Source organism: Cricetulus griseus, chromosome 4 (genome assembly GCF_003668045.3).
Source record: "Cricetulus griseus strain 17A/GY chromosome 4, alternate assembly CriGri-PICRH-1.0, whole genome shotgun sequence".
Lineage (NCBI taxonomy): Eukaryota > Metazoa > Chordata > Mammalia > Rodentia > Cricetidae > Cricetulus > Cricetulus griseus.
Genome location: NC_048597.1, coordinates 131778792 through 132067149, shown reverse-complemented (window position 1 = coordinate 132067149; position 288358 = coordinate 131778792). Strand labels below are relative to the sequence as shown.

The following is a 288358-nucleotide window of genomic DNA, read 5'->3' as shown; positions in this document are numbered from 1 at the left end:
CACAAACTTCTTTGATGGATTTAGAGTGCAGAAATATCTGAGATGACAAAAGGGACAATGTGGAAAGGAAAGAACACTACTTGGAACTGGCAACATTTTTCCATATACGTGTATTGTAAATTTAGTTTATTTTACTCACTTTATTTTTATAACTATTTACTCACTTTATTTTTATAACTATTAAAAATACCTGGTTTTGAATATTATTTTACATTGAACAAGTTTGATTTAAAGTTTTAAACTTGTTTGAAGTTACTTTCTTTGTTTGCATTTATTTTAACATGCTTTAACAAATTGAAAAACACAATAAATACTTCTGAACAATAATATATGTACAAGAGGAATTGATTAAAACAAAAAGATTCAAAGTTGTTACCTAATACTAGTTTTCTTCAAGGGTGGAGCTGGAAAGATCTCTGTTTTTAATAATATTTTCCTTGATACTGTTTTGTAATAATTAATGTCATTTAAAAAAATAAACATAGAAAAATAAATATATTTAAGACAGTGTTTGTCTGCCTCAATATTGTAGTAATATTCCTATGTGTCTCCAAAATGCATATGCAATCGAATTAATAAAAGCAGGTGTTAATTAGTCTTGTAAGACCTTTGCCTTCTAGATTTAAATAGAACTATGGAGAGTACACCAATGCCTCAGGGAAATTAAGCTCAACTGCTGTTGTAAATGGGTAGTCAGCTGAATCACAGAATGTTATTAATACTGAAAATGGAATTATGTGTAGGGAAGGGGTCTTTTAGGGGGAAGTCACAATATATGAAAAGTATTATTGCTCATTCATTATAAAGGAAAGATTATGAAGACACTAGTCTAAAGAAACAGTACTCATATAGAGAGCTTTACTAAATTTAATTTTACAATAACATGTTTTGATCTGAAGTATACACATCTGTGTCAGTTGCTAATTTTTTTTTCATTTTTAATTTAAATTAGAAACAAGATTGTTTTACATGTCAATCCCAGTTTCCTCTCCCTCCCCGCTTCCCCTGCCCCCCACTAGCACCCTACCTATCCCATACCATTTCTGCTCCCCAGGGAGGGTGAGGCCTTCCATGGGGAATCTTAAGAATCTATCATGTCATTTGGGATAGGGCCTAAGCCCTCCCCTGTTTGTCTAGGCTGAGGGAGTATCTCTCTATGTGGAATGGGCTCCCAAAGTCCATTCCTATACTAGGGATAAGTACTGATCTACTACAAGAGGCCCCATAGATTTCTGAGGCGTCCTCATTGACACCCACATTCATTGGGTCTGGATCAGTTCCATGTTGTTTTCCTAGTGATCAGTCTGGGGGCCAAGAGATTTCCCTTATTCATGTCAGCTGTTTCTGTGGGTTTCACCAGCCTGTTCTGGACTACTTTGCTCATCAGTCCTCCCTGTCTGCAACTGGATTCCAGTTCAGTTCAGTGTTTAGCTGTGGCTGTCTGCTTCTATTCCCATCAGCTGCTGGATAAAGGCTCTAGGATGACATATATGTTAGTCATCAATCTCATTATCAGGGAAGGGCATTTAAGGTAGCCTCTCCTCTCCACTGTTGCTTAGATTGCTAGTTGGTGTCATCCTTGTAGATCTCTGGACATTTCCCTAGTGCCTGTTTTCTCTTTAAACCTATAATGGCTCCCTCTATTATGGTATCTCTTATTTTGCTCTCCTTTATTCTTCCCCTGACTCAACCTTCCTGCTCCCTCATGTCCTCCTCACCCCTCCTCTTCTCCCTTTCTCATTCTCCTAGCTCCCTCTCCCCTCCCCCCATGCTCCCAAATTGCTCAGGAGATCTGGTCCCTTTCCCTTTCTCCAGCGGACAATGTATGTCTCTCTTAGGGTCCTCCTTGTTTCCTAGCTTCTCTCGTGGTGTGGATTATAGGCCATTAATCCTTTGCTCTGTGTCTAAAATCCATATATGAGCGAGCGAAGTTACTTTCTTTAGTTGTAACTTTGACAGCATATACAAAAGACTCTTAAGTGGGAAATATAAATTGGTTTCTTCTTTGAGCTTGTCTCTGTAAATGAGTTACATTTGTACTTAGCATGACTAAAAACAGTTCTGAGCACATTAAAGAATTTTAACATTTATTAGGTGACTGACCATTAATTTGTATGCTTTAGTTATCTTTAACAGTTTACAGTAAGTAAATTTTATAAGAATAAGTTTTTACAACAATTTTATCTCTGTTAGGCTTGATTCTTAAAAAATTATAATTTTGAAAATAAACTTTAAACCATACAGTTCATAAAGAGACTGGTAACCTCATTTTATACAGTTCATAGGGAGGCTGGGAATCACTGTCTGTCTTTCTCTCTCTCTCTCTCTCTCTCTCTCTCTCTCTCTCTCTCTCTCCCCACACACACACACACACACACACACACACACACACACATATATATATATATATATATATATTTATATATATATTCTTTTATAGTGTACTTTTACAAAATACTAATTTTTATATGACTCAGTTTTTTTTTTTTGTTTCTTATTTTTTGAGACAGGGTTTCTCTGTGTAGCTTTGGAGCCTATCCTGGCACTCGCTCTGGAGACCAGGCTGGCCTCCAACTCACAGAGATCCGCCTGCCTCTGCCTCCCGAGTGCTGGGATTAAAGGCGTGTGCCACTAACACCCGGCGTATGACTCAGTTTTTAACAAAAATACCTAAAGTGTAACAAAGTTCACAGAGACATAAGTGACTAGACATACATCTTTAAGTCAGATTTTCTTAGCATGAATAGACCATTATAACCTTGGGAATTCATACACATACATGTAGTAAGAAGTTGAGACTACCTGTGTATGGATTTTTGACTATTAACAATTTTGTTGGAGAAGGTTTTATGTTAATCAGAACCTGAAAAATGGGGGAGTATTTAAGGAGCTAGACACCCCATTTTAATATATATATATATATATATATATATATATATATTAGTAACAAACAAAATGCATCAGTTATTATAATAAAAATTTTAAAGAGGGGATGTTGGCCAATAATTGGGGCCTTTATTTAGTATATATAATGGCTTTTTGTTGTTGCTGTTGTACAAATGGGCCGCCCACAGGGACAATTAAGCTGGGCTCATAGGCGCTCACAGACACAGGACCAACAGCCAAGGGGCCCACATGTGACAGACCTAGGCCATCTACATATGTGTGACAGTTGTATAGTTTGGCCTGCTTGTGGGTCTCATAGCAGTGGGAGTAGGGTCTGTCCTTTATATTTTGGCAAGATTTTGGGAACTTATTCCTCATTCTGGGTTGCCTTATCAAGCCTTGATACAAGGGGAGGAGCTTAGTCCTACCTCAACTTAATGTGCCATGCTTTGTTGACACCCATGGAAGGCCTTCCCATTTCTGAACAGAAACAGAGGAGGCATGAATTGTGGGGTGGAGGGTAAGAGGGGAGGTGGGGGGGACAGGGAGATGGGAGGAGAGGAGGTAGGGGAAACTGCCATCGGGATTTAAAATAAATGAACAAATTTAATTAATAGTAATTAAAAAAAAGTTCCATGAACAAAAAGACAATCCTATCTCCCCTAAATTAGGGGAAACAGATTTGGAGAGCTGGCAGAAACACGGGGCATTAGGTCCTGTGTAGACTGTATCTCTAGTTTTTGTTTTTGTTTTTTGTTTTTTGGTTTTTTTGTTTTTTTGAATTGTGTTAAGTTGGAGTTGTAAGATGGAGCTTTGAGGCAGGGATGAGAAGGGTTAAAGTGAGGGAATATGGGAGTTTTTGGAGGAAGACTGGTCTCAGATACTTTGTCATTTCCTTTGAGAAAGTTGTTTAGGTATGTAAGATGTAAAATTATAAGTTTCAAAATTGGGGCTAGAGATGGCCATTATCAGAGAACTGCGGCCAGATTTGAGTGGATAATTTTGTTTGGTGAGCTGGAGCTTTTTGAGACCCATTTTTGAAATTAAAAAAAAAAAAGTTATCTTGTGTGAGGCAACCCTGGGTTTTGGGAAAAGAAGAAAATGAGCCCAAGTGTTAGGAGGTGGCATCCTACCCCTTGCTGTAAGATTCTGGGCAATCACTGAGGCAGAAAGGCAAAGTCAGTTAAACTCCTCTACAACTTCTGTGATCTGGGGCTCATCTGCGTCAGACCTGGATGAACCATCACCTTGTCCAGCGGAATTTGGATATGTGGATGGGAATGATGACAGAGTCTGGAAAGACGAGGTTAAAGGAAGGGTCAGAGGAAAATGGATAGAGGGGTCTCTCTACGAAGAGAGCAGAGAGGCCTGGGGTCAAGCTGGATTTACACAGAGCACCAGTAAGGTTCCAAGAACTGAAATTCTGTGCATGGGACTTACAGTACTAACAAAGGCAGAGTCAACAAAGACTGGTGGTCTCAGGTTGGACTGGTGGCTGTTTAGCCTATATAGTGAACTTAGAGGGTGTCCATGTTCCGATGAAAATGACTCCAGGGAAGGGGGTGAACTTTTGCCCCAGGGACCCTAAAAGGGACCCAGGTTTTGACACCAGATACAAGGAAACTGAGGCAGAAAGGCAGTCGATCTCACCAGGCTGAGACTGCTGTGTTGGAAAAGGGAGATTTACCTTTTCCAACACAGCCTTTACTAGGAATAAAGGTTGAATGGGCTTAGAGGTGCTGAGGGACAGGTATGCGTACACAGACTTGGGTAGCTACCAGCAAATTACAGCTTTATTTATTTGTTTGTTTTTTAATAGTTTGACTGGAAGCAGGGTAGGTGGTTTTCGATACCTGGGCATACTGTTTCTGCATGTGGAGCAAACAGATTGGAGCTAAGCTGTACTTCAAGGCCAGGGCCTATTGTCTGGTACAGCTGGACTCAATTCCTCATGACTGAGGCTATTACCCAATGAGTGTTTAAATATCTGTAGCTGCATTCAAATCTGCATCTCCCTGCTCTTTCCCCAAGTCCATTGTGGTTCCATAAATGTGTGGAAAGAACTCAGCTGGGATCAAACAGTCCTGCTTCAGATGCCACTTCAGTTCTTTTCCCGGAGCCTCACTGCCCTCCTGTTTCTTCTTCCATCAAATAGGACAGATATTATAAGAATTAAATTAACAAATTCCAGATTAGGTAGGAAGCCTACTCAGAGCAGGGGTCTTTTAAGCTTTTGCTGTTTCTGTTCCTATTAAAACAGTCATACTTATATTGCTCATTTCTAACACTGAAGTTGGTATACATAGACTCAGTACAAACTGACTGACTGGCAAAAAAAAAAAAAAAAAATGTATCACCTTGTTTTCAAAACCAGAGTCTGACTAGAGGAGGAGATATCAGGAGAACTCTTTAGCCTCTGTTTTTCCAATATTTCTTTCTTTTGTTTCTTTCTTTTCCTCCCTTCCTCCCTCTTTCTCTTCCTTCTTTGTCCCTTCCTTCCTTCCTTCCTTCCTTCCTTCCTTCCTTCCTTCCTTCCTTCCTTCCTTCCTTCCTTCCTTCCTTCTTTCCTCTTTCCTGATTTCAAAGCTCAGGTGTCAGGAAAAGGGGGTTGAAATGTTTCTCAATATCATGTATGACTGTAAAGAACTGGAATCTGAAAAAGCTGAATTGCACATCATTTGGCTAATTTCCCCTTGCCAAGAGTTGGAGAGAGCTTTTACACTGGGCTGAAAAGTCAGAAATTACCTTCTGGCATGTCTTTTCTCACAGTCTTGCTTCCCTAAAAGTTTTTAAAGGAAAATATTCCCATTATTGCAGACACCGACTCAGGCACCCACTTTCCCCTATGGCTTTGATTCTCACAAAGCTGATTTTCTGGCTGGTTTATAAAAACTGCTAGGCCCTGCATACTCTGTGATCAGCCGTGTCTGGGAGGGATTAGAGGGTGCCAGTTGGTGCTGGGCTTCAGCCAAAGCCTGGCTGTGGAAAGTCTTTTATAAAGTCCAGGCCTCCAATGCCTCAGAGTTCAAGTTTCAGTGGAAGCAGAGACAAATAACAGCAGGTATACACAAGGCAGGAGAGTTCCCACAGCACCCAAGGTCTAGGGAAGCTTCCTGTGAAAGAGCAGAGTGGAAGAGAAGGAATGGAGAGGGTATAGGAAGAAAGAGGAAGAAAAGAGAGATGGGAAGAGAGTGCAATGTGGGAGGGAGACAAAGAACTCAAACATTTCCAAGACACAGTACAGCAAACATGTGTCTGTAAGCCTATATGGGTACATGGTCATCATTTAGAAACCATACTTCACTGCAAAATTCTTAGTCTTAGCTGTGTGTTAATGTATTTTGATAAAGCCTTTTTAAGAAATACCAATTTGAGGAAGAGTCCTGAGACATTACTTTGAAAACACTCTGGGAACTAAGACACAAATGCAACCAGTGAGATCACATAGTTCTGAAATTTGTCTTCTGTCCAAAGAACATTCATAGCTGTGCTATCATACAGTATTTCATGGTACATAGCAGGCATACAATGAATTTCACACAAAGTGGGGGAAAAAAACGGGCACCTTCCTTGGTCTCTCTCCATCATTTCTTCCTTCCTTCCTTCCTTCCTTCCTTCCTTCCTTCCTTCCTTCCTTCCTTCCTTCCTTTCTTTCTTTCTTTCTTTCTTTCTTTCTTTCTTTCTTTCTTTCTCCCTGTGTCCTCTGTGAGGAATGTTTGTGTTTTACAGAAGGCAGCTAGACTAACAGGGGCCAATATTCCCTCAACTTTTCCCATTTTGCGATATACATATTTACCCAGCTCCTAGACAACTCTATTACACCCTTTCCCTAAGCACGGGTTAGCTGATCTCAGATTTTGAGGTCAAGCCCCCTACCAATGGTGTGAGACAGTGACTACCTGTATTAGGGATAAATGACAGGCTATTTTGGCCAAATGTGCTTCTTGCTAGCCTGCTCTGGATTCTGGCACACACTTTTTTTTTTTACAACAATAAATTGTCTACACACTTTTTACTAAAATGAAGCTCCTTGCATGGTTACATCCACTTAGTGTATTTCTTTGAGCCATACTGAGATTATTGTTTTCCAACAGCCCCTTCATCTTCTACCCCTAAAGCCTCTCACATCTCTCCTCTCCTCACACTGTCGTTATCTTTAGTGTCTAGTCTGTGCTCCTTCATGCCTAGTATTGAATCTAGGGACTCAACCCTCTTACAAAAGCATTCTACCATGTCAGGGAAAGGTTCTAGGCAGCAAGAAGGACAGGGTCTCCTGAGAGGACTGCTCACTTTCTCGTGGGAAAAGACCTGCTCAGAGACAAACATCTGGGGCCTGTTGTAATGATCACCAGGACCAAGGCTCTACACTAAATTGCATGCCCAGCCTGCCTCCCTTCTCACTCCCCTTCCTTCCAATCTTGGTATATCTGCCTCTCTATTTATTTCTTGATATCGCCCGTTCCCTGTCTCCCTTCTCTTGCCCTCAGTTCCTTTTCCCCTCTGCCTTCTGTTCTCTCTGTATCTTTGTCTTTGCCCCAGCCACATAGAGTTGAATTATGTTTCTTCTTCCTTCATCTCTCTCCTCTCTCTCCTGATAACTCATTTTCAGTTTTTGATTCTCTTACAATCCATCTCTCCCATTTTCTCTTTACTCAAGGTTTCTGCCTATCTTTCTGTTCCATTCTTCCATATCTCCTGCTCTCTTCAGTTTCCATTCACTTTCTCTAAGAGTCTCTGTATCTTCCTTCCTTCCTTCCTTCCTTTTTTCTTTCTTTCTTTCTTTCTTTCTTTCTTTCTTTCTTTCTTTCTTTCTTTCTTTCTTTCCTCTTCCAAATGCCACCCCTCATCTTCCCTTCTCCTTTCTCCATCTTTCCCCTCCCCCTCTTGATAACCTCTCTCCCCTTCTCATGTTCTCTCTCAAACATACCATTGTTTCTCCTGTTCCCTCTCTCACCTTTCCCCTCCTCAGGCCTCTGGAGGCATATACTTAAATGCTCATACCCATACTTACACACACAATTAAAAAATAATGAAAAGAGATGTCTTTCTTAAATGGCCTAAAGTTCCAGCCAGCCTGGCATCACACAGAACAGCTGTTCTGATTTTTTGGTGGAATGAAATTTAGGGAAAGGTAAAATATTTACCTAGATTTAGTATCTCCGAGTCAAGTGCCAAAGAAGAAGAAAGGTTTCAAATGGTCAGAGCACAGGAGGAGATTCAGAGAGCCTCTGTGTCTGCAACCTCTATGTCAGCAGACTCAACAGAGCTCAGAAAATGTTCTGAAATTTTAAAATAATGATGCAACAATAAAAAATAATGCAGATAACGAACCAATAATTTACAACATGAGTTTAATTCCTGGGACCCAGATAACATAAGAACAGAACTGACTTCAGCATGTTGTCCTCTGACCACCAAAAGTACACCAGCACCCACACACTTTCCCACATACAATTTTTTTATTATTTTTTTCATTTATTTTGCACACCAACCACAGCTTTCTCTCCCTTCTCCCCTCCTGTTCCCTCCCCACACCATCCATCTACTCCACACCCCATATACTCCTCCTCTGAACATTGGTTCAGAAAGGGACAGGCCTCCCATGGGCATCAACAAAACATGTCATACCAAGTCAAGGTGGAACCAAGCTCCTCCTGCTTCATCAAGGCTGGACAAAGCAATCGAGCATGAGTAACAGGTTCCCAAAAGCCATCTCAAACACCACGGATAGGTCTTGATCTTACTTTTAGGAGTCCCACAAACAGACCAAGCTACATAACTGTTACCCACATGCAGAGGACCTATGTCTGTCCCATGCAGGCTCCCTAGCTGTCAGTCCAGAGACTGTGAGCTCCTGGGAGCTCAGGACAGCTGTTGGTGTCACACAAAGATTTTAAAAAATGTATAGCAACAGAAGAGGCTAGGGACATGTCACTGTGGTTTAGTCTTTATCTAGACTGCAAGAAGCCCTGGATTCTTTCCCAAGCTCTGATAAAAAAGGAAATCGAAGTCTACAGGAGCACATATAAATAAAAATAAAGAACTGATCAGATGCCTCAGCTGGAAAAGGTGCTTGCTTCCAAGGCTGATGACCTGAGTTTGATTTCTCAGGAACCAAATGATAGAAGGAGAGAATGGATTCACACAAGTTCTCCTCTGACCTCTATATGGCCAAAGTGACACACAACCACACCTCTCCTTGCATATAAAATAATAAATAAATAAACATAGTGCAAACTTTCAAGTAAAAATAAAGGTTAACTTATTCAGTCATGTTATTCATTATGGTTAAAGCTACAATAGTGATAACCACTGTATTTCAAGAACTCTATAGATATATAGGATTCAAATATGTGAGCTTCTGAGAGCCATTCTTGTTCAAACCACTTTAAGAGGCCTTGCATATGTGGTCTGTTTCAGAAACCTTTGACTTAATTTACCACCTAAGGTTAATGTGCTTCCCTACAGGATGAAGTGTTTGACCACCTCTTAGTCCATCCTGTGTCTTAAGGGACTTCCCTCCAACATACAAAGTTTCCTCTCAAAGGATATTGCTACATAACGAACTGGGATGGGGCCTATGTTTATTCCACTGCAGTGCCTTCCGTGAGTTGTCTAGAGGAGGAAGCATAAGCACCAGCTCTGGGGTAGTCATCACAGGTCTGACTGCTGATAGAATGGACAGTTTTTCTGGAGTACAGAGTGTGTTGGAGGGAAGGGATGTTATGGAAGAGGGATGGAAAAGCTACAAAATTTGATAAGGGTCTAGCAGACAATGAGGAATTCCTTCAGGACATGGGACTCAATTTTAACAGAGTTCTCAATGAACATATCCAATCTATAATAGTCTGCCCTTAGCTTATGCTAATGAAAATAGCACAGGGTTGGCAAGATGACTCCACAGATAAAGGGGTTTGCCCCTACGCCAGATGACATGAGGTTGGGGAAAGAGAGAATAGGGTCTTGCAAGTTGTCAAACTCTCCTCTGACTTACAGACTAGCACCATGGCATGAAGGTGTGAATATATGAAAAATTCTAGAGCAGACAATAGCAGAGTGTTTTATAGAAACATTTGCCAAGCAAAACAATGATGCTGCATTAGTCAGATCTCTACCACTATACCAAATACATGAGATAATCAACGTACAAGTAGAAAAGGTGCATTTGGACTCATGGTTTTAGTCCTTGATTGGATCACTTGATTGGTTTGGGCCAGCAATTAGGCAGCATGCCATGTCAGAAAGATGTGGCAGGGCCAAGTTGTTCATCTCATGTCCAAGGAGCAAAATGGAGACACAGAGAAAGGGCAGGGGAAAAGATTAAGGAGAGAAAAAGAGAAAATGGGGGCAAGATGGAAGGTCACATACCACAAAGTGTGTGTGTAGAGGTCACAGAAGAACTTTTGGGAGTCATCTCTTTCCACCATGTGAAACTTAGGGATCAAGCAGGTTGTCCAGCTTGGAAGCAAGTACCTTTACCCCTTAGGCCATCTCACCAGTCCATGATTTTTTGTGGTTTTGAGAAATGGTCTCATAATTCCCTAGCTGGCAAAGTTCCCTATGTAGCTGAAGATCATCTCAAAATCCTGATTTTACTGCCTCCATCTTCCAAGTGTGGGGAATGAAGACATGTTCAAAGGTACACCACCTCCCAATAGCACCACAGGCCACCATCAAGTCTAAAGCACATGGCCCTTGGGATCCATTAGAGATCTAAACCAAAACAGTCCTTATCCTCACAGAAGTGACAAGGCCAACTAATGTGTTTTATCATTTATTTACTTTTAAAGTTATTAATTGAAATAGTATTATATCTCTTTTCTCCATCTCTTCCCTCCATCCAGTCCTCCAGGTATCCTCTTTCTAACACTTTTTATGCCCCAAGTCTCAAATTGATGACCTCTTTTGTTTTATTATAATTGTTACATACATATATGTATGTAAATGAACAATATATATATATATATATATATATTATATATATATATATATACACACATATACACCCTGTTGATAGAGGGTGTTTTTTCTTGTTTGTAGATAGAGATGATTGAAAGCTGACCATTCTCCACTAGGCACTCAACAAGGGGGCTCATCTCTGGGAGAGACTGATTATTTTTCTCTCGGATTCCTTAGTTCCCTGTGGATCTTTGTGTAGGGGTGGGACACTGCAAAGATTTCTCCCGTACACATTGACATGTCCATTGATTTTGCCATTATCCTGTCTTGTCTATGCAGTCACTTCTAGAAAAGACTATTTCACAGAAGACTTCCTGGCATTCTGACTCTTACAATCTTTCTAATTCTTCTTCCTCAGTGTTCTCTGATACCTAGAGATGCAGTAGCTACGACATAGATATATGTTGATCTCTGTATTGTGTCCAGTTGTGCTTTTCTGTGGTGGTGTCCATTTGCTGTAAACAGAGCCTTCTTAGATGAGGGGTGGTAGCTACACTTATTTAGGAAAGGTGATTCATTCACTATAACCAACTAATTTTAAAGACTAAGAGCAGAGTAAAGAAGGAGAACTTATGAGAAGACTGAAAGTAAAAACTTCAATGGGGGCATGAGACCTGGTATATAAGCAAGAAAAAATAAACCTAGTAAACTTTTCTGGGAAAAAATACAGTGAAGTCATATAGCAAGAGAGAATGGAAAACAAACTTAAGTCTATGGAAGTGTATACAATGTTGTCATTGTGGTGTTATTGTTATTTATTCACTCATTTACAGTGCTGTTTATGGACCCCCTTGTGCTTGCTAGACTAGCCTCTATAAGGCTGAACTACACACACACACACACACACACACACACACACACACACACACACACACACCAGTATGGCAAATGCCAGAAGAGGGTGACAATTGTTCTGCTCTATCACTTTCTGTCTTATTCCCGTGAGACAGGGTCTCTCACTGAACCTGGAGCTGGGCTGGCAGCCAGCAAGCCCAGTGATCCTCCTGTTCCTGGACCACACAGCACTAGGGTTATAGGTATGCTCTTCCATAGCTACCTTTTACTTGGGCTCTGGGAATTTGAACTTGGGTACTCACACATGCAGAGTAAATGTGCTTTTATTCACACATACCTGATTTTGAGTAGGGTCCATGCAGCAAACATTGTACCCACTGAGCACTTCCCTAGTCCCTGCAACCCAGGATTTCTGGGAACAGGATCTTGCCATCTATCTTAGGCTTGCTTCAAATTCAATAACTAGCCCAGGCTTGCCCTGCATTCCAAATCCTTCTGCCTTAGCTTACCAAGTGATGGCATTCCAATAGTGTTTCACCACAACATAATTGATTGTATCTTCTCTTTTTAAAGAAAAAGATTATCAAATTAAAAAAATACTATTACTGGGGGAGGAAGGGCATAGTCAAAGCACATGTGTGGAGGCAAAAAGATGACTTTGTGGTCTCATTTCTCTCCTTTCATCTGTTTGTTGGTTCCAGTAATCAAAAGCAGTGTTATCCAGCTTAGGCAGCAAGCACTTTTACCTACTGAGATTCTAGATGGATGAACTGTAGAGTTTTTGTTTTGTTTGTGTATGTAATTTATTTACTTACTTGTTTTTTATTATTATTATTATTATTATTATTATTATTATTATTATTATTGGGTGGGACACACATGAGGATGACTTGTGAGAATCATTCTCTCCTTCCATCATATTGGTCCCCAGAGATCAAACTCAAGTCATAAGGCTTGACAGCATTATATTTCTCTGCTGAGCCATTTCACTGGCTTATCTAGTTTTCACATTTCTTGTAAGGAGCCCATTACATTCCTCATGAAAATGAAAACACTTCCCCATAAAAATTTTATTTATCCAATAATTCATTTATCCAATAATATGTCTATTGGTGATACTGTGTTATGGGAATACTCTATGGTAATTATAAGTTACACAGAATCTGTTAGTGATTATATTAAACATGATAAGCATTACTCATGTTTAGAAAAGAATTATGACTATGGCAGCTCATTTCACTGTCTATTGGGTGTTAACATTGTGAAATCTGGTACTGACAGCTTGACATTCATGCTCACAGTTAATCCTCTCAATAACTCCAGGAAGTATGTAATTTCTATTTGTGTGTTTCTATTTATGTATGTTTCTATGTGTATGCTTGTTGGGCAACAACACTAAAAATTATTAAATAATCTGTCACAAAAAAAGGATATAGTGATTGGCAAAAAGTTAAAGTATTGGGTTTTGTTTTGGTGGTAGAAAGTCTACATCCTTCATCAATAGGTGGGTAGTGATTATGTTTAACAGTGTGTGTGTATGTGCATGAGTGTATGTGTGTGTGTGTGTGTGTGTGTGTGTGTGTGTGTGTGTGTGTGTGTGTGTGTGTGTGAAGCATATGCATATATGTATATGGGCAGAGGAAGACTTTGGGTGTCATTCCCTATCTGTCACTCTCTATCTTATTCCATTGATGCAGGGTCTCTCACTGAACATGGAGCTAGGCTGGCAGTCATCCCCTAGTGATCCTATCTTTACCCCTACAGTACAGGGGTTAAAGGCATGCAGGGGCCCACATCCAGCCTTTTAGACATAAATCAAAGATTTGAACTCATTTCCTTATGCTTGTGCAGCAAACACTCTTAGCCACTGAGTAGTGTCCCAGGTCCTGATGATATTTTTTAAGTAGAAAACAATAGAGTATATTTGAGGCTGGCAAAGGAGGATGGAGAGATACTACTGAAGGATAAGGAGTGAAGAATTACATAGGTGTCCTTTTCTGCTTCATATGCATATACTGAGCACTTATTAAGTGAAGAGTTGTGGTGGATAATTCAGATCCAGGTAGGGTGAGGTACAGTCATCCCTGAAGAGTTGGAAACTATGCAGAAGACAGTGAGGTAGACATGGAGATACTTTGGCATTTTCCAGAAAGATACTCCAGGCAGTGGGAATAATAAGTGCAAGGGTTCTGAGGCAGAAATGAGTCTAAAGCACAAAGACATCATCTTTGTTGAAACACTGTGATTCAAGAAAATGGAAAAGATTATGGGGAAGCAAGGGGGTGCTGAAAAAAGTAATGGCTGATTGGAGGTCACATAGGATGTAAATGCAGAGCCACAGAAAGACTTGACGCTTTCATCCATTATAACCTCATACTTCTTTTCACAAAATCAACTCCAGAAAACTACAGTCTTACCTCCACACAGATCAGACTGTGGGATGCACATGAATGTACACACACACACACACACACACACACACACACACACACACAGAGAGAGAGAGAGAGAGAGAGAGAGAGAGAGAGAGAGAGAGAGAGAGAGAGAATTCATAAATAACATGGCATAGGGGTTTATGCCTTTAATCCCAGCACTCAAGAGTCAGGGGTAGGCAGATTTCTGTGAGTTCAAGACTAGCCAACATAGTTCCAGAAGATCCCAGTCTATATAGTGAGACCTTGTCAAAAAGAAAAACAAAACAAAAAGTAATGATAGAAAGGAGGGAGGAAGGGAGGGAGGGAGGGAGGGAGGAGGGAGGGAGGGAGGGAGGGAAAAAGAAGTCCTTGAGGATTTGCTAGTGGGAGGATCTTTGCAAAAGGGGATTGCTATGCTATGCTACAGAGAGGCCAGACCTTCTAGGAGTGAAATAAAGTCTAAAGTTCCCGAGTTATTTTTTTGTTTTGTTTTTTTTTTTTAGAGAAAATTAGAAGATGCATCATGCGTAGAAAGTTTGCTACTATGATTGAGGATGTCAGAACTTAAGTACTAGAGAGATCTTGTTCGAAGATTAGTGTGTCTGCTCTGGAATAGCACTGCACTGTGAATATATGTGGGGAAGTACTGGATATGCATATTCAAGGATAGTAAGAGAAGGGAGACTTTCCAGACAAAATAAGGACTATTATACCAAGTTTTATTTTATTTGTTGAGACAGCATCTCATGTAGCCCAGGGTATACTGTGAAGCCATCCTTAAACTCTGGATCCTCTTGCCTCCATCTCCAAAATGCTAATATTACAGGAGTATACCATCATGCTTGGTTTATGCAATACTGGTGATGGTGCCTAGGGCTTTATGCATGCTAAGCAAGTACTCAAATTCTGGGCTATGTTTCCATTCAGTATACAATTTATTTTGAATCAATCAATCATCATTGACTACAAGGATGAATTGTTATTGAACAGACACTTTTTATTGTATTTATTTGTTATTTATAGTTCATGCAGGTGGTGTGTGTATTATGTATGTATAGGTCAGAGGACAGCATTTGGTAGTCAGTTCTCTCCTTCTACCATGTGAGCTCCAAATGCAGGTGTGGCATGTGGCAGTTTGAATGAGAGTGGTCGTCCTAGGCTAATATATTTGAATACTTGGTCCCTAACTTACAGAACTGTTTATGAAGGGTTAGGAGGTATGGCCTTGTGGGGGGTAACGTGGGCTATGAGACTTTAAGAGATTCACTGAATTCCCAGTGCCTTTCTCCCTCTGCCTCATTTCTGTGGGTCGAGATGTGAGCTCTCAACTGTTGTTTCACTCTGCCATCATGGACTCTAACTCTCTGAATAACTCATTTAACAGCTCTCTTTTATAAATTTCTGTACTTACAGTGTTTTACCACTGCAACAGAAAAATAACTAAGACACTGTGTCAAGCTTGGTGTCAAGCACTCTTACCTGAGGACCCATTGTAATGGATCATGGACACACATTTGTACCTGTGTTTCTTTGTTTCTTCATTTGCTTGCTTGCTTGTTTTTTAAGGCAGGGTCTTATTACATAGCCTTGGATGATTGCAATTTGCTGTGTAGACCAGTCTGGTTTCAAAATTGTAGCAGTTCTCCTGTGCCTGCAATTACGGGCATACATCACTGTGACTCCTGGTTCCCAAGTGTCTGACATGCATAACTGCTGTAGATTTTGTGCAAGGTTTCTGTCACCTTTGAGAAGTTGTCTTTTGCCAGTGGCTCTTATTGGCAGGCATATTGTGCATGAGAGAATAAAACAGATTTGGTAAGTGTAGAAAGAGTTGGATTATGTAGAGAAGGGCATCTAGAGAAAGAGCAACCCAGCCCCCAGCCTGGAGTGCCACCCAAGGAGGGCCCTGTAACAGCAGGGGACTGAGGGATGCTGGGAGATCCTGGTGACCAGCAACCAATTTGATATGTTAGATAGCCATTGGTCCCAGGTTTGAAACCTAACAATTATCAACCCAAAATTCAGTATTAGTGAGTATATCTGAAGAGATAATGGCAAAGCAAATGAAGTCTCCTATAAAGGACTGGGAAGAGGCAGAGAACATAGCTGGCAGGCTGCCAGGCACTTGGTAATTATGCTGTCACTTGATATTTTCTTTAGAATGTGCTTGGTCTATTTTACAAGAATTTCTTATAATTTTATGCTAATACAAAGCTTAAATAGACATCTTACCAAGTGTAGAACAGTTATACAGGGTTCCACTAGGGAAGTATCCTCAGGTGAGGACATTATAGGAGCATGCTATACTCACATCCACTGTGAAGTTCTTCAGCTATGGGAGGCTGGTGGTGGCACGGAAGGTCCTTGAGAGCATCATCCAGCAACTAGCACTGACTGGTAGGGATGTGTGATCTCAGTAATGGTGCCAGAAGTTCGATGGTCTCCAAAGCCAGGAACACAGATAGAGGCCAGTCTCAAAGTCTGCTTGCTGCTGGTAGGTATCAGCCTAGAGTCTTGAGAAGTCTGTTTTACAGAACATCAGTGTGACTAGGGGTCACTTGCAAAGTTACAAGTTTTTTATATATCATTTTATTGGGCAGTAGCTTTGAATTACCAGGGCTTAGAGTTTAGTGCTGCTTCATTAATATATCAATCCCTCTGGGTGCTAGTTCATTAACATATCAAATCCTGTCTTGGGCTTGGCACTTATCTAGACCTTTTTGTGACTGGTCCATTAACATATCAGAGCTCGCCCTGAGGACTCAGGCCTGTCTGAGGTGCCTTGTGCAGGCTCTTAACCTTACAGGCACTAAATTATTTCAAGTCACATAAAATGGTTTTCAAGTTATTCAAAATGAATTTACTTCAGTTCCTAACAAAGATGACTCAGTAGGAAGACTATGTGCCTTGGAATCATGAGGAAAGAGGACTGAGTTTGATCCCCATAACCTGTATATGAAAAATAAATAACAAACAAACCAAAAAAGGAAAAAATATGTGTGGCAATGAGCCTTTCAAGCCAAGGACTGCGGAGGTGAAGACATGTGGGTCCCTGGGCTTCGCTATCCAACTGGACTAGCCAGACAGGTGTATTCCAAGCCAAGTGACAGACCTACTTTCATCAGAACAATGCAGATAGCCAGTTGGCTTTCCTCTGATCTTTCTATAAACTGATAACATGACTGCTCCAATGTATCATTAAGGGGAAAGTTTTATGTTAGATGAGGAGACAACTGCCAGAGACATCTGGAAGAGTCTAGAACAGTGAGGGAAAGTAGGACACTGAACATGACCAGAAGACTAGACTTGGCCGTGAGAGGAGAGTTAGGGAGAAGGCAAGAAGGAAAGAGAAAAAAATGCCGAGAGAGGAGCAAGAGAGAATAGAGAAGAAATCACAGGGTTGTAAGGACAATGAGAAGCTGAGGGGCAGATACGCATGACTCGTGAGCTGGAGAAGTTTACCATGAGTGGCGAGGTGAAAAGAACTGAGAAAATCTAGAATGCCAGCGGGGACTCTGACATGGGTAACAGGAACTTGTGATTCCAAGGGACCCTGGAGGCCAGCAAGTGCTCTGGGATGCAAGCAGACATCACAGAGAACAATTTGTCCCTTCTGCCAGTGATAAGGAAATTACTCCTTTGGTAGAGGCGAACCAGTTTTGTGAGTTCCTGGGGAATGATGGTTTTTGTCTAACTGACAGCATTTGGACCTGACAATCTCCACATTCACACACCTGAACACCCAAGCACACATACAACCACATGACCATGTTTACACATACACAAACAAATCCAACTGCAAGCCAAAATAAGTGCTGGGGATGGAACCTAGGGCCTGATGTTTGGTAGACATGGGCCAAGATACTTGCCTACATCCCCATCCTTCTGTCTTTTTTATAGGTATTTTCTTTAAGTACAGGAAGCCAAGGCCACATTTGATTGTTACTTCCTGAAAATTTTGTGTTGGGCAGAGCATGATATTTTATAAATACATTACTGAGACTAGAGAAGTACTTATTTTTCCTTCAACCATCAAGACCTGAACCCATGTTTAAAAATAGTGGGTCAGGCAGGCATGGTGATTGACACTTGTAATTCCAGCACGATGGAGGCAGATAGAGGTGAATCCCTAGGGATTCACTGGCTAACCAAACGTTATGGTTGGTTCTAATTGCAGTTTGACACAATGTAGAATTATCTGGGAATATTAGGATTATTTAGATAAACTTGGGGAAAAGCTATTTTAGTAAGTTGTATGCTAAGCATTCTATAGGTATCAGTTAGTCCATACATCTAGACCTGAGCTCAACCTGGATTATACAATGATTTCTGGCAATTAGATAAGCCAGGTCCCATCAGCCAAAAGGAGTAATTTCCCTTACCTGTGGCAGAAGGGAAATCATATCAAAGCCTATGCTGGCCTTAAGGCTTTCTCAGTATCACAAGTACCTCTGTTACACATTTCTAATGCTATGCTACCATCCTGCTCCCCTCGACTAATTATCCTCCTATAGCCAATATGATTTGTCTTCTCTGTCTCTGTCTCTGTCTCTGTCTCTGTCTCCCTCTCTTTCTCTCTCTTTCACTCACACACACACACACACACACACACACACACACACACACAGAGAGAGAGAGAGAGAGAGAGAGAGAGAGAGAGAGAGAGAGATCTATTCTCTATCTCTTGTGGTCTCCACTATGCTCTCCTGCTTCCCTGGCCCTGGCCTTGTCCAGTCTCCTTAACTCTGCTCTGGACTCTTCCAGATGCTGCTGGATATTTTCTCTTTCTTATTCGCAATAAAAGCTTCCCTCCTAATGATGCAGTGGTCCTACAGGCAGTTTCTTTACTGAACCCCCTTGCACTCATATTCGTTCTCTCAGTTTTTCCCTGTGGCATGAGACAGCTTGACCTGCTGTCTCAAGCTCCTGTCCCTTTGATACCCCACAGTATCAGGCTGTAACCTGAAATTTTAAGCCAAAGAAACCCTTTCTTCTCTTTGTTGCTTTTTATCAGGGCATTAAAGACAGCAATAGAATGAAACTAAGACACCATCTTGACTATTTTTTCAGACCAAGGCCTGTGAGAGACTTTATTTCAAAAGAAATGAAATCATTCAGCTCCTGAGGAATGACATGATGTTTATAGTTGTCCTTGAACACTGTACAATGAATACATGCTCATGCACCCCCACATATAATCACACACTCATAAGTACAAACACACATATGAGTACACATGGACCAATTTGTTCTATAACTCGACTGATGCTGCGTATCTTAATGTAAGAGAAATTGATAGAATTACTCACCACAAGAATATTCTAAATCTGATTTTGGTCCTATATGTCCTTGAAAATGATGCTCATCTGGTAAAGTTGCCTACTGCCAAGCTTGATCATCTGAGTTTGATAAACAGAACTGGCACAGAATGGAATGAGATGATTCCTGGAAGCTGTCCTCTGAGTTCTACATGTACACAGTGGCATGTGAGTATGTACACACACACACACACACACACACACACACACACACACACACACACACAGAGTTCTATTAAAACTTTAAGAAACTACTGTTAGGGTCTACAACTGAAGCACAGTCAGTAAAATTATTACTAAGGATCCACAGAGCCTAGGTTCCATACTCAGTACCATTTATACTAGGTCTGTTGGTATAAAGCTGTAATCCCAGCACTCTGGAGGTAGAAGTAGGAGGGCCAGTAATTGAAGGTCATACTCTGCCACATGGCAAGTTCAAGGCCAGCTTGTTCTACAAGAGACCCTCTTTCACACAAAATATTTTTTAAGGATAGTTATAAGGCTAAACATATTGGCACTGCCCTTCAATCCCAGTATTCTAGAGACAGAGGCACACAGGTCTTTGTGAGTTTGAAGATATCCGGCTCTACATAATCAGTTCCAGGCAAGCCAAAGCTATGTAGTGACACCCTATCTGGAAAGATGTTTATAATTTGTATCTGAATTAGTCACAGAGGATCATGGTTTGAATATTTGTTCCCAGCTTTTAGTGCTGTTTTGACCACTATGGAACCTTTCAGAGGTGAGGCCTGGCTGGTGGTAGTAGCGTACTGACCAGTCCCAGGGATCAAAGTCAGATTATCAGGCTTGGATTCAAGCTTTTGTATTCACGGCACCATCTCACTGGCCCTCTTCCTTGACTTTTTAATTGGCCCATACAGGGTAAATGATCTAACCTAGCATATAGAGGCAGACTCTGATGCTAACTGTTAACTATTCCAATAACAAGCTGAACCATAGAAACACTCCCCAAAAGCAATGGAATGGGGTGGTTTTCATTATTTTGCTTTTGTGGATACTTATTCTTGTAAAGGACAGTGTTTGGGAGTCAGTTCTATCTTAACACCTTACTTTTGAGGCAGGGTCTCACTTGTTGGGGGTTATTCCAAACTAGTGAGTGTCTCTCCCCATAGTAGTACTGGGAGTATTGTCTTCATCTCCAGCTTCTTTTCCACAGGTTCCAGGAATTAATCTCAAGTTCTTGAGCTTATGTAGCCACTGCTTTTACCCACTAATCTACCTCATTCTCCCTTATTTTTAATTTGCAGTTCAGGGTCTCATGTAGCTCAGGCCAGTTTCAAACTCACTGTGAAACTAAGGATGATATTGAATTTTCTGATCCTCCTGCCTCTAATTCTCAAATGATGGTATTATAAGCCTGTGCCATGGCGTGTTCCACGGTGATAGAAGCCAAGAGTTTGTGGTTCCTAAGCAAGTACTCTACTACTCATTTATGCTCCCAGCCCCTTTCTGAGCTTTACTGGTGATGTTCATGAACATCTGCAAATTCAACTACTGTGTAGTGAAAGCATTCATTACAAAACAAATCATGTCAGCACTAGACATATACAACCTCTTTGGTGTCCCCATTCCCTAATTGATGCAGTTACTATAATTATATAGCTTTTCATTGCTTCCAATATTAGTCATCCAGAGACTAAAGTCTATGGGAGATATATCAAAGACAAATAATATGCTATTATAAAGTAACCTGAGCCTCTATAGAGTTTGCTGTCTTCAGAACATTCTGTAATCCGTCTCTTCTGTATATCAAAAGAAGACTGGCTGCATTTCGAATGGAGAGGGAATTTCTTGAAATTGCTGATGTAGAGTTTCAGCTACAAAGATGGCAATTAAATGTGGTTCTTCCATGACATAGTCTCTATTTCTATTTTAGCCTTAATTGTGTGTGTGTGTGTGTGTGTGTGTGTGTGTGTGTGTGTGTGTGTGTGTGTTTGTGTGGGTATGTGTGTGTGTGTGTTCATATATACACATGGAGGCCAGAAAAAGGTATCAGGTCCCATGGAACTGGATTCACAGGCATCAGTGAGCCATCTGATAATGGGATACTGTCAATTAAATTTCGGTCCTCAGCTGGAGCAGCAAGGGTTCTTAACCCTGAAGCATCTTTTAGCTCCATATACCCCCACTTAAAAGATAAACACAATAAAACAACAAACAAAACCTAATGCTCATGAGGATAATACAACCTGGAAAAAAAAAAAAGCAAAACTACAGAACTTAGTTAGGGTTTGTGAAATGGCTCACAGTGTGAAGATGTTTTCTGCAAAAAACCTGATGAACTGAGTTTGATCCTTAGGTCTCATGTGATGGACGGAAACCACCAATCAAAGGTGTCCTCGGATTTCACATGGGTGCCATGACATACCCACGACCCCAGACAAACAGTATAAATAACAAGTACATAACAAATACATGCAAATATAAAAATTACAGAATTTAGGCAAGGGGATGAGCCATGGTATCAGACAGCCTAAAGCTGATTTTTTGTAAAACCCAAGCTTGACTTTGTCCATCACTTTTCCTGCAGCAGTTGCAAAGGAAAAAATAAAGACAAACTACTTCCGGTGTTTTGTGTTAGCGTCTCGGGAAAGTGATCACACACCAAAGGTACTTGAGCAAAGAATACTTAACTTCTGCACAAGGGTGCAAAATTGTAACTTAGTCAGATGTCTAAAAGGCACATGCAGTCCCACTAGGTGTTTATCCCCATCCCCCAACCCCTACCCCAGGAGAGTCCCATTCCTCAAGATCAACACTGGAACATACATTCTTTCGTAAATGTTAAAAATAAACTTAAAAGCAACACAACTGAAAATTTTAAGAATGAGATGAGGCAGGAGTTGGTGGCACATTCTTTTAATCCCAGTACTGGGGAGTCAGAAGCAGGCAGATCTCTGTGAGTTTGAGGCCAGCCTGTTCTACAGAGGGAATTCCAGGAGAGGCACCAAAGCAATGCAGAGAAACCCTGTCTTAAAACACGCCCCCCCCCAAAAAAAATGAATGGGATGAAACTTTGAGCTCATGCTTTGCTATTAGACAAAGTTTGTCAAGATCCAGCCATTCCTCTCTTGGGTATATACCCAAAAAGTGCATGTTCATACAACAAGGACATACGTTCAATCATGTTCATAGCAGCATTGTTTGTAATAGCCAGAACCTTGAAGCAACCTAGATGCCCCTCAACTGAAGAATGGATTGAGAAAATGTGGTACATTTATACTCAGCAGAAAAAAGCAATGGAATCTTGAAATTCGCAGGCAAATGGATGGAACTAGACGAAACCATCCTGAGTGAGGTAACCCAGTCACAAAAAGACAAACATGGTATGTACTCACTCATATATGAATTCTAGACATAGAGCAAAGGATTACCAACCTATAAGCCTCTTCACCAAAGAAACTAGGAAACATGAAGGACTCTAAGGGATAAATGGTCCCCAGGAATGGGAATTGGCATGAACTCCTGAGCTAATTGGGATCATGAGGGTAGGGGAGAGGTAGTTGCCACAATAAGAGCAGGAGAAGAGGAGTAGAGGAGCAGAAATATTGAGTTGCGGGAAGAATAGAGGAGAGAGAGCAGGATGAGAGATACCATATTAGAGGAAGCCACTATAGGTCCGAGAAGAGATCTGGAACTAGGGAGATCTCCAGAAACCTACAAGGATGACACAATCTGACAATCCAGGCAACGGTGGAGAGGATAACCTAAAAGCTCTTCCCCTAAAATGAGATTGATGACTACTCTTTATGCCATCCTAGAACCCTCATCCAGTGGCTGATGGAAGCAGAGACAGACATCCACAGATATACACTGGGCTGAAATCTGGAATTTAGTTGAAGAGAGGGAGGAATGAAGATCAAAGGGGTCTGTACAGGTTGGAGAAACCCACAGAAACAGCTGGCCTGAACAAGGGAGAGCACATAGACCCCAGATGTTATCTGGGAGGCCAGTGCAAGACTGATCCAGACCCCTGAACATGGATGTCAATAAGGAGGCCTCTGCACTCCAGGGAGCCTCTGGTAGTGGATTAGTATTTTTCCCTGGTGTAAGAAGGGACTTTGAGAGCCCATCCCACGTGAAGGGATATAGTCTGGCCCTGGATACATGGAGAAGGGCCCAGGTCTAGCACAGGAAAATTTGGTGGACTTTGCAGAGCCCCTTTTGAAGGCCCTACCCTGCCTGGGGAGTGGTGGGTGGATGGGGTGGGGGGTAGGTTGGGAGTAGGGGAGGAGAGATGGGGGTGAAGGGAGGGAGAGATAGAAGGGACTTAGATGTGAAACAATCTTTTCCCTAACTTGAACTAATAAAGAAAAATTAAAAAAAGAAGAATCCACAGCAGAGAGCTAACAGTTCCCTACTAGGAAGAGTAAACTGGATACTCAGGAGATGCAGATTGTGGCTGACTCATGAAGTCTCTAACATTTTAGAGGTAAATGTCTCTTTGAAAGAAAAGATAGCACATTTTTCTTAAATTTCCCAATAGGGAACACAGAAGACACACTTAAGATCTCATAAGTAACAAAGTAGATTTCAATGTCACTTGTTCCCTGAACTTTGGGGCCAGGAGCAAGAAGAAGAGAAAGACATGGTCAATAGAAAGTAAATGAAGCTGGAAACTTCCTGCATGTCAGCTTGCTGGTTAAACAATGCCCAACTATGAGCTTCCCCATTTCTCAACTATGTGCCTAAGATCTTAACCTCTGTGAACCTTTATACATCCCATCCTTGTAGTCTTCTCAGCCTGTTGTGTTGCCTTGCAGCAGGAACTGTGCTTTGCAAATGTTTAATTTTAAAATGCTTTCATCTCATTCAAGTTCGCAGCATTGCAATGTCCACTGAAGCCATTAATCTCTTAGGGATAGGTGTGTGTGTGTGTGTGTGTGTGTGTGTGTGTGTGTGTGTGTGTTTCACTCATTAGAATGATGGATGAAACTCAGGAGAGTACTTGATTAGCTTGCAGGAAGCCCTGGATTCAGACCCCAGCATCACACACTGGATGTGGTGGCTCACATCTGTAACCCCAGTGTTTGGGAGGTGGAAGCAGGAAGAACAGACATTCAGTAACAGCCTGGGTTTCATAGCATGTTTGAAGTCAGTTTGTGCTATGTGAGATCTTTTCACAGAAACCAAAAAGAAAGAAAAAGAAAAAGAAAGAAGATGAAGAGAAGAGAGGCAAAGGTGAAGAAAGGAAACCTGATTTCAGGGAGGGACAGGAAAGACCTATGGTGAAGCTTTCTATCACAGGGAGACTTATTTCTGAGCCCCAGTACCTGTGAACCTGCCCTCAGCACACACACACACACACACACACACACACACACACACACACACACACACACACAAGTCACACACATCAACACTCACACACACTCTCACACACATACCACAGCAGCAGCATTTGTTGAGTTTACAGTTTTCAAGGTGTGTGGCTGCCTGCCTGAGAAACTTCTTTGTTCTAGATATGGGAAAGTGATTCTTGCTGACATTGATAGTTATCACATCTACTCTGTATACATCTTCATGTTCACTGGCCAGATGAACTGTCAACATGAATATCTGTAGGCTTACCCATGATACTAGTAGTTTCCTGGGAATATTTATATAGATGCTTCTCAATATATGCTGGGGCTACATTCTAATGATGTCATCATATATTGCAAATATTCCAAATCAAAACTGTACTTCATATGGCTGAGGTAGGTGAGTAGGGAAGAGAAGAGATGTTTTAAGAGGCTTCAAACTTACCATAAGAGGCTCACTTGATAAAGTGTTTGCTTTGCAAGTATAAGGACCCACGTTCAGATCCTCATCACTCATGTAAAAGCTGAGCACTGTGACTTACACCATTAATCCTAGAACTAGGGACTGGAGGATTCCTAGGGCTTCCTGACCAGCCTGGTGAACAAAATCAGTGATTTCCAGGTTATAGGAGAGAACTTATCAAAAATAAATAAACAATTAAAAATTAAGTAGAGAAGTGATTGAGGAAAACCATATTGACTTTTGAACTCTACACACACACACACACACACACACACACACACACACTCACACATGCATGTGTACATGCATCTGTACATACAGGTACATGCAGCAACACAAAGATTAACATTTGAAAAAAGTCAGTGAAAGAGAGAAGGATTGGAAACCCCTCCCCAACAAGGCTGACATGTAACATAGCATGCATAGAGAAAGCTCATGTTCTGTGATACTGGAATGTAAGAGTATTAATTCTTGGTACTGAGTGTGCTTTGAGTTCCTAATTTCCTTTTATGGCCCTGTGGCTCACTTCTTTGGAAGTTCTGTCTTTCTTGGTAAACTGTCTTTGTATCTACCACTACCCATGTGGCCCAGTTCTTGCGCTGACCGTAAGAGCTTGGAGTTCTCAATCGATCTGGATGTCTACCTGTAGTACACTGAGTCTCTGCAATATCATGGCTTACCAACATTGTGAGAATTCATTATTTCTTTCTTTAACAGCAGTGAGGGAGGAGGCTGTGTTCTGTCATCCTCAGCAGCCAGAGGTGTTCTTTTAGAGACCTTCACTCGTGTCAGACTGGGATTTGCAGCTTCAGAGCAGGAAAGAATGTCAAGATTAGCCAGTATGAAGTGGAGTGGATGACATTATTAAAGGTACTTTATCCTGGTCTCCAGAGAGTGCCAGGATAGGCTCCAAAGCTACACAGAGAAACCCTGTCTCAAAAAACAAAACAAACAACAAAAAAAGGTAGTTTAATATAGACTTAAGCATGAGGGTTAATAGAGAAAGAGAAGCACTTGGGAAGAAAAAAGGAGCATTGTGTGCACTTCCCCAAGGAAGATAGGCACACAGAGAGAGAGAGAGAGAGAGAGAGAGAGAGAGAGAGAGAGAGAGAGAGAGACATAAAGAGAAAGACAGAGACAGAAAGACCTAGAAATTAATACTTTGCCATAAAGAATAGTCTTAACATTGGCATTATTAGTAGATCACAAATTACATTTTAAAAATTGCTAACCAACCTCTATCTCTCTCTCTCTCATCTATCTCCTCTCTCTTTTGATAAAAAGATTATATGGTCACTCTGGAGAGGGCTTGAATGGAATTATAATCCAATAAAGTAAAAGCCAGGAGCCACTAGGGTTGCACTGAGATTCAGGGTATACCTACTTTAAAGGGAGTTTCTGGTAAGATGCATGGAGAATTGCAGTTTTATAGATGGGAAGCAAGAAAGACCTTAAGCAGCAGCTGTTAATAGTTCTTGAATTCTTACTTCTGAGTTGGTGAAAGACTTCAACCAGGCTCCAATAAGGGATTGACATTTTTTTTTCCTGCCTCATCATGACCCTGGGTCTCCCTGGGAGCTGTAGTTCCTTGCTAGCACTCAGGATCTTGAAGGAATATCACTGAAGTGGCTTATGCTACTCTGACCCCATATCTCCTCCCCTCCAGAGCCTCAACCTGCATGTAAACAAAAGGGTTCTCCCCTGTCTTGAAAAAATATTTTCATAAGATGAGGACTCAAACTAATATATAAAATTAAATCTTTATCTAGAACATGTGCCATAGCAGGGACTTTGCTGCCCATTTCTCATATGTACAGTGGTATTTAGCTGCTGTTATCTAGGGATTCAACTATCTCAGGAGCTAGATGAATTCTAATACTGTGTGTGTGTGTGTGTGTGTGTAACAACGGCACTCAGACTTTGAGGCCTTAGTGAACCTCAAATGTTATTCTAAAAAAATATGACTGAAGAAATAATAAAAAGGTGAGTGAGAGAAGAAGGGGGAAATGTCAATTTCCCCTTAGGGTATTCCCTTAGGACAATGGTTCTTATAAGCTGATTATATCTCTCTCTTTACATTGGCTCATGGCCATGTTTACACAGAACTTTCTTAAAGCACCTTAGAGAAAGAAATGCATACACCGGCTTTCCCAAAGGGGTCATTTATTTCTTTCCCTTTGCTTTCATTTCCTCATTTAAGTTTCATCTTGAAGTGTCTCTTTTCACTTTGGATGAAAGACACACAGGCATTCATAGCCTATCAATGAATATATCCTTTTAAGCATTCTGATAGGCATCTACAAGACAGAGTCGTGGGGAAACTTGGATTCAGCTCAAGATGCCCCCAAGACCAAGTTCTCACCACAAAGGGGATTTATTTGCCCCAGAGGGACAAAGGGCAGGGATAAGGAACAAAAACATGAGATAGATGTACGAGAAAGGGAAGGGGACAAGGGAGAGGGGAGGAAAGTGGCAAGGGAGAGGGGGAAGGGGACAAAGGACTGCCTCCAGATAGAGAGGAGGCAGACATGGCACATAGGCAAACGGTGGCTTATAAAGGCAAAGAGGGAAACCCCATATTAGGACGAGCTGTTTAGTTTTAAGTGGGCATGTTAATCAGGCGAGCTAAAGGGGGTTTTTGATTGTTGGATTTCAATACTTTGATATCTGGACCTTTGTAGTCAGCCTCAGGAGGAGGAAGTAGCCAAATAAGGGAATAGACCTTTGTGGCTAGCTTTAGAAATGTAATCAAATGGTTTGTAGCAAGGCAGAGCAAATTGGGGAGAACAGCAAGGCCTTCCAGGGCCCTGCTTGCCATGCTCAGGCTGGCTAGAGTCCCTTTAAGATTAACTGAAAAAGAGCATGCATTTTTTTTTCTTTCTTTGTTTTTTTGAGACAGGGTTTCTCTGTGTAGCTTTGTAGATCAGGCTGGCCTCGAACTCACAGAGATCCACCTGCCTCTGCCTCCCAAGTGCTGGGACTAAAGGTATGCACCACCACTGCTTGGTTGAACATGAAATTTTAATGTAAAGTTTTACATGAAAAAGGAGCCTTTGAAAATGAAGACTCAAATGAACAGGTAAACCTGTGTTAAGTGTACATGACTCTCTCTCTCTCTCTCTCTCTCTCTCTCTCTCTCTCTCTCTGTGTGTGTGTGTGTGTGTGTTGTGTGTGTGTGTGTTGTGTTGTGAGTGCACATGGCCATGGGTGAATGGGTGAATGGGTGAATGGATGAATGGGTGAATGGGTGTCCACATTTGTGAGTAGGTTAAGAGGTCAACTTTGACCTTTGTGAGACAGTCTCTTCACTGTCCCTAGAGCTGAAGGATTCAGTTCAACTGGCTGACCATTGAGCCCCAGAGATCCTCCTGTTTCCCCTTCCCCAGAACTGGGGTTATTGGCAAGTACCACTGGATCTGGCTTTTACACAGCTTCTGGAGCTCAATCTCAGGCTCTCATCACTATGCATAAGCCATATCCCCAGGCCCAGGCTGGGCGTTTTTTTTCTGGTGAAGATGTAGGTAACCATTTGGAAGGGAGGTTGATCACCAAATATGACTGGAAGGTAATAAAGTTGAGGAACTTCATTAATATAAATTTCTACAAATTATTGTTTGTGTCCCTGTGTTTTCAAAAGTAAAGAGAATCCTCTCAGTATATAAAAAGGATGAAATAATTTGGGAATAGTTTGAACTCTGTGGTCTGATTTCTATAGCTGCAATGAAACACCATGACCAGAAAGCAATTTGAGAAGGAAAGGGCATATTTGGTTTACACATCAGCATTGTTGTTCATCATCCAAGGGAGTCAGGACAGGATCTCAAACAGGGCAGGTTACTGGAGGCAGGAGCTGGTGCAGAGGCCATGGAAGAGTGCTGCTTACTGGCTTGCTTCTCATGACTTGTTCATCTTGCTTTCTTTCTTTTTTTTTTTTCAGACAGGGTTTCTCTATGTAGCTTTGGAACCTATCCTGGCACTCACTCTGGAGACCAGGCTGGCCTCAAACTCACAGAGATCTGCCTGTCTCTGCCTCCTGAGTGCTGGGATTAAAGGCGTGCGCCACCAATGCCCGGCTTCATTTTGCTTTCTTATAGAATCCCAGACTATCATCCCAGGTGTGGCCTCACTCACAATGGGCTGAGCCCCACCCCTTCAATTACTGATTAATAAAATGCCCCACAGGCTTGTCCACAGCCCAGTCTTATAAAGGGTTATTCTCAACTGAGGCTCCCTGCTGTCTCATGACTCTAGCTAGTGTCAAACTGACTTAAAATTAACCATGAAAAACTCCTAGGGTCCAGGTATGATAAACTCAGTCTCCAATTTGGTGATATTTACAGGTGGATCCCAGTGGGAGATCCTAGGGTCGTTGGTATGCTGTTATTTAAAGCAATGAAAGGTAAACTGAGAAAGACAAGAGGCCAAACCAGTGCCATGACAGGCTCCTGATAGCTCTGCCAGGAACCAAGCCTCGGTTTTGGCTTAGCAGAACAGAACAAGCAGTTCTTGGAAAGACAGTCTTGGAAAGACAATTCAGGGGCAACCAATCAGTAAGCTCCATGCAGCCTTATGTAAGCTTGAGATTGCTAAAGATAGCTTACCCCACTCTGCTGCTGCAAAGTCCCTAGCTAGTAAGCCACCTGTAAACTTTATGTTTAAACCCACCTATCAGCCCAAAGACTAACCTCCCCTTTTGAAATTCCCCCAATCTTGCTTAAAAGGATCCTACAAGCTTCTCTCAGGGTTGCCATCTTGCTACCCCTGCATGCAGGTATTTTGCTCTCAAATTAAATGCTCTTGTTGATTGCATATGTGACTGGTAGTCTGTCGGTGGGATTTTTTGTGGACCCTAACATAAACTAGCCTGATGGTTCTTCTATTATAGTAACTAAAACTTGACTAATACTAAAAGCCTTGAATGGAACTCTCTGGACCTGCTTGAGGGAAGAATAGCAGGTGGGAAACAGAAGGATGACCTTCTTGCTACAGGAAAAAATATCAAGTCGCAATAATCAGTGGTAGTACATCCTGGACTGCATTAATACATGAACTAAGAACTTTTGTGGATTATAGCTTCTGAATCTGATGGAATAAATTGCTGATACAGCTATAAATAGCCTTCAGATAGTCAATTAACTCCCTGAATACTTAAATGATGGGTTAGGGGCTATGTGTATGCCCACCTAAATTTAAGAGTTAATGGATCTAGGACACCCCCACTATTAAATACTTCTGCTTTAAATTGCATGCATTTATTTCTTGGATGAAATCAGACTGTTGGAGGCTAGGATATACCTAGTCAATAGAGTGCGTGCCTGCCTAACAGGCAGAAAGCCTTGTTTTTCAATTCCCAGCACCATGCAAAATCAGCCATGGTAATGCATGCTGTTAGACCCTAGAGAAACCCATTTCCACAACTGTCTGATAAGCAAATTTTACTTGCAGGTGTCCAGGGGACTGGCCAGACAGCTTACCCTAAAATGGGGTTTCAGAGAGCAGTCCCTCACTGGCTACTGAGGTCTCTTTGTGGGGAGGGGTTAGGGTTGATATAAAACAGCTGTGAGGGAATGGGCTGTTAGCAACTAGACAGAAGAGTGGGGGACTAAGGGCTCAAGGCTGCCTGTGGGTAAATAAGTGTGATAGAAAACAGCTGTTGGGATAATTGGCTGTTAGAAAGTGTAAACATATATCATGAGGCAACGGAATCTTTAAGGTGTCTGGGAAGACACATTTTCGTAAAGCAAAAAGGCAATCATATATCACAGTTTCAGGAGCTTAGCAAGGGTGTACATCATGGAATTGCAAATTCAGTTTAGGGTTGAAAACATAGTTTGCAGGATACATTAGCTTTAGGAACCAGAAACTTGTTTTTGTAAGGTATGGACACTTAATTACAATGTATAAAAATGTGGCTCCTTTACAACAATGTTGTTCCTGTTTCAGTTTCACAGTGTCTGTAATCCCAGCACTCAGGAGATGAAAGCAGGAAGATTAGGAGTTCAAAGTCATCCTCAGCTACATAGGTCTAGGCCACCCTGCTTCCAGGAAGACATTTGTAGTATCTAGAATTGTTGATGCTGGTAATGCCTAGAAAGGGAGGAAGAATATCACTGACATCTGGTAGGAAGAATCTAATCTATGGATACTATTAAGTAACCTGCAAACTAGAGTCTCCCAGAGCAAAGATTTATTGGTCCAAAATAACACTACAAAATTTAGTACAGCCTTTATGGAAAGCAAATGTGAATATATACAAAGGAACTCAAGTCAGGTTGTTGAAAAGACAGTTGTTCTCTATGTTTGTAGAAATAATTCCTAATAAAGACATAAAATAAATGTAAGTACCCACCAACAGATGAATGGAAAATGAAAATGTTAGTTGCAGACACAATGGGATGCTTCTCAGCCATTAAAAAAAAAAAAAAAAAAAAAAAAAAAAAAAAAAAAAGATGACCCAGGGAGATGGCTCAGCCAGTAAAGATGCTCTCTGTCAAGCCTGAAGCCTGACAACCTAAAAGTTGTCCTTTGATGTCTACACATGTGCTGTGGTGTGCATACTCTCCCCATAACACAATAAATAAAAGGTAGTAATTTAAAAATGAATACTATCATTTGCATCAACATGGAAAATGTGAAGATTACATTAAATGAAATAAGCCAGAGATAGAAAGACAAATTCAACAGGACCTCACTTGTGTGTAGAATATGAAGGGACTGGTTTCATGTAAATTGAGAGAACAGGGGTTTCTAGAGGTTAGAGCACTTATTCACAGCTTGAGAATAACAAAAAGATACAGTTACATGGGAGCAATAAATTTTAAGAGATCTACTCTACATTGTAATTATAGCTAGTGATGATTACATTCCTTTATTGATTTTGTTTCTTTTTTATGAGATAATCACTTCCTATATACCTAAGCTGGCCTAAAACATACTATATAGCCTAGGCTTGCTTGCAATTTTCTATTTAGCTTCCTTTCCAGATTATTGGAAAGGAATCTGTTTCCTCCACTGCCCATTGTCTCCATGTTTCAATATAGAAACAAATAAGACAATGTTTCTTCCAGAGTTGTCACCCTGGAAGTGGCAATCTTCCTATTTCAGCTTCTTAAGAACTGAGGTGATAGATGTCCACCACCATCCCATAATTACATTATATGTTTGAAAAACAACTCAACAGTGGGTGGCCTTCTCACAATATGAACAGTAGTGTGTATGTAATAATATGTGCATAGTATTACACATTTGAACTCTACTATGTAAGTATGCACATATACACATATACTTTTCAAACATATATTGGATAGAACACAACTCTTTTATTATTCAATTTAACTAGTTAATTTTTAAATTATAATAATATGTTTTCCCTTATTGTGTGGGTGTTTTGCCTGCATGTGTGTCTGTACACCACATGCCTGCCTGGTACCAGCAAAGGCCAGAAGAGGGCTGTGGATGCCCTGAAATTAGAGTTACAGATGATTGTACACTGTCATATAGTTACTGAGAATCAAACCCAACTTCTCCGGAAGAGCAGCCAGTGCTCTAAACCATCAAGCCATCATCCCTATCCCCCATTTTTATTTCTAATGTGCATGTATGTGTGGAAGTATGTGTGTGTGTGTGTGTGTGTGTGTGTGTGTGTGTGTGTGTGTGTGTGTGTGTGTGGTTTATATCCATGTGGCATATGCATCCAAGGCAGAAGCCAGAAAAGGACATCAGGTATCTTGTTCTATCACTCTGCATTATTTCCTCAAGACAGGGGCTCTCACTGAAACTGGAGCTAGGCTGGCCTGCAGCAAACCCTACTGATCTTCTTGTCTCTGCCTCTCACAGTGCTGGTATTAAAGACTCGTGCAACAACATCTGGCTTTTTCGTGGGTGCTTTGGATTTGAGTTCAGGTCCTCAATCTATGGCAGCAATTTCTTTTATCCACCGAGCCCCTTTGTTAGTTTTAGAAAACAAATAAGAGAAATGGAGGCTTATATGAACCATCTCTTGAAATCTCAACACAGCGGGCTTCCCAAGTGTGTAACCAGAACCAACTGAGAGCCAACTTTGCATTCATGACAAAGAGGACTCTATGCATTCTTGTGTGGAGCCCAGAGGACAGCCTCAGATATCATTCAGTCTTATTTTTGAGACTTAATTTTATTCAATTCTTTTTTAAGATTTAAAGATTTTTATTTTATATGTGTGAGTGGTTTGCCTGCATGTATGTAAGTACACTATGTGTGAGCAGTGCCCACAGAGGCCATAGGAAGGTACTGGGTCTCCTGAAACTGGAACTGCAATTGTTTGTTAGATGCCATGTGCTTACTGGAAATAAACCTGGGTCATTTGCAAGAGCAGCAAATGTTCCTAACCATCTTAGCAGTCTCTGCAGCCCTGACACAGTCTTGCTTTCTTCTTTTTCTTTTTTGTTGAGATCATAATATAGTTACATTATTTCTCCCTTCCATTTCTTCCTTACAAAACCTCCCATGAACCCATTCCTTGCTCTTTTTCAAAGTCATGGCCTGTTTATTCATTAATTGCTGTTACTTACACACACATATATATTTAAGTATAGTCTGCTCAGTCTGCATAATGTTATTTATATGCATGTTTTGTGAACTTGCCATTTGGTATTGGATAACCATATGGTGTACTCTTCCTGGAGAATATGATTTCTCACACCTTCAGCATTCCTTAATTGCCTATAATTATTTGTGTAGGGTTGAAGCCTTGTGATCTTTCCATACTCCGCTTTTGCATGTATATTAGAGAATTCCACAGTCACCTCATGCTTAGGCACCCATGTGGGTAAGCCTTTTAGATATAGATTCTAACATTCCTGAGAGACACAATCTCAGAGCAAATACCCTGATCGTTTGGATCTTAAACTCTTTACTCTTCTTCTTCCTCAATGTTCCCTGAGCCTTAGGAGCAGAAGTGTTTTGTAGATGTATTTGTTGGGATTGGACTCTACTACTCTGCATTTTGATTTATTGTGGTTTTCTGTGATTCTATCTGCTGCAAAGAGAAGTTTCTTTGATGGGAATTGATGACTATATTTATATGAGGTTAGAAGGACAATGCTTCAACTTTTAGTTGTTGTGCTGGTTTAGTAATGACTGTAGGTTCCCTTCTAAGATCAATGACCTTACTGGTACCAAATGCTAGTTGGACTAAGTTTCTAGTACCAGGCCTACTCTTTCTGCCTTGTCCAGTTACAGAACTATTGGTTACTGACAAGGTCTGTATATCACTGTTGCATCCCTAGAGTTATTGTTCTATGCTGATCATTGTTGTGGCTGCTTCCCTTCTTTGGATGCTTGCAAGGAATGCTGTGCCATTAAACCTAGTCCTCAGGGAGGAGGCATTCAGGTCAGTTCCAGTTCAGGGGCTCTGGGCTCTGTGCCCAAAGTACATGATGTCTTCAGCCTTCTGCCTTTGGGGATTGAAATCTAGGGGTTTTTGTTTGTTTGTTTGTTTTAGGTGGTCTTTGGCTCTTAGAAGGAACATAGTCCAGGTGGGGAAAAACCTGTAAATAATATATGTATTTTTATTTAAAAATTGTATTATTGGATATCTAGGTAAATAATTAAATAACATGACTTGTTACTTTTTCTGACATCCTTATTGTTATTTTACCCTCCTACCTCCTTCTTCTGTGTTACTGCCCTTCCCCTTCCTACTGAGCCCCCCTTTTACATTTCCCTGATTTTTCCCTTGTTCCCTGCTATACCCTTCTCCATTGCTTCCAAAATTGTCTGCCCTAACAATTGTCTCTTTTTGCTTTCCTGGTTTTTGTAGTTATTCCAGGAAATGTATTCATATCTGTAGATTTGGAGCTAGTATCTTCTGATGAGAAAGCACATGAAAAGTTTAGTACCTTCTGGGCCTAGATAACTTTACTCAATACGATCTTTTCTTGTTCCACCCATGAACCTGAAAACTTCATGATTTCATTATTTTTCTTTGAATTGTATTCTATAATGAATATGTGCAAGACTTTATTATACATTTGTTTGTTGAAGGACATATAGGCTATTTTTCTTTCCTAGATATTGTGATTAGAATAACAACGAATGTGACTGAGCGGGTATCTGTGTAGTATGATGTCTAGAACTTTGACCATATGCCAGGGAGTGGTATAGCTGGGTGACATGATAGACTGAATTTTAGCATTTTTAGAAGTCTCCACACAAATTACCAAAGTGGCTCCATCAGTTTGGAATTCCACTAACCATCACTATCCTTGAATAAGGGTTCCCTTTTCCCCACATTCCCTCCAACATTGCTTGTCTTTGTTGTTGATTGGTTGGTTGGTGTGTTTCATTTTTTATTGTTGTTTTCTTTTCTTTTCTTGGTTCATATTTGCCATTCTGACCAGGGTAAAATGAAATCTCAAAGTTCTTTTGATTTGTATTTCCCTAATTGCTACAGATGATGAACATTTTTAAAGATATTTATTGGAGCTAGGTAATAATGGTACATGCCTTTAATCCTAGCACTCTGAGAGAAGAGGTGGGCAGATCTCTGAGTTTCAGGACAGCCTGTTCTACAAGTTAAGTTTTAGGACAGCCAGAACTACACACAGAAACTCTGTCTCAAAAAAAACCAATGTCCATGTTCCATGCTGGTACTGGAGACAATACTGATAGCCAAGGTCTTTAGTCCATGTTGCCCTTGGAGGCCGTGATGATGCCTGTGGTCAATGCTCCTGCCAGAAACCATACTGATGTCTGTGATCAGGGCTATTGTAGGAACCACGTTAATGTATATGTTCCAAGCTATCACCTCAAACCATGTGGAAGTCCATGGTCTGTGCTGCTGCTGGCTGTTATGGGCAAGGAAACTTCTTTTGCAATGATGAATCCAGACTCAATTGAGAATGAGAGACATTGAAGGTATCTGCAACAACCTCCCACCAAAACAACAACAACAACAAAAATAAGAATGCCCAAAGTATTAAAAAGAGCCCTTAAATTTTTGACAAGGCTGAAGTGTAGCTCTTCATAGTTGGTGGCTTCTGGTGAGCTAGGTTGTGGGCAGTAGGAAAGGACTCAGTTATCTTTAAGGGGCTGGCCACTGGAAGTTTGTACATGTTCCAGTGAGCACATGGGCATTGCAAATTGGACTTGGAATATTATTTATTTTTTCTTTTTGGGGGGAGAGCATAATGGTGGGAAGGTGGACCAGGAAGGAATGGCGAGTGAGAGTGATCAGGTGTATTATATGAAATTCTCAAGTAATCAGTTGGGAGGAGATTAAGTACGAATAAAAGGATATTTTAGATTTTAGTGATTACTTTCTTTTTACTTTTTCAGATTTTTATTTATGTATGTATTTTATAAGTATTTAAGTGTTTGCTTGCATGTAAATACATTCTACATATGTCTGGTATAGGTGTGGTTCAGAAAAGGGCTTTGGGTTCCTCTGGAACTGAAGTTACAAACTGTTGAGATCTGCTATATGAGTGCTGAGAATCAAACACATATCCTTCTACAAGAGCAGCCAGTGAGTGCTCTTAGCTAGGCCCTGCGCCATCTTTACGGCCTGGACATTACTCTTTTTTTTTTTTTTTTTTTAAGAAATTTCTGTTCAGGTCCCTGGGCCATTTTTGAGATGTCATTTTTTTTGACACTGTATTTTTGAATTCTTTATGTAGTCTTAATATGAATCCTCTGCCAGATGTATAGGTGGAAAAGATTCCTTACCATTCTCTGTGCTTCCTCTTCTAGCAGGTGATTGTTGCGTTAGCTGTATAGAAGCTTGTTAGTGTTATGAAGTTCCACTTATCAGTTGTTTCATTTCTTGGGCAAAGAGTGTCCTACTCAGAAAGTCTTTTCCTATGCCTTTATCATGTAGGATACTGCCTATATTTTCTTCTAGCAGTTTCAGGTTTACATCTTTTATCCATAAAGAGTTAGTTCCTGTGCAATGTGATAATTACATGTCTAATTTCATTACTCTGCAAAGGGGCATCTAGTTTCCCCAGCGCTATTTGTTGAAAGTGCTTTGTTTTCAACAGCTAATGGTTTTAGATTCTTTATCAAATATGAAATGACTGATGTTACATGTATTCAGGTTTGGGTCTTTGATTTTTGTTTGACTGTTCTACATGTCTGTTTTCTGTCAGTACCATATATTTCTTTTTACTGTGTCTCTGTAATATGTATTAAGATATCTAATAGTATTCCCTCTGACTTTTCCTCTCTCCCCACCCCAGGATTATTTGGCTATCCAGGATCTTTTGTAGTTACACATGAACTTTAGAGTAGTTTTTTTTTTTTCTAGTTTTGTGATGAAGAGGGATTTTGATTGAGATTACATTGAGTTTTTAAATAATGTTTGGCAAAATGGTTGGCTTTCACTTAATTAATACTAGCAATTCATGAACATGAAATGCCATTCCATTTTTTAGTGTCTTTATCATCTCCCCCTGCCCCCAGAGATTCAAAGTTTTCACTTTAGAGATTCTTTACTTCATTGCTTATGTTTATTCATAATATTTTATTTTCTTTGAAGCTATTGTTAATAGGAGTGTATCTGTGATCTCCTTTTCTGTGTGCTTTCTTCTGGTATATAGAAAAGCTGCTGATTTGTACATGTTTATTCTTTATTCTGCCACATTGTTGTGTTTTTATCATTTCTAGTTTTCTGGTAGAATCTGTGGGATTTCTAATGTATAATAGTATCACAGTGTGTTATGGTTTCTGTTGCTGTGAAGAGATATCATGACCATGGCAACTCTTTTTTTTTTTTTTTTTTTGGTTTTTCGAGACAGGGTTTCTCTGTGGCTTTGGAGGCTGTCCTGGAACTAGCTCTTATAGATCAGGCTGGTCTCGAACTCACAGAGATTCTCCTGCCTCTGCCTCCAGAGTGCTGGGATTAAAGGCATGCGCCACCACTGCCCGGCCATGGCAACTCTTATATAAAGAAAAATAGTTAATTGGGTACCTTACATTTCAGAGGTTCAGTCTATTATCATCCTGGTGAGACATGGTGGCCTGCAGGCAGATATGGTGCTAGAGAAGGAACTGAAAGTTAATACATCTTAATCCATAGGGAACAAGAAGTGAACTGACTCACAGGCATTGCTTGGTTATATATGAGTCCTCAGAGTCTACCTCCACATGTACATACTTCCTCCAGCAAGGCAGTACCTAATAATTCAACAAAACCACACCTCCTGACAGTGTCACTCCCTTTGGGGACCATTTTCTTTCAAACCACTGAATTCTACTCCCTGGTCCCCAAAGGCTTGTAACCAAATGCATTCAGTCCAACTTCAAAAGTCCCATAGTCTATAACGGTCTCAAACTTTTACAAAAGCTTAAAGTCCAAAGTCTGTTCTGAGATTCATGTGATGACTTAAGTGTAATCCCTTGTAAAATCAAAATCAAAAAGCAGATCACATACTTCCAACATATAAAAGCACAGGATATATATTACCATTCCAAAACAGAGGGAAGTGAGCATAGTGAGGAAATACTGAACAAAAGAAAAACCAGCTAGGCAAATCCAAACTCTGCATCTCCATGTCTAACATCAAAAAGCTGTTCAGGCTCCAACTCCTTTCATCTTTGTTGACTGCAACATACCTCTTCCTCTTAGGCTGGTTCTACTCCCTGTTAGCAGCTGTCCTCAGCAGATATCCCAAGAGTTTGGCATCTCTAAAATCTCCAGAAAAATTCAGGCTTCACCTTCACAGTTTCCCACAATAGCATCTCTGTGCCTCCATTCCGGGATACCTCTGACACATGTCTGGCCTCAGTGGCTTTCTTTAGTCAGAGGGAGATTCTACAATGATTTTTTTCTATCCCTGACTCTGAATCCAGAGCCACATGGCCAGAACTGCCAAGTTCTGCTGCTTACTGGGTCTGGAACACGGCCCCCTCATGGAATTACATCTTAAACAGCTGTCTGTTTTTGATTGTTACCTTTAAGGCCTAAGCTTGGCTGTTCTTGAACTTGCTCTGTACACCAGGCTGGTTTCAAACTCAGATATCCACCAGCCTCTGCCGTGTGAGTGCCTGGATTAGAGGCATGCACCATTACACCTGGCTCTAAGCTTTTACTAAATTCCTTTTCTTTTCTTTTTTTCCATGCTGGGATTTTTTTTTATTTGAACTACAAAAAAGATTGAATTACATGACAATCCCAGTTGCCTTCTCTCTCCCTTCCTCCCCTACCACCCCTCAACTAAAACCCTACCTATCACATATCCTTTCTTCTAATCTACACCTGACTCAACCTTTCTTCTCCCTCATGATCTCTGCATCCTTCCTCTTCTTCCGTTCTCATTCTCGTAGCTCCCTCCCCCCTCTTCCTGTGCTCCCAATTTGCTCAGGGATTGTGACCCTTTCCCCTTCTCCAGGGAACAAAGTTTGTCTCTTTTAAGGTCATCCTTGTTTACTAGTTTCTCTGGCAGTGTGGATTGTAGGCTGGTAATCCCTTACTCCATGTCTAAAATCCACATATGAGTGAGTACATACCATGTTTGTCTTTTTGTGATTGGGTTACCTCACTCAGAATGGTTTCTTCTAGTTCCATCCATTTTCCTGCAAATTTCAAGATTCCATTATTTTTTTCTGCTGAATAGTACTCCATTGTGTAAATGTACCACATTTTCTCTATCCATTCTTCAGTTGAGGGGCATCTAGGCTGCTTCCAGTTTCTGGCTTTACAAATAGTGCTGCTATGAACATCGTTGAACAGATGTCTTTGTTGTATGAATGTGCTTCTTTTGGGTATATGGCTAGGAGTGGAATTGCTGGATCTTGTGGTAGACTGATTCCCATTTTCTTGAGGAGTTGCCATACAGAAAGGGGAACACTTCTCCACTGCTGGTGGGAGTGCCAACTTGTACAACCACTTTGGATATCAGTATGGCACTCCTCCAGAAAATGGGAATCAGTCTACTACTAAATTCCTTTTCAGAAGTTGGGAATTTAGCTGGGTGGAATCTTTCCCTAGGGTCACTACTCCCTTTATTCCTTTTCTTAATGTTTATCTCCTTGAACACAGGATTTAGTTCCATATAAATTTTATAAATTTTCATCAGAGCTAGCACTAATAACCACACAATAGAGTCTATACTAGGCTTTTTTCAGATTTCCTCTGCCAATGTAATTAATCAAAAAGAAAAACAAACAAACAAACAAAAAAACTTCATTCTAGCTTCAGTCAGACTCTTTGGATAAGGCAAAAAAAAAAAAATCAGTCATATTCTTTACCAAAATATCACAAGAATGATCTCTAGGCCACATATTCATATTTTTCTCCTCTGTACCCGCTTGAGCAAGGCTCCCACAATTTATCAAATCACACTCAGCACCATTGTCTTTCATGCTTCTACTAGAATGGCCCATTTAACTGTCTTAAATCACTGCTTTCCTAACCCAAAGTACCAAAATCCAAATTCCTCTGAACAAAATCATGGTCAGGCCTGTCGTAGCAATACCCCTGTCCCTGGCACCAACTTCTGTCTTATGGTTTCTATTGCAGTGAAGAGACATCATGACCAAAGCAACTCTTATAAATGAAAACATTTATTCGAGGTGGTGGCTTACGGGTTAGACATTCACTTCATTTTTATCATGGTGGGGGACATGGAGGCATGCATGCAGATATGGTACTGCCTTCATCTTGATCAGAAGGCAACAGGAAGTAGGCTGTCACCCTCAAAACCTGCCTTCACAGTGACACTTCCCCCAAGAAGGCCACACCTACTCCAAGATAGCCACACCTCCTAATAGTGCTACTTCCTATGAGTTTATGGGGGCCTATTACATTCAAACTACCGTACCACTGTTGGAAATCTCCTTGAATTCAGCACTTAGCTCCATTCTACTGATTGATACTCCTTTTTTCTTCTTCTTCTTCTTCTCTCTCTCTCTCTCTCTCTCTCTCTCTCTCTCTCTCTCTCTCTCTTTTAAATAGTTTCTTGCTTCTTTTCACAATGAATCTGTATTAGTGTGCCCAGTAATAATCACACAACAGAGTCAATACTAAGCTATTTGAGATTTCCTCTGGCAATGGAATTAATCTAAAACTCTTCACTTTAGCCTCAGGCAGTCTCTTCACATAAGAACAAAAAGCAGACACATTCTTCACCAAAATAGCACAAGAACAATTTCTAGGCAATATATTAAAATGCTCTGAAGCCTTTTGAGACAACCTCCAGCAACTTAAGTCATTCTTATCACCACTGTCTTCTATGTCACTTCTGGTATGGCCCATTAAGTAGTGAGTAAAGCATTCCACTGCTTTCCTAACCTTAACTCCCAAAGTTCAAATTCCACAAAAACATGGTCAGGCCTATCACAACAATTCCTAATCCCTGGTACCAGCTTCTGTCTTTGGGTTTCTATCACAGTGAAGAGACACCATGACCATGGCAACTATTATATAATTGGATGACCTGCATTTTACAGTTTGAGTCCATTATCATTATGGTGGGACAGAGTGACATGCAGGCAGGCATGGTGCTAGAGAAGAAGCTTAGAGTTTTACATCTTGATATGCAGACAACAGGAAGTGGTCTCTGAACCACTAGCCATGGCTTGAGCATATATGATACCTCAAAGCCTATCTCCACAGTGACATACTTTCTCCAACAAGATCATACCTACTCCAACAAAGCCACACCCGCTAACAGTGTCACTCCCTTTGTAGGCCATTTTCTTTCAAACCATTACACACAGCATCTGTAAATAGAGTTTCACTTTTTAATCTGCTATTTGTATTCCTTACTTTAATTCTCTTGTCTTATTGCTTCTGCTAGTATTTTGAGTACAATATTGAACAACAGTGAGGATGGTGAACATCCCAAGTCAAGCTTTCTTATTAGCCTTGTGTTTGTTGATTAGGCTAGATTTGCAGGCCAGAGATCATCATTTATTCTCCTGTTATTGCCTCCCTCATGCTGGGATTCTGGGAATGGATGGCCATGCCTGGATTTTTACTTTGAATAAGGTCCCTGTGATTCCATATCTAGCACTTTATCAACTGAGTCATCCCCCCAGTATCTCCATGTACATTTTAACTTGTAGAATTAAGCTGACCCTTTGTTTGCAATGATAGATGTCTGTTAGATAAAATTGTTAGGGATTTCCCTCTGTGTAGCTCATTTGTGGTCAGATTTTCTAAAATTCTGAAAAAGTGATATGGATCCCCTTTCCTTCTTTTCTCTCTTCTCTACAGGTGGAATTGTACACTTGAATGCCAGTGCTGTACAAGGCCTCTTTACAACCACAGGGGTCATGGGTAGCAATCACACACCCATATCTCACCCTTTCATAGGGGAACTATACCCTGATATGCTCATCTACTCTGGAAGACCACCAAGAAAATATATACTGCTCCAGGTGGGAAATATGAATGGCTCATCCATGGATGGCAGAAAGCAGCTGGACCAGAGAAAGCTCATCAGAAAGGCAGGATCCAGCTCAGTCCCTTCAAAGTCACCTGGAAAGCCAGTAGGCCCTATGAGGCCCTGGAAACCAGGTACCAGAGGCCAAGGATGGGATCCAGGAGGTCAGAGACCCCCAGAGCATTTCTTTCCACATGGTCAGCCGCACTCAGTACACTCAGGGTTAAGACACTGGCCAGACTCTTACTCCAGGACCAGACCTAGTAAGTGCTTGCTTTTTACTTTTTCAAGTAGACATTACATTGGTCATAAATTGTCTTTAGTTATAAATTTATTTATTATAAAATTTATCATATTGACTATTGGCAGCAAACTTTAGTGTTTTGGTTTGTTATTGTCATTTATTTCTTAAAAAATCATAGCATTCAAAACAGCAGGTTGTCTTATGTCATTTTCATAAATACTTAGTTTTGGTTGACTCTCCCCTCCATTTGTCTCCCCCATCTCCCTAGTCTACTTGTAATCTTCTTTTATTTTTATATGACATATTCTATTACCTCCCCTACCTCTCTTCCTTAAAACCTCTTTTACTACCACTCATGAGCCTCTTTCTTGTTTCCAGGCAACTGCAAGCAAAATTACAAAGTAAGATACATATTTGAGAAAGAACTTAAGGTATTTGTTTTCATGAACCTGGGTGGATGTAGGGGAAGCTGTAGCCATGTCTACTTAGGGGCTGGCTACAGGTATGCCTGACCACACTTGCGAGGGCATGGTCAGGGTGACGTAGAGTGAGACTTTGAGGGGACTGTGTTTTCTCTTTAGGTTTTACTTTTGTACTGTCATGCTGGCTGGCTAGGTTGCTCTGTAAGTAAGGCTTTTCCCACCTAGGCCGCAGGCCCCCGTGGAACCCACAGCCTGTCCCAAATGGGGTGTAGGTTTCCAATATTCCACTCCTGACACCAGATATAGTAAAAATTACCAATATGGAGCCAAGTAGAAATATAAGGGTATTTAATAGGGAAAAGCCTTACTTACAGAGCAACCTAGCCAGCCAGCGTGACAGCAGTCTGTCCAACAAGTACAAAAGTGAAACCGAAAGAAAAAAACGCAGTCCCCCTCAAAGTCTCACTCTATGTCACCCTGACCACGCCCTCAGGCACACCTGTGGCCAGCCCCTAAGTAGGTGTGGCTACAGCTTCCCCTACAGGTGGACCCCTTATATTTTCTTATTTAATACATCTTCTGCAAATTTCAGAGTTTCTGTGGTTGAAGATAATCTTACTGTGTATGTATTATTTTATTATCCACTTGTCAATTGTTGAACGTTTAGGCTGATTTCATTTCCTAGCCATTATAAATGGAGCAGCAACAAACATGGGTTAATATTGTATATTAATACTAAAAATAATCTGTTTATTTTGACATTTTATACATGCAATTACATACTTTTATTTGGATTCACCTCTTATTACTCTTTAAGGTATACCTCTTACATCTTCCCCTGGTCATTTTCCTGTTTGCAAATAATTTAATTTCTAATTTCAAGTCTTTTTTAAAATAAGACCAGATATTACATATGAGAGAAAATATGCAGTATTTGTGGTTTTGAGTATAGTTTATTTAAAATGATGACCTATAGTTTCCTACAAAACTTTCAAATAACCAATTTTAATTTTTTAATTAACGAAATTAATATATTACTGTATAATTATATAGATCTGATATTTTGAAGTAAGTGAGTGAATGGCTTCATGATAGACTACATTCTGAGTGATGTACCCTTCATTTCATCCCATGATCATCACAGTGCATACTTATGTACTCTTTGGGGATATAGATTAATCACTAAACATGGCTATTTTTTTCCTTTGAGATATTAATGCAGGAAACTTGAGGGTATCTTTGCATTTGAAGCAGGCCTTTATTCTGACCTCAAGTGAGCTCTAACTCGGGAATCAGCGGTTAGCATGCCCAAGGTTACACTAAATGACTGAGTCAGTAAAATTCATGAATCATAGATGTTGAATTTTAGAGTTGATTATAGACTCATAGGTGGGGGAGTTTATGAGGAGAGAGGGCAGAGCTCTTGTACAGAGGTGCAGTTCCAGGAAGTAAGGTACAAGCAACTTCTAGACTAGGTGCTTATCAAAGAACTTGGGCAGAAACTGGGTGTGGCACAGGGAAGGTGAGCTGGTTAGTCTCGATGGCTGAATAATGAGGAATGCTGAGGTCTGGTGTATCTCTCAGTTTCAGTCCCATCCTCACATACAGCTTCCATGCAAAGATAAAAGACAAAATAGAACCAGGAACAGAGCTCTGCTCTGCCATTTCTTTCCTCCAGCAAGGACATTCTGGCAACTTCTACTTTGCTGTTCCTACCCTAGCTGATAAATTTTATTCCTTACTCTCACCAACTAGGTCTCACATGGCCCAGCGTGGTCTCACATCTGCTATGTAGATGAGGACAAGCTTGAACTTTTGGTCTTTCTGCCTCTATAGTCAAAGTATTGAGATTACAGTGTAAACCACCATGCCCAATTTGTGGGGCACTAGGGATGAAATCCGAGGTCTTGTGCATGCTAAGCAAACACTCTTCTAAATGTGCTACCCCACAACCCTTCCCATATATACTTTAAGATTTATACTTTAAATAATGTGTATATTTGTCTGTCTGTATGAGCACATTACTACAAGTTTTCACAGATGCTAGCAAGCTCAGATACCTTTAAACCTGTCTTTACAGGCTGCTGTGAGAAACCTAGTGTGGGTTCTTGGATCAACACTTAGATCCTATACAAACAGTACACTCTCTTAACTATTGAGCCAGTTCTCCTGCCTCATTCACAAAAATTCTCAATGCAACTGAGAAATGATGTGTTAGTCAGGGTTCTGTGCAGGAACAAAACTTATATAATGGGATTTATTAGGATGGTTTACTGGCTGTGGTCCTGCTAGCCCAACAGTGATTGTCTACCAACAGAAAGTCCAAGAATCCAGTAGCTGTTTAGCTGTGAGTATGAATGTCTCAGTTTATGCTCTTCATTATTCTAGAATCCTAAAGAAGTAGGCTCCTTCTTGTGCTAGTGAAGGAATGGACTTGTGAGCAAGCAGGCAAATAGTGAAAATTTTTCTTCCTTCATGTCCTTTACATAGGGTACCACATAAGTGTGATCCAGATTAAAGGTAGATCTCAAAAAAATCTGGAGTAAAGGTACATCTTCCCACCTCAATAATTCCAGATTAAAAGTGGGTCTTGTTAGACCCCCGGAAAACTCAAGTACCCGGGGTCCCAGGCCACATTCGCGGTCACCCCAATCACCAGGCAGAGTTTGCTGCAAACTGCATGAGGCTTTATTGTAATTTAATGAGCTAACCCCATGTTAGCTCGGGTCTTTCACCCATCTGCCATGGTGGATGGCTGGAAAAAGATGGCTCCTAGGGCCTCCCAAGAGATCTTATAGGACAGCGTAAGGGGAGTGTCTAGGGGTACTCACAGGCTCACAATTGGTGTGCTTCCAGGCTTGGAGGGCTTGCCCTGTGTTGATTGGTCAACTGGTTGTTATGGCCCATAGGCCCTCCCAGGGCGGTTGCTGTGTGCCTGTCTGTGAAGCACACCCAGGGTCGTAAAGCATAGCACCACCAGCTAACTTCTGATTGGTTCCTTGTCACGAGGCAGGCATCTGACTTTCTAGTGTCTAGGACAAGGTCATAGAAGCACGTGTTCGGCCATTATGGCTGCCAAAAGGGAAGCTGGTCCCTTCAGTCTCACCACAAAAACTGGCTTAATTGAGACAAAATCTCTCACAGGTGCACACGTCCACTTAGGTTTTAATTAATTCAAGATGCAGTAAAGTTGACAACCAAGAAGAGTTGTCACAGAAATAAACAGAGATGTTGGGGGCTGCTGTAGGAGTAACATGATGTACATTTATTTTTTTATTTTTGGATCTTATCATGTAACTTAGACTGGTGGTGTTGCATTCTCAATCATCCTGCCTCAGCCTTTCTCATAACTGAGACTACGTGTGTGTGTGTGTGAGTGTGTGTGTGTGTGTGTGTGTGTGTGTTATTAACCCTGGCTCAGTAAGCTTTCATTTTCATTGTTATTGAAATAACTAAGTTTATACTCACAAATAATGTGGCATGGTGGCACATATGCACATATTTGCATTCCACTGAGGCAAGATGATCATAAGTTAGAGACCAGCATGGGATACATGAAACAATACCTTAAAAAATGAACAAAATGATAAAGGCCATGAAGGTGGCACAGAAGACAAAAATCAACTGCTACACAAGCCTGATGACTTGGTTTGATCTCACAACTAAAGTAAGAGTTGACTCTTGAAAATTGTCCTCTGACCTTCACACACACACACACACACACACACACACACACACACACACACACACACACCACCACCACCACCACCACCACCACCTCTAGAATGTCCTTACTGGAGTACAGAAATGCCGGAGTAAAGCTCTGCTTCCTGGTTTTATTTTGCCTTGTACCTTTGACTGGAAGCTGTAAGTGATGTGACGATGTGGATTGATGATGATGACCATAATGATAAATTTTCTTAAAATGGGGTGAGAGTTGGCTCAGAGGTTAAAGCATTTACCATGCAAGCATGAGGACCAGAATTTCTATCTCTGGAATTCTATGTAAATGCCAGATTGGACATAGCAGCTCATGTGTAATTTTAGCCCCAGAGCAAGCTGACTGGTGTCATAGACATTGAGGGTGTGGGTTTATAATGGTCTGTTGAAAGAAAACTCAGAGACACTTTAACAATGAATTTAGCCATTGCAGCTGCAGGGAACCTCAGCTTCTAGGAACTGAAGTACTTTTCCTCTGCCCATGGCGTTTTTATTTTTCTGTATATTTGCACGTTAGCCAGTTGATTACCATATGCTCAGAACAACTTGAATGAGGCTTCCAAAAATACAATGCCAAATGCAAAGTCTTGATTTATCAGGTACCACAGTTTTCAGGGGTTCCTGAACTAAGTTTTGCATAGGCCTTTGTGTTCTTGGGAAAGTCCCAAACAAAGTTCACACAGGGGTACAAAAGGTATCCGATCAGTCAAAGAAAGGATTAGGCTAGGTGCTAGCTCCCCGGAGCTAGGCCAGGTGTGTCAGGTATGTGGTTAGGACTGATTGCTATCACTGCTGTGCAGGAGGACCACTGCAGACTGGCAACACTAACCATGTCTATGAGCTGTGTATTTGATTGAGGGACCTTCCTTCAATGAGTAAGGACAACAAATAATGGAGAATGAGTCCCTGAATAAATCTTTAGTCTCCATATTCACGTGATTATACATACCTGTGCACTCATGGATACATGAACCAACATATAGGAAAAATGAGAAAAAAATAAATTAACTTAAAAATAAAAAGAATCGTGATACAGAAAATAATCACCAGTGAGAAGAAAACTTTCATGAGTTGTTCCTCCCTATTCAAGGTGTGGATTCTGGGAATCAAACTCAGGTCATCAGGCTTGGCAGCAAGCGCTTTCTCCTGCTGAGCCATCTCTCCAGCACTACTGGACACTTTTACACAAGGATTGATTACACCAGTAGCAGCACAAGCTTGTGCAGAATGTATTCAGATGTTCATGGGAAGGAGAATTTTTCAACTTCATTATAATTTTTTAGGAGTAGTGTGGATATTTCCTCTGACACTGACTGAAACACTGTTACTGGAACATGACTGTAAAAATGCACTACGGAATGGCTAAATCTGGCTATTTCACATACACCTCACAGTGCTGGTTACTTTCCTTTTTGCTGTGATCAAAGACCAGAGGAAAGCAATTTAAGAAAGGACACATTTATCTTGTTTCACTGCTTAAGGGACAGTGTGTCCTGGTGGGGAAGGTGAGGAAGCAGGACTTGGAGACAGCTGGTTACATTGTGTCCACAGACAGGAAGGAGAGAGAGTGAGAGATGGGAGAGACAGAGACAGAGACAGTTTCAGAGAGAGTGTAAGTTTCAGGTTTCAACTTGCTTTCTCCTTTTCTATTTAAAAAAATGATGTGTTTTTTATTGTGTGCACATGTAGGTGTGTTTGTGGGACTATATCCCACATATGTACAGGTGCCTGTGGACACCACAGGATGGAATCAAATTCTTAGAAACTGGAATGACAGGTGAACATGAGCCACTCAATGTGGGTTCTGGAAACCAAAATCAGATCATCTGGGGAGAACAATACTCTTAACCATTAAGTCATCTTTCCATCCCCTTTTCTTCATTAAAAATTGTGTTTTGTGTTTGTACATGCCCTAGTGTGTGTGCATGTGCATGTGCATGTGTGATTGTGCAAGTGTGTACATTCCATGGTGTATATGTGCCAGTCAGAGGACAACTTTTTGGAGTCAGTTCCAACCAACCACCTGGTTGAGAGTGTCTCTCTCATGATTTCTATTGCTCTGCCTCATTCAAGCCAGTTGTTCAGCTTCTTCCAGGTGATTCTCCCAAGCCTACCTTCCATCCACTATAGCAATGTTGGAACTACACATGCACTCTGCCACAACAGACTTTTGATGTGGATTCTAGGAATCAAACTCGAGTCCTCAATATTGCACGGCTATTGCGTTATCCCATTATTTTATCTACCCGGCTCATTTTCTCCTTTTATTCCAAGACCCCAAACTATAAAAAGGCTATTGTTCACATTTTGGGTAGATCTCCCTACCTCAGTTAGCCTAATTGGATCTGTCTCACAGATATTCTCAGAAGTCTGTTTCCATGATTATTCAAGATCTTGCCAAATATTGTCTATTGTGCATCATTATAACCTTTGTGTTGACAGCACTTGACACCCACCCTTTTGCATCTGTCTTTTTTCCATCCGTTTAATTGAGGTTGAATCTGTGCTGGTGCTGACCAGGGGCCATTTGGTTCTGCTTTCCCATCCATCTAGACCACACAATGAAGATAGGTTTCAGATGAGTTGTCACAATTAAACACAATGATATAGGGTCTTGGAAGTAAATAGTTTTCAGGCAGGCTAGGTAATCTTGAAGGAATGGTCTGTAGGTGGGTTGTTTTAGTTTTTTCTAGTAGTAACAAAAAATAGACTGTTAAAGGTTAATTTTAATTCTCTCTCTCTCTCTCTCTCTCTCTCTCTCTCTCTCTCTCTGTGTGTGTGTGTGTGTGTGTGTGTGTGTGTTTGTGAAGAGGTATATGAATATGGATGTTGGTACATGGAGGCCAGAGGTATGGAATCCACTGAAGCTGGAATTTAAGGCAGTTGTGAGCTGCCCATTGTGGGTGCTGGGAACTGAACTCCAGTCCTCTGCAAAAGCAGTATGCATTCAACTGGTGAGCCTTCTCTCCAGCTCCTAGTCACTAAAATTGAAGTGATGATGATCAGCTATCTAGTCAAGAAGGAGTGAGATAGATGAAAGAGTTCTGTGGATTTTTTTCCCCTGTCCCCCTTTTGTAAACCTGCTCACTCTTTCTTTGTCTTTTCTCTCCTCTTGGCCCTCTCCTCATTCTCCCATCCTCCCTCTCAGCCTCCCTTCCTCCATTCCTCCCTCCTTCCCTCCCTCCTTCCCTCCCCCCCATGTGTGTGTATGTATGTATGTTTTGTCATGATATTCATGTACCATAATGACCCTATGAGGACAACTTATGGTATTGTTCTAAACCTTCTACATCTGGTGGGTGCATGATAGAAATTATAGCTGCTTGTGTCCAGCTTTTACATGGATTCTTGTCTTTTGTTTTTTTTTTTTTCTTTTTAAGACTAGAGTTGTTAGGATCAGAAACTGGAACCTTGTGGATTGAACAGGTTCCTTTTACCTCTAAGCCAACTGAACAAACAGGTAACATTCAAAAACAGAAAAAAGATTTATTCATTGTAGTCATACTGGGAAGAACAAAGAGGTCCAGTAATACCTCAACCACAGACCAGAGACTTGTAGTTTGGGTTTAAATCAAGGGTCAGTGGTATGAGTAAGTAGGCAGGACTTGCCAAGATGTGACCCATCATCACTGTCATCTTGCTCCAGTCTCTCTTGAGAAGTAGTCTTGCAAGTTCTTAAAGATGTGTGGAATTTTTCTGGAAGACAACCTCCCACCTGGCTGACACGATTCATAGACTTTCCTTCTCTCAGCTTGAGAATACTGGAGAATTGCACTTTGCAGACACACATTGCTTCAATAGCCCAATGATGCAGACCAGCCCGTCATTCTTTGGTGACAGGTTCTCAAGAGAGAGGACCAGGGAATCAGAAGTAAAGAAGATTACGACTGTGGGCCGTGGAAGTCTTTCTTCCCTGTCTCCATTTACTTCTTCCACTTCTTTCTTCCTCTTTCCTTTCCATCTTTTTTTCTCCTTCAGTTATTGTTTTTAAATACAGTATCTCACTATGTAGTTCAAGTTGTCCTTGTAGCCCAGGATGACCTTGAACTCACAATTGTCCTCATTTACTTTCCTTGCTTCTGAAAACACAGAGCTGGCCAGCCAGTGTAGCTACATCAATAAGGTCCAGGTTCAGTGAGAGACCTAGTCACACAAAATCAGACAGAAGATATCAAGGAAGATACCCATTATCGATTTCTGGCTTATACACACACACACATACACACACACACACACCTATTGACCCTCCCATACAGCCATACAGGACCAAACTTTCAATCACATATATGATTGAAAACATATATATATATATATATATATACATATATATATATATATATGTTTTCAAGAACATTCCAGATCCAATCCACAATAAACTTTCATTATATCTTTACCAGAAAGACCATTCTATAAGTTTCCCTGGTTCTTCCCCAATGTGGCAGAAATTCTCTCTCAACTCTTTTTCATATTTTATTTATTTATTTTTATTTTATGTGCACATTTGTCTGTGTGAGGGTGTCAGATCCCTTGGAACTAGAATTATAGACAGTTGTGACCTGCCATGTGGGTGCTAGAAATTGAACATGGGTCCACTGGAAGAGTAGCCAGTGCCCTAAACCACTGAGCCATCTCTCCAGTCTCATCTCTCGACTCTGACTCAATGCTTTTCTTCCACACCATTCTATGAGAGCAGATCAAGGAGGGAGAAACCAAAGCCAGTGTTGATTCTCATTGGTGTCTAGCTTCATGTTCTTTAAACAGCATAAGTTACTTAAGTTATTGCTTTTCAGCAGTTCTAGTTATAAATACTGGATGTAAGAATACTTAATGAGATACTACACACTCCAAACAGGTAAAAAAGGATCTGACTGACAAAAAGTATTCCAAAGAGGAGGATGCTTCAAGTCTTCTGCTCAGGACCCTGCAAGTCACTATCTCCTGGAACTGAATGTCTTCTTAAGATCCTCTTGGCCTGGGTTTTGTGCTTGATTTCCACAGGAACACTTCCTTGAAGCATTCCTCAGTCTCAGCTACTTCTGTGGACATTTGGGATTAGCAGACTGTCAGAATGATTCCTGAGCTGACAGATACTCACAGGCCTGTCCAGGAGACACTGAAGAGCAGCAGGGTGTGACTGTCATCAGACTCACTTTGCAGCAGGTTGGATGAAAAACAAACTAAAATAGATGTATGTGAGTGCATGTATAAACACATACTGAAATATTATTCAGTCATATAAAAGAAAAAAAATCACCAGCTATGGTTGTATATACCAGGTATTCCACCACTCAGGAAGAGACAAGCTATCTCATGTTCAAGTATGTTTGATTACATAGCAAGACTTTGTCTCAACTATCCACCATCATCCCTAACATACAGTACAAATGAATCCAAAACACACAGAGACATAAATAGAGATGTAAAGCCTATTATTCTACTTACATATGGTGTGTAAAATAAATGAACAGAAGCAAAGAGTAGAATGTTGGTTATCAGGGTTGAATAGATGACTCATCAGTTAAGAGTCCTTCCTGCTCTTCCACCGGCCCTGAGTTTGGATTCTAGCACCCATGTTGGGAGGCTCACAGCATCTGTAACTCCATTCTCTCATATACACATATACATACTTTAAAAATTAACTTTAAACAAAGAGGATTGGTTACCAAGAGCTAGAGGAAAATAAAAGTTTATTATGTGTATGTGTACAGACATGTGTTCAGGTAGAGGTTAGAGGTGGATATTAGTTATGTTTCTCTCCCTCTATGTATTTTTAAGTTTCTAACTAGAGTCTGTCTGTTTATCTATCTATCTATCTATCTATCTATCTATCTATCATCTATTTATCTCTCTCTCTCTCTCTCTCTCATTGTATGTGGGGGGGGTACTACATTATGCAAGTGGAGAAGTGGTAAGCATAGTGAGCAACCCAAGGCTTAATCATGTCAGGAAAGCACTCTACGTAATGGGCTATATCCTCAGGTAATCATGTCTTCATTTTCTTTCTTACAATTGCCTTCTGGTACAGCTTGCAGTCCCCTGAGTTTTGGCATACGGTTCTGATGCAGTCTAGGCATCCTGAAATGATACACTTTGGTGGTCTTGATTGGGTTCACTTCCCCAGCCACTTAAAGAATTTACAGGCAGGAAGAATCTGAAGCATGGCCTGTAGCAGCAGAGAAATCTGAGGCACAAAACCAGAATCAGCAGTTGAAGGGAGGTGCTTGTTTGGGGGAGGGAACCACACATGCAGTTGATATACAGAGAAAAAGGCAAAGCAGAGGGGAGACTTGGGAAGCTGAAAAATCTAGTTTCTTCTGAGGCAGGGAGGGGGCTGGGAGTTTTAAAGCCTCTGAAGAGCCCCCCCCCACTTTAGAGTTAGTCAGTTTGAAGACAGAAAGCATGCTTAATTGATTAGCAACTGTGATGTGTCCTGTTCTGACTCTGTCTTGAACTCTGAACTGGTCCCTCAGCAGGGGACCTGCTGGTGGGGATAAAAAGCTATGAGACTTTTGTCTCACATCAGGAGGTTGAAGAAGAAGCTAGCTAGCTTCCAACCCAGCCATGGCCTCTCTCAGTTCTATCTGCCCTTCTGCCCTCCTTTTGTCTAGCTAGAATTACTCACCTTTTAGCTTGCCCCAGGTTTCAGTGAACCTCAAGATCAAATTAAATCTTTTGTGTGTGTGTGTTCAACCCATTGCATTCTCACCTCAGAAACAGTTCTTACCACCTGCTCACTTGGGGTCATGTTCGATTCCTTGGGACAGCCACTGTGACCATCCTTCACTGTCATGTCTTCACATGTGGCACATACCAGCTCTCAACCAAAAATTACTGTGGTGTTCTTACCACATCCTTTCTTTTCTCACCTCACCACCAAATACTTTGTTGCTGTGTATAGGACATATTAGCTTCTTGAGACCGCTGTGACAAAATATGCCTGGGTGAGTTTCTCTTTTGAGATCACATCTATACTTGACAAAATTCCCAAACATCAGCTGTATGCATGCCACATTTGGACAAATGCCTAGCATAGCCCAAGATTCTGTGGAGATACAGAACACTAGTGTCATCTCAGAGAACCATAGATATTGTCTTCTTTTTTTTCTGTCATAGAAAGCATAATTTTCAACCAGGAAAGGTCACAGTTTAAACATGTCGAACTCAATTGCATCATATTTTGATGGGCAATGGGGTGGAACTTGAGGCATTGTACCTACTCTATAGGCATTCTATCAGTGAAACATGTCCCCATCATTTACTGGGGAATCTATGCAGGAGTTCTACCAACTTAGCCACATCCCCAAGCCTGTCACTGGGAAATCCTAGGCAGGGTTCTAACTTCTGCCCACATCCCTAGTCTCTCACTGTGGGATTCTAGGAAGGGCCTTAATCATTGAGCCGCAACCTTAAACCTCCACTGTAGATTCTAGGCAGGAACTCTACCTGTTGATCCACAAGCTCAGTCCCTCACTGGGGCATTCTAGGCAGGGGCTCTACTTTGTGGATCACACTTCCAGGTGCACTCTGGTAGTAGGTAGATGTTCTACTTCTTAGTCATACCTCCAGGCTCTCGGTGGAGATTTTAGGCTTTATAACTGAAGTATTTTCCAACCTTTTTTGTTTCTTTGTTTTTCAATTTTCACATGTCTCTCAAAGTTCCCTAAACTGACCTTGAACTTCTCTTCCTCTACTTTGAGCCTTCTGGGTTGCAGAGATACCAAAATGGCCATTATGTATAACACTTCACTGATTTATAACTGGATCTTGCTTTTGGGTCAGGTTCCATACTTCAAAAATATAAATCAACAGTTTTCAAATACACTTACTTTTGCCTCTGTATCTAGTTAACAAGGTCTGGCAACATTTTGTTTGTTACCTCTGCAGAAGGGAGTGAGACTCTTAAACCTTAATGTTAGAGGCAGAGGAAGCTGCCAAATATACTACAAAGACCTTTACCCAACAAAAAGAAATATCCATCCTGAAATGCTGATAGTATGAAGAAGCAGAAACCCAGATGTCAAGGGACCTTCAATCCTCCAACTCTCTCCACCTCTAAGATTGGCCTGGTATTTCTAGACTTGAGACGAAGTGAACTTAGGCTCCACACAGAGTTGTACATACCACATCCATGGAAAGGAACAGAGGGCACCACAGCAGCATAGAAAGTGCTCATGTTGTAGAATTTTACTTGCTTTCCTTTATACCTGCCTTCTTTTCTTCATCTCCTTTAGTTTGTTTATTTTTAAAACATTTTTTAAATAATGAATCTCACTTTGTAGACCAGGCTCACCTCATACTCACAGAGATCCTTCTTCCTCTATCTCAGGAGTGCTGGGCTTTAAAGAAACATTTAAACAATATATTTTGATTATTTTCATCCACAAGTATCCAATATTTCCTCTGGAGCCTTTCTTCCTAATATACCACCACCTCCTCCTCCTCCTCCTTCCTCTTCCTCTTCCTCTTCTTCATCTTCTTCTTCTCCATCTCTGTCTGTCCCTCCCTCCCTCTCTCCCTTCCTCCCTCTCCCTCTCCCTCCCCCCTCTCTCTTAGTATTTTAAGACAGGCTTTTTCTGTGACCTCAAACTCACAGTGCTATGCTTGCCTCTGCCTCCCGAGTGCTGGGATTAAAGGTGTGTGGCACCACCAGCTTCTTCTTTAAATAGTGTGTTTAATTAGTTTTTTTAATTGGTTTAATTAATGACTTTTATTGTATGTGAATAGAATTGGTCCATGGACCATTTCTCAGTGGCTACATCCCTAAAGAAAAATGACTCCTCCTGCCCCAGCAGTCACTAACTGCCTCATTACATCCAGAGCCATGCATGATGCATTGTGCCTGTTCTATTTATACATTCCAGGATTCACTGGTCAGGGAACCCCTCACAGTTAAGAGGGGTCTTCCCACATCAATTAACACAATCAAGAAAACACCCCACAGGCATTCACAAAGGTCTATCTCCCGGATGGTTCTAGATTCTGTCAAGTTAACAGTTAACATTAACCACGTCATACATTTACTGTGTGTCAGGTGCTCTGGGGTAGATTCACAATTTAGAGTAATGGGAAGGTAACATGCATAGCTGATCATATCATCAAGCAAGCACCTGTCATGTCCTCCATAAGCCCTCTGTCAATGACATGTAACCCCATCTCTTATTCCCCCCTCTTTTGGGGGGTAGACATAGATTTTATGTACAATAATGTACACAGTTGAGTGTACACTTATCCCTGCATCTCATGAAAACAATGCATAATGAGTTTTGGAAACATAGAAGGAGATTTTGCGTTTTTCTTGGTAAACAGGCAAAGCTGGGAGGCTCATGACATTCATAAGCACAACCTTCAAAGTAATACATCAGGGCAGGAGATGAAAGCAGACCAGGTACAGGACAGGGCCTGGGCATGGAGACCTGGGAATGTAGGTTTTTATTTTAGGCAAATGAAGGACACTTACCAGTTCAAGGTGGGTCTTAGCCGCAACTGGAAACTTTAGACTTGAGTCTAATGTGGTGAGAAGGCAAGGAAGAATTTGTGCAGGGGCAGGGGAGGCTGACTTTGCATTTTTCAAAGGTCACTGTGGTAGCTTGGTTGAGGGAAAATCACTCAGTGTCAGTAAAGACAATTCTCAAAGTCAAAGAGTGGAGAAGGGTTTGAACTAAGGTGAAGTGGCAGGCAGCTCGAGACTCCCTCAGAAAGTTCTCAAAGGAAGACATCTAAATGACATTTGACAGACTGTGTCCCTGAAAGCCTGGTTGTGCTTCCCTTCAAACATCTAACCCTGTGCATTAGGGTTTCCATCACCACATTTCAAGGGAACCCCAAGGTTATCAGTTCTTTTTATTCAACAAATACTTTTGGTTGTAATTACTGTTTTTGATATTTTATTAATTTTTAATTTACTGTATTTTGAGACAAGGTCTCATGTAGCTCATGCGAGTCTCAAACATGGTTTATTGAAGAAAATGGCCTTGAACCCCCCTACCTCCACCCCCCTAGAACTGAAATGACAGACCTACATCACCATATGTAGTTTATTCGGTGCTAGAATAGAGCTTATGACTTTGTACATGCTAGGTAAATACTCTACTAAAGCTATACCTTAATTACATCTTTTATTATTTGTGTGTGTGTGTGTGTGTGTGTGTGTGTGTGTGTGTGTGTGTGTTTGTGTGTGTTTGTGTGTTTCGTTACAGATTTTGCACAGGGGCTATGCTAATCTTCTCTATGTCATTCCAATATTAGTAAATGTATTGCCTAAGTAAGCTCCTCTTTTGTTATGTTATTTGGTGTCTCTCTATACTGCTCAGACTTGTCTGCAAATCCTTAATCCTCATGCCTCACAGCCTACTGAGCAGCTGGTCCTATATCACATATCCAGATTATTTACCAAAATGGTTGGAGTCTGTTGTATGCTACACATTAGGGATGTAGCCACTAATAAGTTAGGCATGGTCCCTGGACACTTCTGACACATGGAGCCAATAAAGTGAAAAAATGAATGATAAAATAAGTGATGTGTTCCTAGCGGGAAATAAAGAAGACAGTGGCTATAGAAGAAAGGAAGAGTAGAGCTCTCTGATGAGGTGACAGTTTTTGTGGGGCTTGAGGTATGGAAGGATCCAGGTATACAGGCAGTCAAAATGAGTAACTCGTGGAAAGATCTCAAGATGTTAATGATAGGGAGAAAAAAATGACATGATAGGTAGTAAAGAAGAACACTAGGTGTGGAGATCTTGAGGTGTGTGTGTGTGTGTGTGTGTGTTATATGGTGTGTATACATGTATTTGCAGGTTTATTTATAGTCTTGAGGTTGAGACTGTGACTTGGTTTTTTTTTTTTTTTTTTTTTTTTTTCCGAGACAGGGTTTCTCTGTGTAGCTTTGGAGCCTATCCTGGCACTCACTCTGTAAAACAGGTTGGCCTCGAACTCACAGAGATCTGCCTGCCTCTGCCTCCCGAGTGCTGGGATTAAAGGCGTGTGCCACCAACACCTGGCTCGACTTGTTGTAAATCTCTCAACTTAGTCTTTGAGGATGCGTCATTCAATCAAACCCTGAGCTCACTAATGTGACTAGTCTCACTGGCCAGCTTGCTCTGGGGATATGCTATCCATCTTAGTCACTTTTCTATTTCTGTGTTGAAAGACCACAATCAAAGCAACTTGCAGAAGAAAGAATTTATTGGGAGCTTACATAAATCCATGACCATCATGCCAGAAGCATGGCAACAGGCAGGCAGGTATGATGCTGGAGCAGTAGCTGAGAGTTTATATTCTTATCTGCAAGTAAGGTAGACAGAATATACTGGGAATGGTGTGAGCTTTTGAAACCTCAATGCCCACTACTAGTGACATTCCTTCTCCAACAAGGCCCACACCTCTTAATCCTTCCCAAATAGTTCTACTAACTGGAAACCAGTCATTCAAATATAAGAGCCTATGGAGGATGGGGGGCATTCTCATTCAAACTACTGCATCTGCCTTTCCAGGCTGGAATGAAAGATAAGCTACCATGCCCACCCAACTTTTATGCGGGTTCTGGGGAACAAAGCAAGGGTTCTACTTGGCAATGGCTTAACCACTGAACCATCTCTCCAGACCCACCTTGTTGGATGTTGTTGTTGTGTTCTCTGTTTGTTTGTTTGATTATAACACCCTCCTCCCCACCCCCAGGGACTGGGTGCTTTCTGAGTAGTCTAGGCTGGCTGGCAAGTGAGCCCCAGCAATCTTTCTGACTCTGCATTCTTCGTGATTGTGTTAGAAACAAAGAAAGAATAATCTCTGTGTCACACAAGAGAACAGGGGAACAAAGTTAAAATGGCTCAATGAGTCAATTTCTGCTTTTAAAGGAATATGCAGAACCCAAATCCCACTAGGAAGCAGAACAGAGCACTAAGTGCACTTGGCTGTTCTAATGGATGTGGCAACTCTGTCTTTCCTTGTGTTGGCAAAAAATAAATTTTCACAGTAGGATCACATACACACACTACCATGCTCAGCTCTTTATTTGTTTCTTTGTTTCTTATTGTTCTGGGTGGATTCTGGAGATCAGGATCAGGTCTCCATGCTTGAACAGCAAGTACTTTATCAATTGAATCATCTTCCCAACACATCATTGGAGGGTTTTGAGGGCAAAATAAGACCACAGTATGGAACAGAGCAAGGTTTGACGCACCCAAGAGGTAATGTACTGTCAGTGTTTAAATGGAGAATGCCATGTAAATGAGGTAGGGTTCAGAGCCAGGGTTTCTTAGTAGGACATTTGAAGTTGGATGATTTTCTATTTTGAGAGGTTGTAATTTGCATTATAGGATCTTAATTCCTCGGCCCTAGTCTCTGTTCTCTAAATACCTTTAATGTTCCCCTTCTCTCAGTTTGACGACCAAAAATCTCCAGATATTTCTAGATGGCCCTAGGATCTGAAAGGAAATCAGTTGCTTTAACTAGAGAATTACTATTTTGGACAACTCCTTCTACCTAGATACACTTGTCTGACTTCTGTCCCCTACATTACTCTTACCTACACTTAATTTTTTGTTGTTGTTGTTTTTTGTTTTGTTTTGTTTTGTTTTTAGCCAAGTTATCCTATAGCTCAGACTGGCCTTTAACTGACTCTGTAGTTGAGGATAACCTTGAATTTCTGATCTTTCAGTCTCCTTCAAAAACTGGGATTTCAGGTATGCACCTCCATCCCCAGTTTACAGTGCTAGGGTTGAATCCAGGGCTTCATTCCTGCTAGATGAGCTCTCTGCCAGACAAAGTATATTTTCTATTGCCCCTGAGCATTACATGAATGAAGATTCAATAGGCAACTTCATAGTCTTGAGTTATATATCTCTGTATGGATATATGGTTGCAAAACCTTGGGAACTCAGTGAGTCAGAAAGTTTTGTGAAGGGTGCAGCTCAGAGGAAATATTGAATAAATGTCTTTTGTTGTTATTTGGAATTTAATGCCCATGGCTTTGACTTCTAGTACCTTTTTGTTCCCTGATGTCTCACATCCAGCTAAGTGGTCAGTAAACATTATTACAGTCATCATAACTGTTGCTATGGGGATTGGCACTCAAGCTATCTCCAGATCCTCCATCATTCTTTCTTGACTTCTCTGCCTGACATTCTGACCGTCATTCATTCTTTTGTGGGAACTCCCTTCTTAAGACTTCTCAGCAGATTCTTCTGCGCTTCCTCTAACTCCACCTTGCCTGTGGCATTTGAAGTGGGGGTTTCACTTCCTTGTTTTTGAAATCAACTTTTCTGGCTGGTTAGATGGCAATACTATGAGGATCTTTTCTTCCTCTTTTCAGTTTTATAACTTGATTTGACATTTAAAAGTTAATTCTCACCCACAGTAGATTTATTATTTTTAATCAAAAGACTTTATTCAGAGACTAGGGGAAACGTGGGAGACGTCCATGCTGTCTGCTGTCCTCCACAATGCAGATCTGAGTTTTCCCTCTGGCTAAGAGAGGCAGTAGATTTTTTAATGTGGTAACGGGGACAGAGCTCATTTGGTGAATCCTTATTTTCTTTATGTTTTCTAGACAAAAACACATGGATACTGTATGGAAATTTCTTTATTCCTTTAGTCTGAAAAGCTTTGTGGAGCCTGGTATCAATGTCCACATTTGGAGTTCTCATCTCCTTCCTGACCAGGTTTTTTGATATGTTTGATGCCTAAGGGGCACACTTCTTAAAATGCAATCAATGGATGAGCTTGATCAAAATACATTGTACACACATATAAAATCCTTAAATGATAAAAATTTAAAGTGGAGAGTGATTGAGAAAGGCACCTGAAATATACTTCTGCTTCCACATACATATACATGCATGCACACATACACTAGCATACACATATGTGCTTGACACACAAACTCATGTATACACACAGACTCATGCACTCTCTCTCTGTCTCTCTCTCTCTCTCTCCCTCTCTCTCACACACACACACACACACACAGGCACACACAAATGGACTATTGTACTTGATGCCTATAATCACAGCATGTGGAATGCTAAGATATTAGAATTGTCATGTATTTGAATGTGCCTGGAATTCCCAGTTAGGGCTACAAGTATGAAAGACAGATCTCTGTTCTAGAGCCATCCAGTGAGTGGCTGGAGAGGCAAGGCTCAGTTGAAGAGTACTTGCCTAGCTTGCATGAGACCCCATATTCCCATACAACTGCCTGTGGAAGAGGGGAAATCCTAGCTTGGTGATGAATAGAAATTATTTACATCACCTAGTAGGTGTTCAATAAACAGCAGTTATGATCACCTATAGTGAAAGTAAATCCATTAATCCTGCTCTGCTTGCTCTTTATTTAAAGATTTATTTTATTTTATTTTTTTAATTATCTCTGTGCCTGAGTGAACATCTTGGTAGGAACTGAGCTTAAGAGTTCAGGCAAAAGCCAAACTCAGCTCCTCCTGCTCTTCCTTTCCTGTTCCTCCAGCTTCTATATTCTCTTTAGAAAACTCCCTTCCTCACTCCCACCTTCCCTGGTCTGGTCAATCGCAGCTTACCCTTCCACCTTGGGTTCTGAGACATCTGTTCCAGGAAGCCTGACCCACTCCCACCCACTTCCATGATAAAGTCTGCTGTATCATACTGACTTACTAGCTATCTTTCAATCCTGTATATGTTCATTTGTCCATCACCCTTGAGATACAAGCTGAGAATATGATGGGAGGGAGTCAAATGTGTTTAGATTACAAGTGGCATAAGTAGGGCAAGCAGACAGGTGAGTCATTCTTCACAAAATTGCCAAGAGGATGGTGAACTTAGGGGTGGGAGGTGGAGGTAACTGAAATACTTGTACCAGCCATAGATTTCTGCAGTTTAGTTCCAGGTACAAGATGTAAGAGAGACACGGATACCCTGAATCCCAAACTCTGAGTGCCTGCACTCACTCTGTTTCTTATAGATGGGTGATCTTAAATCCACCACAACTGGCTATTGTAAGGCTAAAAAGATGAAGATCTCCCAAGTGCCTGAATAAGAAGACTGAAGGATCAAGGAGATCCCATTTCTTTCCCTGGTTTATTTTTTAATAATAAGTTGAGAGAGGAGTTTGTGGAGAATTCTAAATCTTAAAATGTTTGCTTTGCAAGCAGGAAAACATGAGTTCAATTCTCAGAACTTACCTATAAAGCTCTGAGCTGTGCTCACAGTACAGTGCTGTGGTGGTGTGGTGGTGTGGTGGTGTGGTGGTGTGCTGGTGTGCTGGTGTGCTGGTGTGCTGGTGTGCATCTGTACTCCCCATGCTGGGGAGGTGGAGACATGCAGATATCTGGGCTTCCCAACCGATCCATATAGCCACAGCAGTGAGCCTCAGGGCAATGGAGGGCCATTCACGTGGCTCAATGGGCAAATGCAGTTGTCATCAATCCTGAGGATCTGAGTGCAATCCACAGAAGAAAGCCACATGGTGGAAGGAGAAAGCTGACTCCCACAACATGTCACCTGACCTTTACATGAGTGCTGCAGTATGCATGCGCATGCACACACATATTAGAAAATCAAGCAATATAAATAAATGTAACAAAATAATTAGATTAAAAAAAGTTGGACTAAAGAGTTATGACACCCAATATTGTTTTCTGGAGTCCACGCATGGACACCCACCAACACATGTATATAAATGAGTGAGTACTCCCCACACAGAACCTGGAAGACACCTTGTAAATAGGAATCAGAACCCCCGAACCTCTTGCTGAATTCTGAATTTTTCTTTTTATATTTTATTTAAGTTTATGTATATGGGTGTTTGTCTGCATGTGTGCCTGTGTACCACTTGTATGGCTGGTGTCCATGGAGGCTAAGGGTGTCAGATTTCCTGGAACTGGAGTTACAAATGATTGTTAGCCACTGTGTGAGTGCATGAACCTGGATCCTGTGGAAGAGTAGCCAGTGCTCCTAACATACTAAGCTGTATCTCCAGCCCCTCTTGCTGAATTCTGTATAGCCCTTTGCACCCCTCTTGTCTGTCAGTGGCAGCTGAGCAGCTTGACTTAGAAGTAGTACATTGCAATTCTTATAGTGTCAGTGGAGGGATCATGGTGGAGACAAAAGAAAGCAGGTGGCCTTTTCAGGGTACTAAACAGTTCAGTTTTTATCTCTCCCAGTAACTAGGGAGTTCCCACACAGGAATGCTGCCTCCCCTGCACTCCTACACATACCAAGCTACACTCTGGAGGAGTAGCACCTTCCCCAGGGAAGGGTCCACCCTAGTCCTGTCTGGTGGTACCAGGCTCTAAGCAAGGATGTCAGGTAGAATGTAGGCAAAAATTTTAAAAGGATAGATGTGTACCAGAGGCTCCTCTGTTCTCCTTCAAACTCAGATAGATTAGTATACATGACTTGGCTTAGCCCAAGAGTCAAGTTTTTAGAGAATGTAGTTATCCTGGGCTGTGTATTGGTCTTCAAGGTGTTAGTCACTGTATGGGGTCTGGATAATGCCAGATGACCTTTGCCAGCTATGGCAGCCATTGCTTTCCCCTAGGGCAGGCCCTGCCCCCTCCTGTGAAACCTAGCAAGGTGTGTCCTTGCCACCCTCCCTGAAGATAAGCTGGGGCCAGGTTAGGCTGGATTCAGTCTCAGAGACTCACTCAAGGGAGCAAAGCACAGCACAGCTGGGCAGGAGAATGGGACAGGAGGGCCTGGCATACTCAGCACATCGATGCAGACCCCTGCTGACTCTGGCTGCCAGTCTTCTCCTCACCTATGGACCAGGTAAGAAGGACGGAACTGGATAGACTATAGGAGAAGTGCAGAAAACAAGGGTGCTCTGGCTTTTGTAAGTCCTTCCATGAGATTGTCTCTAGCAGCAGGAATAACAACTGTTGATTGAAGAGTCCCTCTCATAGACTCAGGGACTTCAGTTTTGCTATGCCTCAGTTCCTTTCACCTCACAGAACAGAACTGAAGGACAAGTAAGAGTGAATGAAAGTGACTTTATTGATTAAGCAGAAGGATGATAGGAACTCAAGGAGAGTCAGGTGCTGTCATATTGTCAGTAATAGCTGTCCATGCATGTGATTTTAGGAGCTTTGGGTTTACTTGATCTGCAATTAATTTGATGTACCAGGGAAAGCAGGCATTGGTATACTCCTTTTTCTTATCCACAGAATTTTGTTTGCAACATAGAGCTTATCTTAGACATGTTGCAGTTGGAAGGCAGATGGTAGATAGAAATATTAGCAAGATAATCCTTACTTGTATTTAGTACGAAGGAGATTGGAGGCATAGTTCATGAACTATTTTGTAATCTCCCTCCTCTCTCTCTCTCTCTCTCTCTCTCTCTCTCTCTCTCTCTCTCTCTCTCTGTGCGTGTGTGTGTCTATGTTCATGTATCATAGAGCAAATGTGAATGTCAAAGCACAACCTCAGGTATCAGTTCCTTATCTTCCATCATGTTAGAGACCAAGTCTTTTGTTCAGCCTCTGCATATAACAAGCCAGTCAGTCCACGAACTTCCAGTGATGCAGTTGTTCCATAGGTGTGCACTGCAGCATCTGCCTTGTTGGGCTCTAAGGATCAGGCTTGGATTACAAGTGCTTTTTTACCCATTGAGCTACCTCCATGGCTTCACGTTAAGTATTTAAACTATTTCTTCTTCTTTTTTTAAATTAAAAACAATCTTATTTTATATACCTATCCCAGCTCCCTCTCCCTCCCATCCTCCCATGCCTCCCAGCATCTCCCCATCCCACCCCTACCCACCCCTCAGGGAAGGTGAGGCCTCCCATGGGGGATCATCAAAGTCTGTCACATCATTTTGGGCAGGACTTAGGCCCTCCTCTGTGTATCTAGGCTGAGAGAGTATCCCTCCATAGGGAATGGGCTCCCAAAGTCCATTCATGCACTAGGGATAAATACTGGTTCTACTGCCATTGGCCCCATAGACTGCCCAAGCCTCCCTCCCCACAACTGACACCTGCATTCAGGAGACCTGGTTCAGTCTTATGCAGGTTCCCCAGTTGTCACAATGGAGTCCATGAGCTCCCATTTGCTCAGGTCAGCTATTTCTGTGAGTTTCCCAGGGAAACTCACCATCCCACATTAACTATTTTCAGCAAGTATGTTTGTGCTTTGTAGAAACAGGTGTACAGTTCCTTTTCCAGATGGTCTGGCCAATTATGTGGGAAACTCCTGGGTGTCCAAGGTGTGAGAGAGAAATCAGAACCAGGGGAGTGAGTGGGAGTGGCATGTCCTTCCCTTCCTGGTGTCCCTTTTGTTTTTTGGGGTTTGGGGTTTTGTTTTGTTTTGTTTGTTTGTTTTTTAGCTGGTTGTTCTGCCTCAGAGGCAGCCAGGACCAGGACATGCTCCTTTTTTTAGCAGATTTCTTAATTTGAATTAGAAACAAGATTGTTTTACATGACAATCCCAGTTCCCTTCTCCCTCCTCTCCTCCCCTACCACCCCCCCAACTAAAACCCTACCTATCACATATCCTTTCTGCTTCCCCTGGATGGCGAGGCCTTCCATAGCGTGTCATCAGAGTGTATTGTATCCTTTGGGATAGGGCCTAGGCCCAACCCCATGTGTCTTGGCTCAGGAAATATTCCTCTATATGGAATGGGCTCCCAAAGTCCACACCTACGCTAGGGATAAGTACTGAACTACTACAACAGGTCCCATAGATTTCCGAGGTTTCCTCACTGAAACCCATGTTCCTGGGGTCTGGTTCAGTCTCATGGTGTTATCCCAGCTATCAGTCTGGGGAGCAAGAGTTCCCCGATGTTCATGTCAGCTGTTTCCGTGGGTTTCGCCAGCCTGGTCTGGACCCCTTTGCTCTTCACTCGTCCTTCACTGCAACTGGATTCTAGTTCAGTTGAGTGGTAAGTTGTGGGTGTCTGCTTCTACTTCCACCAGCTGCTGGATGAGGGCTATCCGGTGGCATATAAGTCAGTCATCAATCTCTTTATCAGGGGAGGCATTTAAGGTAGCCTCTCCTCTGTTGCTTAGATTGTTAGCTGGTGTCATCTTTGTAGATCTCCAGACATTTCCCTAGTGCCTAATTATAGTAGGTAATTACCAATACGGAGTCAGGTAGAAATATAAGGGTATTTAATAGGGAAAAGCCTTACTTACAGAGCGAACCAGCCAGTCGGTGGTAGTCTGTACAGCAAGAAGCAAAGAGAAACTGAAACCGAAACACAGTCCCCCTACTCACTCTGACCATACCCTCACAAGCCCTCAGGTACTCCTGTAGCCAGCCCCTAAGAAGGCGTGGCTACAGCTTCCCCTACACCTAATTTCTCTGTGAACCCAAAATGTTTCCCTCTATTATGGTATCTCTATTCTTGTTATCTTCTATTCTTCCCCTGACTCACCCCTTCTGCTCCCTCATGTCCTCTGCATCCCTCCTCTTCTCCCCTATCATTCTCCTAGCTCCCTCCCCTCTCTTCCTGTGCTCCCAATTTGCTCAGGGGATCTTGACCCTTTCCCCTTCTCCAGGGGACCATGTATGTCTCTCTTAGGGTCATCCTTGTTTACTAGCTTCTCTGGCAGTGTGGATTGTAGGCTGGTAATCCTTTACTCTATGTCTAAAATCCACATATGAGTAAGTACATACCATGTTTGTCTTTTTGTGATTGGGTTACCTCACTCAGAATGGTTTCTTCTAGTTCCATGCATTTTCCTGCAAATTTCAAGATTCCATTGGTTTTTTTTTCTGCTGAGTAGTACTCCATTGTGTAAAAACGTACCACATTTTCTCTATCCATTCCTTGGCATCTAGGCTGCTTTCAGTTTCTGGCTATTACAAATAGTGTTGTTATGAACATGGTTGAACAGATGTCCTTGTTGTATGAATGTGCTTCTTTTGGGTATATGCCTAAGAGTGGAATTGCTGGATCTTGTGGTAGACTGATCCAGGACATGCTCTTTACTCTGAGTTTTCAGTAAAGACTCCCTTCAAAGCCAAAGCTGCATTTTTTGAACTGAGTGGACTGAGTTCACAAAACTGCTGTTTTGTTCAGGAAATAAACCCTGGGATTTGAGTGCAGTTTACCAGGTACCCTTTGCTCACTTACTCACAACCTTATTGACTGATAATTTTAAAGAACTCTGGGCAGACATAAGAGAAATTCTCAGGGTGGATGTGTAACAACTTAGTAACCCATGCTCCCACAGGATTCCATGAGCCATGCTATGGGCATGGCCAATGATTGCCCACCTTGGAGCTACAGTGCTGAAGCACAGAAGGTGGGGCAGCATGCCTCCATGGCACAGTGGCACAAGGTTTGCAAAATGGGGAACTGTCAGGGAATGTTACAGTGGGTCTTGGGAGGAGGAGAAGGCGTTCTTGGCACTGTAGTCTAAGTGGGCAAAAGCAGATGTCAGTAGTTAGCACCAAGCATATTTGTATAGACTTGTGTAAGTTGAGCCTAGAGTTGTGTGGTGTGAGGATTCACAGGGGCAAGAGTAGAAACAGAAAGGCATTCCACGAACCTTTCCCAAGACCCATTTTTGGGTCTAAAGGATGAACTTTTCTGGTCTGCAGGTCACTTACAGAAGTCTTCTTGGGCCATCCTGCCCTGACTGTAGGAAAGGGCTCTAAGTCTTTAAGCACTGTATATTATCAGGAAACACACACACACACACACACACACACACACACACACACACACACACACACTCCTCCTGCAGAAAGAAGATCCAACATCCTCCAGTCCTCAACCTGGAGTCACCAAAACCCACACACTGTTCTACTCTGACTTCATGAGGAGGAAATTTTGACTTTCCCACCAAACTTTTCCAGTATCTAAGACACTGTTGTGCAAGGGAGAGCCCTCAGTGCACCTAGGTGCTTAAATATCTGTTCATTTATTCTTTGTTTGGTACAAAGATACCTCCAAGCCTCTGAAGGGGTGGGGGCAGGAAGCCTTCAGCATAGTCCAAAATCCAAAGGTGGTCTTGACTCTTCTTCCTCCCTTGCTCCTTCCTCCCTCAACCCCAACCTTGCTAGTATTGAGTCATTTAAGTCCTGGCAGTCGGGGGACTCTGGAAGAGCTTTGTAGTTGGACATCTTTGTGAGGTCATCAGTCACACAACACCCTGAATGGTGGGCAGGTTTTTACAACAGTTCCCAAGTTGCTACAAACAGAGGCTGTTTAACTGCTTTTGTCACCAAGGCTCATTCAAGGTTTGATTCTGAGAGCTGTTAGATCTGGGCAGCCCCATTTCTGTGTCAGTGAAGAGAGGTGGACTGGGCAGATGGCCCCTTCACTGCCTCCTCAGGCCCTCACAAAGTCTCCTGGAATCGGTCCAGACACCCTTCAGGACTTTTGATGTGAAGTACTGGAAATGATTCCCTCATCCTCTGAGCAGTAAATCTGACTCTACTGCTTCCAGGCAGAAGGAGAAGTCAGGCTCTAGTAATTACAGAATGTTGATTCGAATTCTGCTTCCTGTTATTGATTAGCAATGAGTGCACTTCAGACAAACCTCATTGGCTACAATACTGGACAAAGTCAGTATATTGTAACTACTTTACTCTTGATTATGGTTAACTTGCTGTGCCTAGCTAATCTTAAATGTTCTTACATGTGTGTGGAGGGGAAACATAATGTTTTATAGGCTTTGGTAATACTAGTGGTGTTGAGTATCCATTGGAGTTTGAAAAGATCCCTCATGGGTAAGGAGGTGAGCAGATATAGGAGTCCGGTGGGTACCTGCTGGAATTCCCAATTTCTTATGATGTGGAATGAGAAATGTATAATGTCTTAGTTATTTGCCATAATGAAAACAATAAGATCAAGGCAACTTGTAAAAAGAAAACATTTAATTTGTAGTTACAGGGAGTTAGACTCCAAGACCATCATGCTGAGGAGCATTGCAGCAGACAGACATGACACTGGAGGAATAACTGAGAGCTTACAGCTTGAGACACAGCCATGAGGCAGAGAGCCAGGGAACTGGGATGGCTTGGGCTTTTGAAACCTCAAAGCCCCCCCCCCCCCACCACCAAGTGACATGCCTCTACCAACAAGGCCATATATCTTTTTTTATTTTTTTATTTTTTGTTTTGGTTTTTCGAGACAGGGTTTCTCTGTGGCTTTGGAGGCTGTCCTGGAACTCACCAAGATCCGCCTGTGTCTGCCTCCTGAGAGCTGGGATTAAAGGCATGAGCCACCACTGCTTGGCTAAGGCCATATATCTTACTACTTCCCAAGTAGTTCCACCAGCTTGGGACCAAGCACTAAAATATATGAGCCTATGGGGGCCATTCTCATTCAAACCACCACAGACAAGGAGAGATGTGAATAGTAACAGAAGCAGAAACAGGTTATTGAGAGGGAATACGGACTCTGAGAAAATGGACCAGTGGCAACAATGTTGTAGCATAAGCAAGACAAAGTAACTTCAGATCCTTAGCACTCATGTTAAAACAGCAAAAATAGGTATGAATATACATGTAACTCCAGTGCAGTGGAACATGGAGGAAGGAGAACCACTGGGTATGATGGCTGCCGGTATACTTTTCTAAAATACCCCATCTCAAAGGAATAAGGCAATCAGTGATATAGAAAGATACTTAATATTTTTGTTTGGCAATGCCCTCAAGCAAATGTGTACATGCATCACATTCACACACAGAAAGAGAAAGAAATCAAGAAAAGAAGGAAGGAGGGAACAAAAAGAGAGAAAGGGAGGGAGGGAGGGAGAGAAGGAGAGTGGGAGGAAGAGAAGGAAAGAGGGAGGAAGAGCAGACAAGACTTCCAAGAGAGGAAGTGGACCAGAGAAAGGTCAGAAGCTCAGTAGCAAATTCTGTACCAAGGACTGGGACTTTTATATATGAGTGTCTACACAAGCTCTCTTACATGTCAGTCATGGAGGTAGCAGTTGTGGTGTTCCAGTATTCCCCCTACCCACAAGTTTCCTGTGTACCTTACTTATGACCCACAGTTTACGATGCTCTCCTGCCATAGGAACAGCTGAGAAGACATAGCTGTGCCTGGGTCGTCCACCCATTACTCCATGCTGTTTCTTCTGTTAAAAGGTTGGATCTGTGTCCTAAGCACCTGAAATATACAGGTTCTCATCTTCCAGAACAAAGAATTAGACAAGGGACATAGAAATAGAGATTAAGATTAATTAAGAAAGGCAAAGCACTTCTAAGAACTGGAGTGGACTAGTGAGCTGAAGAAAAACACTTCTAGCCCTTCTGGCAACTGGCTTCATGCATATATTAGCCCTTTTCTTTATGATATACTCCTCATATTTAAAAGTACTTATTCATTTTGTGTTTATGTCTTGAGGGATTCATGTCTTGGTGCATGTGTGTAGGTCAGAGGACAATTTTTGGGAGTCTGTTCTCTTTCTACCTTTTTGAGATGGTGTCTCTCTCATTTTTTTCTGCTTGCCTGTATTGTCTATAGGCTTGCTAGCCTAGGAGCTTCCAGAGGAGTCTCCTGTCTTCACCTCTCATCTCTCTTAAGAATGTAAGATGGCATATTATACCTAAAAAAGAAAAGCAAAACTAAAATCCCTGTTGGAATTGGGCATGCTAGCAAAGGGAAACTTTATAACCATGGCTGTTAGAAGTAAATTATACAATATTAAAGGGTCAATAGGAAGGAAAGAGAGTGGAGAGTCAAGTGTATAGCACTACAGAGGGGAGAGGTGACTTTTCCAATAGAGTGTGTTATGGGGAAGCAAGATATTGTAATCAGTTACACTAATTTATCTTATCTTAGCTAAGCTTTGTTTGTAGCTGTATCTTGCCTTGCAAGTGAACTTGTAGTGGTGGCCACACCCATTGGGCATGGTTTCAGGTCCAGACGTGACCCATTATTAGGTCAGAAAGTTATACCTTATGCTCTTGGGTTGTGGAGAGCATGGAAGGGCAGAGGCTGCATTTTCTGGAGCAGGAAGATCGTGGCAGTTATTTACTGCACTTCCCTAATAAATACCCGTTTATCATTTATCTTGGGTCTGGCGTACTCATTTAAACCCCACCTTCATTTGCTGGCACACCAATTCTTTATTAATTATTCTTTAATAATTTCTGCTTTAATCTTGGGGACACTGACAGTCAGTGAAGTGAGTTGAGGCAGAACCAGGGAGGAATTCAGAATTTCAGGACCTGCATTCCTGTCTGTTGTGGGTGAATAAATCTGAAAGGCTGTGAATATCTTTGGGCATTTTTTTAGTGGGTGAATGGGTGTGTATGAACATCCAATAGGGAGTATACTATGTGTGTATTTGAGTGTATGAATGTTTGACATGTGTGTGTATCTGTGCATGTGAGATTGTGTGTATGCACATAAGTGTGACAATATTTGTGTGCTAAAGTGAAAGTGTGTGCATAAATTCCTGTCAGCACATCCCTGTCTGTGGGTTTATGTCTGTACATGTAAGGATTGTCGGATTGTCCGTGTTTGTATTTGTGTCTACATGAATATTTTACAGGTGCAGATCTGAGCCTGTGTTGAAGTGTCCAGTTTCTTATGTTCCATGGCCCTAGACACATAATGAGAAAGAGCAGTAGTCAAAGTTTATTAAGAAAGGAAAGCACTTCCAGAATAGAAGTGGGTCAGTGAGTTGAGAAAAGAGCCCAAAGCACTGGGCCATGGCTATCGTGGTCATTTAAAGGACATTTACACAGAAGCTGTCTCTCTCATGTTTGTATATCCTGGGCTTTTCTTGAGCATGCTCCATTTGTTGTATCAAGGCTAGGTGAAGTAGGACTTTCCGTTTTTCTCTGCCAATTGACATCTTTTATCTGTTGCTTTATCTTGTAGTTTTCTTCAGTCTCTATTCTTCCACAGCAGTATGAGTGTGTATATGTAATGAGATCCTTTCTCTTCCTGGAAGTTCCCAGTTTTTCACTTCTAGTAGAATAACTTCACTTTGCTCATGTCAGTAGTCATCCCTTAAATCTCTCCTTCCAAGGCAGGGAGATAGACAAGGAGCCACTTTTACTTAGATCTCTAAGACACCAGCTTCTTTGTGAATTGAGGATGAGGCAGCAAGATAGAAGGCTGGTCAGAAACAATTAGTTCTACCTATTGTCTTCAGGAGTCAAGATCAGTTAGCATTTTCATGACTCCATGAGCCCCTCCTCATGCTTGCCTGGAGGCTGCCCAGACTTGTCTGACCTTGTACTTCTCTGGCCTGGACTTTCCTACAGTGAAGGGACAAACCCTCTGATGCATCAGGAATCGCATCAGGAATCGGGGTTGGGGGTGGGAGGGTGGGGTGGGATGGAGGTGGGGTGGGGGTGGGGGGTGTCCTAGCCCTCCTAATTTTTCTTCCTATCCTCACTAGTCTTACCTGCTTGCTTTTATGTGTTCCTAAGATCAGTTTTGGATTTTTGTTATTGATGTTTGCCATTCTAGAACTCTATTCCACTCCTAAAACACACTCATTCCCACAGTTATCAGCTTTCCTCTGTATCCACAAGGAAATGGGTACAGGATGCTTTGGGACACCAAAGTCCCAGGATGGTGAATCACTTTTATAAAATGCTGTAGCTTTAGCATGGTCTACCCACAGCCTCCTATATATTTTAAATATTCTCTAGACTTCTTATAATATTTATTGTAATTCATCTGTATTAGTAAGTCCTTTGTCATTACAAGGTATTGTTTAGGGCCTAATAAGGACAAAAGCCTGTACAAACTCAGTAAAAATACACTTATTTTTCTAAGTATTTCATCCTATAGTCGGTTGAGTGGAAAGGGATGGGAATGGGTATATATGAGAAAGTCACAGATACAGAGAGAAAGAAATGTTATATGATTTCTCCCATATGCAGTTTTTGTTTAAATATAAATATATGAGTGTGTACAAGCATGAGTGTGCACTGGTGACTATACTGTATATGCAAATATAAGAGTAGTTCCAACAAATATGGATATAATATATACTGTATGCATAATATAATATATATTATGAAAAAGGAAGGAGTATTACTGGGGACCAGCAGGAAAAAAAGAGACGGTAATGTGGAGTGAACAAAGGACAATCATATACTTGTGTGCAACAAAAGCATTTTTAAGAGAGAAAAAGAAAACCCAAGATACAAATGACTTCTGAAGGGAAAGTGTATTCTGCTTCTGTCGCTCACTCCTACATCTCTGATCACTCCTTATCATGGATTCTCCTTTCCAAACTATAAAAAGGAACAGCTCTGTGTTATGATAGGCAAGATACTAAAGGGAGTCAGGATGATGATAGCAGATGTTGGAGAGGGTGGTTAAGAATGTTTGTTTCTCTTCCAGAGGACTCAAGTTTCGTTCCCAGTATCCACATCAAGCAGTTCAGAATTTCCATTAACTCTAGCTTGAAAGGGAACCAACACCTTCTTCTGGCCTCATGTGTACACACCCTCACACTACCATGCACTTATACCCATAATTAGTTATAAAATAAAATTTTTTGTAAAAGATAGTAAAAAGAAAATATACTCTCCAATATGCACATTTAAAACATATCATTTCTAATGCCATAGTATTTGTATGTAATGTACATAAATTTTTCTGATCATTTATTTTAAGCTACTTATAAAATCTAAATTGGTATAAATTGTTGTTAGACTATATTAAATCTTAATAAAAATACTTCGTATTTCCATTTTGGTGAGAAGGTACAATCAGATATGACAATTATCCCAACATGGGCAGCTGGTGTCTGATACAGCTAAAATTTGAATTCAAGAAAAAAAAGCTCTAAGATTCCCAGAGATAGATATTCTATCTCAGGACACCTTGTGATGCTCTACCAGTGATAACTTCATACTGGGAATAGGCAAAGAGATAGATTGTAGGAGATGGCTAGCAGAGGATGAGTTGTGATAACAAATTCAATAAAGCACAACAGCTTTTAAAGACTTAGAAAGAAATGTATCGAATGTTGTGACAAATTTTGTCTATATGCATGGTACAATTGAAAGAATTTTAAAATTGGGCATAGACAAATTATGTATCCTACCAGTCTCCATATCCTTGGGATTTCCACTATTGGATTCAATCAACAATGCATAGAAAGTATTTAAGGAAAACTGCATCTATTGTATATGGAGTATAGAGGATATTTCTCTTTCCATTACTGCCTAATCAACACAGTGTAACAATTGTTTATACTGCATTTGCATTTTAGGTTCTATAAATAATATTAAAGCAAATGGTACAGAAAGGTATTTGTGGGTTCTCTCTGCCTCTTCCTCTCTCTCTCTCTCTCTCTCTCTCTCTCTCTCTCTCTCTCTCTCTGTGTGTGTGTGTGTTACACTGTGTTGATTTGGCAGTAATGGAAAGAGAAATATCCTCTATACTCATATACAATAGATGCATTTTTCCTTAAATACTTTCTATGCATTGTTGATTGAATCCAATAGTGGAAATCCCAAGGATATGGAGACTGGTAGGATACATAATTTGTCTCTCTCTCTCTCTTCCTGTGTGTGTGTGTATGTGTGTGTGTGTGTGTGTGTGTGTGTGTGTGTGTGTGTGTGTGTGTGTGTGTAAGAACATTAGCCAAAGAGGCTGGGAGATTGGGTCAGTTTCCCTGTAACTGGAGTCACAGGATGTTGTGAGCCACCTAAAGTTGGTGGCAGGAACTCTACTCAGGTCCCCTGTAAGAGCAGTAAGCCTCCCTAACGACTTACTTATCTACTATCTATCCAGCCCCCAAATTCCTGCATTCTATGCAAAGAACTTTAGGATCTGTGGATGTTGATCTCTCTAGGGGACCCTGCAATGTTATAACTAATGTGTATATACGTATGTATACATCATCATGAATCACATATTTAGTCAATGTCTCTGTCATCAAACCTATATATCATTTTAAAGTGGCACCAATATTTAAAATTACTCTTACCAATTTTAAAATATGCCAGACATTATTAACTATAGTCACTATGTTGTGCAGTGATTCTATTTTTGTCTTGTGAGAGGGGATCTTGATACATATCTCTCAATGCTCTGAGAGTCACTCTGTAGCCCAGACTGTCTTCAAATTCAGGGAAATCATCCTGCCTTAGCTTTCTGAGTGCTGGGATTATGTGTGTGAGCCACTGTCTTAGTTGCTTTTCTATTGCTTTGATTTGAAATCATGGTCAATGCAACTTATAAGAATGTATTTCAGAAGGTTTGAGTCTATGATGGTGGAATAAGGCAGGGCAGCAGGAACAGCTGAGAGCTTCTGTCTTAATCTGCAAGTAGGAGGCAGAGAGAGGCACATTGGAAATGGCATAAATTTTTGGAAACGTCAAAGCTAGCCCCAATGACACAACTTCCCCAGTAACACCATAACTCTTAATCCTTCCCAAATAGTTTCACTGATTAGGGGCTAAATATTCAAACACATACCTATTAGTGCTATTTTCATTCAAACCATCACATTCCCTTCCCTCTGTGGCTCCCATTGACTAATGGGCATATCATAATGTAAGTTGCATTTTATCTAACTTCAAAAGTCCCCATAGTATTTCACAATCTCAGCATAGTTTAAAATTCCAAAGTCTAACGTCTCTTCTAAGATTCAAGGCAGTTTCTTAATTGTGACTTCCTGTAAAATCAAAAGGCCAATTATATACTTCCAATATACAATGGCATAGAGCATACATTCCCATGACAAAAGACTGTGGCTTGTCAAATATCTTGGGGACTTCCACATAACCCAGGCTTCACTTTCACAGCTTCATGCAGTGGTCTCTCAGGAGCTCCATGCCAAGACTTACTTGTCACATGCCTAGCCTCAGCAGCTGTCCTTAACCATAGAAGAAGATTCTATAACTCTTGTTACTCATATACCTTCATGACTCTAAAGCAGAATCATGTGGATGGCATAGCCAGGTTCAGCTGCCTGTTTGGGATAGAGCTTGTCCTTATTAAATCACATTTGCAAAAGATTTCCTTTCTTGTTGCATAGGAGCACAAAATTCCTCAAGTCTTTCCTTTTTACAAGGTGGAAGCCTAGCTGAGTGTGGTCTTGAACTCAGGGCAATTCTCCCTCTATTCCATTTTGGAATAGGCCTTTCTTTAATCTTCTCATCTCTTACAGTACAAGCACAGGCTCCAGCATTCAGTTTTCTGGAATTATGGGTAACCCATTTGTTCTTTTTCAAGGTAATTGTGATTGCTAATAAGCACAAATTGAGTAACTACTGAGCTGTCTTGAAGTTTTTGCCTCCTAGGAAATTAATTTAATATCTTTTAATTTAACCTCAGACAGAAAGAAACCACATTCCTTGCCAAGATAATGTAAGAATTGTCTCTAGCCCATTTGCTAATATCTTTTTAATTTCCTGAGCTTAGTCTCCATAGTCTACATTGTTCTCAGAAGTACTGTCTTCCAGGCTCCTACTAGGATGACCTATTAAGCACTGCTTACATCATTCAACAGCTTCCCTAGTGCAAAGTCTCAAAGTCTTATTCCTCTAAGAGACCATGTGATCAGGCCTGTTATAACAATAGCACACTCACTCCCTTGGACTAGTTTCTGTCTTCATTACTTTTGTATTAATCTGATAATATACCAAAGAAACTTATCACGAATATGTTTAATTTGGCCTTACAGTTTCAAAAGTTTAGAATCCATGATGGTGGAGCAAGGGCATGGTGGCAGAAGAGTTGATAGCTTATATTTTGATCTACAAATAGGAGGCAGAGAGAGGGACACTGGGAATTGAGCAAGTCCTTTGAAACCTGCCACTAGTGTGACACACATCTTCCAACAAGGTCATACCTCCTAATTATTCACAAACAGTTCCATGAACTGGGACAAGGATTCAAACATATAAGGAGTCATTCTTATTCAAAACACCATACTCAGCATGCTCAGTTTTGTGCCGTTAGCTCTCCCAAGTTTTTCTCCTCAACTAAGGAAATGCTGTGCCCCATGAGAAAGCTTTCCAAGGATAATTTAGTTTTGCTTCATTTAGCACACTCTGGTATATTTTATTCCGTTGTATCCCTTTGGTTTATATTTATCTGATTTTATGTATGAGTGTTTTGTTTGAAAGCATGTTTTATATGCATTTGCACCATGTGTGTACCTGGTGCATTCAGATGTCAGAAACAGGTATTGTATCCCCTGAGACTGGAGTGCAGAGGTCTGTGAGCTATTATGTGGGTTCTAGGAATGAAACCCAGGTCTTCTGCAAGAGCCAACAGTGCTCTTAACGATTTAACCATCTCTTTCATGCCAGCCCCCACCCCGTCCTTATTTTTATTGATGCTGATTGTAATCCTCTGAGTTGTTTACTTGCTTATTTCCACTGAAAGAGCTCAAGTGTTCTAACCTGGGTCAATCTCACTACAGAAGGAGTTTCTCAGTTCCATTTTAGGGGGATGTGTAGCAGGGAGCTGTCCCCTGTGTTGGTAGAATGTTGGATTTCAACATGGGACCTCTACTCCTTAGAATGTAGTAGCATCCAAAGTCCTAGTCACAGCAACCAACAGTGTTTTCAGATATTTTCAGATGTAGCAAATCTCTGCTTGGCACAATAGGAGGTAAATATCTGTCTCACAAATGAATGATGACAAACCTTACTAGGTGCCAGTGCCTAAGGGCACAGAGAAACAGCTCCACACTCTTCATCCTAAGCATCCTCAGGTATCTTCTTAAACTTTTAGGAACCTTGACTTAAGCAAAACTGGCATTGAAGGCTTTGATAAAGAAAAGTTTCAGGACCCGGTGTCATGAAGTAGAATTGGAGATTTATGAAAGATATTTTAATAAAGATTTTAAACATGAGGATCAAGAAAAAGAAGCTCAGTTAATAAAGTGAGACATATCCACTTACCAGTATAGGCTCTTCATGGGACAGTAAAATTAAGTGTCATGATATTGATATATAGCATTTTAGTGGTTCTCGTGTTATATCTCACAAGATTATTAGGATGTGTTTTTTTCTCTTGTCCATCTCTCTTTCTTGATAAATATGATTATAAAATGGTTCCCGTGTTGCCTTGGATGGGATTATACTCTGTTAAAACTAAAACCATGCTGGGCGTTGGTGGCTCATGCCTTTAAACCCACCACTCAGGAGGCAGAAGCAGGCAGATCTCTGTGAGTTCGAGGCCAGCCTGGTCTACAGAGTGAGTTCCAGGACAGGCTCCAAAACAATACAGAGAAACCCTGTCTCAAAAAAACCCCAAACCAAACCAAACAAACAAAACAAACAAAAACAACAAAACAAAAACAAAACCTAAAACCAGGAGTCACTTGGGCTGCTCAAAGGCTTTGGGTATGTTTTATTATAAATGAAGTTTCTGGTGAGAATCCTAGTATATGCAAAGTTTACAGGGAGAAAAATCTCAAGCAGTTGATAGTTTTGCTGGAATTTTTGCTTCTTAGCTGGTTAGAGGATTCAGCCAGACTCCAGAGTGAAGGATTTCCCCCTTTTCCTATCCCTATAATTATCCATCCCTGTCTTTTTCTTGCCCCAGTGAGGACCAATCATCAACTGCTTTACTCTCCAAAAATTTCATAAATGCCTCCATCATGTTCATCAAAGCTAACTTTCTTTACCTTAGGTATCAAAGCAAACTATAACTCCTTCAACTGCAGGACTATCTATGAAAAGAAACAAAAAAAATCTGTTTATATCTTCAGAGAGTCCTAAAAACTAATATAATTCTTAGCTTCCATGAGGTTTCTAAAGCAATGTCTATATTTCTCACCTCTCCCTTTGCAACTTTCTCTATAGCCATTAACTCCCTGTTGGAGGGGTGGGGCCTCAGGGGTTTCTCATAGAGTCACAAAGGGCTATTGAGAGGCCCCGCCTGTCCCTGTTTTTTTTTTTTTTTTCAGACAACCACAGCTGCTGTGAGTTTCTGTGTGCCACAGTTCTGTCATGTCCAGAAGACACTGTTTCACCTTGATCCTTTCCAACCTCTGGTTCTTACATTCCTTCTTTTCCTTCTTTTGCAGCATTCCATGAGCACCTCAAGTGAGGGTGTGTTACATGTAAAAGTCCCTTTTATGATGGAGAGCTCTACAGAAAATTATTTTCTACAACTTTACCAGTTGTGAGACTATATGTTAACTATCATCCATGGCACAAAGAAGCTTCCCCAATGACGACTGAGAGCTGTACTAAATGTATATTTAGAAAGAAGTTTGATACTATATTTACATAGTAAACTAATAGTAATAGGTTCTGCCCTAAGAACTAGTTCAAAGTTCCCAGACTTTGAACTAGATTTTAAGGACCAGGTATTTGTTTCCCTCTGTGGAGTGGGCCATAAATGAAATCAAAATAGTTTGGTTATCCCCATAACATTTATGACATTATGGTATACATTAACATATCTTGCCAAACCAATTGTTATTGTAGCCTACAGGGTTCATGGCTACATAATATTGTTAATGGCTTTTCTCCCCGATCAGCCTGCAGAGCTACCAGGGAGAAAGCTTCTTTCAGTACCAGCATGTTTTCTGCATGTCCTATGACCAAACTCTGTGTGTGTGTGTGTGTGTGTGTGTGTGTACTTTCAGATAGTTTTAGTATCTTATTACATAGGTATGTTTCCATCAGTCCTTTTGTTCCTGATCTAAGGTAATTTCAGGTTTTAGCACCCTATGGGGATTCAGAATAAGACATAGAATTGACAGTAATGCTTCTAGAGAGATGAGTAGAAAATAAATGCAAAATGCAAAATATTGTTTTTTAATGAGGTTAATTCTTTTGACAACTTCATACATACATAAAGGACACCCTGCTTACTCTTGCTCCCAACTTCTCTGTAACATAAATACTAAAAACCCAGAGACAAATATTGGGGTTTAAGCTGAAGGTCAGAGAAGCAAAACAGCCAGCCAGTATCTCTTACCTCTTCCTGTCCTCACCATGACTGGAAGCTGAAAACCCTGTGACTGAATACTGGATACCATGATCCTAGCTTATATACCTTTCTAATGCTGGGATTAAGGGCATGAGCTCTGTTTGTCTTTTAGAGTGATTCACTCATATATAGCCCTGGGTGGCCTTACTCACAATGATCTATCTGCCTCTGTTTCCTGAGTCCTGGTATTAAAGGTGTGTACCACCACTGTCTGGCCTCTATGGCTGTGTCTAGCTTTGCAATTTGATCTCCATGCAAGTTTTATTAGATAATAAACAATATATCACCACATCTCTCTTATCTTTCTCCATCCTTATGAACTTTTAATTCCTTATTGGCCCCTTTCCCTGATTCATGACTTTTGGTTTTGTCATGTAACCCATTTAGTTTAGAACTATACATGGGAGCCTGGTGGGTGTCACCAGTAGATACACAACTGATGGCAATGACTCTTCCTTTCCAGGAACCTATTTGCAGTAAATAGTTAAGCAGTGAGGGGTGGTTCCTCTGAGCCTGACTGTTGATATTTCCATTTTTGTACACAGCCAGGAGAGGAGGATCAGGAGTTTTAGTCAGTCTAGGGTACAGGGCTAGTTCCAGACAAACCTAGGCTCATAGTGGGGAGCTTCCATGAAAGAAAAAAGACAAAGAAAAGGGTGGGAATGAGAAACAGAAGAAGAGAAAAGAAGAGAGAAGTATGGAAAAGAAGACAGAGAAGAAAGCAAAGGAGGAACTATCAAAGTTAGACAGGAAGCCTGGGAATAAAGGAAAGAAAGGGTAGGAAGTTATGTAAGCTGTAATAACATGATGGACATGGAAGACATAATGTGAAGAGGAAAACAGGCACAGAAATATAAATAATGCATTATTAATTATTTTAAATTATATGTGGGATGTTTAAAGTGAAATTTATAGCAGTAGAGAGAAGGGAATGGAGATTATGAGAGTTTGGCAATTGGAGAGGGTCTGACCAATTAGTATGGTGAGCTAGGACACATCAGATTTTTCACAGCGATAACTTCCAACAGAAATGCTTTCTTGTAGTACAGGAAACAATACCTTAGGAATATGTGGGCAATTTAGTCATGTATTATGTTTATGCCTGTGGTGCTTACAAATGTGTGTTGCAGACCCAAAAATTGACCACAGGAAGATGCTTTATTACTTCCTACCTTATTCCCATGAGATGGGGCCTCTTACTGAAACATGAGCTAGGCTGGTGGCCAGCAATCTCCAGTGAACCTGCTTGTCTCCCCATTCTGTGTAGCTCTATGATTACAGATATAGTCATGTCACCTGCCGTTTTACATGGTTGTTGGAATCTAAATAGGTCCTCATGCTTTTGTAGCAACTGCTTTTACCCACTGAGATATTGTTCCAGCTCTATATAATAGGTTTTCTCCCTCTTTTTCTACTTTGCATGTGTGGTTGTATTCATGTATACATGGTGTGTGTAAGCATGTATATACTTGTTTGGTACATGTGTGTGTATGTGCATGTGGAGGTCTGAGGTTGATGTCAGCAATAGTTTTCAATCCCCTTACCACCTTGTTCATTGGGAAACTCTCTCAATCAAACCCAGAGATCTGCAATTTGGCTAGTCTTCCTCACAAGCTTTCTCTGAGGACCCGCATCTCCACCTTCTGGGGAGGGATTTTTTCTTAATTTATTTTTTTATTTAAATTATAAACAATCTTATTTTACGTATCAACCCAAATCCCTCTCTCTTCCATCTTCCCATGCGCCCCATCGACCCCCATCCCATCCGCCTCTGTTCCACAGAAAGGGTGAGGCCTTCCATGGGGCATCATCAAAGTCTGTCACATCATTTGGGTCAGGGCCTAGGTCCTCCTCCATGTGTCTAGGCTGAGAGAGTATCCCTCTATGGGGAATGGGCTCCCAATGTCCTTTTATAAACTAGAGATAAATACTGTTCCATTACCAGAGGCACCATAGACTGCCCAGGTCTCCTAACTGACACCCATGTTCAGGGGGCCTGGTTCTGTCCTATGCTAGTTTCTCAGCTATCAGTCTGGGGTCCATGAGCTCCCCTTTGTTCAGGTCAGATGTTTCTATGGATTCTGGGCATGGAATTATAAGCAGGCAGGCACTAAGTTATCTCTCATCCACAGATAATTTTCTTTTTCCTTTTCTCTTTCTTCTTTTTTGTGAGGGAATTAACTATATAAATAAACATTCAAAGTATAATAAAAATTTCAGGCATTTGTGTGGCATTATATAAATTTTCCTATTGTATATTCAACCCATTACAAATTGATACTTCTTTAAATTGGTGCCCCGGCCAGCAGGGCTCCGGTAATTCGTGGGTCAGAGGTGGACCAGGCCTGAAAATAATGGGCGAGAAAGAAGAAGCAAGACCAAGCAGTGTCCTTGTCAAGGTCTAAATTTTATTGATAACAAGGGGTTTTTAAAGAGAAAGGAGGAAGCAGAGAAAGAGGAAGTGGGGGGAGGAATGAATGTTAATTGCTCTCAGGCCAGGGCAGGTGTCCAGAACCTCCTGTGGTTACCTCAAACACTAACCTAAGGGGTGAGGTGCTTGACTAACTGGCGGTTTAGCATGGAGGTCGCCAGCCTCTGTAAAGAAGGACTTTTTATATCTGACCAGAGCTAGCTCCTGACAAACTGGCTCATTTTTAAAAAATGTATTTACTACTTGAAAATTTCATACATATATGCAATATGTTTTTATAATATTTATCCTTCACTTCTGCCTCCAACTCTTCCCAGAGTTTTCCAACATGTTCTCCTCCTAACTTCATGTCTTGTCATTCTGTAAATAATCATTTTGTATTATACTATTATACTTGTATTATTTATTTTAGTGTGTGTGTGTGTGTGTGTGTGTGTGTGTGTGTGTGTGTGTGTGTGTCCCAGTGTACAGGTGGCAGTCAGGGAACAATTTTCAGGAGTCAGTTCTTTCCTTCCACAATGTGCATCCTAGGAATCAAACTCAGATTATCAGACATGGTAGCAGGTACCTTTAACTGTTGAGCCATGTCTCCAGCCCCCTCTCCTCCTCCTCCTTCTCCTTCTTGTGCTTCTTCTTTTTTGAATAACATATTGACTCTAATTAATCCTGGCTATATGTGTAAGGCTGCAGGGCGAATCATCCATTGGGACATGGGCAATCTACCACGGACGGTGTATCTGGAGAGAACTGGCTGAGTCTTATCCATTCACAATCAACTGGCAATAACTCGTGTGCTCTCTCACCCATGCAGGAATGTTAAATGAGTTGATCTTAAGCAGATATTATATAGACCATTAGAAAAGCTATGAGTTCGTGAGAGCAATCCCATTATGTTCAAAAGACATTTTTGTTTTGTTTTGTTTTGTTTTGTTTTGTTTTATATTATGAAACTGTTGGCCAGTGACTAGAGTTTCTTATTAGCTAGCTCTGTCTTAATTATTAACCCACTTCTATTAATCTCAGTATCCCCACGTGGTCTTTTCTTACTGGAGAAAGGTCCTGGGACCTTACTCATTTAGCATTCCTAAATGTCGACCACTCAGTGTCTCTGCAGAGAAGAGAACAGAACGATTACTTGTTTGTTCCTGCTTATGTTCTAATTCTGCCCAGCTATGTCACTTCCTGCCTGTCTGTACATACCTCCAGACCTCTATGCTTAGCTAGTGACAGTTTCTGCCCAGCTACATTACTTCCTGGGATAACATGACAACTATTCTCTGCCTACACTTCCAAGAATCTCCCTTGTCTCCTAGTCCTGCCTATCATCCTGCCTGGCCAATCAGTGTTTTATTCATCAACAAATAAGACAAACATATACACAGGAAAACATTCCTCATCATGTCCTCTTTTCTGTCTAAATAAAAAGAAGGGTTTTAACTTTAACATAGTAAAATTATATATAACAAAGCAGATATCAAATAAGAACTATAGTTAACAATATGCAGTCCATTAACATTTAGCAAAATTTAAAGAAAATATTCTATTATCTATCCTATCTTTGTGAGTCTAAAGTCTTATATGTAACTTATCTTTTATCATAACTACAAAAAAATAACTATAGCTATCTGCCTTTAACTCCATCAAAGACCACAGAAGTATAGTATATAAACTCTAGAACTGACAGAGACATGTTGCTACCTGGTCAGTCTACCAAAGTTCCTCTGTAATGTTGGAGCATCCATCTTCAGCCCATAGGCCATAATGTGTCTGGCAGACTTCTCAGTGAAGTAGTAAATTTGAAACTGTCTGCCTGCATTGGTAATTTGTCAGTCATTTTTCTGTGTCTTGCAAAATGTCTGGCAGACTCTTCCATGAAGCAGGAACCCCTCAGGACTGTTTTGTTTTGCAAATTCAGCAGTCACTTTCCTGTGTGTTCTTCATGTCCAGTCTATCAAACAGTCAAGCAAGAGTGGTTTCTTGTGGAAATGGTTGTCTTGCCATACAGAAAGCAAACTCCATAAAGAGTTTCTTCGATGCCCATCTGCTTTCTAAACATAATTGGTGTTGCCAGGGGCAGTTGTATCTCACTCTAATGAAAACCCTAAACCATTTTAAATGCCATATTTTGTAGGTCTTTGAAAGGTTTGAAGAATATCTATCCATCTCATATATATTTCTGTATATCTAGAAAACCTAACTAATATAAGTTTTGATTATTATAGGTAACTATCTATATGTAATCTGTACTTAATTATATATTACATTTTTAAATGAGCTGTATTAACACACTAACTAAATAAGAGGAGAAATATACAAATAACAAAATTGACCTTCAATTTATATCAATAAGTCAAAATCCATACCAATTCAAAGTATTCATTTCTATATCATATTCCCTCCTCCTTTTATATAAAAAGTTTGGTTGTGATCATTAACTACTTATAACCAACCTTATTTAAATGAAAACAAACATTTATAAACAACATTTGGGAATGTGGGCATCATTCTCTCCAAACTGCTTCCTGCTGTTTGAAGTCACTGTTTTGGGAATCCTAAGAAGACCTAGAAACCTGTCCAAATCCTGGCTGTTGTAGTCTGTAAGGCTGTATTGTCTCAGCTGTTTTGAATGTTCTATCACCTGGGCCACTGCTTCAGGGTCTTACTTCATCAAACCATATTAGTCTAGAAGGAATCCACAGCTTTTCATCTTCTGTGGAAACAAGAAAAGAACCTCTTTTCCCAAGTAACATGTCCTTATACTTAAGTTCAGAAGTCAAAGCATTTTCAAATTATGTAAATTGGATTAATCTAGCAGCATTTCTTTTAGTAGTTATTGCTATTTCCTTAGCAGTCAAACAATTCAAAGATAACACAATAGCATACAGTATCTAGACTCTGTGTATTTTCCATCATATACCAGACTGACCTTGAAATCAGAGAGATTTGCTTGCCTTTGCCTCCCAAGTGCTGGGATTAAAGGCATGTGCCACCACACCCCGCTACACTATTTCTTTCCCCCTTTTCTTTTCTCTCCCAAGCCTATGTACATTTTTAAACACACTGTAAACTTTTAGAGGTTTTTATTCATTTGAATCTGTCTTTACTGTATATGTTTATCTTTTTCTGGCCACAAGTCTTTTATTTGCTAAACAACATTGTTAAAATTTAAGCTGTGGCTGTTTTAGCCACTGTCTTTCGAAGATGGCAGGGATAAGTTTACTGCCAGCACTGAGAGCTGTGCTCACCACCTTGGTCTATGCTGTCATTAAGCAGCATGCTGCCAGCTTGGAGATGTGTTCACTGCCATGGCCAGCTGCTTGTACACACCATTCAATTCTTAGCATGGTCTCTTAAAAGATCCCTGTGGTTTTTCTGTTTATGCTTAGTCAGGAAACCTCCCTTAAAGGAGCCACATGAGTCTCTGCTTCCCTTTAGCAAAACAGAGCCTACCTGAGAAAATGCTGCTACCATGAAGCTATGCTTGTCTCTGTTCTTTTGTTTCTAAAATCCCTTTTAAGCTTTTGTCATTCTATGTGGAAATTCATGCTGCATATTGCTGGCACCATTTTGTAACATGAGTTTTCTTGCCTGACAGGTCCTGCGGCCCTTCACTGCCTCAAAGATTCATTCAGACGCTATATTAATTATGAAATTGTTGGCTGGTGACTAGGGTTTCTTATTGGCTAGCTCTATTTTAATTATTAACCCATTTCTATTAATCTAAGTATTCCCATGGGGTCTTCTCTTACCGGAGAAAGGTCCAGGGACATGTTACTCCTCTGGCATCCTACATGTCGACTGCTCAGCATCTCCACAGAGAAGAGAAGAGCCAGAAGACATTGTTTTACAGACCTGGGTTCTTATAGAATTTCTACTTCCTTTTCTAGGAGGCTCCCTGGACATTAGAGACAGGGAGTATGATTTAGGACTGAACATTGCATAGTCATTTATTACCTGCAATTTTGACCTAATATGACTCATTTTTATATTTATAAAACCCTAGGTTTTATTTTTAAGCTATATTTCCTATAATTTCACCTGAGAAATAATATAATTTATGCAATGATTATTTTTACACATGTTTGTGTAGACATGTGAATACTAAGTGAGAAATGTTTTATCCTGGAACAACATAAATATATTTTAGAATAAAATTTCTCTCACTAAATGAATGTAAAAAGATATGATTAATGCAGATGTCAATCAAAATGTGATTCTAATCACCTTATAGGTATGTAAGAATGTATGCAAGGCTGTTCCTGGGGGTATTATTAGATCACCCTTTTATACTTATCTATTATTTATCAAGAGATTACTGTGTCAAATAAACCCAAACCAACCTTGCCTTCTTATATAGCATCAACATTACAAGAACCACATAGTTCTACTGGATCTATGGCTTCAGTGCTCAGAGCAACACCGAAGACAAGCACAAGAATTTGGGACACAAGCACAGCAGTGACCACTTCAACTTTATATTGGAGAAGTAGCATTCCTTCAAACTTGTCCACTCTGAAAGGCACAAGAAACTCACAGAAAGCAGTGAACATCATGGAGGCCACCAGTTCTGCTCCCCATATATCATCTGAATCAGTTGTACCTAAAATCACATTATCTGCCTTGATCCCTGAAGCCACTGGAAAAAGCACTGTTTCTATTTCAGTGAATTCATCTAATTCTACAAGTATTGACACACATAATGTGGCTCAATTAAATAGTACTCTGCTGTCAGACACATCCACAACTGTTACTATGGTGGAAACTCACATGCCTGAAGTGATTTCAACCACAGAACATAATCCTAGTCCTACTAAAGTGTCCTTTAATAATTCTGTCATTGTATCTCCTGTTTCTGTCACCTCTGTCTTCACAGTTTCTAAGGACCCAATCCCTACCAGATTACTTACAACCTCAGGATCTGTGACTCTTTCAAAACCAAGCTCCAACAATGCCCAACTCTCCAAAATCTCACAGACAACCTCTGTTTCCTCACTCACACCAGAAAACAGTATGGAAGATGGGACTTACACAACCCACAACCAACCCATCATCATACCTACATCAGTCTTACCTGAAAAGGAATCTTTCACAACCATTCTGTCCACCATAGAACATACCAGACACTCACCCTCACAGCCAATCTCATCTGAAAGTACAAAGATTGAGACAGGCACGGTTTCTTCCTCAAGGACAGCATTGACAGATTTCAGTACATCTGAAGACATAAATTCAACCACAAAACACAGTCCTAGCCATAGTGAACTGTTCACTATCCCTTATCTTTTTGAATCTAGGACAAGTACCACATCTGCTGACAGCACATCCTTGTCAACCCCTAATCAGTCAACATCAGAAGATACTTCCACTGGAATCTCCACCAGTCTCCCTACCTCTACCATCAGTGCAGAAATAGAAGAGATGGCAATACCCATGGGACATTCTCCAGTTACATCAGATATTTTGACTTACCCAGACACATCCAGTACTACCTCAGTCAAGGACATCCACTCCAGTGGGATGCATACATTTCCAGGTTCAGAATCCATGGTTCCTTTCAATAGTCCTGCTTCAGCCTCATGGACACTTACTTCTGGGAAAGGATCCTTGTCTGCAAATTCCACAACAACACCAGTGGTGGTTTCACGGGCCCCTGATGCTTCCTTGCCAGAGAGTCACAGAAGTTACTCTCCCAATTCTGATGCCTCTGTTTCCACAGTTGCCAAGAATCCAATCTCAAAAGGCCTCTCTCCTATCTCAGGACCTGTGAGTTCCTCTAATCACAGTTTGAGCCGGAGCTTTCAGACAAACTTCTATACTGCACTCATCTCCAAAATCTCACAAACCACCTCTGTTTCCTCAGTTACAACAAAGTCCATTGTGGAAGACAGCAGTACCCTTCACCAACAGAAACATATCAACACACCTACAGCAGTCTTATCTGAAAATGAGCTTTTAGTCACTATCCTACCCTCCTTAGAAGGAACCACACTTCCTACTTCACAGTTATCCCCATCTGAAAATGATATTTTGACACAGAGAACTAACTCATTGACCAAAGCACAGGAAAAGCACCGCACATATGAAGAGGTGTATTCAATCACAGAGAAGAATCCTGGCCACAACGAAGTGCACACTATCTCTTCTCTTCTTGAGCCCCAGACAGCAGCTGTGTTTGAGCAAAGCACATCCATCTCAATGTTTCATCATTCAACATCAGAAGGCACTTCTACTGGAACTTCCACCAGGTTCCCTAGACCTACAACTACCACAGAGTCAGAAGAGACAGTAGCCACCCACAGAGGAAATCTGGTAATGACATCAAATGTGGTGACTTCTGAAAGCATATCAACCACTGCTTCAAACAGAGAGACCCAGCACCCTGGGACACAGGCATTTCTACTTTCAGAATCTATAGGCCATTCTGCCAGTCCTCCATCCCCATCATGGACTCATTCAACTTGGAAGGAGTCCAGGTCTGCAAGTTCAACAAGACCCATACCTGAGGCACCCTCACATTCTTCAGTTCCTGCCAATGGAGACAAATATAGTGTCAGTTCTCCTGCTTCTGTCACCTCTGTCTTTACAGTTGCTAAGGACCCAATCCCTACCAGATTACTTACAACCTCAGGATCTGTGACTCTTTCAATACCAAGCTCCAACAATACCCAACTCTCCAAAATCTCACAGACAACCTCTGTTTCCTCACTCACACCAGAAAACAGTATGGAAGATGGGACTTACACAACCCACAACCAACCCATCATCATACCTACATCAGTCTTACCTGAAAAGGAATCTTTCACAACCATTCTGTCCACCATGGAACATACCAGATATTCACCCTCACAGCCAATCTCATCTGAAAGTACAAAGATTGAGACAGGCACGGTTTCTTCCTCAAGGACAGCACTGACAGATTTCAGTACATCTGAAGACATAAATTCAACCACAAAACACAGTCCTAGACATAGAGAACTACTTACTATCCCTTCAATTTTTGAATCTAGGACAAGTACCACATCTGCTGACAGCACATCCCTGTCAGCCCCTAATCAGTCAACATCAGAAGATACTTCCACTGGAACCTCCACCAGTCTCCCTACCTCTACCATCAGTGCAGAAACAGAAGAGATGGCAATACCCATGGGACATTCTCCAGTTACATCAGATATTTTGACTTACCCAGACACATCCAGTACTATCTCAGTCAAGGACATCCACTCCAGTGGGATGCATACATTTCCAGGTTCAGAACCCATGGTTCCTTTCAACAGTCCCTCTTCAGCCTCATGGACACTTACTCCTGGGAAAGGATCCATGTCTGCAAATTCCACACCATCAGGGTCAGTTTCACTGGCACCTGATGCTTCCTTGACAGAGAGACACAGTAGTCATTCTCCTGAGTCTGTTGCTTCTGTTTTCCCAGTTACCAGGGATCTATTCCCAACAGCTTCACACACAAGTTCAGATCCTGTGACTGCTTACATTCCAAGCTGGAGCAGCATCTCTCAGCCTAGGTCCAACATTGGACATTATTCCCAAACCTCACAGATGAATAAATTGTCCTCAATCACACCAGGGTCAAAAATGGAAGCCAGAAGTTCTGGACCCCAATTTAAATACACCATCATACCTACTTCAGTGTCATCTGAGAATAAAGCAGCTTTCCCCACTACCCTTCCCACCACACAAGTATCCACTCCTTCACCTACACAATCAGCATCATTAGATTATGAAAATATTGGGACACAGACATTTACCCCCCTGACCACACTGACACAAGCTAATATACCTGAAGTATACTCAAGCACAGATTTCACTAGTAGTCATTCTCAAATGTCTTACAGTTCCTCTCTTCCTGTATCCAGAACAGTATCGATGTCTCCTGATAACACAACACTTCCAACACTTCAGCAATTTACACCAGATGATACATCCAGTGGAACGACCAGACTCTATGGATCCAACATTACAGAATCAGAAGAACTATCTATCAGCAAGATTGGGGATTCTAAAGTAACATCAAATATGGTCCTCTCCTTAGAAGCATCACCAATGTTGTCAGTGTCTGGCAATCTCACTAGTTTCAGTCCAACTCCGCTAGTCACAGAGACATCTACGTTTCTAAGCCAAAGTTATGAAGTTCCATCAATTGCAAGTTTTCCAGCTTGGAAAGAAAGCCAACTTTCCATTTCTCCAGGATATCTTCATAGGCCTGCTTTACCTTCCCCTGTTTTATCAACAGTAGAACACAGCACCCCATCTCCTAGTTCTGTGGTTTCTGCCTTCACTACCTCTAGGGAGGCAATCACAACTGAGTTGGGTATACATGATTTATCTACTTCATTTCCAGATTGGAGCAGTAGTATACACTCAAGCCAAGAGACTTCACAGGTCACCAAATTCTCACAGACAAGCTCTGCTTCCTCTTTTAAAGCAGAAGCAATTATGGAAGCCAGCACTCCCATACCCAAATCCAAATCCTCTATCATTCCTGCATCAGTTTCATCTAAAACTGCATTTTCAACAATGTTCCAGCATCCATTGGCAGATACTACAGTTTCTGTTTCACAGGCAACATATTCTGATGCCTCTGGAATTATGACTCACACAGTTTCTTCCCTGAGCCAATCTCTTCCACAAACTATCATTCTTGAAGAGACTACCATTGCTACAACACACAATACTGTTTTTTCTCAGTTGCCCCCAAGCATGACTACTGGCCTCTCCATTTCAGAATCCACAGCAACTGACAGAATCTCCACAAAAAACCCTCCTTATTTCTCAGCATCAGAAGACATCACCACTGGAAGCATTCCCAGACGCATGAAAGAAGACTTAAACACCATCTTTGAGGCAGGTAATTCTGGGTCTTTATTATATGAAAAACTGTCCAGAGACACTGCAACCACTATTACTATGACAGAATTTGCTTCACCAGAACATCAAACACCTCCACATTTAGCATTGATATCTGAGCCCAACAGTTCTGCGGAACAGTCACATGTAAGTTCTTTACCCAAGGAAAAACACACCTCTTCAGATTCAACATCTATTGTGACTGAGAAAACCACACCTTCACCAGTTACCTCTACATCACAAGCACAAAATGTCTCTTCCCTTGATTTTCTGTCTGCACTTGTAACTTCTATTCAAGACACAACCTCAACTGGAAAAGACAAAAATGTAGTTTCTGAGAGCATCTCAATCCGAGGTGGAGATGCCACAGGGCTTTCAACTCCCAGTCCTTCATATGACATAAGAAACCTAAAGACAAGTCACATTTTCTCAAAAACCCCAGCAAGCAGAGTAGAAACTAATAGTCCCAGAGTGCATTCTCAAGGTACTATCCTAGATAATTCATTCCTATCAAGAATAACAACTATAATTATGACCTCACAAAACAATGGGGATGTAACACTTTCCACACCGACATTCTTATCTGAATCTGCACACAGTGAAACTCAGAAAGCTTTTCCCCTAACTTCAGTAAAACAAGAATTCACCATGCCTGAAGATATTAACTTGATGACAAAATCTAGTTCTGATCTTTTCACAGTGCCCACTAGGATCTCCACTGGGCTTTCAAGAACAGAAGCTAACTCAACTGATAGACTATCTGTTTCAAGCTCTGCATCCTTCACAAAGACAACAGACATCTCCATGGGAAATACTCCCAATATCTCTACACTTTCTGTCCCAAACATTGACATCAGTCAAGTAATTAATGCTACAGAATCATCCAAAATCACTACTCTCTGGAATACCTCAGGCACTACTGCTGGTACTCAGGTCCTTTCAACTGTAACTCAGACTGTTCTCCATCCAGACTCGATGCTTCTTCCCAGCAGTTCTGAGTCACTGTCATGGACTGACTCCCCATCCCATGAAGCAACCTCCTCTGTGAATTCTGAAGAACTGCATCAGACAACATCACATTTTCCTGCTACTTCCACATCAGAAAGACAAAGTCTCTCCTCTCCTGCTTCAGTGGCCTCTACATTCTCTTCTAAGGAAACAACTACAAAAGACACAAACTTAGCTTCTCTTACAACATTGTTTCCAAGCTGGAGAAACAGTGAATTAGTCACTTCAAAGGACATCAGGACCTCACAAACATCTCATATGTTCACCAAAACTGAAATAACTAGTGTGGACATAACCACTCCTGGACCCCAGTTCCAAAACACTGTATCATCTGATCCTGTTTCACCAGATGGGACTGCCTCTTCTTTGTTGATATCACCAACAAAGACTTTACCTTCTTCTGCTTCCTCTCTATCACCACAGAGTTCAATCTCTACTTCTTTACCTGAGATGTCATTTGCCACCTCTGAGTTCTCCAAGACAACAGACACGCTGAACAGAAGCTTGGAAACTGGAACAAGTTTGCCTCCAAATTTGAGTAGCAACTCACTTGAAATATTGGGCTTACCTGAAGTTACTACTGATACAGAAAAATTTAATTCTTCTTCAAAATACAAAGTAACCAGCATGAAGACTGTCAGTACAGGACATGAGCTAAGATCTTCTGTACCAACACTCCCTGAATCTTCCAGGGATACTTCTTCCTACATTTGGGTGACTTCTATGTCCACTTCATTGCCTGCCTATTTAGAGACTACTAGATCTGATTCTGAGCAATTTTCCCATTTGACTTCTGGATTGAGAGACACTAGCATGTCCCTACAAACAAACAGACCTTCAGCTCCTGTGTCTACTCTCATTTTGCCAAAGTCTGAGACTACTGTCACTGCTGCTATGAACATATCAAGCCCATTGCAGACTGCATCTTCAAAGTTTACTGAAATTCCAGTAGAAACAGTCACCATCTTACTTCCTTCTTCAGCTACTGCAGAGTCTACTATGGCAACATCCTTCTCAGAATCCAATTTTATGATTCCTTCACCAAAAAGTACTCGTGTTCCAAGAACTAATATACTACCTTCAGATGAAACCACTTTTATTGACACAACAACCCTTTCTCCAACAGAAGAATTGGCCTCATTTGCCACAACCAGCATTTCAAAAGGCAACTCAGCTGTGACCTCGAGCAGTCCTCATTCTATAATACAGTCAAGCCATGTTGATGTTTTGGTTTCCACTATTGCAGAAAAACTGCCTTCTTCAACTTCTACACCACTGCCCTTTTCTGATTCCACTAGCACTGACTTTACAGCCAGCACAGTCCTCCATGGGATTACTCCTTCAGGTAATTTACAAATGGACAATAACAGTATTGTTATAATGAATAGCAGCATGCAAGATTCCATGATTATGTTTGAACCTTGAAGCCTAGAACTAATCCCATCAAGACATCATTATCACCCTTCTTGAGAAACATAATGACTGAGCTGAGTATTCTGACTTGGGAAGGGGGATGGTGCTGTTCAGGTTCCTACACATTCACCCAGGTTGATAAGTAAGAAACAACTGTCCCTGCATTTCCATTCACAGACTGGGGAGGATCATAGGCAATAGCCCTTTCCTAAGAGGTAGAAAGAAAGTTAGTAGTTCATTATTGCATTCATATTTATTTATGATTACTACTGTTAGAATTATTAAATCATACAAATTATACAAATTAGTGAGATTCATGCTCATACATACTGAAACAACATTCTCATCATTCCACTTCCTACTATGAACTCTTCTCACTTTCTTCTCTATCTTCTAAATTCCTTCTACATCATTTGTAGTCAGTTTTCTGCTTTTAGGGATTTTATATGTTTCCACATAAGATAAAGTCTATGATATTTATTTTTCTGTCTGCCTAATATTGTTTAACTTGATTGTATCTAGTTCCTAGAAATTATTGCTGAGTAAAACTCTATTGTATATACTGTACATTTTCAAATTCATCCAACTGCCAGGCATTGGTGGTGCACGCCTTTAATCCCAGCACTAGGGAGGCAGAGGCAGGCAGATCTCTGTGAGTTTGAGGCTGGCCTGGTCTCCAGAGCGAGTGCCAGGATAGGCTCCAAAGCTACACAGAGAAACCCTGTCTCAAAAAACAAACAAAAAATCATCCAACTATTTAAAAGTATGAATCCTGTTTTGTGAGTTACAAGTCATGGGACCTAGGACCTTGCACATGTGAGGCAAGTGTAATACAGATAGCCTATACCCTCTACCTTCATACTAGAATGTTCTTTAGCAAACATTGGTTGAGCTGCTAACACCAAACACTGAGCTAGATATAGGCAAAACATAGAAAACAAGCAAGCCTATGAGTAATTTCTACAATATAATAGATGTTCTAGTGTGATTGTTAATGATAATTAATAGTGGTGATAATGACAATTAGGCATATACAGCAATTATTTCACATTGTTTCACAAATGTTTTACATCTTTATTGTAATATTATTTTGTGGGTAATGAAGTTGAGATACATAGAAAATTTGATATAATTTTCTCACTATCAAAAAGCACATAAGTGACAGAAGTAAGCTAATAACTAACTCATATGTGCTTGGTGCATGTCTGTCACCCTAGAATGTGAGAAAACCGAGGCAAAAGATCCTGTCTTCAAAGAGAACCAGAGTTAGTGAGGCCCTGTCTGAAAAATCAAAGAGGAAGGGGTATAACTTAGTGCTAGAACAATTCACCTAGCATTCATAATGCCATATGTTTGAATCACAGCACACCCCCAAACAAAAAAATAAGTCAGACCAACCAGGAGTAGGAATTTATGCTTTTAGTCATTAATTTAAATAGGGGCAGTCAAAAAGCTAGCAGACAATACAAGAGATTCTGGCATTACAGTAGTCATACGAAGACAAGATTTTAGAGAGAAATTGTAAGCTTTGTCAAATACTACAGAGAAGCTAAGCTGCAATAAAGTGAATCATAGAGGAGTAGACTTCAGCCAAAGTTACATGGAGATAAAAGGGAGAGATACTGCTTTGGTTTGTTTTGGGAGGTTATTCCATACGAACTGACACATATGCTTTATCCCTAAACAGCATAACAGCATATGTAGAGCATATATATATATATATATATATATATATATATATATATATATACATAGGGAGGCCCTGGCTAGCCTGGAACTTAGTCTGTCAATTATGCTGAACTTGAATTTGAAACAATCCTGCCATAGCCTCCCATACAGCAGAGATCATAGGCATTATGGTACCACTAGACCTGACTAAAAGTAGAGTTTCTACCTTTGAGTTCAACATGCTACTAGAATTAGACCAGAGTCAGAAGGTAAGAAGGAAAAACATGTGATCATGAAAACTGAAGGAATAAAGTACCTGATGATGTGGGAGGGACACAGAAAGCATTAAATACACTAGAAGAGCTTTTAAGGATATTATCATTGTAAGAGAATTAAATTTTCTATCAGATTTCATTTGTGACACAAGTCTAAAAATGTCCCCCAGCAACAGTACTAGTTTATTAGGTATTCTCCAGAGGAAGTGTGTTTGAATCCCTACATAGATAGTTGGAACAACTCATATGAAAGGTAGATATTTGAAATCATTGATTTACTTTATACATTGTCTTTATATATCTCCTGTGGGCCTCAAACTCATGATTCTTCTGCCTCAACATACTAAGTGTTTGGATTTCAGCTCTATAACTCCATACTTTACTTTGGTTCTTCTTGTATTTGTAGTTCATTCATACTCTGAAGAGAAATCAAATAAAAAGATAAGGACATATTTAAGTAAATATAGAAGAAAAAGAGGTCAGACAGCAAGTAATAGGTGGGATTCGATTTATTTGGTAGTGAGCTGCTTTCCATGCACAACTGGTTCCACTCCAGCATTGCATAAGGTAGGCATGGTGGCATACACTTGTATTCCAAGTACTCAGGAACTTGGATACAGGAGGAGCAGAAATTCAAGGTCATTCTCAGATGTGTATCAAGTTTGAAGCCTGTATGGTCCTCATGAGATCCTCCTTTACAAAAGAAAGTAAGAAAGGAGGAAGGAAAGAAGGAGAGAGGGAGGGAAGAGTGGGAGGGAGAGAAGGAAGAGAGGGAATAAGAGAAAAAGAAAAATAAAGATTGAGAGTAGAAAGCAAAGCTAAAAGAAAGGTAAGGCCATCGGATCTGTGTGGTGATATCTTAATTGTACAAATAAAGTCTGTCTGAATGTCAGAAAATGGAGCTTGCCACTAGCTAACCACAGAGGTCTGGAGGTCTGTACAGACAGGAAGTGAGCTAGCTGGGCAGAAACAGTATATAACCAGGGAGTAACAGGAACTTACTTGCTCTCTTGCCTGCTGTGATGTTAAGGAGGTAAGATGTGGCAGTGCTTGCTCCTTTTCTCTGATCTTTCAGCATTTTTCTCTATATCTTACTACAGGCTTTTATTATCTAGACCAATTCATTATGCCATGTACAGATCTGCACATAGACATATGGACAAATTGATACATTTACAGGAAGCTGACTAGCTACTCATCCTGTGTCTCAAAGCCACTGTCATAGACTCTAGAAAAAGACTGAAATGTACTCAATGAAGTGATCTCTTTAGACAGTTCAGTCTTCCTGGAAGAGATACTTACCTATTTTCTACCTAACTCTCATCTTTAGAAACAGAAGATGGCATACAGTCCTACACAGAGATGCCTGATGGAGTTACACATGGAGATGCAGCAGGCCTGGGAAAGGGCCCTCTGGCTTCTACATCATTTGATAGCCCTAAAGGTAAGTTCTACTGTGATCACTTCAGGGTTAGGACTATCACATTATGGAACGCAAACTTTCAAACAAATGACACATGTCACCTCTCTCAAAAAGGAGGTACATTCTTATATACCATTGTTTCATATCTTCATTTATTCATTTATTCGCTCATACTTTGAGTTGAACACCTACTACTTGTCAAACAGTCAAACACTAATTGTTGTTAACAACCAGAAATTCTGGTGATGAAAAATTCAGTTCAGACATTGTGGCAAGAAAATATGGAGCAAATGAAGTATAATGAATTATCAGTGAAGGTGGGATATGATCTTTCCCATGAAAATTATCAGAATTGATGGGGTTTGATGAGGAATCAATAGGTCAGGAGGAGGGAAGAGCTTAACCTTGAATGGTACAGAACATAGTGGGAACTAGGTTGGATAAGTAGGATCACAAATTTATGGAGGAGTTGCAGCCCTAAGGATACAGGAGGGGTAGAGTTGTAGCTCAGTTCGTAGAGTACTTGTCTAGAATTTACAAAGCCCCGAGTTTTGGTCATTGGAACAATATAAAGTAAATTCGGTAATGCATATCTATAATCTCAGTACGTAGGAGTCAGTCAGATAAAAAGTTTAAGGATACCCTTAGCTATATAGTGACTTTAAGTTTGGCCTGGGAGATAGGAAAGCTTGTCTCTCTGTCTTTCTTTTCTGTCTCTGTCTCTGTATCTCTGTGTCTCTGTCTCTGTCTCTGTCTCTCTCTGTCTCTCTCTGTCTCTTTCTCTCTTACACACACACACACACACACACACACACACACACACACACACACACACACACACACACACACACCAGATAAAAAAACATCAATGGGGAAATGGATGAACAATACAGCAAAATTTATAATACCTTTTCCATGGTCAGTTAGGGCAACTCTCATCCCAGGAAAGCAGCACTGTGATAGATACATCTCTCCCTTTCATCATGTAGGGGAAAAATATGAATTAACTATTTAGAAAGTGTAAGAATTTTTACAAGTTGTGTTGCCTGTCTCAACTTACAGAGCTATCCACAGAAGGGTCAGCAGAAGATGACACCACCACCACAGCTCTGAAGGCTTCTTCCATTGCCACTTCAACCACCAAAATCTCTACTACAACTTCAAAACCCCTGACTCACTTCAAGACAGCAGAGAAAACAGGCAACATAAACACAACAAAGATGATTATCACAGCCTCAGATGCTTCCCACAATGTCCTAGGGATCACAGCATCATTTTCCACAGGATCTGGAGAAAATACCACCATGGTCCTCAGTACAAGACCACCTTCTTACAGTAAAGAACCAGAGAGCACAGCCCCATGGAGCCCCAGTCTTAGGACAGAGACAAGCCAAGTTGTTTATCCTTTGCCCATATCCTCTGGTGAGTCTGATACAGTCTCATTGGTCACACATCCTTTAGAGATTACTTCAGCTATTGCCAGGATAACTCAGAATGCTTCTCAAGATGAATCAGATTCCATGGTATCCACAGCCACCACTCCCAGAGGAGAAGTCAGTTCAGCCATTTCAGCAGCAGCAGCAACAGCAACAGCAGCAACAGCCGTTTCCCCTGTTATACCAGATTTGGTGACCTTTCTGATTAGCATGCCTGAAGAAAGCACCATTTTGTTATTTCCAACTCTTACCGATTCCCTGAGTGAAACAGAGACAACAGGCTCTGGGGTCACCAAGACTGGGACAGATGTCCACTCAGCCATTCCCACTGTGCATTTTTCCTCTGGTGAGCCAAAAACAACACAAGTCCTCATGACAACTCCAGATGTTTCCCATACTATATCAGATAGTATACCCTCAGTGGCCACCAGTTCTGAGACAGAAGCCAAATCAGATTCTTCAACTTATGATATCTCTCCTAATGTATCAGAAGTACTGACTTCACCTGTCACTACTTTTAGGACAGTCACCAGCACCGATATTCCAATTTTGACTCTTTCTTCTGATAAACCAGAGACAGGAGTCTCAATGATCACTCATACTGGGGTAGAGGAAACTTCATTCCTTCCAACTACGACTGCTTCCTCTGGTATACTTGGGATAGTGACTTCACTAGTACCTAGTTCTGAGATATACACCAGTACAGTCTCCCCAACAATAACAAGATATTCACAAGAACTAGAGAAAACAACATCACAAGTAACCCTTTATGCAACATCAGAAGATAGTTCTTCTGTGACAATTCTTACTACCTTACCAAGTGAAGCAGGTGCATCAGCCTCATTTGTTACCAATCCTGAAGAGACCAGCCCCGGGGTTCCCAGGACAGGCCCAACTTTTTCCCATATTGAATCTCATACCACACCCAAAAAAACTATCACTATTGAACAAGAAGACATACCATCTGTTCCAAATATAGCTATCTCAACTAGTATTCTAAATATGATAACATTAGTAGGCCAGGGTTCTGAAGAAGATGTAAGAACATCTAAACCAATTCTGAGTTTTCAACCTTCTGAAGCACATACCAAAATTTCTCTTATCTCTCATTCTGGGGAAAAGACTAGTTCACCAACATCTACTATTTCTGACTCTCCAGGTGTAACAGAAATCATGAGACCACTATTCACTAGCTCTGAGACACATATAGGTACAAGAAATCAAACTATTTCCCCAGGTCAACCAGAGACCACAACCTCATGGACCATGAATCCTGGAATAGAAGTGACTTCAAGGGCGCTACCTACAACCATCTCACCTAATGTTCTAGACATATTGGCCTCAAAATCTGTGAGCCAAGCTCCTAAACTACAGACCACAATTTCACTGGTAATGGATGCTGGGGAAGAGGACAGTTCAGCCATGTCTACTCTGACTGACTTCCCAAGTACAACAAAAGAGGCCACATCACTGGTCACTAACTTAGGTTCAGAAAGCCATGCAACTTCAACTCTAACCTTTCCCCCAGGACAACCAGAGACAACAATATCTTCAATGAACAAGCTTGAAAAAGAAGTCACTTCAAGGGTTCTAATGACAAATTCAAAACTTAGTGCTCCAGACATGATGACCCCAACAATCCTAAGCCACACTCCTTCTGAACCACAGACCATAACATCATTGGTCACCCACGCTGGGGGACAGCTTGATTTATCCATGTCTACTCAGGATGCCTCTTCAGGTATAACAGAAATAACACCACCACTATTTACTAGTTTTGGCACGGAAAGCTATGCAATGACTACAACTCTGGCTGTTTCCCCTGGTCGACCTGAGATCACAGTCCCATGGGCCACCCATCCTGGAAGAGAAGGTACTTCAGGGGTTCTATCTACAACCATCTCACCTAGTGTGCTAGAAATGGTGACTGCACCAATTCTTATTCCTTCTGAACCATATACTGCAGTTTCATTGGTCACTGACATTGAGGAACAGCCTAGTTCAGCCATGACTGCAAGGCCTGTCTCTTCAGGGATAACAGAAATGATCCCATCACTGGTCACTAGTTATGGCACAGAAAACCATCCAGTGGCTTCAACTCTTGCTGTTTCCCCAAGTCAAACAGAGACCACAGCCCCATGGGTCACCCATCCTAGAAAAGAAGACACTTCAGGAGTTGTAACTTCAGCCATACCACCTAGTGCTCCTGGTATGATGACCTCAACATCTATGAACCACATTTTTTCTGAACCACAGAACACAACATCATTGGACATTCATGCTGGGAGACAACACACTTTGGACATGAATAACATGACAGTCACTCAGGTTATGACAGAAATTACATCACATGTCAAAAGCTCAGGCACAGAAAGCCATGCAGTGCCTACAATTATAGCTTTGTCCCCCATACAACCAGAGGCCACAGCACTGGGAGTAACCCATTCTAGAACAGAAGGCACTTCAAGGGTACTATCTACAACCATCTCATCTAGTGTGCCAGAGATGATGACCAAAACTACTATTATTCCTTCTGAACCACATACTGCAGTTTCATTGGTCACCAAGATTGGGGAAGAGCCCAGTTCATCCATGTTTACAAGGCCTATTTCTGAAAGTATAACACAAATGATACCATTACTCCTCACTAGCTATTCCACAGAAAGGCACCCAATGTCTCCAACATTGGATGTTTCGCCAAGTCAACCAGAGACCACAGACCTATTGCTCACCCATCCTGGAAAAGCAGCCACATCAGGGGTTCTAACTACTACCATTTCAACTGATGCCCCAGAAATGATCACTTCAACAAATCTTATTCCTTCTAAACCACATACCACACTTTCATTGGTCACCCATATTGAGAAACCGCCTAGTTCAGCCATGTCCACAAGGCCTGTGTCTCCAGGTATAACAGAAATGATACCATCACTTGTCACTAGTTCAGGCACAGAAAGTCATTCAGTGGCTTCAACTCTGACTGTTTCCCCAGATCAATCTGGGTCCACAGATTCATGGCTTACCCATCTTGGAAAAGAAGGCACTTCAGAGATTCTAAGTACAACTATCTCACCTGATGTTCCAGACATAATGACCTCAATAACTATGAACTACATTCCTTCTGAACCACAGACCACAGCATCATTCATCACCTATGCTGGTAGACATCCCATTTCATCCCTGTCTACCCAGGCTGTCTCCTCAGGAGTAACAGAAACAATGACATCTCAGTCCAGTAGTTCTAGCACGGTGACACATGAAACTAGCCCTGCTGTATTTGTTACCCCAGTGCAAAGTGAGTCTACAGCCTCATGGACAACTCATGCAGAAAGAGAAACCAATTCAGGTGTTCTAAATACCACAGTTTCAGTCAGTGTTCCAGACCTTGTTACTTCCACAGCTCTTATACCTTCTGAACCACATTCCACAGTTTCATTTGTTACTCACACTGGTGAACAGCCCAACTCTACCATCCCTATTCTGGCCATCTCTCCAGTTATAACGAAAGTGACACCATCACTGGTCCCTAGCTCTGGCACAAAAAACATTTCGGCAGCTACAACTCTGGCAGTCTCTACCAATCAACCAGAGACCACAGGTTCATGGGCCACCCATTCTGTAAAGGCAATTGCTTCAGATATTATAACTACAACTAAGCTACCTAGTGCTCCAGAGAACATAACTGTAACAAGCTTGGCCAGCACTCCTTCTGAAACACAGACCATAATACCAGAGGTTACCCATGCTGAGGCACAACCCAGTTTATCCATATCAAATCTGGCTGTCTTATCAGGAGTAACAGAAGTGATGACATCCCATGTCAGTACTACAAAGACAAATAAAACCAGCCCAGCTGTATTTGTTTTCACAGGTCAAACAGACAACACAGACTCATGGACAGCTCATGCTGAAAGGGAAAAAATTGCAGGTGTTCTAAATACCACCATTTCAACTAGTGTTCCAGACCTCCTTAATGACACAACTCTTATTTCTTCTGAACCACATTCCACAGTTTCATTTGCTACTCACATTGGTGAACAGTTCAATTCAGCCATGCCTACTATGGCTGTCCCTCCAGGTATAAAAGAAATGATTCTGTCACTGGTCACTAAGTCTACTACAAAAAACAATTTAGCAGCTACAACTCTGGAGGTGTCCACAGAACAAACAGGAACCACAACTCTATGGGTCACCCATGCTGGAAATGAAGGTGCTTCAGGGGATTTGTCTAGAGCCACATCACCTAGTGTTTCAGACACGACTTCAACAACTCTGAATCACACTGTTTCTGAAACACAGACTATAACATCATTGGTCACCCCTGGTAGTGGACATCCAAGTTCATCCATGAATTCCCAGTCTGTCTCTTCAGGTGTAACAGAAATGACACCATCACTTGTCACTAGCTTGGGCACAGGAAGCTATGCAATCACTTCAACTCTGGATGTTTCCATAGGTCTGCCTGAGACCACAGCTTCATCGTTCATTCCTCCTGAAAGAGAAACCATGTCAGGAGTACCAAATACTACCATTACAACTGGTATCACAGAAATGATGACAGCAACAACTCTTATTCCTCCTGAATCATATAACACAGTTTCGTTGGTCACCCACATTGAGGAACAGCCCAGTTCAACCTTGTCTATAAGGCCTGTGTCTCTAGGTATAACAGAAATGATACAGTCACTGGTCACCAGTTCAAGCACAGAGAGCCATCCTGTGACTTCAGATCTGTCTGTTTCCCCAGGTCAAGCAGGGACCACAGCACTGGTCACTCATCCTGGAAAAAAAGACACTTCAAGAGTTCCATCTACAACCTTCTCCTCTAGCGTACTAGAAATGAAGACATCACCAATGCTTATTTCTGCTGAAGCACACACCACAATGCCACTGAACACCCATGTTGGGGGACAACCCAGTTCAGCCATGTCTACAAGGCCTGTCTCTTCAGGTATAACAGAAATGATACCATCATGGGTCACTAGCTCAGACATAGAAAGCCATTCCATGATTTCCACTATGACTGTTTCCACAGATCATCCAGAGACTACAGCCCCATTGAATACCCATCATGGAAAAGAAGGCTCTTCCATGGATCTATCTACAACTATATCATCTAATGTTCCAGATATGATTACCTCAACAAGTCTGAACCAAACTGCTTCTGAACTACAAACCGTAACATCATTGGTCACCCATGTTGGTGGACATCCAAGTTCATTCATATCTACTCAGGTTGTTTCTTCTGGTGTAACAGAAATGACACCATCACTTCTCACTAGCTTGGGCACAGGAAGATATGCAATCACTTCAGCTCTGGATGTTTCCATAGGTCAACCTGAGACCACAGCCCCATTGGTCCCCCATCCTGAAAAGGAAGCCACATCAGGGGTACCAAATACTACCATTACAACTGGTGTCACAGAAATGATGACAACAACAACTCTTATTCCTTCTGAACCACATAATACACTTTCATTGGACACCCACATTGAGGGACAGCCAAATTCAATGTCTACATGGCCTGTGTCTCCAGGTATAACAGAAATGGTACAATCATTGGTCACTAGCCCAAGCCCAGAAAATAATTTCATGACTTCAAATGTGGGTGTTTCCCCAAATCAACCAGGGACCACAGCTCCAGGGGTCAACCATCCTGAAAAAGAAGGTATTTCAGGAATACTATCTACAAACATCTCATCTAGTATACCAGAAATGATGACATCACCATCACAAAGTCTTGCTTCTGGTGAACCATACACCACAGTGTCATTGGTCACTCATATTGAGGGACAGCCCAGTTCAGCCATGTCTACAAAGCCCGTCTCTCTAGGATTAGCAGAAATTATATCACCCTTTGTCACTAGCTCAAGCACAGAAAACCATTCAGTGACTACAACTGTGACTCTTTCCCCAGATCAACCTGGGACCACAGGTTCATGGGTCACTCATCCTGGAACAAAAAGCACTTCAGAGATTGTAAGTTCAACTGTCTCACCTGCTGTTCCAGACATAATGACTTCAACAACTCTGAACCGAACTGTTTCTGAAGAAAAGACAACATCATTAGTCACCTATGATGGTGGCCATCACACTCTGTCTATGTCTACTCATGGTTTCTCTTCAGGTGTAACAAAAATGATGACAACTTGGGCCACTAGTTCTAGCACAGTGAAACATAAAACTAGCCCTGCTGTATTTGTTACCCCAGTGCAAAGTGAGTCTACAGCCTCATGGACAACTCATGCAGAAAGAGAAACCAATTCAGGTGTTCTAAATACCACAGTTTCAGTCAGTGTTCCAGACCTTGTTACTTCCAAAACTCTTATATCTTCTGAACCACATTCCACAGTTTCATTTGTTACCCACACTGGTGAACAGCCCAACTCTACCATCCCTATTCTGGCCATCTCTCCAGTTATAACAAAAGTGACACCATCACTGGTCCCTATCTCTGGCACAAAAAACATTTCAACAGCTATAACACTTGAAGTTTCCACAGATCAACCAGAGACCACAGGTTCATGGGTCACCCATTCTGTAAAGGCAGTTGCTTCAGACATTGTAACTACAGTCATGCCACCTAGTTCTACAGAAAATATAACTACAATGAGTCTGACCAGCACTCCTTCTGAACCACAGACCATAACATCATTGGTCACCCATCATAGTGGACATCCCAGTTCATCCATGTCTATTCAGGTTGTCTCTTCAGGAGTAACAGAAATGATGACATCACAGACCACTACAACTGGAACATCAGCACATGAAACCAGTCCAGATCTACTTGTTTCCCCAGGTCAAACAGAGACTACATTCTCATTGACAACTCATTCTAAAAGGGAAGAAACTGCAAGTGTTCTAAATAACACCATTTCACCTAGTGTTCCAGAGCTCCTTAATGCCACAACTCTTATCACTTCTGAACCACATTCCACCATTTCTTTTGCCACCCACACTGGTGAACAGTTAAATTCATCTATGCCTACTCTGGATGCCTCTCCAGGTATAACAGAAATGATGTCATCACTGGGAACTAGCTATGATGCAGAAAATCATTCAACTCTGGAAGTTTCCAGAGATCATCAAGGGACCATAGCCCCATTGGTTACCCATCCTGGAAAAGAAGGCTCTTCAGTGGATCTATCTACGACTATATCACCTAATGTTCCAGACATAACCACAACAAGTCTGACCAGCACTACTTCTGAACCACAGACCACAATATCATTGATCACCCATGTTGGTGGACATCCAAGTTCATCCATATCTACTCAGGTTGTTTCTTCAGGTGTAACAGAAATGACACCATCACTTGTCACTAGCTTGGGCACAGGAAGATATGCAACTACTTCAACTCTGGATGTTTCGATAGGTCAGCCTAAGACCACAGCTGCATTGGTCCCCCATCCTGAAAGAGAAGCCACTTCAGGGGTACCAACTACTACCATTACAACTGGTGTCACAGAAATGATGGCCACAACAACTCTTATTCCATCTCAACCACATAACACAATTTCAATGATCACCCATATTGAGGGACAGCCCAGTTCAACCTTGTCTACAAGGCCTGTGTCTCTAGGTGTCTCAGAAATGACACAATCATTGGTTACCATCTCAAGCACAGAGAGCCATCCTGTGACTTCAACTGTGGGTGTTTACCCAGATCAACCAAAAACCACAGAACCATCCATCAACCATCCTGAAAAAGAAGGAGCTTCAGGGAATCTATCTACAACCATCTCACCCAGTGTTCCAGACATGATGACCTCAACAAGTCTAAACCCCACTCCTTCTGAACCACAGACCATAACATCATTGGTCACCCATCATGGTGGACATCCCAGTTCATCCATGTCTACTCTGTCTGTCTCTTCAGGAGTAACAGAAATGATGATATCACAGGCCACTTCTACTGGAACAGCAGCACATGAAACCACTCCAGATCTACGTGTTTCCCCAGGTCAAACAGAGACTACAGTATCATGGACAACTCATGCTGAAAGGGAAGAAACTGCAGGTGTTCTTAATACCACCATTTCAACTAGTGCTCCAAACCTCTTTAATGCAACAACTCTTATACCTTCTGAACCACATTCCACAATTTCATTTGTCACCCACATTGGTGAACAGCCCAATTCAGCCATGCCTACTCTGTTTGCCTCTCCAGGTAACACAGAAATGGTATTATCATTGGGCACTAGCACTGTAGCAGAAAACCATTCAACTCTAGAAGTTTCCAGGGATCATCCAGGGACCATAGCCCCATTGGTTTCCCATCCTGGAAAAGAAGGTTCTTCAGGGGATCTATTTACAACCATCTTACCCAGTGTTTTGGACATGATGACTTCAATAACTCTGAAGCACACTCCTTCTGAACCACAGACCATAACATCATTGGTCACCAATGCTGGTGGACACCCAAGTTCATCCATGTCAACTCAGTCTGTCTCTTCAGGTATAACAGAAATGGAGCCATCACTTCTCACTAGCCTGAGCACAGGAAGTTATGCAATTACTTCAACTCTGGATGTTTCCATAGGTCAGCCTGAGACCACAGTAGCATTGGTCACCCATCCTGAAAAAGAAACCATGTCAGGAGTACCAAATACTACTATTACAACTGTTGTCACAGAAATGATGACCACAACAACTCTTATTCCTTCTGAACCACTGACCAAAATCTCATTTGTTACCTCTGCTGTGGGTGACACCAATTTAGACCTATCTACCATGACTGTCTCTCCAAGTATAACAGAAATTATGACATCACAGGTCACTACTTCTGGGACAGAGACACATGAAACTCCCCCAGTTCTATTTGTTTCCCCAGGTGAAAAGGAGATCACAACCCCATGGGTGACACATATTGAAAGAGAAACCACCTCAGGTTCTCCAACTACAACTATTTCAACTAATGTTCCAGATATGATTACCTCACCAACTCTTATTCCTTCTGAACCACATACCACAATTTCATTGGTCACTGACATTGGGGAACATCTCATTTCAACAACCATCTCACCTAGTGTGCAAGAAATGGTGACTGCACCAACTCCTATTCCTTCTGAACTACATACTGCAGTTTCGTTGGTCACTGACATTGAGGAACAGCCTAGTTCAGCCATGACTGCAAGGCCTGTCTCTTCAGGGATAACAGAAATGATCCCATCACTGGTCACTAGTTATGGCATAGAAAATCATCCAGTGAGTTCTACTTTTGCTGTTTCCCCAAGTCAAACAGAGACCACAGCCCCATGGGTCACCCATCCTAGAAAAGAAGACACGTCAGGAGCTGTAACTTCAGCCATACCACCTAGTGCTCCTGGTATGATGACCTCAACATCTATGAACCACACTACTTCTGAAGCACAGACCATCGCATTAGTCACCCATGCTGAGGGACAGCCTACTTTATCCACAACTTCCCTAGATGTCTCTTCCCATGTAACAGAAACAATATCACCACTAGTCACTAGCCCTGGTGTGCCAGAAATGATGATCTCACCAAATAGTATTTCCTCTGAAGCACATACCACAATTTCTGTGGTCACCCACATTGCAGGGCAGCCAAGTTCAACCATGTCTACAACACCTGTCTCTCCCCATGTAACAGAAACAAGACCATCACTAGTCACTAGCTCTCATATGGAAAGTGATTCAGTGTCTTCCATTCTGGCTATTTCTCCAAGTCAGCGAGAGACCCCAGTCTCATGGGTCACTCCTCGTGTAACAGAAGCCACTTCAAGCATTCCAAGGACATCCATCTCTCCTAGTGTTACAGACCTGATGGCCTCACCCACCTTTTTTCCTTCTGAACCACATACCACAATGTCCTTAGTGTCCCATGTTGAGGAACAGTCCAGTTCAGCCATGTCTACAAGCCCTGTCCCTCCAAGTATAACAGAAATGATGACATCACTGGCCACTACTTCTGAGCCAGAGACACATTCAGCTTCTGTAACTCTAGCTGTTTCAAATCAAACAGAGACCACGGCCTCCTGGGTCAGCCATCCTGGAAATGAATCCATGTCAACCATTTCTACTCTATCTACTTTTTTTGAGCCAAAAAGAACTGAAACATGGCTCACTCTTTCTTCCAAGCCCAACACACCACTTTCCACGATAACTCCCACATTTTCTTATAGTGAATCAGACATTACCCCCTCAGCTTCTAGGGCAGAGAGCACTTCTGCCATTCCAACGACTCTTTCATCTGGTGTACAATATATGACCACTCCTCTGGTTGCTGGTTCTACAACAGACAATAGTATGATTTTTCTTCCATTGAGTACACGGGTGCATGAATCAACAACAGTCTCCTTGGTCACTCAACCTGCCTTAACCCAACAAACTTCCAGTTTTTCTGATAGTGGTTTGGATATAATACCCTCAATAGTCAATCATCCCAAAATAGACAACAGTTCATCTGTGCCACCAATGACTGTCTCTCCTGGGGCACCAGGTGTAATGATCTCACAGTTCACTAGCTCTGGGCCATCAACCAGTACATTTCCAACCACAGTTCTGTCTGCTAGTGAACCAAAAAGCACAGCCTCATTAATTACCCTCCTCCTTGCAGATACCAACAGAACCTTTCCTACTTCAACTGATTTTCTTTCTGTTTTGGAGACCACAGCCTCAGTGCCCATTACACCTAGGGTAAATGTTAGTGCAACTCAGACTGTCTCCCCTGGTGTACCAGAAATGACAAAATTTCTCTTGAACTCATTTGTGACTGAGGACAGCAGGAGTGGCCTGGGTACAACATTTTCATCTGGTGCTTCTGAAGAAACAGCCTCTCTCTCCATTCACTCTGGGACTGAAACCAGTACAACCCCTCCCCTTGTTTCAGCAGGTACCACAGGTTTATGGGCTCCCATCCCTTCAACAGAATCAACTCTGACTATGTCTCCTAGTGTCCCTGGGTTTCCTGGTGTTGCTACAACTAGCAAATTTAGCAATGCAACTTTACAGACCACAGAAACTTCTGCATCTGTCACTACAGTTAGATTTTCCAATTTTGTCAGTGATTCCACAAGCCCTGTAATGACCTTGATATCATCAGAGTCCTCAACAAGCCTGCTTATTGACCTGGAAACTACAAGTGAGACTTCTCATTTAGCTACCACAAGTTCAAGACCCACTGAGGCTAAGACCACAACTACACTACATGGAAGTCCTTTTGCCCCTGTGACCACCTCTAGAATGTCCACACGGTCTTCGGAGAATGTGACTTCAAGACCAAGTAAGAGTAAGCTTTATTATTGTAATAGTAGTAATATGTGTATATATATATATATATATATATACTATATATATATATAATGTAAATATTTCCTCTTTGTGTGTGTTTAGGTATAAAATTCAGTATTGTTGAATGTATACTGTCATGCAACCACCACTTTCAGTTTCCAGACAATTTTTGGATTCCTGTTCATTATTGGCTTTGTGAGGATTGAATCTAGGACCTCACATACTTCAAATGCTATGTCACTAATCCATAGCCACAACTCTCCAAACAATTTTATTCACCCCAAACTGAAATTCTATGCTCATTAAGCAAAAATTCCCCATTCTATATTCTCTCCAACTATTAGTGACTGTGTGCTTCCTTTCTATGTGCTGTATCCATTATACAGCTATTATACACACAGATGCTGTGAGTTCAAGACTGCAACAGCCATGGCATACCTGGAAGACAGATTTTCCTAACAAACTACTGATTCCTTTGACTCTTATTTTCTGTCTGTACCCTCTTTCACAATGTTTCCTCAGCCTTGGAACTTGTTATTCATTGATTTTTTAAATTTATTCATACATTCATTTGCTTTTAATAGTTTATGTGGGAGGGAGCATATTCAGTCAGAGACAAGAGAATATCAAGTATTCTCCTTTATCACTCTTCACTTTATTCCATTTAGGTAGGGTCTTTCACTGAACTTAGAACTAGACTGAAGTGAGCAATCTAACATCCTCCTGTCTCCACCCACAACACTGCTCTGTTTGGTGTTGCAGGTACACATATGTGCAAGCACAATTTTTTATATGTGTGCAAGGGATTCAAACTCAGGCTCTCATACTTGCATGACAAACACTTTCACCTCTTCATAGTCTCAAGAGCTACAAGAGTTTTTATTAAATTTTGAATTTTTCCTTTTTCTATTTTTGAGATTTTAATAGAGTTATATAAATTTCCCTTTCCCTAAACCCTCCCATAAACCTCAACCTTGCTCTTTTTCAAAGTTATAGCCCTCATTTCATTGGTTGTAGTCACATGTATGCATATATACATATATTCCTAAATATAATTTACTGAGTCTATGTAATGTATGAATATTTTCAGGAGCAGCAATGACCATGGCTGAGCAAGTATCTCTGGAGTAGGATGTCATATCTTGGGGCGTATTACAAGGAGCAATATGGCTGTGTAATAGGGTGTAGTTTTGAGAATTATCCAACCCTGATTTCCATAGTGGCTGCATGAGTTTGCAGATCCATCATCAGGGAATAAGAGTTCCCGTTCCCACACAACCCCTTTAGGATGTGTTGTCTGTTGTTTTCTTAGTCTTTGCCATTTGGATTGGGATAAGATAAAACCCCAAAGTTGTTTGGACTAACATTTCCCCGATTTCAAGGAATTCTGAATATTTTTTGAGTATTTCTTAAACGCTTTTATTTTTCTCTTTCTCTTTTTTAAGGATAAAGGTCACATTTATTCAGTGTGAGTGGATAGGTATTTTGTTAAAAACGTACATAAGGTTTTGAATACTTTTGTCTATCTTAAAAATTCTTCTCTTATATTACATCTTTGACTTTAGTTTCTCCTCCTTCCCTTACATCAAGTCTCTCCCACTACCTCCCCTCTCTTCTAAATACCCTCTCCCACACCTCCCTCCAGAAAAGAGCAGGCCTCCCAGGGAGATCAACCAAACCCAATCTCTGGGTTGAAGTCTACTTGCTTATGGTGTATGATCTTTATGATGTGTTCTTGAATTCATTGTGCAAGCAGTTTATTAGGTATTTTTGCATCTATGCTCGTAAGGGTGTTCAATTTGGTCTGTAATTTTCTTTCTTTATTGGACCTTTGTGTGGTTTGGGTATCGTGGTGACTGTGGTCTCATAAAATAAATTTGGTAATGTACTTTTTGTTACTATTTTGTGAAATAATTTGAGGAGTATTGTGTTTATCTCTTTGATGGTCCAGTAGTTTTCTGTACTAAAATGTATTGCCTTAGGTTTTTATTGGATGGGAAACTTAATGACTGCTTCTATTTCTGTAGGGGTTATAGATCTATTTAAATTGTTGATTTCCTCTTGATTTAAGTTTGATATTTGGGATCTGTCAAGAAAATTACCCATTTCTTTTAGATTACCCAGTTTCGTGGAGTACAGGTTTTTAGTATATGACCTAACAATTCATTGGATTTCCTTGATATCTGTTGTTATGTCCTTGTTTTAGTTTCTGATATTGTTAATCTGGATATTCCCTCTGTGTCTTTTAGTTAGTTTGGATAAGGGTTTGTCTGTCTTGTTGATTTTCTCAAAGAACCAGCTCTGTTTCATTGATTCTTTTTTAGGCTGTATTTTTTCTATTTTATTGATTTCATCCCTCAGTTTATTTCCTGCCATCTATTCACTTTAGGTTTGTTTGCTTCTTTCTTTTTCCTATAGCTTTCAGATGTGCTGTTAAATTGCTACTATGGGACATCTCCAATTTCTTTATGAAGGCGCTTAGTACTATGAACTTTCCTCTTAGCATTGCTTTCATCATGTCCCACAAGTTTGTGTATATTGTGCATTCATTTTCATTGTATTCTAGGATGTCCTTAAATTCTTTCTTATTTCTCCATTGACCCATTAGTTGTTCAGTTTCCAGGAGTTTTAGTCTTTCTGTTGTTTCTGTTCTTTTTGAAATCCAGCTTTAATCTGTGGTTACCTGATAGGATAAGGCTATTTCTATTTTCTTATATATGTTTAGGCTTGCTTTATGCAATGTGGTCAATTTTGGAGAATGTTTCATGAAGTGCTGAGAAAAAGGTATATGCTTTTGGGTTTGGGCAAAATGTTCAAGGGTATCTGTGAGGTCCTTTTGATTCATGGCATCCTTTAGCTTCATTATTTCTCTCTTTACTTTTCATCTGGATGACCTGTCCATTGGTGAGAGTCGGGTATTGGAATCTCCAACTATTAGTGAGTGAGGTTTGATGCATAACACTGCTAGCTTTAGTAGTGTTATCTTTTACAAATGTGAGTACCGTTGCATTTGCAGCATAGATGTTAAAAAGTGAAATATCATCTTGGTGAACTTTTCCTTTGATGAGAATGAAATGTCCTTGATTAAATTTGGTTTGAAGTCTATTTTGTTAGATATTATAATAGATACAGCAGCTTGTTTCTTGGGTCCACTTAGTTAGAAAATCTTTTTTCAACCCTTTACTCTGAGGTAATGTGTATCTTTCATATTGAGGTATGTTTCTTGTATGAAGCAGAAGGATGGATATTGTTTTTATATCCATTCTGTTATTCTGTGTCTTTTTATTGGGGAATTGAGTCCATTGATATTGAGAGACATTAATGACCAATGACTGTTAATTTCTGTTATTTTGTTATTGGTGGTGATGGTAGTGTGTGTGTGTGTGTGTGTGTGTGTGTGTGTGTGTGTCTGTGTGTGTGTGTGTGTGTGTGTGTGTGTGTGTGTGTGTGTGTGTGTGTGTGTGTGTCTTCTTTGAATTTTGCTGGAGTGAGATCATTTATTGCCTGTTTTTGTTGGTATAGTTAAGCTTGCGCTGGGGTTTCCTTTCTAGTACATTCTGTAGGTCTGGGTTTATGGAAATATAGTTTTTAAATTTGACTTTGTTATGAAACATCTTGTTTGCTCCATCTATGGTGATTGATGGTTTTGTTCTGTATAGTAGTCTGGGATGATGTATGTAGTCTCTAGAATCTGCAAGTCATCAGTCCAGGCCCTTGTGAATTTTAGGATCTCCATTGAGAAGTCAGGTATGATTTTAATAGGTCTGCGTTTATGCTACTTGGCCCTTGACACTTTGAATATTCTTTCCTTCTTCTGTATGTTTAGTGTTTTGATTATTATGTGGCATAGGGATTTTTTGATCCAATATATTTGGTGTTCTGTAGGCTTCTTGTACCTTTATAGCATATCTTTCTCTAGGTTGGAAAATTTTTCTTTTATGATTTTGTTAAAATATTTCTCTGGATTTTGAGCTGGGATTCTTGTACTTCTATTCCTATTATTTGTAGGTTTGGTCTGTTCATAGTGTCCCATATTTCCTAGATGTTTTGTGTTAGGAATTTTTGTTTTGTTTGTTTTGTTTTTGAGACAGGGTTTCTCTGTTTAGCATTGTAAAATGTCCTTGAACTGGCTTTGTAGATCAGGTTGTCCTCAGACTCATAGAGATCCAACTGCCTCTGTCTCTTGAGTGCTTGGATTAAAGGCATGTGACACATCACCAGACTGGGAATGTTTTTAATTTAAACACATTTATTTTTAATTTACATACCAACTCCAGTTCTTCATACCTCCCCATTTCTCACCCTCCCCACCTCCCTGCCTTTCCACCTCCATCCACTCCTCAGAGGGGCTAAGGATTTCCTTGGGGAGTGAAAAAAGTCTAGCCAGGCATTGGTGGCACACACCTTTAATCCCAGGACTCCGGAGGCAGAGACAGGCAGATCTCTGTGAGTTCCAGGCCAGCCTGGTCTCCAGAGTGAATGCCAGGATAGGCTCCAAAGCTACACAAAGAAACCCTGTCTCAAAAAAAAAAAAATCTAACATACCAAGTTGAGACAGGACCAAGCCCCTGCCCCCTGTATCAAGGCTGATCAAGGTATCACACCATAGGAAATGGGCTCTACAAAGCCAGTTCATGTACCTGGGATAGATCCCACTGCCAGGGTACCCCTGAACAAATCAAGCCACAAGACTGTGACCCACATTCAGAGTTCCTCAGGTGTCAGTCCATAGTGTGTGAGCTCCCACTAGCTCTGATCAGCTGCCTTTGTGGGTTCCCCCATCATGGTCTTACTTCTGTTGTTCATATTATCCCTCCTCCCTCTCTTCAACTGAACTCCAGGAAATTTTTAGATTTAACATTTTCTTTGACTGATGAATCTATTTCCTCTATCATGCCTTCAACACCTGAGATTCTTTCTTCCATCCCTTGTATTCTGTTGGTGATCCTTACATCTGTAATTCCTGTGTGCTTACCCAGATTTTCTATGTCCATAATTCTCTCAATTTGTATTTTCTTTCTTGTTTCTATTTACATTTTCATGTCTTGAACTGTATCCTTCACTTGTTTCTTTCTTTTATCTTAGCTATTTTGGTATTCTTTAAGGGATTTATTGATTTAATGGAATTTTTGTTTGTCTTTTCCTCAATCTCTTTAAGGGATTCCTTCCCCTCCTTTTTTTTCTCATTTCCTCTTTAAGGATCTCAGTCATCTTCATAAAGTTATCTTTAAGGTCATTGTCTTGTGCTTCAGCTGCATTGGATTGTTCAGGTTTTGCTGTTGTAGAATAGTTGGACTCTGGTGATGCCATATTGCCCTTTCTATTATTGATTGTGTTTTTTTTTCTTTTTTTAAATTTAGATTAGAAACATGCTTGTTTTACATGTCACTCCCAGTTCCCTCTGCCTCTCCTCCTCCCCTGGCACTCCCAACCCCCTATTTCATCCCCTTTGTGCTCCCCAGGGAGGGTGAGGCCTTCCATGGGGCATCTTCAAAATCTGTCATATCATTTGGAGCGGGGCCTAGACCCTCCTCATGTGTCAACGGTGAGAGAGTATACCTTTATGTGAGTGGGCTCCCACAGTCCATTCATGTACTAGGGATAAGTACTAATCCACTACCAGAGGCCCCATAGATTTCTCAGACCTCCAAACTGACATCCACATTCAGGGGATCTGGAACAGTCCTATGCTGGTTTCCCAGCTATCAGTCTGGGGTCCATGAGCTCCCCCTTGTTCAGGTCAGCTGAACAAGGGTCCCTTGTGGCTTCCTCCAGCCTGGTCTTGACCCCTTTGCTCATCACTCCTCCTTCTCTGCAACTGGATTCCAGGAGTTCAGCTCAGTGTTTAGCTGTGGGTGTCTGCTTCTGCTTCCATCAGCTCGGGGATGAAGGCTCTAAGATGGCATATAAGGTAGTCATCAATCTCATTATCGGGGAAGGGCATTTAAGGTAGCCTCTCAAATATTGCTTAGATTGTTAGTTGGTATCATCCTTGTAGATCTCTGAACATTTTCCTAGTGCCAGATTTCTCTTTAAACCTATAATGGCTCCGTCTATTATGATATCTCTTTTTTTGCTCTCTATTCTTCCCCTGACTCAATCTTCCTGATCCCTGATGTCCTCTCCCCTCCTCTTCTCCCCTTCTCTTTCTCCTAATCCCCTTCGCCCCCATGCTCCCAATGGGGAAGGGGAAAGGGACAAGGTCTCCTGAGCTAATTGGTTGTGTTCTTAAACTGGCATTTAGACATCTGAGCTTGAAATGATTGTACGTTTAGGTATTTATTCCTGTGTTTCATTTTGGATGGGTCTTTTGTTCCTTGGTCTGATCTTCTTGCCTAACTGGGCAAGGGTTCTGGTGAGTGGTGACCCCAGTTCCAGTATGGTGTCTCAGCAGGAGCTTTTTGGGCCTGCAAAATCTCTGGGGTTTAGGGTGCCAACATTGCCTCTGCTGCTCCAAGTATCTGTGTGGCCTCTCAAGTTTTGAGTACCTATTTGGCATCTGGGATTCCTACTATGGTATGGCCTCCAGTGAGCCAAAATTTTCTGCCAGCCCTGGGGTCCTTCGATTTTGCTTGGCCTTCAGTAGAGCTGCTGGAGCCCTGGGCCTGAGTATGGAGCCAGGTGAGTGGTGGAGTAGAGTCTTGGGTTGTTGGGCAGGTGGCTTTTGTCTTACCTGGGTCCTTAGATCCTGCCTAGCCTCCAGTAAAGCCAAAGTCTTCTTCCAAAGTTGTAGGCCAGAATCTCTCTCTCTCTCTCTCTCCCTCCCTCTCCCTCCTTCTCTCTCCCATTCTCTCTCTTTACCCAGATGTCCTGTATATTGGACCAAATGGGGTAATAAAATAACCTACCGTTAATGGATTGATGCTAATTTGTGTTTTTAAATGTAGGAGTACTTTTTGTGTTTGTGTGAAATTGAGCATCCCAGAGTTTGGTGCATGTATGTTTGAAATAGTAATGATTTCTTGTTTAATTATTCCCTTGATGAAAAGGAAGAGCTACTCTTTATCACTTCTGATTGATTTCAATTTAAAGTCTGTTTTGTCAGATATTAAGAAAACAATGCTTGTGTCTTGGTCCCTTTAATTGGTGAATTATTTTTTACATCGTTTTACTCTAAGGTGGTGCCTATCATTGAAACTGAGATGTGTTTCTTATAGAAAACAAATAAATGGATTTTGTTTCTTGACTCAATCAATTCCCCCACACGTCTTTTGATTGAAAAATTAAGTCCATAATATTTAAAGTTATTATTAAAATGCTTGTGTTAATTATAGTCAACACATTTTTGGGTATTGATGTTGTTGTTTGTATTTTCAGTAGGACTTTCTATTTTAATAATTTTGGAGTCATTTCTTCCCAGTTTCTCTCCTATGCTCATTCCTTTCTTCAACCTGAAATATTTTGTCCTGTATTTTCTTTAAGTTTTGTTTGTTGGATATGATTTTTAAAATTTATTTATTTTGCATCCTGACCACAGTTCCCCCCATCCTCCCAGTACCTCTCTCTATCTCCCCTCTGCCCACCTCCACTTCCAATTCTCCTTCTCTGTTTCTGTTCAGAAAAGGGCAGGCCTCCCATGGATATCAATAAAGCCTGGCATATAAATAGTTGCAATAATAATAAGCACTTCTCCTTTTGTTAAGGCTGGACAAGCCAAGAGGGTCCCAAAAGCCAGTAAAAGCATTAGAAACAGCCTTATACTCACTGTTAATGGTCCCACGAGAATGTTAAGCTATACAACTGCTACATATATGCAGAGGGTCAGCCCCATGCAGGCTCCCTGGTTGTTGGTTCAGATGCTGTGAGCTCCTATGAGCCCAGGTTAGTTAATTCTGTGGTATATAATTCTTTTAGGCTATGATTATCATAGAAAGTTTTTCTTTCTCCTTCAATTATGGCAGACAATTTTTTGGATATATGATTCTAGGCAGTCCTTCACAGTCTTATAGAGCTTGCAATGCATTGCGCCAGGCTATTCTGACTTTCAAAGTTTCCTTTAACAAATCAGTTAATACTGTGCTGGGCTATACTTGTGGTTTTTTTTCTTGAAGCTTTTAACCCATTTTCTTTATTATATATATTAGTATTTTAAATATGATATGTAATGCAGATTTTCTTTTCTAGCCTTGTCTATTAGGCATTGAGTGTACTTCTAGTATCTGTATGGGTGTATCTCCCTTAGTTTGGGGAAGTCTTCATGTATGATCTTGTTGGAGATTTCTATGACATTGACTTGGGATTCTTCTTCCAATAATCCAAAGGTTTAGTGTTTACATGGTGTCTTTTATTCCCTTCATGTCCTTTGTCTATTGCTTATTTGTTTGTTTGGTTTTCTATACCTTGCTTATTTTGTCTTTTTCATCTTTGAATCCTGATATTTTATCTTTTGCTTGCTCATTCTATGTATAAGGCTTTTCTTTGAACTTTCTAACTGAGTCACTGGGTTTTTCAATCCCATCTTTATTTCAGCTTGAGTATTCTTCAGTGTTTCTATCTTTGTATTGAATTCTATTTCCAAGTACTGGATTGTCTTCTTCATGTCTTGGGCATCACATAGGTGTTTAGTCTCCTAATTACTTTCTCCTTAATTCCATTTATTTACTTTTTGTGTGTTTCATTTTAAAACTCTTTGAATTATTTGATGAAATCAGTCACATTCTTCACCAAAATATCACAAGAACAGTCTCTGGACCACTTACTAATATTCTCCTCTGAAACCTCTTGAGCGTGACACCCACATTCCATATTGCCCTCAGTAACACTGTCTTCATGCTCCTACTGGGGTACTCCATGAAGTCCTGCTTAAAGTGTTTAACACCAATATTCTAGTTCAAAGACCCAAAGTCTTCCTTTGTTTTACAACAAAGAGTGTTGTCAAGCCTATCATAGTAATATCACACTCCCTGGTAACAAATTCTGTCTTGGTCCATTTCCTTGCAAGTAGTTTCTTAGTCCTTTTCAAATGGTTCTATACTCTGGTGACTAAGAATTCAAATATGTGATACTATGGGGACATTCTTGTTCAAACACAACAGGTGGAGCTGTTGTATATGGTGCAAAAGGGACCTGTTGTGACAGGGTTGGCCCTGGTGGAATCCTAGAGGTAGTTTGCAATGCAGATGGGGTTGACCAGACTAAGCTGGAGAACTGCATGGACCTGGTCGAGATCCTGCAAACTGGGAGGAAATGAGAATGGAGGCTTTTAGGGACACTTACTGGACTAGACCATGGAGAAGACAATGAAAATCTTTAGCTTTGAGTTCTTGAATCAACTGTATATGATGTCTACAAGCCACAAACTTTTCCATTCTCTACCTTGCATTCATGTGTCTGGACATACCAGCCTTATACCTATTTTCCCATAGTCCACATCCTTCTACCTTCAGGGATACTGCAAGTATTGCTCTTGAAATTTTGGGGTTTTGTTTTGTTTCTTGTAATTTTCTTTTTCTAAAAAGTCTGTAACTTTTCATAGACCATAAATTTCTCTCATGCAAAAAATCTTATATACAGCCAGTCTGTATTCTATCCTATTCTATTTGCTCATGTCTTCTGTTTTTTTGTATATTGATTTTTTTGTAAGTTTTTATTATTTCTGTGAGGAAATTTATTAACCACAGGACTAATTTTTTATCTTTTATGTTTCTCTTTCTGTATCTTCCTTTTCTTTGTCTTTCTTATTTTAACTGATGAGTTTATTGTGAGTATGAGTAAAAGCTTATTATATAAGATCATTAACAACTTACAAGTATTTATACACCTAAAGGAATGCCTCTTCCTCTTCAAGCAAATATTAACTGTCTATTAATGCTCAGAGAGGAATGGGGCCTCATGAACTTTCCCATCCAAGCATCCATTCCTCAAGTAGAGACAGGGCCTTGTGAAAACACACCTGACCTCCCACAAATTCACCAAAGGTCATTGACAGACCTCATTTCTTCCAAATAATCACATCTTCTGTGAACACAAGAACACAAAACCCTTGGCATGCCTTGAGTATAGCATTCCTCCAAACAGTATTCTGTCCCTTTCTCTAGCTCTTAAATTCTTTCTAAACCTCCCACAGTTACAATGCTTTTTGGAAAGCATGGCACAGATATCCAGTTTGGGACTGAACATTCAATAGTCACTTATTCTCCTCACTTTGACCACTTCTGAGTCTTCGCTGTTACTACTGTCCATTGAAACCTTTATGTGATGTGGCCCAGATCTGAAAATTAAAGGCCTTAGTTCCCTTCTCAAGTAAATGCAATGTCAATGACTTGTCACCTTTAGATATTCGGGGCTGAAAATTAAAGATCCCTCTGGAGAAGAGCTCATACATCCACTATGAAGTTCTACCCTCTCCCTCTAGTTGGGCAAAAAAGATCTGGGTAGGATATCCTAGACTTTAACTATGTGGCTATGAGACAGTATTAGTCTTCCAATCACATCCAGCAGCTCAGTACAAAAAACAAAAATTAATTCAGTGTCTCTCTCTCTTTCCCTCTCTGTCTGTCTGCCTGTCTGTCTCTCCCTCTCTCCCTCTCTGTCTGTCTGTCTGTCTGTCTGTCTGTCTGTCTGTCTCTCTCTCTCTCTCTCTCTCTCTCTCTCTCTCTCACACACACACACACACACACACACAGAGAGAGAGAGAGAGAGAGAGAGAGAGAGAGAGGCTTGTGGTTATATTTACTCTCACATTTTTCTCTACAGCTACAAGTATCCATCCAGAATTGGTGCCATTCACTTTCAACTTGACAATCACCAACCTACCTTATTCTCTGGAAATGGGATACTCAGGCTCCTCACATTTCAATGTAACAGAGAAGGCCTTAAACCACCTGGTAATGTGAAACATGCATTGCATCGCTTACCTTACCTTCAGCCCACCTAATCTCATTGACTTCTCTCTCTCACTCATCCTTTTGCCTTATCACCAGCTCCAGTCATTGTTCAAGAATACCAGCATTGGTTCTAGCTACTCTGGTTGCAGACTGATGTTGATCAGGTGAGCCTTCTTTCCTTTATATCATGGAAGACTTCTCTGTCACAGCCAATTCATCTGGGATTAAGATAGGAATATCACATGCAGAAGTCAAGGACCATAAAGGAATGAAGCCCTCTAAGAATTCAGACATGGGAGATACTGTCTTTGATTTAATGCCTGAAGGACAGGACTTCTTGAAAGAAGAGGCTTCCCATGGAACTTATTTGCATGAAAAATTTGTGTATAGCATTGAGACTCACTGATCAGAAAACATTATAGTAAATCACTTAGCAATCATGGAGTCCTTCAGTTCATGCTACACTCTGTGACTTAGCAAGTCTGACTTTCTTCCTGCAAAAGTTCCACTATGTAGAGAGGGCATCAGTTACACAAAACATGAAACCATGCATAAACTAGGTCAAAGAGACCATTAAACTCCATAGAGAGGCCCAAAGAACCTAATCATAGAATTTTTGCTAGACCCTGAGGAGGCTTTCTGCAGATGATGATACTTGAGCCATACTTTGACAGACCAGGTACAGTAAGCAGAGGAAACACGGGAAAATATAAAGTATTTCATGGGATAGTTCACCATAAGTAGTGGAGTATGTAAGAGTTGGGAATGCATTCCTGTTATTCTACTTTCTCCTCTTCCTTTTATTTGCCCTCTTTTTCTTCCTCCTCCTGCTACATGCCTACATGAAGAAACAGGAGAATAATCACACTAGAGAATTAACAGCACAAGTGAAAGCTCTAGAACACAATAAAGCCAATATACCTGGGAGGAATAGATGCCAGGAAATAATCAAATTAAGGGCTGAAATCAATAAAGTGGAAACTAGGAGAACAATATAAAGAATCAATGAAACAAAGAATTGGTTCTTTGAGAAGATCAACAAGATAGACAAACCTTTATCCAAACTTACCAAACAGCAGAGAGTGAACATGCAAATTAATAAAATCAGGAATGAAAAGAGGTACATAACAGCAGACACAGAGGAAATCCAGACAATCATCAGGGCATACTTCAAAAACCTGTATTCCTCAAAGTTCGAAAATTTAAAGGAAATGGACAATTTCTGGACAGATTTCACTTACCAAAATTAAATCAAGAACAGATAAGCAACCTAAATAGACCTATAACCCCTAATGAAATAGAAGCAGTCTTCAAAAGTCTCCCAATCAAAAAAAAAAAGCCCAGAACCAGATGGCTTCAGTGCAGAATTCTATCAGAAATTCAAGGAACAGCTAACACCAATTCTCCTCAAAGTATTCCATACAATAGAAGCAGAAGGGTCATTGCCAAGCTACTTCTGTTCTATCTCTTGTTCCTCCTTCTTTTCTAGCCCTACCCTCCATAGAAAAATCTCTGTTTTTGAAGAATAGAGTGTAGAAGAGTGGATGACTAGTGAAGCTATGAAAAATGAAGGAAGAAACAGAGAAGAGGCCAATATGTTAGAAAGGAGAGGAAAAGGGAGTGAAGAAAATGATAGAGAAGAACAGAGAAAAGAGAAAAAGAGAAAGAAAATAAGCAGACAGGAAGAGAGGGAATTAAAAGGAGGGAAAAAGTAAAAGAGAAATGTAGGAGTTGGGAAGGTAGATATTCCAAGAAGTCTCAGAGTAACTATGAACATAATAGAAATTGTTGGTAGTTATCATGATATATGTGAACCAAATAACTGAAGGAAAAATGAGAGCAAGAGAAAAAAATGTTGAACAAACTTTTCCAGAGCTAACCCACTTTACAAAGTAGGAGACTTAGTGAAAGAAGACTTAAAAAAGAATGTCACTGAGAAGATAGACACTGTCCATTAAAAAATATGCATAAAGCCAGGAAGGACTCAACTTGAAGGAGATAAGCACATTTTTCTCACATTTCTAGAGGACCTATTCTCATATTTTCATCATAACAGGTCAGAAAGGAATGGAGCAGCCACAGGAGTAGATACAATTTGCACCTACCATCCTGACCCTATGAGTCCTCCTCTGGACAGAAAGCAATTGTATCAAGAAGTTATCCAGCTGACCAATGGTATCACCAGGCTGGGTCCCTACATCCTGGACAGAGACAGTCTCTATGTTAATGGTAAGTATCTTTATCAGAAAGGGGGTACCCTTTTAGTGGTAGTTTTCATTGCTATAACAAAGTAACAGAGACTCAGTTTAAAGAAGAAAAGATTTTCATGTTTCAAAAGTTTCAGCCCAGGTTAATTTGTTCATGTATTGTTTTTATGACAAAATCCCTGACAAAGGCAACTTCAGGGAGAAATGATACAAGTGGCTCACAGTTGCAGAGTACAATCCATCATGGCAGTGACATCATGTCAAAAGGAGCTTAAAGCTGCTGGTCACATTGCATCTGATGTCAGGAAGCAGAATGAGATGAATCATGGTTCTGAATCATCTTCTCTATTTTGATTCAGTCTGAGACTCCTGCTCACTAGATCGTGCCACCAGCATTCAGTGTGTTTTCCCACCTCAAAGCAGGAAATATTTCTGGAAGTGCCTTCATGGACACATACGTATCTGTTTCTAAATCCCGATTCAAAATACAGTCAAGTTGATAAAGATTAATCATTGTAGTTTGGTTATTTTTAGGCTTGTGGCAAGGTGGAAAAATGGTGGAAGGAATAAAATTGGAAATCTTCTCTCCAATGAGCCCCCCACCTCTGCTAATAAATTCAGTCAGTTATTAACTCATCCATTGATTAAGTTAGAGCTCTTAGAATCCTATCACCTTTCTATAGTTTCACTAGCTGGGGACTAAGCCTTCAACACATGAACTCTCTGAGGACACTTCAGATCACAAGTGATCTTTCCATGCCAATAGCTCATTAAAGGGGATGTTTTTGGGAATGTCTATGTCTGAAGACTTATCTATGTCACTACTAAGAGGCTGTTAATATTTTCTCTTAGGTATACATAAGTGGGTGCTGGTAAGCATCATAAAGATATATTACAGCTCCCTACTATTGATTAAAATGTGTTAATAGTCTCAGACTTGAGAAATTACTGCACCTAAACTTTCCAGATTTATCTTTTAATTTATTGTTTGAGAATTTCTTATAACTTTGGTACAAAAGTAACATGTCTTAGATGGCTCATTTTGGCATGCTCAACCCACCAAAAAGTCCTTTTCTATTGCACCTTTTGGGACTAAATATTTCCTCCTATTTCTCCTTGTCTTGTTCTTGTTCTTCCTTTTTGTGCTCCTCCTCCTTTTCATTTTTCTACTATCCATGTCCTTCTCTTCTTCCTGTTTATCAGTTCTTTCTTCTCTTCCTTCTCATTCTTGTTATCTCCTCCTCCTCCTCCTCCTTTTTCTCATCTTTTCCCCTCCTCCTACTCTTTTTGATCTTGTTTCTCCATTCTGTTCTTCCAACTCATTTCCTTCTCCTGCTCCTCTTTCTTCCATTATTACTCTTCTTTTCCCCCACATTCTCCTTCTTTTCTGATTATAAGGCCTCAATTAGAGTAGCAGATGATGGGGGAAGTTTGTAATGATGGATGATTCTGTGATTCCTATTTACTTGAGATGGTTTTCACTCTCATTTCCCTTCATCATGCCAACTTAATTCTCAGGCTCCATAGAGCGTCTCAAACAATTACAACTTCCATAAACATTGCCCACACTTAATAAAACACACAGTAAACAGTGACTAGATGATAAGAGAAAACATTGCCATATAAAGGTTATGCCAAGGACAAACAAATTAGTAGCAGTGCATGTTTATCAAAAATATTTCATATAGTGAGAATTTTGTTAATTATGTTATCCTTATCAAAACTTTGTCAGTTGTCATACTCATTTTCCAAAAACCATTGTACATTCAAAGAGGAAATCATTTGCCCAAGATCATGACTATAAAGCTTGCCAGAATGAGGATTTCACTGACAGACACTCTTGAAAACCATAGACAACATGGTGAACCATTCAAACAGAACAAGCCTCGAACATCTGGACAGTCAGTCTCTAGCCTAATAATCTAACCTAATTCATGGTTAGTTATTTACTCTCTTATATTCACTTAGAGATTACATTTATTTATAATGTGAAGTGCATATTTCACTATATTATTCCAAGCATATACTATTTTGTGTCTACAGAACACTTTTCTGTTATTGTGACAGAATACTCTGATTCAGAGACAGTAGACATCTGCAGCAAAATAGTAATTTTCAGATATTACAGGAATGTTGCCCATATGAACTCACATGTTGTGACTATATGCACAAAAACTGAACAAGATCTCAACAGCTGAAATAATATCATGGATGGGGAAATCAAATTTGTGTTTTCCATGCACACATGGGTGTACGGCCAGCTACTGGGGGATGGTTCACTTAAGGTTCACATCCCGAAAGAAAATTGACTCATTCTTTCTTAGCATCACCTGTCAACAGTGCCTCAAATAGTATTTGGAGATCTTGAGTCCCTTGCCCATAGAAGGAATGGTTTATTTTGCCTTAAACCTCAAGGTAGACTCCATCATGTCATGGAAGTCAATGCATCAGAAGGTTGAAGCAACTAGTTGAATCATATCTACAGTTATTAAGTAGAGAGGGAGGGGAGAGACATAATGGTACTCAGCTAGCCTTCTACTTTAAATATACTTCTGGCTATATGCTCAGGAAGTGGACTCACCCAAATTTAGTGTGAGTCTTCACTCCACAATTAATCTAATCAAATAAAGCCTTAAAGGCATGCCCATATGCTAAACCAATTGACATAATCCCTCACAGGTGGGCCTCAAGGCTTGCCTTCTACGACATTGTATATCCTGTCAAATTGACAGTGTTGAACATCATAGAAAGTTTACTACAAAATTTGGGCTAACACAAAGCATTTTTCACAGCATGAATGCTCTGGAGAATCAGATTGTTTTGACAAGCCATGGAATCCTTTGGGCTTTAGTGTTGCATTTAGAGAAATGGATGAAAATACAGATGTAAGATTACTTTGAAAGTCAAATGAGATAAGAGAAAAAAAAGAAATTTTTGGAATTTCATCTAGATATGACCTGTATTTTCAGCTTTCTAGGTAAAATATCAGAAATGCAATAATGATCCAGAAAATAGTCACAGAAACTGACTTTCTTGAACTTCTCCTTTTTTATTTTCTGTTCTTCTTCCATCTAACAAGCTCCTCCTTATCTTCTTTAGCCTCCAGGGAAATATTAATGGGAAGCTCTTTTCTTGGCTTTCTCCTCCTCCTCTTTTGCCTCCTACGGTGCAGCTCAGAGGTGCCTAGTATTCAAGTGCTCTATATTCAATCTCCAATGTGTGTGCACACATTAAAAAATGCTTCTCTAGTTTCTGTCACAATCCAGTGTTAGCAATTACATTTGATACCTCATTGTTCTCACCTTTAAGCATCCTATTCCTTTCATCAAAATTTCCCCAGTTTCTCAAGCCATACCCCACCACCACCCCCATGTCTTTGTGTGTGTGTGTGTGTGTGTGTGTGTGTGTGTGTGTGTGTGTGTGCGCATCTGCTCACACGCACATGCTCTACAGCACATGTATAGAAGTCAGAAGATAACATTAGATGCTAATCCTTGCATCCTACCTTGTTTGAGACACAGTATCTTTGTTATTCACCAATACATGCTTCAGAATATCTGACCCATGAACCACTTGAGATTATCCTGTCTCTACTCCTCATCTCTCACCATAGGACACCTAGTTTAGAGACACTTGGGCGAAATGCTGAGCTTTTATGTGTGATCTAGGCATATAACCTTAGGTTCTCACACTTGTATGGTCTAGTTTCATATCTTTAACTGTTGGATACCTTAACCAAAATGAAAGGGTTGATCTATTTTAGATTCCAAATCATATTCCATCCCTGAGAGGAATCAAGACAGAAATAGAAGTCAGGCATCCTCCTTTTGTTCCTCTTGTTTCTCTTCCTTATTTCATTCCCCTCCTTCTTTTTCCCTACCTCTTCCCCTTCTTATTTCCTCTATCATATCCCTACTCCAGGAAAATAGTTACAAAAAGGTTTCCTTTTTTTCTTTACCTCCTCCTTCTCTTTCTCCTTTTCCTCCTGGGGTGGAAAAGGAGTATCAGAGGCAGATACTTGCATAGTTTGCATAAGGATCTAGGTTTATCTGTATGTCAGGGGATATCCCTGTTTGTGATGTTCATGTGGGTATCCCATCTCTAACTTACTTTATAGCCAATACAGTGAGGCAGAAATCGTGGAGGATGCTCCTTGCTGGCTGGCAGGCAGGTTTAGGCTTAACTAGGTTTCTTACACAGCCCAGGATTACCACTTGCCTAGGAATGGGGCTGCCCACAGTGGAATTCATCTTCCTGCATCAATTAACAAAGATAATCTCCAGTAGACATACCCTCAGGTCAATCTGATCTAGGTAATTCCTCAGTTGTTATTCACTTCCCAGATAATTCTAAATTGTACCAATTTGATAGTTAAAGCTGTCTAGGACTTAACACTAAACACTTTTACTACTAACTATTTTCACAACTCTCCTTTCTCTATTTTTGTCCCCATATAACTCTTCCACAACATGCCACAATTTTATCAATTCTATGTTGTAAATAATATACACTAACCTAGTATCATAAAATTTTTTTAAGGAAAAATAAACTTAAGTCAGCAAAGATAGATTTAAATTATTGCCCCAGATAGAGAAACTATAAATATGCTTAGAGCACACAATCATCCATAAATATTGTTTTTACCTTTGCAATGTGTGAAACATTATGGTTGTGACATAGTATAGCCCCATCAAAACATAGGTTTCTGTTATTATTGTATGTATTGTTTAGTTTCAAAGTTATTTTTATTTTTATCTTAAATTTCTTCTTGGACAATTTCATATATATATATATATATATAATATATATATATATATATATATATGTGTGTGTGTGTGTGTGTGTGTGTGTGTGTGTGTGTGTGTGTGTGTTATATTCTGTTTGTTCTATCCCTCTGCTATCTCATATCTCTCTCCCATTCTTTTTTTCCTCCTCTTTACATGCCCCTTTCCCACATTCATGTCTTTTTTGTTTTGTTTTGTGATCTACTGATATTAACCAGGACCATATGTGCAGGCCCAAGTTTGGGACTATGCTTTGGAGACAGGTGGGTTTCCCTCTAGTACACAACTGAAAGCAATGACTATCCCTCTCCCAGAATTTATCAGCTGCCAAAAGTTTGTCAAGGAGGGGAAGGGCTCTATGAACCTTTCCTTGATTCATGTTTGGTGTTAGCAGGCTCAATGCAGGCAGCCACACAGCTATAAGATTATATTTGCAATACTGTGTCATATCCTGAATTTTTAATAAGATTACACTTATTTAATTATGTATTTGTGTGTGTCTCTCTCTCTGTGTGAGTGTGTGTGTGTTTGTGTGTGTGTGTGTGTGTGTATGTGTGTGTGTGTATGTACATGCATGTCCTGATGTACATGTTGAAGTTAGAGGAATACTGTGGGAATCGGTTCCCTTCTTCTACACTGTAGGTCCAGAGTATTGGATTAAGATTCTCAGGGTTAGTGGAAAATACTTTTATCCAATGAACTTTCTTGCCAGCTTATTGTTTTCTAAAATTAATGGAGATTATATTTATCATGAATATTATCACAGGACAAGGCATATAATAATGGTCAAGTAAGATGCAGCCATTACTTTGTATATAAATCTAAAAATGTTTCATAATGTGCTTACATAATAGTCCCTTATTATTACTCTTTTTTCCTATCTGCAGGTTATAACAATCGGTACTTGACCCCTACCACAAACAGTGAGTACTCAAAGCTGTGGTACCCCAATATACCCAGGACCCCCTTTCCTAGAATTAACTCCATAAAACAGAAATTTACAATATCCATTCCCATAAGTTTTCCAGAACAGCTCCATCAGCCCTTACTTTCTATATCCGCTGTGCCAATCTCTATAGCTAAAAACACTATCTCCAGAGTCTGTAGTATTTCTACACTACTTTGTATGGTATCTGCTCTCCACTCAGCCAGTTCTGTGCTTTCTGTGCTTGGGCCACCCAAGACACTAGTTTGACATTTCAGCACCTTAACTTTAGTCCACCCATTGGACACACTAGCTATTTATGAAGGCCAACTATCTCTGATCTCTCAATTTCCAAATCTCACCTCAAGGATCTGACTTTTCCAGACTACCTTCTATTAATAGCCCTTTCTTTACATTCACATCTGGACCATGGCTTTTTTCTCTGATTGTGATGACTGATTCTTTTATTTTTTCTTCTTTGGAATTTACTTCAACTTAATTTATTCACTCCTCGTGTATTTATCACCTACTTCATACTCACTTTCTATTAAAGGCTGAATGCTTCAATTGATAATGAGCAATCTGTATATGTTCATGTGTGAATTCCATTTGAATATTAGGAAATTATTCTAGATCTTAGTCATGATTGTGATTATTTTACCTTCTCTTTATTTTTCCCAGACATAGGCATAGCGTCTACTAAGAGTCTAGGCATCTGTTACAGAGGGCTACATTTATATCGTATATTCTGTCAAACTGAAGCCCATGGTCCAAAATTATTCTATAGGGGATAAAAAAAGTTAGAATAGTGACTATATCACTTTAGCTTCAAAAACAATCTTAATCTAGGGAAATGGATCAGTGGGTAAATGCACTTACTATAAAAAGTCAGGGATAACCCCAGCACCATGGCAGGTAGAAATGGGAAAATACTGGGACTTGCTGGTGCAAGCCTACCTCCAGAATTAGTGAGACCATGTCTCATGGAAATCAGAAAGAGTGCAGAACACTGCAGCCTCCATGCATACCTAGGTACATGCATCCGCACACACACTTTGCACATAAACCACACTTATACTTGCACATCAGTAAGTAAATAAATGAATAAATAATTCACACCCATGTTGTCAGATTCATTACCCAGTAAAAATATATAAATAACCCAGATGTATATGAGCAGGTTAATGAATTAAAATTAATAAAACCAGGGTGATGGTGGTGCACGCCTTTAATCCCAGCACTCGGGAGGCAGAGGCAGGAGGGTCTCTGTGAGTTTGAGGCCAGCCTGGTCTACAGTGCAAATGCATGTAGGCTCCAAAGCTATGTAGAGAAACCCTGTCTTGAAAAAAATTAATAGAACTTGTCCATGCAGTCAGATATTGTTAGCCATACTAAGAGGGAAATTCTCACATTTATCATAGATAATATTGAGAATATCCTCACAAAAAGAGAAATGCTATATGATTTTTCTCTTGAGAGATATAGAATAGTAATTTCATATAAAAAAGTGCCAATAGTAGTTAGTACAGGTTACGGAAGGACAAATGAGAGCTGTTTAATTATTTAGAGTTCTAGTTTTGTAAGATGAGAAGATTCTAAAGACTGGATCCACAGCAGCTAAATGCAACCACCCCCGTTGACTAGAGCCACAATGGGCTACAGTGCATATTAAACTCCCCACTTGCTCTTTTCTGCTACAGGTACAAGCCCATCTTTGGAACTCTTCACCGTCAACTTCACTATAACCAACTTGCGCCATACAGAGGGCATGGGATCCCAAGGATCTGAAATATTCAACAGAACAGAGAGGATCTTGAATCTATTGGTCAGAACTATCTCACACTCACCCTGTCTCATCTCAGTCTTGTACCTCTCAGCTTCTTAGATCACCTCCTCTTTTGTCCACAGCTCAAGCCCATGTTCAAGAATACCAGTATTGGGCACCTTTATTCTGGTTGCAGACTGATCTTGCTGAGGTAAGAACTACAGAGTATTTATGCAGGGCATGTAGAAGAACACCATGAGCTATCTCCTAACTCCCTGCTCCTAGTATTCTAGGAGGAGGTGACCTCCAACTCCTCTCTAGTCCTTTTGCTTTCAGAGGAAAATGTAGACTCCATTTACTTTCAGGAGACAAATTTTATTGAGCACTTCTTGCTATGTTTTGTTATATTTTCAGTATAAACTCCCCAGAGGAGGCCTTATCCACTCTGAGGAATGGATGGGGGACATTAGGATATGGGGAGGTATTGAGGAGGTAGAAAGGGAAGGGGAAAACTGGGGTTGGAATGTAAAATGAAAAAGATTTTTAATTAAATACAAAGAAGTACTAATCACTAGTCTATATTACCAATTAAATGTTGGATGAGAGTCCTTTTATGAATTTATTGAAATTTATATTGCTTAAAATAACAAAAATTCATTTATATTTATGTTGCTGTAGCAAAATACTCTGGCCAAAGAAAAAATAAAACCCCAACATACATAAGGAAATATTTATTTGACTTATACTTCTAGACTATAGACCATCATGTGAAGAAGTTAAAGTGGAAAGGGCTTGAGACAACTGGTCACATCATACCCACAGTTAAGAGCAGAGAAAAATTAATGCACTCATCTGTCTGCTGACTACTTGCTAGCCTTCTGCGCTCCTTAAAGGCTCAAGATTGATGCTACTCATAGTGGTCTGGGTCTTCCTACATCGATTAACAAACTGGACCATTTCTCACAGGCTTGGTGACAAACTGATCTGATCTGTTTAATTCCTCATTAAGACTTTCCCCAGGCAATTCCAGCTTATGGAAGGTTGACATTTAAACCTAACCATCACGGGTCTGATACTGTTGATTTATTTCACACACAAAAATAAGCCATAGAGTTGTAGAGAAATGTACCTGGCATCATAAGCCAGTTGAAATTGTTTTCTTTTACCTTATTTGCATTCTTCTTTTCCCACCCCCATTGTCACATTTCTGTTAGTAGGGCATGTAAGGTCATGTTATAGATGTAACATTAAAGGATAGCACAAATACTGGCATGTTTAAATGTTGTCTTTATTGCAAGGACATTAGCTCTGTTGTTAGTTATTTTCTTCTGGCACCAAGGTTATAATTGTTCATCAGTAGCCTCACTTCTCTTCTTCAATGAAACTTTTCTGAGGCCCAACCTGGAGTTTCCTTCTCCCCATCTCTGTCACTTTTACTTGCACAGGCCTGAGAATGATGGAACAGCCACTAGAGTGGATGCTGTCTGCACTCACCATTCTGATCCCATGGGCTTTAAGCTGGACAGAGAGAAGCTGTACTGGGAATTGAGCCATAATACCCATGGTGTCACCAAGCTAGGATCCTTCACTTTAGAAAAGGACAGTTTGTACATCAATGGTGAGCATCCTCTTAGGAACTATAAGCTGAAGATGAGAATGTTACCCTAGGATAAGTGGACTCTCTGACTGATCATTCCTATATATGATCTTCAACCTGAGCAACCACCTGCTGCTGACACATGAGCTCTGAGTCTTCAAGTCCTTCTGTTTTCTCTAGATTACTGCATTACAAAGACATTATTTAGACATATGTCTAACCAACAAATGCTTTCCTCTGGTTGAAGCCAGTGGTGGTTCAGTAGTGGTTTAAATCTAGGGTTGTTTGTTGTTTTGTTTTACATTGAAGTAAGTCTTGTTATATGACTGAGACTGTCGTATAAAATGTAACCCAGCCTATCCTCAACCTGATGATTCTCCTGCTTCAGCCTCTCATGAATGCTGGGGTTATAGGTATATACCCTCATACCTGTCTATATCATTATCTATGAGGAGCTACAATGTCTCTATCATGCTTGCTATGCATCAGGACATATTTTCTGAACCTTACTTCCATCAGAAGCTTTCATTTGAAATCTCACACTGAGCTTGGAGTGGTGGCTCATGCCTGTAATCCTTGGGTGTGCCTGGTAAATTCAGGCATCATTGTTTGATCTCTAGTAATATAAGGAAGAAGAGGAGAAAGGGAGAATTAGGGGAGGAAAGTAAAGGAGAAGAAGCAGAAGTAGAAACAAGAAGTTTTTACCAGGTGAGGTGGTCCCTATCTGTAATCAAAGCACTTAAAATGTGAGGTGGGAGGTTTTCTGCAAGTTTGTGCTCAGCCTGGGTTACATAGAGAATTCAAGGCCTATCTGGGATACAAACTATTGTCTCTCTACCTCAAAGAAAACAAAGATTCCATCTCAAACAAGATAAAAACAAAAAAAGTTGAGTCTTTTATCTTCCTCCCCATAGGCTTTGAGAAATGATAGTTTACAAATACATGTTGTAGAAAATAGAATGTGTTTAAATTGTAAATCCATGGGAAAATAGACAGTTATCTTGATAACACCTAGATTATTATTTTTTATTGGTTTCTCAAGACAGGGTTTCTTATTTCTGTGACTGTTAAGAAACTCATTCTATAGACTGGCCTAGAACTCACAGAGATCCTCTGGGTCTCACACTGTGAAATGCTGGATAAAAGGTGTGTGCCACCACAACCCAGCCAATACTTGGATTCTAAGTGTTCCACTGTATAGACTTGAAGTCTCATCTGGCGATGGGGCTGATGGGCCTCAGCTATATCATAAACATTTCTGTCCTTGCATTCTGATTCTCCCCTTTTATCGTTTCAGATTTTACCCATCAAACCTCTGCTCCCACTCCCAACAGTGAGTATTTAAAAGTCTGAAGATTGTGTTCATCACACCATCTGGGAGCAATATCTGATCCATAACTTACTGAATCCAAGGTCATAGAGAAGAAAAAATAAATTAAAAGCTGGACTGACACACCCACCACCATTTCTTTATGAGCTAATTTAGAGAACAGAGATGCTCTCTTGTGATGTTCATGCACTACCTCAAACACCAATTTTTATTCTAATCCATCTCTCCTCAGCTCCTGTGACGTCGTCTCTGTTTTTCCCAGGGACTTCCACCACACAATCTAACCCCTCAACAGGTAAGTGACTTCTCTCTACAACTCCTTCTAGTAAGTAAATTCTCCCAGCTTCATAGATAGGACTTTGGAGATGATTGAGGGAAGCTATAATGTTCATGCGTGCTTCCTGTTGTGTGCACGTTTTAAGAGCAGGAGAAATGCTACCCTCAAATTTTCATCCATAGCTATCTTGGACAATTTGTTTATCCTATTAGTGCCTTTCTTCAACTACCAAATGATGCATTTATTTACAACTTCACACTAACGCTTAAAAGTCACGTATTTAATCCTATCACTTTAGCAGGGTAGTAGAATATTTGAGTCACATGCCCAAGCCCAGGGTTTGGCTTTATTTTAATTTTATTTTTTGTGCATATGTGAGTTTATGCTATGCAGGTGCAGGTGGCTACAGAGACCAGAAAAGAGTTTCTGATCCCCTGTGGTTGGAGTTGTAAGCTTTTGTGAGCCACAAGATGTGGGTGCTGTGAACTAAACCTGGGTTTAGCAGGAAGTGATCTTAATTGCTGAGCCATTTTTTTGACAGCCTATATTTTGGGTTTAATCAAGAAATACTTGCTTACCACCTATTTTGTATTAGATATAAAGGTTAAGATGTTGCATATGTCCTGTAGTTCATCAAAGTTCAGTTCATTAGGTAAATTAAAGTAAGATATGCAATTATAATTAATAATAAAACCACTAAGAGAGGCACTAAGGATGTTCTTCAGTAAGTAGACTACTTACCCACCATACATAAAGCATTATTTATGGTCAATCCACAGAACACCATAAAATTAGGTGTGTGGCCACACACCTGCTATTCTACAATTCAAGTGGTTATCCTTAGTTACATGGAGAGTTTGAGACCAGCCTGGGGTACCCAAGAACCTATCTACAAAAAATAGATTTTTATGAAATTTCACTCTATGTTGTGTGGTTTTATATTCTTTAATTTTTGTTTTGAATAAATAATAATAGATTCCAGAGTTGATGGTAATTAGTACAAACTTCTTTATATAATTCACCTATTTTTCCCCAATAACTAAACTTTATTTAAAATTGCATTATAAAAGTCTATAAACTTCAATTAGATCTTTCTAGTTGTTCTTCTTTCCTTTTTGGCAATGATAAGACACTCTGAACAAAAATAACTTCAAGAAGTACTTTTGCTTCTCATTTGGGCTTATGCTTCCAGGCTACAGTCCATCACTGAGGAAAATAAGCATAAGCAAGAACTTGGAGGCAGGAATCATGGAAGAATTGTGCTTACTAGCTTGCTTTCTGGCTTAGTCACAGCCTCAAACTTAGCTAATTTTCATAAAACATTCCAAGACCACCTGCCCTGGCAATCATGCCACCCATAGTTGGATTGGTGCCTTATATCAAGGAATAAGACAACCACATGTAGACATACCCACAGGCCAATATGATCTAGGCAATTCTCAATGGTGGTTTTTCCTTTCAGTTGTTTGTGGGGCAGTGGTTCTCAGTCAGTGAGTCACTACCCCTTTATCAAATCTCTATTTCTAAAAATATTTACATTATTACAATTCATGACAGTAGCAAGATTACAGTTATGAAGTAGTAATGAAAATGATTTTATGGTTGCACGGTCACCACAACATGATGAACTCTATTAAATGGTTGTAGCATTAGAAAAGTTGAGAACCACTGTTCTAGGGGTGCCAAGTTGACAAGTAAAGCTTTGTGGGTAATTGTTACATAAGCACCTGGTCATGTATGTGTTTCCACAGCATCTTATCACATGAACAGATTCCTAAAGCCATTACCATAATTAAGGTCACAAAATCTCCCTTCTATCAAGCCAACCATTAGCAATCACTAATATGTTTTCCTTCTCAGAAGGAATATTATTTTGAGGGCATTACATAAATGGAAAAATACAAGGCATAATTTTGGAATTATCTTTTTTTCTCTACCCATTCCAATGACCTTGAGAGATTTTAGTCTCTCTTCTCTTTCTTCCTTTTTTTTATTTTCAGTGTTGGGATCAAACCCAGGGTCCCGCTAGGCAAGTATTCCACCAATTTACATTCATAGCTTCTTCCCTTTTATTTTGATCCATGATCTTGCTATGTAGCTCAGACTGACTTCAAGCTCGAAGTGCTTCAGGGCTGGAGAGATAGCTCAGCTGTTAAAGGCTAGGCTCACAATTAAAAATATAACTTGCTGTGCTTTTATCTTTCCCTCTTGATTGCACTCTCATTTGTTATTTATACACAGTTATCTAGTCTTCATAATTTCCCTACATATACACTTCTTATTTATAGTGAGGTATGGTCAGGGAACACATCCACAGATATATGACTAGTGGTGGAGTCAGGGATGTTTTCAAACTAAATGTAATTAAGCATTGTCCTATAACCATGGTAACAGCCCTCTAAAGGGTGCTGTATTCATTAAAGGACAAGTTCTAGGCAAGATGGGGTTGAATCAGTGAAAGAAGGCTTCTCTTAAGGATGAAGTTAGGTTGATGTTCAAAACATTTGTCAAGTATTGCAAAGGCTTTAATTAGCTTTTTTTCTGTTCCTTTCCCCCAAACCATGTAATTTCTCTGATTTTTTTAACCTTTCTTGGGAACTTATAAGGGTCACACCTCTATTCCTAGCCACTTGGCCTGGCTCATACACCTCCACAAGTACTTTTTCTTGTGTCTATGGCATTCTGCCACAGTTCAGTAACACTGTTCATTCATACACAGTTAAAAATTCATTTTAGCATTGTCCTTTCACCATCCCATAGCCTCCCTTTGAGTCAACATTTGGCATTCTTGATAATTGTACATCTGAATTTCTTCCTATGTGGAAGTGGAAAAGTAACATAGTTGTTAATACAGAAACTTTTTAAATGTGTGCTTTGTTTCTTATGAGGCTTTTGGTCTACCTGTCCTAGGTACCATGATCTGACTGCTTATTTCTAACTTCCTGTCTTAGTCCTCAGAAGTTGTCTTAGAGGTAAGATCAAGTGTGAAATAGACATAACCTTTTCTCCCCTTGATTGCAGTGGTCACACCTGTCTTGGCACAGTTCACCCTCAATTTCACCATCACTAACCTGGAGTTCAAGGAAGACATGCTGTACTATGGATCCAGGAATTTCAACACTCTGGACAGAGTCCTCCAGCACCTGGTGAGAGGCATTCCCATTGCATCTAAGTCCCACCTTCTTTGACCTTGCTACTATTACCTGAGTCAGAGCTCCTGCTGGCTTTGCTCAGTGATTCTTTCTTATTTCCCCTCTTCTTTCTCATAGCTCAAACCCCTGTTCAAGACCAGCAGTCTGGGATCTCTCTTTTCAAGCTGCACACTGATGTCACTCAGGTGAGTCCATCCCCAATACAAACTCAGTCAAATAGATGGATGGAGCTGAGCAATGGGCTCCCAATGGTCAGACTCTTAGTATTTACAGTCACAACCGTCTGACTATGAAACAGCAACAATACCAGCAGCTAAATGCTACTAAGTTCCTGAAGTATTTTATGATTTTATATTTTATAATTAATAGTTCATAGTTTTTTGTATCTAATAGTTCTTCAGTTTGAGCAAAAAATTCATGAAGCAGGAACAGAAAGGGAAACTGAGGTGCACATAAATAAATGCTTTATGTCACATCACACAGAATAATATACCATATTCAAAAACACATATAGTATACTTAAGGGGATATATGTATATGTGTATACTCTTTTGTAATTGCCACATACATTTAATCTAAAATACATATTACACACTTTATGGCAATTATATATAAGTAAGCTATAAAATATTTATATAGGGGTTGAAGATTTAGTTCAGTGGTAGAGTGCATAGCATGCACAAGGCCCTACGTTCATTCCCTAGTACTCAAAAATTAGTTATAGTTTGGGCTGGGCTATGACTCGGTGTTAGAGTCCTTGACTACATTGTGGAAAGCCTTAGGTTCCATTTCCATCAGTACATAATATGCATAGTAACAGCACATAATATATGTTATATTACAATAACACATAGATATCCAGTTATTAATATATTGAATTTATATTTATATATCTTTATTTCATATTTGAAATCCTATATAATTGTGCTGTGTTACTTATATACACTGATAGTCACAGTGGGAACTGAGCAATGTCAACCCATTAGGATTGTTCTGAGTATGAATGATGCATTTGTTATAGAATTAATAAGCCTTCTTAGTAAAAAAAATTACTCTGAGCAGTTAGAGATTAATAAAAGAAAATGCACTTTATTACTAGCACATGACTAGTTCCATGTAATGCACAAAAGGGTACCAGCCTCAAACAGAAATTTAACCAATTTACATAGACCTCAGGCTTGAATATTCCACATAAGATGCCATCCTTAAATCTCATTTAGGTTCTGGCCTCAGGTTCCACTTTGAGCAATTTAAACAGAAACAGGCGACTGCAAGCCTGGCTATGTAGGCAAATGGGAGATTTGCACAACTAAGTCATTGTAAGAGTTATTTTTTTGTATATCGTGTTGTTCCTTTCAAATACTTGCTACCCAGGATCATCTTGCCAGCCTGGTAGAATTATGCTTTTCCTGATAAGAGCACAGGGGAGTTAGGGCATGATTAGAACTTAATGGTAGTGATGAGCCTGAGCTGCCCCCTTGGGATGCTCTTGGAGGTATATACTTTGACATGGGGAAAGGCATAATGGCTGATTGTAAGTCAGGGTTGTCTCCTTTTGTCATGGGAATGGAACCTAGTTAGAGCTCAATTTTGGTAAGTAAGCATTAGCAGAAGAATTTTCTCAGCAACCCTAAATTTAATTGTTGTACAAAATTTCTTTCCTAGATTTTCTAGAAATGTTGATTAGTACAATATTTATCATCCAGTCATAAAGAAGCAGCCTTCGTTATTCTACATCATGCAGCAGTATTTCTTGAGCAAGTTTGTTAGTAAATCTTTTATAGCATCAATTCTATTACTCTGGCATCACAGTTATGAATACAAAGGACTGAACCCCTGCCTGGGGAATGTTGAGTAAATGGTTATTATCACACTTGAAATAATTGAATTCATAGCTGTGTGGCATGAGAGCAATTCATCCACTGGCTGGTTATCTGGATTAATAGTCTGCAACTAATGCTGAAGGGGCATGTCTGTCATCCCTTCTACTAAGAGGTTACTCCAGTAGAAGCCTATGAAGCAGCACAGGAAACAGTCTCTGAGACAGCAAGTTCAAGCCCAGCTTAGAAAACTTACTGAAACCTTGTCTCAGAAATAAAATAAAAAATTTTAAAGCTAATTTTTTTTTAAAAAAGGAAGGCTGGAGATGTTGCTCAGCAACAGAAATGCCAGCCTAGAATTCACCAGTGAGGGTGTGGAATATACATGAAACATAGAGTACATGCTTGGAATCTGCCAGTGTGAGGTTGGGTTAATTCTCTAACAGCCTGCATGCATGCATTCTTGCTTGCACATGTGTACGCATGCACATGTGCACACACACACACACACACACACACACACACACACACACACACACACACACACACTGGTAAGGCATTGAAACCTTCTGATGTTAAACTGACTCAGCAAATGTTTCAAACAGACCCTAAAATGGGCAACTCTCTCCAACAATGTAAGAGCCATGATTCTTCCCCAAAATCCCCAGCCCTAGTGTTCCATAGGACCTGATGTAACTAACATTAGCCTTCTGAATGCCAACTCTCTGAAGTACAATGTCATGACCATCTCTTCTGAGTCCACTTCTGTCCATTTAAGCTTGGCTTTCAGAACCGCATGTCCATCAGAATCAGTGACAACACTCAGATATCCTGACAGCATGTGGATTTCTAATCCCTATTAATATAACCCTCTCTCTGTCTATCACACATTTGAAGAGACTTACTTCACAATATACAAAGACAGATGTCGTTGTGATCCTAACTATTGGTTATGGTGTTTGTTTCCCCCAAGGACACCTCCTTGTTATAATTTCCTAGTCTTTTGAGTTAGAGTCTGGCAGAAAGAGAGGAAAGAATGAACAGTGGTTGGCAGAGCTACTCCAACTATGTTCTATACTTACCAATACTTACCCAGGTCTAAGGAAGACGGAACAGCCACCAGAGTGGATGCCATCTGCACTTATCACCCTGACCCCAAAGGCCACAGATTGGACAGGGAGCAGCTATACTGGGAGATGAATAGGTTGACTCATGGTGTCACCAGACTGGGTCCCTACACCCTAGACAGGAACAGCCTCTATGTCGATGGTAAGCATCTGGATGTGGCTGGTTTCTTTGTGAATTGGCAGCACCTATACTCAGGCTTTATTTACCCTCCCTGCCTGGTTCTCAGGTGTTAGCTATGTCCTCAATAGGTGCTGACTCAGTTAAAACTGACTTAACCCTTATCTGATAAGAGATTTCCTGATAGGCCTTATGTCATGAACCCCAATCTATTATATGTGCTTAAGTCTCTCTGGTACTTCTTGTATCAATTACTTTTCTCATTACAGATACCCAACAGAAGCAACTTAAGTAGATATAGGTTTATTTGGGCTCATAACTTTATAAAGGACAATCCATCATGGAGGGAGGGTGTTTGAAACAGTTCCTCCCATAGCAGTGCCAGCTCATGGTGCTGCTTGTTGCATATCGGAAAGCACAGACTCTAAACCAGAACCCAGAACAGTATGTCTATAAAAGCCTACCATTGATGATTTATGACCACAAGCTAGGTGCTATGTCCCTGAGATTTCACAGTCTCCCAAAACAGTGCCAACAACTTGGGAACAAATTGTTTGAACACTAGGGCCTGTGAATGCCATTTTACATTCAAACTGCAACAGTACACTTCTCGGTCTCAAACATGATCCTCTCTTATCCTCTTTTGTTATGGCAGGTTTCACCCATCAGAGCTCTGCACTTATCACCAGCAGTGAGTATTCAATAGATGTTTCAGTGACTCCCTATCTTATACCAAGCAAAGCTGGAGCCTTTCATGTACTTTGGCTAGAACAAGGGATCTGGGAAGACAGTTCTTTACCTCTTTTTCTGTCCACACATCCAAGACAATCCCAGTTCAAGATCTGTGTGCAAAAAAGTTACATGAATCATATCTCTTTTCTGTTATTTCTGCAAGGAGAGTGCCTTGCTTTTTACTAATGAAAGTTTCTTTGTAGCTTCTGAGACTACTGCAGGAAACCTGGGAATCTTTGGGACTCACTCCTTCCCCAGAACCACAGGTTAGTACTAGTTTGAGGCACCTATGTTAGAAGGAGCACAAAAGTGTCAATGCCTCTAATATTATATACAGAAAGATAGGATGTTATAGTATATCTAGTAATTTCATCAACCAACAATTTCCACTGATCACCTAGTCTGTTTCAGACACTGGAAAAGATACCAAACACACACACACACACACACACACACACACACACACACACACACACACACACAGTCTCTGCTCTTAGAATTTATATTCCTATGGCTACTCTGATGATGTTCATGTTGGTGTTCATAGTGTCAGTAGTGATGGTGTTATTCATAGTTTTGATGGAAGTAATCATGTTGGTGATATTAATGATTATGGCCATAGAGATGGTGGTGGTATTACAGTTACATCTTGATCAAAATGTCACAACATTGGCCTTGGAGCCTATAAGAACCTGTCCTCCACCATGAAATGGACTAAGCCCCTGATTCTGTAAGCCACTCTATTAAATGTTTCCTTTGTAAGCGATACCATGGTTCTGGTGTTTCTTCACAGAAACAGAAACTCTAAGACAGAGGCAATTCCTCAATTGAGGTTTTTCCTCTTTCCAGTGACACTATTTTTTGTTAAGTTGACAAAAATTAGGTAGTACAGTATCCTTTATGAGGATGTAGAACTGATTATAAGACCATTTCACTGGCAATATAAGTAACAATTATTGACAAAGGAATGATTCAAAATAGATACAAAGAGATGGAAATTGGTATAATGGACACTTGTAGTCCAGGGGGATATTTGAGGGCTTTGTTGAGTCCCAGGCAATAGCTTGAGGGACAGTAGTGAGGAAGGCAATGAAAGTCATTGCCATAGAATTGGTGGGATTACAATCTAAGCAAAGGAATTAGGTGCTAAAAATAAGACATCTAAGAGCATCTTGGCCTCCTTCCTTCTTCCACTCTACTTTTTACCCATCAGAATCCTTGGTCTAGGACATATCACTTTGGGTCCATTGTTTTCCTCATCCTCACTCCATCTGCCACTAATACCTCTTACTTAGACACCAGAATTATTTTTCCTGGGGTCTCTAGGCTTTTATTTCTCCCTCTTTATTCTGTTTGCCACAAACCAACAACAGAAAGGTTTTTATTTTTTAGTTCAAATTATGAACAAGCTTGCTTCATATGTCAATTCCTTCTCCCTCTTCCTCCCCTCCCCCCAACCGTCCCCGAAACCCCCCATCTGCTCCCCATTCCCTGTCCACTCCCCAGGGAGGGTAGGTCCCTTGACAGGGGCTCCCCAAAGTCCACCACATGATCCTAGGCCGGGCCTAGGCCCTCCCCCATGTGTCTAGGCTGAGAGAGCATCCCTTCACGTGGGATGGGCTCTCAAAGTCCCTTCTTATACCAGGGAAAAATACTGATCCACTACCAGGGGCCCCATAGAGTGCTGAGGCCTCCTCATTGGCATCCATGTTCAGGGGTCTGGATCAGTCCCATGCTGTCCTCCAAGACAGCACTCTGGGGTCCATGTGCTCCCCCTTGTTCAGGCCAGCTGTTTCTGTGGGTTTCACCAGCCTGGTCTTGACCCCTTTGATCTTCATTGCTCACTCTCTGCAACTGGGTTCCAGAGTTCAGTGTTTATCTGTGGGTGTCTGCATCTCCTTTCATCAGCCACTGGATGAGGGCTCTAGGATGGCATATAAAGTAGTCATCAGTCTCATTATAGGGGAAGGGCATTTAGGTTATCCTCTCCACCATTGCTTAGATTGTCAGTTAGTGTCATCCTTGCAGATCTCTGGAAATATCCCTAGTGTCAGATCTCTCCTCGGACCTATAATGGCTCCCTCTGATAGGGTGTCTCTCATCCTGCTCTCCTCTATTCTTCCCCCAACTCAACATATATATATATATATATATATATATATATATATATATATATATATATGCACACACTTTCCCATATATATGAACACAGACACAACAAAGACCTGTCATATGTAACTTAATTTATGGTTCACATCTGCTATGTTTCAGAACCAATTAAGCAGCAGTTGGTAAAGGTTGTAGGACTCTTCTTTTCTTTCTCTTACACACACACACACACACACACACACACACACACACACACACACACAAAGGAAGTATATACATTCTTAATCTGCATTGGTTTAAGGACAAATTGAGTGGAGTCCTCTGATACAGAGAATAACAGCCTCTCTTTGGGAAGACTGGTGCAGGCTGTAGGATGGGTGACAAGAATCTCATGCAAGCTGAAGACAGATTCTCTTCTCTGCTTTTCTTCTTTGTAGCAATGACCCATTCCCTGGTGCCCTTTACCCTCAACTTCACCATCACAAATGTACAATTCACACCAGTTATGAAACATCCAGGATCCTTAAAGTTCAATAAAACAGAGGCAGTCCTGCAGCGCCTGGTAAGAGCCATTATGTAATGACCACACATTTATCCCTCTTAATCTTGCCCAAAATTCCTTACTCTTCTTTCTCCTTCCCTTCCAGCTTGCTGCTGTGTTCAAGAATACAACCATTGGTCCAATGTACTCTGGGTGCCAATTGACCTTGCTCATGTAAGATGTCTAAAACTGTGTGCTTACATTCCTATCTTCCCACATTCCTGACTCTCCCTGTTTCCCACATGTTCATCAAAGCAGCACTGAGTACCAAGAATATGCTCTCTATTGAATCTTCTCATCAGTCCTCAACCTCTGCATTTCTTTCTGGTCATAATCGAGATGTAGAATATGCCCCCAGGAATAAATTCTCAGCAATATTCAAAATTACTCTACATTTGAGAAAATGTATAAATCCAAACTGAATAGTGTTTATGGCATGGTCACCTCTCTTTTGAAAGATTTATTTTTATTTGAGTGAATGTGTGCGTGCGTGCGTGCGTGCGTGCGTGCGTGTGTGTGTGTGTGTGTGTGTGTGTGTGTGTGTGTGTGTGTGTGTGTGTGTGCAGATTCATGTATGTCTGCCCATGTGCATGAATGTGTATGCCACAGTCAGAGGACTTATTGGGCGCCATTAGTCTTAAGTTATTTCTGCCTCTAGACTGCAGATGCAAGCTTTTGGGTGATTCTGCTGTCTTTGCCTCCAATCTCTCCATGTCAGTAGTGTTCATGTTGGAATTAACAGCATTTAAAACTTATGTTGTTAGGTTTATGCTTTATCTATTCTTCTCTGGTGAGTTATCTCATTGTTTTACATGTTCATTTCTTGACCCACATTATAAGTGTTCAAGGGGGCGGAAGAGTTGTGTGCACACAGCTAAGACAAAAAGGAAGTGCTAAGAAAGGATAGAACTAAGTTATTTACAAGGTCATTGAGCAGAATCACCTGTTTGATTTTTAGACTTACCTGAGATGATGGTTTAAAGGTTTTAGGAGGCTGGTGCAAATTAACCATTTCTAACTCTAAAATGCTCACCTCTCTCTCTCTCTCTCTCTCTCTCTCTCTCTCTCTCTCTCTCTCTCTCTCTCTCTGTGTGTGTGTGTGTGTGTGTGTGTGTGTGTGTGTGTGGTGCTTGTGTTATATTTTTGAGACAGAGTCTCTCAGTAAGCCTGCAGCTCACCATTTTATCTATACTGGCTGGTCAAGAAGATAAAGATATCACTCCCTAAACTCTGGTATTACAGATATGTACCACCATGTCCAGAGATTTTTATGGCTGCTCAGATCTGAACTTGGGTCTTAGCTACACAAACTAGTGCTCTTACTCACTGAGCCATGTTTTTAGCCCTAGAATTTCTAGAGTGTCAAGCTGACATTCAAAAAAATTTAATATTAAATTTAAAGATGCAAAATTGGTGAAATCTATACGAATATTCCAAAATCTGGAAAGCTGTGATATCTGAAAAAATTGTATTCCTAAGCATTTTAGATAAGAGATACTCAACTTGAATGTACATGATGAATAAGCATCCTGCCACCATTAGTACCAGTTGGCCTTCCTTGTCCAATTATTATTTATAAATACTAGATTTCTTCCCAGAATGTAGCTTGTGTATGTGGAGCCATCTTGTGTATGTTACAAAACTTGCTGATTCTAAAGTTTTTTTTTCCTTCTTCTTTCTTTATGTTGCAATTTGAGTTTATTCTGATGTTTACCTCTTAGAATATTACTTAAATAATTAAAGCAATTACTTTTGTCCTACTTTAAAATAATTCTAGATTTCTTTTACCTTGTAAGAATGCTAACTTTATTTCTGGTATCTCTGGTGTGTTTGTATATGTGTTCATGCATGGATGGTTGTATTTGTGTCTGTGTGGATATGCTTGTGGCGAGCAGGGGTCAACCTCAGTTATTGCACCTCAGTTCTCACCATCTTGTTTTTCTTGTTTGTTTGGTTGTTGCTTTTGTTTGGTTTGGTTTGGTTTGGTTTGGTTTGGAGATCTCTCATTGTCTTGGAGCTTTCCGATATGGCCAGGTTGACTGGCCAGTCAGCCCTAGAGATCTATCTATCTCACATCCCTAACATCAGGCTTACAAGTGCATACCACCACCTTCAGCTTTTTACCATGGGTTCTTGGACTGAGCTCAGGTGCTAATGCCTGCAAGGCAAGTAGTTTACTGGCAGAGCCTTCTGCCCAGCACTCTGGTATTTTCTGACATTATTATTCATTTTTTGGAAAAGAATTTTATTTTTATTCATATGTGTATGTCTATGTGTGAGCATGCACACATGAATGTGGGTGCCCCTGCAGTGGAGATGTGGTGGGAAGCTTCACCTCAGGCCCTGGCATCCATATACCCAAAGAGTCTGAAATGTTTGGGTGCAAGTTCCACCCCAAGTCCCATCTGCCATCTTTCTCCAACTGCTGCTGCATCTCAGAAAGCCCACCAAATGATGACCCCTCCCCCAGAGATGCTCAAGACCACTCCCACAGGGTATTGAAACTGTCCCCCAGAAAACAGGCAAGTGGTTTTCCAGTTTCTCTTTCCTAGCTCTTCTGGGAAGTGGGGTTTTGGAAAGCCATCTAGGAGCATTGTATAAGTTAAATGTGGGCTTTTTCTAATTTGGTTTGATTTTATCTGATTTGGGTTGCTATGTCAGGGTGTAGAAACTTTTTCAGATGTCACATACCCTGCAGCTGCAGGCACTGAGATTGTGAGCTACCCAACAAATTCAGGTCCTCTACAAGAACAGAAAGCATCATTAATGCTTTATGGAACCACATCTCCAGCCTTCAGGCATAATCTTATAAGCCATCTTCATCATTTTGAATATATTCTCATCACTATATCTCCCTGCACCCAGGCCTGAGAAGGATGGATCAGCCACTGGAGTGAACATGATCTGTACCCATCGATCTGAGCCCACGGGCATGGGGCTGGATCCTAAGCAGCTGTACTGGGAGTTGAGCCGTGAGACCCATGGCATCACCCAGCTAGACTTCTTAACTCTGGACAGGAACAGCCTTTATGTCAATGGTGAGTGGGTGAGCAGCTGCAGAGAACCTTCCCCAGGGAGTTTGCTGTACATTATATTCTCTAGACTAAACACACACACCAGGGGAGGGGCATCGGCAGGGAGAAAAGAGGAGAAGGAGGAGAGAAAGAAGAGGAGAAGTGGAAAGAGAGGGAATAGCTTTTCTGGAAATAGAGGAGAGACTAGATACAGAAGTAGCAGGGGGTGGATATGGTCATGAAGTGAACTGCAGACAACCTGATACAGAATTTCTTCTTTATGGTCTAATGGTATTTTCTTGGGTTTGTCTATAGAGTCTCTCTCTCTCTCTCTCTCTCTCTCTCTCTCTCTCTCTCTCTCTCTCTCTCTCTCTCTCTGTGTGTGTGTGTGTGTGTGTGTGTGTGTGTGTGTGTTGGGGTTGCTAGACAAGTGTTTTACTATTGGCCTCTGATTTTTTCTCCAGCCCTTGGGATCTGGGTTTTGAGAGAATTGGTCAGATATGACTTAAAAATAAATCCAAGTTAGGCAAGGAAACACATACACACCTGTATCTCAGCCACTTAGACTATAAGTGGGAAGATCATGAGTTTGAGGACTCTCTGGGCTATAGTGTGGACTCTGTCTTAATCAAGTATAGAAGATCTAGGGATCTGGGTAAGTGGAAGAATAATTCTCTAGCATGTACAAAGCCTTAGATGTTATCCCATTGGCCCTTGCAAATTCTTTTTCACTGCCATTCCTTGAATATTAACTTTTGTTCCTTTCCTTTATGCAGGTTATAATAATTGGTTCCTGACCTCAACCACTAGCAGTGAGTAATTTGCACTCATGTATCATCGTTTTTCTACCTCCTACCCCACATCCCTAGAAAGGGAAGGAGCCAAAATAGCCTAAGTTTTTCTCATCTGCATCTTTATTCCTTGACTCAGAAAAGATACTCTCAGAACAGATTCAGACAGTGAAAGTGATTTTAAGATATTATGATGAGCAGCCCTTGCCTAGGGAAGCATTCTCTCTTTGATTCATTATAATTTTCACCTAATTGCTACGGCTTCTATTAGTATCTCAGCAATAACTGCAACTCCTGTCTTGGGCTCTGCATGTCTGAGCTTTCACTTTTGGTACCTTTCTACAGGTCTGGTGAAATAGCTCAGTTTGTGAAGTGCTTGTTATACAAGCACAAGGACCTGAGTTCAATTCCCACCATCCACATAAAAACTGGGCATGGTGGTATGTACTTGTAATCTTAGCACTGGGGAAACATAAGAAAGTGTGATACCTACTACAAACCTCTCATTTTATGAGATAGTGGGACATCAGGAAAGCCCTGGGCCTTCATTCATTTGTCTGTTCCACAAGTAGTTAATAAACACTATATTAAATGCCCCGATGGTGTGACATAAACAAAAGAGTGGTCATCTTTGGTGAACAGACAGAAGGGAAGATGAGAAGAAAAGCAGGACTATACAGGTAAGTGCCCAATTAAAATAGATGAGCCTAGCATACAACCTGAGGGTACATGGAGGAGTTTCTCTCTCCTTAGTTTTCTAATGATCTGAATCAACAGGGATAAGGGCCCTGAATAGTGAAATGTTGAGTTAGAAAACCAGGAATGAGAAATAAAGAAGAGGAGGCCAACCTTAGGTGCCATTGGTCAGGAGCCTTCCACAGTTTGTTTTTTAGACAAGGCATCGCACTGGGCTGGAACTCAACAAGTAGGTGAAACTGGCTGGCTAGTGAACCCCCAAAATCTACCTGTTCCCACCTCTCTGACATTGGAATTACAAGTGTGTACCACCACACCTAACTTTTTTGTATATGAATTCTGGAGTCAAGCCCTGATCATCCTCCTTGACATTTGTGTATGAGCTGTCTCCCTACTGTAGTTGCTGCTTTCAAAATATTTTTAAAATTAATTTTAAATGTTGTATTGTGTACAGACCTGCTTGTGCATAAAGGATGGTGTGAGTGTTGAGATCAGAGGACAACCTATGGGAATTAGCTCTTTCTTTCTACTGTGTGGGTCCTTGGCATTAAATCTGGATCACAAAGCAAGTGATTTTGCTGAGTCATCTCACAGATTTTGTACCTTCTATTTTTATAAAAGGAAAAAAGAAAGAAAGGAAGGAAGGAAGTAATAAAGAAAAAAGAAAGAAAGGTGGAGATAGAAAGAAAGAGAGAGAAGGAAGGAAAATCTACATGGGTTGTGCTGCAGGAAAACAAGTTGTGTTAAATGAAAACTCAGGAAATAAAGATGCATGTTAGAATTTTATCAACACAGGGTCTGATATATTTAGTTTCTGTACCATGGTATACTAACCATCACAGAGAAATCCTACTCATGCTTGATACAGGACAGGTGATGCTGGATCCATTCTCTTCTCTGGGGAAGTTGTGATCTAATAGGAACACTATTACTGGAAGATACTCAAGTTCACAGCAGAAGCATCATCTCAGTATGTCTTTCTCCTACCCCCATTGCAGTGCCAGTCTCTCCTCTGGTGCCTTTTACCATCAACTTCACCATCACTAACCTCGAGTACGAGGAGGGTATGCATCACCCTGGATCCTGGAAGTTCAATGCCACTGAAAGAATCCTACAAAGACTGGTAAGAGCTCTGTCCAGTATATGCAGAATTTCCCCCACATGTAAGCCATGCCTATCAGTTAGACTACACTCTGCAAGAGGGCCACATCATCTTTAACCTTGTTCCACAGATTCCAGCTTTACTCACAGATGCTAGCTCCACACATCTCAAAAATAGTTTGTATTCTCTCAGTTCTTGTATCCACAGCCTTCTCCTCTTTCCCCACAGCTCTGGCCTTTGTTCAATAAAACAAGTATCAGCCTTCTCTATTCTGGCTGCAAACTGATCTCTCTCAGGTGAGTCCTAACCCCTCCCCCCAAAAAAAATTCCAGAGATCCTCAATGTGTCCCAAACACAAAGAGCAGTTGGCTTCCTTTCTTTTCTCCTGTCTGTACATTGTCCATGTGAAATTTAGGAAGCACTGGATCCAACATCCAAGGTGTCCCATAATCCAACAACTGCCACTCCAGTCACCCCCACAGCCTTCAGACCATCAGCAGGTTGATTGCCTTTTCCTGTCCCTCTGTTCTGAATCCCCACCTTCCTTTCCTCTGTGAGGAACAAAATGAGCTTTAAATTCTATCCCCAGAATTTCTCTTAAGATTTTGTTCTAGTTTCATTTCTGTCACTCAAAACACCTCAACCAAAAGCAACTTAGAGGTGACGTGGTTTATTTTAGCTCAAACTTTCAAGTGATAATCCATAATTACTTTCAGGAAAGTCACAGCAGCTGATAACTGAGACAGTCACACCACAATCAAGAACAGAGAGAAATAAAAAGAGGAATACTCTCTCAACTACACTCAGCTTGACTTCTCCATTCTTAAACAGTTCATGATCCACTGCCTAGGGTATGGTGCTGACCACAATGGCCTTTGTATTACCACAATAATTAGCTTCATTGATTCCAGCCCCCACAGACATGACCACAGGTAAACCCAAAGGAAATAACCTCCCATTTAAACTCTCTTCTAGGAGACTCAGGTTGATAGCTAAAGCTAACCAGCACAGTCATCAATGTCTTTTACCTTTGCTTCAATTCCCAGATCCTTATCTGTAAAAAATACAAACTCCCCATTCTTCACAATATGACAATGTAGATTAGTGTGCAACATTCAATAGAAGATCTTTACTCTATGTCTGCTCAGGTTCACAGGCTACTGGAAGTCAGTACACTCTGAACCTCTAAGCTTGATGTATCACCTTTATACCAGTCATCTCATCTCCACATGGCTCCTTCCTCTTCTGCCCTCATCATGTCAAGATGCTTATTAGGCAATCTCTTCATCATCATTCTTCCCATCTATCCTTGTCAGATCTGAGAAAAATGGAGCAGCCACAGGGGTAGATGCCATCTGTACTCACCATCCAGACCCCACTGCATCTGAGCTGGACAATGAGCAGGTGTATTGGGAATTGAGCAAGCTGACCAATGATATCACCCAGCTGGGCCCTTACGCCTTAGACAAGAACAGCCTTTACATCAATGGTGAGCAGTGGCCGTATGTGTTCTCTTGTACAGCATGCATTCTCCCCTTCCAGCCTCCATTTCCTCACCCTACCCCATTCTCACTCTTTTGTTATCTCATCAGGTTATACACACCAGATCCTGCCCACCACATCCATGAGTGAGTATTATGAGGCTCTGTAAGTATCTCCTATGCTGTAAGTCACAGACCCCTGAAATAAAAACAAAAGCCCTACATTTCATTCCTGCAGCCCCTCTCCAGATAGGGATGCACAGAAACATGCCCTTTTCCTAAGTCAGGCTTGGACAGTAAAGTGCTTGCATCGGGCCTGGAGTTTGATCTCTAGTACCCATGTAAAAAGCCTGGCATATTGGTGCACATCTGTAATCCTAGCTCTAAGAAGAGTAAATAGGAAGATTCTTGGGGTTTACTTGTCAGTCGGCATAATTGGGGATTCACAGGTGTTACAACGTGGCCTGGATAATGAGTAGTATACTGGGAACTGAGCAAGCCAACCAATGACATCACCCATCAAGGCCCTTACACCTTGGACTTAAAACACAAAGTAAACAGTACTTGAGGAAGAACAATATCCGAGGGGCTGGAGAGATGACAGGCTTGGCTTTCTTTCAGAAGTCCTGGGTTCTATTCCACGTACCCATGGGATGTCTTATAACCATCTGTAACTCCAGTTCTAGACAATCAGATGTCCTTTTCTGGCTTTCCTGAGCACCGGCATGCACATGGTGCATAGACATGATGAGGCAAAACACATAAACTAAAATAAAATAACTTAGACAAAGAATGACAACAGATGTTGTCCTCTGGCCTCCATACGCAGATGCACATCTGCACATTCTATCAAAGTTTCAGGCATTCTCACTGCCTTCTGTTTTCTTGAAAACAAAGGGATTTTCTCTCTAAACACCTGGTAATTTTTTAATCCTCAGCTTCTACAATGACCACCATTTCTGGCAGGATGACAACTCCTGTCTCCAGTCCCCCAGGTAGGAATTTTCTCTCTGAAGATGCTTCTATAATTGCAGCAGGCAAAAGGAGGAATGGAGTAGGTGACACATATCAGTTCCCTAAGAATTCCTTAAATATCAGACCAAATACCCCAAGACATTTTCTAAACCTCATCTATGAAACCCTTAATCAGTCTGTAGTTTTTAATCTTTCCTAGCCCTTTGAAGAGCCCCAAACAGCAGGGCTACTAGTTGAGAACTGAAGAGTATAGTGGTCACTGTGTCAAACACCAACTCAGCAGTAGAGGAGTATCTCAGTAAAGCTATTGGCTTACAAGCAGAACCTGAATTTGATGCCTCAAACCCATGTAAAATTGCCAGATGTAATAGTAAGCCCTTGAAATTTCAGTAAATGGAGGCAGAAATAGGAAAATCTCTGGCCTTACTGGACAGCTGGTAAACTCCATATACACAGGCACGTGTATATGAACATGCACTGTCACACATGCATACATTCACATTAAGAAAAATATCATAGCTAATGTATCAGCACAGCCTCACATAGGCTGAGTGCTTAGAAAACATAAAGACTGCAATATAGCTCTATTCGGTCCTGCCACTTACAGATCATGTGGCCTGGAAGCAAATCCTTCATTATTTCATGGAGTTTTTACACTTGTCTTCCATTTTCATACTACTTTCGTTGCATTTACAAGACTTTGTCCAGGACAAGCAACCAGTCTAATATAAGCAAAGAACTTCAAACACGATCTGATTTACTAACTGCTGCATATCAACAGGTGGCTAAGATGACTTAGGGAATGAAGGTGTTTGCTGCCAAATGTGACAGACATATTTTTAGTCTTGGGACCTACATGGTAAAAGAAGAGAACAAGCTTCTAAAAGTTTTCTTCTGATCTTCACAGCCATGCTTTCGCATGCACACACACACACACACACACACACAGAGAGAGAGAGAGAGAGAGAGAGAGAGAGAGAGAGAGAGAGGCATCACTAAACAAATAAATAAATGTTGGCACAGTTTTCATTGAAAACTTGTCTTAAATTAATAAGTATGGAGACTTCAGAAAAGATTTGGCTTTAAAAAGCAACTCCAGAAAGGAAGAAACCTACAGCGATTTTTCCAACTGGAGAGACCCATATATTTTCTTTCTGCTTCGTGGTGAAGTCACACACACACAGAATTCCTTTGTAACTTAGTTGAAGCTGACATGAGGTCTCTTTTCCAAGAAAACTGTGTTTCCTAGAGGAAGAATCTCCTCAGTGCAAGACTAAGTCTGCAGCTGATGCCCCAAGATAAAGTTCAGAGGAAAACAATCGCTTAATGTGTGTCTTTCTCCCACCCTCTCTCTGCAACAGCAGGCCCTGTCCTGGTGCATTTTACTATCAACTTCACCATCACTAACTTGCCATTTGAGGAGGACATGAGCCACCCTGGATCCACAAAATTCAATATCACTGAGAGAACCCTGCAGAGCCTGGTGAGAGTCCTGCTCACTGCACCTGGCACTGCACATGGGCATGAGCTACGCCTACCTGTCACACAAATCCCTGGGAGAGTCTACCCGTTGGTTTTGTTTTAAGTTTAAAAATTAGAAGGGGCGAGATGGAAACCGGCATGATGGATATGAACCATAGAGAGTACATTAATCATAGAGTTTATTACAGGGCGGGAGAGTGAGAGACAAGAAACCGGAAGGTAAGAGGGCGTGAGAGGAAGAGGAAGGGAGCAAAGAGAGGAAGGGGTAACTACGTGGAGGTGCTCACTTAAATGGGGGAGCTCGCACATGTGTACTGAGACCTTAAGCAGCCCCGTAAGGAGTGACGTAGCCAGGATCTGGCCACACAACACAGGGCCCTTTAAGCTGCCTAATTATCTGCCTGAATGCTGCATATCCCACCCATTGTCAGGGGGTGGGGCCAGCACACCAGTTCTAATACCTGTGACTCCAAGATGAAATTCTGCAAGAAGACCTGGCCCATCTCAGCCTGACTCCAAGGATGAAATGTCCCAACGCCTTGCCAGTCTCACTTCTGCCCCACCTCTATCTGCTCATCTCTCCTCATTCCTCTAACCTTCTTCCACAGCTGAGGCCCTTGTTCCAGAAATCCAGCGTTGGTCCCCTGTATTCTGGCTGCATACTGACCTCACTCAGGTAGGTTTTAGGTTCTGGAATTGGAGTGCCAGACCTAAAAATGTATTGAGTTCCCTTCTTGTTGTCCTTCTGCATGGCCTCTGTTCAGGTGAAGTGAGGAAGCCCTGATACAGGGTGTCTTCCAATCCTACCACCTCCCTGCAGCAATCTACACACCCAGTAGAATGTTATCACAATTTTAACTATTTCTGATTATCCTGTTTGAATTCCTGATCCCATTTTCTGCCTTTGGAATAAATTCAAATTTGGTCATTTGATTACTCTGAAGACAAAAATTGCCTTTTCCTCTTGCTGTCTGTCCCAGTCTAGTACAAATCAATATGCTCAGACTCTAACTCTGGCTTCTGGTCTTTTCAAATTTTCTTCTTCCCTTTTTAAAAATTGTTTATTTGTTTGATATGCATTTGTGCATATGTATGTGTATATGTAAGTATGTTTGTGTGTGTGTGTGTGTGCACAACAGTACCATGGAATCCATGTGGAAACCAGAGGATAATTTTTTTGGCACTGCCATGTGGGTCCCAGTGATGGAACCCAAGTAGTCAGAACTGGTACAAATTCCCCCACATGTTGATCCATCTCTCTGGGCCTCCGTCAACCTAATCATTTACTCTGGTTACTATAACATGAAAAATAAATGACCCAGAGACAGATATTGAGGTTCAATTTGAAGATCAGGGAAGCAAAGCAGCCACCCACTAGCTCTCAGCTCTGTCTCAGGCTGAAAGGGCTAATCTACACACGAGCTCTTCACCAAGTCTCAAACTGCTGCCTCTCCTCAGTGTGGCTGGAGAACGAGTTCCTCATACTGAATCTGTTCTTGTCTTAAATACCTCTCATGAGCCCTGGGATTAAAAGCGTGAGTCCGTTACTCTTTTAGACTGATTGAATCTTGTATAAGCCTGGGTGGCCTTGAACTCAGAGAGATCCATCTGCCTTTGTCTCCTGAGTCCTGGGATTAAAGGTGTATGCCACCACTGTCTGACCTCTACAGCTTGTGGCTGACTTTCCTTTTCTGAATCCTCAATACATCTTTAATAAATCATAAAGAATATACCACTACAGGCTACTTCCTGCCATATCCTAGCATTTTAGGATGTCATCTTAAGGAAGCCATTTATTATCCATTGTTTCACCTATCCTTCCCAGATCTGAAAATGATGGTACAGGCACAAGAGTGGATGCTGTCTGCACTCACCGCCCTGATCCCACTGGCCTGGAACTGGACAGAAAGATGGTGTATTCGGAGCTCAGCAGGCTGACCTATGATGTCAGCAGGCTGGGTCCTTATACTCTGGACAAGAACAGTCTCTATATTGCTGGTGAGCAGTGGCTACCTTCAGCTTGCTTTAGTGAAGAGCCTATATTCTCCTCTCTCTTACCTCCATATCAGTATTCCCCTCCATTGTCATGCTTTCTTTCATTTTCTTTGCAGGTTACACACATCAAATTCTGGGTACCACCACCAAGAGTGAGTATTCTCAGTTTTTATAAATCTCTACCATACCTATGATTCCCACGTCTTTGGAAGGAAAGAAATCAAAGGCCCAATCTTCTTTCCACAAACTGTGGTGAGAGACTTCCCCTAGAGAGATGTGACACACAAACATCTGCTCATCCCAGGGAGGGAACGGATTACTCACAAAAATAGCAATTACACTACCATTCAAATTGGGTAAAAAGTGAGTTTATTGAGGTTACTCACAAGAGCAGGATGACTCAAAGGTAGCTTCATCGTCGATAGTCACCTTAGCATGCTGAAAACTCACAAAAGCTGAAAGCCTGAAGCTCTCAATTTGACTTGTCAGTATCTCAGAGAGTCTCTTCTAGAAAATTCAGATGGTCAGAGTCTTCTTCCTTAAATGGTTTTCACTGCTTCTATAATCCTGAGCTCTCAAGAATCTCCTAGCTATAATTTAACCAGACTTGTGAAGTTTTTGTTTTTGTTTTGTTTTTTTAAAAAATCTCCCTTTTGGAATGAATGTTTCAATTCAGAGGAAATTGCTAAATGATACAAGCCTATCTCATCTCTATCCTGTGATGGACAGAAATTTAAACACAAAATTAACCCAACATCTGCATTCTCTCCCTGATGTCTCCAAACTAGTGGGGTTTCTACTGTAATCATCTGTGAATTTATCTCCACAGCTTCTATGATGCCCACTGCTTTTACAGTGATGACTGCCAACTCTCCCAGCTCTACAGGTAGGAATGCTCCTCTTTGAAGTTGTTTCTAGTGGTGCTAAAATCTTCAGAGTCGGGAGAAGGAGTGGAAGGTGTGTCGTGTTCCACAGTATTCTAAGGTTACCTTCTTGGTGACTCTCGTAGGTTCTTCCCAGATTACCAAGAATCCCTTTAATCCTATCTATTCCCTGGTACTCAGAATCTCTGGTAATTGTTTCTGATGCTTGTTGGTAGCCATGGACTTCTAAATCTTTTTGCAGCCCTTAGAAGAATGCATACAAGCAGGGCTGTTAGCTGAGACTAGATATCTCATCACTGGTGTGCTATCAAGCCTCTCAGCAAAATATAAAATTCCTAGCTTATCAACTAAGCAATTCACATGCATATTGCTTAAAGGACTCCTGTTACTGAAAAGATAAGTGGTTATTCTGGACAATTCATCATGAATATATTCCTTAATATAAATATGTATCAGGTCCTTTGCCATATGTAAAAACTATAGTCGTATTCTTTAACCAGACTTTTAAAGAAAATTTGATTCGTCCAAAATTGATAAACCATGACAAATCATCCCTATTTTTCAGGATTTTTCTTTTCATTTATTTCCACCCCATCTGTAACATTTTTATTATGAGAACTATTAAAATATCAGGCTTGCAATGGTTCCTTTACCCAAAGGCTACAAATCTGAGTTCAGTCCCTGGAACCCACATGGAAAAAGGAGAAAACCAATTCCCCGAGGTTACCCTTTGACCTCTGTATCCACATGCTCACACAGATGTTCATACATCATCCCCAACACATAATTTTTAATAGCTAAAAAGCCAAATTGAAAAAATATCTCAAAGCAGGGCAAAGAAAACCCTTTAGAATTTAATCTGTTTTAGCAACTTCTCCTATTTTATTCTAGAGTTATATCATCTGGTGATGTAAGCTGCTGATGCAGCCTAATTAATAAAGTTCTGGCCTAACATTCACGAAACCCCAGGTTCGACCCCCAGCATCACTGAAACTGGGTGTGCTGATGGATGCCTGTAATCAGAGTACTTGGAAGATGGAGGCAGAATAATAAGTTTGCCATTCTTTACCACACAGCTAGCTGGAGACTGGGATGGGTAAAATGACAACTTTTTCAGAAAGAATTATAGGATTCATTTTGAAAATTAGTGTTGAGGGGCTGGAGAGATGATTCAGTGGTTAAGAGCACTGGCTGCTCTTCCAAAGGACCCAGGTTCAATTCCCAACAACCTCATGGCAGCTCACACCTGTCTGTATCTACAGTTCCAGGACATCTGTGCACTCTCATACAGGCACACATGCAGGCAAAACACCAATGAACATAAAATAAAAATAAATTATTAAACAAAAACAAAATTAGAGTTGAAATATAGTATTTGAAAAATGTTAACTATATAAAGGTAATCAGAATCTAACACAATAGTATTACCTCATATGCGTTAAAGGAATAATCGATATATAAATACTACAATAATATATCCTGTATTCAAGTTGGATTCTGTAATCTGGGAAAATTATTTAATTTCCCATAGTTTCGGGATTTTTTATTTGCATTTGTTGATTGCTTGATTGTGTGCGTGTGTGTGACTATGCAAAAGTGGACGTCAGAAGACCACTTGGGTCGGTTCTGTCCTTCCACCATGTGGGTTTCAGGGAAATAAGTCATCAGGCTTGACAGCAAGCAACTTAACCCACTAAACCATTTTTTCCAGCCTTCATTGTCTCAGTTTTTAAATTTGTGAAATGGACATCACAATAGCTAATTAGTCCACAATAACAAATCCATTGTGTGTGGGCTCAATAAATAAGACTTCTCACACAAATGACCAACATATGTTTCTTGAGAATAAAAATAAAAATAGTAAGGGCTGGTGTGATAGCTGAGTTCTAATGTGCTTTCTTTGCAAACTTGAGGTTCAGAATTCAATTCCCCAGAACCCATTTGTATTAGAGAGAGAGAGGAGAGAAAGAAGAATAAGAAGAGAAGGGGAGAAAAGAGGAAAGGAACAAAAGGAAAGAAGGAAGAAAATGACATGGTGTTATGTACTTATAATCCTAGCTCATGGGAGATAGAGCCTTGAGGATCACTGGAACTCACTGGAAAGCCAGTCAAGCCTACTTGATGAGTACTTGGCCAATGAAAGACCTTGTCTCAAAGAGAGAATGATAGTTCCTGAATGAAAACAATCTAGGCTGTCCTCTGTCATCTATATGTATGCATTCCCACAAGCACAACCCCCCAAACACATGTGCATGCACACACACACACACACACACACACACACACACACACTCGAGCACAGATACATATTGTGCACGTGTGTGTGTGTGTGTGTGTGTGTGTGTGTGTGTGTGTGTGTGTACATATACTCAATCACAGATATAGCTAAACAGACACAAGTAACCAAAGAGTGAGCAGATATCAAGAACACATTTTGTTTAAACAGAAATTCAAAAGGTGAATGCTTATGTGACTTTCATTCTCCTGAGAGTCACATATATTTCCTTTCTGGTTGATAGTATACTTACCAGTGTAGAATAATCCTATTCATCTTTGGTAACTATCAGGTGAAGCTAATGTTTGAGTCTTCTTTATGAGAAACTGTCCACTTTTCTATCACTTCTGAGTAATAGAAGATGCACATTGATGATGCACCAGCTCAAGTTCAGAGACAGAAAATAAGATAAAGTTCAGATAATGTGTTTGTCACATCCCTTCCCTCCTCCTGCAGTGGCAGGGCCCACTCCACTGACTTTTACCATCAACTTTACTGTCACTAATCTGGAGTATGTGAAAGAGATGGGTCACCCAGGATCCAGGAAGTTCAATGCCACTGAGAGAACCCTGCAGAGACTGGTGAGATACCCACCCCAGTGTATAAAGCCCCACCCACAGGTGAAAGCTGCACTCAGAAAAACCATGTCATGACCATGAAGAAGGCTCCTAAATCCTCAACATAGTTCTCATGCATCTTCCGTTTTTCCACAGCTCAGGGCATTGTTCAGTAAAACCAGTCTCGGCCCCCTGTACTCTGGATGCAGACTGACATTGCTCAGGTGAGATCCATATAATATCAGGCTAAGGACTGCAGAGATAGTTCAATCAATGAAATACTTGCTGACGAAGCATGAGGACCTGAGTTTGATCCCCAACATCCCCCTAAAAAGCCCAGGTGTGATGGCATGTGCTTGTCAACCCAGCACTGGAGCAGTAGATACTGGAGGGTTCCTGGGATTGACTGGCCAGCAAACCTAGTCAAATCAGTGAACCCCGGGTTTCAGAAAGAGAGAGAGGGGAAGAGGGAGAGAGAGAGAGAAAGAGAGAGAGAGAGAGAGAGAGAGAGAGAGAGAGAGAGAGAGAGAGAGAGAGAGGGAGGGGGAGAAAGAGAGAGAGAGAGCTATCTCAAAAAAACAAGATGGATGGCTCCCAAGGAAGAATAAACTCTCAAGCTAGTCTCTAACCTCCAAATATATACTTAAGTATGAACACACACATATACACCACCATGCTCCCCCAAGAAAAGATTTTGTAAACACACACACACACACACACACACACACACACACACACACACACACACACACCACAACATGGTGGACTAGTCTTAACTCAGGTATTTCTAAGCCAGTTTGGTCAGCTTGCCTTTTGTCTTTATGTCAGCATTGGGGAATTTAGGACACATAACCTCCAGTACCAGATTGTTTTCTATTCCTACCACCTGTCCTCAGCTATCTCCATAGCCTGCAACCTCCACAGGATCCTAATATTCAGCTATTCTTAATTCTTTCATTTTCTCTGACTTTGGAATAAAGGAAGATTGCAGAAGACAGTTTTAAGTTCAGTGCCTAGGATTTCTCTTCAAACAATGTGATTTTCCACCCCCAATTCCAGTTTTCATCTCTTGTAAATATGAGCCCTCTGGGCACTGTGACATGAGGGTGTAGGTTTGAGCCTTGCATTACATTTAACAGTTTCAGTCCATGTCTGCTCATGCCACAAGGTAACTACCAGAAGTCAGTACATTCAGAGAGTGTAAGTCTGTCTTTTCAGCAATATACCAGATGCTTCATTTCTTCTGGCTCTACCCAGTCTTGTGCCAAACACATCTGGATCCCTCTCTAGGTAATCTATTTAATGTCAATTCCCTTACTTTCCTCCCTTCCCAGGCCTGAGAACAATGGGGCAGCCACAGCAGTAGATGCCATCTGCACCTACCACTCCAACACTTCTAATCGAGGGCTGGACAGAGAGCATGTATACTGGGAGCTGAAAAGAGTGAATGATGGCATCATGCAGCTAGGGCCCTACACCCTGGACCAGAACAGTCTCTATGTCAATGGTGAGCTATATTTCAGAGTCAATCTTCTCTCCTACCATGTCACTACTTTCTCAGTCCTACCCCATTTACACTCTTTTTTCATTATCTCTGTAGGTTATACACAACAGAGTCTGGCCACCACCCACATGAGTGAGTATCTTGTGTCTCCATTATTTGTTAGCAAGTCCATGAGTCTAAATCTCTATTCCATGACTGTAACTCACCTTCATTTAGGGATGAACAGGGAAGGTATCACTCCTTTCTATCTCCTAATACATGGGGTCTCCAGTCAAAACCCTTAAATTATTTTTACTTTTCAGCATTCTTGGTGGCCACTGTTTCTGAAGGAATGCCAAACACTTCCTCCATTCACACAGGTGTGAATTTCCTATTTAGATTTTCCAAGTCATTTGAAAGATCTGCAGAGCCCTGGGGCAGGTGAAAAATCCCAAAGGATCCCAAATAGGTCTTACAGCATCTTCCCAGGTCACTGAGGAATCTTTGATTACCAGATAATGCCCTAGAACCCTTCATCCTAAAACATCCTCTAGAACCTGTTTCTGAATCCTATTGGCCCTTAAAGTCTGCATCATCCATCATCCTTGACAATATAGTACATTCCATCAGGGCTATTTACTGAGGTTATTTATTTGGTCTTTAATGGCTAATGTACAAGGAGCCAGCACATTAAACAATCCAATCTCTAGTTTATCAACTAATCAATGAGCTTGTTTTAATGGCCATTTTTGGCACTGAAAATATAGCTTAAGTGGCAAAATACTTGCCTAGAATGCACAAAATTCTGAGTTCCAACCAGCATCACACAAATTGAGAAGTTCTTGCTTGTAACTTGGGAGGTGTAGACATAATGACCAGAAGTTTAATGTCACTCTTGGCCACATAGAGAATTTGAGGTTAGTGTGAGCTATACAAGAAGGAGAGAAAAAGCTTTTCTTGTTAAATAGATAAGATGTTATTCTTCTTGCTAAATCAGTAATTTGCCTGCAGTGTGTGTATCATCTTCCCTATTGCGAAAGTATAGTCATATCTTATTAGCAGAATTTTAAAGGTTTGATTTATCCAAAGTCTATGAGCCAGTCATTTCTGTAGTTCTGCATTTCTCCCCCACTAATTCTACAATATTTTCTTTGTGAAAACTGCAAAGACACCAAAAAGTAAATAGAGCAAGAAAATCCATCTGCTCACCACTGGGATTTGGTGCTTACAAACAACTTGTGGTTTTTGAATCCAGTAGTGTGAACTGTACAATTTAGTGACATAAAAGCTTGTATAAGTTACTTCTCTCATAGCTGTGACAAAATACCCAACAAGAAGCTGCTTTGGGGAGGAAGGGCTTCCTCTGGCTTAGAGACGGCAGCATGGTGCAAGTAGGAGGTTGACTGATCTCATTGCATCTAAAGTCGGGAATTAGAAAGGAAGTGGAAATGGGCTCACTTCCTCCAGCATGGCTCTACCTCCTAAAGGCTCCACAACTTTCCCAAGTAGTGCCACCAGGTGTGCACCAAGAATTCCAAGACCTGAGACTATGGGAGACTTTTCTCCTTCAGACCACAGCAAGATTCCTAAAAATATTAGACTGCTATGATACATTATCATGTATTCAAACTCAGAGTTTGTATTGGAAATATCATGGAGAATGGAAAATCAACACTTGAATATATATATATATATATATATATATATATATATATATATATGGAGCTGGAGGGATGACTCAGCAGTTCAGAGGACTGCTTTTCCAGAGGACCCACATTCACATTTAACTCCAGTTGCAGGGATCCATTGCCATCTCTGGCCTCAATAGGCATCTGTACATATATGGCACACATTCATACACACCACATTAATACATAGAAATAACAAAACAGTATTTAGAAATATAAAAAGAATCCCAAAACAACACAAACTCACATATTAAGTGAATAATAAATTAATGCTATAATAGCATAGTTATTGTTATATTCAGATCTGTATCTTAGCCATTGCATTAATTGAGACAAATAATTCAGATTCCCATTGGTTCAGTTTTCATATCTGTGAAATGGGAATCATGTTAACATCTCCTAATCCTGTTAAGTGAGTTGAGACAGTCTCAAAAAGACAAATGTTATATTTTTTTATTGTGTAAGTTTTTTAGACTTTATGTAATCACAGAAAAATGTGAAAGAAGTAAAGTTTTCTGGGAGAATGAAGAGCACAAATGAGAGCAGGCAATATGAGAAAAGAAAGAGTGGGGATATGTGTAGGGGGTAAAGAAAATATTCTGCAAAATATGTACCTGTATGAAATATTTCAACTAAAATTTACAACTGTTTAATGTTGTAAAGAATCATCATGAATTTTTAATTTAAAAAATAACATGTTCATCCAAAGTGATAAGCCCTTCTGAGACACAAAAATTCAGAATATGTTTCCTCACATAATTTCCCTATTTGTATTGTATGTATGTGTATGTGTGCATTGTATGTGTGTGGTTGCACATACATTCATGCATGTGTGTATGACATGACGTGTGGACATTGGAACACAACTCAAGGGAATTGATTTTTCTTTCTTCTACCATGTGAGTTCCAGGGATCAAACTCAGGTTATCAGGCTTGACAGTAAGTGTCTTTACCCACTGAACCACCTCACTGTATGTCTAGCTATTCATGTATGTACATATCCATGTGCATATGCAGGTTATAAGTGCATGTATGTGGAAGCCAAAGGTCAATCACGGGTGTCGTTCTGGATGGCTCTCTACCTTATGTACATTATTTATTTATTTGTTTGTTTGTTTGTTTGTTTATTGGTTTTTCGAGACTGGGTTTCTCTGTATGGTTTTGGAGCCTATCCTGGCACTTGCTCTGGAGACCAGGCTGGCCTCAAACTCACAGAGATCCGCCTGCCTCTGCCTTCCCAGTGCTGGGATTAAAGGCGTGAGCCACCAACACCAGCCATATTTATTTTTATGTGTATGGTGTTTTGTGTGCATGCGGTACCTTGTGAGAACAGAAGAGGGCATCAGATACCCTAGAACTGCGGTTATAGATGGTTGTAAGCTGCAGGGTACCTGGGAGCTCTGAAAGAACTACCGATACTCTTAAGTGCTGAGACATTTCTCCAGCCCTTTCAGTTTCTAAGATAGGTTCTCACACCATATATAAAACTCACCAATTCAATTAGGCTGGCCAACCTACCGGTACAAGGGATTAACCTGTCTCGGCCCTTTAGGGGTGTGGTTATAGACCCCACACAACAGTGCTGAGTGCTGGGCTTTTTTTTTTTTTAACATGGGTACTAGCAATAAAAAACAGGTTATTTCAATTATAGGAAAATGGATGTAACTGTCCACACATTGTGAATTGTTGGTCTCAGAAATACAAATAACATATTTTCTCTCTTATTTGTGGTTCTTAGATAACATACATGTTTATATATAATTGTGTATAAGTAGATGACAAGAAAGTTGAAGCGTTACTGCCTTAGGGAATTGATATAATGGGAGATGGAGGAGTAGAAAAGTAGAAGGAAGTGACATGTGTCAGGGAAGGGTATGCTCCAAGCACATTATAGGCTTGCATGGAAGTGGATTATATAAGCCAGCAAAGTAAAAAAAAATAAAAAAAAATAAGAGAGAGAGAGAGAGAGAGAGAGAGAGAGAGAGAGAGAGAGAGAGAGAGAGAGGGTGTGCTGGAGAGATGGGTCAGCGGTTAAGAGAACTGACTGTTCTTCCAGTGGTCCTGAGTTCAATTCCCAGCAACCACATGGTGGCTCACAACCACCTCAAATGAGATCTGGTGCCCTCTGCTGGCATGCAGGCAGAAGAATGTATACAAAAAAAATCTTTTTTAAAAAAAATAAGAGAGAAAAAATAGATTTATACTATAAAAAAACTCAGAAGCCAAGGATGACTACAGGCAGGCTAGCTACCTGAAGACACAGATATGCTACATTTTGCCTCATGGGTGAAGTTACCTCTATACAATAGTCCTACTTATCCTTGGCAATTAAGCTGAAGTTGTTGTGATGTCTCCCTCCCCCCAAAATACCTGTGCTTCCTACAGGAAGTATCTTGCCAGTGCTTGAATATGCACATAGATGTTGCTCCATGCTGAAGTCTAGAGAAAATAAAAGAGGCTGAGCACGTGTCTTTCTCTCATCCCCTCTGCAGTAGCCCCTGTCCCATTGCCTTTCATTATCAACTTCACCATCATTAACCTGGAGTTTGAGAAGGACATGGGCCATCCTGGATCCAGGAAGTTCAATATCACTGAGAGAACCCTGCAGAGTCTGGTGAGAGTCCTGCTCACTGCAGCCAGCCCTACCTACTGGGCACACCAAGTCATGACCCTGTAGAAGCCTCTGCCCATCTCATCCTGACTAATACATATGCAAAGCTAACTCACTATTGCATGCTTTGCTCATCTACTTCTGTCCTATCTCTATCCCCCATGCCTCCTTCTTATCCCTCTCCTCTTCCTCCACAGCTTAGGCCCTTGTTCAATAAAACCAGTATGGGACTAATGTATTCTGGATGCAGACTGACTTTGCTCAGGTGAGTCCTTTGACCAGCAGGCTAGAGTGGCTTAAAGCACTCTCAGTCCAAAGACTGTGTTCAAATTCCTCCCTGCACTTCTTCTGAATGTCTTACGCACAGATGAATTCCAGAGGTACCATATCTAGTACCCAAATGTCTCCTAATTCTACCACTTGTCTCACAATCTATCAACAAATTGGAACCTCCTTCTTTTCATCCATTTTGAAGTCCCTCCTTCCTCCCCTTACTTAGTAGTAAATGAACATTTCTTATGAACTTTGAAGTTGGCTCAGATGGTTTCTCTTAAGACAAATATGCCCTTTCTGTTCACTAATTTTGACCTTTGGTGCCCCAATTATTGATTCAAATATCTCACTTCTGATGTCTCCTTTTACCATAAAATACACCTGCTTATTTGATTATTACAATTGATAAAAATTCTGGACTCCCGGTCTCCTCAGGTTCACACATTCCTGAAGTTCAATATGATAGAAAATCTACAACTGACTTTATATGCTCCTCTGCTCCTCTGAACCCTTCGTGTGCTGTTCCAGGTATAAGTTTATTATCATTCTTCTCATCTACCCTCCTCAGGCCTGAGAAACATGGAGCAGCCACAGGGGTGGATGCCACCTGTACCTACCACCTAGACCCTACTGGCCATAGGCTTGAGGATGAGCAGATATATAGGGAGCTGAGCAGTCTGACCCAGGGTGTCACCCAATTGGGCCCCTACTTCCTGGACCAGAACAGTCTCTATGTCAATGGTGAGCAGCTGCCATCTGTGCTTTGCCATATTGCAGAGCTCATACCCTCCCTACACAGGCCTTCTTTCTCTCAATTCCACTACAGTTTAAATCTCCTTTTATCTATGCAGGTTACACACATCAGATCCTGGCTACCACACCTAGAAGTGAGTATTCTAAAGTTCCTCAATTTTCTACCACACCCATCACTATACCCAAGCCCTTTGAAATGAAATAAAACAATAGCCTACTGTGTCAATTTCACTCTTCACTTAACCTCCAGCCTGAGATGTATAGCACTTTAAACCCTACCAAAACCCAGGCTTGGACAGCACTGGTGTCTCAACATAGATGATATCTCTACTCCAAATGGATTTCTTTTCCCCTAACAGTGTCTATGGCGAACATTGTTTCTTCAATTATGCCAGCTCCCACCTCCAATCTCACAGGTAAATTCTCTCTGAAAATGCTTCTGGTGACTTCTGTGATAACAGGAGGCAGGGGAAAGGGTGGAGAACTATGTCCAAGAGGATCCTAAGGTTGACCCTTAATGGATGACAGAGGGACCTCAAAGGTCTGAGAATTCTCACAATACTATTTTCCACCCCAGCATCCAACCTCCAAAGCCATTGTCTGGTGCCTGTTTCTTAATGTAGGGGTCGACTGACTTCTAAATCTTTCTCAAACCCTTGGAAGAATATTAACCAGCAGACCAGTTGTCCAAGAACAAATTTGTGCAGAAAGCAATGTATAAGAATATCAACTCATCATGACCCAAGTCTATTCTCTCTCTCTCTCTCTCTCTCTCTCTCTCTCTCTCTCTCTCTCTCTCTCTCTCTCTCTGTGTGTGTGTGTGTGTGTGTGTGTGTGTGTGTGTGTGTGTGTATGTGTGTGTGTATTCATGAATGCATGCTTGTATGTGCTTATATGTGTGGAAGCCAGAGGTGAGTTTCTATTGTTTTCCCTCAGATGTCATCTCAGAATACAGTGCTGAGGAGATGGGGGTTCAATAAGTAAAGTATTTCTTACTTAATCATGAGGACCAGAGTTTGGGTTTCCAGAACTCACATAAAACCTGAGTGAGCATAGAAGTCTGTAATCACAGGCCACAAGAGGGAAAGACAGGGAATCTCTGAACAAATTGGATAGCCAGACCAACAGAGATTGCAAGCTCTGGCTTTCCTCTGAGAGATCTTGCCTCAATATATAATTGGAGAAAATACCTGACATCAGCCTTGGCTCTCATACACATGTACATGAACTTGCATGCCACACATGTCTCACATGTATTCAAACACACACTTCACACACATATGTCAAAACAGATAAATTCTATGGCTGTAAAGCCTTTTCTTCTTCTCAGAGCTCTCTCACCCAAGGCCTTACTCTGAGCTGACAATTGACCCTGCTTGGAGGAATTAGCCCTGTACCCTAGTCATCTAAGGTCTTCTCTTGACGGACATGCCTCAATGGCAGTGGTGCATGGAAAGTTCTATGGACAGCTACCATGTTGTAGCATGAAGGGAATCAACAAAAAAGAAGATAATTATTCCAAAGCAGTGATAGAGACATATGCCATCTACCCATAGCCACAAAACTGAAGAGCATGTCTTTACCACTTTCCCTAGAGACCATTACTTGCTAATAGCTCCTCAGAAAGGGATGGGCTAGATGAGCCCCTCCTCCATCCATATTAGAAATTCTCTAGGTAAGAATAGCTGTGATTTTAAGTGCAGCACCCATGTGGTGTCCTGAAGACAATATCCCACACCGCTTTTCCCCATCCTGCTCTTACTGTCTTTCCTCTTCCTCTTTTATGGTACTACCTGAGTTTTGCAGGGGTGATGTAAGTGTTATGTTCATATCTAAGCAGTAACAATTATTATCACTAGTTAATAGCCCCATGACTAGTTGAGAGTCCCTGCAGTAACTGCTGTCTGTTATGAAATATGCTCTCTTACCAAGACTGAAAGCACATTGCTATTGCTATTTTAATCGCCAACAGTGTTTAACTACTATTATTCATATCATTCAAAATAAGTTGTTGCTTTTTTAATTCTGGTAGAGATGTCTTGAACTGGTGCCCTAAGTGTGAATACATGGGACCCAATAATATGAATATAGAATATGTCCTAGACCCTAAATCCAGTACCAGTATGACTCAGGTCTGAACCTTTCCTAATCTAATTGCAGCCTCAAGCTCTGCTCAGCTGCTGTTCACTCTTAATTTCACCATCACCAACCTACCCTACACAGAGGACATGTGGGTCCCAGGATATGCCAAGTTCAACAAAGCAGAGAAAGCCCTACAGCTTCTGGTGAGACCCTTCCCTGCACCCCTTGCCTCACCCACTACATCCCCTTTGATCTTGTTTGCTCCCTTCGGCCATATTTGCCACCTGCTTGCCCCACTTACCCTCGAAAGCCTCATTCACTTCTCTCTCTTGTTTGACTTACCATCAGCCACATGCACACTCCATGTTACACTCATTGGTGTCTGCCTACCTTTTGCCTCACCTGCTTAAGGCTTACCTGTTCCCTCCAGCCACACCCCTCTCCCTTGCCTGGTTCACTGCTACCCCATTCACCCACTCCAGTCCTGCCTTCTTGCTACAGTGACAGATGCCTCTTTTACCTCTTCCAACCTAGCCCTCCTGTCTCCAGTTCTAGCCCACTCACTCCATCCATATCCATGTCCCTCTGTCACTTCACCAACTAATGTTCACTCAGATTGCTTTTATAATATTCACTGATTCTCTATCTGCCTTTCTCATCCCTACTCACCTCTTCTTGCTGTGCCTGTAGATTATCCCCGCCCACTACCCACTTGCCCAGACCATTCATTAAATCCCTACCCACCTCTCCATTTGCTCTGCCATTTGTTTTCACCCCATAGTTCTCCTGTGACCCTCCCATGGTGCCCTACCCATCTCTGTCAGCCCAACCTACTTCTCTTGCATTTCCTTCTGGTGACCTGCCTACCTCCCTTAGCCTATTCACCATTGCCCCACCCACTCAATCTTACCATACCACCTTCTCCTTTCCCTACCAACTCACTAAGGCCCCACCCACAAACCCCTCTTGCCCTACTTACTGATATTCACTCATTCTGGTGCCCACCTACCTGTTCCAGGTCCTCCCTCCCTGTCTTACCAAACTCACTTACTGCTTGTCCATGAATTCAAAGCTTACTCACCTCCCTTTCCCTACCCCTTCACTAAAGCCCCACTAAAACCCCCATCTTGGCATATTTACTGGTACCCACCATATCTGTCTTGTTACGCTTTGCCCCACCCATTTGTTTCAGCTTGGACCACCTCTTGCTTCACCAACTTACAGCATACCCAATCTATCCCTGCCTACCTCCCTTGCCTTTATCATTGGTGATATACCCACAGCCCTTGCAGACTATACACAGTTGTTCTACCCACCTGCTTCAGCCATACCAATGTCTTGCTTCCCCCACTGTAGTCCCCCAGCCCACATCTAACACTGCCTGTGTGCCCCTCTTGTCCTTCACTCTGGCATCTGCCCACATCTCTCACATCATATCACTACTGGGTTTACCCATCTCAACCCTTCCTACTTTTTTGTTGTTACACCCACTAGTATCAATTCCATCTATCTTATCTCCACTTATCTCTCTCTTGCCGAAGTCACTGAGGTCCTACCAACTCCCTCTAGTCCTGTCTGCCTTCCACTTGCCCAACCTTCACACTAAAATTCTATCTAATTGCCTTTATTGCCCTGCTGCTGGTTGACATCTCTACTGCTTCTCTTACCCATCAAGCCTCATTGATATTCCCACTTGCCTCACCTATTATTTCCCCAGCCTAGCCCTTCTTGTATGACACTTCTCTTTTGCCTTCTCCCCCTTTTCCCTAACCAGACTGTATATTTAATTGTACACTCTCTCCTCTTCACAGCTCAAACCTTTGTTCCAAAATACCAGTGTTGGCCTAATCTATTCTGGGTGCAGATTGACTTCACTCAGGTAAGACCTATAGAGAAGACCACCTAGGGGGGCATGGTAGAGTTTCCACACATACTTTTCTATGGTTAGGTGTTCCTTTTGGTCCCATCCGTTTTGCAGCTCCTGGGTTATGGCAAATTCTATTCTTTCTTTTTCTTCTGAACTTCAATCTCTCATGTACTGTGTATTAGTTTCTGCTACAGAAACAAACAAACAAAACCCAAACCAAAGAAAACAAAACCAAACAAATATCCCTGAAATCATCACCTTACAAAGAGAAGGTGCTTTTTGCTTGTTTGATTTTTGTTGGCTTTTTGTTGTTGTTATTTTTAAAACATCCAGGCTTTCAATTTTACTGTGTATTGGAGAATGACCTTGAGCTTATGGCTCTCTTGTCTTCACCTCTTGAGTGCTGGGATGACAGGTGTGTACTACCAGGCTCAGTGTTTATGGTGATAGAAAAATGGTACCCAGAGTCTCATGAACACTACATCAGCACTCTGCTAACTGAGCTACAACACAAACCTAAAAAAATTTTAACTTTGATCACAGTTTTAGCGGCACCTATATCCACAATCAGATGGATCATCACTTTTGTTTTATGGAGAGGCAATAGAGTTAAACTGACCATGTCCAGACAAAAACTAGAAGTGAGGAAGAGGAACAAGCTGGTGTCCTATAGTTTCCTTGAGGATACACCACACAATCATCTAAAGACGTCTCACTCAGCTTCAACAATCCCCTATTTCCCAATAATTCCACCCTATGGATGATGCCTGTACACTGTGAACATCTGGAGGATATTTAAGATTTGCAGTACACTATTTCTTAAGAACTCATTTGGATAATCTTTACAAGGGAGCACAACTACTTCTATGACCTTAATTGAAGACAAATCCTCCTCTAATTGTGAAATCCATCCTCTTTAACTAAGCATACAGTTTTAGGAAGGATTTACATGAGTGCTAATAGAGGAAGTGGACACATCCTTAATCAGGCAAATCTTTCCAACTCAATACTGGTGATCAGTGGAGTAACAGATGTCTCAGCCCGGAATTGTATTTCTTGTGACTTATATGGCAAAGCCACTGGAAATTATGAATGAAACTCTTTCATAAGGGACATACCTCTATCCTTTGTAAAAGAAGTTCTACAGTTCAATACATTCCAAGACACATTCAACTGTTTCTGATGGTTCACACAAAGCAAGCAATTAGTATGTGTTAGACACTAAGGTATATGAAAGAGATATTGCCATATTGGCATTGGCATTGTTATGTGTGGTTGTTCTATGTACAGTAGGATACTTAACATTATTATATTAGTCATGGCTCTCCAGAAGATGAGAACCTATTGGTTGATACATATTTTTTAAAGAGATTTATTAGCTTGGTTTATAAGATTCAAGCTGAGTAGCCCAACAATGGCCATCTGTACCCTAGAGAGGTTGAGAACCCAGAAACTTCTTGGTTTATAATGGTACATAACTCCACTAGATACTGAAGGCCTGGAGACAACTGGAAGTCTGTTGGTCTCCAGTCTATGTTTGAAAGAATCTGGGTTCTGATGGCAAAGATGGCTTGATCTTATGCAGATTAAAAAAAAAAAATCCTGATAGCGTCACTATGCCCAATTTGTACATGGGAAACTGAAACCACTAGAGAATATTGAAGAATTTGGAGATTAGGAAAGTTTAGGAATTGAAGAGAACATGAGAGATTTGTAGCTCATGCCTAAAGACAGGTATATGATTGCCAAGAAATCTAGAGAAAAAGAAAACAGGTAGGAAAAACCTGGAAAATGGTAGGGTACATGCAGGGAAGAAGTACTCAGCTGAAAATGAAATCTAGAGAGAGGAAGTAAAACTGAACAGACTTTAGACAAATTAAGAATCATGTGGAGACACAGGTGCTTCATTAATAGGTTTGTGGGGACCCAAAAAAAGGATCTCAGCAGACATCTAACAAAATTTCCCTTTAGGGGGAGAATTGATTTGCCATGATAATAGTGAATCATAAAATACAGGGTACCAGTGAAGCTGGGATTCAGGAAATAAAAGTAGAGCCAATTTTTTCACCCTAGATTTAAAGCGGCATGGTGGGTCCTGTTCATAATCATCCCACAGCATTGCAGTTTTCTGCAGTTTTCTCATAATGCTGTCACAGAACCTCATTCAATGCACCCCGTTATCTCCATTCCTAGATTCCTTCGTCCTCCATTGATAAGCGGTTTCTTATTCTCTACCAGTATTCTCATTTCCAAAAGACATTTCCTATTATGTACCCTGAACCATGGCATCCCTCACTAGTCAATCTACTTATTGCTTCCTCCTCTATCTGCCCTTCCCAGGCCAAAGAATAATGGAGAGGCCACCAGAGTAGACATGGTCTGCACTTACCTCCCAAATTCCACAGGCACTGATCTGGACAGAGAGCAGCTATACTCAGAACTAGAACAGCTCACCCACAACATCACTCGACTAGGTCACTATGCCCTGGATCAGAATAGTTTCTATGTCAATGGTAAGCTGTGGTCATCTTACCTTGTTGTGGCAACATCCAAATTGTCCTTCTCTTAAGATATATGTTATTGCTTCTATGTGTTCCAATCCTCCTTATGCTCTCTTCTTTGATTTCACTCTGTAGGTTACACACACCAGATTGCAGTAACCAGCAACAGCAGTGAGTACTTTAAAATCCCTCACATTACAGTTGGAAGAAGCATGAGGCCCTGACTCTATATCTAGTTAAAAAACATAAAGGAAGGAGTCACGTACAGAGATTTGGAATTCCTTGAAATTACAGACCATGAAGTTGTGTGCATGAGGCCTTTCATATTTCTTCAGCAATGGAGAAAAATTAGATGAATTGTGGAAGAAATTAGTGAACAATCTTATAGGAATATTAGTGAGACTCTTGGTTGAAGAGATAACTCTAAACTTTGCAACTTCTCATTCTTTCTTGTTGGGGTGGGTTGTTGAGTTGCATGTGTATGTAATGTGTCTACATTGGTTAACTTGCATATATTTACATTCATATATAGGCTAATGGTTGATCTGATGTGTCTTCTTATATTATTCTTCACCATTTATTTTATGACAGGTCTTTCATTGCACATGGAGTTCACATACTCAGCTAGCCTATCTAGCTATCAAGCTCTAGGAAGAGATGTCTTCATTTCTCCAGTACTAAGATTACAAGTGTTTGCCACCATTCCCAGCTTTTTCCATGTGTACTAGGGTACAGAGCTCATGTCCTCACACTTGTAGAATGAGCAGTCTTGCCCACTGAACCATCTCGCACATTTTTCCTCCCTGACCTGCAGCACAGGATGGTCCAGCCTTGCCCACAATTAGTAGCCAAGGATACTCACTCACTTCTGTAGTTTTCAGTGAGATGTCGCCAGAATCAGGAATGTGTCCTCAGTCCCTATGTTCCCCGTGTTAATTGCCAAACATGACTCAAAAAGCTTCTCTTCTCCTTCTTCCCCTACAGTTATAGAATCCCCCTTGGTATTATTTACCCTCAACTTCACCATCATCAACCTATTTTATGAGGGGAACATGCAGCTCCCAGGCTCCCGGAAGTTTAACGCCACAGAGAAGATCCTGCAGAGCCTGGTAAGTCCCATGTATTTTCTCCAGCCCTGTTCATTTCACTCCAGCCCTGCATCGTCTTTTTCTCCATCTACATTTCTCCAAGACTCTTCCACAGTCTGCCTACAAGCTCCATTCTTACACACCTCTCTTAAGAACTGTCTCATCTCTGGCCATATCTATCATTATCCAACCCCCATTATCCACTTCCTACCCACCAAACTCTAACTCCCAACACCTCTGACCAGGCTATTTCATTTCATCCTCACCTTGTCTATGATCCCACATATCCATCTTCAGCTCTGCCTCCCTCCTTCTGGTCAAACTGTTGTCTAGCCCCAGCTCTAACACTTCTCTTTAGTCATTTCCACTATGCTGCAGCCATGGCTACAATACTCCAGGCATATCCACATCTCTCCATACCTACACTCTCTCCATCCCCACAACTCTCACCTACACCCCGTTACATTCATCCCTATCTATCCTACTGGTTCATCACATGTAGGTTCTACTTGCTCCTAGCAACACTCTGTATCACCAGTGGAAGATCACTTAGCTGAAGGGTAAGTGCTGTCTATTGGTCATCCATCCCATTGCCTTACCTTCTACTTTCTTTTCCACAGCTTGGGCCCCTGTTCAGGTACACCAGCATAGGCCCTTTTTACACTGGATGCAAACTGACTTTGCTCAGGTGAGTTCTTAGAACATCACCCCATGGTTGCCTCTGTGATCTCAGGTCTGCCAGTGTTACCTACATCCTTCTGTCTCAATATACTCAGCACAGATGGGTACTCAGGAATCAGGGGCTCCAGGAAAACACATCTCTTTTTATCACCATTTTCCCTTGCATCTCTCCCAAATCCCTACAGAGCCCACCAGCAGAATAAGACACCAACTTTGGGTACATTTTCCAGATTATCTCTTACACACACACACACACACACACACACACACACACACACACACACACACACACACACACACAAAAAAAAAAAACCAAAAAACCAAAAAACCCCAAAAAACATTATCCCAGACTCTGAGTTCTACTTCTATAGTTTCTCTAAAAAATGCATATCTAACTTGGTCATCCATGGGTATTGCTGCTCTATTCATTAGAGCAAGAAAATAGAATCAACCCATATGTCCATCAACAGATGGATGGACAATGAAATGATGTTTTACACACACACACACACACACACACACACACACACATATATATATATATATATATATAAGAATTTTATTCAAATTTAAAATTTCAGATATTGCTGGAAAATGGATATATTTGGAAAAATGTCAAGCAAGGTGACCCAAACTCAGGAAAAGCAAAACTGCATATTCTTCCTCCACCATCCCCCACACCCCTGTGTCTAGGCTGAGCAAGATATCTCTCCATATATAATGTGTTCCACTAAGTCAGTTTGTGCATTAGAGTTAGATCTTGAACTCACTGCTGGTGGCCTCATATATTGCTCCAACTGCACCATTGTTGCTTACCTATGCTAAAGGAGTCTAGTTCAGTCTTATACAGGTTCTCCAATTGTCAGTATGGCGTCATTGATCTCTCACTAGCTCAAGCCAGCTGATTCTGTGTGTCTCCCCATTATAGTCTTAACTCCTTTGTTCTTATTATCACTCCTCCCTCACTTCAATTGTACTCCAGGAGCTTGGCCCATTGGTTAGTTGTAGATTTGTGCTTTCATCTGTTTCTGGAAAAGGGTTCTAGCTTCTCTGGGGTTGTGGATTGTAGCCTGGGTATCTTCTGCTTTATGTCTGGTATCCATTTGTGATTGAGTAAATATTATATTTGTCTTTCTGGTTTTGGGCTACCTCACTCAGGATGTTTGTTTGTTTGTTTGTTTGTTTGTTTCTACTTCTGTCCATTTGCCTATAAATTTTAGAATGTCATTGTTTCTTAACACTGAGTAATACTTCATTGTGAAAATATACCACATTTTCTTTATCCATTCTTCAGTTGAGGGACATCTAGGTTGTTTCCAAGATCCAGCTATTACAAATATTGTTGATAAGAACATAGTTGAACAGATGCCCTTGTGGTATGAGTGTGCCTCCTTTGAGTATATGCCCCAAAGTAGTATTGCAGGGTCATGAGGTAGGTTGGTTCCCAATTTTCTGACAAATCACCATATTGATTTCCACAGTGGATGTGTAAGGTTGCACTTCCACCAGCAATGGAGGAGTGTTACCTTTATCTATATCCTTTCCAGCATAAGATGTCATTGGTGTTCTTGATCTTAGCCATTCTGACAGGTGTAAAATGGTATCTCAGAGTTGTTTTGATTTGCATTTCCCTGATGATTAAGAATGTTGAGCATTTCCTTAAGTTTCTTTCTACCATTTGAGATTGTTTTGTTAAGAATTATCTGTTTAGATCTGCACCACATTTTTTTCAGATTTTTTATTTGAATTAGAAACAAGATTGCTTTACATGACAATCCCAGTTCCCTTCTCCCTCCTGTCCTGCACCACATTTTTTAATTGGATTATTTGGTAGTTTGATATTTAGTGTCTTGAGTTCTTTGTATATTTTGGATATCAGTCCTCTGTCAGATGTGGGGTTAGTGAAGATCTTTTCCCATTCTATAGGGAGCCATTTTGTCTCGTTGGCTGTGTTCTTTGTTTTACAGAAGCTTCTCAATTTCAGGAGGTCCCATTTATTAACTGTTGCTTTCAATGTGTCTGCTACTGGTGTTCTATTTGGGAAGTGGTCTCCTGTGCCTATGTTCAAGTGTATTTTTCACTTTATCTTTTTTTCTCTTTTTAAGTTTAAATTAGAAGCGATCTTGTTTTATGTATCAATCCCAGTTCCCTCTCCCTCCCATTCTCTCATCACTTTTTCTTTTTTTATTTAAATTCTTTAATTACTACTCATATTTACATATCTGTCCCCCCATTCCCTAGACCTCCCATCCTCCCATGTTCCCCACCAACCCCCTGAACTCATCTCCCAACTCCTCCCCAGGAATAGTGAAGCCTTCCACCAGGGAACTTAAAAGTCTGTCATATCATTTAGGGGAGGGCCTGGTTCAGTGTGGATGGATTTATTTTGAGGTCTTTGATCCATTTTACTTGAGTTTTGTGCACGGAGATAGATATGGATCTATTTGCATTCTTCTACATGTTGACAGCCAGTTATAACAGCACCATTTGTTGAAGATGCTTTCTTTTTCCATTTTTTATTTTTTGCTTCTTTGTCAAAAATTAGATGTTCATAGTTGTGTGGGTTGCTATCAGTATCTTGGATTCAATTCCATTGTTCCACCTGTCTATGTTTATGCCAATACCAAGCTGTTTTCAGGACTATAGCTCTATAATAGTGCTTAAAGTTAAGGCTGGTGATGTCCCCAGATGATCCTTTCTTATACAGGGTTGTTATGACTATCCTGGGTTTTTTGTTTTTCTATATGAAGCTGAGTATTGTTGTTTCCAGGTCTGTGAAGAATTGGGCATTCTGATGGGGATTGCATTGAATCTGTAGATTACTTTTGGTAGGATTACCATTTTTACTATGTTGGTCCTACCTATCCAAAAGCATGAGAGATCTTTCCATTTTCTGATGTCTTCTTCAATTTCTTTCTTTAAGGACAAAGTTCTTGTCATACAGGTCTTTCATTTGTTTGGTTAGAGTTACCCCAAGATATCTTGTTATTTGTGACTACTGTAAAGGGTGATGTTTCTCCGATTTCTTTCTCAGCCTGTTTATCATCTGTATATAGAAGGGCTACTGATTTTTTTCTACTTAATCTTGTATCCTGCTATATTGCTAAAGGTGTTTATCAGGTGTCAGAGTTCCCTAGTAGAATTATGTAAACTATCATATTATCAGCAAATAGTGAGAGTTTGACTTCTTCTTTTCCAATTTGTAACTCCTTGATCTCCTTTTGTTGTCTTATTTCTCTAGCTAGAACTTTGAGTACTAAATTGAATAGATATACAGAGAGAGACCACCAATTTTTTAAAATCAACTAGATTTCCTGACTATATACTTTGAGAATATAAGTTTCAGTCTCAAAATTTGGTGACATTTGTCCCTCTCCCAAACTTGTCTCAAAGGAGTAGTTAGGCCAGAGGACAGTGTATTCCAGAACTTATATGATTTCTAATCTCCATACAAAACTTCCCATTTTACTAGAGTCTTCTTATCCTGCAGCAGAGAGTCCTAGAACTTCATGGACACATTATACTTTTAATTTAAAAAGATTTATATTAATTTTAATTATGTATATGTTTGTGTGTCTGTTTGAGGGGATGTGCATATGAGTGCTGGGTGCCTGTAGTAAAGGTTAGAAGAAGGTGTTAGACATGCTGGAGCTGGAGTTACAAGGAGTAGATCTGTGTAGGAACTCATCTCAGGCAGGTCCTCAGCAAGCTCAGCAACCACTGACCTGTAGTTTCAGTCCCCTACTGAAAAAAATACCTGGCTAATGGTAGTACATGACTTTAATCCCAGCACTTAGAAGGCAAAGGCAGGTGAATCTCTGAGTTTGAGGCCAGCCTGGTTTACTGAGTGAGTTCAGAACAACCATGGATACACAGAGACACCTTGCCTCAAAAAGACCAAAAAAAGAAATTAATCAGGTTACAAGGTTGCAGGTTTTCTTATATTTTTATACATGCTTAGTTTTGAATGACCCTTCTTCTCTCCCATCCCCCTGCCCTTTCTGCTTAAACACTTCCACACCCACTATTCCCCTCCATTTTCATATCACATGTAGCCTATTACCCTCCTCTTCCCTCTCCCTAATTGCCACTTTCTCCACCCTCTCCTAGTAACCTTTCTAGTTTCTACAATAAATCACTCTTATGTAAATACGCACATACAAAAAATTGATCCTAGAATGAGAAACTTAAGACAGAACATATGCTTGTATTTCTGAGCTTATCATTTAATATAATATAATCCAATCTGATATATTTTCCTTCAAGTTTCATTTTCCTTTATGGATGGATAAAATTTCATTGAAAATAGGTACTACAATTTCACTACCCATTCATTTGTTAATGGACATCTAGGTTAGTTCATTTCACTGCTATTATAAATAGAGAAGCAATAAATGTGAATGAATATCTCTATGGTAGTAAATAGAGTCATTTGGATATATGTCCAGTTGTGAGGCTTGGTCATGTGGAAATTTTATTTTAATATTTTGAGAAGGCTCTTTATACTGATTTCCATAATAGTTACATGTAGTAGGTTTTCTTTTGGGCCACCAACCAGCTCCCAAATCATGGCACGGATGTTTATTATGAGTTATGATTGCTTGGCCTTACCTTATGCTTGTGCCATCTAACTCTTATTACTTATTTTAACCTGTTTCTCTATCTACACTTTGTCTTGTGGCCTTTAACCTTTCTTTCATTCTGTACTTCCTACACCATGTCTGGCTGGTTGGCAGTTGCCTTCCTGGCTGACTCCCAGCATCTCCCTCTTTTTCTTCCTCATTGTCTCCTCCTCCCCCCACCCAGCCTAGATTTCTGCTATTTATTCTCTCTGTCTGCCAGCCCCACCTAGCCTCATACTGTCTAGCTATTGTCCATTCAGCATTTTATTAGATCAGTCAGGTGCCTTAGACAGGTAAAGTGAAACAGTAACACATCTTTACATAATTAAGCAAATACAGCTTAAACAAATATAACACTTTTTCCATAGTTAAAGTAACATTCCACAACAAGTTTACACTACTTTTTCTCATTTTCCCTCACTTGCCCTCCTTAGGCCCAAGGAGGACAGTACAGGCACAGGAGTGGACACAGTATGCATGTATCTTGCTGATCTCACATCACCCAAGCTGGACAGAGAAAAGCTGTACTGGGAGCTGAGTGAAGTGACTCGTGGTGTCACTAAGATGGGACCATACATGCTGGATAAGAACAGCCTCTATGTCAATGGTGGGCAATGGCCATCTTCTCACTGCTGAACTAAAAAGCCCAATCCTTCCCTCTAAGGCCTTCTTATTTTTTTCTCATCACCTCCTTGCCCTTTCCCAATATCTCTCTGCAGGTTACACCCCCCAGCATGCAATAACCACTCTCAATGGTAAGTATCAGTCATGCTGAAAATCCCCTCTCCCCCACTCAGGAAAGGAAGTCCAAGGGCCCTAAGTACATGAATAAGTCATGGATAGAGGATGGAAAGTCACTAAAAGGTCTCAGTTCCAAAAGACCCATACATAGATTCAGGGAGATAATTTAATTGATAACAAGCTTACAGAGTACTAGTTTGATCTCTGGAATGGTTGCATGCCCTCATAATCCTAGCACCAAAAAGTGTAGACAAAAAGATCCTTAATCTCACTGTCTAGATAGCCTGGCTAGCCAGGCTTATAAGATGTCCTATCTCAAATGAAAGTTTTAATTAAAAAATAGGTTCATGCTCCTGAAGAAGACAATAAGATTGTCCTTTGGCCTCCATACATACATATACATGTAAACATGCACCTGCACAAGCACACTCATATGTGCATGCATGAGCACTATACACACATATTCATTGAGGACAAAACATCCATATAAATGAAATTATAAAATATAAATAAATAAAAATATTTAATTTAGAAATTTTGTCCATCAAAAAAACATTTTTATGGTGCCAGGAATTGAGCCAGGACATCAAATGTACTATGGAAATTCTCTACCACTGAGTTACATTCATACTCCATACAATTGAGCAGGGTATCCCTGAATGACTCAAACCAGCACGTAGCTCATAATCATGCTTCATTAGTCTTTTTGAACTGCTGGATTCTACCCAAAAGCTTTATAGTTACACACATTCATCAGCAGTGTATGATGGTCTAATAGCACAATTAGCCCTTGTTCTAGTTTCCTTCTGTTGGTATGACAGACATCATGACAATTAAAAGCCTCTTAGGGGAAGCAAGTGTTTATTCAGGTTACAGCTCTGGGTCAAAATCCATCACTAAGGGTATTCAGGACAGCAACTCAAAGCAGGATCCTGGAGGCAGGAACCATGGAGGAACACTGCATTCTGGGCCACTCTACTGTTCATGCTTAACTAACTTTCTTTTACAGCACAGGCTCAGCTGCCTAGAGCAGGTGCTGCCAATAATGGTCTGGGTCCTTCTCTCATATCATGAATCAATCAAGACAATTTCTCACAGACAAGGCAACAGACCAACCTGATCTTAGAGTCCTTCTTTAGATGACTGAGGGTCATGTCATGTTGATATCTGGAGCTAACTCAGACAGCCTTAACATGTCCTCTGCACTTCTATTGTCTCCTGTGAGATGGAGGCTTGTGTCTGATCTGAGGTACCAGATCCTTCTTGCCCACTATGTCCACTGCTATGAGATGCTTCCCCTTACTCTTATGCTTCAGCCACAGAGCCACCTCTGGTGTCTTTCACCCTCAATTTCACCATCACTAGCCTGCATTACAATGAGGACATGCAGACTCCAGGCTCCAGGAAATTCAATGCCACAGAGTGGGTCCTACAGCACCTGGTAAGAACCCTACCCAGTTCACTCAAGTCATGTCTGCTGACTCAAACCCAGTTGATGTCAGTATTGCTCACCAATGATAGAGCTCTTCTTGCCTTTTCTATAATCTACTGTCTCTTCCACAGCTTGAGACATTGTTCAATAAAACCAGTACTGGGCCTCTCTACTCTGGATGCAGACTTCTTTTGCTCAGGTAAGAATTTAGAATAGCAGAATAAGACTACCTCAAATGCCCCGAGGACGAATAATTTACTGAACTTCCTGCCTGCCTCCCTTTTGAATGTAGAGGTAGAATCCAAGAGGCATTAGACCTAACAGCAAATGTCTCCTCATTGTACCACTTCCTGTTAAGACTGCACTGAAATTCTGCAGAATTTATCAACAGGATTCCCTCCCCATGGTCATTCAGTGTGAAGTCTCACTTTCTCCTCTATTTATCAATGGAAATATTTCTATTGGATGTTAAAATCTGTCTTCAGATCCCCCAAGGAAGGCCTCATCCTCCCTGGGGAGCAGAAAGAGTTTGGGATAGGGGGGTTAGTTGGGGGGCAGGGGAGGAGGGAAAGAAGAGGAAACAGGGATTGACATATAAAAGAAGCTTGTTTCTTATTTAAATAAAAATCTGTCTTCTAGTTGGAAAGAAAGATGTCTTCTGCACTTGCTTAAGTCCCCAATCCCAATACTTCATCTGCCTCAATCATGTGCTCTACTCTCTCCCTGCCAAATGCATTAGAGTTTGAGTCTGACCATTTCATAAATATTATTGACTCTTCTCACAGTCCCAAACTATGATTTCAATGTGTATGTAGATCAAAGTCTGAATTTTTAAATAAATAATTTTTGTTTATTCTTTATTCTTGGGGAATTACATGTATAAGATGAAATATTTAGAGAAATATTTATATAACTTTGTATATATTATACATGATCAACTGTCATATCTATCAATTTACCCCATTCAAGTCCTCCTTAATTCCCCTAACACATCTCCCTGACAACTTCACATCTTCCTCATTTGGATAACCTATTACGTCTTATTAGTGTTGCTCATGAGTGCATGGGTCATCCATTGGAGTACTGCAATCCTCCAAGTGCAAACTCCCTCAAAAAAAAAAAAAAGAATGCTTCTCACCAATATGCAGCAAACTACTTTCTGATTGGATTTAAGGCCATCTCCACTGGAGGAAACACATGCATGCTACTGTAAATCTGATCAAGTGCCCATGATTGTAGGCCCCAAGGTAAACTTGCTACTATTATTTTAATGCCTATACATGGAATCCAACTGTCCTCTACATCATAACTTTATATCTATGGATATGAAGATCTCAATAGAGAAGTTTCTTTATGTAATGGATGGTGGTTTATGCAGAAACTCACAACTGGTCAAGCACTGAGAATAAATGTCTTTGGAGTGCTCAGCCATAAATTGGCCATCTATGCCACACTTCCTGCTTCCCAGGCTCAAAGACTATTGTGGAAGAAGGGGCAGAAAAATTGTCAAAGCCAGACAGCAGGTTAGTGGGAAAAAATAGTGTTTTGTAAATATGACAGGAGTGTGGCACTCATGAACTCACACTAGCTGTTATTACAAGCTATTAATATTCTTGCATGGAGTGGTAAAAGTTAATGAGCCCCTGCCCCTAGTTGAAAAGCTATTGACAATCAACCAATTCTAGGGGAGGTCAGTTTTCTTCCATTACAGTAGATAACCCCATACCCATGAGTATATGAGCAGCAGCACATTTTGACCTCAGTGGAGTACAGAAAAAAAGAGGATATGAAATTGGAAGAAGGCAGAAGGAGGGGTAGATCTGGAAGAACTTGAAGGAAGAAAGAAGGTGTGATCAAAAGAATTAATAAGATAGTATGTATACAAAAAGTATTCTCTCTTACCCAGCAACCATCAACTGCTAATAGTTCCACATGAATGGGGTAAGAGCCTCATATATGCTAGTTTTGCTGACTTGATTCTTCTCTTCTGCAAGTAAATATAGCTGCTATGAGTTCATGAGTACAATAGCCATGTCATGTCCAGAAGGCAGTATTTCACGGCACTCATCCCCAACTTCTAGTTGTTTCTTTCTGCCCCCACTTTTTCAGTATTTTACAACCCTTGATTGTAAGAAGGCAATAATAAAGGTGTCTGATTTAGGGCTGAATACTCACAGTCGATTATTCTCTGCTAATCTGGACTCCTGCCTCTGTACAAGACCTCTTATTCCCGATGGCCTCTTCCTGTGTCACTACAATAATTCTCCAGACCATTTATGATTATCACTTTCACTCTCTCTCCACAGTCCCAGGAAGAATGGAGAAGCCACTGGAGTGGACATAGTTTGCACCTATCATCCTGACCACATAGGACATGGTTTTGCCACAGAGCAACTGTACTTGGAACTGAGCAAGCTGACCTATGGTGTCACTCAGCTGGGCCCCTACACTTTGGATCAGGATAGTCTCTATGTTAATGGTAAGGGATGAGTAGTGGTCATTTTTCTTTTGCTACAACAAAACACCTAAGCAACACAGCTTAAGGAGAGAAGGTTAACTTTGGCTCAGAGTCTGAGAAAAGATAGAGTGCTTTATGTAACAGAAGGTGTGGGCAGAGGCAGGAACGCTGGCCTTTACTTTCTCCTTTTTATTCACTTCATGACCTAAAGCTATGAAATGCTAGTAATCATATTCAGTGAACATCTTCCCTGATCAGTTAAACTCCTCTGGAAATGCCTTCACAGACATGCCCAAGTGCATCTCATAGGTTACTCCAAGTCCTATCAAACTGACAGCCAAGATTAAGCTTTAGAGGCTGCTCAGCTTTACTACTGCTCAGCAAGCCACATGTGTTTCTTATCTCCTTTCTGTTCAACCCATCTCCCTTTACTCCTCTAGCTGTGCAGCTTATACCCACCATATATTAGTCACTACCACCAGCAGTGCATAGGATGAAGTTTCAGATGTCTGTTTAGGTTGAAATTTTCTACCATATTCAAGCCAGACATTAGAAGTGGAAAAGTCCATGAACCTTCTGTGTCTACACCTCACCTTCACTCCATGCCCAGCCCTGAGTGAGCAAAGATATGCTTCCTACTATTGCCCCAGATATAGGCACTTCCATCTCTGGAAAATACAGAAAAATGGAGTTCCCAACCAACCGCTTGGGGTACTTTCTCCCTAGCTTTTACACTAGGAACTCCTACTTCAGCATAAAAGATCATGTTTGAAAATGGGTTTCTTCTTGCTGTCTGGGTGATCTCTATGGCTAAAGGTATGCTACAAACACAGTCTGAAGTAAAATTGGAAATAACATCTTTCTAAAGACAGACTTAGAATCTCTAGTAATTTAAGATGTTCTGTAACAGATAGACTGGTTCATGCCAAAAGTTGCCTTTTTTGTTGACAAACTTTCTCTTTCTTCATCACCTTTCCATGTCTCTACAGGTTACACACATCCAGCCTCAGGTACAATCCTTAACGGTGAGTACTGAAGACCTCTACATGGCCCTGGTTGCCTCCCTTCTCAAATATGAGGTAGTGGGTGAGCCAACCTTTCTATTATCCACTTTAAATGGGCAGGAGTTCATAAAGTTTCATAGAAATGTAGACTAAGAGAGATAACAGTCATCCACACTTCCGCAAAGCACACAAATTCCAAACAATAGATGCCATAAAACACATATTGTTGGATATAGTGATCCAGGCTGCTGTCACTCCTTAAAGATATATCACTTAAGGATTAGGCTCCAAGAAGCCCAATGAAATGTCTATTTTATTCCTCATCTTAGGCTTTTTTTTTTATCTCAGCACCTGTGACTACCACATCCTTCCAAGCTTCCTCTCCTACTCCATCCCCTACAAACAATTTCACAAGTAGGGAGGGATAGGGATACATGCTCTTGTTAGTACCAATAAGGTAAGCAAACCATTCTTCTCTCAACACCCATTCACCTTTCTAGTGAAGACAATGTTTTAGTTACTAGTTACTTGGGATCCAAATTCTGATCTCAGTCATTACCACAAAGGAGTTCCTGAGCATTGGTTTACACACTTCCTAGATATCACTCAGGTCTCTTTGACATCCTCCTTAATTTTTTTGTTACTGTGATAAAATATTCTGATCAAAGAAATCCACGGAAAGAAGGAAGAAATGAAGGATAGATTTATTTTTATCTGTTTAAGGTACAATCCATCATAGAGTTAAAGCAGCAAGAGCTTTAATAGTTGTTCACATCACATTCACAACTGGAAAACAGAATCGTGAATACATCTTAGTGCTCCAGTACCCTTTCTCCATTTTATGAATTATAGAGTGCCCCACCCAGGAAAAGAGTCCTGTTCATTGTTAAAATGTGTTTTCCCACATCAATTTATAAAATCAATATAATCTCCCACAGGTATGCTAAGTCCATCTCCCTGGTGATGCTAGAATCTATCTAATTGATCTTCAACAGTAACCATCACAATCACTCATCCTGAAGACATAATTGTCCTCCAAAAATAACAATTCTTCTCATAATTACAAGGTCAGAGGAGGGTACTTACCATCACCCCTCCTCTCATTCACCTCCCACATCCAACTATCAACAAATCTCACCTCTTATTTCTTTGGGAACATTCTCAAACCTTTTCTTTCTCTGTAGCTATATCATTTAGACTCCATTGAGGCCAGCATATTTTTCCTAGAAAGACTATAACAGCCTCTATTCTGGCTTCCTAATATCTTCCACATAGCAGCTCTAGCATTTTTTTATGATGTGTTCATGTCTATAGAATTCCTTTCTTTTTATTTATTTTTTCATTTTATATACCAAAATCAGTCCCCCCTCAATCTCCTCCTGCCCCTCCATATCACCCCTATCTCACCCCCATCCACTCCTCAGAGAGGATAAGGCTTCCCCTGGGGAGTCAACAATGTCTGGCATACCAAGTTGAAGCAGGATCAAACCCTACCCCTGACTCCCCCACCCCTGTCAAGCCTGGGAAAGGCATCCCATCATAGGGATTGGGCTGAAAGAAGCCAGTTCATGCATCCAGGATATATAATCCCTTTCTTATAAGTAACATTTGAGTGAATCCATTTGTTCTATTAAGTCACATCCAAAGCTTTGTGTAACTTAACCACTGCTTCTCTGGAATAAGCTCAAAGGATCCTGTAAATCTCACATCTCTAGTTAAGTTCCTCTAATTCGTCATGCTCTTTTATCCTGCATGCCTTTACCCAGACTATCTGGAGTATTTTCCCTATTGCTTAGATTCTAGCAACTTATAGCTATACTGCTTGTCACAACTGAAATAATGCTTTCTCCAAACAGTTTTTTAAAGTCATTGGTTGGGTCACCCATTATTTTCTTACTGCCCTTGTACTAGCTTCTCCTGAAGTATGATAGTGGAAACTTCCCTGGCTTCTACATTAGGTGATGCCTCCTTATTCATCTTTGGAAGAGTTTATCACAGAACCTTTCACACACTAATCCGAAGAGATCGATCCGCAGTCTGTAAGGCTAAGGTTTCTTTATTCAGACAAACACCAGCCAAGTGCAAGCCAAAGCATGCTCAGAGCTTGCTTGTTTGGGCTACTAGGAGGCGGGGCTACAGTGTCTCCCTACACTAATCATGCCTGGATGCATGAAGAAAGGTTCCAATTCTAATGTTTTAACAGGTCCAAAATGTCCCCTGCTTCAAAACCTATTAGAACAACATTATCACATAGAATTAGAAGAAGCCTTGGTCATTACCAGTTCTAAATCTGGACATCTCTATTTTCCCCACTGTGACAGGCAATGATACTATCATAGTACCCATTACACTCAATTTCACCATCACCAACTTGCACTATACAGAGGAGATGGGACATCCAGGTTCTTTGAAGTTTAACTCCACTAGAAGGATCTTACATTATTGGGTAAGTCTACTCTAACCCTATCTAACAATTACCTGGCAAGGACCTGTCTACATTTTTTGCTAATTCTTTTTATTTTTTTTATATCAGTTTGACACTGTGCTGAATAAGACGAGCATTGCCCCACAGTACTCTGGATGCAGATTGGCTTCACTCAGGTGAGGCTCCCAGATGGAGTAGACTGTTGTAAAACAGCAAGCAGATGTCATGCACTTCTAACATCACTTTTTATAACACTTTCTTACTGCTCAGATAGACTGTAGATTGAGCAATTAGTAACTTACTAATAGGAATTGTTTAGTGTAGAAAATCCAAGTGATATTATATTTAAAACGAGGGTTCTCTTACAAGAACTGGATTTTCTGTATACAGTATAAGTAAAATATTTTATGAAGGGTTAGGGAGATGGGTTATTTGGTGCAATGCTTCCCATAGAAGCACAAAAAAGTGAACTTAACTCCAAGAGTCCACATAAAATGCTAGGTCTGGTGGCCAACATTTGTAATCCCAGCACTGGCAAACAAGAAAAACTCTGATTGAACAATGTGAGAGAACTAACTGCTGGAAAAGACAGGCAGATGACTGAAGCTCACTAGTCAGTCAGCCTTACTTAAGTGGAAAGCCTCAGGTTCCAATGAATGACCCTATCTCAGAACAATAAGAAAGAAAATGAAAAATAATGCAGAATGCAGGGCTTGCAAGGTGGCTTAGTAGGTAAAAGCACTGTCAATACAAGCTTGATGGTGAATTTGATTCCCAGAGCCAATATAAAATGCCAGACTTGTATGCATTCATCAATAATCCTAATATTCCTACAACGAGGAGGTAAACAGACACAGAGGAATGTCCCAGCCATCCGGCCTGGAGTATGCAATGCACCAGAAACAAGAGAAACCCTGATTCAACAATGTGACAAAGGTGACTCCTGCAAGCTATCCATCCATACACTTGATGTTGCCTGCTTGACCCTAATCACACACATTGTGTGTTTGTGTATCCATCACATGTGCATGCATGCATGTGCGTGCGCGCAGACACACACACACACACACACACACACACACACACAGAGAGAGAGAGAGAGAGAGAGAGAGAGAGAGAGAGAGAGAGAGAGACATAGACATACTCACACATACAATGATTTTTTCTGCAGATTTTTTTATTTGAATTAGAAACAAGATTGTTTTACATGACAATCCTAGTTCTGTCTCCCTCCCCTCCTCCCCTACCACCCCCCAACTAAAACCTGACCTATCACATATCCTTTCTGCTCCCCCTGGATGGTGAGGCCTTCCATAGGGTGTCATCAGAGTCTATGGGATAGGGCCTAGGCCCACGCCCATGTGTCTTGGCTCAGGGAGTATTCCTCTATGTGGAATGGGCTCCCAAAGTCCACTCCTGTACTAGGTATAAGTACTAAACTACTACAGGAGGTCCTGCAGATTTCTGAGGTTTCCTCACTGAAATCCATGGTCCTGGGATCTGGATCAGTCCCATGCTGGTATCCCAGGTATCAGTCTCAGGAGCTAGAGTTCCCCGAGGTTCAGGTCAGCTGTTTCTGTGGGTTACACCAGCCTGGTCTGGACCCCTTTGCTCTTCACTCATCCTTCTATGCATCTGGATTCCAGTTCAGTTCAGTGATTACTTGTGGGTGTCTGCTTCTACTTTCACCAGCTGCTGGTTGGGGGCTATTGGGTGGCATATAAGTCAGTCATCAATCTCATTTTCAGGGGAGGGCATTTAAGGTAGCCTCTCCTCTGTTGCTTAGATTGTTAGCTGGTGTCATCTTTGTAGATCATTTGCCTAGTGCCTGATTTCTCTGTAAACCTAAAATGTCTCCCTCTATTATGGTATCTCCATTCTTGCTATCTTCTATTCTTCCCCTGACTCAACCTTTCTGCTCCCTCATGTCCTCTGCATCCCTCCTCTTCTCCCCTTCTCATTCTCCTAACTCCCTCCCCCCTCTTCCGGTGCTCCCAATTTGCTCAGAAGATCTTGACTCTTTCCCCTTCTCCAGGGAACCATGTATGTCTCTCTTAGGGTCCTCCTTGTTTACTAGCTTCTCTGGCAATCCATTACTCTATGTCTAAAATCCACATATGAGTGAGCACATAGCATGTTTGCCTTTTTCTTATTGGGTTACCTTGCTCAGAATGGTTTCTTCTAATTCCATCCATTTTCCTGCAAATTTCAAGATTCCATTATATTTTTTCTGCTGAGTGGTACTCCATTGTGTAAATGTACCCCATTTTTTCTATCCATTCTCCAGTTGAGAGACATCTAGGCTGATTCCAGTTTCTGGCTATTACAAATAGTGCTGCTGTGAACATTGTTGAACAGATATCCTTATTGTATCTATGTGCTTCTTTGGGTATATGCCTAAGAGTAGAATTGCTGGATCTTGTGGTAGACTGATTCCCATTTTCTTGAGGAGTCACCATACTGATTTCCAAAGTGGCTGTACAAGTTGGTACACCCACCAACAGTGGAGGAGTGTTCCCCTATCTCCACATCCTCTCCAGCATAAACTGTCATTGGTGTTTTTGATTTTAGCCATTCTGACAGGAGTAATTGCTTTGATTTTCTTTTCCTTGAAGGCTAAGGATGTTGAAAATTTTCTTTTGTGTCTTTCAGCCATTTTAGATTCCTCTATTGAGAATTGTCTATTTAGTTCTGTATCCTACTTTTTAATTGAATTGTTTGGTGTTTTGGAGACTAGCTTCTTGAGTTCTTTACACACAATTATTTCTGCTTACAGTGTCCAATGACTCAGAGGAGAAAATGAGGACCCACTTTTAAACTTTGTAACTGTACCCTTCATGATCTTCAGCCTTCTTCCCTCTGTCCCCTGCTTTCAATGCCCCAGAAGCTCAAGAACTGACTTCAGTCTTCCAAACTATCATGTCTTTCCTCCAGGTCTGACAGCCATAGAACAGCCACAGGAGTGGACATCATCTGCACCTTTCACTTTGACCCCAGGAATCCAGGGTTAGACCAAGATCAGTTATTTTGGAAGTTGAGTCATGAGACCCATGGCATCACCCGTCTGGGCCCCTACACCCTGGACCAGAACAGTCTCTACATCAATGGTGCGATCCAACATTTAAGCCATGATCTCTCTTCAGGTTTTGTTAAAGTATTGACCAATTCATCCCTTTTTCTAGAATGAACTTAGTCCCACTTTTCATTCCTTTTATGTCTTGATTCTCCATTTATTGTGATGATTCAAAAGCACCATGAAAAACTGGGTAGAATGTTTGCTTTGAATGAATAGGGATGTTGGTCCCATCAGCATTCCAGTTTCACTTCTGAGAACCACTTCTCAGTTGTTTGGCTAAGAATAAGTGTAAAACCTTCCCAGAGATAATAACTAGCTCTCCAGTCTCATTGCCTAGTTAGTTGTCTCCTCTGTGAACATTCCTTTCTTGCCTTTGCCTCTGCTTTACCCCCAAAGACTCCACATTCTCCTTTCCCCTTCATCATGGCTACTCATTTGTAAGTCCCTTACATTTTCTTTCTCTTCAGGTTACCATTTTGGAACTGCAGCCCCAACTACCACCAGTGAGTATTGCCACTGCCTAGGTTCTGCATCCATTTTCAGAAATGGGCTTTTCCCAAAAAGCTTTTTCAGTCATTGGTTGGATTTTATGATAATCTCCTAGTATATTTTACTTCCCTGGCCAAAGAATTGGAAGACTGTGTTCTATTAATCTTTGGACTTATAGATGCTATTATATATTACATGTTTCTTGGAAGAATGAAGGAAGGAGGTTCTTACTAACTTAAGAGTTGTATAATATCCCCTGTTTCAGATTCTGTTAGTCTCACCATGTCCCATGGTTAGGTCTGGGAAGATTTTTGCTCAATTTTGCTTTGTTCCAGATTGGGAGCTTGCTTCTCTCTTCATCAGTCACCCAGTATTCTATGGTGACACCTATCACTCTCAATTTCACCATCACCAACATCTCCTTACCACCTCAATGAGAAATAATACCCTCCTCCCGTGGCTCCTTGGTTGAGGAAGACATAAATCCACACACTATCTCCTACCACCTGTCCTTAAGAGATAAACTGAGGCGCAATAACATTGTCTTTTAAAGAATTTATTTCAGCAAATAATAATTTGTGAAGTGAGAAGAACCAAATCAAAGCTGGTTCAGGGCTTCCAAAGAAAAACAGTGGGGGAACAATCCAGACAAATTCTGAACAAAACTAGGAAACTATTTGGTTATTTGTAACTATGTGTTATATATTTTTTATTTGACTATCCCTAAACCTTGTTGAATAAGTTACTGAGTGACTTCTGGTTGATTAAGATGCCTTTTTCCTTTTTCCTTTTTCTCTTTTCATTTCTCTCTTCTCCTCTTTCTCTCTCTCTCTCTCTCTCTCTCTCTCTCTCTCTGCATCTTTTATACTGGCATTGATACAAAGATCAAGGGGGACAAGAAGGAAGAGAAAGAGAGATTGGGGAGGGACAGAGAGAGATGGAGGAAGATTGCAAGAGGTTAACAGAGGAAACAGGCAAAGGGAAGAGAGGGAGGGAGTGGAAGAGAGAGGAGTGAGGAAGAGAGATGGCAACTAGAAGAGAAGGAGGCAGAAAGGAAGTGTAGGAAAGAAATGAGAGAGAAAGGGACAAATAGAGAGGACAGAAGAAGAGGGGATCTAGAAAAAGAGGAGGGGAACAGGAGAGAAAAGAAAGGATGAGTATAACAGGAAGAGACAAAGAAGAGAGGGAAAGGAAGAGAGAAACAGGTAGGGGGCTAAGAGAGGGAGAAGGTGAGAACAGTGAAAGTAGAAAGGGAAGGGATAAGTACAGGGGAAAACAGATGGAAGAGGAGAGGGAGAGAAAAAGAGGAGTAGACAGGCATTAGGAGTCTTCAATCCTGCTTGACTATTGAACATGAGGATTTGCCCTCACAAAGCAAAAGTCCTGTGTTTATACTGAACCCACCTATGTGGAAGGTGGGAGGGTAGCAATGATCTATCAGGAGTCCTCACATCAAGAGTACCCTTAAGTGACATCTATAGTTGCCTCCATTATCAAGCTACCCTCAGATTTATTCAGAGCCATAAAAGAAGCCCTTGGAAGACCCACTATGAGGCACATTATTTCCCCCTATCCCCGTCTCCTACTGTCATATCAGCTTTAACTTTTAACTTTGTCTCTTTCTACCTGCACAGCTGGGGAAGTCAGTGAAGAGATGTTCACAGTGAACTTCACCATCAACAACCTGCGTTACTCAGCTGACATGGGCCAGGTTGGCTCCCCCAAGTTCAATATCACAGATACACTCATGCAGCACCTGGTAAGCTACCTGCTTCCCCTCAGGTCCTTCTATCGCTTCCGCAGTGGGATGCCTGCTTCTAACCAACTCTGGTTCACTTATTTCTCTACAGCTTGGCCCTTTGTTTCAAAGAAGCAGCCTTGGGCCCCTGTACACAGGCTGTAGAGTAGCCACTCTAAGGTGAGACACATATTCCACTTACAGATCCCCACTCTGCCCCTACAAACCTATTATCCAACTTGAAAAGGATTGGAGTTGTGATGATGGGAATACTTAGGATCAAGATGTACTTCTTTGTTTTGTATTTTAATGATTCTACGACAATTTAATATTTTATAGTAACAGGGTACTTGCCAATAATCCCTCAGTACTGGGTTGGTGACATGGCTTAGCAGTAAAATACCGGCCTAGAATCCACCAGTTATGAACTTGGGAATGGCTTGGCTGTAGATTGCTTACCAAGAATATACAAGATCCTAGTTTTGATGCCAGCATCACAAAAATATTAAATTGTTGTAAAACAAAAACAAAAATTAAGTCTGGGTATAGTAACACAAGCCCTTAATCCAGAACTTGAGAGGCCAAGGGGACGAGCAGATCTCTATTAGTTCAAAGCCAGCCGTCTATATAGTGAGTTCCAAGATAGCCTGTGCTGCATAGTGAAATACTGTTTCAAAAACAAAACAAAGCAAAAACAAACCTCAAAATCAGGTTGGCTGACTGACAAGTGAGCTCCTGGATATCCTCTGTCTCAGTGCTTAGATTTCAAGCAAATGTGGTCATACTGGGCTATTTGTTACCTGGGTTATTAAAAATTAGAACTCAGGTCCTCCTTTTCTTTCAGCTGGGTTGCTTCATCCAGTCTTGATATGAGGGTTGTGCTTAGTCTTATTGTATCTTGTTATGCTGTGTTTGGTGGATATCTCTGGGAGGATTTTTTTGAAGAAAAATGGAGAAGCAATTGATCTGAAGAAGGGAGCATGAAACTGGGATGAGTGAAGGGAGGAGAGACTGTGATCATGATGTATTATATGATAGGAGAATAAATAAAAGGAAAAACTCATCTTGCTTGCAGAGCAAACATTATTACCCACCAAGTCATTTCCACTCCTTGATTCCTTTTTAATTGTATATATATATATATATGTATATATATATATATTTTTTTTTTTCACAAAAATTATCATTTCAGAGGCTTTCTGATACCTCTGCATTCTTTATTTTCTTGCTTTACTGAGCGTCCCTTTAAAACTCTGAGCCTATAATGGCAAAGCAGCAAATAATGTCAACAAAATCAGACTGTAATCTATGAGTTGTGCAGAGTGACTACACAGGAAAAGATAGCAGGCAGTCAATATCTCCTCAATGTACACCTCTTCCTCCCCAACTCAGGTCGGTGAAGAACGGTGCACAGACCCAGGTAGATGTCCTTTGCACATACCACCAGGTTCCCAATAGCCTGGGACTTCCTGCAAAGCCAATTTTCTATGATCTAAGTTGGCAGACCCATGGAATTACCCGGCTAGGTCCTTACTCCCTGGATAAAGACAGCCTTTACATCAATGGTGAGAATTTTTCATCTGCATCTCCCTATTCTGCAGCATGCTACAAAGGTTTCCAGTCATCAGTTCTTAGGGAGATACTAGCATTCAAATCCAGGCTCCCAACCCAAAAGCCCACCTATACCCCAAAACACTACTCCTTAACAAATCCCAACTTGAGAGTTTTGAATCTATGACAGGATCCCAGTTGTCATTGCCAATGTAGTGCTCTAGGCCATTGCTTCACACAACAGTCTATCTTGGAGAAATAGAGAGGATGCACTTGTCTCAAAACTTGTCTCCTTCTCATATTTGATACTTGCCTAGCTACTCTCCTAGACTGTTTTACACAGGAAGAAAAGCAAGCATCAGTGTCTCTAATGGTTTAAGCTTCTGACACTACATATCAGCATAAAACCAAGAAAGGACATATTCTAAGAGATATGCCATGCAAGGCATTGTCCTAGAAAAAGTGGTCAAAATAATTCCCTCCTTCCCTTCTCTTAACTCCCTCCCATATTCCTCCTCTCCCTTTCTCCTTCCCTTTCCTCCCACCCCTCCTTTTCGTCTTCCTTTCATCCCCTACCTTCCCTTCCCCTCCCTTCTCATCTTCTCTTCTACCCTTCCACACCATGCACCCTCCTGTTCTCCCTAACCTAGAATTAGTTCTTAGTAACTCACACTCATGTATCACCATTGCCTCATGAAGTAAATTTATTTTTCATTGTTGTGATCAAATACCTAACAAAATCAACTTAACAGAAGAAAGGTTTAATTTATTTTCCAATTTAAGGAAATCACTCTCATCATGGCAAGGAAAGTGAGGTACCTGGTCACATACCACCAATGGTCAGGAAGAAGAAACATCCAAGTGCAAGTCTTCTGATTGCTTTCTTCTACCTGTTTAGTCATAGCCCATGGGAAGGAACTGTCCACAGTTAAGAAACATCTTTCAACCACAACCCAAACATAGAAGCTCTCTCAGCGACATGCCCAGAAGTTTGTCTCCTAGCTGTTTCCAAGATCACTAAAATTGAGAATCAACAATAACTATTACATACAAGTATAGAAGAGAGAAGACAGCATTGACCCCTCCCCATTACTCTCATTTTAACAAGGAGAAAAACTGAGGCAGAGAGAATGAAAGGAACATATCCCCACTTTGGTATTCTTGTTTACATATATCCCTTCAATTCTGTCACAGAAAAAAAAAAACTTGGTTGGGATCCAACTTCAAAAATTGCACTGTTTAAATTCATCACCTTGTTGTCTAGTCAACATTTACCAAAATCTATTATAAATCAGATCTTATCCCTGGGACCAGGAACAAATAATTTTCATGTGTACCTTGTTCCAATGTAAACAGCAGTACAGTATTGATTGTTCACTACTATATGCTTCATTAAGAAATAAAGTACCACAGAGAGTAAGTGCTCAGTAAATAACAATTCAGTAATAGAGGTAGATTAAAAGGGAAGACAATGGTGTGAATAACTGTATGTATGGAAGTATATAAGCATAAATCTCTTGTTTTCTTGCTATTGGAAGAGTTAGATCTAATTGAAATAACAAAAAATTTTCATGATGACATTTAAGTCAGATCTGGGCACATGAGTAGATTCTCAGTATACACAAAAAGCATCAAAATGGGCCCCACATGTTGTAAGGCATGGTGTAAGGAACCATTATGACCCTTCCACTTATGCATGACTTTTGTTTCCTAGGTTACAATGAACCTGGTCCAGATGTACCTCCTACAAGTATGTGTCTGTATCATTAAGTATTTTGCCTTATATATGTCTCTTCATTCAAAAGGCAGCTATGGCTCAAAACAAACCAGTCTCCCAAGAGAGGCTAAGATCTTAGTAGATGAATAATGTTGAGTCCTTGACTTCTTTTTTTTTTTTTTTGGACCTTCATCCTTAGTATTGGATTTCTGAACTTTTCTTACTCCTCTGGGTTAAAGGAAGAAGTTTGAACAAGAGTTATAAGAGGGCAAAGGTCAGATGGTGACTGTAGTTTCTCCCATTAACAAAAACTGGGTCCCCATTAGGGACTTCATTCTCAGGCTCTAAATTATGATGGTTACTTAAGTGATTTGGGATAAAAAGAAAGTCTTTTAAAAATCGGTAACCTGTTGACCTATCTTTTCAGTTATCCATTCTTTCATTTTCCCTAATCATTCCTCTTCTCTGACACCACATTTCCATCCCCCTCTTCATTCAGTCATCCATCTACACATTTTGCTGATCATCGTTTTACAATCTTTTTATTCCTTCTGTTTTTCTTTCCATATTCATTCACCCAGTTATCTATCCTTTACTTATGTCCTCTGTTGCTTGTCCATTTCTTCTATCCATTTGCCTATCCATCCACACATCTTCACATCCATCTGTATACTTATCCATATGAGCATTTATCCATGAACCATCTGTTCATGAATCTGTCTGCCCACCTATATTTGTCAATCCATTCTCTCCAATATATACAAATCTCCAAACTCCTGTTTGACACTCATTTCCTCTGCCGTGTTGTCACTATGCATCTATATGCCTCTCTGGTGACCCTGTGAACAACTTGACCACCCACCCATCCATCTTCCTATTTGTCTATTTATCAATATACCTTCCTATCACACATTCACACCCTGCATCTGCCCAGTTATCTACCCATGTTCATGCTCATTCATTTAATTGTACATCTTTCTGCTTTGCTTCTACCTACTCAAACTCTGTTTTCATTCTTTTTGAATTCTGCTTTGACTTTTCATTTATATGTTCTTCTTTACAATCACCCCTTTTATTTTCTGCATTCACATTCATCTGTACTCTTTGATCAACCTCTCTTCTTTTCACCACCCTCTCTATCTTACTAATTTCATCCACAGGTTTTTCTTATTCCTCAACTCACATGATTCTCTTTCTCTTACTCTTGTGTGTGATCTGTCTGACTTGGACCAATGTTATAAGGGCTTCCCTATCAGGGCATTCTGTCCATGCCTGATGACAGCCTTTTCCACAGCTCCAGAGCCAGCCACCACCATCTTGCTCTCCACATCGCCATATCTACAGCCAGAGTCCAACACAGGTATCCAGGGGACCCTTTTATTTCACTTGACAATAATGCCTTGCCCTACATCTCTAACAGTTGTCACACAAGAGCTATAGCCCAGTGCCAGGTTCATCATTACATGTACAAAATCCAACTAGCAATTAAGTTAGATTCCTGCCCTCACACAAACACCATGTTCATGATGTAAACATCTGATTAAAATACAGTGAGGGGAAATCAGAGAGAGACACGACTGGCATAATAGAGAAGAGGGCTTTATGAAGAAAATTCCACCTGTACTGATACTCCTTGTATGAAATAGAATGATCCAGATAAATGGGAATAAAGCATTGATTGAAGGAAAATTACATCAGCTGTGACTCAGTAGTCAGAAACAGCATGTGCATACAGATAATTGATTGGAATGTGGTTTTCATATGTATATGGTTCTGTTCATCACTGCTGACAGTCTTTTCCACAGCTCCTGAGCCAAGCACCACCATCGTGCCTTTTACATTGACATCCGTACAGCCAGAATCCACCACAGGTATTTGGGGAAGCCTTTTCCTACACTTGATGAGAAGCCCTGTCCCACATTTCCATCTCCTGACTTACATGAGATCTGGCAAGCCATGATATAAGGATGCATTGCCAGTATCATTATTACAATAGCAGAGATTATATCAACATTTCAATCAGATGTCTGGCCTCATGCAGCTACCAGTCTTCTGAGATAAACAAACCATGACAATACAATGAGGATTTAGTGTGAAGTGACAGGTCCCTTACACAATATAAGTGGGTGGGGTCCTTATAGAGAAAGCTCCACCTGAACTGAATCTCTATGGTTGAGTAAAACTAATAGACAAATTGTCATGATTTGTTGCTGTGAAACAAGATTCCAACAGTGTGGGCTCTGTGGCCATCAAGAGCAAGTGAGTGGAGAGACTTGAGGAATTTGGGTTTTGTTCCTTTTTTTGAAGCATGAAGCTCAGCTCCCAGTGACAGCTATCCATGTCCACTCCAGGACCCAAGAGACCATAGTGTTAGGCACAGAATTGATAAGTAACTTAATCTGGGAATCATAAGAAACCACATTAAAGGAATCTTGAGGATCAAACCAAGAAACATGAACTTGATACTGAAATTCCAAGGGGAACCATAGTTGGTAAGAAGACTTGGGGAGGGTGTCCTTGTGACATTTTCCATGCAGAAATACTTTTCTTGTATTCATCATAGAAAAAACTACTGGAACACACAGTGAATCTTGTGGGGTGATAGTCTGGATATGAGAAGATAAGACATAATCTGTTATGGCAAAGGAGATAGTACACATGAAGAACATTCAGAAAAGGAAATTGGTATAACAAGGAGATGAGGTGTTCAGCTCATGCTTGGATGAGTGCAATGACATGTGGTGGTATACTGGGATGCATATAGGAATCTAGTGTAGTATCAACGAAATTCTCAGTTATAGGCATCTCTCTCCCTGTCTTCCTACAGCTGTGGAGCATCATCTGAAGACTTTCACTATCAATTTCACCATCTCTAATCTTCCATATTCAGAAAACATGAGCTATAGCTCAGCCATGTTCAACTCCACTGAGAGTGTTTTGCAGAACTTGGTGAGACCCTTATCCTAGAAAAATCCGACAAACTTGCTATACATAGTGCATACAACTCTTTTCTCTTTTCCCCATTTCCTTCCTCTATAGCTTACCCCCTTGCTCCAGAATATTTCACTCAACCCAAGCTGCAGACTGACCTCCATCAGGTGAGTCCACTTCCTTGTCATTTTTCCAGGAATGGTGATACCTATTTTGGCTCTTCTGATGTTTGTCCTATAATTGGTTCTCTCTTCCACAATAGGTTGTCTCTACAGTCCCCACATCTTACTCTTTCACTCTTTTCAGGCCTGAGAGGAATCAAAACTCCAGTAGTGTAAATGTCATTTGCTCCTACCAACATGACTCTGCACATCCTGGACTACACACACAGGAGCTGTATTCAAAGCTGAGTCATCTGACCCATGGAGTCACTCAGCTGGGAAACTATACATTGGACAAAGATAGTCTCTATGTGAATGGTGAGCATGGTCTGTGTTTTCTTATGGGGTAAGATATAAATAATAGCCCTCATCTCTCTCTCTTCCTATTTCTTTTATACTTTAGAAACCTTGTCCATAGAATGGAGCTACCAAGAATTAGGGTGAAGCAATAAAGTTCATTTAAACCAATCCCAAGCCCCCTCACATAATTCCCAGAGATTTGTCTTCTTGAAAGTTGTGGGCCTTGTTAGTGTGCAATCAGTATTCACCACTGTGTACCATGATGTTTACCAAAGTTACTCTAATTTTAACAAAGAAAAAAATTAAAGCACATGTAAGAAAATGAACCTGCCCACTGCCTGGATATGAATTCCAATGTTCAATGTTTAAATCTGGTTCTTTAACTTGGCTGTTGCAAGGACTCATGTAGGACTTTTCTCTACACAACTTAACTTGATCATTATATTTTCAGGTCAGTATTTTAAAAATATTCATTGTATTTCAGACATTAGAGTTGACACTAGGAACAAATAAGTTACATTTATACTTTTTCCAGTGTAAACAGTAGTTGAGCATGGAGTGTTTAGCTCAACTCTACGTTATTCAAGTGGAAATGCAGTACTGCACATGATAACTTCCCAATAAATATATGTGGGATGAATATATATAAAGAGAGAGTGGAAAGGATGATGTAAGTGGATGCATGTAAATTTGTGAGTAACATATGAAAATAAAACACACCTTGGTGGAACACAATTGAGATACAGTAGAGAAGAGTTAGATAAGTTGAAACACCAGGATATTCTTCCTAATGCCAGTTAAGTCAGACCATAGGGCATCAGTAGACTCAGTCAGTGTATAAAGTGATACATTTCTACATTGTTTCCACATGGACTAATGCATGGTGCTAAGGACTATGTAACAATTCTTCCTGTATGTGTGTGTGTGTTGCATTTCTAGGTTACAATGGAACTAGTACAGAAGAACCAACCACAAGTAAGTGCCAATTTAGCCTGACCTAGGTCTTAATCCATGATTTTCTCCTCACTTCTAAAGGGAGCTTGTCTTAAACATGATCCAGTCTCTGAAAGGGTACCAGAGGCTCAGTGGAAAGAAGATGCAGAGCTGCTAGACTCTTTGGGGGGCTGAAGTCCTTGTGTTGGATTTCTGAATTTTCCTCAATCTTCTGATTCAGAAGAAGAAAAAAGAACAATTACTTTATATGGTATTATTAAACTGACTTAATTCAGAATCTGAAGTTTATGTTACCTAAATCAAATTCTATTGAGTATGTAGTAGGGGTTCTTTGTTAAGTAGCAAATTCTGATGTCTACTAAAGTGTCTGGGTAAAACAGTGCACTGATGCATTATTCCAATCATTCATCTTTCCAGATGTCCATTCTTTCATTTGCTAGTTATTGTTCCCACAGAGCCACAGTTTCTGCCATCTATCCATCTACCTACCCCCACCCACCTGTCCATTTGTTTATCATCCATTCATCCTCCTTTCTATTCTACTGTATTTGTTCATTTATTCTATCATTGTTTCTCTATTCATCCTTTTAACCCTTCATCTGTTCACTACTTATCCATCAACTCATACTTCTTTCCATTTGCTAGATTGTCCTTTATTTCTTTCATATTTCTCTTTTAAACACACACACACACACACACACACACACACACACACACACACACACACACACACACACACACCTACCCAGTTATCAGTCCATTAGCCTATATACATATCCACTCATATACCCACCCACCATACAACCACCCACTCATGTATTCAATACCTATACATCTGCCAATCCATTCAACTATCTACCTACCTAATTGGTTTGCTTAACATCCATTCCTTTTCTCTTTATTTTGTCTGTGCATCTACCTACCCATATGCACATGTATCCATCCATTCATCAATCATTCATTTATCAAACTACCATCCAGTCAGTAATCAACCCATCCATCTACCTATTTACCTTCCTGACCACCTGTTAATATGTCTATCTATCCGCCTATTCACTTACCTATTCATTCATATACTTACCCCAAGACAAATCTATTAACGTACTTCCCCATCATTCATTATATTGATTTATTTACATGTTATTGTTCCTTCTTTCCTTCCATTTCTCCAGATACTTATTATTCTTCTTTCTACTTATATATGTGCAATTCCATTATTATCTTTTAATTAATTTATCCTCCTTTCTCAGCCTTTCTCCAGCTATCCACTCACAGTATCTCAGTTAATTTCATTCACAGGCTTTTCCAACATTAACACACATTCATTCCTTTGATCATTTATGTGTATTATCCACCTATGAATGGTTTGTTCTGTGTTGGACTACTGCTACATGGGCTTCTCTAATCACATGTGGATTTTCCTATCCCTCATGACGTCCCTTTTCACAGATCCTGAATCAGCCACTACCATGCTTCCCTCTCCATCAACTACAGGTATCAGAGGATCTGTTTCTTGTGTGGTGTGTGTGTGTGTGTGTGTGTGTGTGTGTGTGTGTGTGTGTGTGTGTGTGTGTGTGTGAAAATACAAGTGTGTATTTCTGTGCTTGACTATGAGAACTAGATTGGAAATGACAAATCAAAATAATCAAATGGAACACTGAAATTGCACAGATATATGAGTTGTAGGAGTGACATGGCAGTCCCACTAAGACTTTCTTTTCAGAACACGCCTCTTAGGTGTAAAAAGTTCTGTAGACAGTATATCTTATGAGTCTGCTAGGATGATAGTGTGGATAAGAAAAGATATGGTCATGCTGGGAAAGTACACACAAAGTGTATTAGGAACATTCAGAAAGGTGAATTAGTGTGGTGTGGATATGTGATATTAAGGTTGTAGTCACAATGGGTACATTGGTGGGTGATAAGACAGAAGGAGATATGACTTGATGAGTATAGGATTCAAGTCTGGTCCCAGGTAAATTCTTGACTCTATGTCTCCTCATCTCTTTTAGCTGTGGGGCACCACTTGAAGACTATCACAGTCAGCCTCACCATTTCCAACCTTCCATATTCGGCAAACATGAACAATGACTCAGCTGTGTTCAACTCCACTGAGACTCTCTTAGAGAACCTGGTGAGATTCTCATTCCAGTAACTTCTGTTTGGATAAAGCACATCTATCCACTCTATCCAAATTTTATTTTTATTACTTTCCTTGTTTTTCTCTCCAGATGGAACTCTTGCTCCATAATGCTTCCTTCAACTCAAGCTGCAGACTGAACTCCCTCAGGTGTCCATTTGCCTAAAACCCATTATTCTTGCCCCTCTGCTTGCTCCTTCCTCCTTGTTCCTATCTACATTACATTTCTAAAGTCTCTATAATCCTCTTGACTTAGGCCTAAGAAGAATGGAACTGGCACTGGTGTAGAAGCCATCTGCACCTACTTACCTAACCCAGCATATCCTGAGTTGGACACCCAGGGACTTTACTCAGACCTGAGCAAACTGACTCATGGAATAACCCATCTGGGCAACTATACACTGGACAAAGAAAGTCTACATGTAAATTGTAAGCATGATGTGTAGTTTCTGTGGATTGTCCCCCAGTCATCCGTTATTTTTTTCTACATCTAACAATAGTATTGATAGTGCTGTCTAGATAACTTTATTCTAGGTTCTTAGTACCTCATTTTCAGAATTCATGAACCACATTCAAATAGCTTGGCAAGGAGGTATGGTTGTATGGTCATATTGTGTACAAAGTCAGCAAGCAGATGGATTTGAGTTAGTTTGCGGAGCTTCCTTTCTACTTCTTGTGTCTACTTTCAAGAATTTACCCCAATGTTTATGGTACCCACATTTATTCACACTTGGTTTTTCTATACTAACTAACCAGATATAAAAAATATAGAGTTCTTTATGTTTATGCCAAAGAGTAGTAACATTGGATCTTATAATAAATCTATGTCCAGCATTTTAGGGACATTCACACTTATTTATGTAGTGGTTACACGCCCACTAGAAGTAAATAATTCTTCCTGTTTTCCCACAACCATGCCAGCTTTTGCTGTCATTTGTTTTTTGTTTGTTTGTTTAGTTCCTATCTTAGTCATTCTGATAGGGGTAAGATGAAATCTTAAAGAAGTTTTGATATTTTCCCGGATACATAGGGATGTTGAACATTTTTTCAAAAATTTATATTTCATTTTGTGACCATTATTGGAGACATGGAACAATTTATGAATGGATTGTTTTCTTGGTGATTAGGTTTTTATTTATTTGTTTATTCTAGACACTAATTTTCTGTCATATATTTAGCTGATAAAGAGAATTTTGCCAGCTGGGCAGTGGTGGCATACACCTTTAATCCCAACACTCAGGAGGAAGAGGCAGGAAGATCTCTGTGAGTTTGAGACCAGCCTGGTTTACAAGAGCTAGTTCCAGGACAGCCTCCAAAGCCACAGAGAAACCCTGTCTTGAAAAACAAACAAACAGAAAAGAATTTTGCCATTCTGTAGAAAGCCACTTTGCTTATACAGTGCTTTTTTTGTAGAGAAGCTTTTTAGATTAATGGGGCCCTGTTTATTTATTGTTAGCCTTTAAGACTATGGTATCCAGGTTCAGTACAAAAAATCCTCTCCCACTCCAGTAAATTCAAGAATATTCCCATTTTCTCCTAAATTATGTCAGGGTAGCAGAACTTATGTAAATGTTGTTTAAATATTTGGACTTGAGTTTTGGGTGTTTAGTGGTTTATTCATCATTTATCTTTCCAGCTGTTCATTCTTCCATTTTTCTAGTTATTCCTGCACTCATACCATATATCCTTCATTTATTCTGTCCATCCATCCATTGAACCATTGAACCATTCATCCATCCATCCATCCATCCATCTATCCATCCATCCATCCATCCATCTATCCATCCATCATCCATCCCTAAATCATCCATCCATTCTCCTACCTATACTTTTCTATTTACTTTGTTTCTTATCTCTTTCTTTTGTTCATAATTGTGTTCATTAACTCAAGCACATTCATTAATAAACCAAAGCTACTGTCCATTTTGCAGATAATACATTGTTTCTACTTTTATCTTTATCCATTCATACATAGATTCACCTCATGTTTCATCTACCACATGCTTGCCTATATATCCATATATTTGCAACCTGTATGATCAGCCACTCTTCTGTCATCTACTACCTATGTATCTTTCATTCCATTCAACTGTCTATACACCTGTTTCTTCTGTTTGCTTGGATGCTTAGCATTCACTTTCTGTCATTTGTTCTATGAATTTACAAACCAATCCATTCATATATCCATGCAGTACCTATCTATTCAATAATCATCTACACATCTATGTTCCTATTCTATAATCTTCCTGTTGATCAATAAATACAGACACAGAGACACACACATACACAAAAACTTGGGGCACACACACTTGTTTACTCAACATCAAGTTCATTTACTTATTGTCCATTCTTTCCTTTCTTAAATTTCTCCAAGGTGTCTTTAATTTGAATCTTCTTGAGATTTATTTATTTATTTATTTATTTATTTATTTATTTATTTATTTATAAAGACTTCTATATTTATTAAGTATAGAGTGTTCTGTCTGCATGTATGCTGGCATGCCAGAAGGAGGTACCAGACCTCATTATAGATGATTGTGAGCAAATACTGTTGCTGGGAATTGGACACAGGACCTCTGAAAGAGCATGAAATGCTCTTAACCTGTGAGCCATTTCTCCATCTTCCTTGGATATATATTATATATATATATAATATATATATATATATATGTGTGTGTGTGTGTGTGTGTGTGTGTGTGTGTGTGTGTGTGTGTGTGTGTGTGTACAAATATATATATTTCCTTAAATCCATATATTTGCCCTTTCTATTTTCTTATCCATTTGTATTCTTTGCTCATCCTTTATGCTGATAACTAATCTCAATATTTTGAGTTAATATCATTCACATAGATTTGTTCATTTCTCCACTTGTACAATTACTCCAATTTACTCCATGGTTCACCTGTCAATTGTCATTCTACCTCTAACCACAGGTAGAAAAGCCTCTCTCAATATGGGCAATCTTTCATATATATAAAAAGGAAGGTTTTCTGAGAAAAAAAATTCCTGAACTGAATCTCTCAGGATGAGTAAGGGGAACCCAGAAAAATCAAACATGAAATTTGCTTCGAAATGAGATTTTCAGTGATGATAATCTCTTCCACAGCTCCTGATCCAGCCACAACTGCCCTACCATCCCCATCTACATATCTGCCGCCAGGATCTACAACAGGTATTTCAGGATCCCATTAGTTTAGATGCCCATTCCCACACTTCCACCACCTATACTCCAGATACAGTCAGGAAATCAAGATATGAAGATGATGGTGCCAGGGAAATATTCATATGTGCAAATATCAGCCTAACAATCTAAATGGGTACTTGTTCACATGCAAGTAATAGGCATGGGAGACAAATAGGCTACTGCAATACTTTCAGTGTTTCTGTATGTGAGAGGAAGTGTGGTTAACAGACATATCACATGAAGTAGAAAGGGGAGGCCTTTGATGGGAAAATTGTTCCTGAAGTGAATCTCACAGGATGAGTAGGAGTGCTCAATAAAAATGAAACAAGAAATATTACTGGAAATGAGGAGCTCAATATAAGGACTCAGTGACCAAAAACAGTACAGTGAATGAGAAGAATTGGGAAGAGTTTGATTTCCATGAAACATAATGCTCAACTCCAAGTGCAGCCTCTATATATCCTGCTTAGCACCTAATGGGTCATAGTGTTAGGCTCAGGATGGATGTATAAATGAGAATGGAAGTCATTAGAAGATGACTAGAATGCAGTTGTAGGTTGCATGCTGTTGCTGTGATTAAACATATGGTCTAAAGCAGCTTGGGCACATCTGATATTATTTCACAGCCTATACTTAAGGAAAGCCAAGTAAGAATTCAAGCAGGAACCTAGAAAGAGGATATAAAGCAAGCCATGGGGAAACACTGCATACTGAAATGATTTCAGCCTCACATCAGCTACCATTTTTATACTACCAAGTCCACATGCCTAGTGGCAGTACTTCACATAGATGAATGTGTCTGCTGTATCAAAAAGCAATCAAGAATATGGACCACAGATATTGCCAGAGAACACTCCGATGGAAGCAATTATTCAATTCTTATTCAAACAAGTGACTACTTAACAAACAATATTAATCACAACAAGTGTCAAATCTTCAAGTGCAAACTTGACATAGGAAGTACACATGGAACCATGGGTAGTAATAAACTTTAGACCATCCTGATGTATTTTCATTTCAGAATGAGGCTTCTATTGTTCAAAATGGAGAACATCTTTAGACAGAGCATCCAACGAGTCTGCAAGAAATATATTTTAGGCATGAGAAGATAACACTACGCTACATTTTAGAGAGACTTACTGTGAGCAAAGTTAAGGAAAGGTGATTTGTGTGATGTAGAGTTAAGAATTGGTGTAGGATCTCATGGATTAGATACTTTGGGATGTGGTAGGAGAATGAAAGGCAAGACAACCTTGTGAGAACAGAATTTCTCTTAATTTTTCTCAACTAATTCTCAGCTTTATCTCTTCTCTCCCTCAAGCTATGGGGCAACATCAGCAAATCCTCACAATCAACTTCACCATAACCAATCTTCCATATGCATCAAATATGAGCAATGCCTCAGCTGTGTTCAGTTCAACTCAGAGGGTCCTGCAGAACCTGGTGAGAACTCTATGCCAGCAGCCTGAGGGAGATTAATCCCATAGGACCCCTTTATTCACATCTGTTTTCATTTCCCTCCTGCCCATACACAGCTTGAACAGCTGTTCAAGAATAGCTCCTTCAACTCAAGCTGCAGACTGGATTCCCTCAAGTGAGTCCACTTTCTGTCCATTTGCCAGCAATGACCATTGCTTATTGTTCCCATTTCATTTTTCCCACTTCCTTCTGCTTCTGGTCTGCATTATATCTTTTCTAAAATCTCCACTCTCCTTCTACCTAGACCTAAGAAGAATGGAACAGCCACTGGTGTGGATGCCATCTGTGCCTACAACCATGACCCTGAATATCCTTGGATGGACATCCAGGGGCTGTACTCAGAGCTGAAAAATCTAACCCAGGGAATCACCCAGCTGGGCAACTACACACTGGACAAGGAGAGTCTATATATCAACAGTGAGTGTTCTATGTGGTTTGCTATGGGATGTGCCTGAGCATCATTTATTATTTCTACCTACATCAATAATATTGATTGTACTGTCTACACCAGTTCATTCTGTGTTCTTATTACCTTATTTTGGTAATCCAGGAAGCACACAAGAATAGCCTGACAAGGAGGTATGGGTGTATGATCATAATGTGTACAAAGTCAGGAAGTGGAGAGGTATGAATATATTTGATGAGTTTCCTTTCTAATTCTACTTCAATCCAGGAAGTATTCCAATAGTTATTGAACCAACATTTATTTACACTTGTGTTTCCATGCTTATCAGCCAGACATAGATACTTGCACCCTGATATGTCCAGAGAATTGTCAGTTCAATGACTCTATGTCTTGTCAATTGACAAGCCATTTTAATCATAATATCCCATACTGTGGGCAAAGAGCTGTAATGTATATACATTATTCTAAATTGAACAAAGAAAGAAAACAAAACACAGAGCTGAAAAGGGACTTGCCTGTTTCCTATACCTATTGACCAATCTAAATTATGATGTGCTGCTTTTTATATAAAATCCATTTCACTAAGGCATTTGAAGGATATTGTAACATACCCACCCTCTTATCATTTTCCATTCAGGATTTACTATATAACATAGATTATTCCTGATGCACAGAACAAATAATTTTCATCTGTATCTTTTCCTCATGTTAATGCGGTAGGGTCACACACCTATTTTTTTGTTTTGTTTGTTTTTTGAGTTTTTATTGTCTGTTTGTACTATATACTTCAAATTCAAATGGAATACCTCCTGCTAGGAATTGGTGGTACAGACTTTTAATCCCAGCACTCAGGAGGCAGATACAGGCAGATCTCTGTGAGTTCCAGACCAGCCTGTTCTACAGAGCTCGTGACAGGATAGGCTCCAAACCTACACAGAGAAATCGTGTCTAAAAAAAAAAAATGGAATACTTCCCATAGAAAATGGTCTATAAGGATCTTCTTGATGGATGCATAATGGTAGGATAGATGGGAAGATAATTGTGTGTGTTGAGGTATATTATTATGGAAGGAAGTTGTGAAAATATGGTTTGAAAGAATCCACTAACACCATCCTAGATGTAGCGGAAGAGATGGGTATAGTTGAAATATGAGAAAATTCATCTCCAGGACCATTTGTCCTGTCTTACAGCATGAATAGATGTTCAATAATCCATATAAGGGTGGTGTGGTACCATATGAACCAAAGCATGCAGACTCATTTCCATTGCTCTTCCTTCTTCTTACAAGTCTTCTATTTTCTAGGCTATACTAAACCTGTTCCAGAAGAACCTCCTGCAAGCATGTATCAACTGAGACCAACCTAGGTCTTGGTTCCTCATTTCTCCTTATTTCCATAGGAAAATTGACATAAATACATCCAGTATCCTCAGAGGTCTGGGTATCAATGAAAGCCAGATGCAAAGCAATTGCTCTCTTCTTAAAACTGCAGCTCTCATGTTGGGTTTCTGAATTTTCCATATTCTTGTTGGTTGAATGAAAATATTTGTAAATGTGTAACTTACAGAATTATGTGGCTTAGTTTAGATGGTTACTGTCTAATTTATGTCTCCTAAATAGAAATGTCCCCAGCATTTGTATTTATCATTTGTATTCCATTTTGTGAAAATTATCTGAGCCATGTTACAATTTTTAATTGGGTTGATTCTTTAACGGTTAATTGTTTTTTACATTCTAGACACTAGCCTTGTTTCAGGTATTTAGCTGGTATAATTAATTTTGCCATTATGCAGGAAGCCAATTTTTTTCAAACAATGTTGTCTTTTTCTGTAGAGAAAATTTTTAGGTTCACAATTATTAGTCTTTAAGAATGTTCTGTTCAGCTTCAGTTCCAACATTCCTTTCCCATGGCAGTAAGTTCAAGTGTATTCCCCATTTACTTCTAAATTACATCAGGATATCAGGACTTATATAAATAGTTTAATTTGTTTGAGATTAGTTTGGTGTGTTTAGTGGCATATTCATCATTTATACTTCCAGAAGTTTTTCTACATATTCCTGTGTTACGATAAATCTTTCCACCAAAAGCCGCCTGAGCCCCACCGCCATGTGTGAGCTTTATGCCAGCCGCCCGCCCGAGTTAGGCCCAAATGAATACACAGAAACTTATATTAGGTCCAAAGCTGCTTGGCCAATGACTAGGACTTTTCATCTGTTAGCTCAGTCTTAACTATCATAAACCTATATATTTTATAAGACTAATCTTATCGGACGCCTTTTTGGTGTCCCTCCTTGCTGGTGGATCACATTGTGCCACTGGAGCTGGAACAGAGGGGAAAAGAGGGGCCCTTCCTGTTTCTCCTTCACTTAAATATGAGTCTCCTTGCTATGTCACTTCCTGCCTGGATCATCACTTCTCTACTACATTTCCCAGAATCCTCTTTGACTCCTAGTCCCGTCTAACTTGCTCTCTCATTAGACAAACAGTATTTTACTTAACAATCAATAAGATAAACATACACAGTAGTACATTCCCCATCATTCCTGCACTCAAAGCACATTTGCATCAATCCTTTCATTCATCCATTCTATCCATTCATCCATCCATCCACTTATTCATTCACCTACCTATTTTCTATTTCCTTTTTTTCCTTCCCGCTCTTCTTCCTTTATTCAGGATTCCATTCATAAGCGCATCCACATTCATTGATACATCCAAACTAGTGTCCATTTTCCATGTTGGGCTTTATATCTTTTTTTTTCTTTATTCAGTCAAACATAGAATCACCTGAACTTTCATCTACCATGTCCCTATCTATATATCCATATATTCACAACTTATATGATCAGCCACTGTTCTGTCAACTACTACCTATGTATCTTTCAGTCCATTCAACTGTTTATAAATCTGTTTCTTCTGTTTCCTTGACTGCTTATCATTCACTTTCTACGTTTTCATCATCTGTGAATTCACAAACCAATCCATTCATGTATCCATATATGCAGCACCTATCCACTCATCCATTCACCTTCCGATTTATTTCATAATCATCTACCCATCAATATACCTACGTGGTGTTATCATCCATCTACACATAAAGCCTGTCTGAAGGTCAGAGAATGAAGCAAGCCATGGCCACACTATATGATTTAATGTCTCAGCAGACAAGAGAGCAAGTCCCAATTTCTCCCTGCTTATATCCTGTTTCCAACCAGCTATCTCACCTCTTGCCTCTCTGTACAAACCTTCAGAACACTATTATTAGCTAGTGGCAAGATTCATCCCCCAACCTTCAGACAGGCTTTATTTGTACAAGCAAGACATCACCACATATTTACACTTTCATTTCCTTTTGGACCATCAACACACAGAGACACATACACAGGAACACAAAGCACACACACACACACACACACACACACACACACACACACACACACGTGTTTCCCCATCATCAAGTTCATTCACATAGTTGGCCTTATTATCTCCTTTTTTGTCTCTCCAACTTATCTATGATTTGATTCTTCTTGAATTCTGCTTTGACCCTCCTTTTATGTATCCTTCCAACCATCCATCCAATATACCTTCCATATTTTATCTTCCTAATACACTTGTGTTATTTGCTCATCCCTTTTGCTGATAGCTAATCACAGTATCTTGACTTAATTCCACTGATAGTCTTATTCACTTCTGTATTAACAAAATCACTCTTCAGTTTAGATCATGGATCACATGAGAATGGTGGTTCTCTCTCTGACCATAGCCAGAAACACTAGTCACACTAAGAGCACTGCTTGAATGTAGAAAGGGGAAGTTTTTTAAGGAAAACTCATACTGAATTGAATATCTCAGGACGGGTGAAAACAATACAGAAAAGTAAAGCATGAAATGTTGTTGGAAATGAGGATTTCAGCAATGGCAATCCCTTCCACAGCTCCTGAGCCAAGCACCACTACCCTATCTTCTCCATCTGCATCTCTGAAGCCAGAAACTACCACAGGTATCTTGGGCTCCCATTGCCTATCTTGCATTAGATACATTGATCCACATGTCCACCACCTGTCCACCAGATACATCTAGGAAACCAGGATATTACAATCCTAGGAACATGCTGATCTTCATATGCTCAAAGAATACACTAACAATCTAAATGGTCGATTGTCCACATGCAGTCAAAAGGGTTTGAGCCATTTATACTACTGTGATACTTTGGATATTTGTTGTTTTGGGGAATGGAGCTAACAGGCATATTACATAATGTAGAAAGGGGAAGTCTTTCAGGGAAAAATTCCTCCTGAACTGAATCTCTCAGGATGAAAAGAGTAATCCAGATAAATGAAGCATGACATGTTCATGCAAATGAGGATCACATTATAAAGGTACAGGGAAGAATAATGACACAGTAAATGGGAAGAATTGGGAGAAATTTGGTTTCCATGAATCATAATGCTCAACTCCCAGTGCAGCTTCTATATGACCTGCTTAGCACCTATTGGGTCATAGTGTTAGGCTCATGATGGATGTATAAATGAGAATGGAAATCATTATAAGATTACTAGAATCCTGATCTTGGTTGCATGCTGTGGCTGTGATTAATGATATAGTCTAAAGCACCTTAGGGGTGTCTGTGTCTATACTTCACGGAAGCCAAATAAGAACTCAAGACAGGAACCTAAAGAGAGGATATAAAGCAAACCATGGGGAAACACTACTTACTGACTTGATTTCAGCCTCAAATCAGCTACCTTTTGTACTATCCAGGCCCAAGTAGCAGGTTGTAATGCTACACATAATTGACTGTGTCTGCTACAACAATTAGGAATCAAGAAATTTGCTGCATTGATATTGCCACAAGTCATCTAATGGAAGCAAGTCTTCATTACTTATTCAAACATGTGACTACTTAACAACCAATATTAGCCACACCAAATGTCATATCTTCAAATTGAAACTTGACACTGGAAATACATATGAAATTATGCGTAGGAATGAACTATAAACCATCCTGCTATGAGTTTTCATTTCAGAAAAAGGTTCTGATTGCTCTAGATAGAGAACACCTTTATACCGAGCATCCCTAAATCTGCAGGAAATGTATTCTGGGCATGCTAAGGAAAGGTGATTTGTGTGATGTGTAGTGAAGAATTTGGGTAGCAGCTGGTGTTGGTGGCACATGCCTTTAATCACAGGACTTGGAGGGCAGGGGCAGGTGATTCTCTGTTAGTTGGAAGCCAGCCTGGTCTACAGAGTGAGTTGCAGGATAGGCTTCAAAGCATTAAAGAGAAACCATGTTTCAAAAAAAAACAATAAATAAAAGAATTTCCGTAGGTTCTGATTGATTGGATACTTCTGGTATGTTAGGAGACTGAAATGGAAGAGAAGCTGATGAGAGCAGGATTTTTCTCTGGTATCAACAAATTCTCAGTTCTCTCTTCTCTACCTGCAGCTATGGGACACCATCAGCAGATCCTCACAATCAACTTCACCATAACCAACCTTCCATATGCATCAAATATGAGCAATGCCTCAGCTGTGTTCAGCACAATTCAGAGTGTCCTGCAACACCTGGTGAGAGCCCTATGCCAGCAGCCTGGGGGAGATTAATTCCATAGGACCCCTTTATTCACATCTGTTTTCATTTCCCTCCTGCCCATACACAGCTTGAACAGCTGTTCAAGAATGGCTCCTTCAACTCAAGCTGCAGACTGGATTCCCTCAAGTGAGTCCACTTTCTGTCCATTTGCCAGCAATGACCATTGCTTATTGTTCCCATTTCATTCCCTTCCTTGCTTCTGTTTCTGATCTGCATTATGTCTTTTCTAAAGTCTCCACTCTCCTCTCTAGATCTAAGAAGAATGGAACAGCCACTGGTGTGGATGCCATCTGTGCCTACAACCATGACCCTGAACATCCTTGGATGGACATCCAGGGACTGTACTCAGAGCTGAAAAATCTATCCCAGGGAATCACCCAGCTGGGCAACTACACACTGGACAAGGAGAGTCTATATATCATCAACAGTGAGTGTTCTCTGTGGTTTGCTGTGGAATGTGACTGAGCATCATTTATATTTTCTATCAATATCAATAATAATGATCATACTGTCTACACCAATTCATTCTGTGTTCTTTTACCTTGTTTTGGGAATCCAAGAAGCACACAGGAATAGCCTGGCAAGGAGGTATGGGTGTATGCTCATAAAATGCACAAAGTGAGTAAGTGGAGTGATATTAATTATTTGTTGAGTTTCCTTTCTAATTCTACTTCAATCCAGGAGTGTATTGCAATACTTATTAAACCAACATTTACTTACCCTTGTTTTTCAATCCTGATCAGCTAAACATAGAGACTTGCTACAGATGTATCCAGAGAATTGTCAGTTCAATGATTCTGTGTCTTGTCAATTGGCAAGCCATTTTAACCATAATATCCCATGATGTGGGCAAGGAGATATAATGTATGTACATTACTCTGAATTGAACAAAAAAAAAGCAAACAAGCACAGAGCTCAAAAGGAACTTGATGTGCTGCTCTTTATATCTGTTCTGTTGCATTAAGCCATTTCAAGGAAATTTGTCCAATTTCCACACTCTTATCATTTTATATTAAGAATTTACTATGTAACATAGTTGATTCCTGATACACCGCACAAACATCTTTCATCAGTAGAGTTTCCTCATGCTACTGCAGTGGGGAAACACACTGTAATTTTTGTCTGTGTGTAGTATATACTTTAAATTATAATGGAATGTTTCCGATAGAAAATGCTCAATTAGGATTTTTGGATGCATGCATACTGGTAGAGTACATAGGAATATAATCCTGTCTTTGAAAATATGGTTGATAAGAGCCTACTGACAACATGCTAGATGTAGGGGAAGTGATGGGTATAGGTGAAATATGAGGAAATTCATCTCCAGGATCATTTGTCCTATCTTACACCATGAATGGTTGTGCAGTAATCAATATAAGGGTGGTGTGGTGCTATATGAACCAAAGAATGCAGCATCATTTCCTTTGCCCTTCCTTCCCCTTACATGTCTTCTATTTTCTAGGCTATACTAAACCTGTTCCAGAAGAACCTCCTACAAGTATGTATCAATTTAGACTAACCTAGGTCTTGGTCCCTCATTTCTCCTTATTTCCAAAGGAAAAATGACACAAATACATGCCAGTCTCTTCAGAAAGGTCAACTTATCTATGATAGCCAGATGCAGAGCAATAGCTTTCTTTTTAAAACTGCAGGTCTCATGATAGATTTCTGAATTTTCCATATTCTTCTTGGTTGGATAAAATATTTTTAAAGGTGTAACTTACCTAATTATGGGACTTATTTTATATGGTTGCTGTCTAATTTATGTCTCCTAAAAGGAAATATCCCCATCAGTGTTTTCATTTATAAGCTACAAATTCTGATAAGTATTTAGGTGTTTTAACTAAAATTCCCTTCCTCGTTTACTTTTTCTCATTTGTATCTTTTCTTTGAAAGTTTTATAAAATGAACGTGGGTTGCTATTGCATCAGTGGGCTTGTGTTACCAGGTCCGTCATTGTTGTAGCCCAAAGGGTTAACAGTTGAATAAGTTTGTTGATTCCTTTCCTCCTGTAGTAGCATGCAAAACAACTTCCAGCACTTTAAAGTTAGCCAGAAGGGATGAAACCGCCACCTTAGGGCCTGACTAACCTCTCCATGTGCTATGGCTCAAGTGTGTGTTATCTTCAGCAATATATGTCTAAGGAAGACGTTCAGGAGAGTTAACGAAACATTGGCAATAGGCAGTAATCTTTGGGAGTCTATATTACATCACTCATCAACAACTCCAAAAGGAATAATTCATTCGATTCTGGGCTATTATTTGTCATCTTTTGGTGTCTAGATGTATATTGTTTCCCCATTATATAGCAGCTACATTTAGACACTTCCTATGTGTTTATGCACCTATTTCAGGAAGCTTCTTTAGTATTAGTATTTTGGGTGACTTTTTTGAATGCCTTTAGTGTTATTTATCCCTCTGTGTATTCCCTCTCTACATGGTCATCCTAATTTCTTTTTCATTTGACCATTCCCTTTTCATTTAAATCCTTAAATCACTATATCCAACAAATGAAACATACAAATCTAAAGATTCAAAGGTAACATCTACAAATGATTGAAGAAATATGACTTCTTTTCTCCAGTTCCAGATTACTTCACTCTTGTTTCCAGCTCCCTGTATTTACCTGCACATTATTTAACTCTATCATTTTTTATTTAAAATTTTCCACAATTTTTGATGACATGTCCCACTCTCTTTATTGTTTTCAGGTCCTCTCAACTTGCTGACTCACCTAAGTTCATTTTTGTCCCCACTATAGCCTTTTTTCTCTCTCCCCCTATGTACTCTAGAGACAAAAGTGATAATCAAAATAAACAACTAACAAAAGAAATAAATGCAAAACGAATGAAATGAAACAAAAATCTCCTACCTTATTTAAAAATAAAACAACTGTGGTATCCATTTTCAATTCTCAAACTATGAATCCTTCTCTGGGTGTGTTTAATATACACAGTGAAAAGTGCTAGAAAAAATTTATTTTCCCTTTCTAGGCAGATATAATTTGTAACTAGCTTCTTAGCTAGGGGTAGAACTTTGTATCCAGTTCCCTTTCTCAGAGGTGTAATTTTCTCAGCTTTAAACTTTATAGGTCAAAGAGTTATAGATGATTCCAAGGAAATAGTATCTTCCAGACACACTGGAACTGATACACATATAAACTCACAATGACTATGGCTATTGTATTATACTTACCAGCTGAAAAATACTATGCAAATCTACCGTATTTTATTATCTATCTATCTATCCATCTATCCACCTATTAATTCTCCTATTTTTTAATTCCTTTGTTTCTTCCCTCTCTTCTTCCTTTATTCGGGATTTCATTCATAAGCTCATCCACATTCATTGATAAATCCAAACTAGTATCCAATTTCCAGGTTAGCTTTATTTATTTTTTCTTTATTCAGTCAAACATAGATCCACCTGAACTTTCATCTACCAAATCCCTGCCTATATATCCATATATCCACAAAATATGATCAGCCACTCTTCTGTATCTACTTATGTATCTTTCAGTGCATTCAACTGTTTATAAATCTGTTTCTTCTGTTTGCTTGACTGCTTATCATCCACTTTCTATCATTCTTCATCTGTGAATTCACAAACCAATCTATTCATGTATCCATACATGCAGCATTTATCTTCTCAGCCATGCACCTTCCCATCTATTTAATAATCATCCACACATCTCTATACCTAAGTGGTGATATCTTGTTTGTAAAAATAAAGCCTGTATGAAGGTCAGAGAATTGAGCAAGCCATGGCAACACCTTATATCCTTAGTGTCTCAGATGACAAGAGAGTGAGTTCTTGTTTCTCCCTCCTTATATCATGTTTACACCCAGATATTTCATTTCTTGCCTGTCTGTATAAGTTCCAATCTCTATTGGCAAGATCCATCCCCCAACCTTCAGACAGGCTTTCTTTGTAAAAGCAAGATATCACCACATCCATATGCTATAATCTCCTTATTGATCCATCAGAACAAACAGACACATACACATGAACACACACGCGCACACACACACACACACACACACACACACACACACACACACACACACACACACACGTTTCCCCATCATCGAGTTCATTCACCTAGCTGTCCTTTATAGTCTCCGTTCTTCAGTCTTTCCAAGGTATCTGTGATTTGATTCTTCTTGAATTCTGCTTTGACCCTCCTTTTATATATACTTCCATCCATGCATCTATTTAACCCTTTAATTTTCTATATTTCTAATACATTTGTGTTCTTTGCTATCTTTTTAGCTGATAACTAATCACAATATCTTGACTTAATACCACCCAAAGTCTTGTTCCCTTCTACAATCACAAAATCACTCTTCAGGTAGGATCACAGTTCACACATAAATGGTAGTTCTCTCTCTGACAGAAAATTATGTTAATTATGAACAGTCTTTGTATGAAGAAAGGGGAAGATTTTCTGAAAGATTCATCCTGAACTGAATCTCTCAGAATGAGTGAAAGCAGTCCAGATAAATAAAGCATGAAATGTTGTTGGAAATGAGGTTTCATCAATGGCAATCCCTTCCACAGCTCCTGAGCCAAGCACCACTACCCTTCCTTCTCCATCTACATCACTGCAGCCAGAAACTACCACAGGTATCTCAGGCTCCCATTGCCTATCTTGCATTAGATCCATTGATCCATACTTCCACCACCTTTCCACCAGACAGTGCTAGGAAACCATAATATGAAGATCCTAGGAACAGGGTAATCTTCATATGCTTAAAGATCAGATAAACAATACAAATGGGTGATTGCCCACATGCAGCCAAGATTGTGTGAGACAAGTAGAATACTGTGATACTTTGGATGTTTGTTGTGTTGGGGGATGTGGTTAACAGGTATATAACATTAGATAGAAAGGGGAAGACTTTCAGGAGAAAAATATTAATGAAATGAATCTCTCAGGATGAGTAAGAGTAATCCAGTTAAATGAAGCATGAAATAATCCTCCAAATGAGTATCTATCTCAGTATAAATGCTCAGTAAACAAAAAATACAGTGAATGGGAAGAAAAGGGAGGAATTTGATTTCCATGATCCATAATGCTCAAATCCCAGTGCAGCCTCTACATGTCCTGCTCAGCACCTACTGGGTCATAGTGGTAGGCTTAGGATGGATGTATAAATGAGAATGGAAGTTATTGCAAGATGACTAGAATGATGATCTTTGTTGCATGCTGTTGCTATGATTAATGATTTAATCTGAAGCAGCTTGGGGGTGTCTGTGTCTATACTTCAGGGAAGCCAACTAAGAACTCAAAGCAGGAACCTAGAGAGAGAATACACCGCAAAGCTCGGGGGAACATTCTTTCCTTGCTTGATTTCAGTCTCATATCACATACCTTTATTGTACAACCCATTCCCACCTTCCTGGATGTGATGCTGCACATAATTGACTGTGTCTGCTACATGAAATGGCAATCAAGAAATTCCCCCCACTGATATTGCCACAAATAATCTGATGGAAGCAATTCTTCAATTCTTATTCAAGCATGTGACTACTATTAGCCACACCAAGTGTCAAGTCTTAATGTGCAAACTTGACACTGGAAGTGCATATGGAATTATGCAAAGGAATGGGGTATAGACCATCCTTCTGTGAGTTTTCATTTCAGAATGAGGCTCTGATTGATCTAGATAGAGAACACCTTTATACAGAGCATCCCTAAGTCTGCAGGAAATGTATTCTGGTCATGTTAAGAAAAGGTGATTTGGGTGATGTGTAGTGAAGAATTTGGGTAGCAGCTGGTGTTGGTGGCACATGCCTTTAACCACAGAACTCAGAGGGCAAAGGCAGGTGGATGTCTGTATTGGAGGCCAGCCTGGTCTACAGGGTAAGTTCTAAGACAGGCTTCAAAGCAATCCAAAAAACCCTATCTTGAAAAATAAAAAAAAAAAAGAATTTGGGTAGGCTGTGAATGATTGGATACTTCAGGATGTAATAGGAGACTGAAATTGAAGACAAACTGATGAGAGCAGGATTTTTCTCTGGTATCAACAAATTCTCAGTTCTCTCTTCTCTACCTGCAGCTATGGGACACCATCAGCAGATCCTCACAATCAACTTCACCATAACCAACCTTCCATATGCATCAAATATGAGCAATGCCTCAGCTGTGTTCAGCTCAACTCAGAGTGTCCTGCAGCACCTGGTGAGAACCCTATGCCAGCAGCCTGGGGGAGATTAATTCCATAGGACCCCTTCATTCACATCTGTTTTCATTTCCCTCCTGCCCATACACAGCTTGAACAGCTGTTCAAGAATGGCTCCTTCAACTCAAGCTGCAGACTGGATTCCCTCAAGTGAGTCCACTTTCTGTCCATTTGCCAGCAATGACCATTGCTTATTGTTCCCATTTCATTCCCTTCCTTGCTTCTGTTTCTGATCTGCATTATGTCTTTTCTAAAGTCTCCACTCTCCTCTCTAGATCTAAGAAGAATGGAACAGCCACTGGTGTGGATGCCATCTGTGCCTACAACCATGACCCTGAACATCCTTGGATGGGCATTCAGAGGCTGTACTCAGAGCTGAAAAATCTAACTCAGGGAATCACCCAGCTGGGCAACTACACCCTGGACAAGGAGAGTCTATATATCAACGGTGAGTGTTCTCTGTGGTTTGCTGTGGAATGCGCCTGAGCATCATTTATATTTTCTGCCTCTATCAATAATATTGCTATTACTCTGTACACATCATCCTGTGTTCTTAGTACCTTGATTCAAATCCAAGAAGTACACAGGAATAGTCTGGTAAGGAGTTATGGGAATATGATTATAATATGTACAAAGTCAACAAATGGAGGGATATGAATATATTTGCTCAGTTTCCTTTCTCATTCTACTTCAGTCCAGGAATGTATCCCAATACTCATTAAACCAACATTTACTTACACTTGTTTTTCTATCCTAATCAGCCAGACATAGAAACTTGCTACAGATATATCCAGAGAATTGTCAGTTCAATGACTCTATGTCTTGTCAATTGACAAGCCATTGTAACAGTAATACCCCAGGATGTGGGCAAGGAGCTATAATGTATACATTCCTCTGAATTGAGCAAAAAAAAATAAGCATGGAGCTGAAAAGGGACTTGCCTGTTTCCTATACTGAGCTCTTAATCAAAATTATGATGTGCTACTTTTTATATATAGTCTCTTTCACTGAGCCATTTCAAGGATTTCTGTACCATTTCCACACTCTTATCATTTTACATTAAGGATTTACTATATAGCATAGCTGATTCCTGATACACAGAACAAACATCTTTCATCAGTATAGTTTCCTCATGTTATAGTGATGGGGAACACGCTGTATTTTTCTTTCTGTTTGTTCTATATACTAAAAATTATATTGGAATACTTGCAATAAAAATGTTCTGAAAGGATCTTCTGGATTGCTTCATACTGGTAGAATAGATGGGAATATGATCATATCTGTGAAAATATGGTTTGTAAGAGCTTACTGACAACATGCTAGATATAAGTGACGATATGGGTATAGTTTAAGTATGAGGAAATTCATCTTCAGGATCATTTGTCCTATCTTACAACATGAATGGTTGTTCAGCAATATATAAATGTGGTGTGGTCTCATATGAACCAAAGAATGTAGCATTATTTCCTTTGCTCTTCCTTCCCCTTATACATCTTCTATTTTCTAGGCTATACTAAACCTGTTCCAGAAGAACCTCCTGCAAGTATGTATCAATTTAGACCAACCTAGGTCTTGGTCCCTCATTTCTTCTTATTTTCATAGGAAAATTGAGACAAATACATTCCAGTGTCTTCAGAGGTCAGAGTATCAATGAAGGCCAGATGCAGAGCAATTGCTCTCTTCTTAAAACTGCAGCTCTCATGTTGGTTTTCTGAATTTTTCATATTCTTCTTGGTTGAATAAAAATATTTGTAAATGTGTAATTTACAGAATTATGGGGCTTAGTTTAGATGGTTACTATCTAATATATGTCTCCTAAAAAGAAATGTCCACATCAGGGTTTTTATTTACAAGGTGCAAATTCTGATATTTAGCTGTTTTGACTAAAATTCCCTTCTCTCCTTTACTTTTTCTATATTGTATTAGTTCTTTGAGAGTTTTACACTCTTCCATCAGTTGGACTAGTGTTACCAGGCTGGTCACTGTTGTAGCCCATAGGGTTAATAGTTGAGTAAGTTTGGTGATTCCTTTTCTCCTCCAGTAGCATGCATAACACCTTCTAGCACTCTAAAGTTAGCCAGAAGGGATGAAACTGACAGCTGAATACAGACTTATCTCTCCATTTGCTATGGGTCAAGTTTGTGTTATCTTCAGCAAATGTGTCTAAGGAAGAAGTTCAGGAGGGTAAACCAAAATATTGGCAATAGGCAGTAATCTTTGAGAATCTATATTAAATCACTCACCAGCAACTCCCAAAAGAATAATTCATTCCTCATTTGGGTATATTATTTCTCATCTTGTTGTGTCTAGATGGACACTGTTGCCCCATTATATAGCAGCTACATTTAGACTCTTCCTATGTGTGTATGCACATATCTCAGGAAGTGTCTTTAGTGTTAGTGTTTTTTTGAATGCCCTTAATGTTTTTTTTATCCCTCCGTGTATTCCCTCACTACATGGTCATCCTAAACTCTTCTACATCTGACCATTCCCTTTTCATTTGAATCCTTAATATCACCATATCCTATGAAATGAAACATAGTAATCTAAAGATTCAAAGCTAGCATCTACAAATGATCAAAGAAATATGACTTCACTATTTCCAGGTTACTTCACTCATGATTTTTTTCCAGCTCCATCCAATTACCTGCACATTTCCTAACTCTGCCATGTTTTATTTAAAAATTTCCACAATTTATTTTGATGACATTTTCCCCTGACCATTTTGCTCTGAGGTCCTCCCTACTTCCTGGCTCACTAAACTTCATTTTCTTCCTCTCTCTTCCTCTTTTCTCTCTACCCCTATGTGCTGCAGAAACAAAAGTGATAATCAAAATAATCAACAAAACAAATAAATTCAAAACAAATGAAAATGAAACAAACATCTCCTATCACTTTTAAAAATAAAACAACTGTGGTGTCCATTTTCCATTCTCAAACTATGAATCCTTCTCTGAGTGTGCTTAATATACACAGTGACAAACTCTAGAAAAAATTATTTTCCCTTTATAGGCAGGTATAAATTGCATGTAGCTCCTTGGCTAGGTGTGGAACTTTGTGTCCAGTCCCAATCTCAGTGGTGTAATTTTCTCTGCTTTAAACTTGTATAGGTCAAAGGATTGTAAATTATTCCAAGGAAATAGTATCTTCCAGATACACTGGGACTGATACATATAAACTCACAATGACTATGGCAATTGTATTATTCTTACCAGTTTAAAAATACTACGTAAATCTACCATATTTTCAATATCTACCCATTAGTTGCTGGACATTTAGATTGCTACAATTCCCTGGATATTCAGATTAGAGTGGTAATAAACATGGACAAACATGTTACTCCATAGCACCTTATAGACACACTTGAATGTATTCTCAAGAGAGATAAAGCTTGTACTCATAGTATATCTATTTCTGGCATTTTTAGGAATCTCCACACTTATTTTTGTAGTGATTGTACCACCACTAGAAGTGGATAATTGTTCCTATTTCCTCACATCCATGATGCCATTTGTTGTCATTTCTTTTTTGTTTCTTTTATTTTGCTTTTTTCATAGCTGTTATGATGGGATAGGATGCAATTTTAAAGAAGTGTTAATTGTATTTTCCCTGATACTAAGAGATGTTGAACATTTTTTAAATATTTCTCCACCATTTACATTTCATTTAGTGAGAATTATCTGAGCCATGACACAATTCTAATTGGGTTGATCTCTTTATGGCTAACTTTTTATTTATTTATATATTCTAGACAATAGCCCTGTATCAGATATTTAGCTGGTATAAAGAATTTTCCCAGGGTCTGGAGAGATAGCTCAGAGTTTAAGAGCTCTTCCAGGGGTCCTGAATTCAATTCCCAGCAACCACATGGTGACTCACAAACGTTTGTAATGAGATCTGGTGCCCTCTTCTGGCCTACAGGCATACGTGCAGACAGAACACTGTATACAAAATCAATCAATTAATAAATCTGTAAAAAGAAAAGGGGGGGTTCCATTCACTGGTTACTTAGCATTCTAATATATGAGCCCATGGGAACTCAAGAATTTTCCCATTCTACAGTAAGCCACTTCATTCAAACAATGTCATCATTTTCTGTAGAGTAATTTTTAGATTCATGAGGAACTGCTAATTAATTATTAGTCTTTAAGACTATGCTCTCCAGGTTCAGTCCCAAAAGTTCTTTCCCATGCCAGTAAGTTCAAGTGTATTCCCCAGTTTCTCCTAAATTAGATCAGGGTACCAGGAATTATGTAAATATTAATTTATCAATTTGAGATGAGTTTTGGTTATTCACCAGCTTATTCATCATTTACCTTTCCAGCTATTTTTCTTCCATTTTCTAGTTATTCCTGCACTGAAATCCCATTTCCATGAACCCAACTATTCATCATTCTATCCATCCATCCACCCATCCATCCATCTATTCTCCTATCTTTTATTTCCTTTGTTTCTTCCTTCTCTCCTTCCTTTATTCAGGATTCCATTCATAAGCGCATCCACATTCATTGATAAATCTAAACTAGTGTCCATTTTCCAGGTTGGGCTTTATTTATTTTTCTATTCAGTCAAACATAGATCCACCTGAACTTTTATCTACCACATCCCTGCCTATATATCCATATATTCACAGCCTGTATGATAAGCCACTCTTCTACACTCTTCTACTGAAAGCTACAACTTATGTGTCTTTCAGTCCATTCAACTGTTAATACACCTGTTTCTTCTGTTTGCTTGACTGCTTATCATCCACTTTCTACGTTTTCATCATCTGTGAATTCACAAACCAATCCATTCATGTATCCATACAAGCAGCATTTATCTACTCACCCATGCACCTTCCCATCTACTAATAATCAGCTACCCATCGATATACCTTTGTGGTGATATCGTGCATCTACACATAAAGCCTGTTTGAAGGTCAGAGAATGTACCAAGCCATGGCCACACCTTATTTCCTTAGTGTCTCAACAGACAAGAGAGCGAGTTCCTGTTTCTCCCTGCTTATATCCTGTTTCTACCTAGGTATCTCACTTCTTGCCTGACTGTACAGGCATCCAGAACTCTATTGGTAGGTAGTGGCAAGATCCATTCCCCAACCCTCAGACAGGCTTTATTTGTACAAGCAAGACATCACCACATATTTACACTATCATCTCCTTTGAACCTTCAACACTCACACACACATACACAGGATCGCAAAACACACACACACACACACACACACACACACACGTTTCCCTATCATCAAGTTCATTCACCCAGTTGGCCTTATTATCTTATTTCTTCAGTCTCTCGAGTCTTATTTCTTGTCTCTATCTGTAATTTGATTCTTTTGAATTCTGATTTGACCCTCTTTTTATATATCCTTTCATCCACCCATCTAATTACCCCTTCCATATTCCATCTTCCTAATACATTTGTGTCTTTGCTCATAATTTTGAGGGTAACTAATCACTATATCTTGACTTAATTCCACTCATAGTATTGTTCACTTCTACTTTCACAAAAATCTGTTTTCAGTTTAGTTCATGGTTCACATGTGAATGTTGGTTCTCCCTCTGACCATAGCCAGAAAATTACTCTCACTAATACACTCTTTGTATGTAGAAAGGGGAAGTTTTCTGAAAAAAAAAAAAAACTCATCCTGAACTGAAAATCTCAGGATCAGTGAAAACAATACAGATGACTAAATCATGAAATGTTGTTGGAAATGAGGATTTCAGTAATGGCAATCCCTTCCACAGCTCCTGAGCCAAGCACCACTACTCTACCTTCACTATCTACATCTCTGCACCCAGAAACTACAACAGGTATCTCGGGCTCCCATTGTCTGTCTTAGAATAGATCCACTGTCCACCACCTGTCTACCAGATACAGCTAGGAAACCAGGATATGAAGATACTAATAACAGAGTGATCTTCATATTCTCAAAGATCAGTCTAACAATCCAAATGGGTGATTGTCTACATGCAGCCAAGGGTGTGTGAGACAAGTAGACTACTGCAATACTTTGGATGTTTGTGGTGTTGGGGAATGGCTCTAACAAGCATATAACATAATATAGAAAGGGGAAATTCCTCATGAACAGAATTTCTTAGGATGAGTAATAGTAATACAGATAAATAAAGCATGAAATGTTTCTGGAAATGAAGATCTCAGTATAAAGGCTCAGTGACCAACAACAATACCTTGAATGGGAAGATTTGGGAGGAATTTGATTTCCATGAAACATAATGCTCAACTCCCAGTGCAGCCTCTATATGTCCTGCCTCAACCTATTGGGGCATAATGGTAGGCTCAGGATGGATGTGTAAATGAGACTTGGAAGTCATTGGAAAACAAATTGAATGCTGTAAGTTACATTCTGTTGCTGTGATTAATGATACAGTTTAAAGGAAGTTGTAGAAATATGAGTTTATTTCAACACATGGGCCCTCTCACAGTCTATACATTTTTACCCATTTTTATTAATTAGTTTTTTATATTTTAATCCCAGTTCCCCCTCCTTCCTTTCCTGATGCTTCCCCTCCTCCCATCATCAGTTTGTGCATTAGTGTTAGATCTTGGACCCACTGTAGATACTTTGGGATGCCGTTGGAGACTGAAATGGAAGACAAACTGGTGAGAACAGGATTTTGCTTTTATCAGTGAAATTCTCAGTTCTATCTCTTCTCTACCTGCAGCTATGGGACACCATCAGCAGATCCTCACAATCAACTTCACCATAACCAACCTTCCATATGCATCAAATATAAGCAATGCCTCAACTGTGTTCAGCTCAACTAAGAGTGTCCTGCAGCACCTGGTGAGAAACTTACACCAGCAGCCTTAGGGAGATTGGTCCCCTATTAGCCATTTATCCACACCTGTTTTTATTTCCCTCTGCCCATCACAGCTTGAACAACTGTTCAAGAATGGCTCCTTCAACTCAAGCTGCAGACTGGATATCCTCAAGTGAGTCCACTTTCTGTCCATTTGCCAGCAATGACCATTGCTTATTGTTGCCATTTCAATCCTCCCCCTTCCTTCTTTCTGCTTCTGATCTTCATTATGTCTTTTCTAAAGTCTCCATAATCCTTCTGTCTAGACCTAAGAAGAATGGAACAGCCACTGGTGTGGATGCCATCTGTGCCTACAAGCATGACCCTGAACATCCTTGGATGGACATCCAGGAGCTGTACTCTAAGCTAAAAAATCTAACCCAGGGAATCACCCAGCTGGGTAACTACTCACTGGACAAGGATGATTTATTTGTCAATGGTGTGTATGCTCTGTAGTTTGCTATGACTTATCCTTATCCATTGTTTATTTTCATATGCTTCTGAGTATATAAAAATATCTCTAAACTTCAGAAGAGATATTGTAAATGTATTCTTTATGCCTGAGCTCTCAAGAGTCTTTCTCAACAACTTGAGTCTGCATTTTTTCTCTGCACCATGATTGTTTGATCAAGCCTGAAATGCCATTGCCTATGGTTATGAATATATGTATATTTACAAAGCAGTTTGATGCCATGTCTTTTTGGAAAAACAAAGTAATATTCCATGTAGGGCTATTTACCTTCTCAGTCAGAGGTTTTTAGGAGACTTAAAATATCAGAAATAAATTACTTCAATTGAAACAATTCCAAAATCCATTCCAAAGTCAGTTGAATACCCATAATAGTCATGCCACAATTGAATTATTGAGTACATCATTTTACCTTCTGCTACAAGGTACACCAGTCAGCAGTGTTCCAGTTCAGTTCAAGATTGATTGTGTCCTCCATTCCAAAGAGTTGGTGTCTTGTCTTTCCATCTATTACCCTCATTTTAACAATGAGAAGTGAAAAGAGTTAAAGGGGAATTCACACTCCTACAATAGTTTTATTCCTAGTCAGAATTTTGATGATCTTAGTTTTGATCTGTTCACTATAGTTCTGAAAATGGGAGACAAATATGGTCCTTTATCCCTCATAAAATACATAATTTATAAGCTTCAATATATTGTCTAATCAGCATTGTTGAGCATCTGAGCCAAACATTAAGCAAGACACCAGAGACAAATAAACTATATATGCAGTCTATCCCAATGTAAACTACAGTGAGGCACAGAAAATTTTCAGCACTATATTCTTCAAATAGAATTGTGGCAAGCACATACATAAAGTACTCCATAAACATAAAGTGCATGAATAGATAGAGGGAGAATACAAGGGAAGATGATAGTGAAGGTAAGTAGGTAAAAGTGGGGATTGAGATGTGATAATAGATCTTATGGGAAGCTCTTGTTAGGAACAGGCTCTAGAAGTGGTAAATAAGTGTTGGATCTGGCTGAAGTGCCAATAAATTCTTGTTCATGTTGACATTTATGTTATCTCATGGAACAGAAATAGTTGCTAAATAATTCAAAGATGTGCATCTGTATTTGTCCCACATGGACCAAGGCATAGTGTATATGGCCTTGTTGTTTCTTCCCCTTATGTGTGCCTTTTGTGTTATAGGTTACAATGAACATAGTGCAGAAGGATTTCCTACAAGTATGTATCTATTTAGCTTATCTATGTCCTGGTCCACACATTTCTCTTCATGTCTAAAGGAAACTTGTCCTAAAATAATCCAGTCTCTTGAAAGAGACTATGGCCTTAGTGGAAAAAATTTGCTGTCTCTGGCCTCTTGGAATTTCAGTTCAAGTGTTAGATTTCTGATTTTTCTTCACTCCTCTTGGTTTGAGGAAGATATTTATATAAGTGTTGCCTGTAGAATTACAGGGCTGAGTTCAAATGAAGATTGTAGTTTGTGTCTTTTAAAAAATAAAATGTCCCCTCATAGGAGCTTCATTATTAAGTTGAAAATTCTAATGAATACTTAAATGATTTCGGCAAAATTTTCACTTTTTCTTGTTTGGTGACCCATTCCTCTGTCTTCCTAGCTATTCTTTTTTTTTTCATTTTTCTACTCATTCATCCTCAGGCACCGCGTTTCCATCTAACTATCTATCCACATACATACTCATATATCTATCCACATATCTACTTGTCTATCCTCTCACCCACTGTCTTGCCAATTCTCATGTATTATCCTCATTCCTTCTATTTTTCCTTCTACTGTTCATCTGTTAATCCATTTTCATCCCCCGTATCCATCCATCAATATTTCAACCCATTGTCCTACTTATCCTTCATTAATTAATTCTTTGCTTTCTCTGTCTATCTACCAACACATACATATACATACATAACTATCTATACAGCTTGACAACCACCCACCTACCCATCCATATGTCTACCTATCTCTATATCTGTCAAATTGTCCACCTATCTACAAATCACCTCCTTCTGTCCATTTGCCTGCTTGGAATTATTTCTGTCTTTTCTTCATGTGTATATGTATCTACTTATCCATCCATTCACCTACTCTCTTGTGCATTCATCTATGTACCTACTCATATATTCACCCACTGGACCCTATGTCTGTATTTAACTATATCTGTCCATCTATCTATCCATCTGCCAACATTCTCTGTCCAGTTACCTTCTTAGCATTTGTTCCCCCACAATTTGTCCTTATTTTCTATGGCCTTACATCCATCCAAATATCCACCCACACCAATCCTTGCATCCATCACCCATATACAACTCTACCCACATGCCCATCTATCTCCATGTACATTTATTTATCTACTCTTTCTTAAATATTATCTTCCTTCCATCATTCTACCCTATTTTTATTTATATTCTTTAATCTGTTCTGACTATCCATTTATCTATCATCCTTATACTCATGCATTCATCTCTTCTACATTTTTGTCTTACAGTTCATCTGGCCTATTTGCTTACCCTCTCCTGCTATCCACTTTCACTATCTTTTTTTTTTTTTTTGGTTTTTCAAGACAGGGTTTCTCTGTGGCTTTGGAGGCTGTCCTGGTACTAGTTCTTGTAGACCAGGCTAGTCTCAAACTCACAGAGATCCACCTGCCTCTGCTTCCCAAGTACTGGGATTAAAGGAGTGCACCACCAACGGCCCACTTTCACTATCTTGAATTGATAACATTCACAGACTTGTCCACATTCATTCAGGCAATCATTCTTTCCTTTACTCTTACTTATAATCCACTTGGGAATAATTTCCATGGCTTGGATCACTGATTCACTAATTATGTGAAGCTTCTTTCCATCCTGATGATAATCTTTTCCTCAGTTCCTGAGCCACGAACCACCATCCTGGCTTCTCCATCAACATCTATGCAGACAGAACCCACAATAGGTATGTTGAGCCCTTTTTCCTATCCTAGCTGAGATTCCCATTCCACGCCTTCACTACCTAACTTCCTTAAGACAACTAGAAAACTAGGATGTGAATAACTGATGGTGAAGCCATCATTATAATAATAAAGATAAATCTAACAATTCAATCAGATGCCTTCCTTAATGCAACCACCAGACTCTGGATTAATAATTATAACCAAGTAATGAATTTTAGTGGGAGAGGAGCCACATAGCATAATATGAAGAGGGAATAACTTCCTGGAGAATGTTGCACCTGAACCAAATCTCTCAAGATGAGTATAAGTTACCAAAATAAATAAGGAATGGAGTTTTACTGAGAGTATTCCCTCAGTGAGGGCTCAGTGGCTCATGGCAACATAATGTGATGGAAGAACAGAGAAGTTAGTTTACCTGAACCAAAAACACTCCCAGTATAGCTTCTGTATGTCTATTTCTGGACTCGTGGAGTCATGTTGATAGTTGTGGAATGAGTAAGTAGCTAATGATAAAAGGTCAGTAGACAGCAGAGCAGAAAAGACCTTGAATGCCTAATCAAGAGGATTTACCTTGGGATTGGTGGTTAAAGTGGTTGTGGTTGCTAAACAAACATGAGGATTACAGTTAAAACCCAAACATGGTAGCCTATCTGTAATCTCAGCACTTGGAAAGATGAGAAAGAGGGCCCTCATGAAAACTGACCAGCTAGTCTCAATAAGAGACTCTGCCTCAATTTATAAGGTTGATAGGGATCAAGGCAGATACTTGGTATCAATCCCTGACCTCCACATTTATACATGTGGCCATGCACCCCCCCACAAAACGTGAAACAAAACTACAGTAAAATAAATTTGAATTTCTTATTGAAAGTCCAAAGGAGTCATGAGTAATCCTATAGTTTGGGAAGTCTTAGTGAGGTTTCTGTAATATAAAGATCCTTCTGCTGGAGGACATAGTTAACATCCTTTAGACAAAAAAATCCAATGGGTATTCTAACATGTGCAGAAGAGGATAAGACCTAGCTGTGGTGGGGAAGCACAGAGAATTCATGTGAAGAACATTCAGAAAAGAGAGTTGGTATAACATGGAGATGAAGAGCTGTTCAGCTTCTTTCATGGATAGGTACATTGTAGGTAGTCATACAATGGGAAAGAAGATGACCTTATAAGTGCAGGAGTTCAGACTTATCCCACATAAACTATAATTTGCGGTTATTTGTCTTCCTCTCTTCCTGTAGTTATGGGGCATTTGAAGAATTTCACACTCAATTTCACCATCTCCAACCTCCCATACTCAGCAGGCATGAGCTCAGCCATGTTCAACTCCACTGAGAGGATCCTGCAGCACCTGGTGAGATGCTCATTTTGATAACTTCCAGTTTGATGAGGCCTATTCCCACCTCCATTACCTCTTCCCTTGCTTTTACTTTTCAGCTTGGACCCTTGGTCCAGAATGAATCCATCTATTCAGATTGCAAACTGACTTCCCTCAGGTAATTCTACTTTTCACAGGAATGACCATCCTTTATTGTCACTCTTTTTCTTGGTCCTCCTTCTTTGGAACTTGCATCCATATTAGGATCTTTCTAATGTCTCTATAACCCTTTATCTTCAGGTCTAAGAAGAATGGAACAGCCACTGGTGTGAGTGTTATCTGCTCCTACCGCCATAATCCAGCATATCCTGAGCTTGACACTCAGGAGCTGTATACAAAGCTTAGTCAGCTGACTCACGGAGTCACCCAGCTGGGCAGCTATATGCTAGACCAGAATAGTCTCTATGTCAATGGTGAGTGTGATCTATGGTTTGCTGTGGAGTGTTTCCAGGCATTGTTTAATTTTTTCTATACCTGCCAAAGTTACTGGTGGTGTCTGTCTGATCTTAGTGTTTCTAGGTTCTTAGCATTTCTTCAAAGATTTGAAAAAGCACACACAAATAATTAAGTACCAACAGATTTTTGGTTTGTTCATTTTGATTTTGTTTGTTCTTTTGGGGTTTTGTTTTGTTTTGTTCTTAAGTAGCAAGAGCTTTAATTCAAAAGCAAAGTAAAATATAAAGACCAGACAAAATGCAAGGAAGCATCAAGCTGAAGCTAAATTTGCTCAAGATCCTTGAGTCACTTTCTCATAGCTCTTTCCTTTTGGTCCTGGAGGATGCTGAGTTGTTTACTAGGGATGGGTTGCAACTGGCTTTTTGTTTTGATTGTTATATGTAGGTTATATAAATCTTTGTTTACTATGGCTGTGCTTTCTAATGATGCATATTATTTAATCATATTTATGTCCACTCATGTTCTCATAAGGTGGTAAATAGAGAATTTTCCCTAAAATTATACTCAGGCATCTGAAACCAGTTTGAAATGGATTGGTACACTGCCTCTAGTTCATGGATATGTTTGCCCACAAAGGGAGTAAATTACAGGTGGTGGCTAGTAAGCTGATAAGAAGTTATGGTTTTTGAGTGACTTATTGCTCCAATGAGAAAGGAATATGTTTAGAGACGGGGTCCCAGGTTGCTAAAATATTTTCACAAATACCTCACCAATACCTCTCCTCCTTCTAGGTTACACTCACCAGATTGCAGGAACTACCTCTAGTGGTAAGTGACCCAATACAAAATCTCCCTCCACTATATTCAGGGGAAAAACAACAGCTCCTGCCCATATCTTTAACCATCAGAAGAGAAGGAGCTAGAAATACAAACTAGGGTGTCCCCAGCATAAAACAAGGTGTGAGTGAGTCACTTCCATTTTATTGGCAGGAATCAGAAAAATGATCATTAAATATTAACTGTGAAGCCAGGGATTGTGGTGTGCACATTTGATCCTCAATACTTGGAAAGATGAGGCAGAAAAATTATTTAAATCCACAGGTTTAAAGCCATCTTGAAAATCAACAAGATGTGGTCTTAAAATAAGTTGTTTCAGTGGGTAGATAGAAAGTAAGTGTACAATTTAAATGCTTTATAAAAGAAAGTCAGGCCTCTAGCTCATGAACTAGGAAAGCCATCAGCAACCATAATTGGTTGTTCTGGACCTGCATTTACAATGAGTATTTCATGACCTTATTCTATCCCCCTTCTCTGTAAAACCAAGTTAACCTATATGTTGGTTGTAGAATAATAACCTTCCCTAAACTGTCACAAGGAGGGCAGACAAATGACAAGAAATTTGCTGCCCAAACTAGACAAGAAATTTGCTGCCCAAACTAAAGTCATCTATTTTAAAGTTGATTATTACTTTTCCCACCTGTTTTGTTGAGATTTAAGGGATAAATAAAACTGTATGTAGCTAAACTGATCACAGTGGATAGTATGGGATAACCATAGTTTGTGTAATAATTTATTGCAATCAAGGATTGTTAACACACATATCCCTGCAAAAAGCTATTGAAAGAGAGATACAGAGACAGAAAAAACAGGAAGAACATTTAAAATCCCTTCTCAGAACTGGGCCCAGTGACTAATACTTACAATCCTAGTACTCAGGAGGCTGAAGCGAGGGGATTGTCATTAGTACAAGACCATCTCGAGCAACCTAGTAAGTTCCCAGCCTACTGAGGCATTGTGAAACTTTGTCTCAATAATACAAAACCAAACCAACCATCTTCTATAAAAACTTTAAGTGTATATTGATAGGAAAAGTATAGTATAAAATGGGGAGAAAGAGGGATATGATCATACATATTTATGCATGTATTGAAATGCTTGACTGAAACCACTTCTTATAATTTACATGTTAAAGTATCATTTATACATATATATTCATTACAGCCACCACATTTTACAATAATCTTCAGAACTTTGCCTTATTAAAAAAACCTTTCTATATTTAAAGATTTTTCTTCTTTTAAACTTTGCTTTTAAATGGCTCTCAAATACAAGATCAATCCAGTAAACATTCCAGCATGGAGAAGATTAGGCTTCATAAGCCTCTATCCCTAGCAAAGGAGCCTGGCAGTTGGAGGCTTATAAAGGAGGGGGAATCTTGTAAGACTTTGTGATGGCAGCCACAACTGCTGTCAGTATATGAATACAGAAATACTACTATGTCTACCAGATGCTGATTTTCTCCAGTGCTTGCTGACCTCTGGCTCTTATACTCTTCCCGCCCCCTATTTGGTAATGGTCCCTAAATCCTTCAGGAGAAGTATTGTGTGATATAAATGTCCCATTTGTTGCTGAGCACTCCAAAGAAATTTATAGTATGTACTTTGATCAGTTATGGATTTATTAAGTATTGTCGTTTTCTACTGTGCAATAGAACTTCTCTGGTGAGGTGTAGAAGTAGCATTAATCTATAGGTAGAGAGATACCAATTGGTGGAGAGATATGAATTTATAAGGTAGTTTATACTATGTAAATTTAGCAGAATAACAACAGTAGATCATTGCTCCCAGGTTTTTATTTGAGTGTTAGGGATTCAAACACAGGTCTTCATTCTTGTGAAATGAGCACACACTGACTCAGCCATCTCCTTAGCAACCTACATGTAAACTAAGATGAGCTGCCTCCTTGAGTGTCCATAATGAATAATGAATGGCTGATTGGTTGTTGACAAATAGTTAATATGGAAGTTTTACCCCCCCCCCGTCTCTCTAGACATGAAGCCACCCATTCTTCAGCCAACAGAAATCCCAACAAGTTCCAGCTCTCAGCATTTCAACCTGAACTTTACCATCACCAACCTACCCTATTCCCACGACATAGCACAGCCAGGCACCACCAAACACCAGCAAAACAAAAGAAGCATTGAATATGCGGTAAGAATCATGTTGCTTGTCCACTTAACTCCCAGGCAGAAACTGACTGTGAACACTGGGTCAGTGGGTGATTTTTTTAAAAAAAATAAGAGTTATTGAAAATACATTCTTATTCCCATTTATAAATTATGAAAAATACAAAGAGACTCCATAGCTAGGAAAGGGTGCTACAGCTATGTCATACTCTGGAATAAAACATCCTATGCTTGGGCTTGCATTTGTCAATGAAAACGTAGATCAGGAAGTATTCTTAGTAGCTGTCTAATTTCTTTGACAATGGAACCCGAGGTTCTGACATAGGAAACATTGCCCTATCTTTCAGCTCAACCAGATTTTCAGAAACAGCAGCATCAAGAGTTACTTTTCAGAGTGTCAAGTTTTAGCCTTCAGGTAAGTGCCAATTCAAGACCTACTGATACTGAGGACTTCTTGACCTCAAACTCATTATGTAACTGAATATGACCTTGAATTTCTGGTCCTGCTACCACCACCTCTGTTACAGAGTGCTAGGATTGCAGCTCTGTATCATCAAATCTGGGAAGTTATTACAGTTTTAACAGTACAGCCATGGGGAGCAGTCATAAGATAGCATTGCACTCTAGTGGCCTTGTCAAGGATAGCAACCAAAATGTAGATTCAAAAGGAAAAGGGGGCATGCAAGTTGGGCAGATAGCTCAGTAAATAAAATACTGACCTTGCATGGAAATCTGAGTTGAAATCCCTAGAACACATATAAAAACCTGGCATGGCCCATATACCTATTACCCTAAAGCTGGCCAGGGGAAAGATGCTTAAAATGATTCGCTTTTCATAATTTCTTGGTTCCTATTTTAGGGAAGATATCCCAAGGGATATAAAATTGTTAACTAAAAGCTGTCTTTTTCATGCAGTAGGAAGTAAGCAACTGCATCAAAGTATGGGCTTCTAATGAGTATAAATACATAACTTTAAGAGAATAATTGTTCCTTTCTTATAAGGAGATAGCGTTATAAAACATTCTTACCTCTCAAGCAGCAAAGAATGTCATGACTCTACCCAGGGATAGAGGTAGAACTCAGAATATATTCTTTTGACCAGAGGGAAGTAAATTTGCCTTAAAGGACTTCAACAAAACTATAATATTGCCACCTTTTATATAAATTCTAAGTTTTAAGGAATGCAAATGTAATGCTTTTTTAATGTTAACAAGGAATCAGTCTATGGAATCCAAAGCTGATTATGAGGAAGGGGAGCATCTTTTATGGCCTCCACACCTGCTAATGTCTGTCTTCAATATTAAAGACCAAGGCAGGAGGATCAGGGGTTTGAGACTAGTCTGGACTACACAGTGGCACCCAATCTCAAGTAAATAATCATTTGCCTCAATGTTTTCTTTACTCAACAGATAAATAAAGTGCCCAGGAGATTTGAGAGTCTCCCAGTTAATAAGATGTCTGAATAGATAAAAACACACTTGTCCCCAAGAATGATGACATGAGTGTGATCCCCAAGATGCTCATTATAGAAAGGAGAGAACCAACTCCTAAGAGTTGTCCTCTGACATCCATATGAGCAATGTAGCACATGTGAACACACACACACACACACACACACACACACACACGAACATAAAAATACTTTTCAAAAAGTCTGCAGAATCTCATATGAGGAGAGATCTAGGAGCCCATGGTATTGTAGACTCCATGTGATTATGAATCATTGTTGACTGTCTCTTCTAATTATTTCCATTTAGCAAACTAATAGTAGTGGGTTTGCTTTTGGGGACTATGAGCTCCACAACTGTGGGTTCTTGGCCATATTTACAGTACTAAACATATGTTTTCTCCTGTAGAGCAAGCAGGTCTTAAATTCAGCTGAAGAGCAATTGGTTACCCTATACCGTTTCTGTGGTTGTTGAACCCATGGGAAAGTTTTGCCATGTTCATAATTGTAGCTCCTAGGGTTCACAGCTGAAAAAGACTGGTAGTGACTTTTTTCCTCCTATAATCCTGCATAGCACCTCCCAGTACTGTAAAGCTGGCCATTAGGTAAGAATCTTACTGATAAGTTCCAGCTAGATTTCTCCATATCCTATGAAAAAAGTGTTTGGTGCCTTTGGTAACAAGGTCTTAGCCTGGCTTTATCTTCTGTAAGCTATTTGCAGGCTACCACAGCACCTGTGAGTTCATGAATGCAGCGGTTCAGTTATATCTAAAAAGCACTGTTTCACAGCCCTCCTTCCTGACCTCTGGCTCTTACAATCTTTCAGCCCCATTACACAATGATCACAGAACCTTTGGAGGAAGAGTATAATACAGAATATTAATTTAGGTCTAGCTACATTTCTAGTATAAAGAAAGTAGAAACATGATACAACTAATACCTATATCGAAAAGTGTAGATGCAGATGTTGGACAAAATTCTCCAAGAAAGAGAATAGCAACAGATAATCTATAATAAATGCAGAATAAAAAATCCTTGTTCATCCTCTGTGCCCTCTTAGGTATGTCTCCAACAGCAACCACACAGGAGTAGATTCCCTGTGTAACTTCTCACCATTGGCTCGACGAGTGGACCGAGTTGCTATCTATGAGGAATTCCTTCGGATGACACAAAATGGTACCCGGTTGCTGAACTTCACACTAGACAGGCAGAGTGTTCTTGTGGATGGTAAGGCTCCCTGGTCAGTGAATCAAGCTGACATTAGCAGCCATGGGTTCTTAGCTAGATTTCTTCTTTTCTTCAGAATAAAATAGGTGATGTCTATTTGATTTTAAAATTTGAATGAAAATGCTAAATGAAGCAAAGATAGTAAATGGCAATCATTTGTAAATACTATTTTAATTGGATAAAATACAAATAGTTAAATGTAAGCAGTGAATTATTACACTATTCTGTCTACATTTCTGTATTTCTGTTAAGTTTCATTTAAATGAATAGCCAGGCAGGATGATCAATGTCTTTAGTCTAAGTTCAATGGAGGCAGACACAGGTAGAGCTCTTTGAGTTGAAGGCCAGCCTACAATAAATAGTGAGTTCTTCCAGGCCAGCTAGGGCTATATAATGAGATCCTATCTCAAAGGAGCAAAAATTTTTTAAAATAAAATAAAAAAGAAAGCATGGCTGAGAGTGTACGGGACTCTCCTCCCATGCCCAATACCTTAAATTTTACACCTAGACTCAAATAGTAAAGACTGTCCAGATGTCATAGAACACCCCTTTAATCCCAACACACAGGAGGCAGAGATGGGCAGATCTCTGAGTTTGAGGCCAGGCTAGCCTACAGAGAAAGTTTAAGGACAGCTAGGGTCTATAGAGAGAAACCCTGTCTTGAAAAACTCAAAACAAAAATCTCATGTGCATTCTGTTTCATTTATTTCCAGGGTATTCTTCAAGCAGGGACGATGATGTGATGAAGAATTATGGTAAGTTTCAGACTATTCCATGTCTGGGGTATCAAGGGAGCATCTTCTCTGTAGCTCTGTTATCAAGTGCTATATGCAGAGGGTCATGGTAAAACAGAGTCAAACCATGGCAAGGACTGATGAGGTAGAGTGGAAAGACATTAGGGTTTTCATCCTGTTTGAAGCCCATACAGAAAGAAGTGGGATGCAGATTCATATGAAAGTGAGCTGTGAAGCTCTCTCCACAAGATTCATACCCATCCTCAGAACACTTAGGGTTCAGGAAGGATTGGCAGGAGGTAGAAATGTGGGACTCATTCCAGTATTTGTCTCCCCAGGTCTTCCCTTCTGGGCTATCATTCTCATCTGCTTGGCAGTACTACTGATACTCATCACATGCTTGATGTGTTGTTTCCTGGTGAGCAAGGAAGTGTGTGTGTGGGAGGGAGTCTGTATTCTCAATACTGAATTGTTACGAACTTTTAAACAGACAAGCACCTTACAGCAGTTCATTGGTCTAGGATGGTCCTAGGATGGGACATGTATGTCACATAAATGACAATGTTTTCCAAAATGCTGCTCTCTAATTCCATTGTATCCATCTATGCTTGTTTAAATACAGTCTATAATGTTTGTACAAAAGACATTGCATTCATAAAATAAGGCCCTAATGTTATGCAGTATATGACTGTCTATTATACATATACAAGTCCTTTGCTCGTGATATTTATGAAAATTTTCATCTAGATTATATGTGGCTGCCCTTTTTAACCCTTCTTTTCTAATTTTACTGCTATTGATATTTGTTTGTTGGTATATTTATTTTCTTTTAGCCCAAGCTTACTTCAAATCTGTCTCCCAAATAATGGAATGACAAGAGTGTGCCACCATGCTCTGTATATATTTTGTTTTTATTTGACAAATAATGTGTATTTTTATGAGTCACAAGGTATGCATTAAGAAATTACTAAGTCAAGTAAATATATCATATCATTTTGGGTGATTTGAATCTTATTCTGGACATTTCTGAAATATATATTACATTAACTGTAGTCAGTATGTTCTACAATGGACCTCAAAATTCTAACATTAGTCATTAATGAAATGCAGGGATATAACAACATGAATAAAACAATAACTAGAAGGCTGATACTAGTAAGTACAGGCAAAGATATGAGTTAACAGAAAGTCTTACTGAGAGCTAGTAGTATGTTGGCCATTTCTTTGAGAGTTACATATGCTTGCCATAAGACACATCCATCCCAAACCTATTAATTTATACAAGAAAAATGAACATACCTATTCATAAGACCTATGCAGGTTCAAGTAAGACAAAAATCCCAGCACTGAAGGGGGAAGGAAGATATAAAATTCCACCCCTAAGCAAGAAGCTTTTTTCAATTGGTATGTGATAGCAAAGGTGAAATCATTTTTCTTCAATGGGGTCTCCTTAGATATATCAACCATACTCCAGAGCAGGCACTATGGCCATGAGTAGTTGGCCAATACAAAATGAACATCATTGGGTTTTGGGGGGTGGGTGATTTTTTTGTTTTGTTTTGACATTTTTTGGTCTTACTGCATTTTTGTTTTGATTTTCTTTCCCTTTTTAAGAGAGAAAGAAAGAGCATGATGTTGAATGGGTTAGGGAGGTGGGGAAGATCTGGGGGAAGTTGGGGAGAGAAAATATAATCAAAATATATCATATGAAAATATTTTTAAATACTATAAAGGAGAATACCTATCAAAAGACACAAAAATGTACATAAATACCTTTTTAGTCCTAGCCAAACTTTAAAAAAGAAAAGAAAAATGAACACAACCTGAAAACAAGCTAGCTCCATTTCCATCAAGTGGTATATCTCAACAATTGAATATTATTTGATAATAAAAAATTATGAATGGCTGATTTATAGAGACAGAAATCAGCCCTGAGATTTCTGGAATCATAATTATGTTTGCGAATGGCAAAGAAGAAAGCATTATAATGAAGCAGAACACAGATAGAGATGATAAATGGCTGTTTCTCACCAACTTTCTGAGTGATGACTTAGGGAGTTGTAATAAAATCCTGTCAAATAATTCATTTCTTCTTGAAACAGTATTTCACTCTAAAGCCCAGGCTAGTATTGAATTAACAATCTTCCTAACTCAGCTTCCTAATTGCTAGGAGTAGAGACACATACCATTATGCCTCACTAAATCATTCATTTTAGATCTGTTAACTTTATTGTATGTCCGTTATTTTTCCTTTAAGCTAGAAGAATGACAGTGGGGAGAAAGCACAGAAATTGGGCTGAGAATGAAAGGAGAAAATAATATTGGGAAAAATATAAATAAGTAGATAAGTGCCAGATAGTTAGAAATATATAAAGAGAGATATGATGGATATTTGTTTCACAGGTGCTAATTGACATGGTATACAGATTGTTGATAATAACCATATAGATAACAGATAATACATTAGTACATGATAGATAAATGATAATATCATAAATGATTGCAAGCTGACAGAGACAACTGGTGACACAAGCAGAGACTAGATTAATGATGCATGACAGAGAATTCTATACATGATTGATAGCTAAGTGTTTAATGAATATTAATAAATTAATTCAGAAAGAGAAATAAGAGATATATGGATGGGGTAATAAAGACTAGAGAGGGAAGTCATTTTAAGGGAGAAGCCTAAATAGAAAAAGGAAGAAAAGAGATATAGGAAACATAAGACCTCTGGCTTTGGCCATGTTTTCATTCATGATATCTCCTCTACCAGGATTCTGGCTAATGGCTTCTCCTGACCTTCACAGGTGACTATCTGCAGAAGAAAAAAGGAAGGAGACTACCAGGTTCAACGTCACCGCCTAGGTTATTACCTGCCTCACCTAGACCTGAGGAAGTTCCCATGACTCCACCTACCAGGGATACCTTCTCCCTAACAGGGTCCAAAAAATAAATAAACCACGTTTATCAGACTCAGAATCTATGATTTTCTTGACTTGATCCCTGAGGAGGTCCCTGGTGACTAAGCAAAGAAAGTTCCTCCTTTATTAAGTCTTGATGGAGATTGTTAGTTATGGTCTGTGGCCTCATAGCATGTCATTCTTCAGGCAGGGAATTCATGAAAATGGTTGTATTAGTTACTTTTTGCTGCTAAAACAAAATATCTGACAATAGCATCTTAAAGAATGGTTTAAATTAGGTAGTGATGACACATACCTCTAATCCCAGCACTTGGAAGGCAGAGGCAGGCGGATCTCTGTTAGTCCAAGGCCAGCCTGGACTAGAGAGCCAGGGAACACAGTTCATTATGGTGGGGAAAGGATGGTGACCAGAGAAGGCACCAAGCTGGTCATATTACAGAGGCAGTTAGGAACAGAGAACAGGAAGTGGGGCCAGGTTGTAACATATCAGAGCCCATAACTCTATGAACCTCTTCTTCCAGCAAGGTTCCATTTCATAACTTTCCCACAACCATCCCACTGTCAAGAGCTGGAGAGACCAAATGATTAAATATATGAGACTAGAAGACACAATCTACATTAAAACCACATCAGTATAGAAATTTCTGGATCCCTCAGAAGTAGAGTTACAATGTGTATGAGCAACCCGATATGGATACTCAATGCTGAGCTTGAGCCATCAAGAAGAGTAGTGTGCACTCTTAACCTGACATCCACCCATTTTGAAAACCACAAGTGCTGCAACGAGGGGAAGAGGGGTGCAGGAGAAGAAAGGAGATTTGTTAGAATGACTTACAGACTGTGGTCCAGTTAGCACAACAATGACTGTCTACCAATGGAAGGTCCAAAAATCCACTACTTGTTCAGTCCACAAGGCTGGATGTCTCTGCTGGTCTTCAGTGTATGTGAGAATCCTGAGTAGGCTGTAATGCCAGTGAAGGAATTGACTTGATAGTGAAAGCAAGGACAAGCAAAGAGAGAGCAAGCTTCCTTCTTCCATGTCCTTTTCAAAGGCTGAAGGTGTGACCCACATTAATGGTTGATTTTTTTTTCCACCTCAAACAGATCTCGATTAAAGGTATATCTTTCCACCTCAAAGATCGAGAATAGAATGACTTAATTAAGAAAAAATACTCAGAGATGTACCCAGACATTTGGGTTTTAGTTAATCTCATATGAAATCAAGTTGACAACCAAGAATAGCCATCACAACCTGAAAGTACAAAGCACTACATAATTCTGTGATGTTCCCTGTAGCTCTGGAGTCTGTGCTTACAACTCTGCCCCCCCCCACATACACACTTCTACTTTCTCAGTGCTGGGAATATAAAAGCCTATGTCAGTAGGTCTGCCTAATTCCATGACATATGCAGTAACTCCTGTGGGCCCTTAAGCAAACTAAGTTTGACCTATAAATAAATATGCAAGCTGGAAGTATGGCCTAATGGGTAAATGCTTTCTGGGCAGACATGGAGTTTGAATTCTACAATCTGGACACAGTGGCACGCATCTGAAATCCCAGCACTACATAGGAAAGAAACCAGGGAATCCATAAAAGTTCATGGGCTTGAAATCCTGTCTCAAAGAAGATGAAAGGTGAGGATCAACACATGAGTTTGTACTCTGATATGTTCTGTGGCACACATTTACCATACACACACAGAGAAAGAGAGAGGAGAGAGAAAGAGAGAGAGAGAGAGAGAGAGAGAGAGAGAGAGAGAGAGAGAGAGAGAGAGGTGGTGGTGATTGACATCATGATACAGCTGTATGGAATCTTTAAAAAGACAGATATGTGAAAATAGGCAATAGAATGATTGTGACTATGGGCAGGAATGAGCATGGAAAGATAGATGCAGATTAGAGAGCACAAAACTGGTTATATAGTAAAACTATGTCCAGAGCTCTAATGTGAAGTGTAGGATCCCAGTCAGTAACACCATGGTAAATAATGGAAATTGACTAAGCCAGATTCTAGGCTTAATCAGTTTGTACTACCTATGATATTGTAACTAGCTCTGGGAATTCATCCTCATTGTCAACTTGACTGGCTCTAGAGTTACCTAGAACACACAATTCTGAGTATGTCTGTGAGTATATTTTCACAGTTTAATTGAGGAAAAAAGCTCCACCCTAAACATGACCAGTGCCATCCAATGGTCTGAGGTTTCAGGCTGAATAAGAAGGAAAAAATGGAGGGGGAAGTGAGTAGAACCCCAACATTGTCTCACTGTTTCCTGACTGCAGATATAGGTGAGCAGTTGCATCATAACTCCTTCAGTCAAGCCTTCTCACCACCCCTTCAAACTGTGAAGCAAAATAAACTCTTTCCTCAAGTTGCTTTTGACATGTCTTTCCTTAGTGGTTAGAAAAGTAATACGTGATAGTTGTTATTCTTGTTACATATGCAAATCAAAACACTGTATCACGTACCTTTACACAGATAAGTATAGTCTTCACCTGCATCAAGGAAACTTTTCTTTTACAACAGACAGACATCATTACAGAAAACCACAGTGAATCAAAATGAAGTTGCAGAGTCCAGTCCCAATGCACATACATACAACATAACTCCTGAACCTAAGGTTCAGGCATCATTGCTAAGGGGTCGAAAAATTGTAAAAGGGGAAAAAATAAAAACCCGGATTTTGTTGTGAGATTGTGCCTCCTAGGAATGTCAGAAGCCACAACAATTTTTAAAACATTTTAAGTAAAAGACAAGAATGTTAGGTAACTAGTAAATGATGGCCTGAAAGTAAAGAATACTTGGTGCTCTTCCAGGACACCAGGATTTTGTTCCCAGAAGCTGTATGAAAGCTCCCAACTGTCCATAATTCCAGTTCCAGGGCATCCAATGAACACTAACCCATGCACCATTCACAGATATACATTCAGGTAAAACATCCATATACATAAACATTTTTTAAAATAAAATAGAATATTTATAGATGTTATAACACCTAACCCCCCTGATTTATAATGACTTATTATATGTCTGTTTTGAATAACTTATAGGATAGTCAAAGCTTCACGATCTGAATCATAAATATTCTGGCAGTACTTTCTAGGTAGTGACTAAGGCTAGTACTTAATAAATTAAAAATAGAACTGATTAAGGTTGAATATATGCATAGCAATAATCAAATTTCAGAACTAAAACAGTAATTTTTCAGAACACTATATCATGATGTGTTATCCACACAGGTAGAATTATTATCTTATCAATGTAATACATTCTGATCATCAATAACATCAACAGTCACTCTAATTCTATCAAGCATCTTGTCTTATTTATTACACGACTTCCAATGTCTGCTACTTGTGCATACGAACCTGTGGACAATTGAATATAGTCCATTTAAAACTGATCTGGTTGAATTGTAAACAGAGTCATGAAAGAGAAGTTGCTGTGTACTGCCTAATAAGACTATCACTTAGGTCAGGAGACAGCTTGTAGCAGTAATTTAAGATGTTTGGTAAGCTAGAGTACAAAAGGGCAACTAAGCTACCTAGCAAACCAGCATCTTTAATATCACTGTACCATAATGACACAAATAAGGAAATGACTTAAGCAATTACTTTATATATTGACAGTTTATTTTTTTCATCCAGTTTGACAATGTCAACATGATTGGCTCCTAAGCTGATATTATATATGTTCAGTGCTGATTTTTCTTTCAGTTCTTTATTTGTGCCTTGCTAACAACAGTTCATACATACGGAATTGAATTTTTCTATGTCACTTAAATGCAGCCCTAAAGATTTAAAATAAAAGCTGTCAGCTGAAGACACACACCTTTTCCCTTCCTTTCATTCCTCCCTGCATCAAATACCACTGAATACTTTAAAAGCATCATATTACAAATACATTAAGAGGATTTATGTAAGAAATATAAGATTATTAATTTTATAAAGGATTTGGTTCAGTAAGACATAGATTCTATAAATTTTCATTATGAAATTCTAATTAAGCATATTCTCCAGTTTTCTTGGAAATCTTATATAAATCCTTTGGGTTATGCAAGAGCAAATTCTTAGTTTTCCTTCCTCTGGTTCTTAGTTACAATCATCAATTTGTATAGCTAAACTATAAGATGGTCTACAATAGTGACGTTTAAATATGTGCAATATTATTGATGAGAGCTAAACATTTATAGTCAATGATAAATCTTGTTATTAAACAGCAATTTTTGTCCATTATCCTAAAAATAAAATAAAATAGTGAATGAATATAGGACTTTAAAGAGCAATAGAAAAATCTTTTCTCATCTCAAACTCAATTTCTTATCTCAAAAATAAATTATTGGGGCTAGAGAGATGCTTCAATACTTAAGAGCATTTAAAACTCTTGCAGAGTGCCCAAGTTTGGTTCTGGTAACCAGTATATGATAGCCCACAACTGCTTATAACTACAGTTCCAGGGAATACAATGTCCTCCTTTTCTGGTCACTTCATGCACCTGTTCTGATATGCACATAGCAATACACAGACACATAAATTAAAAATAGTGTGTGTGTGTGTGTGTGTGTGTGTGTGTGTGTGTGTGTGTGTGTGCTTGTGTGTGTGCCTGGTGTCCATGGAGACCAGAAGAGGGCATTGGATCCCCTTGGGATTGTAATTACAGACAGTTGTCAACTGATATGTAGATGTGGGGATTAAACTTGGGTCCTCAGGAGAGCAGCCAGTGCTATTAATCACAGAGCCATCTCTCCAGTCTCTAAAATAATTTTAAAAAATAAAAATTACTGGCTGGGTGATATGGCTCTATAGTACAGCATTTGCTGGGTCTGAGTGAGAAGTTGGGATTGATCTTCAACGCAGAGAAAGAAGTGTGTAGAGAAACAAAAATAATCATTTGCATTTTTGCATTACAGAAAGAATTTTAATAAAGTATTGTCAAACTTAAAGTTTCAAGGTCTCAAAGCAACAACAAAAGACACTGCAAAGAAGTGTTAAAACAATTCTGCATTTCATCTGCAGTATTTGCTCCCCAGATCCCTTCCCTGTGTTTATAAGCTTGCCTTCCTTGACTCCCTCATTTTCTCTGCCTCGTTAGCTAGCTTGTGTGCAATCAATGCACCTGCCAGTCTTTCTCTTGCTTTTTTCACTTTCCTTTCCTGGTTTCTAATATCTTCTTCGGTGACGAGAAATTGATTGCAAAGGATCTGTGGCATACCTGCTTCTGGAATCATCTCCACCAAATTTGAAGATGACTCATGGGTGGGCATGGGCCTGAAGTCAATGCTGTTGGCTTGAGTCTCTGAAACAGATGAATCTGTGCCTCTAGGTGTAAGGTCTTGCAAAGCCTTGGCAAGATCTGAAGTGCTCAAAAGTTCTCCTACACTGCTATAGGCCTGGAGTCCTTGCAGTCTCTTCTGCCAGCAGGCTTGTTGAGGCTTGTCCAAGGTCTCCTCCCACTGATGATATCTTACCTCATTACCCTGATGGGATGTGATTCTAGTGACTGGCCTCTTGAATGTATAACTGGACATCCTCAAGGGGATTGAGGTGTTTAAACAAGTCTTTGGCTTTGATGTGTTCTCACAGTCACGCCGCTTCCTCTGTGAAGCCTTTCCCATCTGACTCCTTTCTTAGCCCTGTAACGTAAATCATAAAATTGGATTAATGTGGTGAAGGTTGCCTCCTTATATTATCTATGTGATACTTATCAGTCATCAATGCTGCTTTTAACTTGTACCATCCCCCCTTCTCTCTCTCTGGTGATGTATTTGACCTGTATTCAAGGACACCGTCCAACAGATCTAAGTTTAGCACAGAAAGCTCAAAGTCAAAACTCTCCAACCACTTGGCAAAACTCCCTCCTTGCTTGAGTGTATTTTTATTCTCTCGGGATCAACTGCCAACTGCTTGAGATCTCATATTCCCTGTCATGACACACAGTCCCCATTCTTCCTCTATGTATCTAATTTTACCATTCTTCTGTGAGGTCTGATGAATTTGTTATTAGCCACATGATTTTCATACCTCCTTTAACATTTAAATAAAAGTGAAATTAAATCATAGGAGCCAGAGGTTGGGAAAGAGTGTTACGAAAAGTGCATTTTCTGGACACAACAGGGCCATTGCAATCAGGAACTCACAGTAGCTCTAATTACTCACACAAAACCTGTACAAGATCAGGCCAGCCAACATTCCAGAACAGATGTGGGAAGAAGTTCATGGCAGTTGATGACTGCTGAGGAAGGATCAATGAGTTTTCCTCAGAATGTGGCTTCACTGGATGGCCCTATACCCATGCACATACGAGAAGCACTAATAGCTTACAGAAGGTGTAAAAAGAAGAACATGGAGTTGGAAAGAGAAAGTTGTGAGGGTATTTGGGTGAAGCTGGGGCATGAAGTGGAATGAAATGTTCAATACATTTCATATATGTATGAAACTTTCAAAGAAGAAATACGTATTTTTAAAATTAACAGCAAAACTACCAACAGTATCACTCTTAAAGAATCACTACAAGACCTGAGAAAAAGAGAACAAAGGAAGGAAGAAAGACAGAAAGGAGGGAGGGAGGGAGGAAGGAAGGAAAGAAGGAAGGAAGGAAGGAAGAAAGGAAGGAAGGAAGGAGGGAAATATACTCATTACTAGATTTTGATTCCAGTGGGTTTTTTCCTACATTTTATATAATAGATAGTACATGGCACATAACTATTCCTCAAAAACAAAAGTGGACTCTGAAATACTTACCACTCTTTTCATTTACTAATTTTTATTAATATACATTAACCATACAAAAGGGCTTCACTGTGGCATTTCCATATTCACAAATGATGGACTTTGATCATAGTCACCATGGATACTGCTCTTTATTATGCCTCTTCTACCTCCTTCTTTTCTCAGTTCTACATCTGTCATGTTTTCCTTTTTCATGTCATATTATTTTTTATTTAAAACACACATCCCATGTAGTGGTAGCTCTGAAAGTAAGGACCCTTGCAGCTGAACCTGATACCCTGAGCATCCCATGAGCTATCCTCTGACCTCCACATGCTTGTCATGGCAAACATATCTACACCCCCCCACACACACACACAAAAGAATATACAAAATGTGAAAGTTGCCTTAAATGTAGTTTCCACATGAGAGGAAATACGGTATTTGTCTTTTCTTTTGGGTGTTTATGGGTAGAATATACATGTGCTATGTCTTTGCATGTGTGTGTGCAGGTACATGTGTACCTGCAGAAGCCTGAAATTGATGCCAGGTATCTTCTGCAATAGACTTCTACTTTATTTATTTATTGAGGCATGGTCTGTCACTGAACCCAGAGCTTGCCAATTCTGAGTAGTCTTTCTGAGTAGCCAAGCTTACCCCTGAGACATATTATTTCTGATTCCTCAGTGCTGGCATTACAGGTGGCCACCACACTTGCCCATTTGTTTTTTTTATTTGTTTGTTTGTTGTTTTTCAATATATTTTATTTTGAGATTATATTATATCATTTCTCCCTTCTCCTTCCTCCCACCAAGCCCCCATGTGCCCCTTCTTTCTCTTTTGTAAATTCTTGACCCCTTTTTTATTGATTGTTGTTACTTCCTACCCATAAACACATATATTCCCAAATATTGTCTGGCTTTTATGTGGGTTCTGGGGATTCAAACTCCAATCCTCATAACTGCACAGAAGTGTTTTATCCACTAAACTATCTCCACAGCCTAGTATGTGTCTTTCCAAGTCTGACTTCTTTCACTCAAAATGCTTGTCTTTAGTTCTAGCCACTGTCCTGCAAATGGCACAGATCCATTCTTCATTATGGCTGAATAACAGTCCATTCTGTAGGGACTAACTATAGAGCTCAGTTGGTAGAATTTTTGCCTAATATACACAAGATCCTAGGTTTGACCTCCTTAAACCTAAGTGTGGTGATTCCAGTTGGTAATGACAGCACCTGGGAAATGGAGGCAGGAAGGTCAACATTTTAAGGGCATCGTCAGCTACACAGTGAGTTTGAAATCAGTCTAGGCTACATGAAACCCTGTCACAAAATAAAATTTTTAATTGTCTATATAAGCCACATTTTCTTTAGTCATTCATGTGATGATGGACATCTGGGTATATTTTACAATTTGACTATCATAGAAATTGTTCTTTTTCATTTTAATTAGAAAGAAAATTATTTTACATGTCAATCCCAGATTCCTCTCCATCTCCTCTTCCCCTGCCCCTGCCAACTAATACCCTACCTTTCTGCTCCCAAGGGAGGGTGAGGCCTTCCATAGAGGGTCTTCAAAGTCTGTCATATTTTTTGGGATAGGGCCTAGGCCAACCCCCTTGTGTCTAGGCTCAGGGAGTATCCCTGTATGTGGGATGGGCTCCTAAAGCCCATTCCTACGCTAGGGATAAGTACTGATACACTACAAGAGGCCCCATAGATTTCCAAGGTCTCCTCACTGACACCCACATTCAGGGGGTATGGATCAGTCCCATGCTGGTTCCCCAGCTGTCAGTCTGGGGACCAAGAGCTCTCCCTTGTTCACGTCAGCTGTTTCTATTCTATGGGTTTTACCAGCCTGGTCTGGACCACTTTGCTCATCAGTCCTCCTCCTCTACACCTGGATTTCAGTTCAGTTCAGTGTTTAGCTATGGGTGTCTGCTTCTACTTCCACCAGCTGCTGGATGAAGGCTATACGATGGCATATGAATTAGTCATGAATCTCATTATCAGGAGAGGGCATTTAAGGTAGCCTCTCCACTGTTGCTTAGATTGTTAGTTGGTGTCATCTTTGTAGCTCTTCAGACATTTCTCTAGTGCCTGATTTCTCTTTAAACCTATAATGTCTCCATCTATTATATTATCTCTTATCTTTCTCTCTTCTGTTCTTCCCCCAACTCAACCTCCCTGCCCATCATGTCTTTCTCAGTCCTCCTCTTCTCCCCGTCGCATTCTCTAGCTCCCTCCCCCCCTTCCTGTGCTCCCAATTTGCTCAGGAGATCTTGTCCCTTTCCCCTTCTCCAGAGGACCATGTATGTCTCTCTTAGGGTCCTCCTTGTTTACTAGCTTTTCTGGCAGTGTGTATTTTATCATTTATGTCTAAAATCCACATATGAGTGAGTACATACCATGTTTGTCTTTTTGTTCTTTTAGATTAACATACTAAATACAAACATTCCCAAAAGAGTATGATCATGTATACATATATGCACTGTATTATGATTAAATCAAGATAATTAGCATTCTAACCATCTTAGTACTTGCCATTTCCTTGTGTTTGGAAGCTTCAATTTTTTCCTAGTTCTTTATTATATAATGAAATATTGTAAATTACAGTCACATGCTGTTATAGTACCCATTATCCAAGCTCCCTCATCCTGATCCCACATCAATACTTATTTCTACAGTCTGTGGTCTCAACAATCCCATTGGTATTACTGAAAATTTCTTTTTTCATTTATCTTACCTGCCTTGTAAAACTTCAAGTTAGGAAAATTGTGATCATTACCACGCCACAGCTATTGATGGCCTTCTGATACCTGTTGGAAGAAGAAACACACAACATACTATTTTAGTGCAACTATAAACACAAAATACTTAGAACTAACATGGAAAAAAGTCATAATACCTGGGCATTTTACGTGTTATGAGTCACTGAATCACCCTTAAGCCTGTTTGGTACTTTATCCATTTTTACTTTTTGTTAGTTCCACTTCCTGTTGCTGTGATAAAATACCCTGACAAATGCAGGAGATGGAAAATGAGCTTATTTGGCTTACAATTCCATATTGTAGTCCTCCACTGCAAGGAAGCCAAGGCAGATCTTTACATGCATGCAAGAGCAGAGGAACAAAACTGTCAAACTCTTAAAACTCTCCCAGTACTTCATGGGGAAACTATAAATAGGCTGAAGTTTCAGGGGTCTAGTTGATATATTTACACATATCTTAGACTGTTTGTAAATTTCTTCAATTTTTTCCCATCTTCTTCATGCCCACATACACCAATAAATCCCTCTATCTTCAATGTCTCTTTTCCTAGAGAATCCTTCCTTTGGCATTTAATGTTTACATTTCTCTGAAGTACATAGAAATCCTTTGCCTAACCTCCTCTGTCCCTTCCTCTTAGTACAAGCTGCTCAAAAAGGGACAACTATATTATGTTTTCCTAGAACATCTTACCTCCAACCAGCTCCTCAGACTACTTGGAACCTTCATATGTTGTCATCATTCTGTGGCTCTTCCCCTTGAAAAAGTCACAATGACCCTTTGTTATTACATCCAAAAGGAACTTTTCACATAATCTTTAAGTAGAAAACATCTTTAAGACAGGTTCTGGCTGTACATAATTTTTGTCAGCCTGCACCTTGCTCTATAGCCCAGGCTGGCCTCAAAGTCACAATCCTCCTGTTTCAGCCTCAGACTTTAAAATGAACTATCACACCTAGCATAATTATAAATAACATGAATACAGAGCATGCACATTTTATACAATTCACCATATACATTGATAAGTGCTATTAACAGAAAATACAAACTTAATTTCTAGAATGTATTTTAAAATGCAAATAATAGAAACAATAATGGCTATGTATTAAAATTCTCATGAGTTTTTATATTTTCACCTTGAACAAATGACTTTTTGTTTTTTGTTTGTTTTTCTTTCTTTCTCTTCGGTTTTTGGAGACACGGTTTCTCTGTGGCTTTGGAGGCTGTCCTGGAACTGCTCTTATAGACCGGGCTGGTCTCAAACTCACAGAGATCAGCCTGCCTCTGCCTCCCGAGTGCTGGAATTAAAGGTGTGTGCCATCACCGCCTTGCCCAAACAGATGATGTCTTAAGATCAGTATAATTAACATGAGTTGAATAATTTAAAATGCACATATATCAAAACATCATCGGTCACATGGTACTTGTTATGGCTTCAATCTGCACTGTCCCCCACAGGCTTATGTTTTGAATTCTCAGTCCCCAAGTTATGGCAGCAGTTTGAAGGCATAGAGCCTTTTTCCTGAGGGTCTTGGCTAGCAGAAAAAAAAATCAATGAGAACAGGTAATGTGAACATTATACCCACTTCTGGTTCTAGATCAGCTGCCTCTGATTCCTAGTCTTCTCACATGTCCACAACTGTTATCTCACCATCCAAAAGCAATGACAACTACTAGGATAGACTGTAATGTTCTGAAAATATAGCTAAGTAAACTTTCTCTGCCTTAAATCATTCCTATAGGACATTTCAATCCCAGTGATGCAAAAGTAACATATTATTCAATAAATATGTAAAATTTGTTGTTATATTAGCTAAAAACAAATTTAATTTATACGAAAAGGAATATTAGTTTTTGGGCCATAGTATATAATAACTTCTGTGCATATAGGCTGTTCATAAATTTTATCATTCCTCTTTTTTTAATTTTTGACAGATAGATATATTTATGGAGTGCAAGGTGATGTCTTGATGTATTTCCTCATGAAATCCTAGTCCTTGTCATAATTCCTACAGCCTATATGGTCCACCTGGTGTGAAGGTAATTCTCCTTCTCATGACACAAAGGATACAGGGCACAGAAACAAAGAAAAAATGGGATTTTCTAACAGAAAGGGAATAATTTGGTAGTATAACTTGGGGGGGGGCATTTAAGATAGAAAACAGATGAGAGAAAAATGAGAAGGGAGGAAAGAGAGACAGAGAAGCAAAGAGAGAGCAGACACTCATTGAGAAATAACAGGAAGAAATGACGACAGAAACATAAATGGAAGGGACAGGAAGGAGACAGGGACTGAGGAAGAGGAGATGGAGGAGGAGGAAGAGCAGGGAGAGCAGGAAGAGAAGAAAGAGGTGGAGGGAGAGGAGGGGCACTCAGATGAACAAAGAAAACATGGCAATGTCAGGATAGCTACGAGTCATAGTCTTTTGCTTTAAAAAATATCATAATTGATGACTACTTCATATGCCATCCTGGAGCCTTCATCCAGTGGCTGATGGAAAGAGAGGCAGACACCACAGATATACACTGAACTGAACTCCTGGGATCCCGTTGCAGAGATGGAGGAGTGATGAGCAAAGAGGTCAAGACTGGGCTGGTGAAAACCACAGAAACTGCTGACCTGAACAAGGGGTTGCTCAGGGACCGGACACTGATGGCTGAGAGGCCAGTATGGAACTGACCAGACCCCTTAAATGTGGGTGTCAGTGAGGAGGCCTCAGCAATCTATGGGGCCTTGGGTAGTAGATCAGTATTTATCCCTGGCACACGGATGGACTTTGGGAGCCCATTGCACAAGCAGGGATGTTCTCTCAGTCTGGACACATTGGGGAGGGCCTAGGCCCTGCCTGGGATGATATGACAGACTTTAGAGATCCCCCATGGAGGGCCTCACCTTCTTGGGGAGCTGAGGGGGAATGGGTAGGAGCTTGGGGGGTTGGTAGGGAGTTAGGAGAGGAGGGAGGGAGAGGGACCTGGGATTGGCATGTGGAGCAAGCTTATTACTAATTTAAATAAAAAATAAATTAAAAAAGCAGACACTAGGATCAAGGGTAGTTTATAATAAGTTTATTAAAATCTTTTTGGTTTTGGTAAAAAAAAATAAAAATATCATAAACTCTATAAAACATAAACTATACCCTATGACCCATTGTTCAGTGCCTGGGTCAGTGTTATCTTATATCTTATTGCTGTGCAATCATCACCACCATTCATCTAAGAACTGTCATTTCCAAAACAGAAACTCTTCCTCCTACACACCAACTCTTTATACCTCTTCCCAGGCTAGGGAGTCTACTGTTCTGTTTTCTACTTCTATAAATGTGGCTACAATAGGGATGGCTGTATGAAAAAAAAACAGCATTTATCTTCTATGACTGGTGTACCTTCTCAACAAAATGTTTTGTTCATGTTGTACTATAGGTCAGTATTCCAGATTTTTAAGGCTGATTCCTATTCCAGCCACAAATAATTTTACACCGTAAAGGGTGAAATTCCTGGCAACTGATAGCCCACTCTGGTCCCAGCACAGGTGTCTACTGAAAGCTGTTGTTCACTTGCAGCACATCCCCTAGCACACAGATGATTGCATTCGACTGAGAACCAGGAACAGAACTCCTCCATCTGTGTCTGGGAACTGACATCGACATTCTGGCTCCAGTCAGCCCTGATGCTCACACTTGGGCATTTTGGTCCCAATTTTAATTACTGGGAGCAGATTAAACTCAAGAGAAATCCAATTCAGCCAAGAGTACACAGAATGTGAAATGTCTATGTATAACAAGGTTGAGGCAATGACACCCAACACAGCCTAGGATTAGTCTGTCTTACATAAAAACCATGTCTTACCAAATTAGCATATAGTCGGCCTGAAAGATAGCTCAGTGGCTAAGGGTGCTTTTTTCCAAGCCTGGCAATGTAAGTACTATCCCTGAAACCCATGTGGTAAAAGGAAAGAACTGACTCCTGAGGGATGTTCTCTGACCTTTGCATGCAGACACACACAATAAAATGTACTTTTATATTAACAATTTTAAAAGGAATTCGTTTATGACATTCCCTCCTATATGTCCCCCCTAGATTCCATGAGTAACTGAAAACACACAATATTTTTCTTTGTGGGGCTGCTTTATTCCATTTAATATGATTATTTAGTATAATGATTTATCCTTGTCCATTCTTTTCTGCAAATAGCATAATCTTTTTGGCTGGATAGACTCCCACTATGTATATTTACTACATTTTATCCATTCCTCTGTTAATGGCTACATAGGCTGGTTACACCATAGCTATTGTGAAGAATGAAGTTACAAACACAAGTATGTAGATATATCTATAGTAAGCTGATATAGTTTTGTCAAGTAGACATAAGCTAGAGTCATCTGTAAAGATAAAACTTCTATTGAGAAAATGCCTCCATCACATTGGCCTGGAGACAAGTCTGTGGAGCACTTTAACAATTATGATTGATGTGGGAGAATCAGAACACTATGGGCAATACCACCCTGGCAGGAAATCATAGGTTGTTTCAGAAAGATGGCTGAGCAATATAAGGAACTAAGACAGTAAGTGAGCAGTGTTCCTCCACATCTCTTGTTTTAGTTCCTGCTCAGACTTCTCTCCGTGATGGACTGCACTTGGGATGTGTAAGCTAAATCGATCCTTTCTTCCTTGAGTGTCTTTTTTTGTCAGACAGTTCTATCGCAGCAGTAGAAAGCAAACTAGAACGTCGGCTGATTCTTTGTAGTATAACACAACAGCATAGGAAAAACTTTCATCTTGCTCGGTTAGTATGCCTTGCATCAAAAAGAGAAAAAAAATACATGTCGTTAAGGATAAAGAATAAAGAAAATCTTACACACTGTTTTTGAGAATGTAAAATAGTGTAGCCACCATGGGAATCAATAAGGATGTTCTTCGAAACACGAAAACTACAACTATCTAAATATAATAACCCTTCTCCTTCCTACCAGAAATCCCCAGCAATTAGGGCCATGAGGTGAATCATTTTTGTCATCCCTACCCAGTGTTCATGCTGAAGGTTTTCTGCTTATACCTCTAATTATTTTCCATAATACATTATATAGATGTATGTAAATTTGTTAAAAAATTAAAATAAATAATGTTGGTCTTTCAAGAAGCAAGATATGCAATGCACTTCTAGTAGGCTGTACAATCATGGAGAACAGACTGAAGAAAAGTTACTGTTGAGTGATCTGTTACCAATTTGAGAGGCTAGTGGCCATCTATATTCCCTTCCCTGCCACTAGCCTCTCAAATTCCTTGGGGCAGTAGCAAGCCTATCTCACACCCTGCGCAACCATTGGCCACCCATAAAACTAATCCCCACCCACAGTCAACTCAGCTCACTCCAGGCTTTGTACCTGTGTCCATCCCTGCCCCAGGAACTACTCCCCACTGCAGCCACCACCTCAAATTATTTCCCGCTATTATCTAACTCGCCCGATCGAGCTTGGCTCTCCCATGCCCTCATTCTGTCATGGCTCCTTCCTCCAACGGTCCCTCGCCGCCGGGGCCGCCGCTGGTCTCCTTGGCTGACCTATCCCAAAGTCCAACCGTGTACACAGTCAATAACCAAACTGGGAAGATCACTTTACAATCTAGAGGGGCCCACGGAGGCCAAATCTATCCACTAACCCCGCTCTGAGACCCTTACGAACTTTAGGGCGGAAATGAACTGAGAAGCGGCCCGCATAGGGCCGGAAGTGGAAGCGCAGAGCGGAACTGCAGGCGGAGCCGGGCTCGCGTTGCTGGTGTGGGTGTTGCCCCGGGCGAGCGGGCGGCAGCCGCTGGGAGGGGTGGAGGAGCGTGCACAGGTTTCGCTCCTGTTGAGAAGGAGCGCTGGCTGCGAGCGTGCTCCGCCCGGAGTCCACGGACCCTTGCTTCCTCCCGCAGGCCTCAGGCTCTTTCTGTAGCACTGAGATCAAGGCCGGGCTCTCCCTCCTCACAGCTATGGAGATGCTTTTTGTTCTTACAGAGTGAGGCGGGGCGGACAGCGCTACTGTTCTCCAGCGGGTGGCGGCCCGGGACGCTGTTCTGAATCCTGCCATGCAAGCAACAAGCGGGCAAATTAGTGCTGAGAGTGGAAATTCTTCAGCTCTGTGAAGTTCAGCCCTGTCCCTTTTAGGCCCTCTAAGCGACGAGGCGTGCTGAAGGTCCCTGTAGTCACCGGAAGATCGCTCTCAGGTCAAATAAGTTGCGCAATTAAGCAGACATATCATTTCATCTTCTGCCTGTCCTTTTGAGCTTGTGCCTGCATAGAGATCAGGTAATTACATTTCCCCAGCCACAGGCTGGGGTATTATTACATGTTAAATCTATAAATGCATGTGGAGGGAGGATGATTAGAGGTGTTTGTTTGTTTGTTTTGTTTTGCTGTTTTCCTGTCATAACTTTAGTGTTTTTTGTAAAAGGTCTGAGCGTCAATTATTTTTATGCCTTTTTCTTTTCAGATACACACACACACACACACACACACACACACACACACACACACACAAATACCAAAAGACATCATTCAAACTCAGATTTGTGTTGAAACCTCAATGTGGTGTTGAAAACCCTCGGTGAACACCTGTCCTCATTAATCTATGAATTTTATGTAATCAGGTGAGTATGAAGTAAAGCAATAGAGATCCAGCGGACCCTGCAGTATGGAACTTCTATAGGGCTTTTCTTTTGCTTGTAACAGGTTGTAACTCTAAGGATTCAACCGCTTAAGAATGGGTGTTATCTCAAGAAGCTGTATTAATGTTTGATAAATGTTATTCAAAGAATGGACACTAAGGTGTCTCATAAGTAAATATAGTTAAATGCAAATTTCACAAAATAGGCATAAATAGCCATCAATATGAATGAGCACATAAATGCAGAATTTTCTTGTGTACTTCAGCTTCAAAATATTTAGGATTTTATATTATGTACAAACGAGATATTTATGTGTATTTTTAGCACTTACAAATTTTACCATTAAATGCTAGAACTACTCAGAGTAGCATTCTTCAAGCTCATTGCATATGACTTCTAAAAACCTGTACATCCTCATGAAGTTTCAGAATAAAGGGGTATGTATGAAAAAGAAGTTTTGTGTTTCATTATATGAGTAACAGAAATATGAAATCGAATAGACTAGCTACTAAATGTTGATAAAATTGAAAACATTTGGAAGACTGTCAAAGAACAACTTTCAGATTAAAGAGCAAGATACAAGGCACCCTTCCTAGCTTGCCTCCTAATAGGAATTTAACATTTCTGAAACAGCAATATGATCTTTTATATATGGAAGATAGTTTTTGGCTCTATGTTTCATTTCTTTTATCCAGTGTAGGGATCTAACACTTTTCTTGGACAAGTTAGTTAAGTGCTCTACCGCTGAGCCAAATCCTACTCCTGCCAATTTTTATTTTAGTGTTCCTGTAATCATATTAAGGGAATACTTGGTTATTATGTAATTGATATTCATTATTATACAAGTTAGGATGATCAAGACCTTTATTTTATTCATGGATGAAGTTTTTTTTTAGGACAAGGGACATTGAGGATTCAGAATAGTCTTAGACAATCTAGGACAGTTGGTCACTTTCATGAACTGGGCCTTGGGTCTCATGCATGAGACCCAAAAATGACTTTGTCCTATTTCCATGGAATGTACATTCTAACAGAAAAGACACTAAAAATGAGAATACTGAGGACTGGGTCTAAGGAGACAACAGAGCCATTTGGAAAGGAATAGTAATTGGGTTGCAAGCTTATAATAGTGCCTGGTATCTCAAATGACTATAAACAGTGGCTTCAGATGACACAGACACTTCATTCTCCTGCTGTTCTAGAGCTATGTATTTCTAAGTGCCTCAAGCAGCTTTCCTTCCAGCTTTTTAAGAAGCCGTTTCCATGTTACAAACTTTCCAAATTCCTTGACTTGTGGTTCTTTCCTCCATCTCCCCTTTGTGCGCACCTCCCCAATAGGGTCTCATTCTATAGAGCCCTGCATGGCCTCCAACTCATAGATCCTCTTGCCTCTGCCTCCTGAATGCTTAAAGGCATGCACCACTATACCTGACAATCTTCTTTCACTTTTTTTTTAATTTCTTTGTTTGTTTTTCAAGACAGGGTTTCTCTGTGTAGCTTTGTAGGCCAGGCTGGCCTCAAACTCACAGAGATCCTCCTTCCTCTGCCTCCTGAGTGCTGGGATTAAAAGTGTGTGCCACCACCGCTCGGCTCTTCCTCCAATTTAAAACCAACAAGGAGGCATCCTCAACTTTCTCCACCTCTGTATTTGTCTGCCTTTTGTCCTGTCTCTATCTCTGTCACTTCCTCTCTTTTTCTGTCCCCTCTGTCTCTTGCTCTTCATAACCCCCTTCCCACCTCCCTTACCCTTTCTCACTCCTACGTTTTTATATCATTGACTCTGAGATTCTGACTCCTCTTTTCTTCCACCTCATACAATCCAATTTTTATCATCCAGGATGGTCTCCTAACTCACTGTTTTCACCTTACTTACAGCATCAGAATTCTTTCTGCAAACTATGGATACATGGGTGTATAGGTGCTGTAAAGTAGAACTGAGGCACATAGGGAGAAAGAGGAGTTACAAATCTGTCTCTCAAAGAGCCCCAGGATCCAAAGAATCCCTGTAAATCCACTTTGTCACATTGTCCAAACTCCTTAAGAGTTTATGCTCTCTCCCAGCTCCATATGCCCTGCACTACTTTCCTTGGGATCAACTAATCCTCAAGAAGCTGCTTTTATGGTGCTTGTTTCAGAGAAAGGAAACCTCCCCTTCCCCTAAAGTAAATAAATAAGTGTGTATGTATGTATGTATGTATGTATGTATGTATGTATGTATGTGCATGCTACTTTCTTGGTATCTTGAGTTTTTTTTTCCACTTAAATTGGAGATAATTTCTATCAATACCTACAGATGTTTTCAGGTTGGAAATTTTATATTTTTTTCTTACTTTATATTATTATGTAGGTCATCTGTGGTTTTATTTCATGTTTCCCATTTGATGATTATTTGCATTTATTTCTTTTTAATTTTTATTACCCTCTTAATTTTTATGTGTACCAATGGAGAGGTAAGAGGACAACTTGCAAAAGTTGGGTCTCTCCATCTATCACGTGAGCTGTGTTTACTATATTTATCTATTTTTTTGCATGGGTATTATGTGTCGTAATGTGTGCTAAGAGGATAGCTTGTTAGTTCTCATCTTCCACCATGTGGGTCCCTAGGATTAAGAATAGCCTCGACAGCAAGTGCCATTATCTGCTAAGCTATCTCTCCAGACCCATTTGTGATTATCTCATTTGCTATTATAAGTACAGTCAGTGATCTTACCCAAGTCTTTTGGTATTTGAATATGCTTGAGCTAATTCATAGAAATGGGATTAAAAGGATAAATGCTGAAAGTTTATGATCCTTGGCCTAATGTTGACAGCTGGATTTCATAAAAGCCATGCTCAGCTGTGTGAGAGAAAGCCTTTCTTTGTATCCTCAGCAAAGGCTGCAGCCTTTTGTGGTTTTGCTCATGAAACAGATGGGAAGTAGTGTCAGATAACAGTAGTCTGTGCCTCTGTTACAATCAACGTCATTGGTTCAGGAATATTGTTTCAGAGATGGAAGTGGTAGACAGTAGGTACTACCATGTGAGGAGCAAGTGGTACAGGAGGAAAGGAGACAACATGAGAAATATCAGCTGATAGAGGGAAGCAGACTGGACATTCACTAGAAACAAAACATACTTAGAGATAACTTATTTCACCAAGAGGATGCTACCTGGCATTCGTGGCAAGAACTAGAACTTGAGGAAAAAGATGAATGGGACCATCAAGAAACAGTAGGTGCATCACCAAAAACTACCCCAACATCGGTGGTTGCTCACCAATACTGGAACCCTGGAATTCAATGCATTGCTTGCATGTAGCTCCATATGTCAGAAAATGTCTCATTCAGCCAGCTTAGCTGGTCTGATCCTCTTCAGCTAGCTAGGCTGGCTTCTGTCTCCTTGGCAGTCTTAAATGTTTATATAACTTTGAGGAGACAGGGCCTTGTGAATCTGATCACTTTTATGGATGTCCAGGTTCTCCTGAGTTGTTTACTTCCTGTGTTTTAAGGAGCCTTGCTTTAGAATTTCTCATCTTAATAAACCTCCTAGAACTTTGTGAGTTTTAACAAGCTAAGACAGAAATGGCCACACTCCACCAACAAAGTTAAGTGTTCCCCAAGTTGTGTGAACCCTTCAAGCAAATTAATCAAACCCAAGAAAGGGATCATGGGAGCCCCCGTTTTCAGCCACTGTGTCAAGAGCATAGGGAAATCCACTAATGGCTGAAAACTGTCATCTTAAGGACACTCGGGGAATTGATCCTGCAGCCTGTGAATATACAAGGCTGATAGGATATTCAAGCAGATTGTTCCAGAAGTGGACTGAATTAGTAGACATCCAGCTGGTGATGACTTCATAATTGCTTGGTTGCTTTAAGTGGAAAAGAATTCTTTTTGATGGTGATGTGAAAGACAAGGGGAAACAGACCTCCCCCTCTGCCTAACCCCCTGCAAACAACCCGCCAAGCAGGCCTAGTGTGGGAGACAGATGCATTTTGAAGAAGGCATAGGTGGACAAGTTAAAAAGGGTCATCCTCAACATCCCTGGGAAGGAGAGTGGCTGTAGAGACTTCCTGTCCTCTTTTGATTCCACAGGACTGCCCTTGGTGTCTGTGGGAGTCAGAAGTGTATCTGGCTGGTCTACTCCTTGTGTTCAGGAGCTCTGGTGCTGGAGTCATGATGGCAGCAATTGTCATTCCTCTGATCCATGGTAAGTCATTGGGTCCTAGCAGACCTTAGAGTAATATTTAGAGGTCCCTAAGCCTACAGTTCAAAAAGAGGTAAAGGCTAGGTAGCCATTGAGGAGGCTCAGGACTAGCAGGAAAGTCAAGAGTGAAGCCCAGTGATCCTTGGATGTGATAGACAGCTCTTGGGACAGGATGTACTTTGCTGGGTGTTGGATCTGTCATCTTCATGATGACTGTGTGGTCTCTTTTGAATTTTATCCTTAATTGTTCCTGAAATAAATGCTCCTCATAGGTGGTCAGACCCAGGTGCCCTATATCCTAGCTAAGTTGACATAAGGTTAAGTCATGCTTATGAAAACTGTGACTGAGTTAATGTGCAGGGGTAGAAGAACATGCTATGTCTGTGCACATGAACATGTGTGCTGTAGGTGCGGTAGTATTTTATTATATTGTCAGTCTCACTTGGATAAGTCAACCTCAGGCAATTCCTAGGATGCCCTAGATTCTCATGATTTATTTCTTCTTCCCCAGTTCAGTCTTCTCTGTACCCACTGTCTCCTGAGAAAGGACACACAGGAAAAGAAGAGCTGGCCAATGAGTTTTTAACAAACTCGACACAGGTGAGTCAGATATTCTTTTTTTCCCAAGTTATCCCTTGCATAAAACTTGTTGCTATAAAGACTTACTTACACACTCCAACCAGGATCACCAAGCATCTGACAAGGGCTGGGAGACATCTCAGAAGATGTCTCTTGTATCAATATTCACAGCATTCTCGCAGTTACTTCCAGAGACTCTAAGGACTCCATATTCTTCCTCAGAGTTTGTGGTGAGGTCAACTGTAGGGCACACCTGTAGCTAGCCCTTAGGAGGTGTGGTTACAGTGTCTCCCTACAATTTGACTCTTTCTCTTTCTTTCCTACGGTTTATCACAGCATGGGGGAATTATTCATTCATGTAACAATTGTTTTCCAACTTTGTGGATTGTGCCAAGCTTGTGCTCAGCTCCAGGAAATGAGATTTCAGGAGCTCAAATCCGACTAGAAGGCAGTAACTGGGAGGTAGGGTAGTAGAAATGAGAAGAGCCAGGACACCAAGCCCAGAAGCAAAGGCAGATAGAATTCAACCTGTCTACACATCTTGTGCTCTGGCTTCTCATCTGTGGGTCTGCCATCGTGGGCTCTCTTTTTCTTGTCTTTGCTGGGGTCCTTAACTAAACTGTGATGTGTGAATCATTTAGGAGTTTGTGTCATTCGAAGATGTGACTGTGGAGTTCACAGAAGAGGAGTGGGCTTTGCTGGATCCTTTACAAAGAACTCTGTACAGGAAGGTAATGCTGGAAAACTGGAAGAACCTGGCCTCACTCGGTAAGCCACCATCAGCCTATGCTGCAGTTATGTAATGACTCAAGCAAAATTTACAGTCCAGTTTCTTTATTGGTATAGAACAAAGCAGTGTTTGAACCATTTTAAAATATGTAATTGAGTAGTTTTTAATACGTTTATCATGTTGTTCAGCAATGTTATTTCAGAACATTTCATTACTTCTGCTGTGGTTTGGTTTAACCTCCAAAGGCTTATGTACTAGAAATTTAGTCCTCTGTGAAAGTCAGTGTTAAAGTAGTGGAAGCCTCTAATGGTGGGGTATGTTAGAAGGTGTCAAGAGCAAGAGACCTTCCTCAGAATGGATGTGTGCTGTTTCTTGGGAGTCAGACAGGTCTTTTGGGACCGCTAATTCTGTTTTAAGAATGGCTTGTTGTAGAGGGAGGCAACCCAATGCTTAAGCTCTTCATACAATTGATTCCCTTTCTACTTCTCTGCTGGGGCAACCCTTTTAAAAAAAAACAAACCCATTTATTTTACTGTTTTTAAATATATGTACATGTGTGGCTTATGTGTATGGATGTCAGTGCCCATGGAAGACAGAGGTGTCACATCTTTCTGGAGCTGAAATTATAGGCAGGTGTCAGCTGCTAGGTGTAAGTGCAGTACCTTGAACCTGGATCCTCTGTAAGAGCAGTATGCACTCATAACCACTCTAAACCACTCCACCATCTGTCTAGCCCTCCTCTGCCATATTGGGACAAAGCCAGGGGCCTTCTTCAAATGCAAGTGCCATGCTGTTTCTCCTTTCTGGACACAAAAATCTTGATCCAAAATATGCCTCTTTTCTTTATTAAGTACTTAGCCACGATATTTTGTTATAGCATTAGAAAAAAGACTATGACAGCTGTGTGTGTGTGTGTGTGTGTGTGTGTGTGTGTGTGTGTGTGTGTGTGTGTTCTTTGAATGCCTCAAATATGTGTTTAATGTATGTTGATACTGTCCATCATTACCTCCCTCGACCTTCTCTAAATTCCCCTATTTAACTTCTTTTCAACTTTATCATCTTTTTAATTTTTGTTTTTGTTGTTAATAGCCCCCTGAGTCTAATTAGTGTCTCTTGTATCCACATGGTATGTGGCCATCCAGTACAGCATGAGAAAGCTAATTGCCAGTAACTCATTCAGTAGGGGTAGGGCCTTGGACACTCCTGTGGTTATGCTGTAATTTTGACTGGCTTGATCTTGTATAGGTAACCACATCTGTTATGAGTTGGGGCCTGCAATGGCCATGATGTGTCCAGAAATCAGCATTTCATCATTGCCTCCTCAAATCTGCCAGCTCCTACATTATTTCTGGCCCCTTATCCACTTAAATTCAATGAGCCTTGGATGGTGGGAAGTGGATATAGATGACCCATCCCTCACCACTTCAACCAGTTTGATTCTCTGCATTAACTACTGTCCAAGGCAGAAAGAAACAAAGTTTAGAGAAGAACAGATCTATGGACATGAGCATAAATATTTAGAGTGCTATTTGACAACATAATCATTTAGCAGAAGACAAGAGTATTCCTCCCTAGGATCTATGAGTTCTCAAGTCATGGCTTTTTGACCAGGTTTACGGTACCAGGCATGAAATCTCTCCTGTGAAGCAGGCCTTCTAGCCAGTCAGAAAGTAATTGGTTAATCCCACAATCATCATACCACTCACTGTTGCACAAGTGGGCACGTTTTTATCAGCTAGTTGGTATTATGGCATACAGGATCTAGCACTGGGTAAGAACATTGATGTCTCTTCACTATCTGCAGCCTACATAGCACATTCTGGCACTATACAACCTAGTCATTAAAGAAAGAGGTTCCTGATCACTCACCAAAGTGAGTGGTGTCTTCAGCAATAAGGTCTTATTGTCTGGTTATGGTGTGTTGTCCTGACCCATAGGACAGCAACCTAGGGCAAGACATCCACGGAGGGGAATGGGGACAAAAGAGGCAGAGACAATGACCACAAGACAGGATTCTGATCAAGTGGTAAATTTTATTTTTCCCGGGGTAGCTTATATAGTCAGTAGAATGGGGTAAAGAGGAGGGGGAGAAGAGGCCAAGAGCCAGGTGTTAGTTTAAGCAGGATGTCAGAAAACTATAGAAGGAGGATATTGGCAGGGTAAAAAGTTCATGGGTGGCGGGGAGAGGGAGGGTTACCTAGGTAAGTGGTAGGGCAAGGGACGGTTGCCTAGGTAAGTGGACCTGTGATTGGAACAAAGTATTGACGTCTGAGTCATGTTGTTCCTTCTGGGTGCTCATGGTTCTAGAAGCCATTTATAATCAAAAGACAATTCTGTAACTGTGTGGCTTGCCAAGTTTGGCCTAAAGGTTCATGCCAAGCTGTATGGCTCCCAACAATGGTGGGCAACTAAACAGTGGCAATAGCTTCTGAGGCCTCCTGACCAATAACTTACAGCAAGGTATTCCATGTCTGGCACGAAGATTTCCACCTATGCAAGATACTTTTATTCAAACTCTATTTTTTTCTGTTTATGCTCTTTAAAACAACATGAAGTTTAGGATTTAATTAAAATCAAGCTTTTAAATTTTTTTTACTTAACCTTTTGAAACATCAAGATATTTTAACCCCACCCTCCATCCCCTCACCCCCTTAACTGTGTCCCTTCCCTTCCCACACTAAGAAAGTTGATGTTAAAATATCAAAGGCATTATGGCTGAAGGTCACAACTGCAGAATGTCAGACATCCTCACTCTGTGTTTTAAAATAGAGCATGAAATGTCTGTGACAGCAGATGGTATTTGTAACATCCTTCTTTGGCAAAGTAGAGGCTGCAAAGAGTATCCAAGGGCTGCACTGTTTTACCTTGGATGGGGGGAGCAAAGCTGCATAAAGCAAATCCTGAAGATGAATCAGATTTTCTAGGAAGCAGTAACCCTGGGGCACAGAGGGCACCTACATCTCTGGAAGCTTGCATTTTGGCAACTTCCTGGTATACTCAGCTGTCAAACTCTACTTTTTTTATGTATCAGCTTGCAAACCAGTGGATTTCCAAAAGGCTTGTCTTAGTTACTGTTCTATCACTATGAAGAGGCACTGTGGCCAAGGCCACTTATAAAAGAAAACATTTAATTGGAAATTTGCTTACAGTTTCAGAGGGTTGGTCCATAGCCATCATGCTGGATAGCACAGTGGCAGGTAGACAGGCAGGCAGGCAGTCATGGCCCTGGAGTAGTATCTGAGAGCTTACATCATCTGCAAAATGGAGGCAGAGGGTGAGAGATGGGGCCTGGCTCACCCCTAGTGAAAGAGCTCCTTCAACAAGGCCACACCTCTCAATCCTTGCTAAACAATCCACCAGCTGAGAATTAAACATTCAAGTATATGAGTCTTTGGGGTCACTCTCATTCAAACCACGACAAGGCTTCTTCATAGACCCTAGTTTTAACTAATCCACCCCCCACCCACCCACCATCTCTTCTCCCCAGTCACTGTATCTCCACTTATTAAACTTTTAACCCCAAATGTATCCCCCATGGCCTTTCATGTCATCTGTGTTCAATTATTCCTCCTAATAGTAGTTTTTTTTTTTTTTTAATTCTTCCTCCTAGGGTTGGAAGATTGTAGGTTTCTATGTAGCTTTGTGGGGGGAGGGGTGTCTACGGGTTTTTTGCCTTTTGTTTTGTTTTGTTTTGTTTTGTTTTGTTTTGAGACAGGGTTTCTCTATATAGCCCTGACCATACTGGAACTCACTCTGGCATACTAGGCTGGCCTTGAACTCAGATATTCACCTGCCTCTGCCTCCTGAGTGCTGGGATTAAAGGCATGCACCACCACCTCCCCACTCTAAAGGGCTTTTTTGTTTATCCTTCATTTAGTTAAGCCTCCTACTAACACCTCATTTCCCCATTCCCTCCCCAACTCCAATCTTGAACTTTTCTGTCCCTGTATTGCATTTTCTATTTTACTTTTACTTGTATTTTACTATTTTCCCCTCCACCCTGCCCTGAAGGCACCCACCCCCAATTGCACATTTATGGTTTCCTAGCTTTCATGTGTACTTTGGTTTAAAGATACAAAACAAAAAAACTTGAGGCTAGGAACCATTTATGAGAGAAAACATACAGGATTTGCTAAGTTGACTCTCAAACCTCATCTACTGCCCCTGGTTACCATTAATCTGCTTTCAAATACTGTATTTTAAAGGTTTAGCCATGGTATAACATGTACTAGGATTTCATTCATTGCAATGAATAACTACTATTATGGACATGCTAAATTTTGCTTATCAATTGGTTCATAAACATTTGGGTATATTTTTATTTTTTGGTTATTTTGAATAATACTATTATGAATATACATTGGTTTAATCATTTCCTTTTATTTCTTGTGATACTTCTGGGGTTGTTTTGTTTTGTTTTGTTATGAACTCCCAAGTCTTCCATGCCATATGCCACATTATGTAGTCACACTAATGCATCTACAACATTTTCTTTTGATCGTAGACATTCTAATAGGTGTGAAAAGGTACCCACTGTTTTGATTTGCATTTTCCTAATGAATAATGATATTGAGCATCTTTTCTTGTACTTGTTAACTATTTAGCTGAAAAAATAATGTCCATTCAAGTCCTTTGTCCATTGGGTTGTTATTTTTGTTATAGTTTACTAGGTATTGTGGATACCAGAGAACTTTTCAAATTACAGTTTCCTATTAATTCTTCTGTTATGTATCTTTTTATTTTTTTAATTGTTGTCCTTTGTCTTAGTTGGGGTTTTTATTGCTCTGATAAAACTGTGACAAAAAGCAAGTTCAGGAGGAAAGAGTTGTTTCACCTTATAGGTTATAAGCCCAACACTAAGGGAAGCCAGGGCAGGAACTCAGGGCAGAAACCTGGAGGCAGGAACAGGAACAGAAGCTATGGAGGAATGCTGTTTACTAAGGTCCTCATGGTTTACTCAGCCTTATAGGACCCTGAACACCAGCCCAGGGGTGGCCCCACCCTCAGTGAACTAGGCCCTCCCATATCAATCATCAATCAAGAATATGTGCCACAGGCCAATCTGGTAAGGGCATTTTCTCAATTGAGATTCCTCCTTCCAAAGTGACTCTAGCTGGTGTCCTGCTGACATCGAACTCACAAGTATAAGTGACTCCTTGCCAACTTGACACACAAGCACATCACAACTCTAGCGTTACTTTCTTGTTCATCCCCAAGATCTCGTTTTAATATTAATATCATGATATAAAAACTTCCAACTTTAAGTCCCACAGTCTTTAAAAGTTCAAACACTTTCTAAGTCCAGTTTCTTTAAAATATCCAAAATCTCTAAGTTCATAGTTTCTCTAGAAATATTCAAAATATCTCTAAAATATCCATAGTCTCTCGAAAACTCCAAAGTCACTTTGAAAGTTGAGTGTCTCTCAACTGTGACCTCCTGTAAAGTAAAAACTTACACACTTTCTTAACTTCATGTGGGCAAAACCAGGGTATAGTTATAATCAAAACAAAGCAAAACCAAAGTTCAACAGTATAAAATGCTGGATATCCTCTGATCACTCACCATCCTCTGGGCTTCTCCAAAGGGACTGGAGCTCTACCCTGTACAGCACACAGAGCTAATCTCCTAGGATTAGGCCAGCTGTACTCCACAGTTTCTGATATCTTTAGTCATGCTATTATACTGCCATCTAGCACATCATGCTCTGGTCTCCATTGCAACTGAGCTGTAACTTCAACTAATAGCATCCTGGGCTTTCAACTTCTCTCTGTGACCCCTTTTATCTTGGGCCTTCCACTGCAACAGAGGTTTCACCTTCACCAGTGGCCTCTCCAAGCCTCTATCAGGGACTCCAAACTTGCCACAGGGTGCCAAGCCTTAGCTGTCCTTTCTGATTCCTTCATCCTTCAAAAACAGAACTACTTGAGAGATTCTTAACAGTACTCAGTTTAACTTTCAGCATGGGGTACAGGCATATAATACTAAAACTTAGGGAGATGGTTTCTAATACAGCCTTGACCTTCTGCTTCATGCAAAGCCAAAGATCATCCAAGAATGTGAGCCTAGTAAGGTCTTTCCCGAGGGTATGCTACTGCCTTGGTGGTGTCTGTAACAATCTTGTTCTGTAGAACATTACCTTGGCAATACCCTTCTAAGCAAACATCTTTTAGTCTACTTTTCCTCCTGGGCTTTACTTCCTTAGTGCTTGTTTGGGTCTACTGTTCTTTTCTTATACACTGGCCTTTAAATGTATTTATCACATGTGTCTCTTAATTTGGAGTTAAACAAATAAAACCATTTAAACCAGTCTTTCAGGAAATCCCTGGAGGATACAAGAAAACAGACAAAGCTCTGTTCTATCCCCTGTAGGACAAACAATACTTGCTGCCTTCTTCAGGTATATAACCAGAACAGAGAAAACATGGATGTGAGTCATTTAAAAATGGCCTTGAAGCCCTCTTACACAAATTTTAGTTGGAAGTGTGTTATTTGAATTTTATTTCCATATCTAAATATTCTACTAAAAGATTCAATTTTTTTTGAAGTTTGTAGTTCCAGAAAGGCAATTCATTTCTGTTAAGTTTACTTACTCTTTTGGTTTGGGGACCAGGGAGTTTTGAGTTCACCGTCTCACCATTTTCATTGTCAATTTTCTGTCTTATGCACTTTTATCTCCTTAAATGTGAATAGATATTTCAAAGCACAATGTTGAAAACAGATGTAGAACTTTCTGTCTAATGTCTTCCTTGAGAAATTATTTTCTAGCTCTCCCCCTGACTTTATGTTCTCCATAATTCAAACTTAAATATGGCCTTTTAAATGAACATCTGAACTTAGGCATGTATCTGGGGTTATTAATAATGCATTTATTGCAAATTGAGGTAGAGATACTAAAGTCACATTTTTTCATTGTTTAAAGTTTGGCTTCAGGTTTATGGATTTGTGATGGGGGATGTCCTTATGTATGCTGTGAATATATGTTTATCTTATTGGTTGATGAATAAAGCTGTTTTGGTCCATGGGCAGGCAGGATGTAGCCAGGCAGGAAGAATAGGTGGGGCTACCAGAATAGGAGAAGGCTGGGAGAAGGAACTTGGAGTAACATGATGGAGCATTATAGGTAAGCCATAGCCTTGTTGTAATACATTGTTTAATGGAAATGGGTTAATAATTCAGAGAGACCTAGCCAATAAGAAGCCTGAGCCATCAGCCCAACAGGTTATAATTAATATAAGCCTTTGTGTGTTTATTTGGGACTAAGGGATTGTGGAACCAGGTGGGACAGAAACTTCCATCTACAGATTTACATAGCCCATGAAATAATTTCACTAACATTACATGTATTTTCTCCATAAATAGGGTATTGCCTTGACAAACCAAGTCTGATATCCCAGTTGGAGCAGGAAGAAAAGGCTATAACAGAGGACACAGGAAGTCATACAGGCATTTCTACAGGTGAGCACAAGTTTATCAGGGCTCTTCTGAGAAGTCATTATGGCCTGGGGAGCAAGAGTGAAAAGTATTCTTTTCCTCTGACAAAGGTATATGTGAATGTTGGGTATGAGCTACCACTATTTTTAGTTTTCTCTCAACTCTGCCTTTGTCATCTCACACGTTGGCCTGTGAAATAAAAACAAAGAAACAGTTGTTTGTGTTTTAAATTTTAAGTCACACAGGCTGGAGAGATGGCTCCAAGGTTTGGAACCCATACTGTTCTTACAGAGACCCAGCAACCACATAGGAACACTCACACCTGCCTGTAATTCCACCTCCTGGGGATCCAACCCCTCTGTTTACCACACACATCAGTATATACAAGCATACATAAACACAATTAAAATTTTTTAATGTAAATTTTGGGTAACAATTCCCATTCCTGATAATTTATTTTGTCTATTTCTTATGAATCTCAGTATATGTCTATTTTCTTTAACAACTAAAACTTCAGAACCCACTTCCCCTTCTTTCCAGTCTTTACCAAGTATTCTGATTTCTCAGAGTCTTCTTTGAATTCTGTATGCACCTCACCATTTTTCTTTTTCATCTGTTGATTTATATTTCTTTTTAATTTGTTTCAGATTTGCAGACTGTACTTAAAACCAAATGGCTAACTTCTGAAAAGCTTAGTAGTGGAAAAACAGTAAAAGTGGAGGTAATGATTCCTGTTTTTTTCCATGTTAGAAGAGGTAGAAAACCCAGAGAGTCAATATGAACAGTATCATTTAAACTTGAGGAAGTGCAATGTCTGAGGAGATACTGTGGAGGTGTGATATTTTGCTAGAAAAAAATTAAGCCAACTTCAAACATATTTCTTCACTGAGAGTTCCCACAAGTTCCCATTTCATTAAGTTTGAAACAGGTGTTAGGAGTTTGAAACATAAGTGGCCCTAAATTTATCAGAAAATGGTTTTGGATATAAGGATTTGTAGCCAAATGGCTGTGCATTTGAAGAAGCTCTAAGTAAGCAGAAGTCATATATAAGTAGTGAAAAGAACCAAATTGTTTTATGTCATAGATTCTCTGGGTAAGGGACTCTTATTTTCATTATGATATATTATTAACATTATAAATTATACTTACAATTTATGTTATAATTAACAGGAAAGAGATCAACAAGGAATGAAAGTCAATGAATGCAATCAATGTTTTAAAGTCTTCAGCACGAAATCGAACCTTACTCAGCACAAGCGAATTCATACTGGAGAAAAGCCCTATGACTGTAGTCAGTGTGGAAAATCTTTCCGCAGTAAATCTTATCTTACTGTTCACAGAAGAATCCATAATGGGGAGAAACCATTTGAGTGCAATCACTGTGGGAAAGCATTTAGTGACCCCTCATCCCTTAGACTTCACGTAAGAATTCACACTGGGGAAAAGCCCTATGAATGTAACCAGTGTTTTCATGTCTTCCGTACCAGTTGTAACCTCAAAAGCCACAAGAGAATTCACATGGGGGGTGAGAATCACCATGAATGTACTCAGTGTGGAAAGGCCTTCAGTACCAGGTCTTCTCTCACTGGACATAATAGCATTCATACTGGAGAAAAACCCTTTGAATGCCAGGATTGTGGGAAAACATTCAGGAAGAGCTCCTATCTAACCCAACACTTAAGAACTCACACTGGAGAGAAGCCCTATGAGTGCAATGAGTGTGGGAAGTGCTTCAGCAGTAGCTTCTCTCTAACTGTGCACAAGAGAATACATACTGGAGAAAAACCGTATGAATGCAGTTACTGTGGAAAAGCTTTTAATAATCTCTCAGCTGTGAAGAAGCACTTAATGACTCATACTGGGCAAAAACCCTATGGATGTAAGGATTGTGGGAAATCTTTCACCAGTAACTCCTACCTCTCTGTGCACAAAAGAGTACATAACAGGTGGATATGAATGGTGGTGAGAAATTACTGAGAGAAAGCTTTGTCGATCCTAAGAGAACTTGAGAGTATTTACATCAGGTATACAAATTATCTATTGTGGTATAATAAATACTCATCCCAAACTTTGTGGCTTTAAACAAATACCTCACATTTTATAGGTCAGGATATGAGGGCACCTTAGCTGTGTAGTTCTTCCTCAGGTCTTCTCATGATCTTACAGCAAGCAGAGCTGCATCTTGTAAAGTTGTTATCGAAGAAGTCACTTCTAGGGTGGCTCATCACATGCCTGGGAATTTACTGTTTGTTATTGTCAGGAGACCTTCAATGACTTACCATATAGGCCTCTCTACATGATTATATTTCTTTATAATAAGGCAAAGAATAACCCTTCCCCAAAGTGTTCCAAGAAAAGCCAATCTAAAGAATTAAGTATCATTTATGACCTTGTCTTCAAAAGGTATAGTTTCACTTCTTCTCTAGTGTACACATCAACCATAGACCAGGCTTGATACAACATGGAGAAAACTACAGAATATCTGAGGGTCAGGAGACAGCTCTCTGAGAACCATCTGAGAAACTTGCCATGAAATTAATGAAGTCTTCAATAGATCTTCATCCTTTTAATCAGTATGAAATGACATTCAGTAAATTGTTAAATCTCTCTGCAGAGACATCTGTGTGATAATGTTTTTTAGTTCACTTATTGTAATATGCCACAAAGATGATGTGTTGGAAAAAACCTGGTGAGTAGAGTAGTGGTCATGTGGTAATGGTCTTCAGTGATATCAGTCCTTTTAGTCTTTCTTGTTGGAAATCACACAACTGAGTAACAAAAGAAAGTCAGGAATCTGTACAACAAAGTGTTCACATTGCTCATCACAGATAATGCTGTGATAATGGGAAATCGTTAACTGTTTTCCTTTCTTACAGAGGTATGAGAATGCTTTTTGATATGCCCCCTTGAGTATCAGGCATTGGTAAGCCCTCAGGATTCCTGTGATGTAGGAAAAAATTGGCAATGATTCCTCTTAAGCACATAAATTTGAGGGACACCTTAGGAAAGTGAAGAAATACATGCCAGGATGCTTCAGCATCATCTTTCCAGTGAGTAACTGTGTAATAAAATTTATACTGGACATGGAATGGATGAGTGTGGAGTTACCTCTAATAGTAGATAGTATCTCTAGGGTCAGTTACCAAATTATTAATTTTCAATCCTTGTTTTATAAACATGTATGTCAATATGTCTAATCCCACCCCTTCACCACCACCCCCCAAAAAGAAATACCCACAGCCCTTCACTTTTCCTAAATTCCAACCCAATGTATTTATAGCTTATGTTCTGAAGGGCTGGGTGTGGTGGCACAGACCAGTAATCCTAGCACTCAGGAGACTCAAAGGGTGCATTGTGAATTTGATGCAAGCTGGAACTAGCTGACCTGGTATTTTTGTCAGAGTATAGGACTTTTTAATATTGATCCTTTTCTTCTCTCTGTCCTGAAAGTACCTAATGTCCATTTTGTCCTGCTTAGGGCCAACAAGATGGCTCAGTGAGTGATGGTATTTGTCACCAAGCCTCACATGAGTTCAATCCCCAGGACCCAGACAGTGAAAGCAGACAACAGACTCCCATGAGTGTTCCTCTGACATCCACACACATCGGTGCAACAACAAAACCAATATTTTTTCATCTGAATGTGTATTAAAATAATATGCCAAGGGTGGCTGGACAGATGGCTCAGCAGGTAAGAGCATCATTGGCTGCTCTTACCTGCTCAGAGGACCCGAATTTAATTCCCATCACCAACATAGCAGCTCATAACTGTCTGTAACTCCAGTTCCAGGAGATCCTACACCCTCATATAGACATACATGCACACAAACCACCAATGCACATAAAAATAAATCAATCATTAAAACAAAAAAGTATGCCAGGATTTCTTGAAGCCTAAAGACTTACACCATGAAATTTGGAGGCTGAGGGGAAAGCCTGACTTCTCATTTATTTTCTGTTCCTCTCACACTTTCCTGGCAAGTGGCAAGATTAGGAGTGAGAATTGTTTTGTTTTGTTTTATTTTGATTAGGATGACATAAACAGTGGAACAGTAACAGTGAATTAATTTCTTCAAAAAATTTCTGAGTACATTAGTTCTAGATACCTTTTTTTAAATTCATGCTTTGATTAAAAGTAACACCTTACTGGTTAAAGCCAAGATGATTTGCTGGTTGTTTTTGAGGCGATGCTAACTTCAGCTTAAAGCAGTATCAAACTGATAAACCTATTCATCGAAAAAATCCATAGTTCTTTGAGAGTGATATTTATTCTTTTTTTTAAAGATTTTATTTATTATATATACAGTCTTCTGCCTGCATGCCAGCAGAGGGCACTAGATCTCATTCAAGGTGGTTGTGACCCACTATGTGGTTGGCGGGAATTGAACTCAGGACCTCTGGAAGAGCAGTCAGTGCTCTTAACCTCTGAGCCATCTCTCCAGCCCCGAGCATAATATGTATTCTTATAGATTGACATAGTGTGTGTGCACATTAATACATTCTATTTTAATGGTATGTACAAATTATTTTCTTTTAAAGTAATTTGTGGTAGAGTCATAGTAGTCTTCCACTGTGACTATGGATTAACATTCTTACAATTTTGCCATTTTTTCCTATGTATTTTTGAGTTCTGTAACTAGCTTCATACAAGATTGGGTGTCTTTTTGTGAGAAGTGTTCCTTTTTATACAGAGACCGCTTTTTTCATAACAAAGTACTATAATGCCTTGATAATAATTGGTAAAAGGCTATGTAGTGCATCTCATAGACAAGCAGGAATGCCTTATTTGTAACTATGTAGTTCTCTGAACAAGCATTGAAGTGTTCTGTTTTTCCCAGTTTACCAATAAAAAAAAATGTGGCACACTTCAATCACTTGCCTGAGTTCACTGGCTAATAGTATAGTAACTGACATGAACATAAGAAAGTCTATTAGCTTAATACTAGTCCATGTAATGAGTATATTCTGGGAATTTTTGTATAGGTATATGCTGAATTGAAATATTCTCTCCTAGAGTAAACAAGGATGTCCTAAATGACATTGGAAGAAGAAGCTAATGAAACAGGAAAACTTGTTAAAACTTCAGGACTCACAATGCTCAAGGGCCATCCCCCAGGTTATGAATAGTAAAAAAAATTCCTGCTAAAGCAAGAGAAAGATTGTATGTAATCTATGGGACTGCCAATAAATTTGGAAGGAAGCCCAAAGGATGCAGCTTAGTTTGTTACCTCCATGCTGGGATAGGGGTTTTGGTGTTATAGCTGCCTCTAACTCATGCATACTCCTCTAAGTAACCTTGAGTAATTCATTATTTACCAAGCTAGGCTTGATGGAATAGTTCTCTTGATCTGATTCTAGACATTTGTTTACATTTCCACAGAAAGTCACACACCACAAGCAGGGCAGCCATACAGGGACAGACAAAACCACAGATCTCTTTGGGAAGATGCTAGCTGCGTGAACTCTGTATGGGATTTAAATGTACTCCCAAAGCTGATCCTTGTGAGGATAGAGTATCATCTTGGGCAGTCCTGACATGGACCTTCCCCATATGGTAGGAGATGGTGTGCTTTCTTTGCTTTGTGGTAGTTCATGCTGTCTGGTAAGGATGACAAAACATGCTGCCAAGGCTGAGCCATAGGGAAGTGGAGTATCTTTTAGAAAAAGTCCAGAGGGACTGAGCTTTATTTCTGTTGCTGTGATAAAGCACGGACCATGATAAGCTTCGTTTTTTTATGGGGGGAGTTATTTGCTATTATTCATTTTTGTAAATAAATTTTATTTTTAAATCAGAAACAATCTTACTTTACATGTCAATCCCAGGTCCCTCTCCCTCCTATTATCCCAAACCCCGATCCCATCCCTCATCCACTTCCCAGGGAGGATGAGGCCTTCTATGAGGGATCGTCAAAGTGTGTCAAGTCATTTGCAGCAGGGCCTAGTCCCTCCCCCATGTATCCAAGCTAAGAAATCAAAAGTTTCTTAAGGGCGGACAGAATTTATTTTATCTTACACTTCCAAATCACAGCATTTATTTAGGCAGAAACCATAGAGGAATGATTCTCTGTCTGCCTTGATTCTAGGATCATGCTAAACTAGCTTATATAACTAAGGACCATCTGCCCACTTAATGTAACCTAGGCCCTCCTACACCAATTAAGACATTTTCCAAGGGCCCGTTTGATTTAGGCAAGTCCTTAATTGAAGATCACATGTCTCATAGTGTTGAGTTTGTAAAGTTGACAGTTAAAACAAATTAGGACAATCTTTCTCCGCATGGGGTGAGGTGGCACACCTTACTGGAGTTGGCTACAATAGTAACGCTGTAGTACTAAAAATGCCAATGGCCTCAAGAACAAAAAACAATTCCCAAAAGTGGGACTGTGGGACAAGATAGTAAGCAGCTTATGTCAGTTTGCCCTTTTGTGTGAGTGGTGAAAGACAACAGGCTCCACTGCCTGAGCATAATGAAGTTGTCCATACCATGGTAGTATTACAAGGAGAAATAGGATCCTGTTCTTCTGATTACCAGTACTCTTATATAGCAGGAGATTGTTGAAAAGAGAGTGGATGAAATACAGGTGTGGCTTGCTGTTACAGACGGCAGGGTGCAAGGGAAAGAAGACAACTAAATAGACCTGTTTGGAAGAAACCACACCAAGATCAGAGAAGTTGGAATCCGTGGGAAGAATTTAACAGTAAGGAAACAGTAAAGTAGAAATAGAAGATAGCCTTCAAGTCTGATAGAAGATAACCTTTAAAATCTGTATTGGTGTGTAGATAAGTGTCTTGGTTGTCTCATACAGAAAACTGCATCTGAACTGCTTGAATTAGGAAAGACTTTAGCATTACATGAAAGCCCCCTGGAACCTTAGCATGTGAGATTATGTTAGATCATCAGTTTAAGTGGGAAGGTGGAGAGACTTATTTAAGGTATCTACTAGTTCTACCTTGATTTGGTGGCTATGTAATCCAAGGAAATACAAGAAACAGTCAATCCCACTTAGGTAGACTCAGGAGTCACTGGGGAGTGCTTGGACTATCAATAGTTAAAGAATTTTTCAATATCAGGCATAAGGAAATAATGGATGAAGAACAGGACAGGTATAGCATGATGTCTTAGTAGATAAGAGCACTTGCTATGCAGGCCTGATGATGACCTGTTTGAGCCCCAGAACCCACCATAAAACAGAACTGACTACCCAGAATTGTCCTCTGACCTTCATCTGTTCACCCTGGCTCACATACACCTATACTCATACTTCACACACTCTAATAATACTTTTTTAAATTAATGAAAATTAAAGAACAAGCTTTCAGAGGCTGTGCAGCTTTTGGTGTCCCTGTTTCCTCTAGGAAACCTCGGGTTGGGAGACCTGTGGAAAAGCTCTCGGCAATGCCAACAAGGGACAAGGGATATAGACCACGGGAACCCGCAGATGGCTCTGATGTGGAAAAGGCCAGGGTGTGGAGGTGAAACTTCCACTCCTGACAACAGTTATTGATGAATACAAATGGAATCGGAGTTTGGTTAATAACTGGTAATTTATTAGAGGATATACTCACAAAAGGAACCAGTGACCAGGTTGACACCCCGAATAGGTCTGAACCAAAATGCTTCCCCAAGCTAACTCAGTCTAGAAAGAGAGAGTGAGAGAGAGCCTTCTGGCTCCACTTCACTTATCTCCCTGCTACATACCTGTGACCATGCCCAAACAGGTGTGGTCAGCTGTACCTGTAAACAGGGTATCTTCCTATTTCTTTCCTGTTAGAGACAAATAAACTGTGTCACACAAAAGACAAAGCAGCAAAGCAAAAGGGTCTTAGAGAGAATTCTTTCTGTAGGAAAGGTGCACAAAACTCCAACCTAACTAGCATCCCACTGGGCCAGGATGAACGTGCTGACTGCATCCTATCCCATTGGTGTGACCTCAGCTTCATAATCTGATGTAATTGGCTAACTAATAGGAAGGGAAGGTTCAGGAAATACTAGGCCTTGTGTGGCTTATTACTTTCCATGGGGGAAGAAAACCTAATAACCTTTGATTTTAAAAAAAGAATAGAGAGAGACAGAGGGGGAAGAAGGAAGAGAGAGAGAGAGAGACAGAGAGAGAGAGAGAGAGAGAGAGAGAGAGAGAGAGAGAAATGAAAAAAGAAAGGAAGATGTTCCCACAAATCTTTCTGAGAACCCTGTAAGGGGGAAACTGAAAGGTCCCATCCAAGTATGTGGATAAGAGGTGGCTGAGTGTTTGGCCACATCTGTTAGGTACCAGGAACTGTGATCTAACCCAATACCACTAGGCAGATGGGAAACTCTGAAGTGGTATCCTTTTGTTTTTCAAATCTTGTCTAGTTGTATCTGTCATGTGAATGGGGAGTTCATATTCTTTCCCAGGACCATATCTGCCTTGGGTGATGCCCAAGTATAGACAGTCCCACTTGATCCTAGGAATTGTTTCCACTTCTGATCTTTGTATAAAAGTGGCAGTGGGAAAAAAACTATTCAAAGATCCAAAGATCTTCAGATTAGTCAAAAAATTCAAGAACTAACCTAAATCCCTGTGTTCCTATAACTAAAACATGTACCACAAGTAGTAACATCATGGAACTGCAAAGAAGCATTGCTGGCATGGGCAATTTATCCTGTAAAGAATCATTTACTTGACGACAGAGAGGAAAGCATTTATCACTCACATGATTCAATATTGTGATCCAGGGCTCCAAATCCACCCAGGTAGAAACACTAGGTTTTGCCAAAGCAAGATTTAATACAGGGCAGCACAAAAGAGAGGTGGGGTCTGGTGAGTGATCCAGACACAGAACAGATTGATGAGCTGAACTATGACCGGAATGTCATTTGAAGCAAGTATTTATGCACAAAAATCACAAGCATTTGTTGCCAAGCTACAGGTACAAATTTTCACCAATCAGACTTCAAAGATTTGGGGCTTTCCTAAAGTGTTCCATCATTGCCAATTAACAAACAAGCTTTTCAGTCCAACCAGTCAGATTAATTTTTCTTTTGGTTGTTAGAACAGCCATGATGTTTCTAGAGAGCTACAAATGCATAAAGATTATTTCTCTGGTTTTAGGAGGAGGTGGTTCAGTAATTGGAAGGTTCCTAGAAGCCTTTAGGTTTGAGAACCTGATCTTTGTTTCACCCTACTGGTATAATGGGATCTGAAGTCAAAATGGCATTGCTTTTTACCTGTTCCCAACACCAACACTATGTACTTGGATATTCTTTCGCCATGTGATGGTGATAAACAAGTATAGCAGTCATTCATGTCTGGAGTGTTTTGTATGTTTGTTTTTCATTTGTCCATAGAAGGCTGAGATACATTACTTTTCAGATGAATTTTGTTTAATTTGGAGAGTTAAAATAGATAATTGAGAAGGAACTCCGTGGATTTCTTGCTCTTATAGGTTTATGGGGTGAATTTCCACACCACTTAACAGCCTGTATGCTAGGAGTCAGACTGGAAGGGACTAGATAAAACTACAGTTATCCTCTGGCTGACTTTTAGAGGACTAGACTTGCCTACACTACAAGGAGAACAGGGAGGGACTACAAAGCCACAACAGATACCTAAGAGAATCACTATACACTAGGATGGAGTAATCCCTACTCTAAACCCATGGAACTGGTAAGGAACTATCTAATGTACAGAACCAGTTATAAGTCGTACAGGACATAGGTATTGCTTCATTCACATTCACTATTTGACCCACCATAAATCAGGTTAGCTGCAGTCACCATTGCTAACACCAATTTCAAAGATCTTCAGGGTAATTAAAAAATTCTGGCTTCTTCCAAACCTAATCTATGAGTTAGAGGTTACTACTATTACAAATATACTTTAAATGGGTCAAAGGAAGGAACACATTTCTTTCTGTTTTTGACCACTTTCAGAAGTTTCAGTCTATATTTATATCACTGTTTCTGGGCTGGGTGTGGCAGAGCATCATGGAAACTGTATAATCACTGACAGCTGTCCCAACCTATGATCCAAGGGCAATATGCAGACACATGTAGCTAGGATAGCTATGAATTCAGACCAATACAAAATTTCACACTTATTTAAAACATTTTTTGTGCACTGAACAAATTCAGCATGAACTGTGTAGACAATAATATAGAAATGCCAAAATGATGGGCATGTACTTTATGAGTAATACATGTTTACTGTAGGAAGCTGACTTTGCAGGGCTACAGTTGAAGCCATTCAAATAGCCCATGGTTCGTACCTGAGAGGGCAAGTGTGTATAAAGAAGAGGTAGCTAAAGGAGTTATGAGACAAATCAGAGACACAGGATAAGTGTCAGGAGAGCCATTCCACCCATACTGAATTCTCCAAGTTTATTCTTCAACATACTTAAGTACCCAACCAAAAGTGGGGACAATGGCAGAAGACTACAATATCATGTATAAGAGGCAAACAGACTTCATTCCCATATCCTCTAGGTATTTAGTAGCCACACTTGCCACCAGTCTTCAGGGTCAAAGGAAACACACCTGAGCCCCAGTCTGGTGTTATTTAGACAAAGACATCCATTACCAAGGCCAAACATCCTGTAGCAGCCAAGCTTAGTCTTATAGGTATAAAGACAGTTTTGAATGTTCTGACCTTTAGTACAGATGGAGTAGAGCAATCTTTATGGGCCCTGATATTTCACCTAGTGAAATGCTTAAGAATCAGGGTAACAATAGGAGCCATTATCAAGATAATGTCTTCAGGTCAACAGGTGGTGGCACATGCTTTTCATCCCAGCATTAAGGTGTCAGAGGCAGGCAGATCTCACAGATTGAAGACATTTGGAACAGAGTGATTCCAGAACTACATAGAGAAAACCAACCAACCAACCAACCAACCAACTCCAAAAACTAAACTGTTTGCCTCTGATGGAATCAAAGATGTGTGCTAACTTGCCCAGCAGCAATATATTCTCACATGTAAATTACTTTTTGTAACTTTATATAGTAAAAAATGAATTTATTTTAAAATTAGCTATAGAAGATAGAGGGTATTGCTAATCATAGAGACCTAGTCGAGAAGGATAACTGATAGATATCCCACATCTATTAGAATATCTATCTTTCAATCATCAAATTACTGGCACAAAAAAAAATCTCTGAACTTGTATTTAAAATGGAAAACTTCATTGATAGTTTAGAATTACAGAGATTTCCACAAAAACAAACAAGTCAAGTCCAAGACAGTAGTGTATAAAGCTGTAGCACATGGTAGCAGCTTTTCATTAAAAAGTATTAACAAGTTAAATACTTAATGAAATTAAACAGCTCAGTAAAGAGCCCCTTTCTTCTTCCATTAAACCTAATATTATAAAACTGTCTACTTGTCAGGTCCTAGACATAGCCCTGGAAAGGGGATTAGCCATACCAGCTGCAGCTTCTCTCTTTCCAAGACTAAGGCAACCAGAAGTCCAGTCTTATATGCTGTCTAGCACTGTCAGTAAGGAACTAGACCTCTAGCAAGCAGCAGTCCCGTGGTAGGGAGGGACAAAGGATTAGCTTCAAGCTGGCCAGGCTTGCCTAACCTGAGTTAAGGCTTTGTTATCTACCCAGAAGCTTCACAGAACTATCTCTTTTATAGAAAACTTGCAGAGTTCACCACACTCATATTTTCCAGCTTGTATTTGTTTTCCTTCAGTTTTCAGAATAGTCGTCTTCACAATTCTGCCATATTCTCGGCCTGCCTGGCAAGCCTGTCTGCCTCCAAGAACGCAGTCAGTCTCTTCTGGGCTCTATTTACCTTCTGGGCCTGTCTTCGGATGTCTGTAGTAGTTACCACTTGACTGCCCAAAGGTGGCAACAGATGGAAGAGTGACTGGCATTGTTACCCCTTGACTAAAGGAAGATGGACACAACTGAACTGTCCCTTGTACCATCTTTTCTGAACTCAGGGGGTGGGATGGAGGTGAAGTGAGGAGAAGTGGGCATACTATTAACACCACTTTGAACTTTGGCTTCAGCCTGTCTTCCCCCTTTACTGTCTTCAAGGAGATATTGCTGCAGTCTCCTAAATGCACAGAGCTGCCTGGGTTTCTCCACCTTCTCTTCAAGCATCTTCCTGCATTTGATGATATTCTTTGCGTGGGTAGTTATTCTCATCACAGGATGTGGGAAGATGCATCTGGTCATCCTCAGAGGAATCACAGGAGTTCCACCACTTTGGTGTTTGGTGTTGACCTTATTCTGGGCAAGCTGGGTCCTCTTGTTCTGTAAATCCTGGGGCATCATATTTTTTCTGAGCCTTCCCTTTGAAAACAAACCAAATGTAAACAACAGAGGATGGAATCTACTACTAGCCATGCAGAATGGTCTCTGTTCATGGAACTTCTACCATCCATTTTCTCTTAACAAACAGGTATCAAATCATAGCATGGGCTAAAGTCATCTGTGAAAGTTTCTAAAACTCAAAAATGTCTAGACTGGAGCCCAGAATTTGAATTTTTGGTAGATCCCCAATGTTGCTGTAATAAAGCCTCTAGTTAGCAGACTTCTGGGACATCTAATTCATGTGACTATCAAGGATAGGAAGCCAAGGATCTCTACTAACCAGTTATGCAGAAACCCACCATCTTCTTTAAGAATGATACTCTTTTCTTCGTTATGGTCACTGCATGCTGATGTTCCAAATGTATACTCAGTGACATACAGTTATGACTTTTAGAGAAATACACCATCTAATTTCATACAAGAACACTCTAGATGTTCATGCAAGGACCAAAATCATCCAGCAATGCATTTCACCGAAAATGCCTTGACATTATGGGTCAATGAAGTACATTTTAAATTACTTCCAACAAATTTTAACAAGTAGTTACCAGCTTTCCATTGGACATGAGTTCATTATGCCCAGTAGATAAATGCCAAAAATTAAGGATATTTAAATATAAAGATCATTTAAATTTACAAAATGGAGGAAAAATTTCATAGTACCACAAATCAACTTTTATAGATCATTACTTAAAGTAAAAACAAATTAAAAATTCAAAAAATATACAAAAACAGTACAAGAATGAACATTAAACAACTAGTATCAGTTAACTACTCACTAGCACAGGCTGGCTTGGAAATGAGTTTCCCAAAGATCCTTGCATGGTTGTAGAGCTTCTCCTAAAAACTTCACTACAGAGATGCAGTCAAGGCCTGGGTTGCTTGAAATGGCAGTGTCTTTCTCTTCCTATGTTCCTTTTATATTAGAAAAGAGGTGGATAATCAAATCAAAGATTACCTTTTAAAAACCTTATTAACTGTGAGTGGGTAGCACACGCCCTTAATCCCAGCATTTGGAAGGTAGACTCAAGATGATCACTGTGAGTTGGAGTCCAGCCTGTATACAAAGCCAGTTCCCTGAGAGAAGAAACTATTCCAAAGTTAAAGCCAGTATCAAAAACAAAACAACAAAAGCCTGTGTATAAAGAACAGTTGAATGTTCTGATCTGTGTATGAGTGTGAAGACACCACTAATATAACAAGCTTACCCATAATCTCACCAACTTTTTCATAGCATACATGTTAAATGTATCCCTGTTTTTAATCAATAGTTTAATATTTCCAAATATTTTCGAAAAAATTGGAAATAGATGTTTCCATATAGATAAATGTTCACATATTTTTTTATGACAGGTTCTCACTATAGAAATCAGGCTGCCCTGGAACTAACAGAGATCCTTCAGTCTCTGCCTTCCCTGTGCTGGGATTAAAGGTGTGTTTAGCCACACCCAGCATAACACTTTTTCTTTTCTTTTCTTTTCTTTTTTTTTTCCAAGACAGGGTTTCTCTATGGCTTTGGAGGCTTTTCTGGAACTAACTCTTGTGGACCAGGCTGGTCTCAAACTCAAAGAGATCTGCCTGCCTCTGCCACCCGAGTGCTGGGATTAAAGACGAGTGCCACCACCACTCCATGCCCAAAACCTTTTGTACAAAAGAAATTAGAGATTATTTACTCCTTCATTAGGCCTCGGTGTGGTGGTACACTCCTTTATTCCCAGCACTGGTAAGGCAGAGACAGGCAGATTTCCAAATTGAAGCCAGTTGTTCTACAGAGTAAATTCTATGGTAGCCAAAGTTGCAAAGAGAGACCCTTTCTCAAAAGAATAAAAAAAAAGTAAAATAAAAACTAAAATGTCTTATCAGTAAATATACAATGGTTAAACTATGTCCTTCATAGAAATAACACAAGTAGATGTTTTAATATAATATATATTTATTAAGACAGAAATTTCATAAATAAAAATGTCATGTCATTCCTGATGAATCATGCTTATATCACATCCTTTCTGATGCCCTTGGTTTATTTCCCTTTAATCCAATTTAGAATTATGTCTATGGTTTTTCAAGAAATAGTTTCTCTCTCAGCTGTGTATTGGTGGCACAAGCCTTTAACCCTAGCATTAGGGAGGCAGAGGCAGGCAGATCTCTGTGAGTTTGAGGCCAGCCTGGTCTCCAGAGCGAGTGTCATGATAGGCTCCAAAGCTACACAGAGAAACCCTGTCTTGAAAAACCAAAAAAAGAAAAATAAAAAGACAGAGTTTCTCTGTGTAGTCCTGGTCCTAGAACTCACACTTTAGATCTAGCTGGCCTCAACTCAAAGTGTAATGATCAGGAAGTGTTCTCCTGTACCAATTGATTCAAGGGTATTTCCCACTTTATCTTCTAATAGGTTCAGTGTGGTTGGGTTTATGTTGATATCTTTGATCCATTTTGACTTAAGTTTTATGCAGGGTGAAATCTTTGGTCTATCTGTAATCTTCTACATGTTTGCATCTAGTTAAGCCAGCACCATTTGTTGAAGATGTCCTCTTTGTTCCAGCGTATATATTTTGATTGTTTGTCAAAAAATCAGGTTTTTGTAGGTATTTGGATTAATATCAGGGATTTCAACTGTATTCCATTGGTCTATCTGTCTATTTTTGTGCCAATACCAAGCTATTTTCAGGACTATAGCTCTGTAATAGAGCTTGAAGTCACGGATGATGATGCCTCCAGAAGTTCCTCTAATGTACAGGGTTGTTTTGGCTCTCCTGGGTCTTTTGTTTTTACATATAAGGTTGAGAATTGTTCTTTCAAGGTCAGTGAAGAATTGTGTTGGGATTTTGATGGGGAATGCATTGAATCTGTAGATTGTTTTTGGCAAGATTGTTGTTTTTACTATGTTGATCATGCCTATCCAAGAGCATTACACCTGTAGCACAGGCACTGAGAACCACAATTGATAAATGGGACCTCCTGAAACTGAGACACTTCTGTAAGTCAAAGGATACAGTCAGAAAGACAAAAGAGCAGCCCACAGATTGGGAAAACATGTTCACCAATCCCACATCTGTCTCCAAAGTATATAAAGAACTCAAGAAGCTAGTCTCCAAAACACCAAACAATCCAATTAAAAAGTGGGGTACAGAACTAAATAGACAATTCTCAATAGAGGAATCTAAAATGGCTGAAAGACACATAAGAAAGTGTTCAACATCCTTAGCCATCAGGGAAATGCAAATCAAAACAACTCTGAGATACCATCTTACTCCTGTCAGAATGGCTAAAATCAAAAACACCAATGACATTTTATGCTTGAGAAGATGTGGGAAAAGGGGAACACTTCTCCACTGCTGGTGGGAGTGCCAACTTGTACAGCCACCTTGGAAATCAGTATGGCGATTTAGAAAATAGGAATCATTCTACTACAAGATCCAGCAATTCCACTCCTAGGCATATACCCAAAAGAAGCACATTCATACGAAAGGACATCTGTTGAACGATGTTCATAGCAGCACTATTTGTAATAGTCAGAAACTGGAAGCAGCCTAGAAGCCCCTCAACCAAAGAATGGATAGAGAAATGAGATACATTTACACAATGGAGTACTACTCAGCAGAAAAAACAATGGAATCTTGAAATTCGCAGGAAAATGGATGGAACTCGAGGAACCCATTCTGAGCGAGGTAACCCAATCACAAAAAGACAAACATTTTATGTACTCACTCATATGTGGATTTTAGACATAGAGTAAAGGATTACCAGCCTACAATCCACACTGCCAGAGAAACTAGTAAACAAGGAGGACCCTAAAAGAGACAAACTTTACCCCCAGAGAAGGGGAAAGTGTCATGATCCCCTAAACAAATTGAGAGCATGAGAAGAGCAGGGAGGGAGCTAGGAGAATAAGAAGGGAAGAAGAGGAAGAATGCAGAGGTAAGAGGGAGCAGAAAGGTTAAGTTAGATGTAGATTAGAAGAAAGGGTGTGATAGGTAGGGTTTTAGTTGGGGGGGTTGTAGGGGAGGACAGAAGAGAGAAGGGAACTGGGATTGCCATGTAATTCAATCTTGTTTGTAATTCAAATTTAAAAAAAAATTTTAAAAAGTCGGTATCTTCCAGATTCAAGACCTGGATCAAATCCATTTCTGGATTGTATTTCATTCCAGAGGCAGTCAATTTCACAACCAAGAATAGCCATCACAGGTAACTTGAGTTCTGCTGTTACAAACCTGACTGAACTTCAAGTGACCCTATAGCCTATTTCACTTAGGCCATGGGAGCAGCATTTCCTGTGACAACCAGTAGAAAGCCTATAACTGCTTCAATTGTAGTATTTTGTTTTCCTGAGGGTCTGTCATGAGTGCTTCATTTCTTTGCATTGTTTTTCTTTCTTTTTGGGGGGGGTGGGGAGCATTGTTTTGAGACAAGGTTTATCTATGACTTCTGAGGCTGCCCTGGAAGTAGCTCTTGTAGAACAGGCTGGTCTCAATCTTACAGAGATCTGCCTGCCTCTGCCTCCTGAGTGCTGGGACTAAATAGATGTGCCGCCACCACCTGGCCACTGCCTTTTCTTTGCATGGGCATCTACTGTGTTTGGTGCAAATACCTATATAGCTGTCTTCTTCTATTTCTGTAAGAACATGTTCAGCTTAGTTTACAACATTGCTGGGATGTTTTTCCGTATAACCCTATGGTATTGCAACTGTCTCTCAAATGTGTTTTCCTGCCTACTTTTGTTTTTAGGGATTTCGATTCTTTTTTGTTTTTCTTGGTTGGGTGTTTTTCTTTGTTTGCTTGGATGGTTGGTTGTTTTTTTGAGACAGGGTTTTACTCTGCATCACTGGCTGTCCTGGAACTCACTATGTAGGCCAGGCTGATATCAAACTCACAGAGGTCTGCCTGCCTCTGCCTCCCCAGTGCTGAGATTGAAGGCACTATTATATCATACTCAGATTCTTGTGTACTGAGTGGATGTGTGTGTGTGGGGGGGTGGTCTTTGACCACATGTACAGAGGCCAAGGGAAGTTGATGAGTGTCTTGTTTTATCAGTAAACATGAAACCAGGCAAACAGCAAACTCCAATAATCGTATAGTCCAAACCCACACCATATTGACATCATCATCTTACCTGTAGACACACCCAACATTTTACAAGGATTCTGTGGATGCAAACTCAGGTTTAGAGTACTATTAGTCTAATATTTCATGACGTAAGGTCTTGATGCCGGTAGATTACTGTCAATTTTTCTCTATCCAAGTTGTGTGTGTTTACTTTGAAGATTCGGTTTATCATCATCATCATCATTATTGCCATTGCTGGAGATTGACCCAACAGCCTCATACATACAGACAAGTACTCTCCAACTGACCTCTCATCACCCTCCTCTGTTTTATTCATTTCACTCTAAAGTACTCAGTTTGCCCTTAAATGCTTGTTCTCCCACCCAAGATTCCTAAAGTTCTGGGATTACAAGCCTATGCCTCTAGGTCAATTTCTCTTAACTTATTTTATTTTCTAAGGAAGATTTTTATGTGTGGTGTATCGATGATTTTTGTATTTGTCAATTTGGGGACTCTTTATTATCAGAGCCTCAGCTTTAGGTTGGGTCTCTGATAACTTCTGTCATTCTACAATTGCTTTAATCCTTTAGGTGTCCAACTTACTGAGTCAATTCCCTCTGTGTCATTAACTTGTCTATAAAATATCATTATATGCCCAAAAGTTTTATCATGAGCCTTTGTTTCCTTCATTTGCTTTTTATAGTATTCCTTCCTTTTCTCTTCCTACCCACAGGTATAGTTCTATCAATTTTTTATTCCAAATGTCAATTGGGCTTCTTGGGTTTTCTTTGTTTGCTCCTTTGCCTCCTTTGAGTGATTTTTACTAGTATAGATCATTCTTCTGTCTCTTTTATCAGCTGTTTGAAGTATACACAGAATTTTCACACCATTTCTTTCCCTCTATAAAAGTTTTTAATTTACTTATTTTATTGTTTTATGTGTTGTGCATTACATGTGTTTCTACTGCCTGTGGAGGCCAGAAAAGTGCATTAGATGTCTTGAAATTTGAGTTACAGATGGTTGTGCACTACCATGTAGTGCTAGGAATTCCAAGTGCTAGGAATCGAACCCTGGTCCTCTGCAAAAGCAACAAGTAATTTTAAGCACTGACCTGTCTGTCCAACCTCCATTCCATTTTCCTTATACATTAACACAGAGAACCTTGTCTTGAAAAACAAAAAGCAAATTAAAACAAAATAATTGCTAGTAGCAGTATACAAAGACATAATAAATAATGAGAACTTTTCTGGGCAAGGTCAGGTTCTGTTCATGTCTATAACTTATTGGATAGGTGTTTGCCTGCTTCATTTTCACCTCCTGGGAAACTGAGAAAATCCCTTGTCACAAGGGAAATGGAATATTTCAATGAAAGCATCCAAATGAAGGGTTTATGTCTGTGATTTAACTGAACAATTATGGTAGTTGAGGGAAAATGTCCTCCATTGAGTAATAGGGAGTGTCACTATTAGGAGTGTGGCATTGTTGGAAGAGATGTGGCCTTGTTGGTGTAAGTGTGCCCCTGGGGAATGGGCATGGATGTTTCAGAAGCTCAAGACAGTGGTAGTGTTACTCTCACTTCCTGCAACCTGCTGATACAGATGGAGAACTCTCAGCTACATCTCCAGCACCCTGTCTGCCTTCAAGCTGCTATGCTTCCCACTATGGCAACAATGGGACTAAACCTCTGAATCTGTAAGCCAGCTCCAATTAAATACCTTTTTTTCTTTATAAGTGTTGCCATGATCATGGTGTCTCTTCACAGCAGTATAAACCTTAACTAGACAAAAATCAGCATTTCCTAGGTAGCTTCTTGCCACAAAAACAGCAGAATCAACAAGTCGCCAAAAAGTCAAAATCAAAAGAATCAGCTTTAAAATGCTGGAGTACACACACTTATTAAAATTAACCACTCTATATTTTATTCATTTGATAAGGCTGGGCAAGCAAACATGTACAATTTCTAAATGGGCCAAGTGGAGGAGTTTTCAATGTCTTTATGTAAGGCCCATTGGTTTTTTGCATGATTTCTTTGAAACTATTGACCAATAATATTGGTAAAGTCAGGGTACAATGTGAAATAGTATGACCAAGGCTAGCTCATGTGTCTCTTCTCTAACTAGCTCGACTAGCAGGAGGAATGAGATTGCCACACTTCTCTGAACAATCTATTCACAAATAAATCCTGTGTGTCCCCGCAGAAAAACATCCCAGAATATGATGGCACTTTGGAGCACCAGAGTACAGATAACATGACAATGTGTGTAGGTAAATAGGACAGATGCTGGTGAGATCTTCATGATGTCAAACAACTTTAGAATTCTCCCCTAGGACAGTACTTCCTTTCTCTTGTAGTAAGTGTAAGTATTGTTTGTGTCTTTTCTGTTTAAATTTTTATCAACTGTGAACTTCTATAGCCACTGAGACAAAACATCTGACAGGGGAAGGACTTATTTTGGCTCATAGTTTCCCTATGGTATCAGTCCATCAGGAGAAGAAGGGTATGGGGAGCACATCATGGAGGCTAGGAGGGAAAGGAAAAGAAGCAATGGAAGAGGGCAGGACAAGTTATATCTCCTAAAGATGTGGCTCAAGAGACCTGTGTTGAGTTAGGCTCTACCTTTAATGCCTTACCACCTCAGTGATGCCCTCATAGTATGAATGCTTCAAGAGATTGATGCACTGATTAGATCATAGGGATGGGCTCTAATTGTGTTTGGAAACTCCATCACAGACACACAGAAGGGTTTACTTTATAAATCCAATAAAACTGACAAGACTGAGTATCAGTAAACTGATGCTAACAAAGTTCCTAGGAATCCAACTCTGGCAAGCTTCATACCACTCAGTTCTTCTTTCAATAACACTTCATCAGTTTTTCTGTCTCATTTCTAAATACACAGATTAAATTAGAAACTGCCTACAATTTAATGATTAAAATTCCTGATAGCATTTTATTTTCCAGAATAATTTTCAGAGTAATTTGTTTTAAAAAGAGTTCACT

At 40.2% G+C, this 288358-nt stretch overlaps 3 protein-coding genes and 1 non-coding gene across 4 annotated transcripts; 2 read left to right on the top strand and 2 right to left on the bottom strand.

Annotated features, from left to right (window-relative positions):
• Nucleotides 1–57072: 57072 nt before the first annotated feature.
• Nucleotides 57073–57178, bottom strand: LOC113835272. Its single transcript, XR_003484646.1, has one exon. It is a non-coding gene; the product is annotated as a U6 spliceosomal RNA (small nuclear RNA).
• Nucleotides 57179–85349: 28171 nt separating this feature from the next.
• LOC113835255 (mucin-16-like) lies at nucleotides 85350–238957 on the top strand. The gene is made up of 84 exons (XM_035444198.1): nucleotides 85350–85467; nucleotides 86506–90630; nucleotides 90874–93360; nucleotides 96702–96815; nucleotides 97857–108426; nucleotides 108994–109478; nucleotides 129929–130053; nucleotides 130137–130204; nucleotides 131439–131611; nucleotides 132888–132923; nucleotides 133153–133215; nucleotides 136219–136343; nucleotides 136467–136534; nucleotides 139266–139438; nucleotides 140070–140170; nucleotides 140310–140412; nucleotides 142693–142817; nucleotides 142903–142970; nucleotides 145662–145834; nucleotides 148296–148420; nucleotides 148628–148695; nucleotides 149716–149888; nucleotides 149992–150023; nucleotides 152201–152338; nucleotides 152946–153013; nucleotides 154163–154335; nucleotides 154449–154484; nucleotides 155162–155218; nucleotides 157948–158072; nucleotides 158205–158272; nucleotides 159383–159555; nucleotides 159649–159684; nucleotides 159855–159911; nucleotides 163073–163078; nucleotides 163715–163833; nucleotides 164028–164095; nucleotides 164672–164844; nucleotides 164955–164990; nucleotides 167017–167141; nucleotides 168750–168817; nucleotides 171146–171318; nucleotides 171442–171477; nucleotides 172297–172415; nucleotides 173015–173082; nucleotides 182177–182349; nucleotides 185654–185778; nucleotides 185866–185933; nucleotides 188692–188864; nucleotides 189301–189336; nucleotides 190957–191081; nucleotides 191173–191240; nucleotides 192453–192625; nucleotides 194326–194361; nucleotides 195623–195688; nucleotides 197156–197277; nucleotides 197368–197426; nucleotides 197566–197738; nucleotides 200687–200808; nucleotides 205534–205592; nucleotides 205722–205894; nucleotides 211329–211450; nucleotides 211543–211601; nucleotides 211727–211902; nucleotides 216036–216101; nucleotides 217538–217659; nucleotides 217752–217810; nucleotides 217936–218108; nucleotides 219168–219203; nucleotides 223408–223473; nucleotides 224347–224468; nucleotides 224559–224617; nucleotides 224751–224923; nucleotides 226146–226181; nucleotides 227842–227907; nucleotides 229144–229256; nucleotides 229340–229398; nucleotides 229521–229693; nucleotides 230468–230503; nucleotides 232505–232665; nucleotides 232988–233055; nucleotides 235148–235314; nucleotides 236028–236069; nucleotides 236387–236466; nucleotides 238859–238957. The coding sequence occupies exons 1-84, from the start codon at nucleotides 85350–85352 to the stop codon at nucleotides 238955–238957; spliced, it is 25704 nt and encodes an 8567-aa protein (XP_035300089.1).
• A 5031-nt stretch (nucleotides 238958–243988) lies between these two features.
• Mbd3l1 (methyl-CpG binding domain protein 3 like 1) lies at nucleotides 243989–249648 on the bottom strand. Its single transcript, XM_027411634.2, has 4 exons — nucleotides 249583–249648; nucleotides 249140–249203; nucleotides 248425–248497; nucleotides 243989–244605 (listed from the first exon to the last, which is right to left on the bottom strand). The coding sequence occupies exon 4, from the start codon at nucleotides 244585–244587 to the stop codon at nucleotides 244018–244020; it is 570 nt and encodes a 189-aa protein (XP_027267435.1). The 5' UTR covers nucleotides 244588–244605; nucleotides 248425–248497; nucleotides 249140–249203; nucleotides 249583–249648; the 3' UTR covers nucleotides 243989–244017.
• Nucleotides 249649–254220: 4572 nt separating this feature from the next.
• On the top strand, nucleotides 254221–272887 carry Znf558 (zinc finger protein 558). The gene is made up of 7 exons (XM_027411412.2): nucleotides 254221–254732; nucleotides 259164–259278; nucleotides 259787–259875; nucleotides 260496–260622; nucleotides 267945–268040; nucleotides 268664–268737; nucleotides 269187–272887. The coding sequence occupies exons 2-7, from the start codon at nucleotides 259245–259247 to the stop codon at nucleotides 269970–269972; spliced, it is 1206 nt and encodes a 401-aa protein (XP_027267213.1). The 5' UTR covers nucleotides 254221–254732; nucleotides 259164–259244; the 3' UTR covers nucleotides 269973–272887.
• The last annotated feature ends 15471 nt before the right edge of the window (nucleotides 272888–288358 follow it).

Excerpts from the sequence above, each read along its gene's own strand:
- Znf558 (XM_027411412.2), top strand. The coding sequence starts at position 259,245 with ATGATGGCAGCAATTGTCATTCCTCTGATCCATG. Across the intron at positions 260,623-267,944 it reads GAAGAACCTGGCCTCACTCG|GGTATTGCCTTGACAAACCA; the intron begins GTAAGCCACCAT and ends CTCCATAAATAG. Across the intron at positions 268,041-268,663 it reads TCATACAGGCATTTCTACAG|ATTTGCAGACTGTACTTAAA; the intron begins GTGAGCACAAGT and ends AATTTGTTTCAG.
- Mbd3l1 (XM_027411634.2), bottom strand. The coding sequence starts at position 244,587 with ATGGGAAAGGCTTCACAGAGGAAGCGGCGTGACTGTGAGAACACATCA.
- LOC113835255 (XM_035444198.1), top strand. The coding sequence starts at position 85,350 with ATGGCAGGGATAAGTTTACTGCCAGCACTGAGAGCTGTGCTCACCACC. Across the intron at positions 131,612-132,887 it reads GGACAGTTTGTACATCAATG|ATTTTACCCATCAAACCTCT; the intron begins GTGAGCATCCTC and ends TTATCGTTTCAG. Across the intron at positions 164,991-167,016 it reads CCTGGCTACCACACCTAGAA|CCTCAAGCTCTGCTCAGCTG; the intron begins GTGAGTATTCTA and ends ATCTAATTGCAG.